This window comes from Nesoenas mayeri, assembly GCF_963082525.1.
Source record: "Nesoenas mayeri genome assembly, chromosome: 1".
In the NCBI taxonomy this organism is placed as follows: Eukaryota; Metazoa; Chordata; class Aves; order Columbiformes; family Columbidae; genus Nesoenas; species Nesoenas mayeri.
The window spans coordinates 98,936,270-99,224,627 of record NC_137541.1 but is presented as its reverse complement, the minus strand read 5'-3'; positions in this window follow the sequence as shown (position 1 = coordinate 99,224,627).

Genomic DNA, 288,358 nt, shown 5'->3' with positions numbered 1-288,358 from the left:
TAAATACATTTTATAACAATGAATGACAGTAACTTAATTTATTCAAAATTAAAACAGTAAAAAAAATCTATTTACAAGCAAGATTACTAAATTAAATACACATTAATAAAGAAATGCTTCTGTAAGTCAGATATCAGAAATTATTTTTATTAATTCCCTGACATAGAGTGTTAGCTAGTCTTTCATGAATTTCATAGAAAGCGTGTTCTGAATATTTTTTTTTATTTTAGACAAAATATTTAACAACTATTATTCCATTTTGGGAAATCAATTAGCATTTTCACTGTTCAATTTAATGACTTGCATACCACGAATACATTTCTCTGTTGGTATTGCATCTGAAGAAAATGCAAAATAATATGCTATTTATTTCTATTTTGACTAATAAATAAAATAAAAAAAACCTTAACTGAAAAACTTAAATCAGAAAAGCACAGTAAAACTGTAAATAACACCTATACTTAATATGATATCATTGTCTTGTAGATCTGTCCAGAACTATGGAAAACAAAACAAAACCAAAACCAAACAAACAAAAACAAACAAACAAACAAAACCAACCAAACAAAAAGTAGTTCACTGTTCAACTCAGAGAAAAGTTAAGGTCAAATCTGAAGAAGTTTTTAATTAAAACATACATTTCATTTGACACCTTCTCCCTGCACTGCTCATTTTTGTTTCCTTTGCACTTCTACGATAGTAAAGAAATCACGGCATTTTAAATGAAGTGTATCAGACTTCTGTTTTAATTCATCCAAATACATTTCAAAGTACGATTCACTTCAATACATTAAGTTTCTTTCTTGTCCCGTGATTTACATGTGGCTGGAACAATGCAACGCTTGCAAATGATTCATGTGACTAAACTATAGATTCTCTGAGTAACAAATTCAACATTACATGTCTTAGTTTTGGTCTTGAACTGATACAGTCAGAAATAACTCTGATCCTCCTGACAAGGTTTTACTTTCAGAGAAAAAGGTTGTATTACTAGTATTATAAGTGGCATTTATATTTTAACATTGTGTTTTATTTAATAGCTTGCTTTTAATAGCTTGCTTTCATTGCCATTATCTTGTTTGTCACCCTTCTGGTTTCTGTCAAAGTTAGGCATTCCAGAGGAAGACAAACTTCCTAAGAAATCAAACCCCTGGCCTGGGTTGTCTGAGAAATCCTTTGTCCATCATGTCCTATGCCAAAGCAAGAACACAAAATCTTTTTTTCTAGTGGAAGAAGGCACATGTTTTGCTATTAAGCAGATTCAGGGCTGTTATGTTAATCATGTTTAAAGAAAGCTGTATCGCCCTAATTGTCAAGATTGTGAAACCAGAGCAGGAGAGGAGACTGGAAAGAGGAATAAAGTTTTTTTTAAAACTATCCAGTGCATCTAATACTTGAATATGTTTTGATTTGTCACATGAGAGGTGTGTATACCTCGTGACTTTGGACTATGGAGACTTTGCATCAAGTATTTGGCAATGTGGAGGTCTCACCGGGTTTCAGTTACTTTTCTCCCTTAGAGGAATTACTCATTAATTACACTGGAGTAGACTCCAAAATAGTTGCAGTTTGTACAACTAGAGAAAAGTTCTTCAAACAGTGTCATGTACCTGTAAGCTTACCTGGGAGTACAATGCCTTCTTCCCTTCTCAAACTGTATAAACAGAGTTGCAGTCTTATATACCTCTAGATACCTAAATCACCCATCTCCTCAGAGCCTCAAAAATGTTGAGGTAGTCATTACACATATGAATAAACCAGATTGAGGTCACATCCACTGCTTTGCTCAATTCAGATCTCTCTGATATTTTTTAGCAGTGAACTGAGGGAGAACTCAGTGTACCCTGAGCATATGGTGAGGTCTGTGAGGAGGTACTGGGAGAACTGTCAGCATCTATCAGTTTAACCTTCATACTAGTGGAAAAACAGGCTGCTTACTAGAACATCTGAAAACAGCAGCCAGGCAGTTACAAGCACCAGAAATGTGTTAGAGGGTGATTCACATGTTTATCAGCAAGTTGGTGAGAGTATCCAAATAAAAGCAGGAATTAAGTAAAAGCTTATCCACTTATCCTGTTCAAAGTAATTTTGGATAGAGGGCAGAACAGCTGGAATGGCAGTTATTAAATCTCTGATACTTGCTTCTGAATATCTTAAAATACAAACCATTACATTTTGATTTAAAAGGATATCTTGTCCTCAGCCTTATTCATCAGATAGCTACTTAGGATCTCAGTTTCCAAAGGGGTCATTAAAGTTTTCAACAAATTAAAATTTATTTGCTAAGGTCACGGGAGCTGGTTTTTGACTTTCTATACAGCTAGGGAAGTGCTTTCAGCATATGTTGTAGGCATGTGTCCATATAGTCCAAGTCCTTCACAGCAGGCAGCTTTGTTGTCTGGAAACTGAAAAGAATGGCACTGCTATTTGGATCATTGCAATGAGAAGTTAATTAGCGAGGCTGAGATAATGTTATCTCATATTGTCAGTACTTGTTCAGTATACAATTCTATAAATTAAATATAAGATTGGAAACACGAACAATTTAAAACTGATGAAGGAATTAAAAGAATCCATCCCACATTAAAGATTTTCACGTTTACAGTCTATCTGTTTTCAGATGATTATAGGATCTCATAAATGTAAGTTATGAATGCAAAGGGTAGGTACAGTGCCCCTGGATTTCCTATCCAAAGTATGCTATCAAGTTTGCATTATCTTCTATCTTGAAAAGAGTCACAAATATCTCAGAAAACAAAAACAAAAACTCTTTGTATAAAATAAATCCTCTGACTTTGCTCCGGTTAAAATGAATTTGTGCCTTCAATCAGATAGTGATGTCACTAAGCAGATAGGCAATCATGGCTAAACCACTCCTGAAAATTGTGTTGCAAAAAGGATGGACTCTCATTTGAAAATTTACTAGGACAGTTTTATCTAGCTATTATAGCTGCCTCAGTTCTCCATGGCAGTTTGTTACATGAAATGTCATAGTCTTTTAAGTATGATAGCCTCTATATTAAAGTTACATAACACTTAATAATACAGAGAAATGTGAAGGGGCTTTATTGTTCTTCCTCCTCTCAATGAGCATTGACATCAAGCATGACACCAGGACTTCAAACTGGAAATTTTTAAGGAAAAAGTGACTTATATTTAATAAAAAAACATTTAAGTTTTGTGAAGATGCAAACTGTCAGAAACTATAATTTTGTGCCTCTGGTTTGTGCAATACAAGTTATTGGTTTTTAGTTTTGGCAGTGAGACAGAACCCCTACAGATGATCCTGGGATCTTCCCATAGCATCTCACACCAATGTTTTAGACAGGTCAAACTCTGGACAAAAACAGGTCTTCTCATCAAAGAACAGGAAAAGAAATGTAACCTATGGATAGGGCTCTGGCTGCAGGGCCTTGAACATTTCCAGGCAACCATGACTTTCTCACCGCATACATGTTAAATTAATCATTTCTACTCTCAGAACCTATGGTCCTTCAGTTTTAATGGAAAGTCACTGATATTATTGTCATGTTCTGTATTTTATGGTCATCTTACCATCAGTTAATGGAAAGATCTGTGTAGATGTCAAATATTATTATGAAAAGATCTTCTGGATATATGGAAAGTGGCCCACATGAAGCATCAAGCGACACTGACTTTTTCTACAGACAACCATTTCAAAGACTCAAATTCCAACTGAAAAATTCTGTAATACAGGGATCAAGAATGAATCTCAATGAGGAAATCTATCAGCTCTGCCAGTGATTTCTCACCAAGATCTACCAGATCTTTGTCTTTGCCAGTTTTGGTTCCATAGAGGTGCTCCTCAGTCTTAATATAAGTGTTGTTTTCACATGTACTGCACACCCTTCTAAGGCCTGATTCACCAAGGGCAAATAATAAAAGAATGCTTAAAAATTCAGGGACTGAGCTGCTGTAGCAAAATTGTTAACATAGTAATTATATTACTTTTAATGAAGTCTCAGAAAAGTTGTATTCAAGCAAATAAGTATATGAGGCTAAAGTTACCCCAATTGTTATCAAGCCATAATAGCAAGAATATTGCTAGTGCTTTGGTCATGTGTGCTACTTGATAGGTAAAACTACCTGATAATTTGTTTTATTCACGTCCCCCACCTCTAGTGCATAGGATAAACTGCATTAAATGAGTAAATTGAGATTTTATTTTTTTTTCTAAATAAATGAAACTTCTCTTTACTGAAAATGTGCACTATAGCACTGGAAGCTGTGAAGTGTGAATCTAAAACAGAGAAATGGACAGAAGAAAAAGAATGGATTGTTTAATCAGGTAAATATTCATATTTTACTTGTATTTATTCTGAGCTTTGCTAAAAAATTCCTTTTTAATGTAAGTCATTTAAATCCAACTAACTAGCTTTTGCTTTGAAAAACACTAATTAGAAATAAGTAAAAGGTGGAAAATATTTCACAAGAGACTTCAAGACTTGAAGATCTTGAATTTTTTTCATTTGGATTGGGATTGAAATTTAAGCATACCAAAATCCCCAAAGTAATATTAAAAAAAGAACTGGAGCTGAAGCAAAATGTATGTTTTTTCTCAATTTCTTTTTTTTTTTTTTTTTTTTTTTTTTTTCCTTAATGCATTGCATCTGAAAAGTATTATACAGAAGTTTCTATAACAGAAATATAGCTTTCAGGAACTTTCACTGTTTGCTCAAAAATAGTAGCCCTAGGGAGTTGTCATACCCAACTGCTTAGGAAAATAGGCAAAATAGTGTAGAAAATGAAGACATTCTTAGGAAAACAGAGTAAAGCTGTATGAATAATAGCTTTATTTTAACTACTAAATTAAATAATTAAAAATAAATTAAGCAAAATGAGGGGGGAATTGGGAGAGGTGGTTTGAAAATAAATTTATTTATCTACTTACTTGGGGTCAGAGAAGAAACTGAAAAGCAAATTACTCTGTTTTCTTTTCCAGTTCTCTGAGCTGAAAAATGAATAATCTCTTCTTATGTATTCATTCTGCAAAGATAAAAATCTGTTATCTATTTTGAACAAATAAGGGTATTTTTTTTTTTTTATGGATACCATATTTTTCCTTACATAGTGCAGTGACTGGATGGCATATTTTGATTTATGATTGCATGTTTTGGAATACTCAATAATAGAATGTATCATGAGGATATGTATTTTTAAATATCATTGTTTTCAAATATTTCCAAATATTGTTTATTTTGCTAATTTCTGTCCATCCTACAGGTTCCATTGAGTTACCCTTATTCATCTGGAAACTTTTATGTATGCACAGGTTTTAGATGTGAAGTTATAATTACCAGCTCTTGAGAATTAAAGATATTGAGTATTATCCATATTTTCAATTCCAAAACTCTTCAAGTATGCATGTCTTTTAACCAAATATTATATGAGTGTAGTATTCTGTTACACTATAACAGACACTTTATTAATATATTTCATTTATTAAAGATAAGTACAAATCATTACTGTTAATGTTTAATAATGTATAATTTAATAATGAGACTGGAAACATGATTAAACAAAAGACCTAAACCTTCAGGCTTTTTTACATGAAAAATTCACTGAGTTCAACTGGACTGCAGAAGTTTCTATAGAAGTTTTGATGTCCAGACTCATTCCTTCTTCTTTCTTAGATTTTTTTGATTCATCTGTACACAACCTGAAGATATGCCTGACTAATATAGTGGTCTTCTACTGCATCAGAAGACAAAGGAACAGTGGTGGATTTTATCTGCCTAGATGTCTGTAAAGGCTTTGATACAGTCTCCCACAATATTCTTGCTGCCGAAGTGGAGACATATGGGTTTGACAAATGGACTGTTAGATGGATAAGGAAATAGCTGGATGGCCAAATCTAAAGAGTTATAGTCAATGGCTCAGTGTCTAGGTGGAAACCAGTAATGAGTGGTATCCCTCAAGGGTCTGTGCTGGGACCAATGTTATCATATATCTTCATCAATGATGTAGACAGAGGGACTGAGTTCACCCTCAGCAGGTTTGCAGATGATACCAAGATGAGTGGTGCAGTTCATTTGCTAGAGGTAGAGGATGACCAACGGGAGAGAGCCTGAAAGGCTTAAGGAGTTGGGCCATGCAAACCTCATAAGGTTCAACAAGGCCAAGTGCAACGTCCTGCATCTGGTTTAGAGCAATCCCCAGCATCAGTATAGACTGAGGAATGAAGAAATTGACAGCAGCCCTGTGGAGAAAGATTTGTGAGTGGCGACTGATGAGAAGATTAATATGAGCCAGCAATGTGCACTTGCAGCTGTCACGGTCCATTCAGTGGTGGACTCTTGATGGTTCGTTTACCTTGATCTCAAAGCACAAAATTAAGGTGATCAAAATGCCAAGGGGTTATAATTCAATCAAACAGTGTAACTTTATTATTTTTGCCCATAAAGCAGCAGGCAATAGAGAAAGTGGAGAAAAAGGAGAGAAGAAAAAGGAAGAAAGAAAGATTATAACTACCACCATGGGTCCAAAGGCGTCCCTATGGTCCCAGGTCCCAAACAGCATCCTGCCTGTCCTCTGTCATCATCTGTGTTCCTTTGGTGGGGAGATCTCTCCAATGTTCAGTTAGGAACCATTTTTTATGCTCAGCAACAGCGCTTCACCCCTCCTCTCTCCCATGGATTGAGGTCAATCTCCGTCTTTGTTTCGCAATCCAGATTTAATTGCGCAGGCCCAAAAAGTCCCTGCTTTGCTTGCCAAAACTTGTCTGAGCCTGCACCGCCTTGTGTTCAGGGGTCTCTTACTTGTCCTCTGGGTGACCTCAAGACCCTCTGAGAGCCTCTGTGCATGCTCTTCTTCATTGGCCTTAGTAACAGGGAGGAGGTGGGGCAAGTTTTGCTAAGGCAGCAGGTGAAATCCATCTTCTGGACAGCAGCTATTGTTACCTGTAGTCCCAGGTTGGAGAGTCCCTGTACAACGCAGTTCTTTCTCTCAGGCCATTCATTTCTTGGTGTCTCTCCAAGTTCCTGATGGTGATGTTGAGGCAAATACTGCTCTTTGGACTGACTCTTACAGCAGCCCAGAAAGCCAACGGTATCCTGGGCTGCATAAAAAGAAGCACGAATAGAAGGTTGAAGAAGGTGATTCTGTCCCTCTACCCTACTCTCATAAGACCCTGCCTGGAGTACTGCATCCAGCTCTGGAGGTCCCCAGCATAAGAAAGACATGGACATACTGGGAGGGTCCAGAGGAGGTCCACAAAAGCAGTCAGAAGGCTGGAACATCTCTATTATGAAGAAAGGCTGAGAGACTTTGGACTGTTCAGCCTGAAGAAGAAAAGGCTCCAGGATGATCATTTTTGCACCTTTCAGTATTTAAAGGGGATTTACATGGAGACAGGCTTTTTAGCAGAATCTGCAATGACAAGACAAAAGGAAATGGTTTTAAACTGAAAGTGTGTAGATTTAGATTGGATAGAAGGAAGAAATATTTACAATGTGGGTGGTGAGACACTGAAACAGGTTGCCCCATTATTGGAAGTGTTCAAGATCAGGTTGGACAGGGCTTTGAATAATCTCATCTAGTGAAAGTTGTCCCAGCACATGGTACAGGATTGGATTAGCTGATCTTTGAAGGTCCCTTTCAACTCAAACCATTCCATGATCTCTATATCCTACTAAGTATTCCACAGCAATTTGTTAACTGTCAGACATTGAAAGACTGAAATTAAACTGGTCATCTATGTCTTTCTCTACAGTTATTATTCTTGTTTCTATGAGACGCCACGGTTTATCTTTCAGGTCACTTCAGTTCACTTGTTCTTTTTTTCAATCTAAAAAGTACCTTTATCATTCACCAGTGTTCGGTTGGTTCAGGTGCTGAAATCCCAAAGCATCCCTTGCTTCTTTAGGAAAAGATTATTCCTTTTTCATTCTTTTCTGCCACCCTTCATAAAATTATAAAGTAACATTTGAAGGGAATCTGTAGCTGAGCCAATTGGATAAGTTTACATTTTCATCTGTTCTGGAGATCAAATATGACTTTATAGGTTCTATTACAATTACTCAAAAAGTCTCCCTGTTTACTTTTAAGTGGCTATTGAATACATTGAATACATGAATTTGCTCATCTCATGATCCTTAGTGCACTAGGATGTGTAACCACCTATGAAAAATAAAGCACTGAGTGCCTCAACCTCTTCCATTTTAGTTTTCTATCCATATATTAATGTACAAAATGGTGAATATTTTGACTATTGAAATATGTAAGAAGAAGGTCTATGACTCCTCAAAACAGCACCTGTGACCTGCAGTGCTGTGTGTTTTCACAAACACTGAACTTCACTGATATGAATAGTCCAGTGGGAGAGAGAGATGTGTTAGTCTGTCAGTTGCTGGGAATATACCTTAAATATGAACTGTAATAATGAACAAATAATGAACAAATGTAATGAACAAATACATTTATTTGAAGCCAGACCTAGGCTTTAGACTAAACTTTCAAGGTCACTGTTCGGATTTAATTTGTAGCTATTTGGGGACTGAACTAGATGATCTTTGGAGGTCCCATCCAACTCAAACTATTGATTCTTGGATTCTATTCAGAAAGAAATTCAGGACACTACATTTAATTACTAATTCAAACTTTAAATTTGTGAGAGCTAGGAGTCAGCCTTACCTGTGTGTTGTAAGCTTTCAAGGTACTCAGTAAAAAAAAAAAATCACATAAAAACCATGTGTGCTTCAGAGCTGCTCATGTACTCAACATGCAGAATTTTCTGCCTCAGTCATCTATAAAAAATTCTCAGAGCATATTGCTAAAGTGAAACAGCTAAAACTCTCACCCATGTAAATGAATGAGGCCATTTCAGGCTCCAGGAGATTTTAAAAAAAAAAAAAAAAATACCAATGACAACAGTTACAGGTATGAAGCCAGTCTTTCACAGATGGATTATAGCCTTATTCAAAGCCTGTGAGTTTCTATTCAGAAAAGTAAGATAAAATCTCTGCTATTAATTTGTGTTATTGAAGGAGAAAAGTAGGAGGAAAAGATAAATCTGCACAAAAGCAACCTGAAAAATTTATGGTGCACAAGTTTTCAAAATTTTATTTTTTAGCTTCATTCAGGATCCAACTATTAGTATTATCATTTTGGTGCAGGAAATAGATCTCATATGCCAGAACTTACCTTTAAGGCAAAGAAAAATACCTTTTTTTTTTTTTAATGGTAATTATGAAGATATTATCTTGAAAAATAATGTGGTATCTTAAATTTATATTTAAATTGTACTTTTAACAAACTATGTCTGAAGTGTGAGTATAGTTAGTATTTATCTGAAAGATAGGCAGGGTGTCTATTTCACTTTATCTGAATGTGTAATTGATGGATTTCTATTAAGATACCTTTCTACTTCCTTTCCATGACTCTGGGGTCCTTTTATCTCCTACATAGTTCAAAACTAATCACATAAATTCTGTACAGAGAATTTTCCTTCTTTATTTTTTTAAGAGTAACGTATATCAACCTTTGTGGTAAGAAAAACATAGAAAAAATTCTGTAAGTTAACTGTTGGATTTCTTTTAACACTTGGTCTCAAAAAATGTGAGGTTTAATAAAGATTTTCTAATGATACATTTCTAGGTACACTTCCAGATAGCAAATATTGCTTTAATATCATAAAAATGTAGAATTATCTTTTAGTAACCAAAGGAAAAATAACCATAGATAGTTAAGTAAAAAGCTGAGATACAAGTAATGCATATCAATTTAAAAAAATAATAATAATTAAAAAATCTGATAAGCATCCTATCATTAAACTTCAATAACTGGTGACTCCAGGCTGGTCTGTGATGATATGTGGAACTGAATTGAGCAGAAACAGAAAGGGTAACTTTGCTGAAGTTATCTAGTGGTATTATTAATATAATGTGAAGCACTTTCTGAGAATACCAAAACCAAGGAAACACTACTCCCCCCTTCTGCCTTGTCTTCTGTGAAAAATAAAAGAACAGCTGAAAATAAAACATACAACTAAAATGAAATGAAAGAGATAATAGATAACATTCCAGTTCCTTCCAGTTCTCTAAGCTGCCTGTTCCAAACTTCAGGAGTAGCTTTCACTGAACAGAGACTTGAGTATCTGCAGAAAAAAGAAAAACGGGGATATAGGCTTATTGATAAATTATTTTAAGTATGTAGATATACATTTACATATATCCTAGTCATCCTTAAGATACAGTTACTGTAGTAAGCTTTTAATCCCACATGAGAACTCACATACTGAATCACAGAATATAGTTTGTATATATGTAGTATATAATAGAGAATACTAGATCTGATCACAAGCATCCCCGTAGGACTAGCAATGATCAGATTTTTCAGCATGTCATGTTACCAAGACTTCAGGGAAAATTAGGAAACCAGACCACAGACTACTAAAGGACACATGTTTCTGGTGAGAAATCTAAGCCCCACAGAATATGAATGAATGAGTACAGTTACAAAAGTTTGCTTTTAAAAATGAAACTTTCAAAAAATTCATTAAAAATTAAAAGTGCATTTCTCTACCATGTTAAATCCCTGAGAGTTTATCTTTGTTTGTGAAAATTGTCTTGAGATGTGATCTTGAATCACTCAGAAATTATTTCTGTGCAAAACCCCACCCTTGGGTAAGATCACCTGACATAGTGAACATTCGTACTCTAGTTTTCTTCAAGTGCCCATATTTTGAACCTGGACTTCTTTCTAACACTGATGTAGCTGAATACACAGAAATATGCAGAAATCCTTAATTGTGTAATGTCATTACTGGCATACATACTTTATTATATTGCAATCCAACATTTTTAATTATGTCACAAAATAAACATTTTTTTATTATGTTATTAAACAAATTACCAAAAATCTGTCCACTCACTAAATAAATCAGGCAGTATAATTGAATATAAATAGCTTCTGGTATCAAACTAATCTGTTTAGATAGCAAAAATTTTGTTTCTCTTGCTCAGTAGAGACCTCTCATAGGTCAGGAAAGGGTTCAGCACTTTCTTCTTTGTCTTTGAAAACTGGTACCATATCCCTCATTTGTCTGAACAGGGAGAAGATGACAGATGTTGGCCTTTAATAAACAACTGGTTAGTTTAAAATAACTTCTTAGAACAGCTTGGCAAAGTGTGAGTTGCTTTCCATAAAATTCAACCCCTAATTAATTTATATATGTATTGAGCTTAAAAGCGTTGTTTAGATTCCCATGAACTTGTCAAAAAAAAAAAAAATAAAATGATGCCTTATGAAAATTTAACATAAAGTTGTCTTGAAAAGACTGTCTTTTAACGGAAACTTTTGTTAAAATATGCAACTAGAGTACTCGAAACATACTGCATTTCTACACAGAAATAACAATTGCAAGAGAAGCAGAGATCACACTTGATTTTTATTATTTTGGGAAGAGATACAAAGGAAGATTGAAGAAAATATTTTGCATGATTCTAAGACTGAAGTATAGATCTGAACTGCATAGCATTACAAGAGTTTCTTGAACCTCCTCAATAAATGTAAAATATACTGTTCCCAATTCTGATCTCACATATTGTATTGGAAGTTTGTTGTGATTTCTTTGAGCTCCAAAAGAAACAATATACATCAGAATCAGGCATAGGGAGCTTAAAAGTAAACTCTGGCACAAATGGGAAGAAAAAAAAAAAAAAAAGAGTAAAGTTTTACAGTATTAATTCAACTTGGAGATGAGTTCTTTCCTTTATCTCTTCCTTCATCTGTGTCCTCTTACAATTATGGTGACATTCAGCTGCTAAACACTGCTGCCACAATTCAATGGACTAAGAAAGATCTTAGATGTATAAGATTTAACTTTTCCTTTTCTTCCATTTCTCTGATTTCAAAATAGTGCTTAAAATACTTGGCTAGTTTGGAACAGTGAACATTTCCTTAACTACATATGTCTGACACTTCTCCAAACATTCAAATAACATTTCTGTGCTGACTGTCCATATTTCCTTACTTTTTCAGGTGTGCCATACTGATCTGACATGTTTATGTCACTTAGATTTTATTTGTTTTTTTTTAATGTTGCTGTACACATAGAGCCTTCCAGACAGGGTCTTAGAAAACCTGAGGAAACCTTTTTATGATAAAACAAATAAATAATCTAAGGTAGGAGGGATTCAATGTCTTTCCTGTAGCATGGCATAAAATTTCTCATTGTTTCCTAACAAGTACACCTAAAGGAATCCAATTGACTTGCCTTTGTATCTATTCCCTTACAGAATAAATATCAAGATCATAGTATTGCTATGTGTTTACTGACCGTGGTTGACAAAGAAGGATTCATGACTGGAACATTATCTATGTTTAAAAATGCCTCAAAACCATCTTTGGTGTCTACTTTAAAGATCTCTCAAACATGGAATTTTACCATGACTTTCAATGACAAGAACATGTCTAGCATTATGTTGGCTGAAGAATACCAAGAATTTTCAGTCAGAAACAGGACTGAAAAGAGGAAAAGAAAGAAGGAAAAAAGTGTCTTTCAAATATATGACAACCCTCATGTAAGTGTATATACAGATAGATATTTTGTGGAAGGTTGAAGTAGATTGTGTCTAAAGTTCCAGTTGCCTTGATTTTTTTGTTTATTTTTTATTATTATTAGACTCCACAAGATACTGGATTCTATAGACAAGAACTTGTTGGTTCAGCCATTTCTTTTGTCTCATCTTGAAGTCCATGGATTTGGAAGAAAGAAAATTAAGGTCAGAGTTTCATGCACATCAGCTCCGTTTAATATTTTGTGCCATTGTTATGATCTCTTATCTGTAGATAAAGTAGTAAGAGACAAAAGGTGGTGCATGTTGAAAAATTTTTATTTCTCTGTGTACAGTTTAAGTAATTTAACTGTAGATTAAATATTTATAGTTTTTGAGTAGAGGAGATAAGCTTTATTTAAGAAATAAAGAGGGAACCAATGTGAGCTAGCTTTCATATTTTAAATCAAATGTCATCTTCCCACTAAGAACTGCTACTTTATCTTTCTGCTTGTCTCGATGTTTGCTTAATAATAGATGGGCTTGTTTATAATAATAAATTTGTACAGAAATGTTCTGGCATTTTAAATTTACAAGGAACACGTATCACCTCTTTACTGTGGATTACTAGTTTTCCCTAGACACTGTCACCTGCTGTCAATACCTTAGTGTAACAGCAGTCCTGTCACAATACTGCTACAAGCCAATAACATTCTTTCCTTTGTTAAACCTGTCACTTTTGGCAGCTGTACTATTTTGTCATATTTCTTCTCCTCAACTACCTGCTTGATGTAAAGAGAAAAGTTGCTCCGTCATTTGGCATGGACATATGGAAGTGAATCCAGTGAAGAGCCACAAAGATGAATAAAGAACTGGAGCATCTGACATATGGGATATTTTAGCCTGGAGAAGTGAATATTCAGGGAGATTTTATCCATGTGCATAGACACCTGATGGGGGAGGTAGAAAAGGCTGAACACAGCCCTGAGCAGCCTGCCTTAGCTGCCCCTGCACTGAGCAGTAGGTTGGACTAGATGTTCAACAGAGGTATCTTCCAGCCTCAAGCATTCTGTGATCCTATTGTTTCCTGTGATTGTCTATTTATACTAATAAGAGAAAGTTTATTGACATCACGTATGATACCAATAAAAGACCTAGGAATTTAAAAACAGAGGAAAATTTACTATAACTTTTGTAATAAAGAGAAATTTTCATTTATCGAAGTATTAACTTCTGTTAAAAATATACAGTGGCAAATTGTAGGAAACTTTAGTATTTATATTAGGAAAACATAGGCTGAAGAAGGATTCTGAGAAAGAGAAAACAGTAAGTCTCTTTGTACCTTTATACAGTAAATTTTGTATCTTTATATATAAAGTATCAAATCTGTACACTTTTCGTGTTTCTTTCAAATATTACCATGGAGAATTTCCTGCTCCCAAACAAGGAGTGCATCTTCCTCTGCCTGTGCCTAGGACACTTCCCTATATGTGATGTTGCATCCACTCTTGCTACAGTCTAAGTTATTTTTCTTTATGAAATTGTTATTCTGTGGTGTTCAAACAAACACACACACACACATACTCCTTATTGCTTTCTATTAAACCCTTCTATTCTGCACTTTCAAGTACATTGATTCTAAAGTTATTACTGTCTTAATTCACTGGAAATACTGCTTCTCCATGCCCAGCTTCCATGTATCTGTGGGCAACACCTATTTCTCAAACTTTTCAACATGTCAAATTACTATGTAACTCAACCACCACCCCCTGCCAAGGTGTCTAGGGAGTTTGAAATTACATGACACCAAACAGCTAAGAAATAAAGTTAAGGTACTTTCTCAAACCTGTGTATAATTGAATAAGGTTAAATACTACTTGTTTGCCACCCAGAACAATGCACACTAGGGTATCTGCTAGTCTTAGTAATGACTGAAACCTTGGATTCAACTAGAAATCTGTTAACATAGTAATCTTAGAGGCACAGGAGCAGGCTGTCCCTGTATGCCAAAAGACGAACTGGTGGGGAAGAAGGCCAGTCTAGTTGAACAGAGAGCTGCAGCTGGAATGTGGGAATATGCAGAGAATTTATAACCTTTGGAAGAAGGGGCAGCTACTCAAGAGGACTACAAGGGTGCCATGAATTTATGCAGGGAGAAAATTAGAAGGGCCAAAGCCCAGCAAGACCTAAGCCTGGCTACTGCTGCTAAAGGCAACAAGACATGCTTCTACAAATATATCAGCAACAAAAGGAGGGTTAAGCAGAATCTCCATTGCCTGATGGATGCAGGGGGAAACATAGTGACAGAAGATGAGGAAAAGGCTGAGGTACTAAATGTCTTCTTTTCCTCAGTCTTTAATAGAACATTTGTGCTTCAGGTACCCAGATCCCTGAGCCAGCAGGCAGGGATGGGCAGCAAAATGAAGGCCAGATCATCCCAGGGGATATGGTTAGTAACTTGCTACACCACTTGGATACCTACCAGTCTATGGGGCCAGATGTGGTGCTGAGGGAGCTGGAGGAGGTGATCATTAAGACATTTTCCATTATCTATCAGCAATCTTGGACAACCGGGGAGGTCCCAGTTGACTGGAAGCTGGTTAACATGACGTGAATCTACAAGAAGGGCCAGAAGGAGGATCTGGGGAACTCCGGACCTGTCAAACTAACTTTGGTAGTGGAGAAGGTCACGGAGCAGATCATCCTGAGTGCCATCACCCGGCATCACCGACATCACATGTGATCAGACTCAGTCAACATGGGTATACAAAAGGCAGATCCTGTTTGAGCAATCTGATCTCCTTCTATGACAAGATGACCCACCTAGTAGATGAGGGAAAGGGTGTGGATGTTGTGTGCTTAGACTTCAGTAAAGCCTTTGACACCGTATCTCACAGTATTCTCCTGAAGAAGCTGGCAGCTCGTGGTCTGGACAGGTGTACTCTTTGATGGATAAAGAACTGGCTGGATGGTCGGGCCCAAAGGGTTGTGATGAATGGAACCAAATTCAATTGGTGACTGGTCACAAGTTGTGTTCCCCAGGGCTCAGTATTTGGGCCAATCTGTTTAATCTCTTTATCAACGATCTGGATGAGGGGGTTGAGTGCACCCTTAGTAAGTTTTTAGATGACACCAAATTGGGTGGGAGTGTTGATCTGCTAGAGGATAGGAAGGCCATACAGAGGGATCTGGACTGGTTGGATCATTGGGCTGAGGCCAATTGTATAAGGTTTAAGAAGGACAAGTGCCGAGTCCTGCACTTGGGTCACAAAAACCCCAGGCAGTGCTACAGGCTTGGGGAAGAGTGACTGGAAAGCTGCCTGGCAGAAAAGTATCCGGGGGTATTGATCGATAGCCATCTGAATATGAGCCATCAGTGTGTCCAGGTAGCCAAAAAGTCCAACAGCACCCTGGCTTGTATCAGGAATAGTGTAGCCAGGACAAGAGAAGTGGTTTTCTCCCTGTACTCAGTGCTGGTGAGGCCCCGCCTTGAATTCTGCATTCAGTTTTGGGCCCCTCATCATAAGAAAGACTTTGAGGTACTAGAGAGAGTGCAGAGGAGGGCAAGGAAGCTTGTGAGGGAGTTTTATGAGGAATGGTTGAGGGAAGTGGGGCTGTTTAGCCTTGAGAAAAGGAGGCTGAGGGGAGAGCTTATCGCTGTCTACAACTACATGAAAGGAGGCTGTAACATGGAGAGTGTTCATCTCTTCTCCCAAGAAGCAAGTGATAAGAGAAAAGCAAATGGCCTCAAGTTGCACCAGGGGAGGTTTAGGTTAAATAGTAGGAAAAAAATCTTCACGGAAAAGGTTGTCAGGCATTGGAACAGGCTGCCAAGGGAAGTGGTGAAGTCTCCATCCCTGGAGGTGTTTAAAAGGCATATAGATGAGGTTCTTAGAGAGCCGGTTTAGTGCTAGAGTTAGGTGGACTCAGTGATCCCGAGAGTCTCTTCCAACTGAAATGATTCTATGACTCGACTTCACAGCAGAGCTGGCAAAAGCACTTTGCTTTCTGAAAATAAGGGATTTTAGTCATTTGTAAATTATCTGTGATTTTTAAAATGCTGTCACTTCAAACAACAAAAGAAACTTCTGATGAAACATGTCTGTGGCCCCTTACTTGGTGGGTCCATGTGCAGTATTTCTGCTCTTCTCCCACAGCTGTTTTCTGTTTGTCTCTCAATCTGAAACCACATTATGAAAAAAGACCTTGTACTATTAGGAGATTAGTATTCAGTGTAAAATCACCTTGATGAGACTTCTATGTTGCCATCAATTTTGATTTAATCTTTTAAATAAATATCTTCAGAAAATTCTTTTCTAAAAATGGGAAGACAAGTATTCAAAATCTATCTCATGTCATGCTGAATAATTACATTTCTGTGCAACTATGTTAGTCTTCTTTTTTACAAACATTTTTCCCAGATTCTCACAAATATTCACATCTCAAAGACTAACCTGACTTTCTAAATCTCTCCAGGAACTTTCTTATGTTACTATCTCTGCCTTAAAATTACCTAGGTGCATCTTTGTTCACATTTATAATTTAACATTCATTAAGGAGAAGCAAAGTGCCTTTTAACATTCCTAATGATTGATGATGTTAATATATGAGGACCCAAGCACAGTAAAAGCTGAGATAATTGCTCAAAAACAGTTTAAATGAGGAAATGAAGAGCAAAAGTTAGCTTTAATACTAAGTATTTCACATATAACAATTAATTAACAGTCATAAAAGTCAGAGACACAGCCAACGAGCACCGCGGTCTCTTGGGGTAAGCTTAACATTATGATCCTACAATGTGACCCACAAAATCTGCAGACTTTACTAACAGCCACAGAAATAATATCAAAAAAAGCTTTTCAGTAAGCCTGAGAAAATATGATCTTGCTCACAGTACATTAGTAGTTGATGTGTTTGAGTTGTAAAAAGATAGGCACCATTGACTTACCATGTTGTTTAATAAAATTTGCTCACATGCAATAAAATTGTTTAAGAGTACTTGGGTTTTCCTTTCAAATTTCTGATTCTTATCTTGCTGTTTAGGAGATGAAAAGGATGAGTTCCAAGATGTCTAAAATAACTCAACAGTGTAGTCTTTAACCCTTCCTTTCAGATGAAATTTACAGTACACTCTAAAATCCCAGAAATATGAATGCATCACAAATGAGCAGAAGGGTAAAGCAGAGGAGAGTGAAGGGCTGTATAGCTCTCACTGTTACTTCACAGCTGGACCCTATACTGGTTCAACATCAGGGACCTGCTCACAGCCCTGTCTTCCACTCCAATGAATGGGACACACTGTATTTCATTTACTTGTCTGGAAGTTCCTGGAGGATTTATCTGAGCATATACGTGTGTTCACATATATACCTGTCCACGTGTACCTATCTGGATTAGATTCATAGTAAGAGGTGAGAAACAGAAAATTGTAGGACATGATTTGTTTCTACATATCATATGAATCATGCTCTTAAGGTGACTATATGTCTGTATTGACTATAAACATCAATACTAGTGTGACTAGTAGTTTCCCATACTGCAGACATACATAGTCGGAATCTCATTTGTTGGTTTGCTTAGTTAGATCTTGTTCTCTTGTGATGAGCATCACAAATGTCAGATGAATGGGTGACTGGAGGTGGGGGAGGGTAGGGGGGAAGAAAGAAAAAAAAAAGACCAAGATAGAACCCTAGAAAGTTTTGACAAACTTCCACAATCTTTTTGTGCTGAGGAATATGTATTTATTTATTTGTAGGGAGCTTTCTTTTTAAAGTGAAAACCTATATTATGTGAAACAGTTCTCATCAGTCTTGCTCAAATGCACTTGGAATTAGAAAGCCATTACTTAGAGACTGAGGGATACTTAAATCAGTTGGTGCCTTCTGACTGATTTAAAGGAGTATTATCCTACAGCACTATTACCAAATTATATGGGATATAACAAGCTTCCCAATGGAATCTACATTTTTCATTAAATATCTGAAGATGGAATGAAGGAACAGGTAATGTTATTTTGATGTTTATTTTGATGAGGAGGTGAGGCACAATCAGTCATGGAAAGTCTCTCTAGATGGCATCCCAGTCTAAGGGGAGGGCTCCAGTTCACAGACCTGCTGTTCTGAGAAGACCACTTAAAGGGAGTTTAGAGTGGGGACTCAGTTTTATAGCGTGGTCAGATCTGGATCTGGTCATTACAATATGGTTTAGAGGCTTCTTAGCTTCTCTGGGTGCCTCCTTTGTTGAGGACCCTGTCAATTGATTGAGGGTCCCATCCCTCTTACTCCCCCAAGGTGGGGGAAGAACATGACTGTCAACACCATCCTAGGTGTGTACGTGGGCACAGGCTCAGTGGGGCACAAAAGGTTCTAAAGAGCCATAAACTGCCCCACTGAAGGCTCTGGACCTCAGGGGGATGTGCAACTAGCACAACCACCAAATGTAACTGACCAATGAAAAATAGATGTTCATTTTAAAGGTAATATATTTGTATTGAACTTGAAATCTAGAAGCTAATCCAAGTAGCTGTTTCAAAACTGAAAATATGTATGTGAAATGGGCAAAGAAAATAATGAAGTTCAGACAGACTGGAAAGAGTGAAAATCAATGTCTCTCCTAATCTTGGAAGAATTACAAAACAAAAACAAAACCACAGAAACAACAACAAAACCCCAAAAAACAACAACAAAATACAAAACACAAAAAAATACCCCATACCTGGATAACTCTTCTTCTTTACCATTTCTTTCTATTTTATGGTAATATCCTACACAAGGGTATAAAGCACAGCCATAATGAATTTGTCAACAACAAAATGTGTCAAATCATTCTAATTTCCTTCCATGACACAGGAAAAGGCCTTGTGGTGGCAGACAAAAAAGATGTCATATCTTGACTCTGGTGGGATTTTGGGAATATTGCTTGGCAACAACCAAAGCATCAGTGCATTATCAACATTGTTCTCATACTAAATCTGGAACATATCACTACACTAGGTACTATAAAGAAAATTAACCCTATTCCAGCTGAAACCAGGACAAAGCTCAAGGAAATGCAAAAGAATAAGTATAGGAAAGAACTGCATATGAATTGAAACAATATATGCTGAGTAGGTAATGTAGGTGGATAGCAGACACACAGGTCAGACTCTAATGAATATATGCTAAATATCAGTCAACGGTTTCTCTATTGCAAAAAACAAAAAAACAAAACAAAACAAAAAAAAAAAACCCACAAAAATGAAGAGCAAATAGTCTACCTATCCTATCCAATCCATTTCATCTGAGTCAATGTATCAGCCTCATTAGGTGTGTGAAATGAGATTCCATAAGGAAAATCTAAAAGCTCATTAAAAATATGACTTAATTTTTTCCATGAATCTGCATGTTCTATGGTGGATAGGGTATGGATAATATGGGTAGGATAATAAAAGGTGATAGAGTTGCATATTACAATTAAATAATGGAGAAAATCTTCACTTATTTATTTCAACATTATCTAACATCCATTTTATAAAGATGTTAACTATTTAAAAAAAATCACAAAAACGTAGATTATATGTGTTAGTTATACTTCTTTTAACAAGATTCAAGGTAATTCTGTACATCAAGGCAAAAACTGGTCCAATAAACAAGCTGAGTCACTAGACCAGTCACTATCTCTATGGTTTTAAGATTATAATAATTACTGATTTTTTTTCAGTTTAGGCCATCCTAAGTCACCATGGACAAGCCTGCAAAGTGCAAGACACCCTCTACCTTACGTGCCTTTTCAGAATTCTGTTGTTGTCAGTGTTATATTCTGAAACTCCCACATGCCTTTCCTGCTCTACCTCTGTGTATGCAATACCTGCAACCAATCTGATGGGCTACAATACAGTCTTAACATTATTTCAGACACTTTTAACTAAAAAAAACCACATTCAGAAAGGTAAAATAAAAAATAATAAGAATATTCAGTATTACAGGGTATGACAAGGAGCATAGATATGATCTCACATCAATTATTATACAAAACGGATGCAGTCTCTGACATCTGCCCATGTGAAAAGAACATGGTCCTAGACTCTGCTCATAAAAAATAGCTTCAAAGTGTGTAGAAAGACCTGTAAAGAGCTTTGGAAGGACACAAATGAACACTGAGTTGAGTGCTATCAAGCTATGATAAAAAAATTTTATTACAACTGAATATGCATGAAGTCATATGCAGCATCCATTCCTCAGGCTTATTTCCATATATAGGCTAACAGGAAAGGAATCTCAGTAAAAAGACTAAGAGAAAGATAAAACGCATGCAGGGAAAAGGAAACTGTCTTATCTTTTTATTCTGCCTATGGGAACAAATTCTACGAAAATGACTATACTGTTATAAGATGTTTAGTCATCACTGTTGAAAGTTAGTTAAATTAAGCAGAACAAAAGAAAAAGACAAAAAAGTCCTGATAAGAACAGTTATAGAATTAACTTAAAACCTTGATTTATATGTACATGCAAGAAAGACTGCTTCATCTATGAAAAATTCAAAACAAAAATAGATTATTTCTCTAGGGAATATGCTTTAAGTAATCAACTCCCTCTGCATGGATAATAGCAGGCAGTTCTGGAGCAGCAATTAAATTGATGCATGAATGAAAAAAGGGATGCTGGTATGTTTTCCTCGTCTTAAAAAAACCCCATAATACTCAGAAGAAGAAAAAAAGGTAAAAATAAAACAGTAGGAAATTAAAATGTTAAAGTGCTTGTCACTGAAACTAACATCCAGTGTCAGACTTGCTAAATCAGCAAACAGTAGATCTGAGGCATACATATTGTAATTCCTGGTAAAGTAAAAATAAAATTATCAATTATGCACTTGTACATTTTTCTAACATGGTGTGGTTTAAATGCTTTCTAAAGCATTCTCACCCAATCCAGTATTTGTTCAATGGGATGCAAAATTACTGACACATAAACTCGAAAAATGAAATCCTTGACATTACTCTAACAGGTGCAGAACTAAGATAAATTTATCAAAACACTTCAAGATAGCTATGTCAAAATGAATACAGTCTTTTAAATTCTTTGTGAATGCACTGATGGACATGTCCATCAAATATCAATCCTCTGGCTAAAAATCCACACCTTTCATTGTGGAGCTTAGTTAATTTAGTATAGACAGCTTAGTATAGAATAGTGCTCTGTCACCAAAAGAAAAAAACAAACACTTTATTCAAGGAAGACAAAGCAACCAGGGGAAATAGCTTTACTCAAATAAACTAAAATCAGTTATTAATAATTTTCTGATTTGCTTACAGTTTACTAAAGAAATATTTTCCACTCTTTAGTCACTGGGTCATCTACCAAAGTTTTAAGTGAGATACAATTTAAAGGACTATATTTATTGTCAATATTGAAAACTCTGTGTTTATGTATTTATTTATTTTTCTAAAGACAAAAGAGCACATTGAGTCCTCCATTGTAACATGGGCTTGCAGCCCAGAAAGCCAAGCACATCCTGGACTGCAGCTAAAGAAATGTGGCCGATAGGTCAAGAAAGGTGATTCTCCCCCTCTACTCTGCTCTTGTGAGATTGCATCCAGCTCTGGGGTCCCTAGCACAAGAAGGACATGGACATGCTAAAGGAGCTCCAGAGGAGAGTCACAAAAGTGGTCAGAAGCCTGGAATACCTCCATTATGAAGAAAGGCTGAGTAGGGGTTGTTCAGCCTATAGAAGAGGAGGCTCCAGGATAGACCTTATTGTGGCCTTTCAATACTTAAAGAGGACTTATAGGAAGGACGGGGACAGAATTTTTAGCAGGGCCTGTTACAATAGGACAAGGGGTCATGTTTTTAAACCATGAGAGGGTAGATTCAGACTAGATATGAGGAAGAAATTTTTAGAATGAGGATGTTGAGACAATTGAACAGCTTTCTCTGAGAATGTGTGGATGTCTCATCCCTGGAAGTGTGAAAGGCCAGGGTAGACAGGGCTCTGAGCAACCTGATCTAGTGAAGATGTTCCTCCCTGTGGCAGGATGTTGGACTAGCTGACCTTTGAAGATTCCTTCCAACTCAGACCATTATAAGAGTCTATGTTTCTATGATTCTATAAATATATACCAAATGTTTAGGACCTTACTCATTAATTTCCCATACATTACCAAGACAGTAATTATTCCCTAGAGGAACTTGCCTTCAAGAGTTTCATGTTGCTGGACTGAGGTCTAAGTTCTTTTTCTGGTAAGGAAAAACTCTAGCCTTCCAGTCAGAAATTCTGGAATTGACAAACAAGGCAATTCTGAAAACTGAGTTTCAGGAAAGTAACTATATCTTAGTCTCTACTATTTGGTCTCTCCAGGAATTAAAAGATTGCCTCATTTGTTCTGCATTCTCCAAAATGACTACACTGCTGAAAAGCTTAGCATTGCATCTCAGCTTCATGATTAGAATTCACCAGGATCATTTAAACCTTAAGATTAAGAACGAAGAAAAAATTGTTCTTTTGCTGCTACATTCAGAAACTCAAACCTATAATTCCCATTGTCGTTCATTGACACCACTATAGTGGAATACAGGTACATCTAGAAACCATCGTAGCAGTAAACTAGGTATGTTGGGGAGTTGTAACTAAAACATAACTTCTTGCATAATTAGACTAATGATACAAAGAATAGAAAAGCATCACTTGCTGTTTCTTCCATGGCTATCAGCAGACACTAAATTAAAATTACCTAGTTTAATAATTCATCATAAAGTGTTAGTTCATTTATAAAAATAAAGTTAGGAGAAATTCAAGAGAAAGAGGAGAAAAGAGAAAATAATAAATATTGGAGTTTTTCCCTTCATTTGAATTAATTTTGTGTCTCTGGCATAGAAGTATTTTGTAAGTTAATACTTTTTGACACAGAACCTTCACACATATTGGGGTGGCAAGGGGGGAAGTATCAGCTTTTCTAATTCACCTTTGAATCACCTCAGAAATCAGCTGCTATTGAAAAAAGCTGATTATGTGAAACAGCTTTTTGTCTCTCTGAGCTCAGAAATCCTTTCCTGTAATCAGACACATACCATAGATTGTTTGCATTTAAAGAAAGCAGTAAAAGAGTAGGTCAGCATAGCAGCCACTTCCAAACATTGAATACTCTTGATCTGAATGAAAGCTTAGTTCCTCTCTCTGTTTCTTGGGCTTTCATATCATTAATTTACATATCTTTACTTGTACTGACATTAACTGTTCTCATATCTCCATTTAGCTGATCAGTTCTTGGCAGCTAAGTTATGATGTTCATGATCCCAGGGGATATCGTCAACACTAAAACCAGAATTCAGTGAAGCAGCAAATTTAGTCTGGATCAGGCTAAGCAGATTAGGTGCCTGCTCCATTATAAGGAAGTGAAGGGTTGCCATAGACAAACACCACCAAAAGCAGATCCTGCCAATGAATGTTCATTCAGATTCAGTGGTTCTCAAACAGTAAAAGCTGACTAAACAGCATGTCTCTATTTATATTCTGTAATGGGGATTCTAGAAAAGCATCAAATGTATAATATATGGGCTAAAATACATCTCTTCATTATCTAGTGTCAAACTATGCAATGTAATGGGACTGCTGGATAAATTTAAAGGGAAATTCAGGAAAGAGGCTTGAAGGAAGCAAAATTTTGCCTGAGAAGCTTTAATACACTCTTATCTGATAACATTACAATGAGAGCATAGAATACATCCTGGGTTGGTGGTGAAGGAGTGACAGTATGATGAGGACAACAGTTGGAAGGAAGTTCTGCTCTTCTGCTGTTCACTCACTGCAAAGTGGGGCCAATGCTTTTGAACCAGTGTCTGTGGTTATGTGATACAAGGACGATATGGTGTTGCACAGGAACACAGGGATAGAGCTTTTGTTATAACACCAACATATTGCATTTTTTTACAATGGGTAATATTCATGTGGTGAATCAAATCTCTGAAACAGGAAAGTAATTTATTGCCTAGCTGGTGATGAAAGTCTCTACTACAAGTATTAACACCAAGGAGTCCCTGACTAAGTTTCTGTCTTTGAATTCATATTAAAAGTTGGTCCGTACCAACTATGACTACTCTGGTTTATGCATGATCTATTTCTGTTTACTAACTTAAACAACATACAAATCATATTCCAATTACCTGTCTTAAATACTGCAACAGACTGTCCTATGTGTCCATTCCTGACTATTTTCAAAGATTTAATCTATGCACAGTTTATTCAATTCTGTAGCGGAAACAACTCTCAGAAAGTGCCTTGGACAGACAGATTCTTCACACAGGACATTTAAGTATACAAAGAATATCTATCAATGAGTCTATCGAAACCAGGGACTGCCTCAGGGGGAATCTGACTGAAATTCCCACCTTGAGAATTCCTGTAACAGTAAGTTCACTTCACTTTTCTGTGAAGCTGGTTGGGACTTCAGTCAATCACTTCTCTCATGTCACTTTATTGTCTCAAAGAAGCTTCTAGATCACATGTGGAAAGGATGACTAAGTGCACCATGTACACATGCAAGGACAAACTTCATCCCCAGCTACACTACAATTTTAACCAAGTAATAACTTGAATTCTGTGCTGCTATTTGAATTATGACTTAAAATCCATAGAGATTTTATGAGAAAGGACATGAGAAACAAGAGGCTATCAGAAGAGTCCCTCATGTCTTTGCCCATAACCTGCCCATGCAATGTTTCTGTTGTACATTGTCCCCTGTCACCACCCTACTCCCTTAACCAGTCATGGTTCTCTGTGCTTCATCACTTTACCTAAACAATGCTGTAACTCAGCTAAGCTCACCTCACTGTCCCATTTAAAACTCAGTCTCATGCACACACAATGAAACTTTGCCTATATGACTAGGAGGACACAACTGAGAACAATGTTGTGCTGCTCCACTGTGGGCCAGGATGACACTGGTGCCTAAGCTATTGGTTTTACAGACAACAGAACATAATAAAAAACTATTTTGTGTGCTGTGTAAGCATTGCTACAGCTGGCTGTAAAAATATTTTTCAATAGGATGGTACAGAGTCACTGTTTTCTGTAACCTCTGCTGTACTCTTCTTATTTGAAAATTCAAAGGCTGAAAAAAAAAGTTACATTCTTCTGCAAGTAGAAATTAGTCAGAACATGCCTAAAAAAATATGATAGTTTTCCTGAAGATAGTTGATTTCTAAATTAGATGGCAATTAATTAACTCAATATGGTCCCCATTACCAGTTTGAAGAAACTCTAAATCTTCATCCCATTTTACTTGTGTGTAGTTTACCCTAGAATATCTCTAATGGTACAGCTCAAACTTTTGCAGGCCTCCAAAGGTGGCTTTTAAACTGCTTCAAGGGATCTCATTTCAAGTTATTTGATTTTTAAATTAACTAATCTTGAGAAGTTAAATGTTCTTGGTGAGTAATAAAAGGTAGAGATATTAGTTGGTATAATGTGACTTATCATGTCATATGAACATCTACTTCTGATCTTCTCATCTAGACTCCCTTTAACTTACTAGAGAGAAATAGATTGCTCTACAGAGTTCAAAGGTTCACAGTTAGGCATCTGCCATAAGATAAAAGAAACTGTAACTTGGAAGTGTCATTATACTTCCTTGGCTATAAAACCAAGCTACAGATTAATGTGATACAGATGTCTAAAGGCGACTCAGATGGACCCACCTTTGGGGGTGAGAATATATGTAGCCTGAAAACAGTTTAGCATCAGAACTCAATCAATCCAAAATCATCTTCAATAAATTGGTTATAATTAGTAGAATTATCTCATGTAGTTTTGTTACATCTGCTAAGTTAGCTGTTCCTGGGGGTTTTGGTGGTTTTTGTTTGTTTGTTTGTTCTGTTGTTGTTTTTTGATTTGTTTTGTTTGTTTATGTGTTGTTTTTTATTTTATAAACTTTATGATATAATATGCTTTAAAAAATCATTATTGCTTCTAAAAAGGTGTATTTTAATAAGGATGGTGTTTTTTCATTTTTTGGTATTCGCAGTAAAAGAAAAAAAACACACACACAACAAAAAACAATAGATACTATGAGGAACTATGAATGCTCTGTCTTAGGTACTCAGAATACTATTTTCAAAATATGATAAACTAATTTTGCATGGAACAAATGAAAGTCTAAATTTCAGTGAGAACTATTCTTTGTCAGAATTTCATTTTTCAAGCTGGGACCATTTTGCCCAGAGGATTATTTAAAAGTAAAGGAAGAAAAGAATTGTATAATGGGAAAAGAATATTGTTTTCTTTTCCTTCATCCTACTAAATGAATCAGCTTACTATAAAAATCTGCCATCTGCTGTTCTGAGGGGAAAAAAAAACAAAAAAGAAACAACAACAACAACAACAACAAACACCAAAAAACACCACAACTAATATAAAAAAATTATCTTTCAAAGTAAAAAAAACACAAAAAGCAGATGAAAAAAGGAGATAGCTGGGACCATTCCATGAGGAAACTTGGTACATACTTCCTAGAAAGGGATAAACTTCTGTTATAGGTAAAAGTTACGTGGGGAACTTCAGGCACTGTACTTAAAAAGTGGTTTAGATTTTTAGCTTCTTGAAAGACTTTTTGCCAGTGATGCTACTGTAAACATAATCAAAACATCCAGCCTTTTCTGGTTATTCTTATGCCTTCTTAGGTGTTTGTATAGTTTAAGAGAAAATATCTGGAAACTGATTTGGGTAAAAATGCTCAGATAGGTTGATGCAGTATTTTCCAGTCATAAGAATTTCTTCATTTTCCCCTCTGACCTTCTTATCTGAGCCAGGTTAGGGCTGCATAAATATTTTTGCAGGAACAGCATGAGCCAGAAGGGAAGAGCTGAGAATGAGAAGTCAGAAAGATAGGCAGTGATGTGGTGAGAAGGGAGTAGTCGTGTAGGCTACTCTGCTGATGTTCAGTGTATATCTGGGGCCTTGGATGCATCCATCTGCTACTTGGAAACATTTAGTTGACAACATGGATACTCACAACAATCACAATGTTGATAATTAGGTCAGAAAATCAGCCAAGAGAGAATTCCAAAGAAGATTCTCCCTGAAAATATTTTGATTCTGTATATTCACTGATCTTTCTGGACTTACCCCTTCAAAGCTATCTTTGCTAAAGCAGCACAGGACCTGGAATGAGTTTATCCAGATCTTTTGGATTTGTGTTTTGGTTTTCCTCCTTTGAAATCTAAGGTCATTGAAGATGGAGGTGCTGGTATTGCCTCTTCAATGGCAGTTTACCGGCAGAAAACTTTTGGAGAAAGAAGAAAGCAAAGTCTTTTTTTCATATATTGAGGAATGCTAACATATTTCTATCTGCTGGAAGAGTCCCCTAGTGACCAGATTTTAAACTACAAAGAGAAGATTCAGCCCTGGGCCATTTAGAAAAAAAGAAATGTAGGGGAAACAACCCAAAATAAAGGAAAACACACAAACAAACAAACTCCTCCCCCCTCCCCCCCCCCCCAACCACAAACACAAACCCAAACAAATATGACCAACCTCCAACTGAAAATCAACAACAACAACCAAAATTCCACAACCCCATGAAGCATCTTCTTCAGAAGAGGTTTCTGTGTCTGGCTTCCAGCTACAAAGAGGGACCTGCCGGTATAGAGCAGCTAAGCTATGAAAGGAAGTGGAGTTTGAGCTTCTGTGGTGAAATAACTGTGCTGCTGTTGCACCACTTGAGTGTTTTTGATTTGTTACTCCCAAGGTACTAACTCACCCTCTAGCTTACAACTTCAAGTTGTGATGCTTGATTCTATTTCAGAAAACATTTAGGCACCAACATTCCTTACTGGAACCAGCCCAAAAGCCAGCAAACTTTGCTATACTGGTTTCTTTTGCTCTCTGTTTTCAATTAGTTTATGATAACATTTGATTTAAAAAAAATAGAAGAATATATGAGTTGGCAGGAAAAATAAAGAACAAAAATCGTTTAAAAACAAATGGGGACGAATTCTTTTATTTTTTTTTTTTTTTCTATGATGGAGATTTACTTTATGGCAACTTTATGAAAATAATTTTCTAATGCATTGAAATCTTTGAGTGTTGCTATTGCACCGTTTACTCATTGTGCTAACTCTTGAAAAGAAACTGTCCTCATTCATACTTAAAGGATGATTCTCCAACAATTATTTATGCCTACTACATTATCTATACAGTAATAAGTATAATAAAAAAAAAACTCTGTCACATTTTGCTCAGCTCGTCACAATTTCAATGAAATCATGCAAAGACAAAAAAAAAAAAAAATCCTTGGGTCAAGTTATTTATCTTATTGGCCTTTCTGTCATGTGTAGGAGTAGAATCCAACTGACATGAATATGACCACAGGTTATGGCCATTAGGTCTCAACGCTTCTGAAAGCATTTATATTTGGAAAGGCAATATTTGAACTCTTCAGCCAGAATCTTACAAACCCTTGTGTTGCTTTAAATTATGCTAAAGAGTATTTTAAAACCCTAGGAAAGAAAAAAAGAAGACCCAAATCTCGATGTTTGCTAGAAGAAAGTTTGATAATTTTTCTTTTAAATGCATCTCCTTTACAATCTTGTATTATCTGTTTCAAAATATTTTATATCATACAAATAAAATAGAAAATACTCTACATAGTTAAAAAAATATATCAGAGATCATAGTTTTGACAGCACAGTAGTGAATTTGAACCAGTTCCTATCCACAATATTTTAAGCTCAGTTTTGTGCTTTGAAAACAGATGCATAAACTTGTTTCCTAAATACGGTTTTCTGAATTTGATAGAACAGATTTCTGTTCCATTTCCAGATAGAAATATTCCTTTAAAGTTTACTATAATGGTATATTAGGTCATGATATTTACCACTTAATTTTATTGAAGTAGCAAGAAAATAATTTACCTTTCACAAAAAAAGGTCAACTTTTGAAACAGTCTACAATACAAATTATGGAAGGATAAAGATCATAATGAAGAATTTATTTTTTCAAGATCAGTGTCAAGAATAATGTAGGAGACAGCAGAAATTTGTCTGACCCCATTCAAAAATGGAAATTCTTCTGAATTGTTTCTAAAAATTTAACACCTATTACATGCAATAGTTTCCTCTGATTCTGCCTCCTCAGTCTGTCTTACTCGTTCAGCTTTTCTTCAGTGTTTTATCCAGAATCTGATGCAACATTTCTGACAGAAAAAGAGAGTATTAAAAAATTAAAAGTGATTGTGCTCCTCACAAATAATGAACTGCTGATAATAATCTTTCTAAACACACATTTTTCAAACTGCTGCATTAAACAACAGAATTAATAGCAGTCTTGGGTAATTCAGTTAAAATATAGAAGGCAGAGCAGAGAAAAACAGTAATGTGATACAAAATACTATCGGTCAGACTCAGAAAAAGTTGAATTTGGCTAATATTTTTCTACTAGTTTTGGTATGATTAGAGTTTCCCCTAAAGCATATAATGGAAAATAATCATCCTGAGCACTTCTAGTCTCCACTATATCCTTGAGACATCAGTGAATATGAAGGCAAATCATAGAATCATAGAATGGTTTGAATTGGAAGGAACCTTCAGAGATCAGTTAATCCAATCCCCCACCGTGGGCAGCAACATATTTCACTAGATCAGGTTGCTCAGAGCCCCATCCAGCCTGCCCTGGAATATCTCCAGGGATGCAGTTATCTACCACCTCTTTGAGAAAGCTGTTCCACGGTCTCATCACCCTCATGGTAAAAAATGTCTTCCTTATAACCAGTCTGAATCTACCCTCCTATAGTTTAAAACAAGTGCCCCTTGTTCTATTGCAATAGGCTCTGCTAAATAGTTTGTCTCCATCTTTCTTGTAAGTCCTTTAAGTATTGAAAGACCACTATAAGGTCTCCCTGAAGAATTCTCCAGGCTAAACAACCCGAATACTCTCATCCTTTCTTAGTATGAGAGGTGTTCTATCCCTCCGATAATTTTCATTGCTCTCCCCTGGAACCACTTTAATAGGTCGATGTCATTCTTGTACTGGGGACTCCAAAGCTGGACTCAGTACTCCAGGCGGGATCTCACCAGAGTGGAGTATAGGGTCAGAGTCACCTCCATTAACCTGCTTCTCTTGATGCAGTCCAGGATATAGCCAGTTTTCTGGGCTGCGAACACAAATCATTTCCAATTTTTCATCCACCTGTACACCTAAGTCCTTCTTGGCAGGGCTGCTCTCAATCCTGTCATCCCTCAGTCTGTATTGATACTGAGGATTTTCCAGTTCATTTTGAGAGCAGACAAATTACACCCTTTTGAGGAGCAGATCAAGATTTGCAGAAGAGAGCTTTAGGTCTTGTTTAGCTTGGGTAGGAATTGGAGCTATGAAAAGCTCTTGAGAAAAGCTTAAAGCAAGCACTCTTACCTTTCCCAGATGTTGTTAATATGGTCTTTGTTAGCTTAACATAACTTAACATTGTTGAACTAAAATAAGAGTGGACTCTATAGCACCTGGGAAGCTTTTATAATCAACAAAAGAGCAAGCAATCACCCCTTTCTCCATTCCTTGCTTACTTCCACCTGAGAAATAAATCCTTGAAGAAAAGTGGGAAAACTGTTGTCTACTAGCTGTTCCAAAAGCCTTGAGAAGCTAATGATTTTATTGTGTCAGTCAGAGGATTACTTTTGATCTACTTCTTAAGAGAAACAACCGACAGAGAATCAAACTAGAACAGGATATGAGCGAACAGTGAAGGAATGTAGACCTGTGACATAACCCCGGCAGATCTCCAGACAGGTCTTGTGTTTTTATAAAAGAAAAATATATTGTTCCCTTGTTACTTAGGGTCATAAGGGTAGGATGGAGTCTATTTAATGTGGGCATATAACCTTAATATAAAATAAAGCACTTAAGAAAACTAATCTCCTGAAGTAAATACCTAAATCATTGATTGAGGTGGGAAGGAATACGTGTCTTTGACAGCCTCCATAAGAAGATTCTCCCTTCTATCCTGGGTACTTGCCTCAACTGTGATGAAAATAAAAGTCCAATTTAGTACCTAAGTTGAGCAGTCCAGTTTCTGCCCTGAGTCTATTACGTTTAATAAATAAAGATTTTTAATAATAAAACTCTTACTGAAAACTGAAAGTATTTTACTTCTCTATTTGTAACAGTAAAGATAATTCCTTTGTATGAAAAAAGAGATCTGCATTGCATTGTGCAGAGCAGATGCTCTTAGAGTTATAGAGCATGGTGGGATGTGAGGATTTATGCTTTACAGAAGATGAGGAAAATGGAAGGTAGCCTCCCACTAAGAAGACTATATGAGGAGTAAGGCAAAATGGGAAGACTTGAAAATCAACAAACATTTTACCCAGCTTCTACCAAACAGGTTTTTTTTCAACCAAACTGAAGTATTAAGTAGCATTTTTCACCTTTAAATTACCTTCTCTGGAAATTAAAATAGGCTGTCACCGCAGCATATGCGTCCAGCATAGGCAGTAGTAAACCATAGGCAGCAGTAGCCTTGAGCCTTTCTTAGTTTTATGTAAAAAATATCAAATCCAAAGCAGGCTGTTATTTTTGTTTTCACCTTATTTTCATGTATGCTCATTGTCAAAGGTTGCTTATGGCGTGGGTTTTTTTTGTTTGTTTGTTTGCTTGTTTGGGTTTTTTTGCAAAGGTAGCAGAGATCAGGAATTTTATTCAAGGAAAAAAAATACATTATACTTACATTTCTTCCCTTATGGTTTAACATATATTTAAACAGAAACATTTAGTGACTAAAACATGAAACACAATGAATTTTTTTTCTCAGAATACATCCACTATCTGCTTTCTTTAAAGTACTGAACAGCTATGCACAATGAAAAAAAAAAAAATCCCAGATAACGGTGTTAACTAAAATTTTAATTGTATCTGTATGAATTACCCAGGGCAGAAGAAAAATCATATACAAAGCGCCGTTTGATATTTTCTGTTATTTTTTTTTTTTTTTTTTCTTTTTCATTTTCTTCCCCTTGTTCTGTTCTTTTTTAACTGTTTCTGGAGGCACATTCATCTAAACTGGAGAGTGCAAGAGCATCCCCTGCAGGAACTGCTCAGCCCACACTGATTTTCTCTTTTCTACAGTGTTTTTTCTTCTGTTAATTTGTATTCATCTTGCATGGTGCACAGTAATTGTGTCTAGGGAATTAGGGGTGGATGGCTATTGAAGTGGTAATAGAATTACTATCAGCGTTCTAAGCTGGTAACAGGATTGTGAGTTTCAGTCAGAGGATTTAAAAATGCATGCTGAAATGTATATTTGGATCTTTTTTCTGCAGCACTACTTATAGATTTATTCTTCTTTGGGTTTATAAATGGGATCATTTAAAGCCAGCAAATGTGCTAAGAAAACTGACAGTAGAATTCTCTATAAAAGCACTTTTAGGTTTGTACATAATAACAACATACAACTGTACATACATACATATACACAATTTGAAGTGATCTAGCAGTCACCTCATGTGTCCTTGAGTTCAACGGAAACTTTGATTCACTGACTACAAGAGTAGTGAATATTTGCTATTTTATACCATTTTTTTTTTCACCCAATGTGTGCTTTCTGACTTAATCTCCCAATTTTATTAAAATAAAAGGGAAAGAAGGAAAGATGTCATCATTAAATGTCACCATATCACAAATATACCCAAAAAGTCTGACCCATGTGTTGTTTCAGCGAGTCACTGTATAAAAATGCAATATAAGTGTAGAGCAATTTTCAAGTTCTGATTCAAGTTCTATGGATTTTATAATATTCTGAGGATAACATTCTAATGAACACAGATATAGTATTAAAAGTTTTAGTAATCCATTTATATTATAAAATTCAACAATAAAACCCAGACAAATTATATCTTTTGCCCTCTCAAGGTGTTGATACCAGCTGTACATATTCTATCTATAAGAACTAAACTGTAAATCTCCAAATCCTGCTTTGGTGTAAGATGCCAAAGAGAAATTTCTACTATTTCACCTTGTTTCTGAAGAAAGATCCATCCTCACAATCTAGCTGCAACTACAGATCCTTTGAAATTTGTGCTGATGCAAAGAACATGAATCAAATTACTTTGTTGAAAATTTCTTCATGTTGGTTTAAGAAGGAAATATTGATTGTGAAATTGAATATTTTTATCTCCTCCTGAACACATTAGAAATTCAAGGTCCCATATACATAAGAATTTTTATGTTCGATATTCCTCAACAAAGCAATGTCTGAGAATGATCTGGGACTTCGAATGGAATCCAGTGAGATCTATGTTTTTTCTTAAATAGGAACTAGAATAAGCACTTCAATATATCCTGCAGTTCTTGTTCTTTGTTCAGTTAATTTGGCCTTTTCTCAGTCCTTATTTGAAAAGCTAGAAGACACCCTTTTGTATCATTTTATTAAAGAAGCAAAGCAGTGTTCTTTCCCTCACAAACAGCTAGTAATAGTCAGGGGCAAGCAGCTCCCTTGTCCCTTTTTGATTCATTGGCATTCCTTGCACAGAATTTTGAAATGCTACAGGAGGAAAAGCTGTTTGAACCTCCAGCTTCCCATAATATAAAGTGAAGTGTGTAATTCTTTACTGAATAAAAAAAAAAATCTGTTATTTGTGTTTAAATGAAAGTATTAGTTTTCAGACCCTTTTGAACCAGTCTGTAATATCTCCTGTCTCTGCTGTAGCAAATGACGAGAAGGTATTTAGGAAACAGAAAAATTGACAACAATTCCTAAGTCCCACATTAGTTTTGCCTTAGAAGCCATGTCTTTCTGTAGGTATTGCCCAACAGCTAAAATTTTCTTCAAAATTTGTCTTTGAGTTTCCTCTTTAACCTAGTGAGATGTTACACAGACTCATGTTATAAACTGTAGTTTGACGTTCACATGATCTTCTTACTTAGTCATTTCTGATCTGCAGGCAGTAGTCTATCCCATTATTAGACCAAATAATATTATCTTTCTGCACTCAGAATTTTGTGGTATTGTCACACTGGGGCCTATTTCCACCATTAATCCCATTACAGACCATTTTGGAACTTCTGGTTTATGGGCTAAACATACCTAATTTCCAGATGAAATTTCTTCTCTGACAACCTGAAGTTTTACTGATGTGTTTATGCTGTTCTTTAGATTATGTTGTTCATTTTCCTCTCATATGTATTCCTCTGCTATATCTAGGAGATAAAAAAAAAAACAACAAAGAAAGATACTTGCAGGATTATTTTGTAAGGCTTGTCATTATAGTATCTCTTTATTATATCTTTCCTGAGTATATCTAAACTTTTTTGGACATGGATAGTCAGAACTGTACAGAAAAGCACACTTGAACTGTCTCCTTAGGATTTTTATTCCTCCTTTAGAGTATATGCTTCCTTCATATGGTCCAATATTGTCAAGCATTTTTTTATGGCCACAAATAATTTGTTTCTATTTGCTAGCCTTTTCCATTGACAAAATTGCTGAGTAACATTATTTGATCTGTGTGCTAAAGAATTTTAAATAATTTAGCAGTAGCACACTTACCTACTGAACCTATTTAAATATTAATCTCTAACTCTTCTAGAGGTTTTTCCTTTCAATAGTTAAAATGGAATTTGCTAGCTTGCAATGTATCTTTTAGGATTTCATATTCTATTCAATATTTGCATCTTCTTTTATGCTTTTTCAGTTTTATGTTGACATGAATTTAAAATATGATTGTGCTTTATGCTGCATTAGTAGCAGAGGACTTCAGATGTCTAAATGTAGGTGACCAGTGCCATGTGAATGCCCTAAGGTATCTGAAAGACAAAGTCTAGGAAGAAACTTTCTAACCTGGCAGCTGGAGGTTGGCTTACTTTAAGATGTCCACAGCAGAAACACTGTTGATATTTAGGTAACATCATCTCACTTGAAATTTACTTTGTTAATGATCAGATTTGTTAATGGTCTGCTGCCATTTTAGGCTGTGTAGGGTAGCCCACTTGGGCTCCAGCTGCTATTACAGAAACATGTAGGTTTCCAGTAAGTTCTTTGTCCTGTACACTTGTCTGGTGTATGTCTCAAATAACTGACTCTAGTTTTCCATGTTTAAGTAACTAATACTGCCCAAACCACTAATGGTTTACATTGTGGATTCAGTAGTCTTCATGTAAACCAGGTGTTTTGAGTTCCCAACATATATAATAGAAAGTCAGCAGATCAACAAAAGTCTATATGTAGCCAATAGACTCGGACATTTATTGAGGTCAACAAAAAGTAATCATCTATATATGGCTACTTGCATCACTCTCCAGGCTCTAAGGCCTGTTTGTTGAGATATTTGCAGTTGTTTTTTGCAGTATCGCTTCAAATGTTCCTAGGTTGAGATACCCACATAGGTCTAGCACAAATGACACAAAGCAGATAGGAGACCCATGCTTCTGTAGCAGTATTTGAAAGCCACATGAGATAACCCAGGACACCTCGTATGAGGGTGAGTAAATCATTCCATAGCTCTGGACTAGCCCTAAAGGAAACTTAGACACATAGCTTAGTTGTTTACTTTGACCCTTAAATTTAGCTCTCTATAGTCTAGGGACGAGTTCCATTGAAATTATTTTAAATATTACTTATTCACAAAGTGATTAATGCATATTCTATGTAAAATGTTTCTTTAATTTTTAGAAGGATCTTAAGGAAAGACTTCTGGTCTTAAATATGTTACCTCTATCTTAATTTATTTTTTCTGGAAGAAACTTCAGTAGCTCTGCTTCTTACTCCTCAAGGCAGTAAACTGGAAAACCTAAAATGTCCCCACAAAAGTGGACAAAAAGACCATGCAATCCATTATGTTGGCTATGGCAGTGACTGATTGTGGATGACTAGTAAAGATAAGAAAGGAAGGGTAATAGTTTCTTCCTCAGTCTAGCCTCAGTACACTTCAGTGATTTGCAAATCATGGACTTTTTAAGCAAAAAGTGATTGTAGGTACTGATGCATTTTTCTTCATGGGTGTGTTTGTTCACCTGGATACAATTAATATCCACAAAAAAAATCTCTTTACAGATCTTAGTAGTGACTGCTGCAACCATCTTCTGTGGCAGACAAGTTCAGTGGGGAAATGATATCTAAATGTGAGTGAAATTGGACAAGTCACTGTGGACAATATGACAGTTTATAGTCTTTTTCTAAGCGGTGTCCAACAAGAGGGCCAGGTGGTGGTAGCATTTTGGACAGCCTCAGAGAAAAAGCTGTACTACTGTCATTTAGACAGGTAGATTCTAGTTTGAGAGACAGCTAGTCCCAGCCATATGACAGATACAAGTTACTGTTTCTGAAGCTGTAAGGGATTACGGAGCCCTGTTGCACATTAGAAATCCAGGGGCATAATGCACCTGTTTCTAGTAGTGGATTGACGAGATCAGATACCTGTCACTGATCCAGACAGTATTGTCAGTTCCGGGCCTCAAATAAGCATCCTTGTTCTGCTGAAGAAAAGAAGAAGCTGTTCCATGCTGGAAAAATATCAAACTTTTTTTTTTTTTTTTTTCTGGCAGGGTTTTGTTATGCTTTGGTTTTTTAGTTTTTCTTGCTTAAAAAAATTCAGAAGCTTAGAATCTTCTTAGTGGTTTCAAGGAGGAAGGATTAGTGTAGGCTGGAGTAGGGCTGCTGAAATATACTGTCATTTTTTTTTTTTTTTCTATAGAGATCACCACCACACAGATGTAAGCACAAACTATCTGTTCTTGCTATCTTCCTCTTTAACTTTCCAAAGTGGATAAAAACAAACAAATGAACCAGCCCAAAACAAATGACCACAACAACAAAAACACACCAGCAACTAACCATGCAAAAATACTCTTTTCCACCCCCCAACCCCCAAAGCAATTACAGAAATGGAGACCCAAGAAGTATTTTAATTTCATTTTTGTCTCTTATGTGGTTTTAAAACCAATTAAGTCCATATTGTCCTGGCTGAGTTTCAAAACTATTGTGTCTGCTTTCACTATTACAAAATGGAGAAGATATATTTGATGTCTTGAGTCTACAGGAATAGTGACATGACTTTTAGAAGCCTTCGTGTCAGTATAATTCAGTGTAGCACTATCTTAAATTCTGGGTTTAGATGATTAGCACAGTGCAGTAACATATGTTTCCTAATAATCTATCAGTTGTTTGTTATTGGTTGAATGTAATGAGTAAGTGGCTCATGGGCTAAACCGCTGACGCCTCTAAAATTCCTAATGGCAGCCACATTAACTGGTAAATCACTTGGCTCCAGTAACTTTCTTTTAAACATTGAACTATTGCAGAGGACAGTATCTCCTGTGATAAGAACAATATATAGTAGCAGGCTGAACTAGCTTTACATTTAATTGCAAGGCAGTATGAATGATTTATTTCTGTCATTTTAGAAATAGAAAAGCCGATAAATTTTAATACAAAAGATCAATTCTTTTTTCTCTCTCAGTAAAATCATACTAGTTACCGACTAGGCTTCTGAGTGCATTAAAAAATTACTAATTTTAAATAGTAGCCATTAGAAGTCACCTTCCAAATTCCGGGGCAATAATACCTTGGAAAAAGCAGAATATTCAGATAGCATGTCTGGTCAAAATAATGATTCAGCTTTTATATATTTAGAATCCAAGTAAAAATACAAATAAATATATATACATACCCATGTATGTGAAATAAGGCACTGCAATACATGTCTTTCAGTTCTTCAGCATCCTAGAATCATTTGTCACTGTGTGCTCTATATATACTCCTTACCAAGTCTTGTGCATAGAGATCTACCCTATTGGACCATGTCAGAGATCTGATATCTTTTGTACTCTCTGTGCTGTAATGCAGCTGCATTCCTATACTTGCACTCCTTTTGTTGATAAATGCTTGAGATTTCAGCAACAAGGTAAATCAGGTGTTTAAACTTCCTTCTGCTATAGTCAGATATACCTTAATGCTGCTACTGTGCTAAAGATACTGAGGCTAGTTCCAAGCAAGCAAACAAGCTGAGATATTTTTGAGCTGATCAGCCTTATATGTTAACTTATTCAGTTTGTACACAAGTAATACAGGTAATAGTCTGCATCTTGTTCCTGGTCTGGTTTATTAAAATTTCCTAACTGCTCTTTATAGTAGACCAGCATTAGCATGATACTTATCTCTGACAGAGATTAATAAACAAGAACTTATTACATCTCACCTAGAGCTTACATTTATAGCCATCAAACAGGTTCTGAACATATTGAAGTGAAAACTGCCACTCTTATTAAAAGACTGTTGATAGAGTATGCTTAATGGTATTGAAAGACACTAAAACTACTAAATCAGTCACACAAATTTTTTGTAACCTTCTTCAGTAAGTTTTAAAATGAGTTTTACAAAGAGTCATATTTAAAATATGATTTTTTTAAATGTAATCATAGAATAACTTGATATATATGAAACTTAAATAAAATTTACCTCTGTATTGGTTTTAATTTTTAAGTTATTACTGGTATTAGAACAGAGAGTTTGGCTTTTTTACACCATGTATTGGTAATAAAGTTTAGTATAAGCACTAAGGCTGATTGCAGAAATACATTAACTGGAGGCAATACCGGTATTATAAAGTAACTGGCAGTCAAGCAGATCAAAATGGCAAAGTATTTAAAAATAAAATAGGTTTTATAAACATAAATTAGAATCAAGGACAGAATCACCTAGGGAATATTGAGAGATGGTAAATAAACTGTAACATTTTCTTATATCTGGTTCAATACAGACTAATATCTGTATTATAAAAGTCATTGATTTGTATCTTGTTTAATTAAGTAATCAGTTTTAAATCATGAGGACTTTTTCATGTGAGTTTAAGTACTGTAAATTAGCTACAGATAATTGTATCCTAAGTGCCTCTAATGCATGTATGTATCATATCAAGTTTTGTGGCAGAGTAACAAGTATCTTACATAAGGAAGAAAAACTGCCACCTCTTTATCAATCCCTGGCTAAACTGGTGATTTTTGTTCCTTGCAATATTTATATTCCATAACAATCATATCATAGGGCATTATGATTTAAACAGTCTTTGCTTGATTAGTCTGTTCTAAACAGCTTAAATCATTTGGGAAAGTAGAATAGAAGTTGTCTAGAAAACCTTGCCCTTATAGGGATACTCTTATCAACCTCCTATGTCTACTTGAATTGTTTCTTTTTAAGTTTTTAACTTTCCTTTGACATGTTGAAACACAATGGTGACAACTGTGATTGTGCTATATAACAAGAATCTTCAAGGACTGAAAATTGTCCCACTGTCATTCAAGTGTGTGTCAGGATGTTTTTTACTTGAGGAGTGGTTATGCGTCCTTCCTGTTTACTTTTTGAACAGTCTTCACTGAATTGAATTCAAAAAGGTCTATAAAAATAGTTTGCTTTCAAAAAAACCCCAATGTATTATAGTATATCCTATTAGCTACAATAACATTCAGAATCTGTAGATTATTAAGTAGCTGTTCAAGCCAGACACAGTAAGAATGCAAGATGTTTTCTCGAGAAACTGGTTTTCTAAAGTAAGAGAATGGCAGGTTGAAGAATGCAATTTTTAAGGCTCAAAAAGTACAATAAAGGTTTACAAATAAACTGTCTTCCTCTGAATTCAACAAATGTCTTTGCAGGCAGATATGTTTTTGTGCAGTGGCTCACGTCTTTTAGTTCAGTACATCAAGCAGATCTTCAGCTTAAATATTAGTTAACACCTTTCCTACTAGAATTTGAAATATTAGGATAAGGTAATAGAAATCTTTCAGGATATTGATTATTTTCAATAAATCACTTTTTGAAAATGAAATGGAGTAAGTCATGTTGATAGAGAGAAGCATGCCTGGAAAGTATATGGGCTTTGAGATGTTAATTCTTTCTTAATAGTCCCTGCCAATTAAACATAATAGTAGACTGCATTATCATGGAACCTGCTTTCAAAAAAAAAAAAAAAAAAGGGATCTGCAATTAAGCAATTAAATGGTAATAACTGTGATACAGTTAAGTGTTCTGTATACATTTTTTTATATCTAGTCAGCAGCCAGAATCACTTAGATGTGTTAAACCAACACCATGAAATTATTAAACCAAAATGGGAGTAATGAAAAACAAACTTTTCTGTACATTTATTTTTGCCAGAGGAAGAGACAGTTTGCTTCATCTTAACTACAATTTAGAGCACAGACATGCCCTTAACTAGCCATCTAGAGCTGGTTTATAACAAAAGAAAAGAAATAGCTACTTTAAGATATGATTTATCTTACCCTAATATTCAGTCACAAAATAGGTCATACAAATTGAACACTAGATACTCTTACTCAGTTGACCACTCTCTGAGCCAGATAACATGCCCAGGTATATGTTTATTTTATATATATGTTAAGTCATCTTTAAGGTAGTCTATTTCCATCAGAAGTATGTCTGCTAATTCTTCCTCCGCCCCAAAAAAGGAATTGGTGAAAAAAATCACCTTTCAAAGACTTCAGTATAGAATTGTATCTACAAAGATATATGTATTTTTCTGTAAAAATATATTTTATATTATGTTACAAATGAAACTGCAGTATCATTTAAATAGTGAAACGTCTGTGTGCTCACCCACATTAGCCATCATAAGCATTTGCACAACTTTGTACAAAGACAACTGCATGCAATCTGGAAAAGGTTATACTTGCAATAGCTGTCCAGTAAAGTTCCACTTTTCTGTGTGTTTTTGTAACAATATTAAACCTTTTTTTTTTGAGGGGTTATGGGTAGAGAATTTTTAGTAATTAGCATGCATCCACTTTTCATATATATTTTTTAATTATATAGTCATGTAATAATGAATAAGGGAGTTAAAGAACATTCTTGTAATTAAAAAATATTTCTCCAGGGTAGTATTAAGTACAACTTTTTAAATTCTTATGGAGAAAAATTAAATGCAGTTTATTGAAAGATTTAATTTCTTTATGTTTTTTTTTTTATATTTTGGAGCTTGCTGAAACACATATTGCTTTGGTTAATGTAGTAGACAAGTACTAATGACTCCTTATCTCCCAATATGTCCAACTGCCCCTGAGTTACAAGGCACATGGAGTCAAGTTATTCCTTATTAGCCTGATATAGAACTAGGATTCAAGTATGTGTAAATGACATGCAACCTACCTAGGCTGCTGAAAGTGAGAGGCTGAAGCTGTTCCACTTTATACGAGTAACAATTGGAGCCACAGCTTTCAAACTGACTTATATTTCCAAGCAAGTGCCTTAATCACTGGTGTACAGAGGCAATCATTCATTTGTTCTGGCCCAGTGAATATTTATTTATTTAAAATGGAACAGCTCCAACAAGAGAGACAGAGACTGATGCAGTGTGTTTTAGTAGCAGGGTAATTACATAACAGAATTTATGTTAGTCAATAAATCCCTGCAACAGGGAATCACAAGATAAAACTATTACAAAAAGTCTTAGACATATATATAGACAGTTGACAGTTCTGAGAAATGGCACACTAACTGGAACATATTTCTCTTTAAAAACAGACTCCATCAGAAATGAAAGAAGATCTCTGTTCATACTGGTATTTTAGACACAGAAGTACTGTACTGCCTCTTTCCCTTCACCAAGGGAAGATGTGGACTGGGACTCTGAACACTTGGACAGTAGTCTTGATTCTGACAGCAATGTGGTGTCTAATTCTGAAAAAAAAAGAAAAAAAAAAAAAAAAAGTGTTGTGCACTAAATCCCTCAGCTGTGGAGGAGATGACTGTCTTTTTTTCTTTGTACTTTAACAAACATGCACCAGATGAATGGATGTTGGCTAAAGCTCTATATACTATGGTATCATAAATATTTTGCCAAGTTCACTATTTTCACAAAATAATTTGTCATTTTCACAGCAAAAGCACAGTTAAACCAGATTTTTATTTCAAATTACTGTTTCTGGAGGAATCCTACTCAAGTTTAATTTGGCTGTGGTATCATATATTTCTCTATGTAGGACTGCTGTAGACACGTATAATACAAACAAAATCCATGAACTACATTTGTGTAACTGAGGAAGGACTAACAACGAAAATTTTCACACAGGTAAAGACTGTTAAATAATTATAAACATTTCACAAAAGAGAGGACCCCAAAACCAAAATGTTTACTATCATATTTAGAGATCCTGGCTGACACTGAAAAACAAATAGACTTTACTACATTAAACATGTCGTAATGTGTGATTAGACGTTTCATCTAAGTATTTTGATACATTTCATTTGTATTATAGAAGTCAGTTTGGAGGATAAGTCTTCTTTTTAAGATTTTAAGATCTCCTAATCACCTCAGGTAGTGATTGCATCTGTGAGCTGGAATCTAGTTAACTGAACAATAATCTGAAATAAAAGCAATGATACTGTGGGCAATATTAATGCTAGAATTTATATACAATTTTGTCTTGCAGTTCCTCTCACACAATTAAGTAGAATGTGTATTTATGTCTATATTAGTAGGTTTAATGACATCGTCAATGGTTTATTTCTTCTTCTCAGTGCCAAAGATCCAATTTTCTTGCTATGTATGCTGACAATGACCCAACATCCACTCTTAACTTTCCATCGAACTTTGGCAATTGAGGGCACTGACCTAGTCTGAGCGCTCAGATGCTTTAAAGGAGCTTGATCATTTTAGACTACAAATCAATCTGAAAGGAGGATGGAAACTGTTTCAGGCTGGAATACTGCAGATATGAGTCTCTTGACTGAGGTGATTTTTACAAAAGTTGCTGCCATTCAGGCAACAACATTTGAGGAGCTACTAACAGTCAGAAGTCATTAATCTGGTGCACAGGTTCATCTACTAGAGTCTCTCTAGACCGGCTGGATGCTGTCATTGCTTTGAAAGATTTGTTCCATTTTCTAACATGCTAATTTCTCAGTGAAGTTTTCTTCCAGTCAGCTGTCTAAAGAGAACTTTACTAGTTGGGGACAGATGCAACATTCATGTGCTTATGATGAGGGTACAGATCTCACTAAAATAAAAACAAATGAAAAGTATTAAACATGTCAAGCTTTAGGTTTCGTCTTAATTGAGTTACACATTCCAACTTCGGGCAACTTTATGAGAGTTAAAATTTTAAAAGTGGCTTGTAGAGACAAAAGAGAGAAAAGAGCAGTGTCAGCAGGTGAATAAGATCTCTAGAGTTCACTGTATTCTGATTAATGTTGAAGGAAGATGGGCAATGACAGTCCTAACTTAAGCACATTAGTTTGGTGTCGAGGTGTGTGGTGAGCCTGTGCCATATCATATCTGTGTGGAAGAAAAAGTAGCCCTTTCTTTCTGCTTCTTCCTCTGCTTCTGTGAAAATTTGAAAGGCAAAAGAGAAAGGGAAGACATATTAGTAACATAGATATTTTAATCTCTGAATTTGAGTATCCAGTACATTTGCCTTTGAAAAGTATTCTGGTATTCCTCTGGTCTGGTTCACATCATCTGACTTTTCATTAATTTTCTCTCCCTGTTTCCAGAGCTTTTATGTGTGAATTAAAGACTGCCTTTAGAAAATAAATAAATAAATAAATAAATATCCCCATTAATGTGGCATTTGATGAACACACATGCTACCTTTACATACAACTTCCTGTTGACACAGCTTGTGACTGTACATGGCAAACATCACATCTTAAATCTGCTTGATTCTTGAAAGTCAATCTTACCATGGGAAGACTGAAGTAAAGAAGGCATTGAATACTTCAACTTTCTCCATGTCATGTGTCACCAAGTTCCCTTCCCCCTTTAGCACCTGGCCCTCATTTTCTGCTGCTGTATCCATAGAAGCCCTTCTTGTTGACCTTTACATCCCTCAGCAGAGATGCATATTCCTCTTGGATCATCTGTGCCTGCTTGCATCTGCCTTTTATGTTTCAGTTTGATCAGGAGTTCCTTGCTTACCCATGTGGGCCTCCTGCCATCTTTGTTTGATTTCCTGTGCCTGAGGCTGGACCATTCTTCAACTTGGAAGAAGTGATCCTTCAAAATCAGCCAGCTCTCCTGGACCCCTTTCTCTCTCAGCTTATCGAATATTGTGACTAACAGATGTCATAGCCCTAGGTACACTGTCTGAGCACAAGCGGTTTTTTGAAACTGTCACCTGTTTCAGCTATTTAGAGTTTCAAGTCTAAAAAACCAAAACTAAAATAAATCAGGGCTTGCACTGAGAAGCCTGTCATCAATCAGCTGCCACCATTATAAATTGCACATCTCTATTCCTTGGAAAAAGAATTATGAAAATGATTTTTTTTTTTCTGTGGGTTCTTTGGTTCCTTGGTTCCTTTTATTAACTACATTGCTTTTTTATGTGTTCTGATTTTCAATTTCCAGAAGTACCATAATGAAAAATATTTCCTTTTTGGACTTGGGTGTCCTCAAGTCAGACGATAGACTATCCTCCACTCAGAAAGAACAAGAAGAAACTTTTAAATTACATTTTGTGCCTCTTGATGTGAACTTGCTGTCATTATATTGATGAGCAGCTACCACTATGTTAATACTAAGGAACATGCTAGATGACTTGGAAAAATGTTATATCCAATCCTGCACTGTACAAGGTTAAAGATTTAACCCATTTCTTCAGTACTACAAATAGTTTTATCTTAATTTAGAGTGTTCATATTTTAGCCTCAAAACAACACTTTTAAAACTCACTTTTCCTTGGTTTTGTCCCTTTAATATTTTTTCCTTTTTATCAAGGCAAAGCAGAGGCTGGAAAATTAATGTGAATGACATCTCGTCTCAGTTTACTGTCATTTACATTACTACATGTACCAGTTTGGAAAGCATTTAAAACTGAGAAATTATTGACTAACTGACAAGTCAAGGAAAGGACATTAGCTCAGAACAAGTTGGCTACCCATTGCAAAATTCAGAATAAAATTTACAGGGAGTCAGTGAATAGTAAAAGCTATCTCTGGTCATACATTACCTCTCATTTTAGCTCTTACTTTCTTTCCTTTCAAATGAAGAGTATGTTTCCAGTACCCATTTCTTTTTTTTCCCATTTCAACTAATTATTTTCTTGGGTTATTTTTAAAGAGTCTATCCCTTTCCTATGTTATCTCTTTTCTTCCTTTTTATTATTGTGCTGCTATATGTAATACAGGCAAAAGAAATATTTTCCCCAGTATTACAAATGTACTTTCCAATTAGTTTGCCTACTACTGGGCATCTCAAATTAATGTTAGAAAAATCAGTTAAACATTTTGAAATATAGGATTAAAATAGCAGCAAAATGTATTTAACATGAATGTTGAAGAAAACCCTGAAGAAATGTTTTAATCAGCTAGTTCTGGTCATGCATGGCCAATTAAAATGCTGCAAATTAAGCATCTTCAGTCTTTCAAAGTGAGATGAAGACTTGGTCTTCTGAATTTTCACACATGAAATAATAAGCTCAAGATCAGTGGTCTGTAGAAAGAAACAGAAACCTGAGGACATCTACCACTGATTTTGGATAATGAATCTGCTGTTATTAGAAGTGAGATTTTGATGATTTGATGCTAGAAAGTTGATCCAGTAAGAACAAAAAAACCTTTAGTTTTTTTTTGTCTTGGGAAAGAATCAGTAATTCAAACCATCTTTGTGGCTAAGCTTAGAGCTGGGTTTTTTCACATTAAAAACAAACAAAAAAAAAGAGCGAGCAAGAGAAAAAGATTCATTTACAGAAAAGATGAGAGTGGAGAGACGTACCTATCACAGATGTAGATTTATCCTGGGCTGTCTTTAGCTGGCTGGATTTAGCCTTTACAGTTTACAGTGTTTAATATCAAAGTTCAGATATTTTATCTATTTCTTGTCCATGCAATTTAGGGAAAAATGACAAAATAAAAAGCCTTTTAATGTTTAACTGTGACTCTAGGCAAACAGTCATTGATGACAGGCATTTCTAAAGACACATTGAGCCACTAGGATCTGAGTATTTCCCTAAAGCCATTAATCTCTTGCCACTGCTACAAACAGTCTTGTGCCTAATTCAGGTGAGATGAATTGAGGTTATTATGTTTGTCATTATTATGTTATTATGTTTGTTTTCAGATTCTTCAAAATTCTTGTAAGATCTTTCCTTCTACACAGACATAAGCAGTGAACTGGAACATGAGTTATATATATGCGACAAAAAGGAAGGTGACCACTTGTGAGCATCCACCTGCAGATGTACCAAGAGAAAGGGAAAAGGAGGGCAAAAAGGAGGACTCTCTTTTTACTCAGCTCATGTCATTAATCTGGTTAAGAGCCTGACTGCTAAATCAGCAGACTTGAGTGACTGCTCAGGGTCATCTGAGTGCATGAGAACCTCAATCCTATTTGCTGCTGATAATGACGCACTGAACAATGAAACTGATCTTAGCATGACTTGGTATTTCATTGCTAATGTTCATGAATATTCACAGAATTGTAAGTCTGAAGGTATTACCGGTATTTCTGGCATTTCTTTGTAAGAAACCACTTAATTAATATGGTCTTAGCATTTTTTTTCTCTTTTTCATCCCCTTGTCATTTTAATAAGGAAATTGTTCTGCAATAGGCTGAAAGAGTTAAATGACTAAGTATGTACCCTAAAATAAGTAACTTTGTAAAGAAACTGATTGCATGAGGTGCATCCAGGGTTATTTTAAACAAGATATAAAATTGTTCTTGTGCAAATGACTTTGTAGTTTAAATAAAGTTTTCTAGCAGAAATTTTCCTGATTGATTTATACTGCGTGTTTAGCACAAGGTTAAGCAGGGCTAGAAAGAATATTGCTTGGAGAAGGTGTTAAGTGTAAAAAGCTCGAAATTTTTAATCATAACTTCATATTCAAAAATATTTTTTCATTTTTTATATAAAACTTAACTACCTACAGGTATCTTCTGCAGCCTTCTGAATATTATCTCACATGAATGCCAGTGATTAATTGCCTGAGTATCTGGCAAAATTATTAAAAACAGCGCTTGTAACAAAAGCTGATTGAAAGCTTATGCCCAGTTCAATTACCATATTGTCATCAGGCCTGTGAAACTACAGAAACTGCATTATTTGTCAGAAAAGTTTCTCTCTGCTGCTGCAATATTTTGGTATACATATATGTGAAGAGTGAGGAAATTATATACCAGAAAAAGTTTGGTGGATTTAAGCAAAAAATTACAGAAGAGTCAAATTTTTATTGAAAATTAATAGGTGGATTGGCTGACATATGTAAGTTTTCAACATATGGTTAAAAGAGTTTTACATTTATGATGATAAGAACACACAATAAATATTTTCTCTACGTTTACAGAAAATATTCAGGGTTACAGTTGTAAAAATAAAGAAATAAATGTTTAAAGGCAGAGGGCTAATTCTGGAATTTTAATAGTGCCAAAGTTATCTCTCGAATAAGCTAGAAAGATTTTAAAATATATATATTTTTTCTTTTTAAACTTTATTTTTAATTAATTAGCTCTTCAGAGAACAGAAATATGTATTACTGAGGCAGAACAGTTGAAATATGTCAAATCATCATTAAAGTCAATATGAGTTAAGGCAGATCCCCTCATAGTAGAAGTGAGAGTTTTTACAAAAATTAAATTAAATATATACAAGATTGAAACACTAGGAAATGGAAAATGGCTGTTAAAAGGCTGCATAGGAAAGGCCAGGAGAGGGAACTACACTTGATGAATCAGATCATTTACACTATACCCTAGTGGAAAGGTTCTGTCTGATGAAACAGAAGGTGAACTTTCAGAGTTCTGTGTGAATTAAAAGACCTATTCAAAAACTGTTTGAAGAAGATAATTATTTATTTTCTTTAAGTTTTCAACTCATTGTATGTTATTCACTTAAAAGAATGATATTCTCTACTTATTCTATTGCAACCAAAAATTCATGCAGGAAAAAAAAATATTATTTTCTATTCCATGTTACAGTGTTTTATAGTAAAAGGCACAAAATTAATAAAAATCTGATCCTGTTGTGCCTCATATGTTACTATCCCACAGAATCACAGAGTAGCTGAGACTGGAAAGCTCTGGAGATCATGCAGTCCAACCAGTCTGCTCAGAGCAGCATCAGCTATAGCAGGTTCCTCAGGGAGTAATTAATACAGCAGGTTGCTCAGGGAGTTTGATTATCTCCAAGGACATAGGCTCCACAGAAACCTTGGCCCAATTTGACAGTTCTCACAGTAATAGAGATATTTTCTTGTGTTTAAGTAGAATTTCCTATATTTTAGTTGTGCCCATTACCTCTTGTCCTGTCACTGAGCATCAAGTACTTATATGATACCCCCTGAGCTTTCTCTTCCTTGAGCTGAATGATCCTGGTTTTCTTAGTCTATTCTCATACGGAAGTTGTCCCCTTAGTCACCTTTGTGGCCCTTAGCAGGACTTTCTCCAGTACATGTCTCTTTGGTATTGGGATGCCTAAATCTGGACCCAGCAGTCCAGACGTGTCTCACCAGGACTGAGTAGAGAGGAAGTATCAGCTCTCTCAACCTGCTGACAATGCTCTGCATAATGCAGTCCATGATACTGTTGGTTACTTTTACCTCAAGGACACATGTTGACCTTAGTGTCCACCAGGACCCCCAGGGCCTTCTCTAAAAAGCTCCTTTCCAGCTGATCCACCCACAACATGAATAAGTGTATGGGGTTGTTCTTCCCTAGGGGAAGACTAGTGACTTGTTGAACTTCATGAGATTCCTGTTTGCTCATTTCTCCAGCCTGTTAATTTGCCTCTGAAAGACAGCACAACGCCTGGCATACCAGATGATATTTCTCCCAGTTTTGTATCATCAGCAAATTTGTGGAGGATGTGCTTGGGCCCATCATCCAGGTGACTATTGAAGATGTTAAATAGTATTTGTCCCAGTACCAGCCTCTTCTGACCTCCAGACAGACCTTGTGCTACTGCAATCCTTTAAGTCTAGCAGTTAAGCCAGTTTCCAGTCCACTGCACTGTACAGTTTAGCCTGTCTTTCATTAGTTTGTCTTTGAGCATGTTATGTCAGACAGCATCAAAAACCTTACTAAAGTAAACATAAAAAACATCCACTGCTCTCCCCTCATCCGTTGAGCTGCTTATCTCCTTGTCGAAGGGTATCAGGTTGGTCAGGTGTGTTTTCCCTTGTTTAAAAATCACAGTAATTTTATTATTCTTCATATGTTTGCTTGATCACCTTCCCAGGTGAAGTGTCCCTGACATGCCTGTAGTTTTCCAGTTCCTAACTCTTGCAGTTCTGGAAGACAGGAGTAAAATTTCATTCTTTTAGTTATGAGGAACCTCTTACAGTCACTATGATCTTTCCATTATAGTTGAGATTAGCCTCACAATAACATGGGTCAGCTTCCTCAGTGCCCTTTGGTGCATCTCATCCGGTGTCATGGAATTGCTTGTTCGATCTGTTTATGTGTTCCCTAAACATGGTCTTTCTGCACTAAAGGTAAGGGGTTTTTTGCTCCAGTCTTTATGACAATCTCAGAGGCATTGACTCACAAAGGCCATTTCTACTGTGAAATACTGAGGCAAACAAGTTGCTGAGTACCTTGGTGTTTTCTGTTTCTTTTTAAATCTTGAATGTGTTTTTTCTCTCATTTAAAACAATCACATGTTGAGGGTATAGTGCCAACCATCTGCAAGCTACCATCCATGGAACATTTGTTTAAATAAGTCTTCTGTTCATGACATAGATATTATGATGAACCAAAGCAGGGAAGCTGGTATTTCTTGAGTTTTGTCTGAATTATTTGTGATTTCTAATTATCACACACACATATGTTCTCAGCTAGCACACACATGTGGAAATTGAGCTGAAATTTTTAGTGATATCAGTCCAGTTGGAAACTTTAATATTTTTTTTTTCTTAAGAGAACTTCAGATTTTATTCCAAAATCAATTAACATTAAGAAATATAGAATATTCCTAGAATCTCTGTTTTGTGTTATCTTAAAATCCATGAACACATTTAGTGATCATGCATTTCTTCTTTTATTTAAAGTGCTACATATAAAACTGATTAATTATACTGAACTTGTTAAATTATAATACTTATTTACAGAGACAGAAGTTACAACCCCTGAATGGTTACTAAGATTATGGTTCATTACTGTGATATAGCAATATATAATATTGAAATATATAGATAAAATGGAGAAAATAATAAAAAATAGTAAATAATAATATACAAAATACTATTCTCACATTTTTCATTATATGTTCAATCTATTTTACCTAACTTAGCTATCTTAATATGATCTTATATGTTTGGTCTAGGCTTAGATTCCTCTGTAATTAAAGGAGCCTGATTTATCACAATTGTCCTAGGACAGGATAAAGTTTCTTCCTGAGCTGCTTTTGTCTTTCCATTGACGTCAGTAGGAAACTATGGGAATGGGACCACAATGGAAGCTGTCTTTGATTAAAAATGTGACATTTTATTTACTAAACTTAGAGTAGATCAATTCTAACTTTACCCTCTAAGTTATCACAACAGAAATAACTATTTAAGCTGGTATAAAATCTTCATTAGTGCCCTTGTGGACTTCTACCACTGAGTAATAGTGAATGTGGACTATAATCAGGACTGTGGCATTTCCGTGGAGTACATATTACACAAACTGAAAAGTTATTCTATGGTTTTGTCACTGTCAGGAGAAATTTTATTTGTCATCTCACAACCTGAGCAGAAGTAAAATCTTAAACAAAACGGTCGATGAACACAAAGAAACTAGTATTGATTAGGTGAGCCTTTTGAGCACTGAGGGACTTCCCTGTTTTTTTAAATGTTTGTCTTTTTTGGTTGAAGTACAATAATTTTTGAACAAAGTATCTGAGAGCTCTACCCTTCAGATATGCAGGTGCATGTTCCTGTCCCACATGGCAAATGCTTAGGCAGTAGCTGTAGGCTCCCCTGCTTGGAAGAAGATAGCCACTGGCTTCATTCTTGCCCAGTTGCCAGGGTGACACGGTGACTATGTTGAGCAAGGCAGTGTAAGCAGTAAATGGGTACCAGGCTTTTGCATGGCAGCAGTCAGGAAGGAGCTGTGAAAAACAAAACAAAACAAAACAAAACCACAAAAAAACCTCAAACAAAACAAAACTCCCTAACATGAGTGACGTCTCCTTTGTGGTAACAGCTAGAAACTACAGCAGTGAAGCATTCATGATATTACATTATTGGTAGGAAGTATCCCTTCTGCTGCTGAAACAACTTTGAGGAAGAAGTAGAGCAACCAAGATAGTGATGTATTCATGGAAGCCTGGTCTGGTCTGACAGCAGCATGGCATGACACCTTGTTTGAGACAAATGCAGTGGTAAGAACCTGACCTCAGTAGAAGATTCCTTTCACTTTTCTGCTCCCTTCTCATTTGCAGCAACCACCATTCACACAGTCATCTCCCTGAGGACTACTCAGATAATCTCCAGTGTATATCAAGGTTACTTACTACTCCAGAAGGCACAGGGCAGATGAAAGGAAGCTTGGTATAGTAGATTGTGATATGTGATGCTTAAAAACCTTATGTTATTGGTAATGTCATTTGTCCTGAGCTTTATTAATTCAGTAGTAAGCTGTGTTCCTTAAAAATATACTCATGCATCCATATACGTGCTGTCTTGAAGCTCATGTATTAAGTATTCTTATAATGCACAGATTTCATATTACTCATTGTGTACCAATGCCTCAACTCATGTAATTCCTAGAAGGGAAATAAACATTGAAACGTTATTCAATTGGAAAGGAAACTGGAAAACACCTTTTCAGGGCTAAAGGAAGTAATGGAGTCAAATAAAAACCCTTTCCATGTGTAGGATGAGGATGTATAAAGATGACTAACGGTAATATCACACAACAACTACTGGAAGAAGTGTACTCAAACTGGCATGTGACAACAAAAATGGTGAACCTGGAGTGGAAACCTGGAGTATAAGCTGGAAATGCATGCAAATTCCTCCATATAGACTACTTAGTGACTCTGATTAGGCTGGAAGCAAAATAAAGGATACACAAAATGCGTGATGAAAGACAAATACAAAAACTGTTTTGGGCCAAGCAAAAGTAAATATGAAATGTTCTTAACCAGATCTCTCAACACAGAGAGCAAAATGAAAGGAGGAAGGAACTAAGTATCCACATCTCATTCTTTTGGAAACGGACTGGAGTTTTCAGGGAATGTTTAAACCAGAAAGGAATGGAGACACTTGTGAAAAAGACTGGGTTAAAGATGTAAAATATAGCAATGCAAGATTCATAGCTGCCTGAAATGGCTCAGCCTTTTAAATAATAATATACCATAGTATACATTAATCTTAGAGTATTTTGCTTCTCTCTTTTTCATGACATAAGCCCACACTGATGTTCAGCATGCTAGACTTGTCAGTCCTAAAAAAAAAAAAAAAAAATAAAAAATATCAATAAGATAATGAACATACTTAGAGATATATAAGTCACATAAACATAAACTGAGATGAAAATTAAAATGTAACCCAATTGCAAAAAAGTCATGAATTCAGAAGGAATATAAAAGACACCAAGTGAATTAAATGAAACAAAGGCTAAGAGAGCTAAGGGCACCAAAGTGGTAACAGAGAAACAAGCTGATAAAATTATACTCTATTCTGTGGAAGGTTTTTATTTTCTTATCAAGAAATGGAAATTCAAAAGGTCTTTGTGAGCAAATGTTTTAACAACAGATAAGTAGTAAATCTCTGCTATTATAGTTTCACTGGTTTTAAAAGCTGAAAAGTATTGTCAGCAAAAATATTAAACTGTCAAGTGGCTTTATTTAGAACTGTTGCCAAGTTATACAGGGCTTAGGACCAGTCCTCTTAAAGGAGTTTTAACTATTTTCCTCTTTCTTTTGACAATCTGATGGAGGAAGATGAACACAATCATATCATGCTCAGCCTCAGGAGGCAATTATAACTCAGATTCAAGGACCTGTTACCCTGCCATCTTCTTGCTCCAGCAGCAGTGAATTAACCCTCACCTACAGAAGAATTCAACATCATTGCTGCTCATGACTAACTCTGTATCTATCTGAGTGTCGGCCTTCATTAATTTACTAAGATAAGACAATCAAAAGTAGATGCAACAGTGGCAGTTATGAAAATGTCTAGGCAGCTGTGGTTCTTATGTAAAAGGGCTAATCTGTTTACATGAAGTCATATCTGGAACCCTATGATATAATATATAATTGAAACAGAGGAGGGGGTTCTTTAGAGCTTTTTCAAAATGCTAAGTAGAAGGTGAGAATTATGTATGTTCCTCTTATTATTCAAATTCATGAAAATACAGAAAATTAATTTTTAAAAACCATTGTCTTCCCTGAATAGTATTTTAAACACTCATGCCATTTATTTAATCGTATTGCACTCCCCCCTTAAGTCTCTTCATGTATTTTCACCACATAGTCATGGCAGAACAATGTATTTTTCTCTTTCTCTTCATAATGTAGCTTTGTTACTTTAAGGCTTTCAGTTATTAATGCCCAAATAATGAATTTCCAGAGATTTCTACCCTTCCATAACTGACATCAGCAGACTTTTTATTGTCTTCTCAGAAAACAAATCAAACCTTCAGCCACTGCACATCAGTTCTGAAATGGGATGCACTCTCTCTGTGTCTGCAGGTTGGAGCTGTAATTCAGGTACAGTTTGACAAATGCGTCAGAAAACATGTTTTATTAGCACACAAAGCATACTGTTAAGAAGTAATGTAAACTGTTATTCAGCAAGTTAGAAATATCTTTGATCACCGGCTTTTAGCTTGTGTTGCAGAAGTGAGTGTTAGACAACTTCAATCTAGCACTGATTTGGGGTTTACTAAGCTAGATCACAAGTTTAATATACGATTTCCAGTAACACATAATCAACAGCTGATTAACAAAATGATTTAAAATAATTCAACATGATTTGTTATAATTAAAACAGTGACTTGATTACAAATTTGATGATGTCAAGGGTCACACAGTACTTATGAAAGGGAAAATTGAATCGCTTACTTATAGACATACACACAGAGGTAAACAATTAAAAACTTATAGACAAATCTGTAAACATACACGTACTCAGGCGCATTAATCTATGGATGTTTGAATACCTTCATAGACTAACCTATAGCTTTGTGCAAATGTATGTGGAATATATGTGAATGTATACCTATAAAATTTCCCTCTCAAGTTAAGTGAATTACTCATTTTAATGCATCAGCATTTGTCAACGGGTGATTTGTTGAAACTCAAAAAAAATCTGTCTTTGCCTACAGCTTCACAGTATCAGTTTGTCATGAGACACCTCTGAGGGGCATCCCACCTCACAGGGAGATACTGACTCACAGCCACTGCAACCCAGTAGAGTTCAAAGGGCCCCACTTTAGGATCGCTGTTTATAGGGTCATGAGATTGTTGACTCTAGTCAGTATTTTCCCCTGTAACCACTCTTAGGATGAGGTAATATTCTGGCAGCATCCAGAACTTTTGAGGTCATATAGTTCTGGTATCATTTCACCTAGGCTGAGTCCCAGGTAGCAGGCGTACCAAAGTGTCAAAAGTGACTGAGGTCACTACCTTTCCCAGGCAGAAAGGACATCTATTCCCATAAGGCAAGAGCTCCAAGAGCAAGGAGGTTGTGCCTTCTTGTCTTGACTCACTGCATTTGTGCCTCAGTTTCTCCAACAGCACTGCACTTCTACAATGGAGAATTTTTCTTGACAGAGCTACAGAACACAGAGGAGAGCCTCAGTGCTCTATCTCACTGCACTTGCACAAGGGGAATTGTGTTCCTCAAATTGTGTCTGACACCCTGGTAGCCAGGTAACAGAGTGACCCGGGAGAGACAGGAGGGGTTGCAACCACCACAGCTTGAGAAAGGAGAAGACACTTAACTTTTAATCCAAGGCAATGACACCCTTTTTCCAGAAAACAAATCAAAACAAAATAAAACAACCCACTAAAAGAGATATGATTTTATTTGGGGGGGAGGGGGGGGGGAAGGTATTGAAAGAAAGCGTGCATCTATCTTATTTATAACAGGGCTTCTAATACAAATTAACAAAGGACCAGTCCTTCAAAGAGATATATAAGGAGAAAAAGCATAAAGCAGGCAAGAATATGAAATCTGAAAAGAGATACACATCGTCTTTAAAGATTTCCTTCATTTTCTGTTTACCTGCTGTAACTCCATTCCTGGATTCAGCACAACGATGCCTGAGATCAGACAACCAGTCCCAAAGCAAGACAGCATAGCAGCTCATGTCAGTTAAAGATAGATCATACATCAGGAAAAATAGCATGCATATACAAATGTCAGTCATCCCAGAGTGCTGTTATGTATGGTATTTTTGTGATTTTTTTTCCCCCACCGGCTCAGACACCAGAATATAACAGATCATTATTATGGATTAAAAGGATAATCTTTTTTTTTTCTTTTTTTTTCTTTTTTTTTTTTTTCCCAAACAAAGAAGCTATTACATGCTCCTGTCAGTCCAGTAGCTGTAAGCTGCAGGTCCTGAAAGACAGTGAAGGCCATTCCGGAGTTTACCCTCTCATGCTTGTGTACATAAAGTCAGAAAATCAAGTGAAGTCATGGCAATGCAGACCTCAGCACACTGATTTAACTGACCAAGAAGGTTCACAAATTATTGGAAATTTTTATAACCCACTCTGTGGTCTCTACAACTGTGGTTTTACAGCAAGCATTGGATTTATCAAGGTCTGCTACAGTGATGACAGAGCAAATGTAACCTATGAATCTTAGCATGGTTAAAGACAATTCAGGTCTAAAAGCATAATCTTTTTTCCTGAAAAGTTATGGCTTGATCAGGTACACAGCCTGTGTTTTAAAATATTAGTCTACCTTTCCCTATTTCGTGTAAAATATGGTAGAAATTGTTCTTCACATTTTTCAAATTATGAAACTCAAATTTAAAAAATGATTATTTAAAAGTAAATTTACGTGACCTGTTTTCCTTTTTGATTACATTTTGGAGTGAAATGGCAGCTTGTTTACAAGCATTATACACTAAATAGTCAATCAATCTATGTATATCCTTCACAATTAAAGGTCATCAAAGTACTTAAATAGATAACAAAGATAAGTAGTTGAACACTAAAAATGTACTTGACTTTAAAGTATTTGGAAAAATAATTACAAGGGCAATAAAATTTGATTTTGTCACATTTAAAGTTATGTGTCTGATACAATGACACTTTTTTTCTGGAGGGTAAATTTATCCAGGGACACCTGCTCTGGTACTCCATGGTGTACTTGACACTTGGCAGTTCAGAGACATGAAACAGCAGCCACAGGACTGAAGAGCCAATGCCCACAGCTTTGAGAAGTACCTCTCTGCAGATACCAATAGCATCCTTTCCCCATGCAGCCAGTAAAAGCTCACCTGAAGGGGTAATGAACAGATGAACAAAAAAATATATAATTTCTGACCTATGAATTAGACCATGAGTCCTAACTGGAAGAGCATTTGCCATGAAATCAGAATTTTGTGTCGATTACTCTTTTTGTCTTCAAGTCAAGGTGGCCTGAAAGAGGGAGGGCTGGAGAAGTAGGGACAGTCAGCATCAACTGACTCTCAGTACCTCAATAACTCTTCCTCTTGGGCATTTTCTGTTTGTTTAATGTCCATCAGAAGGGAGCAACATCCTTATACTGAAAGCACGGAGTTAGATCTTACAACTTCAGATCCAAGTCCTCTATCTCACACAGGCTGTTCAGGTACGGATGATTATGAGGTTTGCAGCAGGCACTTTATTTCCTTGTTAGGTGTTTTCTTCTTGTTAGTTTGCTTGTTTGCCTGGGGGGGCTCAGGGGGCAGTGGATGGGAGGGTGTTGTTGTTTTAGTAGAAATAAAAATGAAAGTCTCATGGAAACATACTGCTTCAAACAGCCTTCTAGTGACAAAATTTCACATTTCTGGCAATGTTCGCTGTGATTACTCAAGGTTACTGAGAAATATCAGTTTCAAACCCAGTGTTTGCAGGGCAGTTGTAGGAGTACACCAATGTTTGAAAGTCCACAGCTGCAAGGAGCTCCTGTGGACTGCATATTCAGGAGGCAAGGTGAGGCGACAGTAGTTCTCCAGATGAGGCTGGGGAAAGCACTGGTCACAGGGCTGGTGCTATTTCATGGACACACAAAGCTCTGTAGAAGCTCACTAGGAGCCATGGATGGAAGGTGTCATTTTGCAGCAGAAAGCTACAGTGTTGAGTTCTGAAAACTTTCGAGCTGTCTGGTTCCTTTCCTGGGAGGGTGTAGCTGCCTCAACCCAAGGCTTGCAGCCCATTAGTGACTCTCAGAGGTGTTTGGTCCTGACTTCTTGCTGTCAATCCACTCCTATTTCAGAGTGAAAATTTGGGGATGAAAGGAAGAAAGGAAAGGACAGAAGACAAATGTAAATATTTTAAAATCAAAACCAGTTCTCATAATTTTAGAATTTCCTGAAAGATCCAAAACCAGCTATCTCATTGTCCCTGGGACTTCATCAAGTCAACAAGTATTTCATTTATGAAAAATGCTTTCTTATGATTAGTGTTTCATTCTTTCATTCTTGGCCTATCTGCCTATTCTGGTTATAAATGGCATGGTACAATTATGAATTCTTTCTGCACTTACAGTTCCTAGCTCCTAGAGAGCTATTTCCTCATGGCAACTTTGACATTGTATCTTTTTATGTAAAGAGAGTTTGTGTATCTAATAAGAAACTTTGAGAAACTTTTTTTTTTTTTCCTTAATATTAAGGTGTAAGTATATATTAATTTCTAGGAAAATATCCTTTTCACAGTTCACCGATGTACTAAACAACTGTAGCACATTTATACATTCTCCTCTTCTAAAAGGTAATATAAGGGCAGTAAGGAGTTAATCTTTTGATTAATGAAAGGAAGTAATTTGATTTAGGTCATGTAGGCTCTGCTGAGAATTTAATACATACTCACAAATTCTCACATTCAGAAAACATCAAAATGTAACAAATAGTGAATCTACTGCTACGTTGAAATAAATTTTCATTAGGAAAGATGAGGGTAACCAGAAGCTGCGTTGCAAAATGTAATGATTTACCTTGAATATCCTTCCAAAGCACTCCTACAGGAACTAAGAATTTAATAAGAAGTTATTAGATTAAGCTTTCTTCTTTGAAAACAACTACTGAATTACACAGGACTCTGATTGTAATCATCTGTTAAAAAGACATGTCAAGGAAATCAGCTGCCTCCAGGAAATGTAAGACCAGAGGCAGAACTGTTTTACGTGAAAGGCAGATTATAGTATTACAGAGAAGAAATAATTTTTGTGAAGAAAGAAATGTCATTTTCTACTTTCGTAAAATTGGTTACAATGTTTTCAGCATGTGAACTATAGTTTTTCTTGGTTTGGACCTAAACTTTTCAGAGGTATTTTCTATTGTATATACGTCTGGTTTCAATTAAGTTTATATGATGCTTTTAAGAATAAGGGAAGCATACACATGACCAGTCCAATGCACCTGATATTATCCTGGAGGTGACTGGAACTTCCGCAAAAAACTTACACACTGCAGTAATTAGTACTTGAGTAGATGGACTTTTAAAATAAAATAATTATCTGTTTGTTATGGTAGCTTTCGGGTCTTAGAAAAAAAAAATAAAAAAAATAGGCAGGTGATAAGTTGCAAACAGACTTTATTTTAAACAGAATTATTTAGCGGAGAACTAACTAGAAACATGGCTTATCCAAAATAATTCAGCACTCCAAGAACATTACAAAACACAGATTAGGATATCAGCCAGGTATTCAATTACTTTACAGCTAATTTTGACTTAAGGGATCCCAAAAATGGTATAATACACATTTATACACTCATAGAAGTGAGAAGTCTCAAGGTACCCAGAAGATATAAATCACTCACTGATATGGCAAGGTGCCTCAGTCCTTGAGGAAATTTCCTTAGATGGTGTCCTGGATCTAAGGAGAAGAGTCCTCAACTGCAGACCCACAGCTCTGAGAAAGACCAAGTCAAAGGGGATCTCTGGTGGGCTCCATTTATACCCTAGTTGAATCTGATCTGGTCATTTAAGGTAGTGGTCTAGAAACTTTTCTGAGCCAAGGCATTTAATTGGTCAAGAACCATATCTATCAACCAAGGAGCATATAGATAATGGTCCATTGGCCTAGAAGTTCCTGATGCTTTCAAGTCTGTGTGTGTTGGGAAATGGGGCGGGGAGGAAGCGCAACGACACAGGGTACATTTGCCACAGTATTCACCACTAATATTTTAGAAAAAAAAAATTAGGTCTCAGTCTCTTAGGGATAATTTTAAATATAGCTCTTCCTGAAATGCATTTAAACATATCTGACTGGCAATTGCCCTATAATCATAGGAAAAAGTGCTGATAGGCTATCCTTAGGAGTAGAGAATTGTACTTAAACATTTGAAACAAGTTTTTTCGTTAATAGGAAGCCCATAAAATCTCTGCTAAACAATTCTGATTAGAATAAAGTCTGTTTGGAACTTTTCACCTACCTAAACAGATTTTTGGGGTGTTTTTATGACAAATACATTCTGTTTTCTATCAGAAATATTACTTTTTCTGGCTACACTTTGCAGTTAATTGTTTAAGTTTTGCTCTTAAGAAAAAGTCTTCATAAAGAGCTGATTTCAGACTGTGAACTTGCTCAAGAATGAATCATGCAGGAAAATTTCTAGAATCAAAGAGTTTCCCTTCTTCAGGGCTTCAACTTCCCTTCTAGAGCCATTTCTAAGTTTCCTCACTATTGAGTTTCTCAATAATCAGTTTTATTTATTTTATCTCATGATCTTCTGTCTTACAGTGTAAAACAATATCATGAGTCATAGTTACTGGCAGAAGAATGTCCATCATCAAATTCACTAACCGCTAAATATGTTCTCTAGAATACTTAAAAGATCTTAGATTTAAATACTGCTAAATTATGGTTTGTGTTGATACTGGCACTACAAACTGGTTTACTAAAAAGATGATATTTACTCACTGAGAAACTATAAATATAGCTTAAGTATACATTGCCTTTGAGCACAATTAATTTTACCACTTGTATTGCCAGAGGCTCTGTTTGTGAAGTGACAACACAGGCCAGTATGGACAACTGGGAGAATCTGTTGGATTAAAGTCTATTTTGCAATATCAGTAAGTAAACCTACTATCATTTAATGAATACAAAACAGACTAAGAATACATTGAATACTGAGTCAATGCAAAATATGCATTCTTTATAGCAAGGACAGGGGTTTTTTTGTTGTTGTTTCGGTTTTTTGTTTGTTTGGGGTTTTTTTTAATTTAATACATTTTTCAATAACAAGTCATACTTTCTCTAATTTTTAAGTGATAATAAATCAAGAAATATCGGAGAGGAAATGGATGTTTCTAATACATATATATGTTAATTAAAAAAAACCTTGGACACTGTGAGAAACACAGAGTTGATATTCTGAGAATGGGTTAAAAACAATTCTATGTCTCCAGTGAGTAAACTAGCTATCAATTGGAATCTGTGAAAATAAGGTTTAACAGTGTATTTTTATTGGTTACATTCACTGACACCTATACAGATATGTGACTCAATCTTTTTTTTAAACGGAGCAACAAACTATACATTTAAAATATTTGTAGAAGATTAGTAGTTATCAGCAGCTTATTAAACATATTTTCCTTTGATTGTTCACCAGCAGGTTTTGCTTTACAAATGGCAGGATTACTAATGGAATAGCAACAAAGCATGGAAGCTCAACTATAGTTATTTATTGTGTTAACCTGGTCTTTCGTGTCACATCGTGTCAGATTCTGGGTTGATATGGTGTGGTTACTTTACCAAGTTAGAAAAATAGTATACAGAGTGCTACAGACCCTTGTACATCCATGGTACTTGCAAAGATACATATTTACTTTGAGCTGTCAGAGATTATGGGAAAGCTCAGATAAGATAACAGAATGGCAGACAAAAAGAATGTTTTACAGAAGTATCCCAAAAACTGTTAGTGAAAAATTGCACCAGTTTTCAGATATTTTTTCTTAGACATAAGAGTATTTCAAATACTACTTCCCATTAAATGTGAGACTTGATCAACACCTCCACAAGGACAGAATTTCAAAGATAAGAAGTTGAACTTGATGTAAGTCATAGTTAGCATAACAGGAGTAGAACCCCGTTCTTAATATGTAATTGATCATGGACTCAGCCATGGAGTGAGAAGTGGAGGGAAGAGGGTTAACAGAAAACATGGAAGCTTTTGGGGAATATCACGGGATGCCATCCAGAGGAACCTTGACAGGCTTGAGAGACAGCTCATGTGAACCTCATGAATTTCAACAAAGCCAAGTGAAAGGCTGGGACAATAGCAAGCAAAAATACAGGCTGGGCAGTCCTGAGGAGAAGGACTTGGAGATGTTGGTTGATGAAAAGCTCAACATGAGCTGGCAGTGTAAGCCTGCAGGCCAGAAAGCCAGCTGTATCCTGGGCTGCATGAAAAGAAACATGGTCAGAATGTTGAAGAAGGTTCACTCTCATGAAATCCCACCTGGTGTACTGCTTTCAGCTCTGGGGCCCTCAGCAAAAGAAGGCCAGGGACCTGTTGGAGGCAGTCCAGAAGAGGGCCATGAAGATGATCAGAGGGCTGGAGCACCTCTCATATGAAGACAAAGGCTGAGAGAGTTGAGGTTGTTCAGACTGAAGAAGGCTCTGGAGAGACTTTATAGCAGCCTTCCAGCACCTTACAAGAAAAATGGCCAAAGACTTTTTGCACAGGCATGTAGTGACAGCACAAGGGGTAATGGTTTTAAACTGAAAGAGTGTATATTTAGATTAGATATAAGAAAGAAATTCTTCACCATGAGGGTGATGAAGCACTGGAACAAGTTGCCCAGAGAACTTTTGAATGCATTATCCCTTGAAGTGTTCAAGGCCAGGATGAATGGGGTGTTAAGCAACCTGGTCCAGTGGAAGCTGTCCCTTCCACAGGGATGGAGATCATATGAACTTTAAGGTTCCTTCCAAAACCAAACCATTCTATGATTCTATTATTTTAGTAAGTCCTCAACACTGTCTCCTGTAAGATACTCATAAACAAGCTCTTGATGCACAGACTGGATGAGCAGACATTGAAGTGGGTTGAAAATGAACTGCACCCCCCCAACTCAGAGGGTAGTGATCAATGTGATGAAGTTTAGTGTGAGGCCACTAACTGTGGTGTACCGCAGGAGCCAATACTGGGTCTAATCCTTTTTAACATCTTCATTAATTATCCGGATAGTGGAGCAGAGTGTACCCTCAGAAAAGCTGCTGATGACACAAAACTGGAAGGAGTGGCTGATACCTTCCAAAACGAATCATTCTGTGACTCTATGATTCTGCAATTAATCTGAAAAACTCTAAAATCTAAGGTATGTGAATGTAGCAAACAATTCTGTAAAGATACTGGGGTGGTGTTAAGGTAATTTAAATGAATAAAAGTGGTTTGCTTGCTTGCTTCCTTGTAGATCAAGAAAATTATTTTATAATTATTAATAAAAATGTGTTTCAACAGTGAACTTACCTTGCACACTACCACTCTTGGAGAAAAATTAGAGCAATGTCAGATGTTGCCTTCATCCTATGACTTCAAGAAAAAACAACAGAAGGAAGCACTTACACTTAGCTCTCTGATCACCACCAACTACATTAGACTGCCTCAAGGATGCCACTTTATTTTTTGTCAATTCTGCAACGGGTTTGGACAGTTTCTTCAGTCTTGGAGCTGAGAGGATTTCAGTGGAAAAGAAAACTTGGCTCATGGATTATTTTTTCTGTTCAGGTATATTAATGAAAACATATGCTATTTTATTTTATTCTATTATGTTAAACATTAGGCTATTTTTTCTTAAATATTTTAAAATAATATTTAAACAATTTGTGTACTTTGATCCCAGTAATGGTGTTCTACAAAGATAGGACAAAAATTGCATCATATAGGGCATTTCAAAAAAGATGGTCCCAATTTAAAATCACTGTATCTCTGCAACCACAAATCACCCATGAATGACTCTTACCACTTGAAATGAAGTAGGATAGAGTTTCCAATGAATACTTGTAGATACCTCTCCTAACCTGCAAACAGCCCCTAACCTCAGTCATTCACAAGATGGACACCCCACAACTGCTTTGACATTGAGTCCATCTTTTAGAAACACCCTGTTCTTCAGGAATCTTCTCATGGCTATTTACCAATGTTAAGCGTGAACTACAGAAAACTGTCGATTTTTTTTTATTTCTTCCAGTTTCCCTTTTCTTGGATGACATGTTTTATAATCAAATTATTCTTCTTGTTACTCTGGCCCGTTTTGTGGATGTATCTTTAACTTAGGTCAAGGCTCTTTATGTCCTCAACTCTTTCTTTGCTGATTCTTCAAGGACCAGTCCTTTCTGTCCAGCTTGCTCTTGTCAACTTGCCAATTACTGAACCTTCCTTTTGTTTCTGTTTGTGACAACTGCAGTCTCCCACAGCTTTTGTCCATTTCAAATGAAGGTGCAGAGATTCTTTGTACCTTGTCACTTTGACTGTGTCACCCTTCTTGACAGTCTACTGGCTTTCACTTCTCCATTGAATTAAGCAAGCCACTCCAATTTCAAACACATCATGGATTACCCCCAACCTACTTAACGTGTCTTTCACGTTCATAATTTGAAATTAACCTCTGATATGGTTCTTTCTATCACACTAGCTCTATTCACTTACCTTTGGCACCTTATGCTGTCCCTCTCACTGGGCATACCAGAACATTCCACAGATTTTTTTTCTCTGTATATTTTTTCCTTTCTTTTTCTGTAAAACTTACATAACGACTAACACTGTTTCAGAACTGATATGCTCAAACAATTGCCTGCCATATCCATCTGTTTTTCTGCTTATATTATAGATCAAATATACTTATATTACAAATCATTACAACAGGAACCTTTTTTCCTTACCTTTGTTTCTGTACAATGATGTGTACACTGAGACCTTGACCCTTAAGTGCTATGATGATACAAAAGCTAAAATTATAATACAAAAAGTTTGTGAAAAACAGTATTGTACTTCTCCTCTTCTTGTAGCAATGTGATTTTCAAAAGTCTCATGTTAAAACTGTGAGTGCAAGGAGAAACAAAATGTTCTCTACTTTTTTAATAAAGACACTTTTTTTCAAAGGATTCTTTACTAAGATACATACTTGAGAACTTGGAATTTCTCCTTGAGTTTCTGAAAAAAATCTTGTGTGTGAAGATCTAAGATCAGGGTCTCAATAATCCATTACAGTACTGGATAAGCCATCTGAGTGCTGGAAACAAATGTGACAGCAAACTGTCGGTCACATATTGTTTCCTTCGCTCTGTTTTCTTACTGTGCAGTTCCCATTGAGCTCTCATTCTTGTCTACAAGATAGTAGGGTCTTTGAATGGCACAAGTACTGTACTCAAAACTCCCAAGTACTTTGAAACTCAGAGCTATCACCAGCTCAATAGTCAAATCACAATACAGTTTTCCATTTTCTTCTCTGATTAAAATACAGAAATGACCATTCATGTGGGCCTTGAAGGCAGACGATATAATTAAGTAGGTCAGCGTTAACTCTGAACTCTATGATACTATGAATAGAGATGTAAATATTGTTATGTTCTCATTCATTGCCACAGACAATGCAGCAAAGGGTAATTATTTCTGTTGTATTTCCTATATTGTACTCAATAAAGTCCATAATTTCTTTTCCAAGCAAAACAATATTCGCCAGAGCTCCAAAATGTTACTACTTATTAGACACCAGCATTAAGTCTTATGCCACGGGGCGCAGCACTGAGATGAGTTCCTACCCCTCATTGCAAACAAGGGAGAGGAGAGGAGAGGAGAGGAGAGGAGAGGAGAGGAGAGGAGAGGAGAGGAGAGGAGAGGAGAGGAGAGGAGAGGAGAGGAGAGGAGAGGAGAGGAGAGGAGAGGAGAGGAGAGGAGAGGAGAGGAGAGGAGAGGAGAGAAAAGAGGAGAGAAGAGAAGAGGAGAGAAGAGAAGAGAAGAGAAGAGAAGAGAAAAGAGAAGAGAAGAGAAGAGAAGAGAAGAGAAGAGAAGAGAAGAGAAGAGAAGAGAAGAGAAGAGAAGAGAAGAGAAGAGAAGACATTTCATTTGACAGTAGTATAACAGTCTAAGTAATGAAAATGCAACAGGGACAAAAAAAGGATTTGTAGTTTAGAGTTTACTGAGGACCCCTGGAGTCTAAGAACAGCCTAGAGGCATCCTAGAAACTCGTGCATAAAACATCAGCGGACTGTTAATGAGTATATACATTAAGGAAGACAAACTCAGAATACTTCTAAGGATTTTCTGTCAATCTTCATACTACAACATCATCTATTCTGTAATTACCCATATAGCTCAAAGAAATAATCAGGAGTGGTTTCATGTATTAGTACCTTCACTCTGCAAGATTTATAGAAATGAAAAGGATAGACAATTTTTCTATAATTGCCTTAATTTCTGAGTTTCGTAACTTTTAGTAATGAAAATGAGAGCAGGGTACATCAGCAGCAGGGTAAGAATCCCCTCAGCATATGATATAAACTTGTGTTTTTCAACCCAGAAGATAAGAACTAAAGTAATTGGGTAAGAAATCTATATATAACATACACTGATGTGGGGAAAAAGAAGTATGAGATCTGAGGGTCATATCTAAAACATTTCTGCAGCACTAGCTCTCTGAATCTGCTAGGATCATTTAGAACCTACTGAGTGTTCATTGAATTAGTTCTGCACTACGTCAGTAATGCATGCCATTTACAACATATAATGCACCTCTCCACAAGATTTCCCAGACAAAGATATGGAAGCTCTAAAACAGTCCTCTGCTTGTCCTGCATCATGCGATGTGGTTGGCTATTCATAAGAACCACTTTTATCATGTGTTAATGCTACTGTTAATAAAAACATCTAACTTCCAGATTTGTTTATATTATGCACATATTTCTTTTTTATTCTTATATTAATTTTGTATCATAAGTAAATACTTTATTTAAAAATGTTCAAAGTATGTCAAATGGTGTCTAAGAACAGCATGAGAAAATAGTTAACTTTTGCTGAAACGCACATTTTTTTTTTCTACAATCATGACAAATTCCATCAACTGCTCTTTGACCTCAGTATCAGCATCCCACATAAAATATAGAATCCCCTATGGTGTTAGACTGCACAGAAGAATAGGTTCAGTAAGGTGGAGAACATCTCTTTTGTCTTCTATGTAATACTAGTTGTTTCTTCCGTATATATATATTATCACTCCCCCCAACAAAAAAAAAAAACAACACCACAATGCTAATTTGTTATAATTAATCATACAATGGGTTTATAATGACTGTATATAAAATTGATGAAATTGATAAAATTGAAATTCAACTTCCAAGGTGAAAGCTTAACACACTTTTGAAACATGTAAGTTATTGTTTTATTGAAAGTTCTTATTTCAAACAGTCATGAAGGGCCCTAATGGTCACACTTTTCACTTCAAACTGTGTTAGATATGTACATATCAAGTTCCAGTCCAGTTTTGCCAGATATTTAGAGTGAATATTTAGCACTGGAAATTCAACTTCCAAGTTTGGAAATTGTTATTGACTTTTTCTTATGTTATTTATATTAAGTTAGTGAAGTTTTGGGGGAGGACAAGAAAATTACATGCATTGATGAATAAAACATTTTGATTCTCTTTGCTTCACTTGCTATAAACACTGATTTAACAGTTATTTTGCACTTGAAATGCTTCATATGTTAATAGACCTTGTTTTATTTTTATTTTATGAAATTAAGAGATTTTCCAGAGAAAGAATTCTGTAAGTAATGAACAAATTTTGAGAAATCCTTCTTCATGTTCCCAGATCAGGCAGAATACAGTTATCCATAAATAAATCTGTCAAGGTTATAAGCAGATTCACTTACTCTTTTTATCTCTCAGTATTTATGAAATTGGTTTCCATCCAGTGGAAACTTTCCAGCACAAGGTAGTTTATTGGGAAAACATTAGTTTGTAAGATTTCAGTTTATTCTAAATCACCATAAGAAGAAATAGTAATAGGCTAAATATTTCATAAAGTAAAAGTAATTTTACAAGTCGAGCTTCTACTAAGGGAAAGCAGGAGTCAGAAAAAAATACATCTAGTGTATTAGTTTTTGCTAACTCTTCTGTTTAAGTTTACTCTTCAGGCTAAAATATATCATTCACAAAGGTTATCAAAGGGACAATTCAGATTCCTATTTTTCTTTCTTCCCCTCAGAATTTTATTCACATGCAGTCTACTCTTACAGAATTCATTCTGAGTTTTGCCATTAGCTTCAACAAAATCTTTCATGTCATTTCTCCTTTAAGATATTATTTGACCCTTTACACTTAGTCTGACATAAAGTAGCATGCTGAAAATAATCATATTCTTTGATTTTGATTATTTATTTTTTTTTTTTCAGTTTAGAACAAACATTCAATTTGGGGATGTGATTTGTATCCACACCTGACCACTGTTACCCCAGAGATGTGTATCATTTCCTCTGATCTGTATTTGTTCATTGATAGTGTATTAGGTACAGAGAACACACAATCCTGAAATGATAAAGAAATTGAGAGATTGATATAATCCTAATTTCCCTAACTTCTATCATATAATTATTTGTACTTTGATGAGGGAAACAAGCAAAGAATTACTACTGTGCTGCTGAAACTTTTGATACAGATTTTTTTAAGACCTAGAGACTTAAATATATGTATGAAAGAAATGAATTTGCTCAATGACAAAAACGTATCTGCCCACAGATGCAATCAGTTGAAACTGTATAGAAATGTTGATGATGTCAGCTTCCAAAATCTATTTTATTTTATGTCTTATGGCCTAAATAGCTATGTGTAGAGGATTGTGAGTATCACCACAGAAATCATACATGGCATTCTTAGCTTCCACAAAGACATTAAGAATACTATAGCTTAACCTATTTTTCAATAAGATCAAAGATTACCCTTAAGAAAAGTCATGAAGACTTGTCATCAGTCTTCAAAGGTAAAACTTTGATTCAGAAGAGTGGAGCGAATACTCAGAACTGAAGTCATTTATAAAATATTCATTATGTTGCAAAGGGCTAATCAAACAGCTTCCCCTACCCTAACAAAATATTACTTTTTATTACCTTGCACATAATGAGCTTCTAAAAACCAACAAGCAACCTAGACAAAAAGTACTTGGCAGGGAAAGCTATTTTTTCTCAAATTTTCTGCAGTTGGTGCACATGAATTGCTCTAGAACTGCTTCATCTAAAATAAAAAAATTACCAAATTCAGATGCATCTAGGAGGAACTCAGCATGTCTATGAACAGCGTTAAATGGTCACTGTGACATATCAAGGCACACACTACGAAAATGGAAAGAATTTCTTCTAATCTGACTTCTGTTAATGTTCACTTCATCATTTGGTATAAACATGATATCAAATTTAAACAATAGCAATTCCCCTGGTAACTATCAGATCAATTGCATCTAGTAGTAAGTGGTGAATAAAATAATTAATATTGTTACTGTATTATAACTGTGTTGTTTACCTGACTGCATTCAAAATGGAACACAAATGGACTTCATTTTTTTAAAAAAAAAGGTATTTTGGAGATAAACTAAATGAACTACTACTTTAAAAGGAGAGCTAATCTGCTTCTATGTAAGAAATATTCCTGTCTTGCAAGCCTAAAGAAATTCTATTTGTATTTTAAACATGTACGTTTTCATCAAAGAATTGGTAACAGCTAGAATACTGTTGACTGCACAGATTTCTTGTCAGGAGCAGTTATTTTCACTGCATAATTCAATATGGAGATATTCAGGAATAGGATGGGGAGGTTTAAAGGAAGGAGGATTTAATATATTTTGACTGTTCATGTATATGTAGCATATGTCAGTAGAGACCAGGAAACTTTAATTATGAAAAATTATTTTTGTCAATTACAAATTCTACTAAATAGGTAATATACTCTGATTTGCTATTTGTGGAAGGTTGTTTATTTTTATTTTGCACAAATGCTCTGCTTTGCTCCTTTCATAAAAAATGGCCAGATATCACATTATTATGTAAAGTTTACATTTAATGTAAAATACTTAGGAAAAAAATAGGAACATTTTCTATTATCTATACAAAGATGTTTCATGTTCACATTCACTGAAGCTCATTTTCAAAATCTACTTTCTGCATTAATAATTAGTGCAAATGTATGTTTGTTTTCAGATTTCTGTAACTTCTTTCACTTTTCACCTAATCCCTGTTGTTTTGGTTTTACTCTGATTCTTTGAACCAAATTAAAATAAGAGTAGCTTCATTTCTGTATTTGTTGCAGCAAATCACAGATTCTGAATATTTGCAGGTGGATAATATCAAAGGTTATTTCTCATCTTTAAGCATTGTTGCAAGGTCAGTTTCTCACTAGTTCCATCAACATAAATGTTTTAATAAAATAAAATAGTCTGTGATACAGCTGTCTTGTCATCAGGGAACTCCTTTTGGAAGAATTAAATTCAGTCTCCACTCTCATTCAAGGAAAACAAGGACTTGAGGGTCACTATGAAGATTACAATAATCTTTTGAGCACTGTACATTTTCTATGCCATTTTAGAAATATTTGCTTTATTGCTCATAGATGTATGCTTATGAAGAGACCTTATTATTGTTTTCTGGTCAATTTTGCTTCAGATAAAAAGACCGGTAGGGTTAATTATCTGACACATCTAATCTAGAAAAGATAATTGATACCAATATAACACAAAAGCATTAATAGCTTCTTTCTTCCATGTTGCCGACAATTTACATGAAATCCAATTCAGATAATACACTATTGCAAAGAAAGCATGTCAATCTATAGACCTCTGTATTTTATATGGGCAATTGTAATACAGACTAAAAGAGTATGGCATTATGAAGTCTGTTTAATATGTAGTAAAACAGAAAAATGGTTTCCACCATGAACTGAGAAGATTATCACGCATAAACCTGCACAAACATTACAACAAATACTGAAGTAAAGACAAGACATCATCAGCTGTGTTAATATTCCTCAGCTTTCCAGCTTTTGTGGATGACTTCATGGACCAATGCTATGACCTAGTGGTTGCCCTTTCAAATATTCAGTGCCAGGGAGTGGTGAGGGGAAAGGAGGGAGAGGAAGGGGAAGAAAAAAAAAAAAAAAAAGAAAAAAAATCACAATCTATATTGTCTAGTCTTGAGAACATTCAGTCCCAAATGAAAAATGGTTTTGATGAGGAATTTCTTGGACATGCCAGAACAAAAAAATTTTAAAAGAGGTTAGACACCTTGATGTGGTCAGATGTTGTTGTGTCTGCAGTGACAGAGATTCAGCAAAAGCTGAAATGAAACACTGCATAATGTTCTGAGCTAAGGAAATTGAGAGTTAAAAATCAATCTCTATCTCACGGTCCCAGCTCTGAACCTGAAAATGACAGCTATTATCCAGATTTACATTTTATCCCAGCTAGAATAAAGCCAATAAATCACTGGGCTTTTGGCTTCTCAGATAATTACAATGTGAGTGGTTGGTATGAGTTGCACCGGGGGGAGATGCTTTCAGAGTGTTAGAGCACAGAGTAAAGAAAATGACAGTGAAAAATGGGCTTGATTTCCTTGTTGAGATGAGAACTTACGGCATGCAAATTGCTGAACACAGTAACCTGTGCTAAGACCCATCAGCCTCTCTCATCAAATATTCAGACAAGGTAAGACTGTACAGTGCAGCTTCTTTACAGAGCTAATAACTCAGGTGAACAACCATTTGGTTTAAAGGGGGCAGGAGAGTTTTTAATGGTATATTATAAAATATTCCCATGTGTCTTTGCCAGAAGTGATTTTGTCATTGTCACAGTCTTCAACATAGCTTAACAGTTTGCTCCTGTGAAAACACAAACACTTTAAAATCTTCTTCATTCTCAGTTATGATTAATTTAATTCTAATACACTTCCATTCATATCTGTGAATCGGGTTACCCAGCAGCAAGAAATTCAGCTATACACACTTGTCAGGAGTATTTGAATGAAGACACAATCCAAATGTTCCTAAATCTGTACTGTATGACTGCTCATTTCATCCTGTAGCCATTTTTTTCTTTCTTCAAATGTAAATCACAGTTCTGTCTTATGACAAATGTAATATGTGTGCTTCATAGCTCCCCACTGTAATTCTCTTGGCTCCCAGTCAGAACTGTATCTTCTGCATTGCTTTCCTGCATGAGGCCCCCTGGGGACCTTGACAAAAAAGGTTAACATGGAAGAATTAGCTTTATTATTCTTTACGATTGTCTAGTTTATATTTTAAAATTACAATATATGTTCCTAAATAAAAAAGGAAAAGTAAAACTGTGTAAATGTCAAAGTACTATTTTTCAACAGCTCTTATCCTATTATTTGATGAACTATCTAAAACTGTATGCAAACAAACCTAAAATTAGGTATATTTTTATTACTACAAACTTGAGTAAACCACCTTAAATACAGTTAATAATGCAGCTCATTGAAGTTTTCTCGAGAAGCCACAACAGTGGGTTGTCATTGTTGCCACAATAGAGATATCTTATTATCCAGATACAGTGATTCATTATTATGCATTGTTGACTACATATTTTAGAAGTTGCTTTTTCTCTAGATGCTTTAATTCTTGTTCTTTCCTGTCTTCTATAAGACCATCTTTTTCTCTTTTTGTAATAACAAAAAACACTGGGAGTGAATCTGCACATAAAACTGTTTATTCTTACCCCATTTCTTTCTGTTTTACAAGGACTATTGGCAACACCAAGAATGCTCCAATTAATATAGCAGACAGACATTCAACTGCAAATAATGTACCAAGCTTTTATTTAGCTTTCAACACAATATGACACCAACATCAGTTTGTTGTATGTTAAAGTGAATTCTTGCTTGCAGAGCACATAACATAAAAATCTTCACTCAGATAAAGAATAAGTGGATAGAACTTTCCAGCCTGCTTGAAATGGTCTTCAATAAATTAAAAAAAAAACAAAAACAAAAACAAACCAAAAACAAAAACAACAACAACAAAAAAAAACTCCTCCTCTGTTGGGATATTAAAATATATCTTTTAAAAGTAGGGTGACTGCATCAAATGAGAAGGTTCTCCAGCTTGGCTGAGATTATACACATCAAACCTCTCTAGTAGTTATAAATGGATGAGATCGTACTAACTGTAAGAGAAGACAATAAGGCATGGTTAAGCTGGAAGAAACTAAGACAAAGCCACTAAGAGAACATGGAATAATTCCGTTACAGAACTACTTTAAAATCAAAGGATGATAAAATTGAGAAGAGACTTTAGCCAGGATAGAAAGAGGAACAGGTTGAAATCCAAAAGAAAATGGGAGGAGGATAAAGCATGTTGGATAGAAAGAGAAGATGAATTGTTCTGAAATTAGAAATAATGATGCACTTTAAATATCACGCTAGAGAGCATCTTGGAGCCAGAGTACAGTAGATAAATGAAATGACTGTCCTTGGTACTTCAGAGATCTTTTTAGCTGAGTACAGTCAATGATGTATTCAGTGCTGAGACACAGAAAGGATTATAAGCACTGGAGAAAAATGCAGGGAAAGCTGCTCCACCCTTTGTTTCATTGACCTTTCTGCAGAAGGAATAGAACAGATGGACAACAGAAAAAACACTGAAGCACATTTGCATACACTACTTCCCCTCCCTTGTTAGCTTATTGTCTGAAGTTTAAAGATAAGAAAAATAATATTAAACACTTCTTTTTCACTTCAAGGAATTATAAAATAGAGTCATAGGATAATCTAAGCTGGAAAGGATTTTAAATGTCTTGTGGTCCAACTCCCCTCTCAAAATTTGGCCATTTTACATCAGTTTGCTCATGGTCATCCCCAGCCAGGTTTTGAATATGGTAAAAGGAGATTCCACAGCCTGTCTAGGCAACTGGTTCCAATATTTCATTATCTTCTTTGTTAAATTTTTCCTTACCAACCGTTTAGAATTTATTTTGTTTCAACACGTGTCCTTTTGTCCTTTCATGTGCACCTCCAAAAAAAGACAGCCTCCATCTCCACTGCATTTTCTATTTAGGTCATTGTAGACAGCAGTAAAATCTTGCCTTCACCATCTTTTTTTTTTTTTATTTAGGGCTGAACAGTTCCCACTCTTTCAGCTCTTCCTTGTATGTCAGGCACTCCAGAAATCATATTGGTCTTGCAGCCTAAGTGCTGAAATGTCAAATACATTTATTGAATTGTGAAATCCTCAGGGAGGAGATGAATGAGTACTTATTTGCATACACAATAGGTAATATGACATAAAATCATAAATAAATACGACATAAAATCATATTCCCCGACAAATATTTCCAAAATCAACATAGTATGTGCAGAATTCCTCTGCAAAGAACCTCATTAACTCATAATTGGTAACTCATTTACAGAAGCAACTGTTCCACTCATGAAGAGAAATAGAAATAGCTACATAAGAAGAAAATCAAAGACATTCTGTATTACTTATTAATTGATTTAATTTCTCATTTAATTTTCTAATTTAATAAGAGATTTCTTTTTCTAACAGCTGGTTTCTTAATTAGCCTATTTCTGAATATAATAATGAACTTTGGTTATACATTAACTCCATTAATATGGATATTCTGGGGTCATGAAGGTAATATATTAATTATTGAGAATCTACATCAAACTAAATATGATGGCACTATTAGGACTATTCATAGTATTGTAGCAGGACATAAAGACCCACTTGAGATGTGATATTGTATTATTACTCCAAATTCAGTATCTGGTAAATCGTAAAAGACAAACATTCCAGAAGAACAAAGGAGGAAGTAGCAACAGTATACATTTCTTTTTCAAATATATTTAAAGATTTTTGGTAGCTTGAAAGTACCTTTTTTCCTAAATGTTGCTAGTCAGTTGAAGAAATAAAAATATATGTACTCTGTAGCTCTAAATTATACTGTACTTTGAACTAAATAGTATATAGTGCTGTTAACCAACTAAGAAACTATTGTGTTCATGAACAGAAAATGTGACAAGTATAAGAATTTCTAAAGTAACTAATAACTACTAGGTTATGCTAATAGTTACACTTTCAGAAAGCTAGTGTTAGAAGAGTGGTGTTTCATGAAACCATACTTAGTTGGTGTAGCAGGCATAATAAGCCACTTCTCATAAGGTAAGCTAACCCTGTAGGGTATTTAGGATGAAATGAGATATTTCTCTCTTCTCACAAGCATTCTGGGTAAGGTTAGTTGTGACTAGGATGAGTTCCTGTTAGCAATCCACCTAGTTAACACGTAGGTCCTCTACATTTTCTAACATCTCACATATTTACTTTACCGAGGCAATTTTTTAACATATTACATTATTATCAAGGTCTTAGTAGCACTAAAAACAACAGCTTGACCTTCCTTCAATACTTACTGCAAATTAATAAAATTTGGCAGACAACTACATACAGCTCATGCAAGAATGCTGTCCTACAGAAAAAATAGAGTTTTGAGAAAAATGACAACTTTATTAATGATGCAATATATAATACATAAGCTAGAGGTACAACAGAATATTTTGTCTTATCTTGTCCATCAGCAATGTCTGATAAAGGTTAAAAGGACCTGTGTTTATTTTATTTTTGTCTAAATTCCTCAGACTGCTTACTACTTGTTTTAAACTTCTTTGTTAGTAAAACTCAATTCCAAATGAAGGTGTTATTAGCATGCTCTTTATGCCATAAGTTACTGTCAAATAATTTTGCTTTGAGAGAGGGAAGTGAATCTAAATAGATCAAGATTAAAGTGTTATTTTTTTATTCTTTTCCCCTATAAGCAGTTCTGCTAGGAAAATAGTTTTGAGACCACAAATTTTCTGTCTCTTGCTGATGAAACAAGAATCACAGAATGTTAGGTATTGGAAGGGACCTCAAAAGATCATCTAGTCCAATCCTCCTGCCAGAGCAGGAACACCTAGATGAGGCTACACAGGAAGGTGTCCAGGTGGGTTTTGAATGCCTCCAGAGAAGGAAACTCCACAACCTCCCTGGGCAGCCTGTTCCAGTGCTCTGGCACCCTCACTGAGAATAAGTTTCTTCTCAAATTTAAGTGGAACCTCTTGTGTTCCACTTTGAATCCATTACCCCTTATTTTACCGTTGGTTGTCACCAAGAAGAGCCTTGCTCCATACTCATGGCACTCACCCTTTACATATCTGTAAACATTAATGAGGTCACCTCTCAGTCTTCTCCAAACTAAAGAGACCCAGCTCCCCCAGCCTTTCCTCATAAGGGAGATGTTCCACTCCCTTAATCATCTTTGTGGCTCTGTGCTGGACTCTCTCCAGCAGTTCCCTGTTCTTCTTGAACTGAGGGGCCCAGAACTGGACACAATATTCCAGATGCGAAGACACACTCAGAGACATTACAAACCACAGAAGTCAAAAAACTAGAACACAAGTCAGATTTTACCTCTCATCTTAAGTCAGAGCACTAACATATCCCAGTGAAGTAGGACAAGAAGATGATGCTATATCACCATATTTTGATACTGAATGTGCAAACAAGTGATTTTATATATCATTTGGAAGAATTCTTCTGAATATTTCATTCACTCTTTGTATATACGTAAAAAGCACGCAATTTAATGATGGCTTATGAAGCTTTCTCTCTTGTGCAGTCACTGTCTCAACACAGTTGTACTCTATTTCCTGGTAAAGAACTCAAAAACCAGAAGTATGATTAAAGCTATTTTATCTATTTTATTATAATAAAAATATTATTTTCCATCTATATATTAAAAATAAAACAACAAAAAAAAAAGTTTCTATACAGAAATTCCAAAGTTATCATTTTCTCTGAATATAATTTCCTTTTTTATATGAAGATGAATTTCCTCACCCCTTTCAGCATGGTGCATGTGCAAGCATCAGAAAAATCCCATTATTGCTACTTGTCAGGTTCCTCTATTATCCCCCTGGGAGCATGCAACACCAGAATTTCCCACTGCATCTAAATAAAGAGATTCTGAACAGCACTACTCTAGGGTATGTATTTATTTCACATTGAATAAGTAAGAAAAAGTTCACAGATTTATAATCAATTATTTTGACTACCAATTTCCTTGAGTGTGGTTGAGCTGAGTGAGTAATTTGCAGTGAATCAATCGTGGGATTATTTTCCCTCCTTCTTTACTTATGGAAAATCCATGAGCCAATCCTAATTTATTTGAATTTGTTTCTGTCTAGAACAGAATCCCTCTGAAGTATGTGAAAGTGTTTTCACTGAAGACAATAACCTTTCTGTCAGTGTCTGTCTCCCAGGTTTTCAAATTTATTTGGGTTGATCATATACAGCCAAAATTCAATCTCCATTATTTTAAGCTTACTAGTAATTTTGTGTATGTGAATAGTCACATGCAACAAACAATTGAACTACTCATATGCACAAGCTGAGTGTGTACACAAAAATATGCAGGACCAGCACTCAGAGGCTGAGCTTTGCAAAACAGTAATACAGCATCATTTTTCCTCTGGCCCTTTTCAGTCCACTTTCCATCAGGAAAAACATCTTCAATTACTGGAAATACCTTGCTATGCATAATTAAATGAATGCCTTTTTAAGAAAGAGAATCCAGGTGTACTTGTAAAATACTATGATTGAATTCCTTTAATGTCTCATCTTCATTAGGCAATGACAGGCTGTCATGCTCATTTCTCGCTTATTCTGGTTGAGTTGCGAGCCCTTTCATATGGCTATTAATGATGACAGATCATTTATTACTCTGTGAGGATACAAATATGTTTCCATCACTCTCTTATATATTTTCCCAACCCCACAGATTGTTAACTTAGAACCCTACATTGTTCTCTAGAAAAAAACGATATATATCTGTGCCTCTTGCTTGTAACTGAAACACAACTAAACACATGCAAGTGCACAATTTATTAAGGATTAATTTCTTAATAGTTTTAGTAATACTTCCTTTTGAAAATATTTCAATATTTGATAAACACTCTACTGATAGAGAATAGTAAACTAAAGTATTTGCCTTTTTATTCCCGTTAAGTTCTGCTTGACTTTTCTACTGAAATTAAAAATGTGAATGTGAGAATAAGCGGTCCTATTTAGAGGAAGATCGGTAAATGATCTCTAGTGGCATACTCCTGCTTAGAGGAAACAAACCTTCATCACACTGTCTGCAATGTTGTACATTGATCTCTATAGATACAACTTCAGTAACGTATGGCAAATTTCACATATGAAGAAGACAATTTCAATTTGGATGGAAATTGCAGAATTTCCTTAAATTGAGGATAATTCTAGCTTAGAATATAAAAATCTAAACCGTTTACCTCATGACAGAGGAATTACTAACCTCTAAACCAAAACTGTTGGTGACATACTGATCGATAATGCTGATTTATGCAGAAAGTTTTTCACCACTAAAGAAAATGGATATCAACTTTTGGTGTTCAAGAGTAAAGAATACTATAACTGACAACAGCATCCTCAAAACAGCTCTACTCACAGAGCTTGGCTGAATTTGTAAGGTTCTTAAAGTTAATGTTTTTAACCTTCTCTGAGTTTTCTCACTCCGAAGAACTGTTAGTGATCATATGAATATGCCATGCAATGAAGAGGGATAGCAAATTTTACATACAGTTGGAGCTAATCAAACAGGTACTTCCACGAATTTCTACAACCCTGTGGAGAAGAAGGTAAAATGTATCTTAATTTGATGGCTAACTTTGATTTAGAAAGAATCAATATACTATGTTCACTTGTGGGATTTGGTTTCCAGGATTCAGAATGTAATGTTTGCTTTTTGTGATTCTAAATATGATGCATATCTGGAAACAATTCAGTGTGTGGCTATATCGATTAGGCTACTGAGCTGTGCTTTGTTTACTCCTAATGCTATGAAATTGCCCTCATCTGCTATGGTGTCAGCAACTCCTGTTTCTTCTTTATCTTCAAAAGAAAAGGGAAAACACTATGCAATGAACTCTGCTTTGAATAACAAGGCACTACTTGGAAGCCACTACTGGTTTCTCCTCTACCCAGTGAAGGGGAATGTAAGAAAAAACATTCCCTTTGCAACCATTTGTGGCTACATGTATTAATACCACAACTCCTAATGTAGGAATGGTAAACCAGCCCAGCCCAAAACTTACTCCACTTGCCTGACACGTGATAAGAGGTTAAATATCCCTTCAACCAATGAATAGTGTGTTTTGAACAAAGGAATGAATTAATTCTTCTGTCAGAGAATATCCTCCAAACCTCCAAACTCTCCAGAGTTTATTTCAAGCATCCTATATTTCACAAAAAGTCAATTTCAATCCACTTGTTCACAGCTATCATGAAGTCATCTCCAGAGAAATTCTGCAATGACCAAAGAGAGAAGTCCTGATGCCCTGAATGTTAGTACTGTATCAGTCCAATATGTAGCTGGAGCTTTATTTTACTACTAATTAATGAAGCACAACAACTTAATCTCTGTGCCACACTTGCCAAGCTAATTACATACTCTTAATTCCAGCACCTAATTAAATCATTGCTCCCTTACCTAGTGAAAATAACAACTAATTTACCATGCAGGAGAGAGTTGGAAACATTAACAGACTGATTAACTGTCATATATGCAGATATATTACTCCCATGAAATGTACTAGGAATATTAAATATCAGTAAAATCTACTTTAAGGAATTTGAAACAAAGTCCCACAAAACAGAGACAGATGAATATGCACCTGCAGCTTTTGTACTTTTGGATAAATTAATAGATAACAATGTACTTTTCATGCTCTGAACTTATGTGTTGTAAGTGCTTGGTGAGAAATAGACTTCAGCAGCACATTTAATTGCCTTTTCAAACTGATTGATTTTCAGAAAACAAGAATAATTTCCACAGTTTCTGCTTATTTGGAAAGCTGCATTTCTGCTGAATCTGCACAATGAAATTTACAAGACCTCATAAGATATTGTCCTATTCCATTTCAGAAAAGCAGAAAAAAATAAATTTTCCTTAAACATATTAATCCTTAAGAATCCTTAACACTATGTCTTAAAAAAGACCTTTACATACAGTGAAATTAATGAAGCCTAGTTTCTTGTGGAATGGCATTCTTTATGCTTTCTAGTACAATAATATTGGCTTTCTTCTGACTCCTTTCTTATTATTGTACTTATCATTCTCTCCCATTATTTTCAGCCTTCAAAGTACGCCCACCTTGAACCCGTGTCTTCCGGGCAGACAATAAACCTATGCAGGGACTGATTTGGAGCTACTACACTCTTTTGTCAACAGATACGTGCTTATTAATTAACCTGCAGCCTAAGTAAGTAGGTGGTTGTTGAGTTTATGTTACATTTTTTCCTCAGCAAAGACATTAATTTTAGTTTTCTTCCTCTACACAGCCATTAATAGAAGTTTTATATCCTTTAAACATCTGTTTCTCTGACATTTAGGGTTCAAATTTTCCAATAAGTTCAGAAGTTATTTATGGACACTAACAGATAACACACTAAGACCTCATTTCCTTATGAAAGCCAGATAAATTTTCTGAGTTTAAATGTTCAGTGCATTTTAGAAAAGCTTCTTGAAGAACTACCTTTATTCTACCCTTTAGACTAGAAAATTCTTCTCCTGTTCTGCTAATCTTAAATTCTCTTCTGCAGAGTCAATAGCTCCAAAGAGTGTCCTTGCTTCCTAGTCTAATTATATGGATGTCCTCCTGTAAGAGCTATATGGCTCAAATTATTTAAAAATGAAGAGAAAACTGTATCCTTAGCCCATATTAATTTTTAAAAAAGCATTTTCAGTGAGATTCATAATGATAAAACCAATTCAGAGAACATTTTCCATGCCACTTAATTTGCTTTTGCTACTCATTCTTTGAAAAATGCCAGAGTAAAATTTTGTCCTTGACATCCAAACCTTTTGCCAAAACACGCCTTGATAAAAATCTTCCTTGGGTTACCATTACAGGCACTTCTGTTTTGTAAGTGAAACCCAGCTCGGCATTCATTTGTTAATTCTACCCAATACTTCCTTTAAATCTGAAATAGCTTCCTCAAGCCCTCATGAACTTCTCGTTATGCACTTCAATTCCTCCAAAACACACATTAGTAATAAAATACGTGAAAATTAAAGGGGACTACTTATATGCTCAAAGTAGGAAACCAAGATATGTGATAAAAGAATGGGTTCTTTTAACTTCTTCTCCTTGGTTAGAAAACCATCATCTTTCAGTTTTCATACTCATTTAAACTTTCAACTCCCATAAAGATACTTTAGACCAAAAGATCTGATTCTGAAATGTATTGGCTGTAAAATAAGATGTTTCATGGGGCTTAGTCCATGGTTCAATTATGTGTGTCTTCCCCCTGTGGTCTACTTTTTAAAAATCATTTACTCTATATTTGTCCTTGCTGAGCCTGCTCTGTGCAGATAAGGCAAAGGAGTCCTGTTGTTCTTGAAGTGTTTCTTGCATCCTTCTCTGCTTTGATTCTTGAAGTCTGAAGGAGTAGCATCCGGTTTTGCTGTCATTTAACTCACTTCTTATCCTGTAGGATTTTTAAAATTCATTAAAGATAACATGTACACTTAGAGAAGAATGTAAGCTCTGGTTTATGAATTAAAATAGCTCTGACTCCAGAATCAAACCTGAAGTGAGGCTTCAAATAAATTCCTTTGCTATATTAGGTCAACTTGATTCCAGTACACCATTGTTTTGAATTCCCGAGACACTGAGGGTAAGACCACATAGATAAGTTATCACTAGGTGAATCAGAATAGCACATTTCTTATCTGCTATTGTGTGCCTCACACATTTTTAATGCATTGCCAAAATAAATAACATTCGCAGTGATGTTGAAGTAAACAGTACTGAGGCAATGGCTTGCAAAGGAGTAGTCATCATGTTTCAATTTACCTCCAAAATATTTTTACATGTCTTCACACATTGGCTAAGGAGCATAGCTGTTTAACACTGATTGATTATGGAATTACAGATCAGAATGTGTCACTCATAAATTCATGAGTCTTTTAAGGTGCCTGCTCTTCAGTGGCATTTTGACGATTTCTGAAGCTACTTTTTACACATTGTGAAATGGGTCTTCATAAGCCTACAGACATTTCTGTTCACAGCAGAGCTGGATCTTGTAGCGTTTTTTTCTCATTTCAACAACAACAATGAAAAGGAATAAAATAAACAAAAATAAACCAGTAAAATCATTGGAGTCATGATTGTATAATACATACATAGATTAATGGTTTAATAGCGCTTTAAGGTTTGCCTAGTGGATACAGAGGGGAGGATGATACACTATGGTCAAGTTGGAGCCTAAAGTCTAAACTTATGCCACGGACTATTTCTTGTGAGTGTCAGGTACCTATGCATTTATAAATGCATACCTATATGTGATGACCAGATGTGATAATATTCCATAGCTTCTGTATGGTCCATTGACAACAGGAAGTATTTTTGTTGTGGAAAATTAATCGAGTTACGTCTAAGTGGATTTTGGACACAGTGGTTCCGTGAAAGCAAATAACTTTATCTGCTTGCTATTCCTTTGAACTGAAAATAATTGATCTTCTCTGATTGAAAGGAGCTTCTAGAAGGAAAGCATAAATGATTAGGGCTAAAGTATGTTTTAAACACTAGTATTTTTGCTGTTTGAACAGTAAGAAATAGCTATTTTTTTCTAAACTAATGCTGGTAAGCAAAGACTTCTGTTTCCTGTAATATGATTTCAAATTTACATCACAAATGAATTCACTGTCATGGTTCAGGACATTTATGCAGAAGGGAAAACAGAGGAAGAAAGACCATGTACTGTGAGTATGACTACACAAGATATCCAGTAATTCTTGTTTTCTAGATTCCATATTGTGCAAGTCAAATAATAATTTTTTCTCTGTTCTTAACAAATACATTCACCTTTCTCAGATTTCCTATTTCCCCATATCAAAACTTAATTCAGACAGTGAAACAGCAAACAAACTGTTTGCTGTTTTATTTCCACATGTTTTATTTCCAAACACATGCTTTCTTTCAAAGGATGGAGGAATTTAAAAAGTGCCAGTTAAAAAGACTTTGATATCCAGTGCTGCTTGATATAAGGCAATCCTCACTGGAAGCAAATGTCTTTGAGATGTTACAATATCTGAAAGATCAGAATATGCCATATTGAATAATTAAATTTACATGTGAAAAAAGTCACCTTTGCTGTCTTGCTGTCTTGCTGTCTTGCTGTCTTGCTGTCTTCATTTTTTTCTGAAATATTTATTGACTACAATTATTTCCCTGTGTATGTTTTTGTTGTTTTTTTGTTTTGTTTTGTTTTGTTTTTTTCTGACAGTAAGTTCTTCTATTGTATAGAAATATTATTTTGTATACTTTTTGCCAGTTTGTCTCAGCAGGTGACTATAGTATCTAAGAAATATAATGAGACTGCCTAGACCAATGTGAGGTGAAATTTAAGGCCCTATATCACCCTATTTACCATTGAATTATCTGAACATCAGAAGTCTAAGCTGAGCAGACTGAAAAGTTTCTTAGATGTCTGAATACTACCTCAGAAGATCCAGATTTTCTCCAGCCTGAGGTGAGAAGCATTTATCAAGCTGTTATTTAGAGGCAGATAAACATCTAATGAGGTCCAGCCTCTGTGTATGCTACAATAAATGCCTCATTTTCCACTAATGGAAGGAGTTAGAGTCTAAAACTCCCACTTTCCAAGAGAATATCCTTCGAGGCATTAAGGCAACATTTTTCTCCATACTTCTTATCATCATCATAATTATACAAAAGAGAAGAAAGGAAAACAAGCAATTACATTTGGTAGCAGGGAATGTTTTGGAGGAGGGACCTCCGTTCAAGGGACCACCTATTCGTTTTGCTCTGAAGAGCCATGCACAAAGAATATTAAAATAGTGAGAGTCACAGTCAAGGTTGTTTCTTCTATGTTTTCCATTTGCCAGATGGTGCTACAAGTCTCATCAAATGTGAGAAAAGTGAAGAGCCAAACTGTGTCACAATCTATAACAGATGCTAGCCGGGAGACACAGAGGAAAACAAAGGTATCAAAGGCTGAAAAACTGTGTTAGGGGATGATGGCAGTTAGTGGATTTCCAGCTCCCTGTGTACCTAGAATGTTTGTTGAGGATTTGTCAGAATGTGAATCTTGAGGAGATATAACAGCAAGTAGATTACAAGTTTAAGCTTCAAGGTTATGTCAGAAATGACCAGTGACTATCAGCTTCATAGAAATTCACCCCCATGGCTACCAATTGGTGCATGTTAATATAATTAAAGTTTTGGCCTACACATGCAAGGAAAGATTTGCAGGGGAGCTTTTGGAAAAATATGTTGGTTTTCCAATTTCTGACATCCAGTTCCCTGGAATAAACCAGAATATAAATTTTGTGCTTAAAGCAAAACTAAGCATTTTATTCAGGAGAAACAAACAAACAAACAAACAAAGCCACCACCACCAAAAAACACACAGCAGTGGGTGCCTTGTAGTTTTGTAGCATATAATTCCCCTCCTTTCTATTACTCATTCTGCTTTCTTGCTATTCTCTTACTACTTCTGACCTCCTTTCTCTGTCATCTGTGATTACTGAAATTTTGTCATTCCTTTAAATCCCGTCTACATTATATAAAATTACCATCTTGGAGTTAGAAAATAGCAGGGCTCTAGCTCCAACATGCTTAGAACTTGGTTTGATGTTATGAGATCTGTGTTAATGAATGTTAGTCAGGTAACACTAAACAGTGCTTTAAAAGTGCTGGAGGACTTCTATTTTGTAAAATTCCCAAATCTCTCCATTTACAAATATATAAAGTGCACATCCCTGACTTTTTTCTTTTTTCTTTTCCCCTTCCCTTCCCTTCCCTTCCCTTCCCTTCCCTTCCCTTCCCTTCCCTTCCCTTCCCTTCCCTTCCCTTCCCTTCCCTTCCCTTCCCTTCCCTTCCCTTCCCTTCCCTTCCCTTCCCTTCCCTTTTTCTCATTTTTTTCCAGGCAGAGTATTTGCTTCTTGCAATAGACAATGGAATGAATGCAAGAATTTTCTTTTCCTGGTGAAAAGCAGGGAGTTCCTCAGAATTCCTGTATCCCTGTGGCAGTTGCACACACCCCCGCCTCTCTTCTGCCTCCTCTTTTGGTGTGGAAGGTGCATGCAGACCTCCACCCTCTTCCCCAACACCTTCCACCTCTCCTGCTATGGGACAAGTTAACAGGTTCTTTTGTTAATCGCCTGTCAGTTAGCTAGGAGAGGGGAAGAGGTGCCAGAGAGTCTGAAAGTTTCTGGGCGTCCACAGCCAGAGTGGGGGGTGCCATGAAGTTTCAGGGCACCCATGGCCAGAGTGACAGAGCAGAGAAGCTTCTAGACTGCCCACAGCCAGATCTGACACGACTATAAATGGGGTCTCGCTGAGGCATCTTTTTCTGTGTGCCCTCTCGGAGCAGTGAACCAAAAATGCTGTCGCCAAGAGCCCTCCCCTTAGACAGAATCGCCGCCTAAGGTAATCTCCCAGGACTGGGATTGCCTCACTGCACTGTGTGGGTGAGTGATAACTTAATTAATAGTTCCTCGCTGCATAAGTGACTGTATTTTCCTTGTTGGGCAGGTGTATTTCCTTGCATGAGTTGCAGGTGTTTTCCTCAATAGACAAAGTGAGTGTATTCCATGCTCAAATATAAACACGTGTATTTGTTTCCTGGAGTCAGGGACAGCTCTGGTGTTGTTTTTCATGAGCCACGTGTATGCACACTGTGGATCTCCATTGTTATTGTTATTATTTGCTGCACCCCAATAATTTCCTCAACTGATATTCAAACCTGTATTTATGTTACTGGAGTGCTAACTGATTGCATAAACCTCATTTCTTACCAGTTAATTTGCTGCACCTTTTTGACCAGAATGAAAATTTGGTTTGGACCTTGTTGTCCACCTAAAACTAACTTCAAGGTGCCTCCGTGACAGTCCCACCAGAACAAAAATCTGTCTGGTGTACAGCATAGTAAATGCTTCCAGGATACAGTTTTAGACTGAAGATACATTAACAGCTATATGGTTAGGTTCACTTGAATGTCTCAGGTAGTTATTCCTAGGTAATCTTATAATTGCAGTGAAGGGATTTAAGCATTGAAAGTAAAGAACACTATCTCCAGTGCTGAAACTCAATCCCTTCTATACTCTGGCTCAACTGTTTTTCCTTTATCTACTCTTTTTGTAAGCAGAACTGCACATTGCATAACCACTTCATAACAAGTTGTTTCCCTGCCAGGAAGGGAACAGCAAGCCTGTGTCCCAGAATGGAGTATTCCGGAAGAATGCAAAGACCTTCCAACCAAGCTCAAATGAGAATTGAAGCAAATGACATTCAGTGTCCTGATTTTGAGCAACTGTGACTGTATTTCCCTGGACTCCTTTTTCTTTTCTTTTCTTTTTTTTTTTTTTTTTCTTTGAAACCACACATTTTGTGCCTAATATGAGCTCCACTTGATGTACTTTAAAGTTGTAAAGTTGCTGTCCAACTGAGAGCACACACTGAGTAGTTTAATGAGGATGGAAGGCTGAAAGAGCACTTAAGTAAGAAATTCTAGTGGTGTGTACTACACATGACATCTTTCTTCAGACAACCAGTTTTTAGAGCATATAACAAACTTTTTTTTTTTTTTTAAAACCTGAAAGTTTCTACCCAATTACTTGCAAATGTAAAAGGTATTAATTATGGTAAATTTTGCCCTTTTGTTTGTTTGTTTTTGTTTATTAAGTGAAACAACTGACAAAATCGGTTGCGAATGTTTGTGTAGTGACTGGAAGTTTTAAATTATACCTTTCTATAAACTCCGAATTTACATAAACTCTTCCTTGTCTAAGACATTAACTTTCAGGTTACTTATAAACCAGTCTGGCTGGATTGGTAATAGCCTTCTCTGAGAGTGGGTTTAGAAGACTTCATCTTCCACTTCTGGCCAGGAAGGTGAAAGGACCCAATATAAAAAAGCTCACTTTAACAGTTAACCAAATATTTATTGCATTACAATCAAAGCTTCTACCTTCTGTGCTAGTGCTCAGCTATTTTCTCCTTTTCACTCAACGTTTCCTCTTTGTTAAGTTAAGTTGCATTTTCTCAGCTCATATATTATTAACATTATCCAAAGGGTTGGCATTAGTCTGATGGACAGAATTAATGAAAAATAGCTCATGCTCTTTGCAATCCATCTTGGTAGTATCCCTGCTGTTCTACTCAGCATCATATTTTTCATGTCTAGATAGTAATATCTAAATTACTGTTCAACCCTCATAGAATCCAAAGAATACTGTTTCCTTTTGTGTATGACTCTTCCTGTCTCAGGAGCTATATCAGGAAGTTTTACAATAAGTGTATAATTTTGCTTCCCCTCTACTGACTGATGAGTGGAAAGGAGGAAAAGAGATGATTTTTACGTATTTCTTAGCCACAGTTAGAAGAAAGTCACAACATACCTTTAGAGGAAGGAATGATTTCCCCTTCCTCTATCTAAATTTTACTGGAAATAGATTGGGCCTGTGGCATCAATTTTTTCTTTCACATTTCAGCTGTTTCTGGCATGGGTGAACAACACAGTAGTAGTTCATCCCTCTTTACCCCAAAAGGGAATAGTGTCCCAAAAGCCACAGGGAAAAAAACAAAAACAAAACCAAAAACAAAACAAATAACAACAAAAACCACAAAAAAACAAAAAAAAACACAAAAAAACACAAAAAAACCCAAACAAACAAAACACAAAAAACCAAACCAAATAAACAAAAAACACACACAAAAAAACCCAACCAACCAACCAAAACAACAACAACAAAAACCACAGAACAGAAAACTGATGAATTCCACTTAGTGTTTAGAAATAAGTTTCCTCTTCATTCTAGATCTGTAGAGAAGCACATTTGCCAGAGAGATGGTTGTGATTTTTGGTTTAGTTTGGTTAGAGTGTTTCTAACTATTATTAATTTACTGAAATGATTGCCTAAAAGAACATTAACAACAACATGGTTGTGCATTTCACAAAACTATTGTTTTGAGTTTCCTTTTTACAGACCAAGGCAACTCACCAATGCAGTCATACCCCCATCTTTGCAAATGTAAAGATTATAATGTAGTAGCTGAAGTGACGGATTGAGCTGAACAAGAAAATTGAAGGTTAAGTCTTGGGAAGATTTTAAAGTCCAAATGAGGTTGCATGACAACAGATAAAAGTAAATGATTTTTTGGTTTTTTTTCAGGCTGTGATACTGAATCTTACTTTGTGGAAAGCAAAACAGTAAAGCTAACCAAAAAGATTTAAATAACAAAAAAATATATATTCCTTGAGTGATATAATCTTCTGAGGAAATTACACTGGCAAGCAGTATTTTTGCAGCACTTCGATTTATTTAACAGATGAAAATGTAATTGCTATTTTTTCTGGTTGTTAGAGGGAAACAGATGGCATAAATCAGATGCATTTTGCTTGACGCTGACCTTTCACTGGAGAACATAGGACATCCATTTGCCAACCTGTTCTTAAATCCCTGTATCACAGCTGAAACATACAGGTATAATCCCATAAATATTTCATAACTCTTTGCAGGAAACAAATGCCAGGTTTGAATTAAAATGCATTCAGATAACACTAGGAAGTATTAAGATATGGAAGAAGCATAACCAGTTACAGTACGAGAAAAAAAAGCATGCAAATAGTTTGGTGTTTCCCAGAAACAGGCTGTCAACAAAGCCTTTTTTTTTTTTCTTTTTTTAAAACGCATGCATGCAATTTATTCCAATTCTTAACCTTTTTTGAACTCTCTTCTCATGACAGCAAGAGACTTATTAGACTCCCGGAATGACAGTACATGCCTAAATTATTTTCACGTTATTTCTCCAAGTGTTTCCGTGAGACACAGAGTGCTTGCTTTTATTCTGCCATGTTGAAGGGATGGATGGAAGGATGGACCAAAAGGTGCTTCTTCAGTAAAGGCCACAGCTAGTATTTATTGCAAATAGCATCAAAACATCTTCTTCCTCCTTTTTCTGCTACTGTGAAATGACCACTACAGTTTTGTTACTTCTTCCTATTGCTATTGCCAGTTTTCCTTCCCTTGGCTCTATTTTGTGATTTTTGAGTTGGGAGAAGGCTACTAAGCAGAAGCATTTCCTCTTTTGATGTCAATAACTTTGAAAGCACATCTACAAAAATAGATCTTTGCAGTAACATGCTAGCTCCACAAGCACTGAAACAGTGGGTATAACCCAGTTCCAGGCTATCTCTGAGGTATGAAACAGAAATAAATACAGCTACATGGTTTCTCACTGAAACAGGTGAATATACTCTCAGGTCTGGCTATACGCAGACCTTGTATGCAGCTACATTAATGTACCATTCCTTAATCATCTTAGTAAAGCTTTATTTTGACTGTTTTACCTAGAGATCTTTTTTCTTGGTTATGGACAGTTGAGACAAAATCAGTGCCTTGAACACTAGCTAATGCTTTTCAGTCTCTTCCAGAAAATCTTTGCTCTGGGATGAAAAGTAAGTTTTTTGTAGCTACACTACACTGATGTATCATGTGTTTTATTTTTGTTTGCTTATGATGGATTTGTCCAGTTTGACCTTTCTCTTCCTCAGCCATTTTCAGCAGATGAGCGCTCAGGTTATATCAAAAAATTGTATTACAGATGTACCATCTTTTACTTTTAATGGGTGTATTTCTTCCCAGTTTTAGAATTCCAGTCCTCAAGGTCATCCAGTTCTTTCTGATCTTCTTCAATTAAGAATCCTTTTTGACATTATATAATACAAAAAAAAAAAAAAAAAGAAAACAGAATGATCCTTGAGTAACCTATCCTTTCATAGATACAATATTTCCCTTTTCATTGTTACTTGCTACTCCTTCCACCTGGACCAATTCCTAAAGGTGTTTTCTGTTTCTGTGCTAATTCCCTTTTTGGCTTTATAAGTAAGTTTCTGTAATAGCACCATATCAAATACTTTAATGGAATATTTTGGTGAACTTGGGGCAGATAATATTTATAATATTTCTTCTATAAAATCCTTCACTTTTTCAAAAGAAGACATCTGTTTATTTCAGTATAACCTGTGTAAGTCCATCTTGTTTTGAAGCTCCTTTTCCACTTACGGAAATGTCTTTTGCTGTTCTTTACTCTCATTCCAGCCTCTTATTTCATATTTGTATAGCCTTGACATCATGCTACTATGTTTTGTTTCATTCTTTCCCTTCCCCCTCCTACCTTTCCCTCTTTAAATAAAGAACTGCAGCACTTCCTACTTCCAGTTGTGAAGTATCACCCTACAGTTGATAGATTTATTGAAAAAAACTGCTATCAGGCCTGAGGTTTTGTTTGTCAGCTGTGGTGCAGAGCTTATCAGAGCTCTCTGCCCTGAGTGTGCTAAGCAATATAATCTTCATTTCCACCTCTGTTGTGATTTCTGCTTCTTTGCCCCTGTTATCATGAGCCTTCCTGCCTTTCTCCCACCTTCACTATCATCACCTTTATCAGAAAATAAGGCAAAGTATTAATTTAATTTGGAAGCCACCTTTATCTTTTATCAGTATTTCATTCTCCATCTTTTTTTCTCTTTGCTATTTATATGGTTGAAGAATCTTTTGTTATTTTTATGATATTCTTTGGATACCACGATGATTATAGTTATAAAAGAGAGTAGGTAGATTAGAGAGATAGACAGATTTCTTGATGTCAGAGCACCGCTTCTGTTCATTTCTTCTCCCTGGTGCTAGTAAAAATGATCAGACTCTTAGAGAGAAAAGAAAGGCCTTTTCTGCAGCCATAATTTATCACTGAATTTGAGCACAGGATGTGATTAAATAAAGCTGTGCAAAATACAAAACCTTGGGTTCATGTGAATTGAACAGTTGGCTCACCACAAACATAGCATGAGCTTGAGGATAATTACTTTTCTGCAGAGAAGCATCTGCTCACTTTTAAGCAGGTGGGGGTGATACTGTGAATGATGTTAAGTATTAAAAGCTGCTATCAATTGAAGTTTCAAAGTGTAGCCTTCTACCTCAGGCAGCTTCTCTTTCCTTCATGCCAACATCTCTTTTCTTCCACAAAAGAGCTTGTGGCATTTCTACTTTAAACTAATCTTTAATTAATGTCCATATTTTTTCCCCTTCTCCTCATCTGTTCCTAGATGTATCTGAAATGTACTGAATGCCTTTGAGTTCTATTTCTTCATCCCAAGTGGTTCTTGACCCAGTCACCTTAGAAGTATTGATGTTGCTCAGTTATTAAAAAAAAAAAAAAATAATAATAATAATAATCAAAAAAGACTTAAGTATATAAGCATATTTGGGCTTACAATATTTGAGAGGGTTTTGAAATACTATTACTAAAATTCATTCATTCCAGTAATTAGAACATGCTAGCAATGGAAAAAAAGTCACTAATCATGGGGAGTCAGCACAGGATAAAAACTATGGACTGTATTCTCAAGTGGTTTATACGCTGTAGTGCTGTTTAAGGTGAAGACAACACAACAGCATTACTAAAGGAAAATGCTGCATAACAAAATTATAACAAGGCAACTCTTGAGGTCTGCGCTATTCTGATATATGTGTAATATATACAAAAAATGATCGGACATCGTAATATTGTTAATCACTTTCAATCATTATGTTTACTACATGCAAGTACATTTCTGTTGTTCATTAATTATAATTTTAAGCTTCATTTTACAAAATGAAGCCGTATCAGGAACTAACTGACTTTTACTACCATAGCAGCTAGGACAAAATTTTACTAAAATACATGGGGTAATATGAAATACCAGACATGATAACTCAGAATTAAGCTAGGTGCAGTTTGTTTTCTTTCAGAAAGCAAATAGCCAATATGCAGTTTCAAGGACAGTAGAAAAAAGGAAGAGAAGTTCTAAGTCATTTTTTTTTAAATAGTCTTGATTTATCTTCCTAAAAAAAAAAAAAAAAAAAAAAAAGTCCTGAAAATAAATTTTGCAGTTTCGTCTCTAGGAGAAAGATGGGAAACAGATTCTTTTGTTAAAAAGCCAGGGTGTATTAGGCAAGCTGGCTGAGTTTTCATATATATTTCCTGTTTGCTGTCTTTGAATCATCTTACTGTTGGTGCTATCTCATAATCTTGGACATTTTGCACTTCACATAACATCCAAACATAAAGACATCATGTGATATTGCAGGAACTGTAAAACAGAACTTGCAGAACACTGCTCTGTAAGTGGTAACCTGAAGTGTTTCCAAACACAAGTCTTCCTTGAAGTCTTTAGCTCATAAGGAAGATAAGACAAATAAAAAGTGAAAAAATTCCTATAAATAGAAAGGATATATCCTAAATTAATGGTTATAAAGCATATCTATACCACTAACTCCAGAGTCGGAAGTCTGCAATATGAATGAAGATGGATGTATAGTACCTATTAGGTGAATGAATCTATAGCTATGATGATCTTTCATTAGTTTCTGTATCTAGATCAATATATATTTTGTGCACAAAGAAGAAGAACAATCATTTTCTATTCCAAGGAATTATTTCAATGTTGTTTAAGGATTCATTTTGACTATAGGAAAGCCCTTATTGTCTGTCTTCATTTATGCTGAATGGTGTAGGAATATACTGTATATCTAATGCTCTCGTCTCCATATATAAAATTTTAGACAATTTCAGAGCCAAGAAACTTTTACTATACAACTGCAGAAGTATCTTCACCAATCAGAAGGCAGCACAATCTCGGTTCATTAAAAAATGTTATAGTACGTAACTGTTCTGCAGTAGTTCAATAAAGTGTTTTAGTATTTATTCTAAGAAGAAAAAAAAATAAAAATACAAATAAAAAATAAAAATAAATAATAAAAAAGTAGTATCTCTGTAGCAGTGACTCTTTAGATAGCCCTGAAGGGCTACTTTAAGCAGTGAAATTTATCTAAGATGTGAGTGCTATAATTAATCTGTAAAGTCATCCTTACAAACTTATTTGAGGAAAGTTGATATAACAGGCATTTCAGCTCATTAATGTGCAGTGCCATTGTCACAATGAACACTACAGATTCCTCTTTAGTATGCAGGTAATTTTCCTGTTTCTCTTACAGTCTAGTGAAGTAATAAAACATTCTAAAATCTGTCTACCTTAACCGATGATCAGATAGTTAATTTATCTGATGACTGACTTTCTAGAGGAACATACCTTGCAAAACACAAAATGTATTGTCTCCAAGATGTCATTATTTTTCAGTATTGAGATCACATTCGCAGATGCCAAGCATCAATCAGTGGATTTAAAGCTTACTTCAGTTTTGAATGCACAAAATAAATATCAGTGGGGATCCCTTAATGAATTTGGTGTTCATTAGCTGGTATAAAGAATGCTTCCTATTCTGTTCACCTTCTGTGGACCTCTTCTATCTGATTCCCATAGATTGAAAACCACTGTCCTAGATCAGCATCCGATTTCCCTAGACAGTGTGCAGAATACAACAGAGAGGAATTCTCACCCTAAGGCATTCACAGGCTTTCAGCTTTTTTCAACTTTTATGAGACTGAGCAGACTTGCTCTCACTCTCAGACACGAAAACACAAATAAGACTTTGTTTCTGCAAGTCTATATGATGTGCAGGAGAATATAAACTTGTGAGCAAGGCCAGTGTTGGGCCCGAATGTCACAGCAAATGCTGTTCACATTTTATACTAAGAGGATGTGCTAAACCAGAAACCTCACAGGGGCCTGGACTCTGACATTGCTTGAATAGACTGGATATGCTGATCCTTTATCTTGCTAATAGCTCTATTCTTTAATATCAAGACTGCTAATGTGCTGAGCAAAAAATTCTCTAAAGAAAATTAGAGCTACTAAGCCAGTGTCATCACAAGGCCTTGACTTGCAACCAGTCCAGGATAACCTGAAGTGCTCAGTTAGGAGTCTGAAAAAGGCTTGTGCTTGTGTAGGTAGATGAGCACATAAACAAATCTTCTGCCTCGAAGTTGACATGAGCTAACATGGGCCTCATTAATATTTCTAAAAGACTGAGCATTGTACCGTATGTGTTTGACTTTCTCCCTAATTCTTTTTTCATCTACGCAAATAATGGATATGCACAACTGCTAAACAGAACTAAAATAGAAGGCTGAAGAAGGACAGTATGATTCTGTCACTCCTCTGTCATTCTGAAAAGGGCCAAACAGTTCTCTTCACATTTTCTGCTTTCACTAAATAACAAAAGATCTGAATCTAAACCAGTAACTAATTATATTTTTCAGTCCTAATTTAGATGGACTCCAAGAGTGTCACAGGAAATCATTCTTACTTTCAGGCCCTGTAGACTTTATACATGATGTCATGTAAGAGAACTTTCTAAGTGAGGCTCCGTTTGAGTCAACAAGTTGATAGCTGAGACAATGACATGTACACGTCTCCTCCAGATGTTCTAGGACTGTGTGTGTTTGGACTCACAAGAAAGGAGCAGTTCTCCTTTACAAGGTCTGCTAGTAGCCTCACAGCCTACAAAGCTCTCAACCAGAGAGCTAAAGAAATTCTCACTGGTATTTTCTGTATTTCTGTTGTTCCCAGAGAAAAAATTACTAAAGAACGAATGAATTTTCCTCAGTTAGTCTTGTAGATGTCAGGAATGTCATATGCAGGCCAGTCACAAGAATGACCAGAAGCCACAGATGCAATGCAAAGAACAAACTTAATTTTGTTATCTCTCTAACGGGGGAATCTCCGAAACAGGACTTAAGCTCCTGGGCAGGGATCACACAAACAGAGACAAAGGCACTGCAGAATTCAGCTCTTGATGAAGATCAATAAGCCTGCTCATTTCAGCGTGTATGTAGGGATTCATGCAGGTACAGTTTACCACACTGCTCTGAACTTTGCCTGCAGAAATTTCAAGGATGAATTATATGGTGACTTTATGACTTTTTTCACAGGTCTGTTATCTAAACACAGAGGTTCTACTTGTGATTTATGTGTTTTTATACACCCCAGCTGCAGTCACTTAAGGGTATTTACAATTCTCCTTCTTGTCATACTTGAGCTATTCCCACATAGAGACTATAAGGATATTTCAGATGACTTGTGTTGCTGCTCTCTCTCCAAATTTTTGAGTTGCCTTGCAAGGAAAAGCTTTGAACATCCTTATATATATGGTCACTGCTTCTCGTGACTTCTTCAGTGACTACAGGAAAAATACAACTTACGTGTCAGAGCTGAGGAGGTCCAGGCAGCTGAAGCCAAGATTCCTAGACTACTAGTATCACAGGGCTAGTATGGCTCTTGGTACAGAGAAAGAAATCATGTTCCTGTTCGAACCTGCTTTCACTATTTTCTTGCACCTTCTGTCATATTTGCAACTTAATGCCAGGCCACTTCATTCATATTTTCACTTCATAACATTGTCCTCAGAATTGGTAAACATACCACTAGAAGGGGCAAATAGATGATGAGTACATGGTACTGAACATTCAACATGCAAAAGGCAAAATTAGACATAATGGAACCTATTCCTGTCTCACCTGCTCTGAAGACTATTTATAACAGCAGAGGAAAAGCTCTACAAGTCTAACAGAGGAAAACAGAAATCAGAAAGAATCTGTGATTAAGTATAAGGCAAAGAAACCATACAAGTAGAGAAAAGTATGGAGAAGTCAGTCTGTTTTTAAGAGTAGCCTCTCACAAAAGAATTAATTTGTCTGGTTTCCAGTGCCCTGACATAAGTGGGCATAGCATAAAGCAACTTTTCTAACCTATTCTGCCTTGAGGAGCACCGCAACTCCCATAACGTATTCTAAGATTTCTGGGTATGAGTGTTTCGTCAGAGCAGTATTAAAGCACTTGGCAGTATGGGGCAGATGACAAGGATGTTTCAAGCATCAAACTCAGTGGGGTTTTCTGGGTAAAAGGTTCACATGCACAGGGTAGAACAAAGACTTCCAGTACAAGCCTGAGAGAGGTGTGGGGAAGAGGAGCTTCTCTTTGCTCAGTCACACATCTTAAAACAAACTGACAGGAATCAAGGGAAGATTGAAGCTTCTGGTAACGATTTTTTAAATCATTCTATTTCCAAAAGATTGAATGGTTTACTGCATATTAGACTGAAATATCTCCTGTCTCCAGGGACACATCTCATGCCTCTTCATGCTAGAGTAAACCACTGCTCTAGCTGAACCCAGACCAGTAAGTTCATGCTGATTTAACTTGGAACAGAATAATTGTCTATAAATGAAAGGAAAGTAAGATGTAACATCCAATAAAAAGTCTACTGACTACAGAGATCTCCTAAGAAGCTGGAATTAGAAAAGTTTATCCACACAGATGTATGAGGGGCCATTCCTGTGTTTCTGTCTGCAATCAATTTGTGAATGGCTAAAAGGATTCTTTATAAATTATTAATACTAGACAACACACTCAGTCTTTTGTATTGTATTAAAAACTTACACAACTAGTACATTGTACGAGCAAAATTTTATCTTCCTTTCCTGCAAAGAGGCTATTGGCTACATGCTTCTTTGAAAGGCAGATGTTATAAAACAAACAGATCACCTTTCGTCCAATGCTTTTCAGTGTTTGAGCTTTGATATGGGCACAAAGGTCTTTCTTACAAATAATGATAGTTGTCAGGGACTGGCTCAAGGAGCACGGACATGAGTCCATAAGTCCACTGTACGAGCAGAGCCCATTCTAGCTGACATAAGCAGGCCTTAGTTAGCTTGACTATTAGGCCGTGGGGAAGGGGGAAATGGAAAACTATTGACTAAGGCAGGGTCTGCATGTCTTTGAAGAGATAAGAACCAGAAGACTGGGGAATGTCTTTGAAGAGATAAGAGTCAGAAGAAGGAATGTGGAATGTGCATACTTAGCTAAACCCAAGTAGGTGGAGTAAGTAAATGTAACCTTTTAGTGCTAATCCTATTAGATAGAGACAAGTATGCATAATTATGGTATTTGGTATAAATACACCCTATTCCAGGCAATAAAGTTGAATCATGCTTTATCACTCACATTGAGTCGGCCTGCAAGTTTTCCTCAGCCGCGAACTCGCAGACAGTGATAAATATGTCTTATTAGAAAAAAAAAAAATTAATGCAGAAATAAAGGCATAAACAAGAAAATCCATTATACTTCCACAAACTCACACCCATCAAACATTCTTGACAAGTCTGTAATTTAGGACAATTTCCTGTCAATGACTTTTAACTCGTTAACCTATTCAATAGCTCATTATTAAATTTAGCAAACTAGGAATGGTTTAAATATTATTTCAACAAACATTATCAAGTACTGTATTCCTCCTTTGCAAGGATTTTTTTAAGATAATATATGTTTTTATTTAGCAGAATAATCTTTCATTTTATTTTCTAGTTTGCCTTCTGTCTTTTTACCCACTTACATTTTTAAAAAATATTGATTAACATTGTGGGGTTTTGTATTTAATTAAGTTCCTTGCTACACTGTTTATAAAGAAAGATTATAATGTGCTTTTTCACTGTTATGAAATCTTAATTTACACATCAGGCATTCAATATTTTGTATTCTTATCCAGATTCTGATCTCACTCACTATAAGTTAAAAATTTAATTATATCTTTGTTCTGCTTTAGTTATTATCTATTTATCTATTTATTAGTCTGAGCCATACTTGTGGTGTTCCAATACATACTGCTGAGTAAGCTGTAGAAGAGACTTATCTCTCATCAGTATGAGATTATTTGTGTAAAAAAAAAAAAAAAAATCTTGACATGGGAATAAAATACTCACAGTCTGACCTATATTAAGTATGCAGAGTTGCTGAAATTGATAAGAAAAATTCACAGCACAGAGTAGTACTTAATAGGACTTATCCTCAGCAGCATGAATTGGCAGAGTTCCACCAACTTCAATGGAGCTTTTGCCAGATTATATCAGCTGAAGATCTGAAACAGGGAGTAAAAGGTGACAGAAGTAAAAGCTTTCTATTAGATCATTGGCTCTGGAACATTTCTAATGAATCTTCCTTGATTCTTGTGACAGATCAAAAAATTTCAGAGAGTCTATAATGTACACACAACCGTATGTGTTCTGAACTGAACATTTCCATAGAGAACAAAACAGATGAAGAACTGATAAAAAATAAACAAACAATTATTCTTTTCCAATACCATGACTGCAATACAACAAACATAAGGAATTTAACCTCTGAATACTTAAAAACATGTAGAACAAACCTTGTAAAAGAAGTACCCTTTATGTAGGAGCAGATTTTCTTTCATTTGCTGCATGGTGATCTTGTGAATTAATATTCTTGCGGTACACTTCACCCCAAAAGATGACAAAAGGCATCAGTATAAATGTGACCTTGGAAATATAATATTTTCATGTTCTCTAGACCATTTCTGTGAAAATGTTTCTGGAACAACTTATTACAGACACTCATATGCTGCATTCAGTCTCTTTGAAAGCTAAACACTGGCAGTCAGTCATAATAATGTATGCATACTCCTGGCCCAAACAAAGCTGCCGTGGCATGCCGGGAGAGAGTAGTTTTGTGGAAAATGAAGGCTTTCTACCAGTGGGAGAAAGAACTGTTTAGCCAAAGGTAGCTGAAATCAGCTCTTCCTGAAAGGTCTTTGAATCTTCAGGGAGACCTCGACTTCCCTTCAGTAAGACCACATTGGGAAGACATATTGCTAGCAAACTGAGTAGGAGGAGGTTTTCCTCTTTCAGACCAACTTACTGAAACAAGCCTTTGAAATTTAAGCGCGCGAGTCTCAGTACTACTAATAATATTCATGGCCTATACCACCTGCCTACATACCCATTCTCTTGCCCCTCTTTTCCACTCTCCCCAACAGTTTAACCATATTTTCCAAGGCTAAACAAAATAAGTAGTGTGTGACTTACAAAAATGTTGTTGATGAAAGCTGGAGGCTTTCTATAGCCATGGTGGAAAACCTCGGAGTCTACATAAAACTGACAGTTTTGCCCACGGTAACTATATGGTCATGTCTTCCAGAACATTTTTGATTTTGGAAAACTGAGAGTTAGAAAGGATAAAATTCAGTTTTATGTAGGATTTCTTTTCCTCTGAAAGGAACTAATTTAATTACTGTGAGCCACTTTCCATATATCTTTAAACTACTTTCAGTCTGCCAAGCCAAAATGCTTGTACTCATAGACAATCTAATACATAATATGAAATTATTTCAGGTCCTGAGATGAGCTGATCGGAGCCAGCTTGGCGGGTCCCAATTAAGCGAAATCTTCAAGGTACAGGAAAGTCATTTTTTTGATTTTTTTTTTTTTCTCTCTGATTCGGGCACTTCGTTCTCATGCTCGAGAACCGGAAGCTCCCGGCAGCCCTTGTGAGAGCAGCTGATGTGGAGTGGGTGTTACCACAGCGAGGGTGATCACACCCCCACCCATTGCCTTGAAAAAGCCTCCGGGAGCCTAAATAAATAATATCTTCTTCTCTGGCAATAATCCCATGAAACAGTTTTTCTTGTTGCTGTTAGCAAAAAATGGCAACCTTCAGTGATAATGGAGCTGTCTTCTCCAATTTTTGGATTTTTACTATTTTTATTTTTTAAGACGTTGATTGGAATTCCATGCTTAACTCATATAATCTGATTAAATATATTTCTTTTTTCCTTATCTATTGAAGTTAGCAATCAAAATAATTGATATTGTCTTTCAAACCTAGCAAGATTTCTGATTGAATACATCTTTATATTTAGAAATAAAGCAAAGTTCTTTTCATTGAGAAAAACTTGCATTTTATAGTTCATTTTTTTAATCTCTTAGCCAAGATAGAACTGATTTCCTATAGAAAATTACTTTACTGGACATAAAAGAGATGACTTTTTAGTCAAGCAGGGTTACATCTCCACTTGAAGATTTCATTTCAAAATGCTTACCTATGTATTTTAGTTATTTTATTTAGTTTATAATATTATTTTACTTTCCTTTAGCATTCATTAAAGATTCAACTTTCTTATTCAGCATGCACTGGATTTAAATTATGCAGTCCTATGAAAATGTAGATATAAGAATACTGTAAACTATCAATGTATTTAATACATTTTATGATTTTATTCCAATAATATGTTAGAGAACATCAGTGTAATCATAGAACTTTTTATAGTCCCCTGACAACATTTTGGGTTCTACCCTCTACTGGAAATGTAATGTTAATGAACAGATGACAATTTAACAGCATTAATAGAACATTGCTTTTTGAAGCCATAAACAGCTCAGCAATTTGTGTGATTGATGTATCAATGCCAAAACTCTGTGCGCTCTGTCAGAAAGACCACAGCATTTACATAGGAGCACCATTATATTTGCCAAACTACAAAAAAAAAAAAAAGTGCAATTTAGGGCTTTTTTCTCTTTTGCAAGTTGCATTTCCACAATAACATGTAGAAGGATATGGAAACAGATGGGGGTCAAGTAATTAAATTTCCTAGAAAAACTCAGACATTCTAAGATTAGCTTTATACATATTGACTGTGAATTATGCTAAAACTATGCTAAAATAAAGCATACCATAAGCTCTTCCACAGGCCTGTGACTCTTTAAAGTGCTACTACACAGTTCTGAGAAGTCAGAGGAGCAGTTTTCAGTTAGCGAGTTCGCTGTTATGGCTTCTGGTAGTTAGAAGGCATTTTTATCATCCTAAAAAAAACATTCCTTACTTTTTAACTTCCAAAATATTTTCTTGGGTCTCATGTTTTTAATATACATCAGTGACCACCTGTAAGGGATCCAAAGATTCTGTTATGGTCACCTATGTTCCTTAAGCCAGAAATTTTGGAATCCTAAAACAAGGAACAGAAAGGAGCCTGTTTACAGGGCACCGTTATAGCACCTGAGACAGGAACTAGACTTCCTACAAAACTTCTGAAAAACCTGTGGCAGCAGATCTGGACTGTCTAAGAAACAAATAGACACTTGCTTACAGATCTAAATTGTTCCTGAAATAAGAATTTTTAAAATTCCTAAAAAATACTGAAAAAATTATCAAAGATAAATGATGTGAATACTGCCTGAAACTTGAAGTGACATTCAGATCTGATCATTAAAGGCTTGGATCAAATCCCCAGAAAGTTCACTAAAGATTGAACCATCTTGCCATATCTTACTCAATGTAACTTCACTATTCTCATTCTCAAAAACGCAGCCTTGTCCCTTTCATTTCCATTCACAGTATTACTTTGCAGGTCTTCCTGTTGGCTTATCAGTTTAATTGTTTTGCGTCTCTCTCAGATCAACCACTATTTATGTGTTTTCAGTTTCATAGACTTCTCCTCCTCTCTTATCTTTCACTCATCAATGAGGGATTAACATTCCCCTCAGACAGCCCAGTGTCCCGTCTTCTTTCACGTCCTCAGCAGATTTCTCATCCAACATCTTTATTCCTTCGCGCACGCAGCCCATCATATTTATATTTGAAAACAATTAAATTGACACCTTACAGAAAATGTTATCCATCAGGCAGCTACATATCAGGCATTGCCTTTCCTTTCTTTCTGTTCTTCTGGTTTTATACCTACATTTAAAGCTCCTTGAAGCAGTTACCATCATTTCTGGCTGCATTAGGAGAGCAGCTAGCACAATCAGTCCCATGAATGGAACTCTTTAGCATTCCTGAAATATAAATACAGGCTGTAATAACAAGAACAATTAAAATATAATAACACTATAACAACATTTTCATCAAATCTCTGTTGCTTAAATAATTTATTTATATTGCTCGATATGCTAGGAAAATATGCTTCTTTACTCCATTTCATTGCCTACACTCATTATCACTTTTCTTAATTACAGAACAAGAGGGAGCACAATTTCAAAGACAAAATTTTAACAAAAAAGTATCCTTATAATAAAGAAGTCTGATTACTTTTGATATTTATGACCTAGACAATCTTTCTGCTCAAATATGAGTAACGTCCTGATTGGCATCTACTAAAAATTCCCTTTTGACTTTTGTCTGCTTATTTGAGGAGCCTGGTGAGTTGGACACTCAAGGCTCATCAAAGCAATTGGCTACAAAACTGACTGATCAGATACTGAAATGTAACCTAATTAAATTCATTCAAGAATCAGGAGTTCACACCCAGAATAAGACTTTTTTTTTTTTTTGTTATAGGGCCCTATTTTTCATTGACTGATAACACTTAGGACATGAGGTTTTGGCTGAGATCTTGAGTTTGCTTCTTTCTACTTAAAAAATTTAATAAAGTTTTCTGTTTCCAAAAATGATAAATTAATCAGGTGAGAGATAATTGTTCAATACATTTTTAAACAAACGAGAAGTGTCATTCAACTGTGATACGAGACTGCTTTTTTAAGTTGGCATTATAAATTATTCCAGTAAAATCTACATTGCCTGACATATGAAAACTGTTTATGGTATTGGATTTGTCCAACACATGGGAGGAGAGCTTTGGAGAGCATTTTTCTTTGAATGTTTTGGGGTTTTTGGGGTAGGTTGGGTGTGTTTGTTTGTTTGTTTTGCTGAGTTACTGTTTTTTTTTCCTCTGGATTGAAATATTCTTAGAGAAATTGAAGTTTTTACTGATTCACAAGGTAGGCTATAAAACCTTAGTAAGAGATATACTTTGGGATCATCTAATTATTATTATGAATGGAATACTTGTATATCAATTTCTCAGGTAGCTGGCAGTAGTCATTATTACCCAACCATCAGATTGATGTCTCATCAGCAAAATCTGTTGCTTTGTTAATGTCACGCACAGTAAGTTTAAAAAAAAAAAAGTGTGTGTCATTGTGTGTGTCATTTGTTCACTCTGCTTAGAGGTTTAACTGTATCCTCAAAGCCTTTATCAGCTACCTATGTTAAGATCCACCTTAGTGCTAACTCAATAATGAAGGCAAAAGATGGCACACAAGCCACTACTACTTCCAGCCTAGGGAGATGCAGTAGTTGTCAAAGACCAAGGAAACTGCCTCTGAATTGCATTTAATTTAGCATCTTTATCAGATAGCATGCTATAAACTTGGCAAATGTAAAAAAGATACTTGACAGAATTCACTTCTTCACTTGAAAAAGATATACAAACAATGGCTGTAATTTCAAAGCTCTTGTTAAGTATATAAATCTTGGCATAAATTCCAAATACCGGAGGAAATAGCCCTTCACTTTTCACCAGTCATTCATCAACATTGCATTCAACTGAAATGCTTCTGTGGTGTTTTTTTAACTTTCAAAGCCATTTCCATACAGTTTCTGATGTTCCTAACTATTCATAAGGATAGAGATCTCATCTTATTTGCATTGTAATACAAAGGAGATAATTTTATTTAAATCTAATAATTCAACTAAACCAAAAATCTTAAGAATCACTTGGCCTCCTGACCTCTCATGTTCAAGGGTGAAGTTATGTTAATAATGCTTAGCTGAGAGGAGTTTCTTCTTCAGGGGGACTTCCCTCTTCAATCCAAATCTTGAGAACAATCTAAACAAAAGTCAATAAATACCATAACACTTCTGCTAGCAGTTTTTAGAAATGTTTTTATGTTCTTTTGAACATGATGAATGGGCATGGTGGTGGGAATGGTGTGTGCTCTGCATGGTATAATGTAAGGCATAATAAAATAAGTATATATTTATGTTTGTCATTGTGTAAAAAGGGTGACTTCCCCACTGGTTCTATTTAAGTACTGCTTTGATACAGAATGTACCTTTTTTCTTAACATGCCATCAATTTTCCCATTACAGAGGGATGCATTTGTCTTTTTGAAAAAATTGCCAAGTTTTCATGCATAATTTAAATGTGTCCTAGAAAGATAAAGATATGAAAACAAAACAAAACAAAACAAAACAAAACAAAACAAAACAAAAAGATAACATTAGCTTCTACAGTGCTAATCAACATATATGGTGTAACTATAGGTGTAGCAAGTTTGTATATAGATCTTTATTTGCCTAGCACACTCTAACAGTTCTTCAGTTGAAAGCCAGTTCTTAGATGGTGAGGTGAGACATTCCTCTTCCATTTTAGCTGACTCTACTACTGCAGAGACTACTGAAGAAGTGACATAATCAAATTGTTTCAAACAAACAAACAAACAAGGTAGAAAAAGCTGATCTCTTTCCTATGATTGCTCTAATTACTAAGTGACAGGACAAAAAATATAATAAGTATCAAAGGGAAAGCTGAAGTTAATAATATACAAATGTAAGACAAAATGTGAAAAGAGTAAATTGCAATAATGTTGTAAAACGTGTGAAGGCAGAAAATCCAAGCCTAGGGAAAAATTTATCTGATAGTCAAGTTGTCTTTCTCTGGTCAGAAGTCAGTGTTAACATTGCTGGTATTTTTGCAGTGACATCTCCACTTGCAGTGGATAAAATGAATGATAGCAGAGCTTCTTGCTTCTTATTATCTACAGTAGAAGTTCTTTACCTTTAGAAGAGAAGGAAACATTTATTTTTAATGTCATGTTGATTTATTATTAGGATAGCATCTACACTATCAGAAATTTAGTTAGGCCACAATAATTTTTTAGTGTAAATGACTGAATTCTGATACATTTATGAGTAATGAATCCTGTAAAACACTAGGAGCATCAGTTTCACAGTCACCCTACTATCAGTTATGACAAATTCATCTTCAATGGCAATGAGTATCAAAGCCAAAGAATCTGACAAAACAACTGTCTATTGTGTGCCAGCTTAAACAATGTAAAAACAAAACTTAATTTTCAACAAAAGAAGAGTTTGGAAACATCCATTCTCATTTTATTGAGATGTTTTATAGTTTATGTGGTATTAAAGTAGAACACAGTACTATGCTGAGGAGATAGAAAATATCTCAAATGTCTTGTCTCAATAAGCCTGGTGTGAGTTTTCCTTGCCATTCCTGCAGTGATAAAAATATATTTTATTGCATTATACTGTGTATACGGAGATATTTTAGACCTGGAAAATACTAAGAATATTTTGACAAATAATCAGGGAAAAAAAATGTGGTTTTTTTTTGTTTGCTTTTTGGTGGTTTTTTCGTTTTTCTTTTTTTTTTTTTCAAATTGTGGGCATATTCTGTTGGTTTAGTGAAATACTTCTTTTTCCAGCTGTTTGAAGATGTTAAAAGATGAGAAAACTGGGGAACTGAGGTCAGTCAGTCTCACCTCTCTGCCTGGCAAGATCATGGAGCAAATCCTCCTGGAAACTATGCTAAGACACATGGAAAATAAGGAGGTGATTAGTGACAGTCAACATTGCTTCACTAAGGGCAAATTGTGCCTGACAAATTTGTTAATCTTCTGAAATGGAGTTACAGCACTGGTGGACAAGGGAAGAGCAACTGAGATCATCTAGCTGGACTTGTGCAAAGCACAAGAACAAATACAGGCTGGGTGGAAAATGGATTGAGATCAGCCCTGAGGAGAAGGACTCGGGAGTGTTGGTTGGTGAGAAGCGCAACATGTGCCAGCAATATGTGCTTGCAGCCCAGAAAGCAACCATATCCTATGTTACATCAAAACCAGCATGATCAGCAGGTTGAGGGAAATGATTGTCCCTTTCTATTCCAGTGTTGTGAGACTCTACTTAGAGTACTGTATCTGGCTCTAGGGTCTCTAACAAATGAGGATGGAGAGGGAATTTATACAAGGTCCTGTAGTGATAGGACAAGGGCCAAAAGTTTTAAACTGAGAGAGGTTATATTTAAATTGGATACAAGAAAGAAATTCTTCACTTTATGGGTGGCAAGACACTGGAACAGGCTGCCCAGAGAAGATGTGGATGCCCCATCCCTGGAAATGTTCAAGGCCAGGTAGGATAAGGCTTTGAGCAACCTGGTTTAGTGGGAGGTGTCCCTTCCCACAGGACGGGGGTTGGAACTAGATGATCTTTAAAGTGTCTTCCAACCCAAACTTTCATGATTGTGTGATTCCATGAAGATCTCAAATGAAAAAAAAAAAAAAAAAAAAAAATTCTTAGTTTAAATAAACTCTAAAGAAAGGAGAATTGCTACCAAGATCTAAGAACCACTTAGTTATTTACAACTGAGTTACATTTAAAATATTCTTTTATCATAACCAAATTTCAGGACATGATTTGAAAAAAAAATACTGAATAGTATTTCAAATTATTCACTCATGAACTAAATCCTACTAATGTATTACTGATGCTATCTGTCAGAGATGTCTGCTCTGGCAGGAGGCAGAGGGACAGCATGTTCTCTCTTCTGTCACACAGTGGGTTCTTCAAAATGGTGTTAGTGCATAAGGAGAGGAGAGACATAGTTCCTCTTTAGCACCTTGTTAAGGACATCTATGAAAACCAGCAGCTTAAATGCCAAGGAAAATGGGAAATCATATTAATCTAATCATTTTTTCTGAAATATTTTATAGACATGGAACATCTCTTCCTATGGATCCACAATACTTGATAGTGAACTGTGACATGCTAATTATGAACATAAGAATAAATCACTGGGAAAATGAGACATTCCAAAAAATTTAATGTATAGACCACTCTGTAGACTGTAATTTTGTTTTACTGGTTTGTGGGGTTTTTTTGTTTGCCTTTGGTTTTTTTTGTTTCAATCTGAAGACTTTGAACAATGCTATATAAAATATATATATTTTTTTTTTTTTTTTTAAATTCACTGACCTTTACTTATATATCATGACACAGAGGATATTCACAATTCTAAAACAACAGCAGTCCACTTCTGCAGCTCAAGAGAGCTTTTCTTCCTTGTCATTTTAAAAGGTAATGAACGATTTCCAATAGTCATGAAACGGAGTTAGAACCAGTGTTAGAACCAAAGTTACAAAACAGTCTTATTGATTTGATAGAGGAAACAGTGTAAGGCAATAAAAGTATACAACAACTTGTCTTTCTTGGTAATGGCTCATTTAATGAAGCCAAACCAAGAATAACACTCATGCTAGACACATCCATCCCACTGATAATCCCCAGCAGTGCTCTGTCTACAATTTTCGGTTTAAGTTTCTGGGAAAAAAATCGCAGTAGTCAGTTTGTAATGCTTTATTGCAAGACATAAATGTTGCCTGCATAAGAAAGGCATCACTATGTGAATGCAAATGATTCTGTTTCTTTTGACCTCAGTAGTCAGATAATTTTAGAAAAACTTTGAATTGCTTTAAAAACTAATCCATGAAACAGAGTATTTGAAATATATTGACAGTGGTTCATGGCTGCCAGAAAGACTCATTCTCTCTCATACTATCTGTATTACAGATTGACATCTCCACAAGAATATATGAGGAAGCTGTTTACGCATTTCATTAACATTCTCTCAGTAATCCACACACCTGTTGGACATCTGGAATCTGAAAATCTACATTGTGCATTTCTGAAAACCATTCTGGTCTTATCCACTGGAAAAAAAAATATTTCTTTTTTACCATGCCTTAAGACTCATGTTGCTGGGCCTCTCCTGTGGCTCAGTTCTGCTTTTGCACAATCTTTAGCAATGAGCTTGTACCAGTTATAGTACACGTCTATCATTCCTTTTTGTCAGGAGAGGGGTATCTTCACCCAAACTAACAGGCATAAAGTACTTATACAATATATGTGTGAACTAGTCCCAAGGAGAAATCAAAATGAAATACACAATGGCATACCAAACCCTCTAGGAAAGCAATTCCACTTGAAAGTAGCTCCCTTAGTGCCTATTGTGCCTATTGTGCCTATTTGAAAAATCTTGGTTTTCTGGCTGTCAAACAGAGGACTCTCTGAGGACACACACACACACACACACATTTAAAAAAAAAAAAAAAAAAAAAGTGTTTTTCACAGTTTCCTTGAAAAGTGATGTATTTTCATGTATTTTGAACATGACAGTAGTCTGTCTTGTGTTTCTCCTTTTTCAGAAGGTTCAGAAATCTTCACAGACAAAGGTCACTATTGAAAGGGAGGTAAACAGCCTGTATATGGGAACAGATGTACTTCATGAGTAATGAATGTTTGAACCCATCGCATTCAGCCTGTGTATTTAGGACACAGGCCTTTTTCTACCAGTTCTGTACTGTGTTTGTATAAGCTGGTAAGCATCTGTTCAGAGAAAGCTTTTGTAACTTCATTTTCCATACCTACAAAACTTAATAATCCTTGTAATTTAAATGCTTTTTAACAAAAGCAAACACTACTTCATGAGTGTTAAGAATTCTTATTTAGAGAACATTTCTACTTTCTGCTAAATACTAGCTGCAGAGACTGAAAAATATACAAAATAAGAGCTGTGGATATTGTCACGTTTTCCAAAAAACTGAGATCTCAGGCCTGTACTAGGGGACTTTTGAGGGCTTTGTGGTATTCCCCAAATCAGTAGAATCACATCTAGTTGAAAAGATAAAGAAAAAAACTTTCAAAATATTTTTCTATTTTCCTAATTTCTAAATGTGACAGTGCTGAATGTATAATACAGTTTGCATTAAAAAACTCAGTTTTTCTTAATATTTTGCTTTGAGGATCCCCAAAATAGGGTAACATGAAGATAAAGAATAAACAAATTTAATAATTGATTAAAGTGTTCAGATTTCATTTACCCAGAGTTAATACCTTGTTTTCCAATCACCTGCATGCAAGTTTTCCATCACTGTCACACAACTAAGCATAACTCCTCAAAATGGCTGTGTGCAAACTCACAGCAAGACCTCAGTGGAGCACACATGTGAAAAAAATTCAGCAGGTCTAGCCCTATTAAAAGACAGTAGAATGTTATTATTTCTTCAGGCTGGAACAAAATATTTATCAGCAGTCTCAAATGTGATCTTAGCTTTTGGTATTTGTAAATTGTTTTCTCCATGACTGTGTAATTACAGAGTCACAGGTTTCCTTTATCAGATCATGGCATCATTCTTGTGAAGATGTTTTACCACTGTTCTTTTACAGTCAGAATGGTAATATTAAATTCAAGGAAGTTTCCTTTTACATCCTCACAAGTTTTTTTTCTGAGATTTAATCATCCCACATATTCTGTATGCCAGAAAATATTTTTTTAGTCTGAGACCTGGGAATGATAAAAATAAGATATGAGAGCTGGATGTTGTATTTGATTTCTGTAGATGCTGAATGTACTCCATATATACTTGAAGGCTCTAGCAGTCTGTGAAAAATATTTTTCATGAGATCTACTGCAGCCACACTAGTCATTAAACAGATGAATAAAGGTATTGAAAGAATGCTAGAAATAGAAAATAATGTATACCTGGAGGTCATTGTTGACTGCTGCAGCAAGTGAAACATTCTGAGATCTAAAAAAAAATCTTATATTACATCAAGAAGAAACAACTTCTGAAGATTTTCAAAGATAAAGAAGACACAGAAAAATAATTTAAAGGTTGCAACAGTGCAGGGACACTTACAGGGCTACATAGAACAGGGTAGAAGTACCTTCTTGGGGTCTTCACATATTTGACCTCTTGCAGATGCAGAGCCTGAACAGATGCGTATGACTTAAACAGTAATGCCCTCTCACAGAAATGTTTGTGTTTAAGGACTTCTCACTTTTACAAAATGAAACAAAGGAAAGGCATGTAGGAGAGAGAGTGAGAGAGAGCGAGAGAGAAAGAAAGAACGAAACTGGTGGGAGCGACGTCAACAAAAGACAAATGTATAAGCATTTCCTGCAAGGTAATATGAGAGATTCAAAGCATATAGACAGTAGATTAGCTAAATATTTTCTATTTTGTTCTCAGAAGAGTATTCATCCTTTAAGAACTATTTTTCTTTGAGTGTCTACCAAAAGGGTTAAACTGTTTGTCCTGTACCTTGCAGAGATTCACGTATGTGCAAAATTATTAAAAAGGATTTTTAGAAAATTATATTTGCAAATCACATTAGCTATGTTTTTACTGGAGTCATTCTAGATCTGCTGGATCTAAAATAGGAAGATAGGAAGAATCACATAAGCATCTCTTAATTTTCTGCTCCGAACCAAATTCTATCACTTGTAAAAACCTTCCCAAAGTAAGCTACAAACTATATATTCATAGTATCAATATAGTAATATAGAAATAATAGTGTTGTCTCTTGGGGAGTCTAGGTCAAATGCAAAAACTGGAAGAAACGAAACCATCTACTCTTCCCAGACTTGTTCTCCCACACTTGAGGCTCACCAGAATCTTGAACTTGTGGTAAACATAGAGGCATCCTAGATTGTACACACAGTGTCTCTTCAGCTGACTCTGAAAACCACAACTGGGCCAAAGATGCCTCTCTGAGTCTTTCTCAAAGAAAAGCAGAGCAGATGAAGTGAAGGTTTCTATGGAAGCACATTCATCCACTCTGAAAGCTCCTCCTGCAGAGAGCCATGGTACTGAGTTGGTGGGCAGACTGCTGTCCTTCCCAGGGTGTGAAGGAGAAATTCCAGAGTGCAGTTTATCTTATTCTTGTGTAAACTGGTAAAATAGTTTTGGTAAAACGTTATTTAAGAATGCTTATTTCTTACTATAGTTAGCAAAGAGAGCCTAAAGAGACTATCAAAGATTTAGAAACCTTAGGACAGACGAATTTCGTAGGTCCTAAAATTTTCCTGTTGCTGTTGCTTTTAATATATGTCAAATTTTACTTGAGCTAGACTATATTTTTTAAGTCTTCTGTGACTTGCTGGCTTTGTGTTTCTAGTTCTACATTTGTCAGTATTATTAAAGCTGGTCAGAGGCTGTTGAAATCTCTTTTTTTTTCTTTCTGTTATAATTCATATTGAAACCCTATTTTTAGTAGGAAAAATATATTTTAGTATATTTTATATAGTAATAGAGTACAATTAAACCCATCAGGAAACATTTAAAAGATAAATAAGATAAATACTTTATAATATAAATCCTGGAGAACTAATTCGCTTGGGCTATATCATTCACACAAAACCTTCTGTTCCAAATTAAACTATCCTTCATCAGTATTAATTAGTTAGTAACTGCACTCAAGAATACACTGGAAAATCTCTGATAGATTAAAGCTGCTGGGGATCTAAATCAGGAAGCTTCATTTAAGCTCTTTGGAATGCTTTCTTTAGCCTGTCAATTTGTGATATCTCCATTCCGCTTCTTCTCTCATTACCAAGGTATCAGACTGCTTCAAATCCTCCATACATTTATTTAGTTAGCATGGTTGTGAGATAGGACACCCAGAGAAGCAATTAAAGGAGGCTTAGAGTGCTGTGATAAAGGTGTGTAGGCAGCTAAAGATGAAGGTAAGTGCCTGGTGGGATTTTGAAAACCACTTACAGGTTAGAATTACAGAAGGTCTTTGTGTCTGAAAGACTAGATGTCTAGCTGTTATTTAGGTACTGCTAGTCAAAAGCAACTTGAAAGCACTCAGATTGTTCAAGTTTTTTAAGTGGATACTGCTTCTTTTCTTTTCTTGTTCTGCTTTTTTTCTCTCTTCTTTCTCTGCTCTGCTTCCCGCTTATTTTGCCTTCCCTTCCCAAAGCAGTCTCATTGCTTTTCTCTGTTTCCTGCTCTAACCATTGCTTCATATAGAATAGCCCAACTACTTGCTCCTCAGTAGCAGCAGTTCAATAAATTGACTTTCCAGTGCTCTTCCATGGGTCAAATAAGTGTGAGGGCCGTAGCTGTGGTGCTGACTCTATGTCTTACACAAGTTGCTTGCCCTGCATACCAGGTGGCTCAGAATAATCTCATTCTTAAAACTCCTTAGGTTTGCATTAAGTATTGGGCATCAGGCATCAGTAGAACTTGAATTGTCTGAAGTTAATTCATTCCACTTTTAGTTAAATTTTCCATTTATGGTTGCATATTTGTTTCAGGGAGATGCTGCTGTAAATAATCTCAAACGTACAAATAAAGAGTAAAAATAATGCAAATATTTAAACAATGCCAAGGTATGAGAATATATCTCACAGAATATTTAACGTGTTTCATTGTAATATTTCTATCACCTGGTTTACCATGTTCTATTCATTTTTGATCGTTCCCTTCTTAGCTGAAATGAAAATATCTTCTTTTTATCCTTGTCTGGCTGCTTGGAAGTGGACGTTGTTTGATAATGACTTAATTTAGGTGATAAACAAATTGGTAATGCCATTGTGAATTCTCTGATCAGTTCATGGTGCTTGTGAATCAAATAAGTGATCACAGTCATGAAATTAGTTTCAATTTAAGAAAATTCAAGATGAGTTCTGAAAGTTCAAATGCAATCTTAAATCCCATGGGTAAGGTGCTGATTAACCAATATGTCTGAAAGAGAGTTCTCCCAGAAAAAAGCCATACAAAAGTAATATTTCAAGTAGTATGCTATAAAAGTTAATAATTATTTCTAGAATCAAAATTAATGGAAATAAAATTAAATGTATTCACTTCTTACTGGGATACATATACATCTCATAAAAGGTTTTCACACTGGGAGAAAATTTGTCATTATTTATGGATTATACACACAAAAATGGTCTTACAGAAACTCTAATAAGGGTGCAAAATCAAGTGCTTAAAGTACAGGAAAAGCTTTAATCAAGTTTGCCACTCAAGACTTTTTTAATTAATGTACCTACATTGGAACTCATTAGATGGTTCCATTCCATAAAAACTCTAAAGTTTTTGCAGTTAGGTAATAATAATAATGATAATAGTATTAAAATGGTAATAAGTTATACAATTCTAGCAAAAAATCTGCTGTAAAGAATCATGGCTTTGTGATGACAGGTTTTTTCTTGTAGTTGTTCAACGTATTTTAAGTTTTGTACCCCACACCAATAGCAACTTTTTCTGGAATTTAATAGCTTTACAAAAACAAATGTTAAAGAACTGTTCAGTTAAAAATTCAATCTTCATTTGAGGTTAAAAAATGACATAAATAAATTCAGTCTATGTAAGAGAATTTATCTTTAAGACTTTTTTAACATGTGTTTAAATTGTGTTTATTTTGCCAAGAATGAATAGTTATATATAATTTACAAGATGGTTGGTTTCACTAATGTTTTTTCTCACACTTGTCCTCTCAAAATAATCTTAAAAAATAAAAAGAAAAACACTGAAGACATTAAATAAGTTTTAAAGGTAGTCAGAAGAGGAAAAACAATTCTGTGTCCCTGGAAATAGTTTCTCTTCTTGGCATTGAGAAACATACAACTATGATCTTGGAAAAGTAAAAGTTCAGTTGTACCAAAAATATCTCCAGTTAACAAATGGGGCTGTAAAGTTTATTATCAACAATTTTACATCGTGTCACACCACCATTGTGTTACATTGGTTTTGTTATTGTAACAGAAAAGTCTCATTCCATTACTGACTTTCAAATCATGTTAAAGAATACCAGCTAACTCAACATGGAACAAGACTGATAAGACATGATAGAAAGTTACTGTTACAGTAAGACTTTCATGTCACATTAACCCAAGAATGCCTCTACTTCATGTTCTGTTCACACTCATCACTACCACTTAGTATTCATTTTCACTACATTTTTCTATTAGATGGGGAAATAAACACGCAAAACCAGGAATAATTTTGCTGGCAAGCAAGTACTCCCTTAGGCTAGCATAGTCTATATACAGAAAAAACACACCAATTTAAGGTAAAGGAACCTGATTATTGAAAAGTCTAGCCTCTGCCAAACTTTCCTTTCATATTTTATGCTAAAAAGGGTACTTTGGAACCAAAGTTCCCTTTTTTCAAGAAAGGCAAAGCTACTATTTCAGAACCAATTTTTCACAAGTCTGATGTGAAGTGGAAACATTCCAGAGAAGGAACTTCATATTCTGGTCCACATTCTGAGGTACATGTATCAAGCTAGAATAAACCAATTCCAATGCATCCTTACATTTCAGTACACAGGTATTATTACGATGTGAAGACTCCCATGCTGATGTCATCATCATCTTTTAAGTAACGAATCCATGATAAGACCCATTCAGAGCTTAAAGGAGACACGGGTTCCATAGTCTGCTATGTTCGATGTGTTCTTACAGGCAAAAGGGAAACACATCGACACACTGTTAGTATAACTGAAATACTAACAGATTAAGAATCATTGTAAGCAATGCCGTCTTTCCAGTGGACATCCAGGGACACTTGGTGTCAGGGTCACGTGGTGGCAACAACCAGTCATGTAAATGACTTTGGAATGCAGGTAAGAGTCATGGCACCCCTTGACTCCGGCAATGACAGTGCGACTTGAGGGCATTAGACCTCGCGCGTATACTGTGGGTAGCATCCTGTTCATGTTGCTGATGTCGGTAAGGGGGCAGGTTGTTGACTGTCTATGCTGCCAGTATTGGTCAAGGTGCAGGACATCAGGAGGCAGGGTGTCAAATTATTAAAAGAGAAAGTAAAAACAAAACAAACAAACAAACAAACCTACTACAGAAAAAAAAAAAGAAGAAGGTAGGACTGAGAAATGGGATGGAGTCAGTTGTGGTTATTAGGTTAATCAGAGAGGAATTTCTAGTGTGAAACGTGAAACTTGCTTAATATTCAAGTAGCAACACCTTCTGCCTGTGCTGACCAGTTCATTTGAAAGCAGAATGCACATGCTCTAAGAAATGTTCTTACAGTGAGAAAAACTTCAGTTAAATGGTATAAAAATTCTTACTGGGAACTGGACCTTCTATGGAAAGAAAAAGGACCGGGGCAAGCAAATCATGAAGCCTGCAGAAGAGAACAGGAGTTAAGACAATATGTCTCACTGAAATTTATGCCTCTCTAGCCCAGTCATACATTGCTATTCCTACTATCAGAACACAAGTGAGTCTGCAAGGCCTCAGGACTTAAGCTTCTCAGGGTTATGTTGTATAAATCTTTCTTGATCTGCCTGGAGCTTTGTTTCAGTCATGTTTTGGTTTTTCTTTTTTTGGTTGGTTTCTTGTTTTTTTTTTTCTAATGACTACGTTGGCCTTTGTTTTTTTTTTTTTTTTTTTACTTTTTACCATTTTCCCCCTGTTTATTTATGACTGCAATATAATGCTTCATCTTATGGAAATACAAGCCTATTTGACAGCAGAGACCTTGAGAAGTCAGGATATAAGGCTGTGATGTATAGAAGTGCAGCAACAAGAAGGTAAGGAACAAAGCACAGGATGAAACTAAAGTTTATCGACAGCTCACCAAGGTGAGTTATAAAAATGCAAACCAGAAGTTGAACGCAAACAGTTTTAGGAGTCAAAACCAAGCAAACACAAACACATATCATGTCTAGTAAATTTAGGTGTAACATGGAATTTCAAATCAATGAAGAAAGAACAAGATTTAAAAGCACTTCAGAAAATACGTACAAATAAACTCTGGTGAATCCTACCTAAAAAGGAGAAAGGAGAGAAGGAAGAAGAAACAATGAAGAACCTAGAAAACTCACCACCTGCTTCAACCATCTCTATGCTGTCTAGGGAAGACTGTCACTGTCATGTCACCGTCAGCCCCTCAGGACTGAAAGGGGCACCAGAAAGGTGAGCATAACACCAGAAAAATTAGCAGATAATATAGATAATATGAATTCGTGTGTAACAATCTTAACTCAGTTATCTTTATTACTAATCTTTTTTTTTTTTTTTTTTTTTTCCCTTTACCAGTATTCTCTTCTTCGGGTTATTTATTTATTTATTTATTTGTTTGTTTGTTTTTATTCCAATAATTACATCTGGACTAATAATCATTCTTTGACTAGCCTCCTGAGATTTCAGTTATGCAAATAATAAATTGTTGGCTTTACATTTAAGGGGTATCTCTTTTGTCCTTATGAAGATTTTGAGCATATCAGGCTAAGTATTCAGCCTAAGCCATACAGCTTGTGAAGTCATGTCATGGGTGAAAGGTGGAGAAGTTGGATCTTCTACCATATTCTCTTCCAAACACAACTATTTTCTGGAATTATAGAACTGATCTGTTCTGAGTAGGAAACTCTCATATATTGGGTCATATAGAGTGCTCAAAGCTGCTTTTTTTTTTTTCCTTTGGCATTTTAACCAGGGCAAATTCATTACTCCATATGTGCTCTGTAGAAGCAAGATATGAAGATATGAAGCATATATTCATGAAGAGTAAATGAAAAATGTCTCCAAGGCTTCATAACAACACATTCTAGATACGGCTGTACTTACTAGTCTGCTGATAATTTAAGATAAATCAAATTCAGTATTGTAATTTTTGCTAAGTGTGTATAATATGCACTTTTCCTTGTTCCCTCTTGGATTCTTTCCTTGTTTCTTCCTTCCTTCTTCAACACAAGCAATTAATCAGCCCTACAAAAACATTAAATTGAACATTGTCTGTTTGTGATTCTAAGGCTGCAGGCATTTACAGCACCATCTCCTCTATCTACTAAATATTTATCTTGTACTTAAAATGTTTTTCGTCTTCAAATGTGCAGTTACATTATTCAAAGCTATTACTGTCACCTTGCACGTATGTAATCCAGAGCCTCACTGGAAAACCAGAGAGTAAAATGAACACAATTCCTACTGATTTGCTTGGGAATCAGTAAATGCCATATATATTTCTAAATCATTACAAGAGATAAGACAGCTGAATATATTTGAAAAATTAATTGAATGCTTTGAAAAAATGTGACAAGTAATGCTTTTATGTGTATTAACTGTGCAATGCTGTAGCTTTTTGAGTCAGAGTTCTTGCCACTTCATACTGTTGCCATTACAACATTAAGAAATGTAAGTTAATTTTACATACTTAAAGGCTCTTAAAACTATGCAACTTATTGTTTGATTTCCTGCCATGTTCCTTCCTGAATGATCACCTCATTAAGATTATTGCTATAGTTTATTACCATTTTCCTTTAAGCTGCCACGGAGAAGCTGTCACTGCATTATCTTTGAAACATTTCTCATCTGTCAAACTGATTATTGCTGCAGAATGATGGAACTGAGAGACATAGTTTTGCTATTTCCTTGTTGGATTTAGGTTTTTTTCTCTCACTTATTTGGATTTTGGCAGCTGTTTATTTCATGGCTTTAAATCTCATTCTTCATGTATTTGCTGCTTACTAGGGTGTGAACCAGTTCTGGGATCGCCTATCGTAATTTGGCTGAGTTAAATGAATAGTCATAAATATATAGATTGAAAAAAATGTTATTTAACTTCAGACTGTACCTGTTGGCATGTTTTTCCTACTGTTTTCTGTAGAAAGGAAGGAAGAAAATGTAACCAACAATAAAAAAGACAGAAATTTAAAATAATTTTATTTCTTGATGATTCTTCCCAAATTCCCATCATTGGCATGAATCCTGCTGAATTGCTTGGGTTTTACTGTAAATGAAACATACTCGTTAATAGTCATTTACATCCTTACAAAAATACTAATTGTCCTTTACACACAAAGAAATTCAGGATCTGCCTCTAAATTACAGGGTTGCTTGCTGAAGCTTTAACCGTAAAAACTTGTACAGTTCTAAATTTGATCTACACCTTTTGTGTTGCTGATAAATTCTCGGAATAGCTTCTTGTCTGCATGTAAGCAATCAGGCATGTTTTTTCCAGTACAGAAAGTGCTTACAGGATTCTGTTTTATTACTAATTCTCAGACAAACATCAGTGTCTTCCCGGTCAATTTACCCTAATTACTTCTGCTACTGAGCTGTATATCTACAAAATTAAATGCAAAAGTTTGTCTCTCTTCTACAGTGATAGACTGAAGCTGTTGGACATTTATAGCGCTCACCCAAACACCCAGATCTCTTATTTGAAGAGATCTAAATGGCAACAAGCTCATTAGGTCTCAGGAGTATTATCTTCCCTATTAAGTGAAGGAAGAGTACTTACAATTAAGACAATTTGACCTTGATCATATGATCAAAGAAAAACACGGGTTGGAGGGGATGTCTGGAGGTCAGCTAGTCCAAGGTCCTGTTCCAAACAGGACTTCAAAGTTCAATCAGGATTCAGTGCTGAGAAGCTCTAAATATTTAATATCTCTTGACAATCCGTTCTAATGTTTAACCACCATCACTGGGAAAAATGGTTCTCTTCTGTATGTCCAATATGAATTTACTTTTTTGGAAGTTGAATCTAATCTCTTGCTCCTCCTGCACGCAAGGGTATTTCTTAGAAAACTCTTCTATATAAAACCCTTGTACTGTGGTGGGAAATTGCAATTCGATTTCCCTGAGGGTTTCTCTTCTTCAGTCTAAACAAATCTTACTTCCTTAGCCTATGTATGTCATATGCTTCAGTTCTCCAACCAGCGTAGCAGCCCTCTGACAGACTATCCTGGTTCTGTCAAAATCTCTTTAGTACTGTGGATTCAAAACCAGAGAAAACCAATGTCCCTGGTGCAGCCTTACCAGTGCTGAGATGGGGGTTAATAATTTTCCTCAGTATTCTGGTGTCAGCCTTGCAGATCAATATACAGAATGGTATGCAGTTAGCCCTCATCACTGCTGACTCATTTCCAACATGCTGTCTCCTCGGAACCCTAGGTCCTTTTCTACAGAGATGCTTTCTTATCCAGGCAGTCCCTAGCTGAAATTGAAGCATGGTTTCTGATGTTTTAAGTGCAGAACTTTGAATTTACCTTTGAGCTTCATGAGGCTTCTGTAGGTCCATTTGTACAGCCTGTCAAGGTATCTCTGAGGGACAGCACCACATGTTTTTTCTCCAGCTTGCAGAGGGTGCATTCTGGTCTATCACTCTGATCACTGATTATGCCTTTAAACAGCATCAGTGAGTTGAAGACCTCTACTAACAAATGGCTCACTGGCCTTTTCACTCTTGACCTCTACCTTTTTTCAGCTTGATGATTCAGTCAGTTTTCCACTCAACTAGTTTACAAATTTCCAAATTCACAAGGATGTTATAGGTAAATCATGTCAAGAGTCTGGCTAAAGTCAAAGTAAACAAAATCCACTGATGCCCTCTCACCCTCAGAACCACTTCAGCTGTTGAGGATCAGCCAGAGGGGGGCTGCTTCACAGAGAAGGACAAGCTGGGAGCCACAGGCACCCACTGTGCTGGCAGGACAGTGCCACCACTGACAGGGCACCCTCCCACAGCAACCCAGTGGGGCTAGGACCAGGACAGGACCTTACCATAGCCCCTCCATAGTGTTATCCTCACTTTTCACAGGATCTTAGTATCCACTCCATCATCTGCTTTGGACACAGGTGCCATCGACTATCACATTCTCAACTAGTTCTCCTTTCTTTCTGGGTATCAGACGAGGAAGATCTTGTCCTTTAATCTGTTCATGCAAAATTTATGTCAAAAAAGAACAGCATTTCAGAAATCTTCTGGATGTTTTGTGCCATGCTATCTTGCCCTACCGGCAGATGTCATGGTTACTGAAATCCTCTGTGAGAGCCAAGCACAGTAATTGTGACACTCCAGTTCCTTGAAAAAGGCTTTGTTTGCTTCCTCTTCTTGATTGGGCATCTGTATCAGATGCCTAGCATGCATGACCCACCCCCCCGCCACCCTTTGTTGCTTTCTTAGCTGATCCTGACAGATAAACCCTCCACAGGACTGTTGCCCATTCCATAGCAAATCTGTATGAATTTCAGCTTCATGTTTGTGTTTAGTGCATTCCCACTCCTCATCTTCTTAGCCATTGTTTCTTTAAGAATCTGTAACCCCCTGTTGCAGATCTCCAGTCATGCAAACTACACCATCACATTTTTAATTCAAAGGATGCATGGATATGAGACTTCTGCATGGCTCTGAGATTTCATACAGACTTACAGTCTCCTGCTCCATTTCATCCCATTTATTTCCTAGGATCTATGTGATTTTGTATCAGTAGTTCACCTAGGCAACCTGCTTTCTCATAGAAAGTATGAGGATCTTATCCACTCCCCTTGTGCATATATACTTCTGTGCCAACCCCCTTATCCAAAAGATTCTACAATCCCTCTATAGGTAAGGAAAAACTGGATTATTTTCCTTTTTATTGTACTCTGTGTGTGCTATCTGTTAATGTGCATTTGGGTGAATGAGTGAATAAAAATTGGATGTTCTCACATAAAAGAAGAAAACAATTTTCACCTATATTTTACTTCAAATACTAGTTTTAAACAGTTAGAAGCCTGCATTTGTCATTGTCTGTGTTGTGAGGAAATCTGAATTTCCCACTTCACTAGAGCACCCACCACAGAAAGAAAAGGCCTGGAAACCATGGGCTTACTTTAATGCTTTATTTAAAAGATTTTTTCTCACTAACTCTTGAAGTGTTGGAGGAAATGTGAGTGATAAATAGTTGTAACTATTTACATATAGTTATGTAAATGACGTGGAAGCGCACTTAAACACCTAATTAAAAAGGGCTGCTGACAACAGTAAAGTATTGTAGGCAGCAATGAAGAGAAAAGTTCAGTGAAAGCAAACTATTCCTATAGCATGTTCTTGAGAACAGAAATTAAATGTTGGCTGCCCTTTGGATACTCTAGACTGAAAGTGGTGTCAGACATCTTTCTTTAAGAGAAAAGTGTGAAACCACAAATAAACAATTTATTTTCTCCCCACATCTAGTGAGTGGGCAGCTCTAGGATATGGTTGGAAACTTCCCTCTAGAATAGATGGTGGAACATTTCAGGTGCAGTGGATCACCTATGTTTTTACAAAACTGTAAGAATTGTCAAGTGATCCAAATGCCAGCTAAGATGTAGCTATTTTTGTGAATGCATTGTGAAGACATGTGTGGCAGGACGCAAACCTCCTTCTCTCCACCTCCCTCCTTTATCATGGAAGGAGTAGACACATCTCCCTCTCTCTCTGCTGCTTGAGGCTAACAGCTTCTTTTGTTTGGCCTCAGGAGCCCTCTGGCCAGGGCCATTAAGAAAAAGGAGAAGGGAGTGCGGAGGGGCCAGGGAGCTGCTGGGCGCCTGTGGCCAGTGTGGGGGATGTTTGGAAGCTTCAGGGGCACCCATAGCCAGTGTGGGGGTGCAGAGAAGCTTCTGGAATGCCCACAGTCAGATCTGATCAGCCTATAAAAAACGGGACTCTCGTTGAGACTCCGCCCCTTGTCATGAATCTGTTGGAGCACAAGTGAGATGCTGCCGTCGAGAGCCCTCCTCGAGATGAAGACTCCGCTTGCTTTGCCGCCATATGTGTGCGTAAAATTAACCCTCACAGGATTGCGAGTGTATTTACTTTCCGTGCACATATGCACGCGTACTTTCTGTGCTCAATATGAGCACGTGTAAAATTAATCCTCGCAGGATTGTGAGTGTATCTACTTTGCGTGCACATGACATGTACTTTCTGTGCTCAATATGAGCATGTGTAAAATTAATCCTCGCATAATTGTGAGTGTATTTTCCTCCCGTGCTTGCACATAAGCACGTGTAATATTCCATGCGCATTTGCACATGTATCTCTCCTCGCAGGGTTGCAAGTATATTATAAATTTACCCTTGCAGGATTGTGAATGTACACTTTCCATACTCAATACGAGTACATGTATCCCTTTAAAATAATCCCACACCGTGTTCAGGCAAGTGTGTACTCTTCCCGGACTCAGGGACAGCTCCAGTATTGTTTTGGGTGAAGCCACGTGCATGCACACTGTGGACCTCCTGAATTATTAGTTGCTGCCCCTTAATTTTCCACAACTGATATCCGAACCTGTATTTAAGTCACTTTTGGAGTGCTAAAATCCTGTTTCTCAATGGTTTAATAAAAGTTGTGTTGGACCCTGTTGTCCCTTAAACTAACCTTGGGGTGCCTCCATGACAACATGTGTATCCAATCTGGATCTGGCAAGGTGTTTTAGGTCTAGAATAATACTCAAGAAATGTAAACATGTTGGCTTGGGAACAGTGGTAGTAAAAAGCCAAAGCTTAGGGAAATTATTTGTTCTTGTTTTATACCATAACAATATTCTTGAGAATTGGAGACTGAAATTCAAGATGAGCTTCATTTCATGCTGAATGTAGCACAGTCCATACCAAACCTGATTTATTTTGACAAAAAAATAACAATTAAAAATATCGGTCTTTCATTTTGCAGGAAGAAAATATCTTTGAGCTTTCAGTCAAAGCCTGTTCCCAAGAATATTGGAAATATATTGAATATTTCAATCACAGTCTTCATCAATCTGTATAGTTAAACTATTACAATGTAATTTCATTATGTAATATAATGAAATTATATAAAAGAAACTGAATCAGTTATAGGCATGTGACTCTCATAGCTTTTTTATCCTCCAAGTGTGATTTTCTAGAGATGGAAGTGTGAAAATAATGAAACAGCTGATAGTTTGCATTAAAATTCACCCAGTTATATCTGGTCAGTTTTGCAAATAATTACATTTGACTAATGAAATATATCACTTGGTACAAAACCAGAAGTGTATATACCATTGTTCACAGCCTGTTAGATAACCAGGTCATAGAGAAGAAGACACCAATATCTTTAATACATTAAAAACAACAACAACAACAACAACAACAACAACAAAACAACTTAAAAAACAACTAAGATGAACTGCTAGTTCTCATCAAAGTTTCAGTACCTGAGGGTAAAAAACTTGTTGCATTTAATTTGCTTTTAGAGTAATACAATTTCACTGACTTCATTGGAGAAAATTTTTTGCAGTTCTGTGAACTGTCACCATTTATTGCAGGGTGACAATAAACAGTGGCAGATGCTCTCTGTTAACCCCCCACCTACCCCAATAAGGAAGTGGGATAGGAGGAAAAGAGAAAGAGACTTACAAATTGGAAAGTTAAAAATACTTTACTAATAGTGCTAAAACTAAGAGAAAATAACACAAAATATACAAAATCAATATTGAATTTCCCAGTGTAGCACAGCGGCAGCCCACAGCAGAGCTGGCTTCACTCCAGCAGCCGCAGGGCAGGCACCAGGAAGTCTTGAGCTGGACTCAGTAGTAGACAGAAACTGGATTCAAGGGTTCATGACCTGGAACCAGTCCTAGGACTGCAGCAGAACAGGCAGGGTCCTCTTCAAATGCTGGCCATGGACAAAAACAGTAAGACCCTTGTGATCTCCCAGTTTTATATGATGTATGATGTGGATGGCATGGAACACTTAGCTGGTCAATTTTGGTCACTTGTTCTGTCTGCCCCTCCCTGTGAGCACACTCCTCTCACTACAAAATTTATCAGTGACCTTGACTGCCATAGCAACAAGGATAGACCTGGACCTCTTATGCATACCATTCCTACCATTATCAGCTCCAGAGTGAACAGTGTCTGAAAAACATGCAGCCAACTTCAGTAAAACACAGTTACTTAGAAGAGCTTAGCTGGAAGTAAAGTTCACTGAAATAGAATTGTTCTTGCTTTAAACAAAAGCAGGACGCTTGCATAAGAGAGAGGATATTTGTGCCTTGTAAACTTATTCTGTGTATGAACTTTTTCCAATTGCAAAAAGGGCTGAAAATTGATCCTTTGTCTTTATGCCAGTGTCTCACAATGGAAAAAAATCTTGTCAGTTTAAAGCCTTTAGGAAGTAGAATAGTGTGGGAAAGCACTTTTAAACTCTGAAAATGTAAAGAGTCAAACTGAAATCCTACTGCATAATTTCCAGAAGGAAGGAAGGCCTCACAAATTTGCAGAGAAAAACTCAAATAGTTTACCTCTGAAGATGACTAATTTTGAAGTGTCTTTGCACAAGCCTGTACGAGCAGACTCATCTGGGAGAAAGATATGTAGAGTAGCAGTAAAGACGTTATTCTAGGAAAGACTGTTGAAGTTGTTCAGCAGTGCCGGTGGTTCCAGTAATCCTGGCGTGCTTATTTCTTCTGGTATAACTGCTTTTGGGTTAGGTGTCAGTTCTCTCTTTCTTTTAATTCAGTCCTAATAACATCTCGTTCAAGTGCCCTTCTGGAAGAAGAAAGACGGCTTAGAACTCAGTTTCAGGCTTTGGAGAAAAGTGTTAAGAGTCTAATCATGCAGCAACTTCCTTTGAAAAGTCAGTAAGACACAGAGACAAGTGAGTTGAGGCACTTGTTCTGTAATGGTCATTGCATTAGTGTCAAACAGGGCTTAAAGGGCAGAGTCTTACTGTTAAATCAGGTTCCAAAAGTACCCTACATGTGTACAATAGCTATGGTGTGTCAAACTTCTGATGAAATAGACCTCACAGTAAATATAGTATGAGAAGTACAGTTATTTTGCTAACAATAAAATCAAAGTCTGAACTTTCTTTTTGGCTTGTGGCTTTTTTTTTTTTTCATTACATAAGCCTGATAGTGAGAAAAGGGGAAAGAAAAAGAAAAAGGAGAAGGAAAAGGAAAGGAAAAGAAAAAAGAAAAAGAAAAAAAAAGAAAAAGAAAAAGAAAAAGAAAAAGAAAAAGAAAAAGAAAAAGAAAAAGAAAAAGAAAAAGAAAAAGAAAAAGAAAAAGAAAAAGAAAAAGAAAAAGAAAAAGGAAAAGAAAAAGAAAAAGAAAAAGAGAAAAAGAAAAAGGAAAAGGAAAAGAAAAAGAAAAAGGAAAAGAAAAAGAAAAGGAAAAAGAAAAAGAAAAAGAAAAAGAAAAAGGAAAAGAAAAAGAAAAAGAAAAAGGAAAAGAAAAAGAAAAAGAAAAAGAAAAAGAAAAAGAAAAAGAAAAAGAAAAAGAAAAAGAAAAAGAAAAAGAAAAAGAAAAAGAAAAAGAAAAAGAAAAAGAAAGAGAAAAAGAAAAAAAGAAAAAAAGAAAAAAAGAAAAGAAAAAGAGAATGGCCTGGTAGGATGGAATTGGGGCTGAGATCTTGTCCATAATGTAACTTTATTCTATGGAGTTTTACTTCACATTCCTGGATTTGTATCTTGCCAAATAAGAGAACTGCTTCTTCACACCCTCTTCACCATGGGATAGCCAAACAACCCAGTTGAATATTTATAAAGAACAAAGGGTCAAGCTTTCTGCTGATTTAGCATGACTGACTGCTGAGAGCTGGCCTCCAAAATGCATATCCCCATGCATTTTCTTGTAATATTGATAGAGGATTGTGATGTAGAATTGAGGAGAGGCAATGTTGTATGACCTAATTTGTCAATTATTTATTGCTGTGAGATATACTTGACAGCAGACTGTGTATATATAGGATTAATATAGGGAGCAGATGCACTGCCTTCCCTGACTTATTCTCCATGATATACTTTATTGGAATTCACACTGAAGACGTCGTAGTAGTAATTTATAACACCCAATGTGCTGCTGGTGAAGCCCATGTCTGAAAGCTGCATCGATAGCTTGTTACATGAGACTTTGGCGCTCACTCACCTTGTTAGTGTGAAAATGAGAACTGTGGGGTGAATCCTAATAGCTTCTGTCAGGCCTCTTAGGACAAGTGTTTGTATGACTGCATTGGCTTCTCATTTATCCTCGTTATCACTACCTATTCATCTCCGTCTTGCTTTTCAAGGTGAAATCCCTTATTCTCCTTCATCAGAGTTGACAGCAGCACCAAAGCTTTCACTCCTGTGTTACAAAAATCTCATCGCCAGAGCAAGGAAGCATTATTTCCTCAGGAAAAACACAACAGAAAACAGAACTGACCTTTTGTCTAGGAATGTCACTAACAGACAGTGTTTTTCAAGCTGAAAAGGTATTTAATTCTTTTTTATTTTCTGCTAATTTGACATGGATATAAATGTTCACAATGATTACTTTATCTGGAAAATTTTCTGTAGAAGAGAAATAACTTCTGATTAATGGATTCTTATTTATTCAAAGATAGAGCAAATTTTGACCATCATGTTGTATCTTTTTACAGAGTTTGTACTCTACAAATTTTTATAACTTCTCTATTTCTAGGAAGAACTAAGGAACAGCCTACAGTACACAGATGATTAGATTGGAAATAGTGGTTCCCTTTTGCCCTTTGATTCTACGACTCAATGTACTCTAGGAGGAACTGCTTACATTTCCGAGGCAGAGTCTTCTGCTTTTCCTTGGTAAAACTGGATGTTTACACTGTAGGACACATGGTGAGCACTTCCCAAACTCCTCAACATGCTTATCGGCTTCTCTGAAGACTGTTTCTTGAGTTTCTATGCTGCTCTTAGCAGTGGTAGGGCTGAGCAACAATTGACTTGACCTACCTGTAATGCCTTATATCCTCTCTTAATGATAGAAAGTAACTGGAAATACGACTTGATTGTCTGGCTAGGCTCGTTTGTAACAACTTTATCTCAGCAGAAATGCCTGCATCTAATGCAGTTGGTAAATTAGATGAATTAGATGTGTTTCAAAGGAAAATAAAAACAAAGAAAACAGCTTTCATTTTAAGGATTCTGGAAAGTAAGTAATATCAATACATTGTCAAGACAATATTGTCAGTTTTTATTTTGATTCAGTTTATTTTTTTTTATAGCACAATCAAGAAAAATGTGGAAAATCTTTAACCAAATGGATTCTTCATTATGGTTCCACCAAAAAAGTGTAGGCTTATATATTCTGAATATAAGCATGGCCAAAGACTTAATTTTTGTGTTAACAAATTACTAGTGCAACTGTACACGTTACTGTGTTTACCATGGTTGTAGTATACCTTCTTACAGCAATCACATATTCTGGGTCCATTGAGCCAGCAAAAAGTTCTCACATAAAAGTTTATTGGGTGAAAAACCTCTAGAAGCTATTCCTATAGAAAATGAAAGAATACTCATACTAATATACACTATGTACTTAGAAGAGTACACAGATAGCTATCTCTTCTATTCCTTAAGGCTCACGATTCTTCAAAAGCAGAAGGGAAGAGTGAAGCAATCAATTATGATTTTGCCTATAGAGTCTGAATTTCTCTACTCATACACTGCAAACTTGACTACTGTGATGCTTAAAACAGCCAGTCCTTTACATATTCCTAACTAGCTGCAGTTCATGGCTGTTCATGATACTGTGGTGTTTAAAAATGCAGCAATGCTTTGAAGCTGGGACAGAACATTTATTCCATGGCATTAATCATGCAAATAGCCAGAATATATGATGTTAACTGTAGCTTTGAATCTCAACAATAGCAGAAACATAGACTGTAAGAGTATCAGTAATAGAACACATTTTTTTTTAATTTTTGGATAAAATATATTGGAATGTGGACACCTTTCTTTTAGTAATATTGTAACTGTATATGTAATATGATATCATCACATTTATTCAGTTAGAAATCTTCATGATATTTTCTGAGTAAGTACCATATGAATACAACTAAAATGTTATTCCTAAAATAGTGTTGAGTCATAGGAGTGTAAGGTTAGAGGTAGGAAAGACCTATTACAGTATTGAAGACATTTTATTGCTACAGCAAGATTTTTTTTTTTTCCTACCGGAATTGTATTGTTAATGTGTAATAGGGTGCAGGATTAAAAACCTTTCTTCTCTCCCAATTATCAACAAACACTATCTGGAAATAGCATTTTTTTTTCAGATTAAACCTTACTTTCCTTAACTTTATCCTTTAATAGTTCTTTATACTTGTGGATGTTAATAATTTTTTTCTTTGTCCTGGCTGTCAGATTATAGGTATGTTCCTCTTTTGCCTTTACTTAAACACCCACGACATATTTAGGCTGAATTTCTTAGAGGAGCTTTTGAATGATAAATGTCCATATCCACTGATCCTCAAAAGATTAATGGGATTTGGGCAGAAAGTACTCAGACTTCATGCTCTACTTTTGAAGCAATTCTTCCAACACATATAATCCATATTAAAATTTCTCACTGGACTAATTATCTTTCAGCAACATGTAATATGAAATTACAGTTATATTCCATGTTCATATGAATCATAATTATCTTCCTATCTGTAGTTTCCTTATGACTATGTAGTTTTGCATATACTTATCATCATTGGAAAATATGCTTTAAATTGTTCTATGTCCATTTTAACATTATGTCAGTATGCCCATTAAGAGTAATTTATAATTACTCCCACACAAAATTGCATTAATGCATTTTTGCATATTTTCTCTGAAGAAAAATTACATATATTTTAACAGATGAAACTTAATATCCATGTACACGTTTGTTTTACCTCTCTAGGCTATCTTTCTCAGTCAACATTGATGTTTTCACTTTGTTGCAGTTTAGTATCAGTTGCATACTGCTAGCCACCTCTTTGTCTACACGTTCACTAAATTATTGAACAATTCAGATCAAATTTCAGCCCTTCTGTCAATGGCAAGGTCCAGATTTGCAGACTCATTTAACTTCTACTCCTCGATACAGTAAGACCAAGTGGACTGATATTTAAGTGTTCTCTGGTCTTCATATAGATTTCCCATGAGGATTTTTCACATATATACTCCCACCCTATGTGTGACTGCTTCCACAATGTGAACATCAATTTTATCTGTCTTCTGCTTTAGATTCTTCAGCCTTTAAAACTCACAGTCCAATGCCACCTATTCAAAAGACCTCTAGAATGCTACTCAGGTCCCAAACAAGACAGTTAAGCATAGTATTTATGTAAGAGCTAAGTGTCCAAATTCATATTATATCTAGTGAAGATTAAAGACTCACCTCAGCTACCTAGACATGTACACAGTGCCATTGAGATCCTACATAGTACAAAATACTGGTAGATTCATCCAAAGACATTGGAGGTTGCACTGAATGCCATTTGTACTTGGCTCAATAACCTAAGTTTGCAGAGCCCAAAGCTGGATGTGATACTTCAAACGTGGTCTAATGAATGCTGAGAAGGCAGTAGTCACTTTGCTCCATCTGCTGCCTGTGCTCCTGTTCTTGAGCCCAGGATATCACAGTATCACAGTATCACAGTATGTTTGGGATTGGAAGGGACCTCAAAAGATCATCTAGTCCAATCCCCCTGACGGAGCAGGAACATCTAAGTGAGGTGGCACAGGAACATGTCCAGGCGAGTCTTGAATGTCTCCAGAGAAGGAGACTCCACAACCTCCCTGGGCAGCCTGTTCCAGTGCTCTGTTACCCTTACTGAGAAGAAGTTTTTTCTCAAATTTAAGTGGAACCTCTTGTGTTCCAGCTTGATCCCATTACCACTTGTCCTATCATTGTTTGCCACCGAGAAGAGCCTGGCTTCATCCTCATGGCACTCACCCTTTACATATTTATAAACATTAATAAGGTCCCCCCTTAGTCTCTTCTTCTCCAAACTAAAGAGACCCAGCTCTCTCAGCCTTTCTTCATAAGGGAGGTGCTCCACTCCCTTAATCATCTTCGTTGCCCTACGCTGGACCCTCTCCAGCAGTTCCCTGTCCTTCCTGAACTGAGGGGCCCAGAACTGGACACAATATTCCAGATGTGGTCTCACCAGGGTGGAGTAGAGGGGAAGGAGGACCTCTCTCGATCTACTGACCACCCCCCTTGTAATAGACCCCAGCATGACATTGGCTTTCCTAGCCACAAAGGCACAGTGCTGGCTCATGGTCATCCTGTTGTCCACCAGGACCCCCAGGTCTCTTTCCCCTACACTGCTCTCTAATATGTAATTTCCCAACCTACACTGGAATCTGGGGTTGTTCCTGCCCAGATGCAGGACTCTACACTTTCCCTTGTTAAATTTCATTAGGTTATTCCCCACCCAACTCTCCAGCCTGTCCAGGTCTCGCTGGATGGCAGCACAGCCTTCTGGCGTGTCAGCCACTCCTCCCAGCTTAGTGTCATCAGCACACCTGCTGATAGTACACTCAATTCCCTCGTCCAAGTCGTTAATGAATATATTGAATAATATTGGCCCCAGTACTGACCCCTGAGGCACTCCACTAGATACTGGCCTCCAACTGGACTCCGCACCATTGACTACCACTCTCTGGCTTCTCTCCTTAAGCCAGTTTGCAACCCACCTCACTACTCTATTGTCTAGACCACACCTCCTCAACTTAGCTGTGAGGACGCTGTGGGAGACTGTGTCAAAGGCTTTACTGAAGTCAACGTAGACCACATCCACGGCTCTGCCTTCATCCATCCACCTTGTTACATTCTCATAAAAGGCTATGAGGTTGGTAAAGCCATGCTGACTGCCCCTAATAACCCTCTTATCCTTGATATGCCTTGAGATGGCACCAAGGACAAGCTGTTCCATTCCTTTCCCAGGGACAGAGGTGAGGCTGACTGGTTTATAATTGCCCAGGTCCTCCTTCTTGCCCTTTTTGAAGAGTGGAGTGACACTTGCTTTCCTCCAATCCTCAGGCACCTCTCCCGTTTCCCAAGACTTGGCAAAGATGATATTTTCACCCTTATCACTGCCGAGGCATACCATGGGCTCGCGTTCAACTTGCTGCCTGCTACGTTCAGGGCCTTTCCCACAAAGCTGCTCCCTTGTTCTTCTGACCCCAGCCTGCACCATTCAGGGCAGTAGTCTTTCCCATGTGCAGGACTTTGTAATTCTCCTTGATTGTCACCAAATTCCTTCTGCCACATCCCTCCACCCTGTCTGAATTAGACTGAATAGTAGCTCTGGCCTCCAGTGTATTGACTAGCCCCACCTCCCAAACTTGATAAGGTTTCACTCCCTGTCCTCTTGCAGGTCTCTACTAAAGATATGAAGCAAGGGAGATTCCAGGTTAGGCTCCTGAAGTACCTGAAATTGGCCTCCAGGTAAAGTATGCACATTTAACCACTACCCAGCCTGCAGTGATTGTATAGATAAACCTGCCAGTTTTTTACCAACCTAGTAGTCTAGCCATCTAGATTATAACATCCCAACACAATCATATAAATCTAGACTATAAAATCCATACAAAGATCTTGTTGTAGGTCATGTTGAAAACATTGTTAAAGCCAAAGTTGACAATATTCACTGTATTCCTCTTTCCTACAGATCAAGTCATTTCATGCTAGAAGACAATCAGGTTATTAAGGAGTATTTACTTATGATAAAACTATGTTGGTTGTTCCCATTCACCTTTTTCTCCTTCACATGATTGACTGCATTATTCTCTTCATCAGTGTTTCCTAAACATTACCAATCGATGCACTAGTATTTTAATAAACTAAATTCGCCAGACACTGTGGACTAGGTTGCCTTTTGCTGGAAGTAAGCTTCACCTTTTTCCTGGCACTTGAAAATACTAGCTTCCAAAGTAGTTAAACTCCTGAGGTTCAAACTTGCTCAGTCACAGAAACCGACCTGTAATTAAACATTAATCTATCTGGACTGGTTATCTTTGTGGATATAAATGGTCCCTAAGTCATATTTTACCTTAGTGTCTCATGGTAAACATTAAGTATATCTGAAATTACTTCTTTCGCTCTACCTCCAAAAAAACCTGTCCCTCTAGCAAACCATTAAGCATTTCATTGTGTGTTTGGAAAGGAGCTGGAAATAGAAGCAATAATTAAAAATTCCAAACCTGGAATTTTCATGTTGTTCTTCCAGAACTTTAGTTCTGCAGTACATGACATTTTCTGTTGCTGTGAAAGGCTTTCTAATTCTCTCTGACCTTCCTACTTCAATTGCTTTTTCCTCGCTCTTCTAAAAAAACTCTGTGGCTGTGATGTCTTCCTTCCTGTTCTCTGGACTTCTTCATTTTCCAGGAGCTTCTTTCCCAACACTTCTTTTGATGTAGATGAAAATGTCAGTACCTGGACTGAGGATCATTAAGATACAAGTAAAATGTTTAAGGCGTAGTTTTATGATCTGATTTGCCACATTACTACAACACTTCATGCATTATATTTCATAAGAAAAAATAATTGTAAAATTCTCATATTCTCAGTGTGGTCATTGAGCTTATATTCCTATGTCACTGTTCACTTCTTAGAGACCATTCATCACCCATAAACAGTATATATGACAGATGTATTGTTTAGAATACATATTCCAGATGTCTCTTTTAGCCCCATAATATTTTCTCAGTTTTGAATGTCTGCTCTACACAAGCTTCTTAAAGAATTCTTTAAACTACTTGGCTGGAATGCCAAATCGTAATTTCTCAAAAGAGCATATTCTACAATTTCAGAATTGTTCATCTCATTATTTTGAAGCATAATATTCTTGGTGATATATCAATACACATCATGAACAATTCCCTGAATTTCTAAAACAAAAACATCTGTACAGCCCCAAAAGCCAGCTAATCATGTACTACAAAATATGCCTACAGTCCCTGTCTTATAGTTGATTCATTTTCTTTTATCACGTGTCTGCAGTTTTCTAGTATCCTCTGTCATCTGTAGACCTTTTTAAAGATTTTAACAATGCTTTTCTTTAGGATACAGATATACAAAGCTACACAGATGCTTAAAGAAAATCCTTCTATAAAAGCATCTATCATTGCAGCCTTTCAGTACTTAAAAGGGGCTTATAAGACGGGGACAGACTTTTTAGCACGGCCTGTTGCAATATTGCAAGGGGCAATGGTTTTAAAATAAAAGAGGAGAAATTCAGGCTAGATGTGAGGAAGAAATTTTTTACAACGAGGGTGGTGAAACACTCGAACAGGTTGTGTGGAGAGGTGGTAGATGCCCCATCCCTGGAAACATTCAAGGCTGGGCTGGATGGGGCTCTGAGCAACCTGATCTAGTTGAAAATGTCCCTGCTCATTGCAGGGGGATTGGACTGGATGACCTTTGAATGACCTTTCCAACCCAAACTATTCTATGATTCTATGATTGTCAAGGATTTCATGTGTAGGCAGAGCAGGAGCAGATGATGTATACACTATTTATCTATTTATTTTCTGCCAAGTCAGAAAGTTTTTCAGGCTTTTGCCTGCCAATAAAAATCCAACTGTGCTTGTATGCTCTCAATTAGTGGGAAAGGTCACAATCTGTCAGAATTAAGAAGACTTCTTTTTGACTTTGTGGATTTTTATGAAGATGACAACAAATATAAGCAGCTTGTTTTGTTTTTCATTTGACGTGGCAATCATCAGCTACCACTGACAACAGATTCTTTCATGAACTGCATGCCTCAGCCATTGTATAACATCATTCAACAATCAGGATAAGCTAACAAGATCTTGCACATCAACATGACAACTTTCCAGAATAAACCCCACATGTTATAAAGGAAATAAGTTGCCATCAAGAACTGCTTCACTGGTCAAGAGCAGACGTCTTTTATTCTGAACTCTAGTGTCAGAATTCCTCTCCATTCCCTGCCATGTGGTGGTGCTTCCATCAGACCATCCAGATGTGGAAATGAAAAATATGGCTGATCATTTGTAACCTCGCTTTTTTCCTTACCATGAAAGTATCTTCCTGGATAACCTGAGACTCTTTTTTTTTTTTTTTTTTTTTGGTGTGGTTCCTGGAGTAAGGCCAATGGTATAACCATGAATAATACCAGGAACGTTTCCAGAGAAGTTAGTACATCCCTGTAATGTACAATTCTTGGCTTTTAACAATATTTCTAAAGAATCTATATGAGACACCATCTCAAATTTACCTTTAAATGAGTAGACAGCACTTAAACGGTTTCCCTGACTGGGAAATTCTTGATTACATTAACATTCAAAATTATTTGTTGAAATATCTACAGGAACAGACACCTTAAAAATACACTAAACATTAAGTAAATAGAGAAGTGAAGAATGGAATTGGTTTCTTTGAGTGGAATTTGGAGAGAACATAGTGGGGGGTACAGTCACCTACCTCGATTTAATGAAGCATTTAACAAAAGACACAGTATACTATTCGGGTAATCATGGACACAGTCCAGCTTTCATCAATAAACTGTGAGACATTTCTTAAATATGAGGTTTGCAAATACTCAGGAATCTAGTTTTGCATGATTGTTTCCAAGCAATGGAAAACCTTGCATATCGACAATCATCAAAATATCACTCACTGGGAGGAGTATTAGTACTTAGAGAAATTTCTCTTAAAATGACTGAGAAATATAAAACTCAGGATTGAGCATATGCTAGCTGATTCAATAAGGTCTTAAACTCATTCAGAGTGCACAGCACAGCTGCTCACTATTATGAAACCAACACTGGCTTGTACATGATAGTGAATAAGAATGGCGAATGATTTATTAAGAAAATACATAATGTTTATAGGGAATCAGGGGGTGTAATGAACATTTAGCTTAACACACTCCTTGAGTGCTAATGTTTTACTAAGTGTATTCTTAAATCAGTAGTTGAATTTAACAGCACTTCTGATAGCAAGAAGGCTTGGAGTATCTGGCAGGTGGAAGCATTTTTGATATGGTAACTGCAAATAGTCTGTGATATTCACTTTTACAGAGGCAGTCAGTGAATCTCCAACACGGATGAAGTCTGTTGTGAAACCACAGAGACAAGCATCTTAGATGAAAAAGGAACTATGCAGATCCAGCTCAAGGATTTTCAGCAGCACAGGCAAAACTGAAATTTGCCTTCCCATAGTGTAAGCTGTGCACATTACACAAAAGAAAAGCAGGGTTTGACAAAGCATCTTGCCTGGAAAGGGGATGACAGAGTCATGAAGGCCCATCTGAACTTCTGAGGCTGTCTTAAAGGAATGTCAGAAGCAGTAATGGAGAATGAAGTTTGTGTAAAGCCATGTCCCTCAAGCAGTTCCTGCAGCAGTAACAAGACAGGCCCTGGCAGAGATGAAGAAATCAGCAGTGTCATGGTGCAGAACACTGGCCCTAGGTAACTTTGTTTGTGCCTACATCCAACATGGGCTTAAGTGGTCTTAATGGAGATGTTCTGTGGGCAGCATCCAGCTGTGACACACACAGAGACTCCCATATAAAGAGTACAATCCTACAAGGTTGAATCTGCAAAGAAGAATAATGTAAGAAAGATAATTCAACAGCTTCAACATTCTGTTTGAAGTGTCAACGTCTGTTTAAGAGGCTGTGTAACAGATACAATTAAAGTACATTTCTTAAATTAAGACCCAGAGGTGCAGTCTGCCTAGGCCACTTTTCACTCATTTAAATAAACTGCTGGTAGTACGAGGTCTTCTAAAACCAGTTACTCCAATGCTAATTGTTGACGAATGCCACAAATTATGGGATTTTTAAGGGTTGATAATTTATCAATGAAAACCTCACCGTAAAATTGTTTTACAAATTTGTCAAATAAATCTACACTTTGACCTAAGTCCATATTTTTTAGTCTGTTTGACCTTTATTAAGTAGCTTGGTCTCACATCACAAGACAAAGGTGATGAGGAAGAAGGTAATGAGCTAGGCTGTCATTTTGCCGAACAGAATAGTAAGAAAGAAATCAAATGTAAAGCTGTTCAAGTGTTAGAGGTTCTAAAGTGTTTTTCGTCATTCATTTAGCTCATAACAAACAATTTAATGTAGTTTGACATGACCTGTACAATTTTCTTTGCTAACTCTGAACACATTCACACAGTCCGTTTGCAAGGTTGAATATCTTCCAATAACATATTTCTTATGCTGAAGTAGAAATTATTTATCTTAATCTTAATTTGGTTTTGTCCATTGTTTACTTATGCCTTGTTTTCTCGTACATAAAGGCCAATAATATACACCAGGAATGTCAGAACATGAAATAGATGAGAACATATTACAATATGTTTTCCCTTTAAACCGAAAAGATCAGAAAGCAAACTACCTCTTTCAAAATCCCAAATCAACTTTTAAATGGAATTTTGGCTTTCAGTTTTATGCATTTTACAATTTTATACATTCTTCCATTCAAAAAACCCCAGCCCTTCCCTTGTCTTGTCCTTTCTGCTTTTCTTTTTGGCATATAATTTGCATGTATCTAAACAGATTTGTGAACATGATAGAATAACCATTTCAATCAATGGCCTCAGCCTGATGGCATAAATATTGGAGTAAAAATTGGAGACCATTCTTTGGACTTTTCCAGGTGAATATAAATCTTTGACAAATGACTTTAAAATTACTTCAGCTGCTTACCAGTTTAAATGGAATGACAATTTGATATCACAGAGATTTAAAGGAATATTTTGGGGGAAATCTAGCAAGAGAATGCTCTCTCATCTAGTTTAATTAAGGGAAAACAGATTAAAGTTTTTAAAAAGCCTTTATTTAATAATGGACCACTAATAAAAGATCTGCTTTGGGAATTTCATAGCTTGATATTCTTTCTCTGTGAAAGACTAGAGAAATATAGCAGAATGAATGCTTGACACTATTATACAAGTCAGCATGTGAAATAAAATAGTGTCAAAAAAAGATTAAAATAAATTATGTTTCTTTCATAAAACAAACAGAGCAGCTATTGAAGAAAATTTCAAATTAAACATTTTGCAGTTTTTATTTATGTTAAATGTAATATAAGTAATCTTGGCGAAACTCTATTCATTTTCAGTCTCTTAGATGATTGATTGCTAATTTTGAGTCTAATTTTTTTACTAAATGCTCTCACTTTAACTAAGCTAGACTTACTTTTCTTTAGAATAAGATGTTAATTTCCACTGTATATTTAATCCTCATTCATGCATAGATTTTATGTTAAAAACAAATATAACTGAAGATGTGATACACTTCCTATGTTTTCTATCACAGCCACTGTTCAGAACTTAAATGAATTGGGTTAAGGAATTTCTATATGTTGTAAAATTTATTTTAAGTATTATATTATGATTTCTAAATATATGTATTTCTTTTAATTGCAGTCAGTGCTAAATTTTCTCAAATGGAAATAATTATTGCCTTTCACTGTATAAAACAAGCTCAGTCTGTTTCAATGTTTTGTAAAGACATTTTTTTTCTTTTCTTTTCTTTTTTTTTTTTACTTTATTTCCTTTTTTGCCAATAAACAAAACAAACTTATAGAAAAGTACTTGGACGTTAATATAAACTGGAGACTTTTAAATTCCTACATTGTGAAAAGTTGTATTCTTGTTACATAAGTCAGAAACTGTGATAATTATACACAGAGTTAACAAGGTAGTCTCTGTGAAAGGAATCACAGCAATACAATAGGGAGCTTGAAATTGGGAAATTCCTTCTATTGCTCCTACAGTGTCATCAAAAATTTCCAGAAGGTCACTGTTCATTAAAATGAAACTTACGACAGCTCTTGAAATGACTTCAGATATGACAAAAACTTTCAACAAAGAGGGCATCTAATTGTCAGAATTAGTTTGTATGTGGGAGGAAAACGAAAGCATGCAAAATGAAGATGGAGTACAATGCTTATCAAACCAATAATATGTTTGATTACACTGCATGACAGCATAACCACAATGGTATGGAAATTTTCCTTTCATGTTTCAGATGCATACTTCTCTTTTTTTTTCCAATTAAAAGTGATGCTCAAAAGAGTGGGCAACTACACTACTTTTAGGTATACAGTACAATGTCCCTATAGAATCTTAAATTTTAGACAGTGAGTTCACTTGAAGAAATCATATGAAACTTAAAAGAAAAAGGCCAAGATGATAAACGGCTCCAAATCTAGCACTTACTTCATGTGTTCATTCTTTTTGTGCAGTCCAAGGTAAATGCTCACAGAAATATAAACAGGAAGAAAAAAAATGCTGATCTTCAAATGTCTTCTTCTGAGATAAAAATTTCACTGCAACACTTCATAACATTTTGGAGCTGTCAAAAACCAAAATAATTTAATTTTTAAAACTTATCGAATGTATATTAATATTTATTTCAATTACAGTTGTCCAGATTTACATTAAGAACTTCAGTTTCTTCATGGCACTTGGATGTTGATTTTTTGTAATATTGAGCATTAAAAATATAACATACTGAAGCTGTGGCTCTACAACATTCAGAATAAGTGATACCAGACATCTATAAAAATAGCTAAATAAGTAAATACCATTTCCATGTCCTACAAACCCACATGTCATTTCCATAATTTATTTGATGTTTGTTCTCTACTCACCTATGACACATCTTCTCCAGGAAAGCAGGACAACAAAAAGTTAATTCTGAAAACATTGAAAAAATAAAAGCAATTGTTTATGTATCTCCAGTTTAGAGCACATACAAAGTTATGTAAACATATATCAGACTTGTACTGACAAATTACCAATGTCATTCTCATCAACACCCCTGACTCACTTCATTACTCAAGAAGGATGGCCTAAATCCAAGACTAATCTCTGGTTTGAAAATCTGCATTCCTTCTTGACAGAGGATCAGATTTCCTTCCCAGCCTGTCACCTTGTGTTGCAATCCCCATGTAACATATCCAGGAAGTACGGAACAGTTTAAAAGTTAACCACAAAAGAAAATAAATTATGTTACCTAAATATCTTCTGAACATCTGAAAAGAGGATCTTACAACACCTGCAGTATCACATAAGCAATTTGCAACCCTTTGTTCAGCCATTAAATGATATATTATGGCTAAGCCATAAAGTCATGGAGGACTGTTTAATTATTTCATAAAATGTGGACTGAGCTGTAAAATGGTAAGAACACATACGGGAAAGTGAATGTTAATAATGAGAATCTCAGTCAATATACAGGAAGTCTGAAAATTGAGCAATACAATTTTTCCCAGCTAATGCAGTGGAAATTTTGAAGAGATATTATTGTTTTTACTGCCCTACCTGCAGTCTCACATTAACCATTAAAGTATGGTGAATGACCCAACTCTCCAGGTATTCCTCTAAGACAGGGTAACTCTTAAAGTTTTCATTGCAACACTCCATCTGGAAATATCCACAGCATGGAAGACTCCCAAGTTTAAATATCATACTATTCCATTCTACAAAGAATTGAACAGTAAGGATTTCTTTAGTGAAAAAGATAATTATTAAATTGTTGTTTCAGTGCCAGCATTTCAAACACAGATACTTATTTGTCTCCTATAAGTGTTAATATTGAAGGCATCTGCGTTATCTCAGAGTTAGAGTCAATAACTTAAAGAATATTGCAATGTAATGTCCCAGGCTTATAAACAGAAATAATTATTAACCCTGATATACATTTCTGCAACAAGTAATGTGCATGACTGATTAATGCCTACCAGATTTTTGATCACACAGCCTCTGACTTTTTTTAGTACCAGTCCTCTGTTGCTCAGATGTTATCCATTTTGATAGATTTATACATTTCAAGAAAATACTCCACTTTTTTTATGAAAGAAAATGGAAGTCAGACAAAAGACATTATGGCTATTGACTCTCAGGAGTCTGGCAGAAATTACACAGCTTCTTCTGAATACTAAGATCCCAGTACAAATAATACTTCCAGATAATTCTGTTTGGAGTTCTGGGAGTGTCAGGTACTGAAAATTGTAATTAATCTAGCTAATGTGAATGATTAAATGAAAGTTTCTCTGGAGTGAATGCCAAAAATCTATTAAGTCTCTGGAACAGTGGAGAAGATAATGATAGGATATTATATATATTTTATATTATATATATTCAGGTTTTCCTTGATAGTTTTCCCAAACGATACTAAGACACCTGTGGGAGTTTTTCTTTATGTTTTGAGAGGTCACTATAATTTATTTAGTATTTATGGTCACTCTTGCAGTGATGGCGACACAGTTCAGAAGTTTGCACATTTGTGGTGTAAAGTAACATTCACTTCCACTTACACAATGCTTGAAAAAAAAAGTTGTTAACCTGAGCAATATTTCACTCAGTACAAGCACAAGACTGTAGAATGTTTTTTTCTTATCATTTTTTGGAAGGACTTCTGCCACAGAGGCACCCCAAAATCAGTTTCAGGTGACAACAAGGTCCAAAACAGACTTTTATTCTGTCTGGGAAAGTCCGGCAAAATAATCAACTAGAAACAGGGTTTATAAAATCAGTTAGCACTCCAGTAACATCAAATACAGGTTCAGATATCAGTTGAGGAAATTATTGGGGTACAGCAAATAAGAATAATGGAGAACCACAGCGTGCATACCCGCACTCACAAGAAACAATGCCAGAGCTGTCTGACTCCAGGATACTGCACTCACTTGTCTAGTGAGGAAATACTCTTGCCTGTTCAGCAAGGAAAATACACTTGCTTATTTAGCAAGGAAAATACATTTGCCTGATTTCAGCAAGGACCTACACTCACTTATGCAGTGAGGAATTATTCAAGGATATATCTAATAACTTATCACTCACCCACACATGGAGGTGAGGCAGTCCCGGGGCATTACCTTAGGTGACGTTTTGGCCTAAGGGGAGGCCTAAGTTCTGGCCTAAGCTCATCGACTGCAGCAGACCCATGGCTCCGAGAGGACCACACAAAGTGGATCCTTGGCAGGCACCCCATTTTGATAGTCTTCTCAGATCTGGCTGTGGGAATTCCAGAAGTTTCTCAGCTTCTCTGCACCCCGCACACTGGCTATGGGTGCCCCAGAAGCTTCCCGACTTCTCCGCACCTCTCCTCCTCCCCTGGCTAACAGACACGAAGGTCAAACAAAAGGAGCTATTAACTCCCCCACTGAAGGAGAGGGGGATGTGTTGAGGGAGAGAGGGATGTGCATGCACCTTCCACATCAAAGGAAAAGGTGGGGGTGGGGGAAATGTGCAACTGTCACAACTTCCCATAAATTCAGAGTTTATTAATACTTTTTTTTTCCATCTCTTTTTCAAATGAATAGAAATCTAGGTGTTCCTGCTCCGGCAGCGGGATTGGACTAGATGATCTTTCAAGGTCCCTTCCAATCCCTAACATTCTGTGATTCTGTGATTCTGTGAAGAAACAGGATCTTTTTTCTTTTTTATTTTTACTTTTTTTTTTTTTTTTAAATGCATTGAAGACTACATTTGAAATTTATGCATCTTCCAAAGCGACACTATTTCTTCACCAGATGACTCTGGAAAATTTCTGCAGTTTGATGATGTAGAACTTGAACTGTAAAATACTCAGTATGGATTTTTTTTTTTTAATTTATTTTTTCCTGATCAGAAAGCTCAGGCTGAGTACTGTTATTACTGTTATGTTTTTGAACTGGAGTCAGATGCTCTATTTTGAGTGCCTAACTGATGTATTACAATTCATAGGCAGCAGAGTCTATTCTACTTGGCCAAGCTGAAGTTCTCTTAGTAGGCAGTAATGTGGCCTATACACTCAGTAAGGAAAATTAGGTACCTCCAGGGAGCAATTCAGAGAGCCTAGGCAAGTTATCAGTCTTTCTCTACTGACAGTATAGAAAAATGCATTACTTTACAGTTACTCAGTGATTCTGCACTCAGAATGAAACCTCCACAAAAGTGAAGATAGACCCTGTAGTCCCTTCCATTGTGTTTGAAAAAAGTATGGCTATCCATAAGTGTTTGCAGTTTCGAGTTTTGTTCTGTAATGTACATAATTGAAATTATAAAATTAAGATTTATCCTCCAGAACGTATTTTTCCTGAGTGTGCTTCCTGGCTGATACTCTCAAATAGTCTTAAAAAAAAATAAAGCTTTAATTAATGATCCATTGCTGATTAGTCTATCAATTAAAACTGTTCTATATGGTATTGATGTAGAATACTTCTCTGATTCTGAAGTGACACGAAGTGATTTGAAAACATGGCAGATAAGACATTCCTTACAAGCATAATAAAGCGGTTTGTACATTTAAGATAAGCCTGTAGCATAAAGCATATATTTCATTAAATCAGATGTAATATACAAGATTTTTTATTCGAATGTTAGAGCTCTATTGAAAGATATTATTGGGTAAAGTGATAAGAAGCTTCTCTACACACACAAAGAAAGCAAAAGAGAAACAGTGGCAGCTGGAGTAACTCAATTAATAACCAATGCTGGCTGCTCTCGAGCTTATCACAGGAGAGCCACCAGACCATCATAGGTCCATGTCCTCAACACAGAAGAGCACAGAGGCATGATGAAAGGCAAAGAAACCAAAATTACAGACTCCTGAGAAGGGTTGTCTTATCCAAGCTTCTCATAGATCTTCCCCATGGCTATCAGATCCATTGTTCAGATGTGAAGCTCATCAAGATAATGGGAGAAAGCATATGTATCACCTTTTGGGACTGAGGGATTGTTATTGCCTGCAGGTGTGGGACAAAATTTAGGATGCAGGGGGAGAGAATTTTGGGGTTGCACAAGACTTATTAAAGGATGTATCAGGGAGGAAGCAAAGGTTCGAAAAGGGAGGGATATGGGTGATTTAGATGAGAATCAATGGTGGGAAAATGAAGGGCTAAGGAAATAAAAAGGTCTAGTTGCATGTAAGCAGAGGCAGGTTGGTACTCTCTGGCCATGCCCTGCACCTGATCAGTGTAGTCTGTCCTGTCTCCTCATTAAACTCTATCTTCAGTTATTTTTTCCAGTAAAGAGCTCTTTACTCTGGGTGCATATGCGTTCATAGGAGTCTGACTGCTGGCATCTGGAGTCAGACCATGGCTCTAGAGGGACTGTGTATCTGTGGAAGGAGCAACTGGAGAGATTTGAGTCAGTGAAACTAAGTACCAGACACCAGGGTGGAACCATGGGTCAGAGAGGCATGTACCCATGGTGCAGTACCTGGAGAGAATGCAGGTGGGCAAGTGAGTGTGATAGCACTTGTGAAGATCAAGCCAGATGAGCCAGTGAGCAGGTGAGATGATCCGGGTGCCGAGCATGGCTCTAAGGGCAAGGCCATGGCTGCAGACAGTGCTGTTGGAGATCTGGGGAGTCAGAGACAGCTACAGTTGCGGGTGCTTGTGTTTGTGTGTGTGTGGGTGTGGGTGTGGTAGACTAAGACCATATCAGCAAAAGGAGTGAGGTCTGTATGTCCTCCAGGTGCCAGCCACTGGGGAGACTGGAATCCAGGTGAAGCTACTGGCCATACCAGATGCCTAAGATTAGTTGTTGGAGGGGTCTATATTGTACATATATATACGAACACACACACACACTTATATATATATACTTTTTTTTCATATATATATATATATATTTCAGCTAAGCAAGGTGGAGGTGCACTATTGAGACTCACTACTGGACCTCGACCCTGCCCAGCCAGAGAGGGCAACAGGCTGAAGCCACTGGTGCTGCCTGTGTTCATATGAATTCACTCTAAGTTCATGTGTGTTATCTGTGTGGCCGTGTATATAGGCATATATATTGCACATAGAGTAAGCTGCTTCTCAGTAGGTGGACTGTGAACTGGCTGAAGGGAAGAAGTCAGAGAGTCATGGTCAATGGGGCAGAGTCTAGTTAGAGGCCTGTATCTAGTGAAGTGCCTCAAGGGTTGGTACTGGGACCAGTATTATTCAATATATTCATCAACGATTTGGATGAGGGAGTAGAATGCACTGCCAGCAAGTTTACTGATGACACCAAGCTGGGAGGAGTGGCTGACACACCAGAAGGCTGTGCTGCCATCCAGCGAGACCTGGACAAGCTGGAGAGTTGGGCGGGGAAAACTTTAATTAAATATAACACTGGAAATTGTAGAGTCTTGCATCTGGGCAGGAACAACCCCAGGTTCTAGTATAAGTTGAGGAATGACCTATTAGAGAGCAGTGTAGGGGAAAGGGACATCGGTGTCCTGGTGGACAGGAGGATGACCATGAGCCAGCACTGTGCCCTTGTGGCCAAGAAGGCCAATGGCATCCTGGGGTGTACCAGAAGGGGGGTGGTTAGTAGGTTGAGAGAGGTTCTCCTTCCCCTCTACTCTGCCCTGGTGAGACCACATCTGGAATATTGTGTCCAGTTCTGGGCCCCTCAGTTCAAGAAGGACAGGAAACTGCTGGAGAGAGTCCAGTGTAGGGCAACAAAGATGATTAAGGGATTGGAGTGTCTCCCTTATGAGGAAAGACTGAGAGACCTGGGTCTCTTTAGCTTGGAGGAGACTGAAAGGTGACCTCATTAATGTTTATAAATATGTAAAGGGTGAGTGTCATGAGGATGGAGCCAGGCTCTTCTTGGTCAGAACCAACGACAGGACAAGGGGCAATGGATAGAAAGTGGAACACAGGAAGTTCTGCTTAAATATGAGAAGAAATTTCTTCTCAGTGAGAGTGCCAGAGCACTGGAACAGGCTGCTCAGGAAGGTTGTGGAGTTTCCTTCTCTGGAGACATTTCCTGTGTAACCTCATCTAGGTGTTCCTGCTCCAGCTGGGGGATTGGACTAGATGATCTTTCAAGGTCCTTTCCAATCCCTAACATTCTGTGATTCTGCGATTCAGTAATACACACTAAGCATTGCTACTGGAGAAACACCTAAATACAAAAGCAGTCGGAGCCTTCATTAAGATAAATAGATGTTGTAAAGAATTGTCTTTAAGTGCAATGGTAAGAGCACTGAAGTCCTTCATGTGCTGCAGAAAGAAGGAATACAAGTCAGAACAGATCAATTTGGGGTAATACCGAGTCACTAGGTGTTTCATGCTCAAGAACTGGGCTGTAGACAGGGTAGGGGAGGGCCCCAAGCAGACAACTGGACATCAATAGGCAGGGCCTGTCGTGCCCTCAGGGCCCTGACACTGGAGTGTCATGACTGCTATCATAAGTAACACATTACGAGCGACATTCGTAAGTCACATAATTTATATGGATACAGAAATGAAAGAAAATATTTTTTTCATCTAGAGAAATCTGCATTTCTTCCTCATTAATTCTTTTATAATGAATAATGCAGCAGGAAATATTCTAATTTTAGAATGCCTTTAATTTGGATAGACTTCATACATTTTTCCATCTTATTAACCCCAGTGCTCCTTTCTTGATATGGGAGGTAATTTACATTTATTCCTTTGTTTAATTGTGCCACTTACACGACAGGTGTTCTCTGTGGTAGTCCATATCATGTGCAGATCAATGCTGTGGCAGTGCTCAACAATTTAGTATTTAAATTCTTGGTCATACAGACTCCCTTCTTACATTAATATGTAGGAAGTAAGAAGTCTGCCTCCAAAGGTTAATAGAATTTGGTCATGCAATGTTCCCCTCTTCCAGCTCATGAATAATCTGTAATTAGATAACATCTCAAGATGCACAAAAATCTAGAACTATGCCTCAAATATTGAACAAGTGAACATTTTCGATGTGTCCAGTCCAGAAAGACAACTCCTCATCACTTTCTAATCCTTCATGTCTTTATTATTTAATTATTTATTTAGCCTAGTATTTATTTACATGCGTATATTAGTTACTCATTAGGGCCAAAGTACAGCAGTTTTCAAATTTAACAGGATAACACTGATTTTATTCTCAGATTTTTTTGGTCACTGAGGCTATGTGCTTTTGCTGTTAGAAAAAGTGGGCCAGGACCTCCTACATTATTATACTGTATCCCTGCAGTACACAAAGGGAATGAAGTGAAGAGGCAGAAATGGCACCTGGCCAAATACTCCTGCTGTGAACAAGAGTTGAGAGCTTTCTCCAGACAATCCTCCATATGATAACATGAAAGTTATCTTAACATTTTCTTTGAGTGACTGTGTTTACAACCAGAACTGACCAACATAATTTTTTTTACCCTTTTTAACCATGGAAAATAATCTCGGGATTTGACCTGACCTAATAATAACCTTAAAAATGATTAAAACAGAAAACAATGACTCAGAACATACAAATAGTGATATATAACTTGTCAACAGACCATTTTTAAGAGAAACTAAAATTTCCCTGGTTTGGATGCTTTTAAGTATTAACAAAGGGAAACATAATTCTGGTGTGTATTATGGCAAAAAAATATTCTATTACTGTAGTCTTCAACACTAAATTTATCATTGTTCAAATAAATAGTAACCAAGAGTTTTATCAAAGTCAGCATGATAATGAAAGATTTAAATAAAAGACATTAAAAGGAAGATTTGGTAGTGTTATTTTCTTTCTTTGAGCAGCCCACTGATTTCAAAGTCAATGTCTCAAGAACAATTTAAGATTTTAGTAGCCCCATGTCACATGCTTTAAGTTAATCTGTTTATTCTGTTTATGAAGTTTCTTCTTTATTTGCAGACTGTTTTTTCAGAGGTATACTGCGAAAGGAACATCACATATTTCCGAGGAGAGAGCTAGAGAGCAAGAATGCAAAGTTAAATAGGTATTAAGAAGCAAGAACCCAGCAAGGACTATTAACACTCTCCACAGAACAGCTTCCTGTACTTGATTCGGGATCTGTGGGATTTTGCCATATATTTTCACCAAATTCAGCCAAACATTCTTGAACACAACACGTGCAAAAAAAATAGAGGCAGGTTCACAAGTACAAATATATTAGCAGGGGCAACAGCTGGTAACATGTAACAGCTCTAATAGCGAAAGCTATTTTCAGGGAAGTAATAGAGGAAATCAGAAGAAAATGAGCAAGAGTAAGGGAAAATGCAGACTCTCACCAGTGGCTGCTCTGGAAGAGCAGCTGCAGGGTGCCAGGTGAACATCCTCCTCTGAGTGAGGTTCTCACCAGTGCAAGAGCACATCGATTGCCTGTTAAGTTTCTGTGCATGCGTATTATAGGATAATGCTGGTCAAGCGTTTAAAGGACTATTGTCTTTTTTATTGTGTGCTGTTTGGTTCTATCTATAGTAGAGAAAACTGGATAAAAATCCTTAAATACCTAAAATCTGCAAAATAAGAGGAAAGAATAGGGGTGTAAAGAGGAGTGATCGTCATGCTGGTGCTAGCCACTGTACCAACACTATCAGGGTTGGCAGATGCAAGTCCATGAGAGTGACAGTGTGGGAACAAAAAAGAAAAATAAAACCACAGAAGCTCCAGTAAAGAACTTCTACAGCAGCATAGGTGAAAAGTTACAGAGCTTCAAGTAGCATTCTCTTAGCATTACTAAGGCTAAGGTACTAAGGCACCTCATGCACTTCAGGCACCATATAACAGTATCTCCTATTCTACGATGATGCTCATGATCATATTTTGTAGTAAACAGATTCACATTGTCTGTGTTTACTTTGTCTTGTTAGACTTAATTTTTTGAGAAAAAAATTCACACTTAGCGTTCTTTGTTAAAGTCATTATTTTGCAAGTTCTACACAATAACAGTATGGAAGTACAGAAAAAGAGCAACTATTCCTTTCAGTCAGAGACTTAATTTTAATTCAACTTCACATTCATGAAAGCTTTGGAAAGGGTATCTGTATGTGCCCAGAATATTAAATATTACTTAACAATAGCATTTGTAGTACTGACTTTAGTTTTCCTTTTAAATTGTCTGTGGATTAAATCAGTATATTAATCTAATGTGCCAAAATAAATAATATAAACATGACAGCTGTTGCATTACACTGATTATTAATTCTAGAATAATCACAGTAACGAAACATCTTCCTCAAAGGCTTTGAAAAATGAATTGCAAAGCACTTAATAAGGGCTAATTTGTTGCTAAGTCCAAAGAAGAATACTTTGAAGTGCAATGTTTGTGCAGGCAACTGCTCATTTTAAGAAATTGATTGGGATTTCTCCTTCAAGTGTATAATGAGAAAACATCGACATTTGCAGTTCAGTTGTTTGAGAAGTTAAAGAGTCAAACAACAAGAGGCTATAGTTCTGAAACTGATTTCTTTGCTTGGTTTACCAGATCCATGATTAAGAACTGCTGTTTAAGTTTTCGTTGCATCTCTGTTGATGTTCAATGTGGTGAGAAAGAAACTTAATTTCAGTCGTCAGTGCCAGATTTTATTCTAAGTACGAATGTCAGTATACATTTTAAACTGATCTGATATTTCTTTGTGAATTAATTTTGATGAGATGATTTATTTTCTAAGCAGAATCATAATACTCTGAATTTTCATTCCTTGTTATTCAGACTCCATGTATGCATCATAAGATTTTAATTTGAAGCACAAAATGTATTTTTTGTTTGAAACAGACAACTGTTGCCTATTGTTCATGTATGTTTGTGTGTTGTCCAAATATGTCCTTTTTATCATAACAGTGGAAATACAGACCTCACAACCTTGACAGTTTTTTCTGCAGCATGTGACAGTAAAATGTTCTGTAAACTCCACAGAAACAGCTCTCATTTATTTACTCACACTTGGCAGGATTTTCTTGGATGGCAGAGTGTGCTGGGTTATGTCAGATGTCTCTTGACCACAGTGAGGTTATGACTAAGGTCTGGGAAAGAACTTAGCAGTGCATTACTCTTCCATTATTACACATGGATGGTAAATTAGGTTTACATATTATTTTACCTTTGTTATTTTAGCACATGTAACACATTGCATATGTTATTTTAAAAATATAGAGGGTAGGTACATTTTATCAAAATGAGTGTTTAAAGCTATTTTTTGTTTTCTTTGATTTTACCTTCACCTTCCTATACTGAGACTAAGTATGGAGAATTAGAAGCTCTGTGAAAAGAATCACTGTTATAAATCTTATTAACATACAATAAAATATATTCCTGTAGAAAAGATGTGTACAAGCATAAGAGATTGCCAGAGCTGGGGTATGAGCACATCATAAGCCTGAAGCTTTGGCCATCAGGTCCAAGAATACATGATAAATTCACTATCTCAGATTCTGATGGAAAGAAAAAAAAGGATTCTGATCTTCAAAATTGTGAATAAAAAAATGAAAACAGTAAACATAAAAACTGATACAGGTCAAAACTGTAGTTCTGAGACAGCTAACTGCTCTGTTCCTTTTATCATATTAATGTTATGACCTCAAGGGTTATCTGAACAGTGGGTGTTTCAAGATTGTTGTTGTGGTTTGGCCAGAGTCTGTAACAAACAAGAATACATAAGCTTTTGTCCTCTAAATTTCTCTGCTTTATTACAGATTACTAGAAATGCCACAGAAATCACCACTAGCAAATATACTATCACAAAAATCACCAGTAGTAAGTTAATGAAATGAATATGTGTATCTATCAAGTTATTATATATTACTATCAGCAATCAATAATACAAACTATCAATTGTATAACAACAACTAATGTAACAGTAACATCCAAAAACATATTTACTCTTTTAGATTACTACAAACTTCTCACTAGTGAAGTAAGCTTATCAACGATATAACAGCAGATATACTCATGATAGATTACTCGTATAGATACAGACTACCAGTATCAAGGAAATTAGACAGATTTCAGAAGGGATCAAACCATCTCAAGCAGCAGGACAAGACAGTCCCAGAGGAAGGGACTCAAACATCACAGAAGTGGGAGAACAAACTGAACCATCCCCAGAAGTTTGAGCCTGAAGGGGGAAGTAGAGTAACAGGTAGCATCTCACTTCAAAGATGATCCACATCACTGACTTTGGAGCCAATGATAGTCCATATCAAGGGTCCAAAATCTAGTAGAAAGTTTGTGCAGAGAGTTCAACTTGTTTGGGAAAAGTGCATGCAGCATGGGAAGTTCTCAGAGAGAGAGGGTCCATTTTAGACATAAACTATTAATAAGTCGTTTTTATATTATAGACACATAAGAGGCCATAGGACACCAGCACTTCAAGCAGGTTGTTAATTCCACCTGGGGCAGCAAATAGATGATGATATTTTCCTCTTCTTTCAGACAATTTTTTGCTTTTCCAGACTGTTTTCCTGTTCTTGCCATTAGAACATCCCATGTCAGTTTCCAGTCCTTACTTTTTCAGGGTATTTCCCCCTTTTTCCAGACTATTTTTCATCTTTTCAGCTGTTGCCATTACAGTTTTGCACCAGTTTCTAAGTATCCAGCTGTACTTCAAAGATGCCAGCTGTGCTTCTCAAGGATGCTTGTGATTCACAGGCCTAGTTCCCAGACTCACAGTTCCCAGGCTGACACATATCTGTCAATATCTGAGCAGACATTTTCTGCTCAGTAATTTTCCTGTTCTAAGCAGGTTGACCTTCTGGCCCCTCACAGCAATTGCTACCTCCAAACACCCTTGTCCTATCACTATTCTCTTTGGAGCCTCTCTGTTCAGGTTGTGATTCTTACTGCAGTCCTTGAGGTTTATTTGGTGGACTTGAACCATCTCGTACAGTATTCTCCAAGCCACTGTGCTTTATAACTGTCTTCGAGAACGAAAGAGATAATTTGCCAACCAACCACAAATAAAAGTGTTCCATTCCTGCAAAACATGCCCTTTTTCTTAGTCCTCCTAACCTCATCTCCTTCCCACTGAGGGAATAATTAAGACAAAATTGGGAAAGGTGGAGAAAAGACACCCTCTTCTTGTTGTAAAAATTCTGGGCTGAAGGAACAGCCCTCAACAGCTTCTTTTCCAAAGATGGATGGTGACGGATGGTGAACCTCAGAACAGGCAAGGAAATGTAGCTGAATTGCCCCTGTGATGAGAAACACAAGAAGGGCACACAGCAGTGTGAGAATGATCATGCCAATGCGTGTGGACCGATTTGAAAAAATAAGCTTCTTTAAACCTGGAATACAGGACTGATTCAGTCTCACACAGATGTAACACTTTCTGATAAGAGGCTCAGGGGAAAACCGTGGATGATTCTATGAACTGGAATGACTTTTTTTTTTCTTTTCTCTTTTCCTAGCATAAAAGTCCATCACATATGTTCTCATGAGACTCAATCATCCCTAATGGTGCTTTCATATGTGAATATGAATTTCCCGTCCATATGCCTCAGCTTCCTCCAGTCTGATGCTGAAAGTAAAGTAAAAGATAAAACTGATGAAAAATGCATATATTTTGCTTTTCTGTAGGCTTATACTTACATGAACTGATTTCACCTTTGAAAATCCATCATACAACCTTCACCTTCTACAAAGACAATTTTAAAGACTCAGTGTTCTAGCATATTGTCTTTCTGGCAACTGAGTGCTGGACTAGAAACCTTCCTAAAATGCTTTAAGATTTTTAAAAAATGAAGCTTTATAATCAGGAAGGAGAAGTCACTGTTCCATGTGTTTCAAAGTACTTCAATAGTACTTTGATTGATGTCTAGAATCATGGTTGGTTTTTAATGGAATGCTACTGCTTGTTATTTCTCTTTTGTTTTGGTTTGGTTTGGTTTGGTTTTTTTGCAGATGCATTCACTAGTCTGTACAGAAGTCTCTAATATTTTTTATGCTTGTAGTCAGTGTTGGTGTGATCTGTGAAATAAAATGCTAACCTTTGTGCTGTAAATTAATAGTATTTATCTTGGTTTAATATTTTGTAGCATAGGCATGGACTTATGTCCTGAAAATCCATATTTTTGTGAGCAAGCATTACTTCCAGGATGATCGTGGTTATCTTAAAAGCAATGAAAAGATACGTGAGAGACTTGAAGAATAAAGCCAGATATGATTCCTTATTGGCACTAAAAAAAAGGAGAAAAAACATAAGTTTTTTATCTTGTACTGCATACTCAAGCAACAGAATACTGAACTTTGTGGCAATGCAGGATTTTTCTCTTTCTTTTATTTTTTCATTCAGTTTTATGTCAGTTTAGGTGTAGAAAATAGTAATTGGAAAAAATGAGAGTTTCACCTTATCAGTTAGTTTCTTGAAGAATCCACATATATTTAGTAACATAGTTCAATTATTCTTCAACTTTTTATTTCCAGAATTTCTGTCCGTTCACACTGTTTCTACAGTTTCATCCAAAATATGGAGGGTTTTTTTTTGTTTTTAAACATTTTAATACATATCTTTTTCTCTTCAGTCAAAGAATGACACAAAAATGCCTCTAGTGGAATTTATCCAGGCAACAGTTATGGCTTGATTAGAGTCTCCATCTATGTAGGCCTTCATGAAGTCAGACTCATTTTATTAGCCTATACAAAGGGACTAGTTCAGCCTGTGGGAGTGTAAATTCCCTTATTCTCTGATAAAGAATGTCGAAGAACAGATGTTTTGAAGTTTGAAGCTGGAAACATAGCTTTAAACTGATCCACTTCCATTTAATTCAATGCTGTATTTATTTTTATTTTCTCTAAACTTGGTCCTACAATTACATCCCATAATTCAGTGCTATTTCATCTCTCTGCTATGCTGACACACATGGAGGATCCCCATCACGACTACTTAAATTCATAAAAACACTGTCTAACTGATTTTTTTCTAAAGACTAACTAGTGCAGCAGTACCTAACAGAAATGAGTCAAGAAAGTATTTTTGACATTTACTTTCATTTGATTGTCTTTTTTTTACTGCATCTTCTGCATCTTGTTTTGTTTACTACATAATTTGATGCTCAGGTTTATGTATAGAAACAAAGTTACACTATTCTTCATTTCTTCCAATGTTTCTGTATTTCTTCTTTATTATTTTTCTCTACAATTTCCTGTAAATTTTACACTTCAATAAAGATGGATTTAGTGTTTGTAAAAAAATAGTATATTAAATGTTAAAAACATATTGCTTTGATAGGATGTGCTTCATTGGGTAAAACTGATAACTGAAACAGTAACTTTTAGAATTAAGCTACAAAAGTTCTTAGTAATAAACCATTAATTGAAATGTACATGTACAAAACTTACTCTCTTTTTTTATAACTGTGGATAAGCACAATATACGTCAAAAGTAATTTGACTATTTTCTTTCCAATATGATGAAGTACTAGACAGCATGAATGCTTGCTTAAGTTTTCAAGGATAAAAGATTATTTACAAGATACAGAATAGCTTTTGCTAAATTTTTTGCTGATTTTTTTTTTTTCCTGTATTTCAGAAAATCAGGTTATCAAGAAACATAGTTATAATCATCAAGCTTAGCAAGGACATATTCAAAATTACTGTGATTTTTTGTGTTGCTTAGGTTGAACTTGTCTATACAGCATTGCATGGCTTTCATGTCAACATATCTAAATGAATAAAATTTTTGGATGAGGATATAGATGAGCCATGGATGGGCACACAGGTAAGCCTGTTTAATAAGCTATGGTAAAGCAAGAAAAACTCCTTTGAAAACAGTTTGTTTAGACTAGACCATTTCTCTTTGGATATTGTCATGTCTGTTGGCCTGAGTTTGATCTTTTTTTTCAGCTTTGGGAGCTACAATATTGGATTTATCTAGCCAACAATCTACCTTTAGAAATCAGAAGTCAGTGGTGAACATATGCCCTAAATAAGCAAGAAACTTAATGAGTTTCTAAGCTTTAGCTTCTGAAATGCAAGTGCAAACACTGTTTTAAAATGATGACATACTAGGTTAGAGAAACAAATAAAAAATAACTCTTGATATTTTGTTTATTTGATAAAAAATATTATAATTAGAAGAATATATCTATCAAATATACATATATTGAAATAGAAATATTGAAAAATTATATTAGAAAGGTAGGTAGATCCACTCTAGTTTTGATTCTTTTAAGAATACCGAAGGTATGCCTGTTGTGGTTAAAACTGTCTATTTGCCAGGTCTCTTAACACCTGAAGGAATGTACCTCTCACATAAGGGGAAACAGATGTTTGCTCAGGGGCTAGCAAGGCTGATTGATAGGGCTTAAACTAGATTGGAAGGGGAAAGGGGGCGGTAACAGGCAGGTCAGTGACGAGCAGTGGAGTGGCACACCAAAGCTTGGGGAGGAGCTTGGCAGCGAGATTCCTCAGACTGTCCCATGAGGTGAAGGGCACAATCAACCACACTTGAAGTACTTCTACACTAATGCACACAGCATGAGGAACAAGCAAGATGAACTAGAAGCCTTGGCCCAGTCCCAGGGATATAATATAATTGGCATTAGTGAAACCTGGTAGGATGAATCCTGCGACTGGTGCTCCATGATGGATGGCTACAGGCTATTCATAAGGGACAGGCATAGTAGGAGAGGCTGGGGGCTGGCACATTATGTAGCAGAGGGACTGGAGTGTATGGAGCAGTCAGCTGGAAATGGCAAAGTTGAAAGCCTCTGGTTAAGGATTAAGGGTCAGACAAATAAAGCAGATGTCATCTTGGGTGTATACTGCAGGCCAGGATGTCGACACTGATGAGTTATTCTTTAAGGGATTAAATGAAACCCCAAAATCATCTGCCCTTGTCCTTACGGGGGACTTCAACTTGCCAAATGTCAACAAGAAATATCACACAGCTGGCACCAACATGTCCAGAAGATTCCTGAAGCATCTGGACAATAACTTCTTGGTGCAAGTACTAAGGGACCTGACCAGGAAAGTTGCCTTCATAGATTTGATTCTCACCAACAGAGAGGGTCTTGTGGGATATGTGGCAACTGGTGGCTCCCTTGTCCACAACGATGATGAAGAAGTCAGGTTTAAAATCTTTGCTAATAGAAGGAAGACTTCAGGCTGCTCAGAGAAATATTTAGTAAGATTCCCTGGGAAGAAGCTTTTGAAGGTGTTGAGGTCCATCAGTGTTGGTCGTTTTTTAAGTACCACCTACTAAGAGCACAGCATCAGGCCATTCCAAAATGCCAAAAATCTAGTAGGCAAGGTAAAAAGCTAGCTTGGTTGAGTGATCTTCTTCTTGAAATACAGTGAAAAAAGAAATTACATGGTCAGTGGAAGCAAGGTCAGGCAACATGGGAGGACTATGGAGGTGCTGCTCACCATTGTACGGAGGAAATTTGTGCTGCCAAAGCTCAATCAGAATTGATGCTACCCAATACTGTGAAGGACAATAAAAAAGGTTTTTTAAAATATATTAATGACAAAAGGCAAGCTGGAAATAACATTGGCCCATTACTTGATGAGCATCGTCACCTTATTAACAGGGACATAGACAAAGCTGAGATGTTTAATGCCTTCTTCACCTCAGTCTTCAACACTGATGATGGACTTGGGGGCCTGCATAACTTTGGGCTAGAAAACCGTGGCTGTGAGAACAAAAAACTCCCAATCAATCCAGTAACTGTACAGGATCTGCTACCCCAGCTAGTCGATGGGCCCTGATGAGATTCATCCAAGGGTGCTTAAAGAGCTGATTGATGTCATAGTGAGACCTCTCTCTGTGATTTTTCAATGGTTTTGGGAATTTGGAGAGGTCCTGGGTGACTGGAAGCTGACAAACATTGTCCCAACCTGCAAGAAGGGCAACAGGGGTGACCCGGGCAACTACAGCCCTGCCAGTGTCACTTCTGTTCCTGGCAATTTCATGGAGAAGATTATTCTGGGAGTTATTGAAAAACATCTGAACAATGACGCAGTCATTGATCCCAGCCAGCACAGGTTCATGACAGGAAAGTCTTGCCTGACTAATTTAATTTCATTCTACAACAAGATTACCCACATAGTTGATCAATAGAAGACTGTCGATATGATCTTTTGGATTTCAATAAAGCCTTTGATACTGTCTCTTACAGTATCCTCCTGGACAAGATGTCCAACATACAGCTGGATAAACACACAATGCAGTGGGGGAGGAACTGGCTGACAGGCCAGGTTCAAAGGGTTCTAGTAAATGGGGCTATGTTGGGCTGGTGACCAGTCACTAGAAGGGTTCCACAGGGATCCATCTTAGAGCCAGTTCTCTTCAATGTCTTTATAAATCATTTAGATTCAGGACTTGAGGGATTGCTTAGTAATTTTGCTGATGACACAAGGCAATGACGGGTTTAGGTTAGATATTAGGAAATGGTTCTTCACCCAGAGGTGGTGGAGCACTGTAACAGGCTCCCCAGGGAGGTATTCACAGCTCCAAGCTTGACAATATTCAAGAAATGGCTGAACAACGCCCTCAGACACATGGTGTGAACTGTGGGGTTGTCATATGGAGGGACAGGAGTTGGACTTGATGATCCTTGTGGTTCCCTTCCAACTCAGAAATTCTATGATTCTATGATTCTATTGTAATGTTAATGGATTTGAAAAAGCATGTCAACATTAGACTAATGGCATAGAAAAATACAGTGCTTATGCAACGGGTTTAGTAGTTCATGTCAGATTGCTGTTCAGAAATTTGACATGAAGCTTTTACTTTTGATCATGTCATGAACTGCTGATCAATTCAAAAACAAGTTCTAAAGGTACAATAGGTCTTGAGAAAAATCAATAACTCTACTTTGTCCTTTTTTAAAGATAAGATGAAAAATTTGAACAGTCACTGCACACTATTGTTACTAACACCCAGCAGTGGGCAATCCAAAGACATGCTAAATGGTTATTTAAGTATGATAAAAGGTCGAATTCAGACCTTCTCATGTCTTTTTTACAGAAAACCACTGCAAAATGAAGACCTTACTGTTAAAAAAAGGCTTAACTTGTATATAATCATAAATGGATATATTCATAGCTACACCAGAGTCTATGTACCTTCTCTGTTGTGGAGGCCAGAATTCAGAAAACAGATTTATATTTTTAAGGTTTTCCACAATAGTGGGGAAATCAATCCATCAGCTATATGGTTTCATTCAAGTGGCACAGATTTTTTGTCAACCTCTGCAGAAGACAATTCACCATAACACTATACTGCTGCTAAGTATCTTCTGAGAACTCTCCTCTGTGACCAAAATGTAACATCTAACTGACCGAGACAAAGTCAGGAAATATATACATGTTACACTTAAAGTTAATTGGCTTCTATATTTAGATATTTCAGTTATTCTATTGTAAAAAACAGTGGCCTAAGAAATTACATTGCATGCAGCCTTTTTTGAACACTTGACAGAGATAAGCACTACAGTGGAGAAGTGCATTTTCATCTTTAGAAGTTCTTTCCACTTTTACTAATGACATCCACTTCTGTTTTCTCCTTTCTTCAGGAAAATATTAAAAAAAACTATGCAAAATTCCTCAATGCACGGCTGTCCACCACCAGAACAACAGTAACAGAAAATCAAGATAAGCTACATTTTGTAGAATCTCAGAAGGTTTAAAGATATATTAAAAAATAAATAGTGTATGGATGAATCAATCCATCCTCTCCTATTTGGACTTATTAGTACCTTAAAGATTAATGTCTAAATTTGTGGAACACTTTGGAAAATAACTTCCATATAAGATGGTATGAAAAGTTATGTGTTTAAGTCAGGTTTAGTTCTCAAAGATTTGTGGACCAGACTTTAAACCCAAAGGCTCTTCATAATTTAAAGACTATGTCTGTAATGCACATAGGTGTACATATATATCTGAGTTAACACTGAAAAAATAGGTAGTGATGATGAAGTCAGATGATGAAGTCTGATGTAACAACTTAATACAATTCTATGGATCCTGAACAGTATCATTCTACTTAAGAAGTCCTTCTGTAAATAATGAACTACCTGCCAGCACCTTCTGGATTTTTTCTTCCAGGTATTCAACAACTGTTCCTAAAAGAAAAATAAATATTTTCAGGCATATTTTACCATTTAAATATTGCCTATCATGCATTTATTTATTAAAATCTTGCTAAAAAGTAGTTTTATAAATTCTGTCATCTGTTCATTAAAGCAACTGCTTCACTATTAAAATTATGATACAGAGGGAACAGAATATCTGAAACTCCAACTGTATTAACACCCATTCCTTGAAAGTAGGTCAATCCTAGGAAGATGTCTTTTGGTCTGATCATCTCTTTTTCTAATTTGTTGCTCCTCTGAAGTTAAGTAGGAACACAAGGATTGAGTCCTTTCTGACTAGCAGTAAAGCTGTTTCATCTCTGTTATCTGTAAATCAGGTCTGAAACAACAACGCTATGTGGAGAATAACAACTTTGACTTTACTTCCACAGAGATATACCTTTTTTATATTTATTAAAGCCTCTGGGGATGGTTTTTTTCTCTAAATGTGTATTATTTTTTATCTGATCGTATGACTAAATACTCTTCAAAGTATTGTTGAAATGTTGCTATGACCTTCATAGTCAATTTTCCTGCACTGTATCCTTTTTAAGAGCATGAACATGCTGGCTTTTAAAAGAGAGTTATAAAAGCCAACATGTGTCAGGACAACTAAACTGAGTGCTATTCTATATATATGCTTAGAGTGGGAGAAACTAAACTAAACTAAAGTAAACTAAACTAAACTAAACTAAAAAATAAATTAAAATAAATTAAAATAAAATAAAATAAAATAAAATAAAATAAAATAAAATAAAATATATTTTTTAAAATGGAAACTGGGAAGAACACAGACAGGATAATTGAAGATAGTATTAGATTTCTGCAAGGAATTAAACTGTTCAAATTTGCTAATACATTCAGTGAATGTATCTAGTTACTTACATTGTGCTGTGATTTCTTACACCTAACACATACACCCTCTCAAGATTATAATAATGTTCTAGCTCATTGCTTATATACCTGATATTATTATTAATTGAATATTAGTTAAGAAGAATGGGGATCGTTCAGAGTGGAAAAATAAAATAAAAACATATCTATTGACATGGGCCGTAAAAACTGCTTCCATTAACTAATCATGAGCTGTTGTTATGGCCAAATTCTTTTATAAAAGCTTTGAGTCATTTATTTCAAATGACTATGATAGACAACTAAAAAGATCCCAGGTGCTTGTCAACGCACTCTTAAGAAATTAAGTGCCTAAATAAAACACTGCAATTGATACATCCAAATCTACAGTGACTTTTGAGATAAAATACAAGATTTATGGCCCTCCTAGGACTCATAAAAACCAAACTGGTAAATAGTTAAATAGTGACAGTAATTGACTAGAAACACACACAAAAAAAGTGTAAGACTGGAGGCTGTTGGAATGGAATGGAATGGAATGGAATAGAATAGAATAGAATAGAATAGAATAGAATAGAATAGAATAGAATAGAATAGAATAGAATAGAATAGAATAGAATAGAATAGAATAGAATAATTTAAGCTGTAAGTAATTTACTATTACCATCTAGTCCAACTGCCTGACCAGTTCGGGGCTGACTGAAATTTAAAATGTGTTGCTAAGGGCATTGTCCAAAAGCCTCTTACTCCCAGTGCACTCCTTGTATTAATCCAGACTGCTTTATCCCCCAAGAATATAATATTTCTGAATACAGAATAAAACATGACAGTAGCATAATGAGAAAGCTCAGCTAGGAAGTGAGAGCCATACATGATGCCTACATTAGCAAATTAAGCATGCTCAGTGTCGTTCTCTGAGCTGGCACCACCTGACCTGCTTCTACACTCTTAAATCCTTGTTAGCTCTAAAGCTAGGTAACTGACTGCAAACACTGTAGGAGTAGTGTCTAACCTGTCCTATTTGTGAATTCTCACCAGGAAATGTTTTATTCAGTCTTACTTAAAATATATTGTGCACCTTTGGGTAGGGCGCTCTCAACAGTGGAAAGAACTGTGGGTTAAAATCTCTCAGATGATGATAGGGATGCTGTAGACATCAGCCTGAAAACTCCGTGGTAGAACAGCTCCCCGAAACTGCAGCCAGAAATGGAACTTGGAAGCTAAGTACAACAAAACTTCGTTTTCCTTCAGTTTAGGAAAAAACCATGCAGTTGGAATAGGTCTAAAGAATGGCAGTGAAGAAGGCAAGGTCTATGGCAGTTATTTGCAAAAACTATTTTAAAGTCTATTTTAAGGGCTAAGGTAGACAGTGCTTCACAGGTGAGAAGAATTAAAGTTCTGGGTAACAACAGAGAATAAAAGTAGACCAAAGCTTTTATAAATCTTGTTTACATTTTCATCCATCACAAAGTAATTTCTTACATTTATCTTGTTTGTAGACTTCTCCAAAACCTGTAATTATGCAGAACAACTCTCAATAAGGTTGTGCATTTTCTATGTGCAATTCACAGAGGAAAACAGTTTTCTTTGATCATTTTTTCTTTTATCCTAAAATAGAATGTGAGAACAAAAGCTATGGAACAGCAACAGTTGAAACCTTGCTTGTCAAAAGAAAACAAAACCAAAAAAAAGAAAAAAACAAAAACAGAAAAACAAAAACAAAATCAAAACCAGGAAAGAAAGATAAAGAAAAGAGACAACATTGATTAATCTCCTATTTGAAAACACAAGAATATAAAACATTCTAATAGCACTACTCTCATCTTTCTATGACTTTAAAATATTGCTGGCATATATTTTGCTTTTCCTACTAAGAAGAAAGGTATGGAGTGGGAATAGAAAATAAATGCGGAATAAAATGTACAGTAGTTAAACTTTCTAATTAACCTGTGTGCCACACTCCATGTAAAGACAGAAAAATCTATCTTGATGTTTGTTTCAATTTAATATGTGATGACTACAAAAGATTCTCGAATTCAACAAACTCAGTGAGAAGAAAAAAATTACACTCAGAAATCAATGCTCTTTGTTTTAGAAGCACAAACTCTGCAGTCTCTGAGCTGACTTTGGTCAAAAGGTAGCTGGAAAACATGAAATCTTGCCTGAAACTACAGCTTTTGAATATTTATCCAACAAATGTTCTTTTTAACTGGAGTCCAAAAGATTTCAGATTACAAAGATCATGTAAATCTTGCTTCTTATAGGAAGAGAAATTTATAATTCACATGAGAAAAGCAAAACTATTTTCAGTGCATTATTGTATAAAACCTCTGAAATTGGTTTGGTTTTCAGAAAATAAAATTTCAGCTCTTTGCTCATTTTCTGGTCACCAAGACTGTTCAGTACAGTTATATAAACAGAATAAAATTTTAAGACCAAATGGTAAATAATATTTATCCTTATTTCAGTCATCTTGTATACAGAGTGAAATAGTATTGGTTGACAACCCTGAAGGACAACTGAGGCATAGCTATGCTAGTAAATACTTTCACTAGTCAGTGATACTAACTTTCAGTCCAGAAGAAATACTTTTTCTTTATGCAGCCAACTCATAATAAAAAAATACTTTCCATGCACTTCTGTAGCCAGAAATATTTTTATTTCTTTTTTAAAATAGCTCACATATTCAAAATTCTTTGTTAAATATGGAAATCTCCTTTTGAGAAAATCAAAATTATCTCAGTTTTGACTAGTCTAGTCAGCTGCATTTCTTCCATGATCCTAATAAAAATTGTTATAGAATAATAGAATAGAATCATAGAATCACTTTGATTGAAGAGACCCTCAGGATCATCGAATCCAACCATAACCTAACCTAACTCTAGCACTAAACCATGTCACTAAGAACTTCATCTATCGTGTAATATCTAAATACTTATTTAAAACAAATGCTTCTTCTTCAAAACTAGAAGATTTTTATTAAACTAATGGGTTTCTCTTAATTCACCACAATTTTATAGCTTCCAGGTTGGGAACAGGCAATTGTCTGGTGAATTCTTCCTGAAAACAATTGTTACAGGAGTTAGTTGCTTATGTTCTGCTTCAAAGATCCTAATAAGCTGAAGAAAAAGGAACATCTTAACATTCAAAATACAGTAAATGTGCCCAGGCTCATAATAAGTAAAGGCCAAAACCAATATGTACACACTGATCTAATAATAGAATAGATTTACCTGATGTATTTACCTTGTGAACATAGAAGGTGTTTACAGCCTTAAAGACATTTTAAGGTAGTAGAAGTATTCCCACACACAGTCAGTCCACTTGAAGGGAACCCACACTCCCCAGAAGTACCTCCTTCTCCAGGTTAGAGCAATGGGTTGTGATGTTTCCTAATATCTCACATTCTGGGATTAAATTTTAAATCTGAGAATTACATTATATAATGATGATAGAAGTTACACTGAAATCTACATCAGGTGCAGTTAGTTTATTCATGTCCTTTTCCAACTTCTTTGCTGGAAAATAATAATACTAGAAACTAATATCTATCCAATTTGTGATCCCATGATTGTGATCTTCAGAAAAATGTATCAATAATTACATAGATTAATATATAGTCTACATTGATATATAAATGATTTTAAAGGTCTTTTCCAACCTAAATGATTCTATGATTCTATGAATATTGTATTGCCTGTATTGCTTTCACTTGAACACTTGGGTTTCACCTCAACAAAATAACAAATTCCAGCAGATATGTTTGAGTAGCTCAAGAATTCGCTTTTTGTAAAAGGACTATGAGACATTTTCCCTGTTTTCTTTTTTTATGATTTGAGCCTTATGGTTAAAAATAATGTTATGCTTCATGTTTAACTTATCAAGCTTTGAACTCTACCTTCACTTTTCCACCTAATGCTCTACTGGATAGTCTTTTTTGACTTTAGTGAGAACAATACCAAATTCATTTCTGTGAAGCACATTTTTGCAAACAAACCTTAGAAATTAAGAAAAAGCTTTGAAAACAGGAAGAAATATCAAAAATTATTAAAGTATCTTTGTGTGCATGAAGACATATTTTCACTTGTTCAACTATGAAAGGGTAGAGTTTCAAAGACCTTTCCATTAAGAAAATCTGGGAAGTCAAGAAAGTAATTTGGGTCCAGCTAAGGAGGACAATATTCAGACTCTTCTAATGTCAGAAGTTATATACTACACCTCTACCTTTTTACCATATATTTGAAGGACATTTCATGTGGAGATCCTCTTCTGTTTCTCAATCTCTTTTTTAAAGTAAATATTTAAAAAATTACTTTCTCAGACCTTTTTTTCAAACCACCTAGAGCCGCCTTAAGATACTTTACCACAGCCTAAGTATTCTAAAACTCTTCCCTCTTCAGAAGGTGTGCAGTCCAGAAAGTACATACTACAAACTTAGCAAATCTCTCAAATTCAGAAAAAAAAATATGCATCAACTAATTTCCAAAAAGTAAAGCAACATTTTAGCTAGTGTCTAGAGCCAGAAAGCTTCTCATATACATAATACTCAGGTGCTAGTAACACATGATTGTATAACTTCATAGCCATAAACTAAATAAATACAGTGACTATGATTTATTGAATTTCAGAATCCAGTTATCAGTTTTCTATTTGCAGCTAATTCCACTGAAATGATCTCTATCTTCACCTCCATCTGACTCAGCCAGATGGAAAGAATGGAGGCAAACACTTGTTCATTTTCTGCTGCTGGATCCTTAACTCACTCTTGATATTGAGGCTGCTGAAATCTTTGCAAATGCAGAAGGAGAAGTAGTAAGTTTGTCTGGGCCCAAGACCTTATCTTACACTAGCAATACAAATTTGTTCCATAGAAGTATTTATACCAATTGTTTATAACACCCCACAGATGACACACCATATGTGACAGAAAAATTTGCCTTAGCAAATTTTCAATATTCCTTAGAATATTGAAAACATGCCCTCTTAGAGTGTGTAGATGATAGCACATCTAGCACATTTTTTAGGCTGACATAAGGCTATTACAGCTGCATCCTACACAAACACAAATGCAGACTCAGTCTGCTTTCAATCTAAGTCCACCACGAACCTCAGGAGTCTGACTTGAATAATGCCACATGTGAGCTAATGGTGATGAATCTACTTTCATATAACCCAAGTTAGTGCTTTCAAATCTGCATTACAGTTGTTTCAAAGAAAGCTTGATTCTGCTCACAGAGCTCTCTATATAAGTATAAGCTCTCTATTTAAATATGTATTCTTTCATGTATCTTCTCTCCTTGTTTCTTGCTATAAGATAAGTGAGCAGAAGGATATTTTTCTAAATCTCACATAAAACAAAACAAAACAAAACAAAAACTTCAAACAAACAAACAAATAAATCAGTGTCCTCCTTAAATTACCTTTTTGATTGGCTGGGTTTTTTAATCTGAAAAAGTAATACAAAAGGAACAAAAAATGAAGCAGGATAAGAAACAAAGGAGTTACCAGTCTAGATTCACAGAAGTTGTTCTGCAGAGGAACAAATTTTGCAGCTTGTTCAAAATAGGGAATATGTTTCAAAATATACTATTATTACTTAATATACCTGATGAACAGTTGGACCCTCGTGTGTGGAGAAAACATGAATCACTTAAATGGAAAATAATGAGCAGCCAAGAGTATTACAACTATCAACAGTCAGGTAACACAGTTATTAATGATTGTAGAATACAGCTAAAGCTGATTTCTTAAAATATTGTATGTTCATTAACACAGAGTGGAACATTGCTTCTAATGGCTAAATTTCATTGACTTTTGATAGTAAAGCAGTAAATTACAAAATCAGTAAGTTGTAGGAAAAAAAATGAAATGCTAAAACTAGAGGAAAACAAAAAAAATGTTTATTCTTAGCATGATTTTGAACACTGTATACCTGTAGCTTTGTTTAGGTTTGTATGTGTATGTGGAGACCACAATACTCTCCAATGAAACATAGATTTATATTTTAGTTATATAAAGAATATCAGTTGAAATGCATATATACATCAGAAAGAGGAATTCAGAATTTTATTACTCTTTAATACATTTGTGCACTTCTTTCTTACTCAGACTTACTCAACTGAGCTGCTATTGAGGAAAGAAGTAGCATAGATTTCTGGTTGTATGCCACATTATGTAGAAAGAAGCATCCTGTGGCTACCTATGGCAGATTTTGATCTTTTTGTACAGAATTTTTGACTACAAGCAGAGTGCTGGACACAGCCAAAGTATCACTATTTAAAGGCTGCTTCTCAAATCTTGTATAATTTTTTGTTTCCATCCCAAGATCTTACATCAGTTGCAGACTGAGGATTTCTCAGATTATTGCATCTGAGTGTCCCAAACTGCAAAAGAAAGATGCCTAGGAAGTAATAGAGAGCTAGTAAGATAAGTTGTGAATAGCAATGCTTTGTCTTGGTGAACCAGTGTTTTTATGAAGACTGTGTGCTACATAGACTTCATCTCGTGTATCAGACATGCTGGGTGGTATACTTCACCCGTGAAGGTTGACTGCTACAGTATTTTTCCTTCTGAAGTGTGAAAGATTCATGAGGTTTGAAAATTTTATTTTTCCATCAAGTGAAAGCTGTGCCATCACCTTTAATGGATGAAACAGTCAATGATGTCTTTTCTTTCAGGTAATATGACAGTGTTTAATTTTTCAGTGTATGCTTTTAGAGAGGGAAAATAATGTTCACAGTGGTGAAGATTTTTAAACTCATACTCAGAATCCTATCCTGTAATGTAACTTATGCGTGTAATTTTTTTGCTTTTAGTACATCTCTATTTTCTTACTATACAAGATGGAGATTTTGGGTGCATATTGGGTTATAGGCTTAAGAAAGAAATTATAAAATGCTGTAATAAAACACTACTCTTTTATTTGATTTATTAAGATATCATCAGGCACACTATTGAAGTCCAGAACATTTTTTGGTAGTCTTGAAGAGTAATTACCATACTGCTGATGATGTTCTCATAACTCAGTCTTTTTTTTAATCAGCCTTCTCACTCTGCTCTCAATGCTTTCTTCCATTTGTATAATCTCTTGAGCAGAGCACCAATACTCTGTTTTACTTGAATTTCATTTTGCTCAAAATCTCACCTAGTTTTGAGTTTCTTTCTATGCTTTCTAGTTTCTTCTTTTCTCTTTATTCTCCAAAGCTATTCTACACACGTCTTTAAAATCAATTAATCTCAGAGGCTAAACAGTTTAATTTAATTGTTCATCTGTTCACTGAAGTGGATATGTCTTGTTGCCAATAAGACTTGAATGCACTATATTTCTTAAAACTGCAAATTCACTTCTTGATTTTTAAAATACTCATTACATTATAAATAGTCTTATGAACCCAAGAAGCCATTGGGCAAAGGGAAGTACATAGTCCACTTGGCACTTCTGAGTGCAGGCTTCTCTGTTCTGTCTCCTTCTTTATTTAAAAGAAAAGGTAAACAGAAAAAAATTCAGAGTCTCACATTATCCTAATTCAAGGGTAAAGCTCCATGCAGTTCAATGCAATGTTTTCCTTAATGGAAAGGTTTTGCAATGTATAACAATTCTAGTAGAAGCAATACAATTACCAGGTAGTCAGGTTTTACAAGTACTGATCATATAAACCTGAGACTCTTGCCAATGGAACTGAAAATGGCTGCAAGTTATTGATCAAATCTGGCACCTATAACAAAGGGCTTCAAAAAACAGGTCAAGGAGCTCTGTTTGGGCCAATAAGCTCTGTTCTAGAGAAATCTGATTTTGCTTTCTGAGCTGATGAAGAGCGGTTACCTAGAGTTCTTCAGAAAGCTTGCTCACAAACAGCATACATTTCTCTTCATCATGCTCTGTCAGGCAGTGTAGGAATGTAAAATCTTAGCAGTGACCAGGTTAGCAAACTATTGAGAAACACACTGGAATGTATGTACTATTAGAATCTGCTTTCTACTTTTTCTGTTGTCTTTATATGCAGTCAAAGAAATCAAAACCCCCTCTTTTACACAGAATTTATTTTCCTCCCATGTTACATTCTGTGGTTGTTCTGGGCTTCCTGCATGGGTAGCATCTCAAAAATATATATTAAAGATATATATCTATATTTGTGTATGAAGGGGGAGAGTAAGAGGAACCGTGAGACAAATAGTGAGAGACAGTCACACAGAGAGAGCTCATAACATGAAGAGAAGGATCTAGTATTTCTTTGCTACTTCTGCCAAGAAAGGCACAACTCCCATTAAAGGAACAGTAAGTTAGTGCTTAACAATGACTGATGAGTTGAAGAGTTGCCCTGTTATCTTTAGATCACTTCTACTCACCGTTTGTTACTGTTATATCTCAGGAAAACACCAGCAGCCCTCTTCAAAACTTACCTGTTCAACAGCGTATAGTGACTATTATAGAACATACTGCCTTTTAGAGTGCAGTGTTGAACAAAATTTAAAAATGTAAAACCTATACAAAATTATGTATTTCTGACTATCCCAGGAGTGATTTGAAAAATGTAGGCATTTGCTAGTCACCAAAAAATATGGAAGTGGAAAAAGGTCAACAGGTCCAAACTTGAAAATCTAATAACAGTTCCATAAAAGAATATTAAATACTTAATAAAGCATAATGATACCTCACACACTGAATAAATGCTGGGTCATCTACCTTTCTTCCTGTTACTTTTTTTTTACAAAAATGTATTGACCTAAGTAATAACTTTGCTTCCTATGACCAGTGTAACCACAAATTGCCAATATGTTTGGACATTTTTATTGTTTATACTAGAGAGCAGAGTAATGTAATGTGAACTGACAGTGTCTCACTAAGCTGCAGCTTTTTGAACATTCTTCTGTCTTCTGAAGAATAAATCTTTCCTTAGTGTCACTGTGGGTCTTCCTATAAAATGACTCAATAGAGTAATATACCAGATTTTGTTGGTCTCCAGTGGATACCTGTGGGAAGAGCTGCAGTAGAAGATATTAATAAGTGAATAAGTGTTCTTGTTTGTTTGGTTGGGATTTTATTTCATTGATTGGTTGTTTTTCAGTTTTATTTTTATTTGGTGGTGTTTTTTTGTTGTTGTTTCTGGAGGGTTTTTTTTTTGCTTGTTTGTGGATTTTTTGGGTTGTTGTTGTTGTAGTTTGGTTGGTTGGTTGTTTTTTTTTTTCCCCCAGGAGTATAACTTCTTCTTAGAAAACAACACAGAAAAGGGGAGCTTCCCCTGAAGCATGGTGTACTCTCTGCACAAAACACCACACCGTTCATTTGGCTAAAGAAGAATTGACCCCAAAATTTACTCTCTCTGTGCCCTCTAAATTTTTCAAAGGGTAGAGATCAAAAAAGGCATCCATGGACCCATAAGTGAGAATAACTCAATGGAAACACAAAAATCTTGTGAAATAATACCTTTAGATTGCAGCAAAAAACGAGGTCCATTCTTTTGATAAGAAAACCGTTGCTGTATATCATGTAAGCTCCAGGAAAATGCAAAATTCAAATGTTATTTTCCTACTGCTGACAACAGCAAGGAATTATGAGACAGGCCAAATGGAATGTATTTCTGTGACTTTGAAAGGAGCCACTTTGAAAATGAAGACAACTGTAACAAAAGACAATGATCAGTAGTGAACAAGCATCTGGATTTGTTCTTACATCAAACAATATTCTGATTGTTCTTAAATACATACGTTTCAGTCTCAGGAAATCTGACTCTAAAGCAAATTCTCAGACACTAAGACCAAGAGATATTCTCTCTATTACCTCCTCCCAGTGAAACTACGTTGGATTAATGGCCAAGTATTCCTTAGTCTGTGCTATCTCCAGTCTACAATGACAGTAATTTCATTTTGCTTTGTTGATGTTAGAAACTTTATTTCAATTAATTGACTAATTTATATTCAATTGTTGAAAAAGTGGTTTTTGATTAAGAAGGCGGAATTTACTTATACGTTCTCAATTGCAGAAAGGAGACAGAAGAAAAAGGTACACAATTGGGAATTCAAAGTACTTGATTTTACAAAGGCACAGGTACACTGAGCTCCTTCATGAAAAGTACTATTCGTCAAAGTCTTTCTTTCACTCTTTTAAAATGATAGAAGTACACTTATAGATGCATAAGTATTCCTTCATAAAAAGTAGAAAATAGTCCACACATTGTTTCTAGGGAACTTCTAAGTCTAAATTATGGTATAAAAGAAAACAAAGAAGAAAACAAAAATAATTGGTTAGACCTGGCTAGGCAAGAGGTACAACAACAAAGTCATTAATCACGGACTAATTAAGTGCAGATGCCCCCACAGTATCATTACAAACAACTGTAAAGTGAATGATAACTATACTAACCTTTCTGGATGGATTTGAAGTCAGAAATATTCTTTAATGTGCTTACCTACTTACATACATCAATGTATTTATATTTCATTTAAATACATACATGCATACAGATATAATTCCAGGACAAAAATTACAGCTATTGAATTTTTCACCTTATTTAATTTGAGATAGTGCACCTTAGAAAAGTAGTTGATTCTTTTCTTTGGCATGTACACTTGAATGATGTCACGGGAAAAATTTTAGCAATATCAATACCCATCTATATTTCAAAAACATACCTTAGTTTGACATAATATGTTCTGTTAGGGTATCTACAAGCACTTTCAAAGAGAAATCTAACCCCTTCTTTAATAGGTTAAAAACATATGACAGTTCTAGAAATAGAATAGAAATTTCTGTCTTAAAATAGCATTAATTCACGAGTCCAAGTGTGTTCCTAAAGGTACACACCACCACAGGAAGGTTGCACCTCAGATCCCAGATCAACGCACTTAATGCATATATTTCAAAGAACTGATATAGGAATAAAGACTGTCAGGTAAAACCAGAGAGCTTAGAGGACAACATCAAAATTAAAAGTGAATAGTGGTTTCCCCAAGTGGTGAGACAAAACATTTTTCCAGGTATAAACTAGAAAGCAGCAGATTTATAGGGTTGGATTCTATTTGAGAGAGACCAACTGTGGAAAAAAAAAATATTTTATTTTCTGTTCTTGGACAAACCTTATTATTCCTGGTGGTGTGTGTAGGTCTCCACTTTTAATTTATCATGATACATTGCAGTTTATTGTAATTTGGCCAAAATTCAACAATGCAGGTTGTAATTTTCTATTTCATGACATTTGATGGCACCCAAAGCAGTGAAGAGAAAAGCATAGGCTGTAGTTTGAATCTATCCATACTGGTAACAAAGAGTGACAATCTAATTCAGCATCCTTCATAAATGCATTCAGATTCAGCTTTTAATTACCTTGTGACATGGTATTTTTACACAGATGGTGCCTCTTTTAGTGCACAGAGTGGTCATTACTAAAATAAAACAGCAACTGTGAAGTAAATTAGGATCTTTGCTTCAACTGCTGTGGAAGATGGATTTTGTGCAGTGAATAAGTTAGAACATCGCAGAAGGGAAAAGGATCTCTACCTAAATAATGCAGAAAAACATCACTCTGGTGAATTCAGTTCATGTCTGTCAGTGATGTCAGGTAAGTCATGTAAATGAACATTTTCTCAGACATTCTCACATCCCAAACACCATGGAGAACTGAGGATCTAATGAGAAGACATGCTGAATGCTTCGTAGCCTTGAGAAGTTTCATTTCCTTAGGTTTCCTGTAGCAGAGACTCAGGCATGGGTTCCAGAAATTCTTCTTAAATAAATAATTTATTTCCAAGGTATAGTATAACACAGCTTGAGCTGGATGCCTCCTAAAGAGGGACCCTCAGTGAAAAAAAACCTTGGGCAATTATACCCCTACAATCCAAGCCCCCTACCCTGTATGTGTCACTTGGGGCCACCTGCAAAATTAGAGTCTGGGGTCCCCTCAATCTTCATTTTATCTCTTAATTTTCATCAGGTGGGCCATCAATCAGAGTCCTGATTATCAGTTAGTATTTTGCACCAGCAGCTGGATAACAATAAGTTCCTGGTGATAGCCAAAACATTTTTCTGATTCTCATCTTCTTTTATATGTTGTTCTATTCCTTTACTTATCTCCAGGGATGCAGCTCCCCTTACCTAGTAGCTTGAAGACTCTGAGACCTTTTTACTTAACGAAGCATAAAGTTCAAAAGTTCACAGCTTATAGAAGTCATGCTAAGCAAACTTATTTATGTGAAGTAAATTCTATATAAGCAGTTTCTAAACAGTTGTATAAGAAGCAGTATATTCAATAAGCCAAGGTGGTCTATACCATAACCATAGCTACAACTGTCATCTGCTAGGGCTGTACTTTGAGTAGGGAAAGTGCCAAAAGAATTAGCTAAAAATCAGAATCTGGACATTTAAACTTAGTGAACAGCGTTGGTGCTAATGTATTTGAGTCTTTATTCTTCACTAAATCTATGTCCATATTAATTGTGAAAATAAATCTATTAAATAGCTATGAAGCTGTGAAATTCCACAGTGACATCACAGTAGAGAAGTCTATTAGATAATTATTAATTCTGTATTTTGTATCTGAACATTATTAAGTAAAATAGAACAAGGGCTATACATGGGGTGAGAAAAAATGCAAAGGGATTTGGAATAGCTCTTTTGAGATATATTCCTACAGGAATAATGCAGAAGCTTTAATAAAGTAAAATCTGAAATTAAACTTCCCTGAATACACTTTGAATACCATTTCATGTTTCAATTTATAAGAACCTACAATGAGAACTGATGCGAGTTCAATTCTTCATTCCAAGAGAAGAATTTTGTTCCTTTTTTTGCATAGTTATCATCGCATCATTGTATTGACAACAGTCAGATTGTACTGTTGGGCATTTTCCACTGTTAGGGTGAATAATTGAGAAGCAGATAAGGGAATGCCAGAAGTTCCTGTCTTCTGCTTCATTGCTGTATATTCCAAACCTGTGGAACAAAGTAAAAACAACAATGCATGTATTCCACTTTCCATAGGGTGAAATGGTATAGACTAAACTTTCTGAACTTAGAAAGTCTGCAACCTCTGTGAGTATTTTCAGTATTTTTGTCGTCAGCATTCCAACCTTGCTAAGTTCAAAATTAGCTTTTAAGGAAACAGTTTTACAATGCAGTACAACATAAGCTTTTGTCCCATTCCAACAGATGAGATGAGGGATGAATTAACTCTGAACATGACACGTGCCTTGACTCAACAGATGAGATCAGGTGTGAGTTAACTCTGGATAATTCTGCACGGCAATGCAAAGTGAATGACAAACAATCACTCTGGGGGTTCAATTATTAATTTATTAAAAGGACGTGGTGGTATACAAATTACAGCGATTAGTGACTTGGCAAAAGTATGTTATAATAACACAAAACTTATCAATACATTGACAGCAAAAGCCCTTCTAAAAACAGTGGATTGGCAACACTTAGTAACTGTAATGCAAAACTTAACAAGACTTTAGCAGCAGAACTTACAATGATATTACTTTATATGTGTAAGAAAAAAGGAAGACAGAGAGAGAATAGGAAAACTAAGATATCAGAAAGAGAAAGGGAGAGAGAAAGAGAGAGAGTAAGATATCACTACTCCACAGGTACATTGGTCCCACTATGACCTCTGGAGGGGTGGCACACGTTGAAGGTTTACTTATCACCAACCTGCATCATATATGAGGTGGTTTTATAAACCAGTTCATTTACATGCAAGATAGGAGAGGGCGGTTTGCCTCCTCCCTCTGCTCGCTCTTCATGCTAATTAGGAAGACTCTTCTGGAAAGGGGTGTGGGGTCTTCAAACTAGGGAAAAGTTCATAGTACTGACCAGAAGTGAGTTGTTTTGCCCATCAGGGGTAGCTGTTGGTTCATGGTTTCTTCTGGTAGTTGGTTGTCCAACAGATGGGTCATCTCTATCATCCCAATTAGGCCATGAGGCCTTTCACAGCAACACTGTTAATTGCCCTTATCTTACAAGCTGTCTACCTCCATGACTGCAAAACTTTGGGAAAGATAACGTGAGGCCTCTTCTATCTTTTCCTCCCAAAGTAACAAAAAACAGATGTTTAAGGCATAGCACAACCCTTTGTTCTGCTAAGGATGAGGGGAGCACTTCAAGGTTGTCACAGCTTTGAGTAACTTTTCTGTGTAAAATACAGCCCAAGGTGTTACTCACTGTTTTGTGCCAGCCATCAATTAGTCAACATTTCTAATAATGTATGCTTTTTACTATTAGCATCCGTAACTTTAAGAAGCAGTTCTATGTGTCTTTTATGTTTGTTTTTGCATGTCCTTCAAGATTACTTAGAAAAGGGATATTCTGTCTAATGCCCCAAATAAAGTGTAGTTATTGAGAGTGTTGTGGTAATGCAGTGGTTAATCATAACCTTGAGTGTATAAACACTGAGCATTTGCAGTAGAAAGACTCCACTAATTTCAGGAGGTAACGCTGCCCCTGGATCCAAGCACTGATGTTGCTGAAATGGCCTGATTAATCTCAAATAAGTTTAACAGTACAGGGAAACTATCATAAATCTAAGTAAACTGACACTATCACCACCCCCAGATTTGTAGTTTTGTTAGAATCTCAGATCTTGATTAAGAATTCTAAATGTGTTTCAAGATGAAAACACAAAAGCATGTATGGGAACTAGCTGCCTAACCTCAAATTCTTATCAATGGAGATACATGTTTCAACTAAGTTGCCTCAGCTATGTTTCATGCCATTTTCAATGCTCCACACTATCTTGCCATTCTCCATCTGTTGCCCAGAAGGGCATGGAACACTTGTAAGTAGTATTCTATATGTGAAAACTTCGTGCCTCCTATACTTATAAAAATGTATGTATAAACCAAAATGAGTGGAAGTAGGAGATAAAAGTTTGCCCTACTAATCTAAAAAGTACATATACGGAGAAATTTATATACAGTTGCCAGATGCATGGAATACATCATAAAGATGGCTGTCTTTTTCATCTCTGCTGAGCAACATCCCTTTGATTTTTTTGTTGTTTGTTTGTTTCTTCTTTGAAACAACAGAACTGAGCCCTTTATTCCAAGCTTTTCCTCATGAAGCAGTTCTGCAGTGGTCAGACCTCTGCAAAAGGCAAATCGTCAGTAACTCTTTTCCTTTGCCTGTTATCTATGTGATTTATATGATCAAGTAAAATTAACAGCATTTATTTTTAAGGCTTCTTTCAACCCCAAACATTTCCTAGGCTATGTACATAGAGAGGTCAGTAAATTCAGCATGAATAGTGAAGCTGAAAGTTATACAGTTCGTACCAAACCCACAGCTCTATACTGCAGAACTGCATATTCTGTATAAAATATTCCAAATATTACAAAGTAAAGCTATTACAGAAATGCTTCAGAGAGTTTTTAGAAGTGTTATTGGTGCTGTTCTCTGAATACAGTCATCTGTAAAACTAGTTTGCCTTACACAAAATTTATCCACAGCTACAGGCCTCCAAGGAAGGAAAAAATAAAATTAGCTTTTCTGTACAGCATGCTCAAATCTCAGCTGATATTTATGAATGTTGTGGGCATAGACCAAACTTGTCTGCATCATATTGATGGGCAGCCTTGATGTGCCTGAGGTGCTGTGCAGCTTCTTCTCCTCCCCACTTTGTTCCCTCCCCAATAGTCTTGTGTCAGGCCATTTCTCTGACGTGAGCTGTCACCATTTAATGCAAAATATATAAAACCAATACTGAATCTCTCATATGATGATGGAGTTGTGTGCCAGGTAGGCAGGCATTGCACCAGCAGCTGCAGGGCAAACACCAGGAAGTTCTGGACTGGACTCCGCAGTAGATGGAAAAGGGATTCAGGAATGCAGGACTGGAATCAGGAAATTGGGTCACAGGCAGGACAATGGGAAAGATCCTCTTCAGAAGCTGGCTGTAGACAAATGTAGAGAAACTCTGGTGATCTTTCAACCTTCAAACTGTGTATGATGTGTCACATGTGTGGTCCACCCCTCACTGCAAGTACAACCCTTTTACGACTCCTCACTTGTGGAACATAAGAGATCTATCAGCAACCTTGGCTGCAATAGAAATAGGTATAAACATGAGCCTTTTCTGCATTCCATTCCTATTGTTAACGCAGTAAAACTGCAAACATCAGGCGTTGTCAGCTCTGGAGCAGACGCTGTCTGAAAAACATGCAGGCAACTTCAGAAAAGTGCAGTTACTTGGAAGAAACATAAGTGAAATGAAAATTCATTAGAAGAGAACTGGTCTTTTTTTAACCGAAACCAGGACATGGGCTTATGTGCTAAGGGTGGGAATAAAATAATCAGAGATGGAAGGGCAGTCAACTGGGACCTTTCCAAATTCCCAGGAGCTTTGAAAAATCTTGGAGAGAAATCTTACTAAGATGTCAGCCAGCTCTTCAAGCACCCTCAGATGAATCCCATCACGCCCCATCAACTTGTAGGGATCTAGCTGCAGTGGCAGATCCCCGACAAGTTCTGGATTGATTGGGAGTTTATTGTTCTCACATCTACAGTTTTCTAACCCAGAGTTATGGGGGGCCTCAAGTTCATCATCAGTGTTGTAGGCGGAGGCGAAGGCGGCATTAAATGTCTCAGCTTTCTGTATGTCCCTGTTAATAAGGTGGCCATGCTCCTCAATTAATGAGCCAATGTTATTTCTAGCTTGCCTTTTGCCATTAATACATTTTTTAAAGCCTTTTTTATTGTCTTTCACAGTATTGGGCAGCACCTATTCTAACTGAGCTTTGGCAGCACGGATTTCTACAATGGCAAGCAGCATCTATGTATTCCACCCACCAGAAATAATGAACCTGATTCCTAAACTTTTGGGTGAAATTCCATAGCCTATATGGTGCAGGTCCTCAAGTTAGGTGATCAAGAGACCTCTTCGATCTTCAGATTTTTTGGATTGTAGCTATATTGAATCATGCATTTGTGGCCAAGATTTATGTGATTATTAAAACAAACTATATTAAGAGATGCAACTTGTGATTACCTTAGAACAAAACACATTAGTCACTCACAGCTCAATGCTTTCTGAGGAGACAGGATCATTCTGCTCACAATTTCTACATTGTTAAATCCCACAGCACTCAAGAAGGTAAGAGTGGAGAGATTTGAGAAACATTAATTCTGGAAGTTAGTAGGAAAGATTTCTTCACAATAAATACATAGCATGGAATTAAATATATTATTTTACCCTTCTTCACACAGAAGTCTGCCTCAGTTTCTGTTAGTCTCTTCCCTTTTCACCCAATTTTGTCTCTTTAATTAACAAGATTTACTCCCAAGTTAGGGGGAGTAAATGTTTTTATCTTTTTCCTTTGAGGTGTGAGCTTAGAAAATTTGATTTAAATTACATTTTATATTTTTCCTTGTACTGTGAACTATTGCAATCTGTCACTATGACTGTTGATCTTGCAAAGACAATTATGCCTTTATTCAATACTCTATCTCTTCCAAACATCGTTTGAGAAAGTTTAAGTAAATTTACGCAGCCTTATCCTTAGGCTAGTGGCAGGAATAGCCAAAACATATGGGTATCCTTATATCTTTGTGTAAGAGGGGCAGTGAAGGAAAGCAGATGAAGAGGGAGGAAGCTTATGAGGTTCTTTGACCTAAGGCTGGGTTATGACTCCTATATATGTTCCTTTCAAAGGGAGAAAATATAAACTATTTATGATTCTCAGGGGTGCCATAGTCTGAGTTATCAGAGCATCCATCTGGCAGTCATATGAAACGTGATGTTATTCTGAAGCCTTTCACTGTGATGCTTAGGGACTTTTGTGCATTTCCTCTCACCTACTGCACTAATGGTTCCTACACCTTAGTGCATAAGCTGAAAGAAGTTTCACCCTGAGATTGAAACTGGTTTCTGTTTTTATTCTGACCATTGAAGGATGCTGACCCGTCTGAAGGAAGTAAGTAAAGGAGTCATGCTTAAGTTTCCTGATATTTCTTTCCAGAGCTACTGTTACTCCTTGGAGTTTTCTTTGGCAAATTATAGGTAGAGTGTAACTTAGCCTTTGATGATCAAAATAACTTTGAATGAGGTCCTTTCTGCCTCAAGACAAAGTTTTGTGAGATTTGTATCTTGCAAAAAAAGTTAGCAATATATTAGAAAGAGAGGGAGATGACCAGTAATATTATTTACCTAGAATAATTGTTTTTCTTACTCCCAAAAAATACTTGGAAAAAATGTAATCTTAATGTGATAACAGTTCAATAGTAATAAATACTGAACAGGGCACACTCCCACTATTCATTACCAATTTCATTATTTCTTTCTTCATGGGAGGGTCCACAGCCTGAATTCAAAACAAAGAGAAGTAGAATTCAGCAAATAAAATGAAGCACAAGCTAGTAAAGTGAAAACTGATTAAGGATCGCCTTTTCAGTAAAAAATTCACTTTGACTGTAATTTATTCATGAAAAGACTCAACAGTCAGTTTTGGTCATTTCTGTTTATATTTTGCTTATGAGATGTTCCTTTCATTTGATTATCTGTTCACTCAACCAACATATCTAAACATGCCTGGGAGATATTTTCCATTCAAACCCTTGCATCTTGACAAAGTGAGATATTTCATCCTTCTTTTCTGAAAATATAATACAGAAAAACATCCAGAAATGAAAAAGTACTAACAATAAGCCAAATCTATCTATGATAGTGCCGTTCTATATAGTGTTGTATTTTTTTCTGGCAGGTCTGACCTGCTGATACTTTATTACTAAAATGTATTCATCCTTTTTAACCAGTCCCTCTCACTGTAACCCAGGAGGGTTATATCCAAGAAAATACAGGGATCTGTGTTATTATTGGATGGATAGCTAACAGATAAAGGACTTAACCTGAAGGATTCACTTTGGTCTCTTGCTCTGCTAGACTGGCATACAGACATGAAAGTAATCCTGAAAGGGAAAATCAGGAAGAGTGGAAAGAAAGCGGTAACTGCAGAGCAGTTGAGGCCACATCTCTTTTTCAGACTGATAGAATGATAAGGCATGAGAGTCCTATAATGTGGACAGTCAGCCAGAATACATGAGTACTCAGGAGAATGTCTCAAAGCTGAAGTTTAGGGAGTATTCAATAAGGACAGCTTCTTCTATGCCTGTTCTGTACCACAGAAGGAAAAAGCACAATTTCCAGTTAAGAAACTGTTTTGCTATGCAAACAAATAGTGCAAAGGGGCAGATCTAGGGGCTAGTTGTCAGGCTTTAGAAGGTGATTCCCAATCTGTTCTGCACTTACAGGTTCAGCGTTGCACTTTTATATGCATCTCTGTCCACTGTTCAAAGACAATAATCTTTTTTCTATTTCTACTTATAAGTTTAGAGTTACATAAAAGTTATGATTTCTGGCTTGGAGACTGGTCTCGTAGGAGCTTCTCTGAGCTGCATTTCTTCTAACTAGTCCCCAGTACAATGGGAAAGAAAACAGGATACACTCCCCTGAAATTTCACTGTTGTTTTCCATTAGAACTTTCAGTGCCTGATGGCCCTGAATCAAGTGTCCGTAAAAAACTGAAATCCTATTCACATTTCTTTCACCATTGTTTTTGAAAGGACTTCATCTGTAAAAACTTGCAGAGGTAAAAAATCCATTATGATGGCCTTACAGAGCAGACAACATGGGTCTGAGAAGCATACTAAAATGTAAGGGACACAGCTTTTGTGTATGCTCCACATTCAATTCCTGATTTATTTTTTTTTGTTTGCTAGATTAAAAAAAAGTAAAAAGATAGGCTAAACACACACACATGAAAACAAAACAAAACAAAAAAACACACACAAATAAAAAATAACAACTTGTTCTGTGGAAATAACATAAACCAAAATACATGTGAATGTACAGAATTGCCATTTTTAGACAGTTGGGAATGACATAATGGTCAGCTGGTATAACAACATCAACAACAAAGTTGTTGTTGCCTGTCAGCTGTATCTCTATCAAATAACAGCTCTTGTAGGTAGGAACTTTATGTCTAACTATGTAAATGTATGAAGTAGCAAGAAACCAAAATATTGTGGATTATTAATAGGACATATTTTTGTATGAAAATGTTTTTGTTGCCACTGAAGCAGTTCCTCTGCGTAACTCAGTGTATATACACTTATTTAATTCTTGATCCAATGTTCTATGACCATAAAAAGTCATAGTCAATAAAAGAGAAGACATGGCAGTTTCAGATGTTGATCAGGACCAGTCATTTGCACAAATACCAGAAAAAAACTCAAACAAACCCCAAAATATTTTTAAAAAGTCAAGTAGAAGTAATATTTTTTTATTATCACTACTAAAATTAATATTTTTATTATTAATAATAATAATAATTTTATACCATGGAAGCAGGGTTTCTGTCAAATGAAACTCTAAGCTGGTGATTTTAATTAAGATCTCTGAGTTGCTGTTTAAGATTTCATGTATATCATGGATTAACATAAGAAACATTGAAAACTAACAGATCAGTTGTGGATAACTTAACATTTTGGAGTAACTTACACAAAAAAATTGATTTATTTTTGTTTTTACAGTCAGAGTTTCCTTAATACCTCTAAGTGCTTGATATACAAGGAGTTTACATACTGCCATAATAGTGATATTCCAGATATATATCACTATAACTATGTTACAGACATACACTCTACCTGAGACAGAAAACAATAATTTCTCAATATGGATTTTCTTCTTTCTCTTTGTATTTTAACCAGTATTTATTCTATGTGCAGCAGCACCACTTGCTGCCCAGAACATTAAATAGCTTTAGAAAAGGTGAGTTTTTTTCCCCTGTTTTAGCTTCCTGTATTCTTATATTCAAGTGTCATCAGAGATCCTAGCCAAAGAAAAACTGAAACAAACCTATTGAATTCCTTTTAAACAACATATTTTTATAACACTTGTAATAGCGAGAGATTACAAAAAAAAATCCACACAAACAATAAGAACATCAAACCATTCAACGAACCAAAATAACCCCCAGGTTCTTGCTTTCAGTTGAGTATTTTTTTTTTTTTTTTTTTTTTAACAGGATATGGTAAACATGTAGAACTTCAAAATAATTTTAGTAGTTAAAAAGTTGTATTATAAGGCAACAATATCCAGCAAAAAGTGTGACCTTTAAGCTCCTTAGCCTTAAATAGTAGCTTATCTCCAGAAAAACAACTCTAACAGTAACATTCTTAATTTTTTACGAGAAAACCACCCATTTATTCAGAAACTTTGGAATCAGATATATGCCAATTTGCCAGTTTTACTGAGTCAAAGAATTTGTAAATGCCTAAAGCACAACTCTCCAAAAAAGTGCCATTTCTCTAGATAGAAAATTTGACATTTCACATTCCACTCTGAATTTCAGTCCAGCAATTAATCACAATCAAAGATACTCCTGCCTTGTAACAATGGATTTTTGTTTGTTTGTTTTACGTTGTTATGAAAATAAAAGCTATGAAGTTTGGGGAAACAGGCCAACACAGGGGGATGTTTTTCAGTCTGTTTTGGCTTTGGAGGAGGAAAACAAGTTGTAATAAAACAGAAAGAAGTCCTTGAGTAATTTCTGACTATGGCTCCATTTGCATTATGACAGACCGTAGGACTAGGTCTGTAGATAAACTGTTGCTTAAGGGCTCAACAACTGCTCTGCAAGTATTTGGAGGAGTTTTACTCTGAGCAAGCTCTAGGATGGATGTGTGCTCATCAGCACCTGGCCCACATGCTGCACTCCCAGCACACTTCTTCCCCTACCACCACACACAGCCATTCATGCACTCTGAGACAGCCCTGTGATGTGAACCAAAACACAATGATGGGGCAAAATTGAGAGATTTCATTTAAAACTGCTGTCCTAATGTAAACAAAATATTAATGCAGATTCAGTGCCTGTGGCTTTTATTCACTTAGTTATCCAACACCATTTTAAGGACAGAAAAAGTGAATACTATATCTCAGAGCCATTATTATTAGTTTGTGGTTTGTTGGTTTTTTTTCATAGATATCACATCTTCAACTAGAAGATTACCTTTCTCTCCCCAAAAAAGTTTGTAGCTTTATCTTATGAAATGACAATACTATTAACACAAATCTAAACTAATATTGCACCGTTGTATTTACTATTCCACTGCTACTATTTGCACATTTATTAGCACAATTAGTATTTTTGGGTACTACTTTGCTCTGAGACTTTTTTTTAAGTTCAGTCAGCTATGTTTTTTCAGTCATTCCACAGGTATGGTTTGTGCACCTTCCTTCCAGTGCATTTTATTGGTAGTGATATGTATTTATTACCAAGTCATCAATGAAAATGTTGAACAGAACTATGTTCAATATGGGTCTCTGTGGAACACCATATAAAAGAAAATTCAGTAGTAACTCACCTGTCCATTAGGCAACTCATGATCTACTTGTGTGATTCAATGCTTTCATTAGAATGTCATATGGTATTAAGTCAAATACCTTATGTAATTTCAGCTCTATTTATCAAATCCATAATCTTATCAAGGCTGACAGTGAAATCAGATTTGCTTGACAAGATTTATATTCCAGTAAATCATGTTGACTAGCAGTAATTATATTCTCATCATTTAATTCATTCTAGTTTATATTTTGTATCAGTTTATCTTCAGTATTTTCTAGGACTTTTTCCAAGACCTTTCCAGACAATTCCTAGTGTTCCTGTATGGAACTAGTCCAGCCTTGATGGTTTGAATTTGTAAATTCTGGATTTATACTCAAACTTTAATAGTTAAAGAGATTTGGTGAAAAAAAAGCACAAAGTCATTTTTTTGCAAAAGGAAGTTAGCAGAGGAATGAGCTGCTGGCTGCTTTTTCCAGAGCTTACTTCTCCCATTAGCCACTGGCTGCTCTGTAGCCAAGAATACAATCAGATTTCAGAACTACTTTAATTCAAAAGCCAATTAGAGAATTCAGTCATTTGGGGCATTTCAAGATCCTGTCATTTTCAACTGTCCACAAATGGCTGCTGTTGTAAATTTTATTTTCTTTGAGAATCAAGCTGTGGAAGACACAGGTCACAACCAACATTTCTTAGAACATCTTCCATTTATTAAGCTGTGTGGCAGCTGCACTTCCCCCTCTTGAGAACTGGTGTGGCAGTTGCACATCCCCCTCTGAGAACTAGAGCCTTCAATGGGGCAGTTAATGGCTCTTTTGTGGGACCCAGAGTCGATTGACAGGGTCATTAGCAGAAGAAGGGCCCAGAGAAGCTGAGAAGCTTCTGGAATGACCACAGCCAGATCTGATCAGACTATAAAACAGGGTTCTCACTGAAGATTCCCTTTTTGTGGTCTTCTCAGAACAGCGGGTCTGCTGAGCTGGAGCCCTCCCCTTAGTCTGGAACACTGTCTAAGGAAACTTCCTGGGATTGGGAGCACCTCATCTCCTCATTTGGGTGAGTGATAATTTATTGGATATATCCTTGAGTAGGTCCTTTCCTAACCAGGCGAATGTGAGTCCTTACCTAACCCAGGCAAGTGAGTACCCTGGAGTCAGAGGGCTCTGTTTTTTCTCTCGTGAGTGTGTGCATGCACACTGTGGATCCTCATTATTCTCATTTTGTTACACCCTAATAATCTCCTCAATTTATGTCCGAACCTATTTTTTATGTTGTCATAGTGCTAACTAACTGTATAAACCCTGTTTTGGTTAGTATATTGGCTGCACTTTCCAGGCCAGAATAAAGTCTGTTTTGGAACTTTTTGTCCACCTAAAACTGACTTTGGGGTTCCTCCATGACAAGGTGTTATTATCAATAGAGTCTAGCTGTTATTATAAAGTATGATCACTAATATGACTCTAATTAATGCACCTGAAAAAAACAAAATAAAACAAAATCCTATGAATGTAATTCCCCTCAGTATCCAATCTACATACACTGCCAGATACAGCTGCAACAATGCCAGAGCCTTGCCATAGATCTACTTCCACAGGCAACAGCCACTCTAATGCAGTGCTGTTCTAAGCAGTGCCATCAGAAACAATAGAACTAAGCAAAACTTTTTTTTTTCTTCATCAAGAACAGAAGGTCTGCTTTTTTAATAGACCACACCACAAATGATTCATCAATAGAAAATCATGGACCCATTTCTATTTCATGGAAATGCATGTAAATTGCCAATTTATTACCAGATGGGCATAAACTCAGGACAGTAATGTTATGGATATAGTGTGTGTGTGTAGATTTAGAAACCTTCAAAAGCTCATCAGTGACAGAAATTTTTCAGAAGTCCTTATATGGTCTAACATAGTCACTCTCAGTGCATGTATTCCTCTATATGTGCATAGGTAGAAGCTGGTGCTAGTTGTGAAAAAATAGTTTAAAAAATGAGCTAGAAAAATATTATCATTTATGCCTTAGAGGCGAAACATTTACAAATACATACAAAATTTTTCAGGCTTTTAGGTGGTATTGCACTTTTGCTTAGGTAGGTGAACACTGTATGGTTAGTATTCTTTAATTTCTCCACAATTTATTTAGTCATGTTTGTAACCCAGCTATTTTTCAAATTTTAGTTTAAATGCTAAAGTTTGGTGTACCTAGAATATATCAAAACTCTGTGGGAAAAGGTAAAAAAGACTGTCATATAGCAACTTCAGAAGTTGTGGTCTTTTATCTATATTAAGAAAGAAAAGCCATGCAAGGTTAACACTGAAAATTTCTTTTAAGCCTCCATATTCAGAAAGTCCATGTTTAAAATTGTCTGTCTTGGAATTGTTAGCTCATATACCCAAATGTTGCTGAAGTTTCCAATTTCTACAGTTTCTAAGGGCACCAAGTGTTACATTGTGCTAGTTCAGAATTATTTACTTTGTGTCTAGCTGATGGAAAATAAACTTGTTTTTTAACATCGTTTTTGCACATTTAAAATAATCTTGTACTATTGTCATATAAAAGAGGTCATTTCTGCAAAGAGTTACTTGTGACAAAATATCTCAAGAACCAGATACAGCATAGGTCATCAGCTGAGCATCATGCCTAAACTGGTGAACCCAGCTTAGTATGCTAAACAGCAGAAAATACTTTCTCTGACAGCACACTATGTCTGTGTGTCAACAGCAATGCTGCTTGGGTGCACAGTGGAGATTCTGAACAGAATGTGTTCACCTCTTGCTGAAAACTCACCCAGCGGGACTTTAGGTTAGCGATGCATTTTGGAGGAATTGTTCTCCAGTGTGCAGGATGTTACACATTTATTCCTCTGTGCCTCACCAGCTCAGCACTCTCTAATTCACCTGTTACCCTCCATTCATGTACCTCTCACACATGTCCCCCAGCATGTTCATTTTGAAAGGCTGTAACAACTTCAGTTTTTCAACATCACGAGGAAGATATCAGTTCAGAAAAAATCCCATATAGTACAACATCCAATAGTCTGTCCATTCATGCCAAAATAAGATCAGATTTATGTAAATGCCAATTTAACCTTTATGTTACACTATGTAAAGAAAGCATTTTAGTCTGGGCGGAAGGATGATTTTCAATCAAGTGTGAGGAATTTAATTAGTTTTATATATAAACGGTTATTGGGAACAACAGTACTTTAAAATATCATTCCAGTATGTATCATACAATAAGAAAATTATAATCATATAATAAGAAGGATGAGACTAGTTATTACTAAATGTCTCAGTATTATCTCTCAGATATCTAATAAGCCTGAAAAACTGTTTATTGTAGTGCATGCTACCTGCCCTGTCATTAAGATCAGATCTTCATTGACTTGCCTACTGGAAGTGCAAAGATAAAGATAAAAATAAAAAGAAGTCAGAGGAAATAAATGTTTTTAATTTAATTTACAAAAATGTTTTATATAGGTATTAACTGTGTATATTTATACATTGTAGCCCTTTTTTTAGTGTTTCAACTGTTTTTTCATAGTGGATTTGGCTATTGGTCTATCACACAGAACCACAAAAAGGATAACTGATACTCAGTCAGTGGTGTAGGAGCTCTTTGATTATATGTATCTATTTTGTTGACATCCAGGATATAGATGAAGAGGAATGGTGGCAGCTAGGGCGTCTTAACTGTATCTTGAGGTCAGAAGGTCAATGGGAGCTGTGGTAACTGATCCTATTGGCTCAAGTCCAACACACAAATCCATTTTTGCAGAATGCTTATGTAGAATTCATATATAACCCTATGCATACAAATTTGTTTCAGCTAGTTGAATCATGTCTGTACAGTCTTGAATATAATTGTTAAATAGAAATGTAATCAGTTTGTCTTGAAATGAGCTCTTATGTGTAATATGACAATCATTAAAAAGCTCCCAGGCTGAAACTGACAGATATTAATATTGACCAAGTTTTTTCAAAATGCCTATGCACAAATTAAAATTTAGGTTTTACATTAAGGAATTAATCTGAATAATGCCTTTACTTTAAAATGTTGATGTTATATTTTAGGTGTTTGAGATTTTCATTTCAGTTGAAATGTTATATATCAAGCAGAACAATGGTCTGTTCAGGGAAAGAACAAACACTTTATTATGAGGGAGCTCAATATCCTGTAGTAATCTCTCAAAAAAGAGGCACTTAAACCCTTTCAAAGGGCACAGAAGCCAATAGACTCTTAACAAAGTCAATGAATTTTGGATCAGGGCATCAAAAAAAAATTTTGATCAACCTAGTCACTACAGCTCTTCCCATTGATTAAGAATTCTCCTTGATATTCTGCCATCTGAGCTGTGAACAAATTTAAATTTTTCATTGTGTCCATAGCATGTGAAATTAGTCATAACTGAAATGTTGTGAAGCGCTAGTGTTTAATGACAGTCTGAAAGATTCTTACATATTCTGAACGGTGTTAAATATCAGGCTTACTGTATTCCACAATGTCTTAGGTGTAGAAAATATTTATATTTTTAACTTTATACAGAATAACTTGAGTTAGTCTGGTAAAATTGCTTTTATACAAATTGAGAGTCCTATTAGTTTTCAAATTATGCTGTACAGAAATTATATTATGTAGGAAAGTCCTGTCCTCAAGTTCCTCACCTTCAGAAAAAAAAAGCTTGACTTTTGGCAGGGGAGTTAGCATATGTTACTGTAAATGTATGAAATCTTCACAAATCTGGCTAATAAAAACCACATTACTGTGATAACAAATGTTTGTTTAATCTTATTCATGCATTTGAAAGAGTTCATTCACACTGTGTAGGTTTCACCTTTTGTCTAAGTATAGTTTTTTGTGACCTGGTCTTAAAGGTCTGGAAGCCAGTGGCAGACAGAACAACTTAATGTAATGTTCCTATCATATTTCCACAGCAGCCATCATTCTGTCACCAGCATATGAGGAAGAAGAGGCTATTGATTTGAATAATAAGATGACAAGACGCGGTCAGAAACAAAAGTCAGGAGAAAAGTGGAGACAGTGTTCAGAGTGAAAATATAGAAGAGGCTGCTGAAGTGCTGAAAGAAGTTGGACAAAGAACATAAAGCTGAATGGGTGCAGGTCAATCACAAGTGTCTTGAGGAAAAAGCATACATACTGGGAAGAGACTAGGAAAGACTGGAAAAAACCTTCAAATTAGGGCAGATAAAGCAAAGGTAATTTGAAAGAGAATAAAGTTATAGATGATGAATAATATAGAAAGAGAAAATATGACAGCAGAATTGGCAATAAATAAGGACAGGATTTAATAAAAGACTTGTGGAAATCTAAAGAAAGACAGAGACATTAAAAAGGAATCTAGAAATTAGTCTAAAACTAGAAGGAGTTGGAAAAAGAAGGTTATTTGAATGTAAGGTCAGGTGGAATACCAGGAGAGAGAAAATGGACTTGAGTGGCAAGGGGACTGAGAAAATGAGAATGCTTTCAGAGACAGACATTGGATTAGGAATGATGTGTCTGTTACAGGAAACTACTACAGGATGGGCAGAGGACTGAAATTTAAAAAATGTGAGAAACAGAAATTAAAACTGATCATATGATGATAACAAATTTGGAAGCTGCAATTGAGAACATACTGAAGTTCCTCCCACAAACACTGGAAGGAAAAGAAAGAATCATCTATGGGTCAAAAAAACATATGGAAATTTCTAACAATTGTATCACATGGTGACACGTCATGTCTACATGAGTCCAACACTGAATTTAATTCATTGCTAGATTTTCTCTAGTGTATTTTAACCCAAAAAAAACCAACAACCAAACAACAACAAAACCAAAACAAAACAAAAACAAAAACAAAAAAAAAAGACAAAAAAAAAAACAAAAAAACCCCTTATTTCTGGAAGAAAATTATCTGTACTAGTGTCAACATTGGGGTACACTGAGTAGTTTTAAGACTGCAGTGAATATACTGACTATGTGATTGATTACATTTGCTTAAAAGTTGGTGTCTATGGCATCTGAGGTACCATAAGCTATTCAAGAAATCCACAGCAAGCTAGTAGACAAGACATAGGACCTATGTGACACTTGCTCCCACTTTGAAACAGCATCTGAAGACCAGTCAGGATATGCTAGAGCATGTTCAATTGAGCTCATCATCAATATTGGACACGTACGCTATTTCAGTTCAGATACCCAGTTTTATTACAGCAAAAAGTTAGTGTGCAAACAAAGGTAATTAGAAATAATTAGTGGTTTGAATACAGAACATGCTGTGTATTTTTCTATCATTTTCTATAATAAAAATTCATTATGTGAAACAATTAAATACACTGGTTCTGGGTAACATAAGAAAAAGGTTCTTAAGCAAAGGGACAAGGGCTAATTTTCTACAGGTTTCAACGGTAATCAGTAAGACTTCAGAAAACGCATCAAACAATCAGGAAGAAATGGGAATGTGAACTGCTGCTAATTAGTGAGCACTATCTTGTCTGGGCCCTGCATGAGATAGATCCTATGTAAATGTTGCTGTGCAAATAAGACAGGGATGCAACAAACAGATCTGAATACAAACTGCACAGTCAACTTGCATTCTGGCATCTGTTATTCCTGAGTTTCCTCTGCTTTTTGAATTTGTGAAAAATGATGAGTTTTAATTCCTTCCAAGATTACTTTATATCATTGCATATACATATTGCTTCCTTTGACTACTGCAATAAGAAAAGTGACAGGAATTTGTCTCAAACCAAGATGGAATGGGGAAAAACATTGCATGAAATTCAGTTTATCTAACTGATTACTTGTGTAACACACAAATACACTGCATTCCTATGCTACCAAGAACGAAGATGTCGCTCCAACATATTAAGCTTGGGTTAGCTCTTTCTTACCACATCAAAGGAAAAAAAAAACATTTATTTAGTTTTATTCTTAATTGATAAAATATGTTTCCAGGCCTTAAGAACCATAGAGAAAAACAAACAAAGAAACAAATAAAATAACCCACAAGAACATAGAAATTTCAAGAAGCAGCTCTGCCAAAAAGAAGAACAGAACAAGGAACAGTGAACACCTGTTTCATCTAAACAGACACTGCAAGACTGTCAGGAAGAAAGAGATGTGCATGGACTGCTAAAATGCAATAACTCAAGACAGAGAACTGTTGTTCCCATCAAATGTACCCACGTAACAATGCTGGCTAAAGTAAATAAACAAATTACATTTAAAGACTTCTCTCTCATCTGAAAAAAAATGCTCAGTTATATCTGTAATTAAACTTTTTAAAACTTCATGGTTTTTTTGTTTTCTTCAATCAGCTTTGATCAGGAGCTGACTGACAACTGGTTTTGTAATGGTGTGAAAGCTAAGGGGCTTATGTGAGGAACATGCCTATAGCTCCTTAGTGCTAATAGTACTACGTGCACACAGGTTTACAGCATTATTCTTGACGGTCAGGAGTTCACACAGACCAAAAAGCCAAGTAAATATGAAGCAGAGTTCATTTAAATGAAGCATTTCTCATCATTTTTATTCAAGGCTTGTTGACTTTGAACTTATATCCAGCTGTACAAGATCCTAGGAAACAAAGTGTGTCATCAGGTTTCCTGCTGCTTGTTCACATCATGATTAAATGCAACTCATTTTGCTGAACTTAGATTTCAAAAGAGTGCAGCAGGTCAAACATTCCTCTCTATGAACGATGCAGCTCACTTGGTAAGTGGGTTACAAGCAAACAGTATTTTCTCTAATACAGGCAAAAAAAAGTGATATATCTTCAGTCAAAGATTAGAGTGTGCTTAGACATTGAAGGAGATTATTTGGGGAGCAGTGACTCTGAACAGGGCTTGGGGATTCTTGATGGATAATTCCACACATGTAAGCACAAGAGAGACTACTGAGGAAAAACTGGGATTACTTACTGCTGACTTTATGCTGGTGTCTCCATGAATGGGAAGTCTAAGCCCCTGTGTCATTTCAACACTTTTAGGAGAGTTGTGATCACCTGGGGAGAAACCAAAAAGAGATAAGAGACTCCTTAGAAGGTTGGAGAGTACATCTCATGGAGACAAATCCCTGTGGTTTTCCCATTTGATAAAGTTCAAAGTATTTCTTTTCTTGGCTTGTTTGTTGTTAGATTCAAAGTTTAAATGTGTTTTGAAGTGTTTTGAAAAAGTCAAACTATGAGCTATCATACTTCATTTGTCTGTTAAAAGAATCAGAATTATGTAATACAGACAAGTGATCACTACAGCAGTGATCAGATCATCTATTGGAAACAAGATGTGAAGCAAGCGGGATTCAAAATCACCTTGGGAAACTGTTACAAAAAGCTATTCTTCAACACTCTTTTAGCATAGAATACTGAATTTCATACTAACTCACTGGATGGTTATGGTGCCCATCACTCACATGATACTATATTATGACTCATTATAGTTTTTTTAACACATTCATAGTTAAGGTACAATTTAATGCCAATGTTTTATGTTTATGATTTATCTTTATCCAGTCAAAATAAACACTGATAAACACTGGTTTTGTACCACATTTCAGGTTGCAACCTGCCAGGATTTCTTGTCTTATTCTAATTAATGGACTACTTTAAGGCTAATTTCTGGGTTTTTTTGTTTTTTTTTTTCTTTCCAGAAGAGCTAAGTTCTTTTCTATTTAAGCTACCATTTTTCTGTTTTAAGTTGGTTCTGTTCTCTTTGTTAGGCTTATAGGAAACAAATTGAAAACTGGAAGGGACATAAGACAGAGGTCGACCTTTAAAAAATTGTGAAAACTTTAATAACCAACAAACACTGTTCCATTACTTATTACTCTTCCTATTGAAGTAATGGATTTATTTTCATTGTGCACATTACATGTGATGATGACAGAGATTCTTTGGTTTTCTTCTGCTCTTGTCTCCCTGTAGACCACAGGAAGGCACTGTCACTTCACATGCAAAATGGGCTGTTCCTGCAGACACTGCTTTAGTCATCCAGAAGATTATATTTACAGGTTCTGGTGCCTTTTTGAAGAGGATGCCATAACAATTCAAACATTTCCTTCAATCATAGAGAGTATTACAGGTACTCTTCTTCCAGAAAAACATCATTAATGCCTCCCCATCCCATGTATACATTCAGTTCTTGGAACTTCTAATTTGTATTCTTCAGGATAGGTTCCCTTTCTGCTTGTGGTCCAAACTAAAGAGATTTCATAGAAGGGGAATCATGGGTTACATTGTAGGCAAGAAATAGCAAATGAAATGATAGTGAGAGCTGACCACAGAACAAGATCAGAGTGGCTTAAGTAGCAAAAGGAACTGTAGATTAGTGTAAGGGTTACCCCTGGGCTGTTCAGACACATGGTGATAAATTAAGTACACCCACTGTAGTATAGCTATTAATTCAGGTTTTTGTTAGCAGTTGCACAGTAGGAGATGAGGTCTCCCCAGGAAGGGTATTCTGGCACTGAACTCAGACTGAGGTTCCCAGCTACAGTCGCAATGAAACCTCACCCTTCCAACTCAGCAGTTGAATCTGAAGGACTCTTAGCCACAATAGGCCAGCCACTTTCTAATATTTCTTAAAATCTTGAAAACTAAGAGCATTTAAGTCTTCATGGTTTTTTTATTTCTGTTATGTTTACAATGTTCTACTACTTCTGTATTTTTTTCAGACAGTTATATCACTAAGAATAATTCCTAGAATTATATGACTAATATTTTCAGTAGAGTTATTCTGAAGTAAATTCTCTAGAATACTTTGTTTTCTCTGGAGTCAACATGAGCTTCTTACTTTAAATCACATTTACAATGGGACTAAAGCTTTTAATGCTATAAAATTAATTAAAGAGTGCACTCCCAAAATAACATTATTATGAATTAAAAACTTCTTTCTTTCTCTTGCTATGGTGATCATTGCAGTAACTCTAAATTTTAGTTTCCACTTTTGCAAGAATTTCTAAAGAGAAAAAGTCATCTCTCTAAAAATCACTTGAAAGTAAAAGGCAAAAATTAACCTTTCTTCATACTTCCATCTATGCGTGAATACACCAGACATGGGTTTGCACAGTTCTGAAAAACTTCCTTGCTTGCACAATTTCAGCTGACTTGAATAGTAAAATTTATCTATTGCCTTCTTCTCTCCAGTAACTTTAATTTGCAAAAGAGTTGATCTTGCCTGTAGTTTGGTTACAGCCCATTGCATTTGTGACACAGGATTTGCATAGGCTAATTGCATTCCCAGATCTCCACCCTCCCAGGTATTCTTTCTCTGAAATTTGTCAAAACAAGCTTTTACTCTAGTTTTAGTTCTCTGTAATTTAGTAGATACTTATAAAAGTATCTGATACAGAAATTCACATTGTGTTTGCATAATGATTTTACCCTCTGTATCTGAGAGGACCAGTATTCCACATCAGATGTTCCAGCATGTGTATACTTTATCATTACCTAAAGGGAGTTAGTAGCTACGGAGGTTTGAAGAACCACTAGAACAAAGGGAATTATCAAATCCCAATTACTCCTCTGTCGTCTGGTAACTTCCTCAGTATTGTTTTAATCATCTCTTTCATTTGTTCTACTATGCCTGATGGCTGAGTTCAGAAGAAATGTGGGGTTTTTTTGCTGTTGAACTCTTAACATCTTTAACTATTCTCAGAACAGCTGTCAGATTCAATCTTAGCTGGTTCTATCTAGAGAGAAAAAAATCCTTTTGCACCACAACTTCAGCTGTGACTTGCTCAGCAGTCTGCTAGAAAAGAAATGTTTCTACCTTACTTCAGAGTACGGAGGGATGGAACCTACAATTACATGTCAAAACCAATTTCCTTTAGGCTTTTCTACCAATGGACCCACAAAATAAATTTGAAAACATTCTGTCATTCTTCATATCTCTGAGAACCTAAGGGGACTTTTTCCTTAAACTAGACGGTTTGCTTGGAGAACCATTCAGGCATATCTCCGCACAGAAAGCTTTTGAAAGTTTTTCCTAGGTGTCTTCCAGTGAAGGTCTCATCAGTATAGAACTGCATTTCCTTTCTAAACTGAGTTGATACTATCTATACTATCTATATAGTATACTTCCTTCAAACAACAGTAGCTCAGACATTGTTTGCATTTTACCTAAGGATCACCTTTACCAGGTCTTTTTACTTTCGTCGTTTATCATACAAGGAAATGTTTCAATTATTTCATCTTTTTTCCAGTCTTTAAATTAGGTGTTTCATTTTCATGTGATTCCTTCATGAGAGTTTCTAACAATACTACCTCTTCTACAGATTTTAAATTTTTGTTCAAAGTTTTCCCAAGCCCTTGATTTACCAACTGATCTGTCATCCATTTTAAGTGGAATACAGTAGCGTGAGCTTTTAAGTCTTTCACCATGGAATGTTTCTGCAGTTTAGTAACATCACAAATATACCACAGCAAAGGAATAAATTTACAGATGTAGCTCATCAGAAGTGTGCTCACAAGCATCCCACATTGACAAGAATTGTGAGTGAACTGCATTTCCAAGCATAGTCTGAAAACAAAGTAAACATTCAACTGCTATGATAATATTCAAGTGCAAGTGACGAAAAGCAATTCTACAGTCAGCTGAGAGTGGGACAGACAAGTAATGTGTGCTTTAAGTGCTTCCAGATGTGCGAGTGACATTGTGTGACTTTCAAATCCAGTATGTCTTTTCTTGAATGCAATAACTGGAGCCATTATAAAACATTAGTTTGCAGGAACATCTGTGTGTGAGAGTAGTAATTCAAAGTACTGGTTCACTCTTCTCCATCTTTTGTTTCACGGCAAAAATTGCAGAGCTGTGTGGGTGTTATGCTACACAGTCTGATTTGGACCAGTCAGAAATCCTGAACATTTGATGATCATCAGTAAGTATTCCTCCCACAATGAAAAAACTTACTTTCCACACCAGTCAATAAGAATAAAGCCTTAATTTCAAGTCTAAACTTCCATACCTGTCCTAGATTGTACCTGCAGCTGGAGTAATTTAGAACATTTTTGTGCCTCTCCATTTAACCTGCTTTTCCTCTAACTAATGCAGATGTTCCACTGAGGCAGTGCCACTAGGAATTAATTCTCAATAGTACCTACTAAACTGCAAAAATAAATATTGGTGGTTGAATGAAAGTTGTTTCAACATGGAAGCATGATGAAACAATTCTCATTCAACCACCAGTACATTATTTTTAAATTGAGCCACAAGTATACCAGTATACCTTTTACAGGATTGATCTTCTGGCTACCTTTACAAGGTGGCATAGCAAAAAAAAAAAAAAAAAAAAAAAAAGAATAAGGAAAAAAACAACAAACAAAACAAAACCAAAAACAACCAATCAAACAAACAAACCAACAAGAACAACTAAACCAAAAAAAGCCTTTACTATAAGCTGCACATTTTTTTGAAATACACTTGAGGCCTGTGTGTTTTGGTGACCGTGGTGGCAGATATTTTAATTTCTCTAACATGTTCTCCTTTACTTCTATGACTAAGCCTTATGAATTTTGCCAGTTTCATTTGTGCTTGTTTCATTTGGCAATGGAAATGGAAGAAATATTCAGAAATGTCCTGGGTAAACAAGTAAAATATGTAGTCAATACCCACAAAAACAGAGATATTATTTTGCTAGCACCTTCATCCAGATGAATGCTGAAAAAAATCATTGCTTGTGTTTAGGGGTAAAAACTATTCACCTATGGGATCTAAAACCATATTTAGGTCAGGCATCTTACATATGGTTGTAACACATGTAGGTGTGACTTTGTTCAGTTTTCAGTAATTGATCAGCTGTAAAATACCATGAACTGTCTGCTTTTACTATTGGTTAAACTGTGAAATTAGTGACTGAAAAACTTTCTCAAACTATTTTTGTTACAAGTTGCAAAATCAGGTAGTGTAATGGAGGCGAGGCTGCCTCAACTCCATGATCCTGGGTTGCACCAGCAGTGGGGCTGAATCTGGTTTGCCAGCAACCAGGATCCCACCACTGAGCGGATACTGCCAGCAGGCACACATGCACATACATCCTATGGAGGATGTACACATGGATGTATGGCCAGCCACAAAAAGCAACACAGGCAGGCACATGTGTACAGACATGAACACACCAAAGGTCTCTTTCTGTTCCCCTTGCTGGCTGGTCAGGGTGATGGTCTGTTAGTGGCAAATAAATGCTTGTCTGCACATCTATGCAATATTGGTCTCTCCAGTAGCTGTACTTAAGACACTCAGCTGAGCCTAGTATCCCAGGTCACTGGTACCTGTATGTACAAGCTTCCCCAGCTGCAGCCCCACTCCAGCTGCTGGCACAGTTCCCCTTACCCACACACACAAAAGTGCACACTCACACATGCACCCAAACCCTGCACTCCTGGGTCTCTTTGGTGCTGGCCCCTGTCCCACAGCCTCAGCACTGCGGCAGGGTGGGCACTCAGCCTTCCCACACACAAGTACACGGGACAGGACCCCTCACCCAGGAAAACTTGTCCAAAACAGAGTTTAACGAGGAGACAGGGGAGGCTGCGCTAGCTAGCACAGGCACAGCCAGGCACATGGACTAACCTGACCCTGATCAAACCCCATCAGCCTCTTTCATCCCCTTTCCCTCTGTTTTCTCACACTTGTTCCTTCCCAAACCACCTTGATCTCTGCCTTTCTTGCCTTTATTTCTTACTCTAAACACCCCATAATGACCCTGGGTGCCTTCCTTCTTTAGAAACACCACTGGTCATACACAGCAGCACCATGACACTGTGTGCTTCCTGCTAACATCCCACTGCCTACCCTGATATCTTTCACACTTCTGTCTCCTCCTTTTGTACTCCTTCTCTCTTTTGTGGTTACCTATAAGCATCCTACATGAACACTGACTACATGCTGGTAACCCAATTCAGCTACATTTTTTCTGTGTTAGAGTTCTGTACTGTATGGTTTGGGGGCTGTCGTAGCATCTCAGGAGCAGAGACATAAAATCATAATGACTGTGAGACAGGAAATCCAAAGCTGCACTTGCAGAGATGTTGATGTAATGGATGGGTATTTTTCTCCAGGAGACCACTGGTGCTTAGAGAATGTAAGCTTCTGTGGAAAATTACAAAGCTTATTTTGTTGATAGCATCATTGTGCACAATTATTCACTAGAGCTCCCTTATTCTCTGCAGTAATGCTTGTGTCTGGTTCAGACTATTTTAGCAACTGTTAGGATTAAAAAGCTGAGAGAGTAGTAAACTGCCGTTCACATGTTGATAGTACTTTTGAAGCAAGGGTTCTCAATTTCTGATTTGTAAGGGGAAGAGAACCATAAATTTTATCATTTTGTTGCCTCTTCAACATGAAAAAGGAAGTCAAGTACTAAATCAAGAAACTCAGGGATAGTTCTTCCTTTTCCCTTTTGTGAGGAGAATTGTTAAGAAATAAATTAATACACCTGGAATTTCCAGAAGCCTCAGGCATATAATTACTTGAAATTCCACATCTATTGGTATGACCAATGGCTGATAGCTTGGTGCTACATTTTCTTCAATGTCTTTACAGTGGCTTTTAAAGCCCCTGGTATAAAACGGCAGGGTAAGAATTCAGCAAATGATGACGAACTGCCAAATGAAGCAAGCTAATTAAATCATCAGTATTGACAATAACATGAAAATTGTGACAAGATTTTAATAAGTACCACTTGTACAACTATCAGGTCATTTTTCTTCATAGACTCTGCACTTTAGTTTGAATATCTAAAATCTGGCTACCAGTCATAAATGTAACTGCAGGCTTAACAATTCTGTTCAAGGAGAGTAAAACTGATGAGTAGGACTCATCCTCTGAGTACTGTAATGAGAGAAATTATTCTGTGATGATGAGATGTCTTTAAGATTAAATAAATTAAGAAGAATGCTGAGACTACAGATATGATGGGTCTTTGTCTATCAGCTAGGAAATGCTACTGTCATCTGAGAAGTGTGCTTAGATTGACAATAGCAGCTTAACAAGCTATATGAGTGGTACAAACATCATGTAAGGATCACGTTATAACAGGGATTGGTAATGAATGTAAAGTAACGTGAAATGTGCTGAGTATCTCAAAGCAGTAGCATTTGCAAGAGAACATACTGCCTCTCACTGTTGAGTTTGTCCTATTATGAGCATTGGTGAGTAACTGTGGAGAAGCATCCTACATGACCGCTATCTCAGTTTCACCATGCTGTATGGGAAACTGAAAATCAGATGCCTCCCCTGGGGTGAACTTTTGGCATCTGTAAATTTTTGGATTGAGAGGAGGGCATGTTTCAGTGAGATAGCCCCAGACAACATGCTATGATCTGCAGAGTGGCACAAGTCTTTGTAACTTTCATGTATGTTAGATAATGTTAAAACAAAAAAACATTTTATCAACTGATTCATTTGGTGAAAATACAGTATTTTTGGGGATTAGCTTAAAATGTATAACCCTTTCTCTTTAGTTCAGCAAACTGTTTCTGGTTACTATGAGCTTGCAAGGATTGCAGTTTGTGATTCAAAGTGATGTAGCCAATTAACACACACTGCTTTGCAAGGTCTGTGCTTTCCAAAGGCTTTGTGCTCTACTTGAAGTACATGGCAAATATATTTCCTTGTATCTGACTGGTTTAAAGCCTTGGCTGTTCTAGTTGTTGGCATTGATATGACAATCAACAAAGTGACAAATGCTTCCATTGTGAGATTTTCACAAATTGCAAAGCAATAACAACTGGACGGTATATTCTGGGAATAGAGGAAGCTAGAGGAGACCATAAGGAAACCTATATTCAATCATACCAAAAACCCCACTAAAAAAACCACTCTGTTCCACAGCAAACATGGAAGTCTATCTCAGTAATGATGTGAAGGTAAAAACTTATTTCATTACCTATCACAAGAAAAGAAAACAAAATCAAATCTCAGTGAGCAATGTAACGAGAAAAACAGTTAATGAATAGCTGAAGTACAGTCAAAGAGGAGACTGTCTAAATTTTGTAATCCAAAAGCAAACACATTTGGTTGTGTATTACATCTGCTTAATAACTAAGTAACTAAAACAAAAATGTCAATAAATATAAACAATATATATTAAAACATCTCTACACAAAATTCTCAATTTTCAAATATACTTAAAGGAACCAATAAGTCAGGAAGAAAACTTATCTAGGAAAGACATTAGGATTTTGGCATAGAGTAAAACACAGTCGTGACTGCCTCACTGGTTTCTCTCTGTTTAGTGAATTTTGTTTTGTCTTTAATTTTGATTTTATTATCAAAGCTCTTATAAAGACTTCTTTTGAATAGAACTGAACAAATGATGAGTTATAACTCCCTAATAAAAGCACTACAGATTCATTTTTCTCAAGGACAATTTCCAAGCTCAAAATAACCACATCAGAAATAAAGATGAAAGCTGGCAAGATGCAATGTCACCTTGGGAAGCAATCCAAAACAGTTTTCTTTAGCATCCTGCCTGAACACCTGCCTACTGATCAGGAGCAGTCAATGAATTTCTTGTTTTACTTCACTTGTGTGTGCAGCTCTTGTTTCACCTATTAAAAGGTCTAATTTTTCCCTTTCTTATTCTCTTCTCCATCCCACCAGGGGGGAATGAGTGAGTGACTGGATGGGGCTGAGCTGCCCAATGAATTCAGGGTATGAGCTGCTGTACAATAAATTCAGGGTATTATGTTCTATTGCTCACCCTAGTCTTCATGAACTCTTCCTCATTAACTAGCTTATCTCCAATATCTTCTGATTAAAATGATCTATTATTATTTCGTATAAATAAGGTATTTATAAAACTGTGTATATGAGAAATACCAGGTTATTTTGCCTATTCAGAACAGTCCCTGGTCTCAGTCACATTAAAGCCCTTCAACTTTCTAAGGTTTCTTATCCAGTCCTGTAGTTAAAGGACTTTTTCTTCTTTCCTCCAGAACAGAGTCTTCTTTTTTTCAGTCTTTATGGTTTCTCTAGTTTTATCTTTTGCTTTCCTGTTGATGCCAGTCAGAAACACAACTATATACAAGCAAAATGAGCCAAGAGAAAGGCAAGGGATTGCTTGATCCTTATCTAGAAATACCTGTACAGAGAACTAAATTTGAACAATGGAGGATATTTATTTTAGTCTTTAAAGATAATGTACTTGGATTTACAGTCAGACCAAGTTTTACTCTATTTAACATTTTTAGACAGGTTTTTATTGTCAAAGTAATTAACCACTGGAGCTAACACAAAATATTTTGACAGTTTTACTGGATTTCTTTTTTTTTCTTCCAAGGAAGGATGATTTTTTTTTTTTTTTTTTAATTGAGAAGATAGGTCCTTGTTTAAGGAGTATTTCATTATGGAAATCTAATTTGTTTTATGCTGAAGGGCTTATAATCTGTGAACCTGTATCTGGAACTCAATTTTCTTATTTTATTGTAGTAACTCCTCATAGTAAGTCTATATGTCCTTAACCAGGCCCTTGGGGAGATACCAGCATCTGTACATCTGTGTGTACATCATCTTTCAAATAGAAAATAAACTGCACTTTTACAGACATTTGCCATGGTCAGTCAAAATGTGCCTTACTATGTACCCTTCTTTAAACTCATTCAGAGGTTTGACAAGACAGCTATTTAATATTTGCAATCAGGGGACAAATTCCTATTATATTAATGAAGTAGTTTAGTTTTTCCCCCTGTGTTATTTATATAGTTTGGATTTCAATTATGTGCTGCTAAGGAGCATCAGGCAGTCCATGTCTACTTACACTGAATGAAGAGCTTCACTAAAGCAGCAGAGTTTCTCTCTCTGTCATTGCCATAAAGAATATACTGCATAAAGAATGGTAACATGGGCAGAGCCGTTTGGACTGGGGTAGTTCTGTCAAACTAGTTGCAGAAATAACATTAATTTCCTGAATTACAAATTACTATGTGCCTTGAGAGAAATCTGGTCTCCACACCTTTTCCAGCTCTCCTCTGAGAAGAGCTGCCTGTCCAAAGCTTGGCAAGCAGCATCATCTTCTCATTTACTGCACATCCTTTGCCTCTTGATCTCTTTTATCTGCTCTCACTCCCAATGCCTTACATTCCTGTCAAAGACATTAGACCTCTTGTTTAAACATTTTATGTAACATATTTTCATACCACATTCTCTGATCCAGTAACTTTTGTTATTTTGAAGTCAGGATCGATAAAAACAGTCTGATGGAGTTTTTTGTTTTGTTGATTGTTTTGTTTTGTTTTTTGTTTATAGGTAGCAAGTACTGGAGAAACAGACCTAGTAGGCTGATAGGTGGGCGATTTGTTGCTAACAACTTAGTTGTCTTCATTGTCTTTTATGCCTTAGCCAGTTATTCCTTTCACTCCCCCCTGTTAATTACCCGGCTTCTTTTTTTCCTTCCTCTACTCCCTTCAAAGAAACAGCAAATCACACTAAAATATAAATGAGCTTTCAGTTTGCTTGGAGTTAGATTGTTCTTTATTTTAATTATATTCAAAAAATCTGTTCAGACAGAAAAACATATACTGTAATTAAAAGAAAAATAAGAAAATTTTATTGTTACTATAAAGTTGATCTTACAATTTTTTCTAATGTAGGGAAAGTTTTCACACACAGTACCAGACAACAGATAGTGTATTTTAAATTGCAAGGTTCTGCAAACAGAGTAGAATGCCATAACCATAGACATAAGGTAAGAGGTTCTAAGGAATGCAGTAAAAGCAATAAAAAAGAAGTAAAGCACACAACATCATAACATTGATCAACAAAAAATGCTGAAGAAAAATAATATTCACAGACATGAAAATGACTGGCTTTAAAATTAAAGTTGCAGAATGAAAAATAAACTTTCACCTGAAGAACCAGGAAAGCAGGCAAGCTCTGAATATAAAATAAATGTAATACTATTGCTATTGTTGAAGATCTGATGTTAGGTAAACACATGTTGTTATGGCAGCAATCGGAAGATGAGGCTGTTTGGATTCCATTCCTGCTCTGAGTAAGTGTCAGTGGCAAAGCAGATAAAATATGCTCACAACTGCTGAAAATTTAAGAAGCAACAGGAAAAGGGTGATAAGTCAAAAAACCTAAATTAACAGATTTCCGGGTGCATCTTGATCATTTTAATGAGTCATTCTATGTTCTATAAACCGACTGTTAGATCCATTTATGATCAATGTTAAAAATTGTTAGTGGCATTTTAATTAAATTTCTATGTTAAACAAAAAGCATTTTCCTGTGCAGAATGGATATTTTATTTTTCAGAAAAAATGTTGTCTTTGTCTTGCAGAAAGTACTGTTACCCTCACCCATTGTTTGCACAATTATTACAGAGTAATTAAATATTGAGTTATGAAAAAGGAATATGCTGCTTATGCTGGAAATTTCACTTAGAAAGATATTATTAATGCTTTGAAAAAAATTTATAAGAACATACAAGGTTTTGTCTCTCTTTTGTTTTGGCTTGGTTTGTTGATTTTGTTTTGCTTCAGTTTAGTTTTTAAGGTAACCATACGAAATGGGCTTTTTTCAGGTAAACCCCAACTGATCTTAGACACAATTGACATACAGTGACAGAGCAATTTTCAGTCTGCATCACTCAAATGGGTAAATAGAATTCAATGTTGTTTGAAAGTGATTTGGGCTTCTAAATAATATGTAATGTACTAAATATTGAAAGTTCATTTAAGACTATCCACTGACTACTGTCAGGTTCTCACAAGTCTGGAAGGTGTCTGGTTGCACCTGGTTTCTCCAAGCACACAGTAAATAAATCTGACTGGCCTATAATTTAACCAAAAATTAGAAATGTGATTTTTCCTACACAACTTGCATAAGAAAGACTCAAAATTATGTTTTTTTTCACTCCTTATAACAATTTGTTGCAGTTTTATTTCTCATTTGTCTTGTTCACACTCCTTACCTGGCCTCACTCTTGATGTTCTCACATTGAAACTCATAATGTGTTTCAGCTGCAGACCACTTTGTCCCTATATTTTCTGAGTTTGTACAGTCCATTGTTTTATCAAGCTTTCAGCTTTTCCAGCTTGCAGTATCTAATACTAATCTGTATTCTTTAAAATGAGGATTTTTAATCATCATCTTTGAAATAATGTCATAATTTAAGTTCAAGATGAACTGGTTTATGTTGAGACTGCAGGTAGTGAAACAGTGTTCAGGCCAGGTCTTTGGACCATATGCATAAGAGAAATTTTTACTGTGATATTCAGGTACCTGACTTGAAAACAATAATTTAAAACATGGATCTGAATATGTATGTTCCTTATTTCCCCAGAAGTGAGCCAAGTAGGCATCTACATTGAATTCATATGAGTCAGTTTGAAGGCTAGAACATCCAAGTAATTCAACAGGAGACACTTAAGGATGTGGTGTGCAGTGTTTTTGCAACCTCTTGCAAAGGAAAGTTAAAGCTTTTATTTGGACCCTTTCCTGGGATTAGGTGTTTAGTTGTATATCTGAAAATGAGATGACTGTGCTTTAAGGAGATGTCAATCTTTTTTTGTCAATCTTTTGCATAATTATAAAACCAATTAAAACTGGTAATAACACCAATTGAAATACTTGCCTGGAAAGTGATGAATTTGTATTTATAAACCTTTGCAACCTAAAGGGATTCAATTTTCTATATCAACATTTATCTTCTCTATCCCAGAAGCATGTTGCAACTTCAATTTGGATTTGGGACTAATTCTTTCTGGTTTTCTCTTCTTTCTCACCTTCTTCAGTGAAACCACAGATAAAAAATAATAAAATAGTAATAATAATAACAACAATACTATTAATAGAATCATAGAATGTCCTGAGTTGCAAGGGACCCACAAGGATCATGGAGTCCAACTCCTGTCCCTGTATATGACGACCCCACAGTTCACACCGTGTGTCTGGGGACATTGTCCAGTCTCTTCTTGAACACTGTCAGGCTTAGAGCTGTGACACCTCCCTGGGGAGCCTGTTCCAGTGCTCCACCAGTTCTCTGAGTGAAGAACCTTTTCCTAATGTCCAACCTAAACCTCCCTTGGCACATCTTCCTGCTATTCCCTTGGGTTCTGTCATTGGTCACTAAAGAGAAGAGTTTGGTGCCTTCACCTCCTCATCCCCTTGTGAGGAAGCTGTAGACTGTGATGAGTGATTTGAATCACTCCTCATACTTTTTGCTGTAGAAAGCTTGCTCATTAAGGCATTTAATCAATGGTATGTTTTATTACTAGCAGAAACATGGATTTTGTCAAGCTGGGACTTTCCAAAAAAATAAGGGGAAACTGTGAAATAATGCTGACTTGGAAAGCTAACCTTGCTGCTAGGCCTTCAAGCACTTTGGTGTCTTAAACGTAAAGATTTCATCTTTCACACAAAATATGTGGTTATTTCTTCAGTACAGAGTTATTCTCCAAAAAATCAATAGTTGTCTCTGGTCTTCACACAGACCAAAAGAAGATAACCTAGGGTAAACTACATTGATAACACATTATTATTGTGAAGCTGAATGTTAAGGACGTTGTTCTATCTGTACAAGTGTTTTTACCTCCAAACAGCATCCTGACAATTGAACTTAATAGGGTAGTTTAGGATCTATAGCTCCAGAGTAAAAGACAGAGCATTTTAATTAAAGACACATATGATCCCCTCTACCTTACTACTGTCTTACAAAGAATTGAGTCCTTTGTTTTAACTGGCAAAGACTTTTTAATGTGCACCTCGATTTTCTGTTTAAAAAGCTGTATATTAATGTCGCAGTCTGCGGAAAAAAAAAAAAAAAGATTCATTACTGTGGAATGATGTTATGACAAATTGCTTTACAGGATTTTTTTTTTTTTTTACTAAGATTATTTTGGACAATTTGATTTGTTCAATAAAGTTACATAGTTACCTGTCTCCAGAGATTCTGCAGTTTTTATTTTCTTTGTAGTAAGCAAAGACAAATTGAGTTTATATAAGCAATGATTCAAATGTAGGATACTTCATTAAGCACAAATTTGGGGAGGAAAGAACACACACCCCCCCCTTTATCTAAATTGATCAGACATAGTTACTAAGCCACTCAGGAATTTAAAAAAGTAGAGGAGAATTTCTAGATTATCAGCTGTAGCCACCAGCTAATTGAATTCAATATTTCTGTTTTCAGAACTCCTGAGATTTTATTCTAAAATTCCATAGCTGGTTTTACCTTTCTCCGTTCCCACCGCTTGCATGTCACCATAAGGAGGATGTTTAGAATTTTTATAATCCTATTGGTCAGACATGCTTTCAATTTCCAAACTAAATGTATTCCTGACAAACTTATTTCATTTATTCCTATATCAATAATATCTATTTGATAGATTACTGTTTTCTTTTATTGTTGCTAAATATATAGTCAAATATGGCAATTGTGTTCTTCAGTTCATGTATGCTAGGTGTAACAGAGATCTTTCAAGATGGATTTTTTCTTTAGAGGGCAGAATTACCTATATCTTTATAGCTATATCAGGTACTAATTAAATCAGGCTAGCATGCTAAAGAAATGCCTAGTTTTGGGAATAAGGAGTGTCATTTTTGCAAGGTGCTGTTCTGTTCTTTTTGTAAAGTATACCCTGTTTTCATCATCATTTTAAGTCTACTTCAATGCCACTTAAAATTTGCATGTATTTTTCTCAAATGAAGGTGGATGGAAAGCTATAAAATAAAGATTTTCTACTACATTTTACAATGACACCAGTAGTATTAATTTTCTAATGAATTACTTCTCCAGGGACAGCATAGGCTGTGATCAGTGCATTGTGATGGCTCAGTCACTCTGAGATCATTTGCACTCATCTGACTTCTTTTTCCACCTGAAGAGCTCCCACATAATACAAGGAATGTCCTCTGTAAACTCATACATTCATGATCTTATGCATAAAAAGACTTGATTTTCTTCAGATCATGAATGATAGAATGAGGGAAAAGATTAATAGCAAAATGTATCACAGGTGGTATCATTAAGACTAAGGGGATTTTTGTTTGTGGGTTTGTTTGGTTTTTTTTGTTTGTGTTTTTGTTTGTTTGTGGGTTTTTTTTTTTGTTTTCCCCAAGGTTGAGGAAGAAAGTAGTAAATAAGATTGTACCTAAAACAAAATATCAGAAACTCTTTTTGAACCTCCTAAAAGCCAAAAATCTTTCCTCTCAGAACAAAGTGTTTTCATCTTTTATTAGGTCTCTGTCTTTCCCAGTTCAGCTACAAAATTGCCAGCTCTTGCAAAATCACCTACTGCACCTGAAGGCCAGATAGATCAGGTTTTCTATATTCCAAGAGAAAATCTTCTGTCTTACTGAAGACACATTTTTCTTTTACTTTTTGTGAAGTCATAGTTTATTTCAGCCTGTATTCTGTTTATATCTTTGAGTAAAGTCTCAATGTGTGGGTTAGGTTTTCTTATTATCCTTAAGAGAGATCAGAGATGGGAAATGTTTTCTTAATTACATGTATTTAGTGCTATTTGAGATGCCTTAATATACCTGAAACAACTATAAGAGACTGACAAATAATTCCCAAGTCCTAAAGACTTCTTAAATAGAGCATAAAAACTGGGCAGTGTGCTCCAAAGCATCTCAAACAGCATCATGTGATTATGATAAAGTAACTGCATTTCACCTTTTTCAGGATAGTCACTGAGATACAGGGGTTAATTTAGCTGTCTAAATATTGGAGTCTACTTTAGGATAACCAAAACGATACTGAATTTGCAGTTGAATATTATCTTCAAAAACTTAGCCTCTGAATTTTTCTTACACTAATATGCAGGATATTTTGGTTACAGGAATTATGAATTAATTCTTTCAAATTATTCAGAGCTAATCCTCAAAAAAAAAAAAAAAAAAAAAAAAAGAAAAAAGGTCAGGCATCATTCTTAGTTTCATTGTCCAGATATTCTGAGATAAGAAAGTTGGTTTGTTTTTTTGTTTGTTTGTTTGTTTTCTTTCCAGTATACTTTAAAATATGCAAAAGAAATTGTGTTTTCATGTTGTTTCTGATAGGTGGTGAAGACATTATGGAAGATCTGGCCATGAAAACTAATCATGGCTGGAGAAATCTCAAGATGGCTCTTTTCAGATTAAACTAGATGACAAAAATAGGCCTGTATTAAATATTTGCAATTCCAAAAAGGTCAGCTTTAAGAAACAATAGAAACCAGATTGAAGCTCTGAAGGACTATATGTATAAGATTTATTACTTCCTTATCTAGAAGTGACAAATATGAATCTTATACTGAAGTTTAAAATCTGCCAAATAAGACTTTAGATCTGGAATGATGAACAATCATTTCACATTGGTCAGTAGGAGAAAGCACAAAGAAAGGGTTAAAATGACATATCAGCACATGAAATTTTGGTAGGCAAATCTTGCATGGCACTTGTGTTTGCTTGTTTGTTTTTCCAGATGACAAAAAAAACAGAATAGGAAAAGTAGATTATTACCCAGGTAGATTGTGCTACAGATGAAAAACTGACAATGACTGTTAATTAAATTAGTATTTACCTGAATTCTTACAGAAAAGGTGGAACGCTGAGGTGAAATCCTACAGAAACAGATATAGGCACACAGTAGATTATCTTCTGACGGTCAAATAACCAGAAAAGAAAGCAGATCATAAACAGAGGGGGCACATTATTATTTTTAATGAAAGATTTAATTCCTAAATATAAGTTTATGTTTACTCTGGTTTTTTATTTGCATTATGAAAAGGCTTTACAAAGTGTCTCAGTTTATGTATGTTTACCATTGTTTTAAACAGTAATAACCTAAGAGCTATGCCAGATCCTGGCTTATAGCAGATGTCTAAGGATGGCTACAAGACCAGAACAATTATTTGATGTTACTCCCTTCAATCAATTTATACTTCAAAGCTCTCCTTGAACTCCTAATTTTTTCCCTTATTTATCTTCATAGGCCTAGAGGGCTGGAAGGACAAGTGTTCCAGCCCCAGCTGCCTTAGGAATCCCCTGCTGAGGTAGCTCCAGTTTGTCCATCTTTCCTCTGTCAGGGGCCCAAAACTGGATGGAATACCTACATGTGGTCTGATGACTTTTAAGTAGAGGGAGATAATCCCTCCCCTTGATCTATGAGCTGGGCTCTTGTCCATACAGCTCAGGAGCTGTTGAGCACCTTTGTTGCCAGGATATACCATGGGCATCCGTTCAGCTCACTGTCCAGCATAACCCTAAGGCTTTCCTGCAGAGCTACTTTTTGGCCCACACATCCCCTGCACCTGCTGTTACAGGAGCTCCTCCCTCCCTGAGACAGGACTCAGAGTTTTTCTATGCTGAATTTTATGAGGTCATGCAGGCCTATTCCTTCACCCTCTGGATGACAGCCCTGCCCTGCAACATATTGATTGTTCCCTCACTTTGGTGTTATCTGCAAATCAAGAAAACATGCACACCATCGCCTCCTCCATTTGTTTGAACCAAAATCAAAATAAATTGTTCTTGATTTCAAGCAAATCTGAATTGCTTGCTGGTTAAGTGAGTCTATTGCATCAACTACATTTAGGAACTGAAGGAAGCTATGCCCTGTGAAGACAGAATCATCAGATTATTCTTACATCACTCATGATGCTGAGAAGCCATGGCTACCCTGTTTCTATTCGGTTTTTATACACCTTTGTCTATATAAGAATCATAGAGTATGACTTCCATGAAGTTACTGAAGTAGAAATATGAAATGGTATTAAAAGAATAGAAGTGGATTTCACAAAGAAGTAGTATAGTTGACTGAAAATAGTGAATTCACTAGCATCCTGAGATAGTTCTATATATCAAAATCATAAATGACATGTCCAAGAAAAAGGTATGAGCACAGGCACTTAGCTAGTAGAAATTGCAATCAACTTTTCCCTCCTTCTTTCTTCTTTTTTCTTTTTCCTTTTTTCCTTTTTTCTTTTTTCTTTTCTCCTTTTCTCCTTTTTTCTTTCTTCTCCTGTCTTTTTTTTCTTTTTTCACCTTTTTTTTTCTTTTTTCTTTTTTTTTCCCCATTTTTTTTCTTATATAAACAAGTAGGACAAGTTTCATAATTAAAAATATATTTGTTTTGTGAAATTTACTCTTCTGACTGTACTAGAGATGTCAAAATTTACCTTAGTTTAAGATATTCTCCATTATGATTAATTTTCTAATCACTGGCACTCTTGATACACTTTCTGACAATAACTAAAAAATTCACAGTATATTATTCCTATAATCTTTTAAGGATACTTTCAGTTTATCAGTTTTATTATTTTAGGAAGAGATTTTCTTAGTTTTTCACTTTTATAAACACATTATCAGGTTTTGCAAAACAGAGTTAGTTTTTCACTTACTATCTGTGAGATAGACAGGTCTTTAGGGTTAAAAATTAAAAGAAATGACAGGGTACCCAGTATACCAAATTACAGGCTACCAGTAGGTGTTACAGACTGAGTCTTCACTGTACTGTTTGAATGCTTACAAGTAGGAAACTGAAGTCAATCACTATGAAAACAATAAAGGAGATTTGCTCTTAAGAGCATGGCAGGGATGAAAAACCCAATATTCATGTAAATAAATGAAACAGTCCAACATTTATGCAGTTCAGAAGAGACACATATATATCTAACAAATATCTCGGTCATAAAGAGACAATTAACTGAGGCAACAGTAGATGTTTCTTGCCCCAACTGGATTTACTTTAATGAGATTATTGAATTTTCTCCATACATAAGGATGATTTTGAAAAATTCAAAATTAAAAAAATTATTAAATTTCTGAAGAGCTTGTATATTTATGATGTGTTCATCAAAGTCAATTTTAAGAGTAATAGTAAAACCAGCTAATTTAACCTTGCTTGTATGGTATCTGTGTACACTGTCTTCAGTTCAATATGAATTATTTTCTCTCTTCAGTAATATTCATAAAATTAACCATGCTTTTTATTTTTTCTAAAATTTATGTGGTTTTGAAAACTTACATGTGGTCACACTGTTCCGCCCTATTAATAAAGCTGAAGATAACAGGACACTTTCAGCCCCAATGGTATTGCTACTAAAGGCCTAGTCAACATGGGGTTATGAAAGGCAGGTCCTGTTTGACCAACCTGATTTGCTTCTATGACAAGGTGACGCAACTAGTAGGTGAGGGGAGGGCTATGGATATTGTGTACTTAGACTTCAGTAAAGCCTTTGACACTGTATCCCACAGCATTCTCCTGGAGAAGCTGGCAGCTCATGGCCTGGATGAGTGTACTCTGCGATGGATAAAGACCTGGCTGAATGTCTGGGCCCAAAGAGTTGTGGGAAATGGAGCGAAATCTAGTTTGTGACTGGTTACAAGTGGTGTTCCCCAAGGCTCACTATTGGGGCCAGTTCTGTTTAATCTTTTCATCAATGATCTATATGAGAGTGTTGAGTGCACCCTTAGTAAATTTGCGGATTGGGTGGGAGTGCTGATCTGCTGGACGGTAGACATGCCATACAGAAGAATGTGGACTGGCTGGATCATTGGGCTGAGGCCAGTTGTATGAGGTTTAACAAGGCCAAGTGCCAGGTCCTACACTTGGGTCACAACAATCCCAGGCAGCACTACAGGCTCGGGGAAGAGTGGCTGGAAAGCTGACCGATAGAAAAGGATCTGGGGGTGTTGATTGACAGATAGCTGAATATGAGGCATCAGTGTGTCCAGGTGACCAAAATTCTTCACGAAAAGGGGTGTCAGGCATTGGAACAGGCTGCCAAGGGAAGTGGTGGAGTCACCATCCCTGGAGGTGTTTAAAAGACATTTAGATAAGGTTCTTAGGGACATGGTTTAGTGTTAGAGTTATGGTTGGACTTGATGACCTTGAGGGTCTCTTCTAACTGAAATGATTCTGGGATTCTATAAGAAACTAGAATTACGTATTTTGCCTTTTTTCCTATTTTCCTATTTTCTATCTAAATTTGATTCTTTAACTATATATGCTTGATGTCAGATTTATGCATCTATTTCCTAAGCTGTCCCTTTTTTCTTTCTGGAACATACATACAAGTCTATTCTCCACTGGTAAGATGCCATCCTTTACAGTCATTTCCTGTTACAAGATCTCTACTTCAGGTATTCATTAGTTTTCAAATTTCTGTGATTAGCCAGAACCATGGATTTTCCCTCAAATGTGGTAATGGCCTCATTCTCATTCCTGTGCTTCTGTTTAGAACAGCAACACAATGCCAAAAAATAGGGAACAAGAGAATCAAAACTATTACTTATTGGGTTAAAAGACATGCTAAACTCAAGTGGTAGGAATGTGAAGAAAGGTATTGTTTTCTTAAAATATAGAGGGGAAAATAGGGACATGTTGACAAGCATGTAAAGGACATATGCACTATTTTTGACACTCAGAATGAGAATTGAGGTAGAGCTCTTACAAATATTTAGATAATGGTGGAAGGATGTAAAACAGGACTGCTGTGTTTGATTTTAAGGATTCTCAGCAAGAAAGCTGTGCATCATTTCAAAGAGCACTTCACTGAGAATTACAAGGAGATGGTAAAATGAACTTTAATAAAAGATAAAAGCATAGGGAAGATATCTCAACAGAATAGAAACTGGAAGGATACATGATAAAAGCCTTCAAGATCTAAAATATATAACTATTATGAATACTTCATATATAAGCAGATCCAAAACGAAAATAAATTATTCTCACAGTCTGCTGTAGGTAGGGAATGAAATAATTAGCTAAAAATACATCAAGAAATGCAATCTTGTTGTAGGAGTTGATCATCACTTAAAGAGTTTTCATGAAAAGGTCATAGAATCTCTGTCATCATAAAAACTTTTCTGGTTGCTTGTTTTGTTTTGTTTATAATAAAACTGTGTACAATTTCATGTCAACAATGACCCAGATGTACTTATTGCTGATCTTATTTGGATTAAGTATGGAACCTTTTTCAATCCCTTCCAACCTGGGTTCTACAACGTCAAGAATCTCCCTAGTAAAAATTGAGATAAACTACTAGTGTTGGTTTTCAGCTATATTTCTGTCTTGATTGTCTCCAACGCAGATATTGTAGCCACCATGTACTATTCAAATAAAGTTTTGTTTGTTTGTTTGTTTGTTTTAGTTTCTATTAACTTTCCTTCCAAGACCTAACTCAACCTGGCACTACGCAATTATTCTTTTAAGCTTAAGTTAGAAGATACTTTTCTATTATTTTATTTTATTTTATTTTATTTCATTTTATTTTATCTTTTTAGTCCCTCTGTTAGTATTCTAACTCCTGTGTTTACTTGTCTTTCTGGTGGTATTTGTTCATCCTTAAGGTTTATGGCCTTTCCCTATATAGAATTTATTTTTCTTTATCTTAGGGGAAAAAAAATAGCAAAGATAGGATAAAATGTCTAAGAATCAAGGAAAAAGGAAGCTAAACAGAATTTCAGTATTGCTTTCCATAGACTTTCTTTATTTGGATTATAACAGGTTTTGATCTTGGTTTTCTTTTTTTAGGCGATAGGTTAGGGCCATTTCCAAAATTCCTAGAATCATAGGATAATTTGGGTTGTAAGGCATCTCTAATGGTCATCTAGTCCACTCCCCTTCAATGAGCAGGGACATCTTCAACTAGGTCAGATTGCTCAGAACCCCGTCCAGCCTGGTCTTGAAGGTCTTCAGGCATAGGGAGTCTACCACCTCTCTGGACAATGTATTCCAGTGTTTCACCACCCTCATTATAAAGAATTTCTTCATGGATCTCACCTCTTTTAGTTTAAAACCATTAACCCTTGTTCTGTTGCAACAGGCCCTGTCCCCATCTTTCTTATAAGTCCTCTTTAAGTATTGAAAGGTCTCCCTGAAGCCTTCTCTTCTCCAGGCTGAACAACCCCAAGTCTCTCATCCCACCCTGTCTTCAGAGGAAAGATGTTCCATTCCTCTGGTCATTTTTGTGGCCCTCGTCTGGGCCCACTCCAACAGGTTCATGTCTTTCTTGTACTGAGGACTCCAGAGCTGGGTGCAGTACTCCAAGTGGGGTCTCACCAGATCCAGTTCCCAGAATGAAGGAATGTTGATTGAGTATGAACAATGACATGTACGTGCTGACATTTCACATGAAGTCATTCACATAATCCTGGCTTCACTCTCCATTTCTTTTTCATAGTAGTTTCAGAACAGCCCTGCTCCTGGAAAACAGGAGCTTTTTCATTTGCAAGGGGAATTTTTGGCCTATACAAAGCATGGAGTTTAATTACGACAGAAATGCTTGGTGTTCACACCTATATGCCTGATACATTAACTTCATTATCACACTAAGTGACCAAATGAGGAAAGTACACTTTGGTATTCTGTGTTTTCAGCTGTTTTAAGTCTTTGTCCTGCAAGTGTTGGTATCCTCCAATGCAGTTAGTGGAAAAGATGTTACTAAACACCAATCATATCAACTTCCAGCAAGTTTGACAGATTGTTAGTGTCACATTCAAAAGACATCAAGACAAAAATATTTTTTAAATATATTTTAATGGTTTTACCTAAGTTTCTTTTATTTGTCAAACTAATGCGTAGCTTTTGCTAATGCTCCACGGGGTTCCTTTAAGAATATTATTTTGTTTCATTTATTAAACATCCTATCCTGTAAAAGAAAAGGCTATATACAGAATTCTAGAGTTTATTTCAAAAGTAAAAAAAAAACTATTGAACAAAGGTAGTGACAACAAGTCAGTTGTCTGAAGTGTATCCATTTACCATTGATTTCCCATACTGAAGCCCTGGGGTACATTAATGAAATAGAGTTTGTGACAACTCTAAGAAAGTAGCCGTGCTTCAGGACACAGGTGGTGTTGAAGAAAATTAGTTCCACTTGCCTTTTTTTTTTTTTTTTTTAATACAGCGCAGAAATAAATAATCAATGACTTAGAGAAAGAAATTGTCCATAGGATTAACAAATTTCCTGTAAGTTTTGAACAGACTGATACGTATTTGTGTAGATATAAAAGTGATTCTTTTATTAAGAGATTATGTAGTAGTTTTCTTTTCTGAGATTAGATTCCGTCATAATGACAGAGTATACCTTAGTACTGATCTGATAGAAAAAGAAAAAAAGGCAAAAAGAAAACAGAAAAGAATATACCATAAGTATTTTAAAAGTCACAGTATCACAGTATCACAGTATGTTTGGGATTGGAAGGGACCTCAAAAGATCATCTAGTCCAATCCCCCTGCTGGAGCAGGAATGCCTAGGTGAGGTTGCACAGGAACATGTCCAGGTGGGTCTTGAATGTCTCCAGAGAAGGAGACTCCACAACCCCCCTGGGCAGCCTGTTCCAGTGCTCTGTTACCCTTACTGAGAAGAAGTTTTTTCTCAAATTTAAGTGGAACCTCTTGTGTTCCAGCTTGATCCCATTGCCCCTTGTCCTATCATTGTTTGCCAACGAGAAGAGCCTGGCTCCATCCTCATGGCACTCACCCTTTATATATTTATAAACATTAATAAGGTCACCCCTCAGTCTCCTCTTCTCCAAACTAAAGAGACCCAGCTCCCTCAGCCTTTCTTCATAAGGGAGGTGCTCCACTCCCTTAATCATCTTGGTTGCCCTACGCTGGACCCTCTCCAGCAGTTCCCTGTCCTTCTTGAACTGAGGGGCCCAGAACTGGACACAATATTCCAGATGGGGTCTCACCAGGGCAGAGTAGAGGGGAAGGAGGACCTCTCTTGATCTACTAACCACCCCCCTTCTAATACATCCCAAGATGCCATTGGCCTTCCTGGCTACAAGGGCACAGTGCTGGCTCATGGTCATCCTGTTGTCCACCAGGACCCCCAGGTCCCTGTCCCCTACACTGCTCTCTAATATGTAATTTCCCAACTGATACTGGAACCTGGGGTTGTTCCTGCCCAGATGCAGGACTCTACACTTTTCCTTGTTAAATTTCATTAGGTTATTCCCCGCCCAACTCTCCAGCCTGTCTAGGTCTCGCTGGATGGCAGCACAGCCTTCTGGCGTGTCAGCCACTCCTCCCAGCTTAGTGTCATCAGCAAACTTGCTGATAGTACACTCTATTCCCTCGTCTAAGTCGTTAATGAATATATTGAATAATATTGGCCCCAGTACTGACCCCTGAGGTACTCCACTAGATACTGGTCTCCAACTAGACTCCGCACCATTGACTACCACTCTCTGGCTTCTCTCCTTAAGCCAGTTTGTAACCCACCTCACTACTCTATTGTCTAGACCACACCTCCGCAACTTAGCAACTAGGATGCTGTGGGAGACTGTGTCAAAGGCTTTACTGAAGTCAAGGTAGACCACATCCACGGCTCTGCCATCATCCATCCACCTTGTTACATTCTCATAAAAGGCTATGAGGTTGGTCAAGCATGACCTACCCTTGGTAAAGCCATGCTGACTGCCCCTAATAACCTTCTTATCCTTGATATGCCTTGAGATAGCACCAAGGATAAGTTGTTCCATTACTTTCCCAGGGACAGAGGTGAGGCTGACCGGTCATATATGAGAATGTTATGTTCAACTAAGAAACCATACCCTAAATTAGTTCATTAAATAATTGTGACTTAGAGTTTGCACATAGTCAATAGAAACAAATTGCATACTTTACTACAAGTTCCTATTATTTGTGGGGTTTTGGTACTTTTTACTAGAACATCATTACAAAGCTAGTGGTATCATTCTGTATATGTCTGATTAATTTTACCTTCAGTTGCATTTTGTAACAACATATAAGGTACTTTTCTCATCATTAAAGCCTAGATTTGGGATATTGTAATTTAGGGTTAAAAAAAAATAAAGGCAAAACTATAATTTTGCTTGTGTTGATCTTTATGAGCAGTGTCATCTAAATGACAAATATAGCCATATCTGGTTTTGCCTACCACTTCCAGATAGAGCAAGAAGGGATTATTCTGTACTAAGGAGAGAAACATTCATTCTATCTAAAATACCAGGCATTAATGACCTATTTATTTGGGAAAATCTATCATCAAAATAATCCCAGGACAGAAGATAAATAAACAGTTTAGTGGTATGGACAAGGAAGTTAAGTTCAAGACATATACGACTTTTTCTTATCTTTGGCTAGCCTGTCATTACTATACAAGCATATGTATCAGATAAACTTTATAATCTTTTCCTGTGGAAATTTACAACAGCCATGGGTTTTACTTTTCAGGGTTTTTTTCCCAGATTATTTTTTCTGCCTTAAATACAATTTTTTTAGTGTGGATAAAAATCTTCTAAGTAGCTGTATGTTTTTCTAATTTATTTTTAAAAGAGCACTGTATGAATTCTGGCTAGTCATATGTGCGGATAGACAAATTAACATCAATCTTCTGCTTTCCCAAGAGAAAGACTCTGTGTTCATCAGAACAGACACCTTCATCTACAACAGGTAACACTACAACTGTGTGGTTCTTCCTTCCTTGAAGTAGCAAGGGTCAAACCCATGAAAGAGCAGAAGCAGGGAAGGAGATGTGTGAAAGTATTTGAGGGGTATGAAAAAATGAAAAGCTGTTTAAGAGTTTTGTACAATTTGAGTGAGAAAAGAATTCAAGTAAGTTTCCTGTGACTGAAGGAGTCAGTTTAGTTCTCTGTGTTACCTTTCATAAGCTGACGTAAAAAAGCACTGTGAGATGACACAGTGCAAGGGATGGCAGTAGGACTGGTTAGCAATATAAGGAGCAGGATGAGACATAACTGATGGTGCCCTGAGGTAAGTTAGGGAAATGAGAAAAACCCAACCAACCAATCAACCAACCAACCAAAAAAACCCACAAAACAAACAACAAAAAACTTTCACTGGTTTCTGTTGTTTATTGCAAGTTCTGTGACACTGAATTCCCTAAAACACAAAAGAGAAACAGAACAAGAAGTATGGCAAAATGGGAGAGCATTGCCATTGAAAAGGCTAGTGCTACCAGGTCAGGAAGAAGTAAATGGCTATTTCACAATATTTGTCTTAATTTTTCAGGTAATACAGAGTTCTAGATTGAAGACTCATTTGACTTAAGACTCAAATCGTTGAGAACTACAGACAGTAGAAAACCAAGGAACAAAAATAATCAAAGAAGACCTCAGAATAGAAATGATCCAAAGTAGAAAGACACATCTCAAATGTGTCACATCTCAAATGGTGAGATTCTGAAATACTTTTGTTTGAGTTGCACTCAATAATGTTTTTATTTCAATATGTTTCACAAAGCTAGCAATATATACCTAGAGCAATATGCACTACTATATCAGACTTTCCTATTAAAAATTAATTCCTAAAGTTTATTTCCTGTATGACTCACTCTGTTGTTAACAAAAACATCTTGGCAAATGTCTTAAGAGAATGATTTTTAAATTGTATTGTATGAATGCATGTCCAAGGTAATGAAAAAAAAGGTATGTTATTGGTTTTCATATAAGCTTTATCTACCTTTAAGAATCTTTAGCAGTATAACAACAGCATGGAGCTACCTCTTTCCCATTGAGTCTGAGATTATGAAGGAAATTAGTTATTTCATTGGTGTAGTTTAAATCAATTTTCTGAACGCTATTTTTAAAAAACCTGTTAAATTATCTTCTGTGGTTTTTTTGGTTTGGTTTGGGTTTTGTTTGTTTGTTCTGCTTGGTTTGGTTTGGTTTGGTTTGGTTTGGTTTGGTTTGGTTTGGTTTTGGGGGGTGGGTGTGTGTTGTGGGTTTTGTTTGTGTTTTTTTTTGTTTTACGTTGTGTTTGTTTGTCTGTTTTATGAGTGTGGCTACATTTACAAGAGAGGATTTTGTTCACAATATCAGTTTTTATCCAGGTTCTGTCTCAGATTCTATCATACTTCATTATCAGTGTAATGCGACAGTAGACTTATCGTTAGCTATGTTGCTTGATATAAGTGGAGAAGGCTGTAAAATCCTGTGCAGCTCGGCTTCATTTAGTCAGATACTCCCACCTGCAGCATTTACTCAAATATAGGCTAATCCATCTGTACCTTTGACTAAATTAAAACTGACTAAGGAGCTCAAAATTGGTACTAAGTAGATGTGACTATTGGCTGACATCTAAAGTGTAGCAGTGAAAATTAGAAAGTCCTTTCCATTTTTCACCTTAACACAGTGCGTAAATAAATTCTGCAAAAAGAATACTGATTTCCTGCAGTCCTTCCTATGCAGAATGTTAGTTAGGGCTCCTTTGATTTTAGTACATAAAAACATACTCAAATTGGCATGCTAGAAAAAAAAATTACCATCTCAAATAAATTAGGATCATTATTTTCCTGTTTAGACAAAACTGGTATGTTCTAATATCCAATCCATCTTCCTTCAAACCACACTTGATTTTCTATCTGACTGTTTTTTCAAAGCTTGCAAGGAAGACTAAGATTTGGTGCAAGATGGATTGGAGATTAAGTGTCCAAAAACCAGTAGACACTGATAACTTTGCAATGCTTACAACGTAGCATTCCACCATTATTTGAGGTGAATAACCAAACAGTGATTAATACTTATTGTTAAGTCATACATATGGTAATAATCTAAAACACAGTGGAGCTTAGTCAGTTTTTTTTTAAAAAAAAACCAGGATCTGAGGATCCGCTTCCCCATATTTAGGGTTAATACAGGTGAAATTATTTATCCTTGTTATTTACTTGGTTTGCTTCTTATATTTTAACTGGAGCTTAGTGCTTGGTGCTCATTATGAAATTCTAAAAATAACCCACGTTTCAAGAGGGGAAGAAAGAAAAGAACAATGTGCTGGAGAAAAAGTCAGGGGAAAACAAAAGCAGAGTATCGCAAGTATTATCACAAATTGTGGCAAAAGCTCAAAAGCTCTTGAACATTAAAAAAAAATCTTTTGTCAAACATGGGTGGTTTGCAAAGTTTAACTTACATGTGCCAAAGTCAGCTGGGATCAAGTTCACTCTTCTCTGGAGATTTACTTAGATTTTCATAATCTTTTAAAAGCTATTCCCAAAGGGATTTCTTAACGTCAGCATAAGTAAACAGTAATTAGGAATAATACAGCACTGTCCAAATGCAGGCTGTTCTGTCCTTCTCTCAGTAGGGACTACGAGTAAGCATAAAGCAGTATAATTAAGAATTCATTTGTTTTAGGATTCAATGGGAGCTGAATTATTAAACTCCTCTATCATGTTTCTATTCCTATGTACATTTTTAAATTACTTCTGTTAAGGAATACCAGTAACAGAACAAAAGGGAAGTAAGCTCTTCTTCAAAGTGCAGCACGTGTTTACTTACCTACTGTATACATGTGTTTGCATTTGATAAATGCTGCTTAAACCAAGAGAAAATGCAGGCTGCAGAAATCTTTCTGTGTGGCACAGAAGAGAGTGACTGCAAAGGCAATTTTCATGTCCTTATCTGCAAAGGGAAAGAGACATTGCCTTCGCCTTTGTTATCAGTATGAGAACTGCTTTAATGCTCATAAGGCTCAAAAGCACTTATGAAGTGGTGAAAGGCTGAGCTAGATGGGCTGTGTCTTACTGGCAAGCAGCTGCTCGTCAGAAATGGAGCCTGTGTTTGGGCAATGCGCAGCCAAGCACAGCAACACGCTGCCTCTCACAGGCGCAGATTCAAAAAAACATTTTATTTCCTATGGAAGTTTACATTCAAAAGGTGTGGCTAGCACTAACATGTAAAACTCATAAACCAATTAAGAAATCAACCATCACTGTCTTCTTTCTCATCCAAATAATGTCATGCTAAAAAGAGAAACATAAATTCCCCTTTCTGGGTTCCTGAAGGCTGAATGTGGTGAGCGTTGGCCCACCTAAAGAAGTTCACCAAGAATAAATCAGGCTCTGCAAAACAAAGTGGACTATTTTGACTTTGTTTAAAGTATTTTTTTTTTCTCGGTAAATGACCACATTAGTACAATATATAGTACAAGAAAAAATAAACAGAATAGACACCAATTTTCTACTTTGATTTGTAAAGAATTCACAATTTCTTTTCTGTCATAAAACAAAAATGTATGAAGTTTCACTCAGAATTAATTTTCATATTCTGAAATTTTTAACTTTTTATATACACCACCAAACTCTTGCTACTGTGCAGATTTCCAGTTTTGTACCTCCTTTGATATACCTATAATTTAGGGAAATTTTTCAGAGCTTCTGCTCCAGCCTTGCATTATAGCATACGTAAAAACATTAACAATGTTGGAGACCTATTTAATGCCCGAATAGTTTTGGATTAAATCTCCATTCTCAAACAATGATTCCAAGGTTATTCATAAGTACCAAATTTCAAAGTCTAGGAATTCAGAAATAAGAATAAAATTGTGTTTTGCAAAAGAGGTCTTTCATAAAATGTGGTTTTAAATATTCTTTACTACTGAAATATTTCACCTTTTTCAAGGCTTTCCAAATGCTGAAAATATTAACTAACTCTTCCAAGTTTTCATGAAAAACAGAGCTAAAAGCCAGCCCTCAAGACTATGAAAAATGAGAGTTAGAAAATTAGGATCAGAAATTAGAAATTGGACTAGGTAAACTCTTGTTTGGTGATTTTTTTTTTTTCTGTCTCTTTGTAAATAAGCCCTTTTCATTTCCTTCCTCTGATGTGATGGAGTGGGCAGATGTGACATACACACTTATTGAAATGTATTGTCTTCATGTACTTAAGAACTCTTCTAAAACGAACTCACCAGTCTCAGAAAAAAAAAAAAACAACAACAAAAAACAACAGAATGGCTGGAGGGGAGTTACACACATGCAAACCTTCAAAAGGTTCAGAAAGTTGGGTGTAGCACTATTTGTCCAGCTCTGTTAAGACAGAGAGTGAATGTAAATGGTATATTTCTATAGTCGATTGGAAAACATCTTGGATGAGGATGCAAAACATCACGACACAGTCTTACACCAGCCGCCATCTATGTCACTATATGTTAATCTGTATGCTCCAGTAAAAGTGCTTCACATGCATTTCAGCCTTTCTTGTTCCTTACTTAGTCTCTCTAGCTTCCTGTTTATATTCTACGTCATTTCAAGACATTTAAAATATATATATATGTATTACATGCAGACGATGAAAGGAAGACACTGAAGACATTTCTTTTTTTATACACAGAACTGCCTTTTCACAACATTGTCCAGCTACAGGCTGGGAACCACCAATCTCATTGGCTCACACCCAAGATTCAAGGTACACAATGGCAGATATTGACAAGTCATTTTACATGAAGTATTGAAAACTAAGAAATGCTTAAGAACACACTTTCTACTTTTTGGTGAATAAGAAGTAAAATTTGGCATACAACGTAGTCTTGGCAATATACTTGGTCCTTCTGTTGATGTTCCAGTCTGGTTCAATATCCCAATGGTATCTGAACTCATTTTTTCTTGTAAAGGAAATATTTGTCCATAGATTGGGGATTTTTAGTTGTTTGTTTGTTTGTTTTCAGTTTAGTTTAGTTTGTTTGTTTGTTTTTTACTGAAAATATCCTAAATCTCCAAACTAGTAGCATTCAGATTTATAACTCCATCTTCAGTCATTTTTCCCTAAGGTATCTATATCCACTTCTCTCAGTACCCCAGAATAGACCTTTATTATGCTTCCTCACAGACATGTGCATCATCAGTTCTCTTGGTTAACTTTTAAACAAGTTTGGGATATTTCAAAAATATACATAATCTATTATATTATTATATACATGGAGAAATAGGAAATTAAAAAGAAACTAAGAAAAATGTAGGAGTATGAATTATTTATCACAGTCAATAAGAATTATTTTTCTTTATTGTTAACTGTGTTTGTCTTAAAATAGATATTTAATATTTCTGACTACTAACTTATAGACCATCATTATGTCTTCTTAAGGCATGGGAGCATTTGCACTTGATTATGCTTTAGCCACATGGCAATCTTATATTTTCTAAGGGACTAAAGCTAATAAAGGTGAGACAGAGTAGGCTTGTTTTGATGCATTCTATATTGCTTTCAGACTGTCACCAATACCTATCAATAATGAATCAAAAATATTTTGAACTACACAAAAAATTCTTTATAACTTCTACATCTTGACTGAACTTCTGTTCATGTACAAAGTATTAAAACCTTAATATGCGTGAGAATATTTAATGACTGGTGAAGAAACCTACACAGACTCTCATTTCTCCTAATATCTCTTTGTTCATGAAAAAATTAGGCACTTGGCTTATTAAAGGAAGAGAGCTAATATCTTCCTCAGCTTTTGAAACCAGTGAAGCAATGTAGAAGTCCCATACTACTGGCAGTATCTCTCCAAATACCTGGACTATCATAGTACTATTACTACTACAGACTTGTATAGAACACCACCAGCTCTCATTTTCATTGAGATACATTGTTCTAAACTATTATCTATGAACATACTACTTTGGCATTTTAATTTCTGTTTGTTTTTTTTTTTTTTTCTTTCTAACAGAAGTTCTTGTCTGTTCAGTGGTTGTTTTTATTTTCTCTACATTGATCTGCCCTATTAGTTTTCATCCACAACAGAAATAGCTAGATCATTATGACCATGAAAATGGCCTACCACCCTATGTTTACATCTAGAACGGAGGAATCTGAATTATCTTTAGCTAATTTGCTAAGTATATCAAAGTTTAGGCACCACCAAGAGTTCTTTCTTTTTGCAGAGTTGAGTAAAATGAAAAACATGATCTGGTAAAATAAACAACAGAAAATTAGTGACTATTCTGCACAGATAACCATTTTTTTTTGTAATACGGGTGCTTACAAGTGGCAAACCATATTTGCATCCCTAATCTCATTTGCGACAAGGATAGAGCCTTGGTCTAGAGGCTGAGAAGTAGAAAGCGGCTTGTGTTTCACAGCTGCTTCGATTAGACCGTCTGCATTCATGCTGCAGATCATTGCCCTGTGTGGTAATCCCTGTGTCTTTATGAGAAAAATAGTTTTGTGTGCACTTTTCTCAAGTTTCTGAAGTAATGTGAAGCTTAGCTGAAGACTACTAGTGTCATTGGCAGGGTGTTGGACTAGATGACATTTGAAGGTCCCTTCCAACCCAAACTATTCTATGACTCTATGACTCTTTATTGTATATGACACAGCAATGAGAATATATTTTGTATGCTCTGGGTTGTGGGAGGAAGATGCTTGTGGCTATTTGAAGGTACAGACATGCTGAAAGATTGATAGGTGATTTGATGAGGAAACAGTACTTGCTGCAGTCTCTTTCTGGTCATTTGTCACTGGTTATAGCCTGCTTGGGGGCATCACCCAGGCAAGTAATACCTGGCTGCATCTGTGCATCTCAAATCTCCCAAATTAATCTGGAATGAGCTGAAGGACAGAAGGAACATTTCCCTTTTTTGGTATCATTTTCAACAGGGTCCAGAAGATTATGAAAATCGTAGTAGTGCTGATTGACTTAAGGATTTGTAACTGATGAATATATGTGACTTGTTCTCACAAATTAAGAAAGAAAACAATTAAAAGTTAAAACAATAACCCTTTCTGTGAGGACACCAAATGTAATGTTGAGCACTTTGTAGAAGCTACAGTACAAGAAGAAGTCACTGCATATAAAGGCCAAGCTGTCAGGTGCAATCCTGACGTCATCTAGTTGCAGCGAGTGCCCTGTTCACCTGGGTTCGCCATGCTCCATTTTGAACTATCTGGGCTGAGCTCTGATTTGGGCATACATTTGTGGTTTTTAGAACAGGAATCACTACTCACCCAATAAACCTGTCACATCAACTAAACAGATTTCAAATCATATGTCACCACACAGCGTGGTTGTAGCAATTGCTTGTGGCATCAAGGGAGTGAACCATCCCCAGGGCTGCACTGAGATGTGTTTCCAGGAGAACCTGGGAAGAGGAGGACATTTGCACAGTGTTGACAACAGCAAGGATCCAAGGGTGCCCACAGATCTAACTGTGTAGATCTACTCTTATTGCAATATCTGCAGGAAAGGATGTGTGTGTTCCAGTTCTATTAGTACTTGTAATATACCAAGCAAATTAGAATTATAGAACCATTTAGTGTGGAAAAGACCCTTAAGATTATTGAGTTCAACTATAAACCTAACACTGCCAAGTCCACCATTAACCCATGTCACTAAGTGCCACATCCACAAATCTTTCAAATACTTCCAGGGGTGGTGACTCAACCACTTCCTTGAGCAGCCTGTTCTAATATGTGACAACCCTTTCAGTGAAGAAATTTTTCCTAATATCCAATTTAACTTTCCCTGCTCCACAGCTCCTCTCAGGCCCTTTGGGTGAAGTCAATGGTAGATTTGTGGCTCTTGTGGTTGTGTGAAACTAGAAAGCAATCCAACTCTGTTGGTCATTTAATGGCTTTTGGGTTTTATTCTCCTTTTCTGGTTCGTGTGTCTGCCAACATACTGATATCTATTGCTATAATGTATTGTCAAGAATAGCTAATTTCAGCAATTTCTCTCTGTTTTACTTTGCACTGATTGCTTTTAGGGTTTTTTTGGTTGTTTGTTTCTGGTTTTTGCTTGGCTTTTTGATTTTTGAAAGTATTCCTGCTCTCTGAAACAGAATCTTATGTAAGGATAGGATCCATCTTTTACTCAACAACTAATAACTCTCTTGTTCATCAATGTCATAGTCAAAGATTATATTTCAAAATATTCAGTTTTGTATGGCTCAGCACTCAAGCAGTCACAAGGCAGAAACCTGTTCTTGTTTATGTGAGAACTTCTGCCTTCATTTGAAGGCTTTTCTGATGCAGACTTGATTAACATGCAAATAGTTCTTGATGTCTCTGCTCAAATTAACATTCTTATCACCTTTATTACTCAGGATAACTGTTTTTCCTGGCCAAACATCAAAACCGGATGTCAAGATTTCCCCAGATTTTAAATGTAAATAGACAGAGCCCATATTTACCAATATTTTCTCTGTTTCTGAAGTGAATCCCCAGCAGAAGCAGCTCCATCTGGCACAGTTATTAACTACATTTTACCTGCTCTTTAATCACATTGAAATTCCACTGCTCCACTGAAAAGCTCATAATTCTCCATTGGTAAACCTCCACCATACAGGAATGGGTGATGCCAGGAATACTCCCGGTTTTCTGTCCTTTTCTTCTGCCCTTCTTTCCCTCTAGCAATACTCAATTGTGAGGAAAACAAACATTGCTACAGCCAAATTTCCTTGAAAAAAGGTGTTAGAAACTTTATTTAACTTTTCTGCCTCTTTCTCTCTCTCTTTCTCAAAGGAATGAGTCTGAAAACAAAATGCCTGTCACTCTCTCCCCAGCTCAGGCTTTTTTCAGCCATTTGCAGCTCAACTCTCCCTCTCACCTACGACCAGTGCAGCTTCCACTGCTCTTTCTGGACAACAGCTACCACAGCCTGCAAGCATATTTTACTTCTATTGGATACCAGTCTCACCTCTGATGTTGCGGCTCCTCCTGCTGACTGTATCCCCATTTCTCTCCCAAAGCTGCAGAATCTCTTGGTCATATGTAAATGCAGCTGGCCCTTAGAATTCAAACATGATAAATTATGCCTTTAATGATTGACCATTGCAGCCACTACAGTTGTTTTTGTCACAAAAGGTAGAATGCATCCATCTGTATTTGTTAGCACTATAGGAGAGAAACACAACTTGCTATCGTCATGCTTTTCATAGGTAATTTCAGGGTATTGGTAAGATTTGAAGTATGGTTTTTATATTCTATGATGTTCACTAGCCCCCTTTTAATAACTAATTCACATGCCTAATTCCTCTGATTCTTTCTACTGTTTCTGTATGTACTTCCTCCAGAAAGAAATATTTAAAAGTTCTTTAAATGTTACACTCTTGATCCATAACTTTATAATGGGGTCATATTTCATTTGGAAACGTTCAGCTCCTTCTTCCCAAGCCTTTCAGCTCATTTTCATCAGATCAATAAGAGTGGACATGATCACCAAGTATGTATAAAGGATGTGCCTACACCACCCTGTCTGAAACACTGTGTCAGTGTATCCAAGGTAATGTTAATCTACCTACTCAAGTTTCAGTGATTTTAAAGTGACTAGAGATTTGTTACTTCAGTCCTTAGCCAGCTTTTAGTACAAAGTTATCACAGATACGTCTAAGTTACCCTACTATCATAATCAACCCACTTCAGTAACTGTAGCAGTGGTCTAAACACTAAAGGAACCTGATGAAGTTACATATGCATTGCTAGATGATAAATGCCTATATTACTGTAGCAAGGTAAAATAACATTCCCTATGAAGAGAATACAGGGGGGTTAGATTTGAAGATTGCTCTCTCTCCCAGCACTTGCTTCCATTTAAACTGTAACTCACTTAAGGAAAGATAACGTCTTTTAATATGTATGTATGTTCTCAGGCTCAGTGTTTATTCCAAAAATATAGTCAGATAAAAGTGAGTCAGGACACACAAACACCTATATTTACTTACCTCTTGCCTGCATTAAATCTAGCTGTAATAGCAGTAAAACTTCAGTGACCACTGAATAATACTTGCTTAAGGTCCTGCAGTTCTGCAGCGTTTTGTTTGGAGGCTCATGATACGTTTGAACGCTCAGTCTTTTATGTGATGGTTGCTTCCCTACTGTGACTGAACTAAAGCTAGCTTTATAAGAGCTACACAGGCTGTATTCAGTGTGGTGTGGTGCAAAGAGTGATAGAATCTGACATATTATAAAATAAAGCTTTATTGAAGCTGTGGAGAAAATAAGCAATAGATTACCTATATGGCGACTCACCCACAAAACAACTCAACCAGAATTAGTAAACAAGAAGGGCTTAGTTCTTTTTGTTTGTTTGTTTGTTTGTTTATTTGTTTGGTTTTTATGACTAATGTACTTTCCATGAAAGGTACTTTAGATTTGTGTTATTAGTTCTTACTGACACAAATTACTGCTTAAGCCTGTTAAAATGATTCTAAATATGTTTTAAGTCTGAGAAATTTGAAACTCCCTACTAAATAATAAAGAGGAACATATGGTGGAATTTCTTTCTTTGACTGCAAAAAATATCTTGAACTTTGGTCTATTAGTTTAGTTGAATTCAACATTTGTCCAAAGCACCCATCAAAACATATGATTTTTAGTATGAGCTGATTCACGAAAGAATCCCACTGCAAAACAGAAACATAAGATTTTACAGACACACACATATGCAGGCATATATGCTCTAAATTTTATGATTCACACAGGATTGAATCCTGCTAAATTTAATATGCAATAAATTTGGATGTAAGTGGGTGTATTTCAGTATTGCACTCCTCTGAGGAGTGTAGGCTAATCCCATGGAAGAAAATTTCAAATTTAAAACGAAGTTTCAAATTCAAAATTCAAATGTCAATATCTTCAAAAAAATTCAAAGATGCATCTCAACTAAATTAGCTACTTCTAGCAATGCAAACTAACATCTTGTTTGCTGTCTTTACTGCACTTATTCTTATGTTTAAAGGCTTCTATTTTTATTCTTCATTAAGAACAGGGTGAATGCCAAAATATTCTTTGTGGGCATGATGACACTCTTAGTTCATCAGTATTTGAATGATGATCAAACCATTCTGAGCATTTCTGAGAAAAGCCCTTCTCTCTAGTGACCTCTTGTACTGAACTGAAGCTTTAAATCACATACCCAAAATGAAAATGTGAAATGAAGATTTATGTGAAAAAAATCAGAACACAAAATGTTGGGTTTTTCCCTTTTTCTGTCTTTGTTTGTTTCTTTCCTTGTTTTCTGTTTGTTTGTTTGTGGTGTTCTTTTGGTTTTGTTTTTGGTTTTTTCCCATTACCTATGGTGGGTTTTGTTTGGTTTGTGGTTTGGTTTGTTGTTTGTTTCTTTAGGTTTTTTTCCTTGAGAAAGTAGTGTTTGTTGCCTGAAAGAAGCTGATAAATGGTAGAAGATTTTCCATCCAGAAAGGTTTTACTGTTCCAAATCTCCAGACTCACATTGGTCTTAACTGTCCAGTATATTAAAGACATAAAGTCATTTTAATAGACACTGTAGGATTTTTTCAGTCAAAGAGGATTCCCCAGTGGTGGAGTGCTGCTACAGTAATGATGTGTTTACCTCCCTGTATCCTTTTGGCATAGAAGATGTCCATCTGGAAAAGGCTGTAATACTGACTTGCCTGTTTTTCACTAGTTTGTGGCTGCTAAAAGGCATTGTTGGAGTAATTGGCTGAAGGCACAAACTGTAAAAGCACAAGACCTATTCTAACTTACTACAAGCGCTAGTATTTTTGGAACCCTAAAAGTAATTCAAAAATATGGTACCACTGGAGTTATTTGGTTGGTTTAGTTTCATTGTTGCTTGTTTGTTGTGGTCTTGTTTGTTTGTTTGTTTTTCCTTTACATTTTTGCAATTCTTCATTGGACGTACTCTGCAATGAAGTACAGTGCAGAAAGCAAGATGAAATTAGGATGAAAGATAGGTTCTTACTACAGCCTTTTTAAACCGAGGACAAAAAGAAACAGAAAAGCGGGTGAAAGGCTTTAAGTTCCTGAACTCTGGCTAGTACTATGACCTAAAGTAATGATTCCCTGACCTATAATTCCACCACTGAAAGTATTTCTGTTATAATTTTAATTAAACTGAAACTTAGTCATTACAGGCATGGCAAACTTTTTTTTTTCCTGTCTTTTGTAAATCTGTATCTATTTTTCAGTCCTGTAAAGGAATAAATGTGAAATCTTCCTTATGAAAATTAATTGGGAGAAAGTAATCTGTAAAATAGTTATTTAGATAGAGAATATTATTCATCATATATTTAACACAATCAGCTTTTTAAAGACACCTTCTAATTTGAATCTGTTAGAGACCTACCTACTGAATATTAAAACTCAAAATAAGCCTTCACTGCACTGTCACAACTTGATAAGTGTTGTTACTTACTTCTTGAAAGATTTCTGGAATTTCCATTCTTGCATTTGTTTAAACATGAAATATTTCATATCAGCAAGTTTGTAGCTAACTATCTCAGACACAACTAATTATATGGACATGGAATCACAGGTTTTACTGTGTCTTAGCAACTTAAGTGTTTTTTCTGAGTTATTCCAACCAATTTTGCAGCTTCCCTCTTGTAGTAATGTCTGTGCTGTACTGCTAAAGCACAGCAGATAAGCTTCCTAGCTTACAATTCTTTCAAGCAGGTTTATGTACGTGTAGACATAAAAGCTGAAAGAAAGAGCAATAAAAGCCCCAATCCTGTAATTACAACTCTGATAGCAGATTCATGGTCCTTGGCTGAACCCATTATCCTAGAAAGCAACAGAAATTCCATCAGAGCACGACACAGGAGTGGAACCTGTCCATGCAGAACCAATTGCAGGATATAGGCTATATATGTTTTCAAGGAAGCATGCCTAACAGTCTGCCCACTGGGGTGCTCACTAAAAAAAAGTAACCACTTGCCAGATTTCTTTTCTATTACATATTTCAAGTAAAGGAAGCTATTGATCTGAAAGACATGGATATCAGTGGACTCACAGAAAAAGAGAAACTTGATTAGTTTTGCTTCTGTTTTGTGGTTTGGTTTTGGTTTTGTTTGTTTGGTTTTTAATTTTTATTTTTTCTGAGGGATAATGACATGGTAAAACATAGGCCTTGTAGTTAATAGACTTGTTGACACCACCTTTCAAACTGTTTCTTAAAAACAGACATCATTTAGAATCTACTAGATTTGATTCAATGGGATTTATTTTATTACAGCTGACAATAGTCAGCACATAATATATAGTTCTGCTGCAAAAAGGTTAGTGTAATATTTTGCTGAAATTTAGATACTATGCTTTACCATTTACTTCACAAATTCCAGAAATATTATAAACTGATTATGTAGGACTAAGAGCAAATAGAAAAATAAATACATATAATATACACATATGTAATATACATAGTATAAGTGTGGGTACTTTTGTTTCAGGAAATTGCTGTTAATAGAACATCTTTGTATGTCATATCACTGTCTCTGCTCCTGTTCAAAGCCAACTCAAGTCTGTGGTACTTATACCTTCTAAATAAATTGTAAAGTCATTTCCATCTCATTTGAAACCTCTGAAAGAAGTCTCATTTCAGGAGACCAAGGCTGAAATAAGCTGTGAAGACTGAACTGAACATTCACCAAAATAAACATTTCTTCTGTATTTGACATGAACACCAATTACATTCCCACACACTCATTATTCTGGACTTTATTATATTTCAGAGCCTAACTTCTTTTTCAGTTTAGTTGGGGGACTATGGTCCACTAAAGTAGTTTGTCATAGCCTTTGCATAAGACTTTTTCCAGAGTCTCATATGCACATGTAGATGAGTCATTATGGCTAGATCAGGGATTTTCAGACTGCTGACAGACATCTGATTTAGTTCTTTATTGCAAATGGAGCTAGCAGAATTTCCCAGTCTCAAAAGAGTATTGACTGATGTCAGGTTGCAAAGTGTGAGCCACTCAGACCAGAACCAGATAGCAATGCATTGATAGCAACTGTGACATGACCAAAGGTAGAAAAGAGGTGAGTGAGCAAGAAGATAATGATGTTCCTTTTCTATCTGATACAGGTTTCTTGGGTGAACAGTTTTTAAATGTCACATTGTTAAAACCATTTTGCTGGAACATATCTGATCAAACAGGTTTTTTCATTAGAAAAGGTTGTGGTGACTTTGATAAACTGGTCAACAGGCCATCGAGGCCAAGGAACAGTCTGGTTAAATATAGATAAAATAAAATTAAATAAATAAATAAACCAAGCTGAACCGCTCCCCCAAAAATAACTAAACCCAAGAAAAACTGAAAATGGTGAGTTTTTTTCACAAATAGAAAAATTTCATTCACTACAAATTTATTTCACTTTAAAGTGTCATTTGAAGACAGCATAAGAAAAATAATGGTTGTTTCAGAACATAATATTGTGTTTTTATTTTACTTAATTTTTCAAACAGCCCAGTCCCATACTAATGAATTAAAAAACACATAGTATTCCTGCTAGTCTACCAAGGCAGGCAGTTTAGCTTCTGCCTGTAACCAGGGACATGCTTCTAGGGTTTTTCCACGAACACATAGCAAGGCAAGTCTTGAGGCTGCTGTTAGAACACTGTTTGGAAAGCAGTCTAGATAGACTGACCAAATCCTGTGAAAGGCCATAGTGATCACAGCAGGATTTGTTGACAAGCTATGAATTAGGAAGAAAAACCTAAGAAAGAATGGAGCATTCTTCCTTAAAATGTCACAACTCTTCAGGGCAGTGCTGTGCTAGTGAAAAATAATGTGAATTCTTTAGAGTTCCCTTGAAAAATAAATATTTTTCTTTTCTTGAAGACAGTGCTTCCTGGAATATCATTCTGAAAGGTTTTACCGAAATATTCTGCTCCAAAGGACACTGTTTGCAAATACCATTTTGGTTTTTTAACTGAAGTGGTTAGTATAACAAAAAAATATGGTTGGACTGCCTTTACCTGAAAGCTGTTCTTGTATATCATTATATCCACCTCTCTTCTTTTCTGGACTATGACAAGGATTGTGAGACACACGGCTGCCTTTCTGTTGATTACATATTCACCATCCACAAATATAATTGCTTTCTTGCTTATTTAATGAGAATACCATTGAGTTGACTCACTGTTATAAGATTATTTTCTTAGAAAAACTTTGTTAGATTTTACCCTCTCAGCAACGCTAGAGTAGTTCATACTACATCAAACTGACAGTGCTCAGAGGGAATTAAATATTTTGTGAGTTAAGAGAACTCTATACAGGCCAACAAAATGATTAACAGCTCTCTCAACCTGATCTATTTTCTACGGTGTTTCTTCTGGAGGTAACACTTTGATGCCAAGGGTAGACCTTGTCTGACAAGGAAGAGTTTAACTTCACTGTAATGAATGTCTGTCCTTCTCATGTTCCTAGCCTCTCACAATGTTATGCATCAACTATGGAGGGCAACATATTTTAGACACACTCCTTCCCAGTAGAAAATACATGAAAAAAATAAGTGGAAATGCAGCAGGTAGTACTAATTTTATCACAATATTGAAGTGTTTTGAAGTAACTGATTTCAGGAAAACTAGGACACACATGTCATCCCAATCTAAATTGGCAATTTTGTGCATAAAAATAAGAGCAATGGAACAAATATAAAGGTAATGCAGATACACCATTGTCCAGAGCAGAATCAGCTATGATTAAACTGTGAAAACTTTATTCATTCGATCGTTTTCATAGATGCAATTACTGCAGTGTCATCAAAACCCACACATTTAAACATACCAAATATTTATACCTATATGCGCAAGATAAAATTTGAAAATAAAAGTTAACATGTTATAAAGTATCCCACATACCCCATATCCTCTATAAAAAAGCAGCTTGTGACAAAAAAAAAAAAAAAGTACATTCTGAGCAGATGTTCTGAAGCATTTTTTATCAGCAGTATTTTCTTTATATCATTTTGATCACACTATGAATACTGAATAAAGCCAAAAGAGACTAGATTTGTGTCCTCTTGTTGTATGTCATGAACCGTTTAGGTTTTTTTCTTTTGCTTTTGGTCACATGTGCCTTTTGAAATGATTTTGATAGACTCTGTTTGACTATCAGAGAATTTTGAACACTGTGGATGAAATATGTTTAAAGTTAGAAAGAGAGAATAAATGTACGAATTTATATAATGCAGTTTTTCACTGTGCCAATCCATTAAAACATTAGAAAGAATTGATTTTGTCTGCCTGCTGTAGCTTTTAGTTATGTTTGCCTGTTTCCAAGGGAGCATATTAAACAAGCTCTTAGGAGAGGAAAAAAACAAAAAACAAAAAACAAAAAAACAAAAAAAAAACCCCACAACCCTGTGTTAATTATAAGATTAATCCAATATTGAAGTCAATAGCTAACAAGACAGCACAAGTATGTTTCTATTTCAAACGAGCATTGTATCCCTTTGCAATAACCAGGAAATGTTGACTATTAAACCATAATATAAAGGAACAGACAGAAGGAAGAGCAAAGGAAGAAACAGGATCATCCTTTATTTACTAAGCTCTGAAAGGTACTCTGATCAAAACCCAACTTCTGTGTAAATCACTACAAAAAGCTGATTTCAACCAAATTCTGCCAACGTCAGAACTGATCACCATTTTTCCTTTTCTTTTGGAATTACACTTATTAATTTATGCTAACCATGATTGTGCAAATTTTGAGATCACCACATTTTTTGCAGTAGTAGTATATATATATATGATTTTCACCTTACCTATTTTTCCAGCAAGATTTGTGCAAGTTCCTTCACATCAGAAACTGGGAGCCAAAATAAACCCTTTAATGTACTCCTCGAACAGATTCTGGTATCATGCATAGCTTTTTGGGGGGGGAATAGGGAAAGATGAGGGCACAATATATGTTCTCAAACACTCCTAAGATATAGAACTTAATATGAAGTAATAAAATATTAATAACATTAGTTTAATTTCTGTTTAGAAATAACATTATGTAGATTCCAAATATTTTGTAGAGCAGAACAGCCTAGTTTGACATAGTTCAGCTAGTGTCTCCCACACAGGAAAATACGTTAAGCTACTAGAGAGAGGAGTTGAATTTCTCAGAAAAGCAGCTGTGATGTGCAGTCATCTTACAGAGCTACTAGAAAATGTTTTAGAAAACCAGCATAGGAAGACTGTTCTGAAAGATGACTGTTTAGCTATAATAAGCTGTAAGAAAGAACCAATACTTAAAAATTTGATATTTTTGAAGGTTCAGCATGGCCTCTGGAACCTAACTGAAGATCACAGAATCACAGAATGTTAGGGATTGGAAGGGACCTCGAAAGATCTTCTAGTCCAATCCTCCTGCTGGAGCAGGAACACCTAGATGAGGTTACACGCGAGTGTGCTTTCAAGGACTAAGCAAAATGTTTGGGGCAACAGTTCTTCCCTTTCTCTTCTAGTCTTATTCATCTCTACATTCCAAGAAGGAAAAACACGAAAAAAAAAAACCAAAAAAACACAAAAACAAAACAAAAAACCAAAAAAAAACCCCAAAAAAACAAAACAAAAAACAAAAACCAAAAACAAAACAAAAACAAAACAAAACAAAACAAAACAAAAAAACCACAATAACAAACACCACCACATATACAAGCATAGACACATAAATGCAAATGTATTTAAGTGCCTTTACTTTAGGAAAATTTACTTCGGTGACATAAATTTCTCGAAGAATCATTGTCAAGTCCTCTGCCGTGTCAAATGCTTTGACAACAAGAATCATCATGACTGCAATTTGTGAGTCATTCTGCCAGCTTCTGTCTGGTGAAAGCAAACTGTCCTTGAACACTGATTGTTTTTTCTCCCACAAAGTGGCCGGTGACTCTCCCCTCAGCGTAGGATCCTAGAGATGAAAAGAAATGAAGCTTTCTTTTTCTATGACAAGATAAACTATTCTCTTGTCATTCAGAACAAATTTCAGATAATTCAATATCCCAATCAAGTCTCATCTGGCTGTTTTACAACACAAATGTGACCGATTTTCCTACAGTTGTACTGATTCAATGCAACAGTGACTGATATGCTGTTGAAGAAAAATAACATTGCCCTGAAGAAAAATACAGGGCAGTTGAAATAGATTTGTTGATTTCAAATGAAGGTAAGATCCTGTGGTATCTAAGGTCTTACTCACTGTACTTAGAGGTTTTAAAAGCTACCTTCTATAGCTTGGTAACACAGAATAAAATATAAAACAAAAATATCTTTAATCCTTACTTCATGTTTGTATTTCCATGTTTATTACTATATATTTTCAGAGTGCTACATTTGGAAAGAAAATATAACTCGAAATTGTTTTTGCTATGCATGCCTACAAAGTTTTATCTTCAGGCAGAACTCACCTTCTGGGCAAAACATGCCAACCAATGTGAAAATCTAGCATCGGTAGATTCTATGAAGTTTCCCAATTCCAGCATGCAATGTCATTAAAGACAAGGCTGATCATAAAGGACATACACCATCTGTCTCTTCTGGTCTGTAAAATATAGCTAAATATATTCTAAATATAGGTTTAGTATAACTCATGGTGACTAATACTTTGACCCCTTCTACAGTGGTTAAACCATGTAAAAAGGAACAGGCACCTGCTATATAGCCTATAAAAATCTTGTGTTTGTTTATGTTTCAGGTTTTTTGTCTGTTTGGTTGTTCCTTTGGTTTCTGTGTTTTATTTTGTTTGGTTGGTTTTTTTTTGTTTTGTTTTTTTTTTTTTTTTTGGTTCTAACTTCAGCCTCTAAAGATAAAATCTGATTCAAACAGAAGTGCCATTATACATGGAACACAATTTTAAAAGGTTAATAGCTGTTTAGAAATGCACCCAGTATCAGTGATCTAACAGCTTTTTTTCAAGGATCACTAAAAATTCTAATCTGTGCTGAATGGGAAGGTTCTATTTCCTGCCATTGTGCAGCAGCAGCAAGGAAAACAAAACAAAACAAAAAAAGGGAAGGGAAGGTGCGGGAAGGGAAGGTGCGGGAAGGGAAGGTGCGGGAAGGGAAGGTGCGGGAAGGGAAGGGAAGGTGCGGGAAGGGAAGGGAAGGTGCGGGAAGGTGCGGGAAGGGAAGGTGCGGGAAGGTGCGGGAAGGTGCGGGAAGGGGAGGGAAGGTGCGGGAAGGTGCGGGAAGGGAAGGGAAGGGAAGGGAAGGGAGAGAAAGAGAGAAAGAGAGAAAGAGAGAAAAAGAAAGAAAGGAAGAAAGGAAGAAAGGAAGGAAGAAAGGAAGAAAGGAAGAAAGGAAGAAAGGAAGAAAGGAAGAAAGGAAGAAAGGAAGAAAGGAAGAAAGAAAGAAAGAAAGAAAGAAAGAAAGAAAGAAAGGAGGAAGGAAAGAAGGAAGGAAGGAAGGAAGGAAGGAAGGAAGGAAGGAAGGGAGGGAGGGAGGGAGGGAGGGAGGGAGGGAGGAAGGAAGGAAGGAAGGAAGGAAGGAAGGAAGGAAGGAAGGAAGGAAGGAGAAAGAAAGAAAGAAAGAAAGAAAGAAAGAAAGAAAGAAAGAAGGAAAGAAGGAAAGAAAGAGAGAGAAAGATCTGTAACTTTTTGCTGAAATGCCTAGCATCTACCTAGAGATTCTTCTAGGAACTTTTGTTTTGAATTTGAGTAAAGTACTGAGAAAATCTAAACCCTGTGATGAAAGCCCAGAAGATAGAGCAGATTGCCCATAGACACGTCCTTACCTCCAAGAAATTCAGCTCTAGTGATACCTGTTGCAGAGAAATGCAATAAACTGCAATGAGTAGGGTTGAAATATTGTTTTTCATATGTTCTCTTCATGAAATTTGGAGGTATTTCTACTAAAAAGTGAAGTGTATCATAAAGAATAAAAAAATGTAATTGTCTTAGTGTGTGAAAATCAGGTATGTATGTCTGAGGCCATCCTAATGTAAAACAATAGATTCTGACAAATAGAGAAGTGAGAGTCTGGAGTAGAAAGAAAACAGATCAGATACTTTTTTCAGAGGTCTTGGTGAGCTCTGAAGCAACAATGGCATTTAGTTTCCTTTGAGTAATAAGACAGTCAAGTCTGCTAAGATTCTGCCACTTCCAAGAAGCTCTGTTAGTCATAAATAATACATTTATTGTAACCTAAGAAAAAGCACAAGGAAGATGGTTAGGGACGTCACAGCAGTTACCTACAGCTGCCAGTGAGAACACAGTGAGTGGTGAGCAGTCCATCCAGGCAGATGCAGAACAGGACGAGGATCAGGTCATGGGAGGGTCTGGTGGAGCAAGCAGATGAGAGGCAGCTTCTCTCTTCACAGCTTCTGCATTTGTTGCCTTGAAAGACTGTAGAGTCCCTGGCAAAGTGGGGGGTGTCACTGCAAAGAGGGGAAACAGGCAGTTTGCCAGCAGTTACCTCACTAGCACAGAGAGTCGTAAGGTAATTGTTTCATACTGCCTGGTATGGCTATTTGGTCAAGTTTTCTTCTTCTCACTTTTAATAAAATATTGTTACATCAACTGATTGGCATTTGTATAGGGCAAACATTAGCTCACTAAGCACTATTTAACATTTAATTTATTTTTTCCTAGATTTCCAGGTTCCTGTGTGGAACAGTGTTTGATTAGCAATCCATTTAAACCCAAATACAGCCCTTGTTTCTGTGATCTCACACAAAAATTGCAATCATATCACATTTGAAGAAAACATTTAAAGAACAAATAATGATCAAGTGCAAGAACTTAGATCATTGATAGATTTTGGATCATCTTTACAGATTTTAAAGATAATAAAGAAAACTTGTGCAACTCTGTGTCAAGTGCCAGTCATAATTTTTAAGCAGGAATTCACCAACTTAGAAAGACCAAAAAACAAATGTTGAAGGAAGGATTTTTCCAATTAATGAACCAGAGGTCCCTCTCTAGTCAACACTGGTGGATCATATATTGTCTCACCTAATTGAAGATGCTTAAAGCAGACCAGAGGAGCCATCTAATACTATGTGAAATAAGGAGCCCTACCTTAAATGCTCAAAGGCAGGCCTGGAAAGGGGAAAATAAAATGCAAAACAAACAAATGGATCTGTCCATTTCAGACCTTCATTGAAGAGGTGATACAAAAGTTCACAAGACAGCTCCAGTTCAGATGTTGGAAGGAAACCACTGAACTGGAAACATATGTCTATAGTTGTTGTTGCTGTATATAAATATTTCTATTCATTTTTATTTTTATAAAAAGCAAGACAGAGGAAAATTAACGTATATAAAGCAACAAAAATACTAAGTAGGCAAATTGAACTAAGAAAACTAACAGAAATTGCATGTTTAGCTCACATTAAAACAACTCTATAAATTTCTATCATTGGGAAATTTTCCAAACTAGTATTCCAGGTAATATGTCATAAGGATCCCCAGTGTTTCATTATAATAAACAATTCTCTGATATACTTCTAGTGATACTCTGCTGATACCTGCCTAACAATATTAAAAATAGCAACTATATGGAGTGTGAAAGAATGTTGAAACAAGAAAGAAGTTACTCTTCTTCAAAAAATCTAAGTAAAACTTTATGCAGCCTAAATACGTAAAATAACTTGTTGTAGTTTAACCCTAGCCAGCAACTAAGCTCTACATCACCACTCGCTTATTCACCCCCACTGGAATGAGGGAGTAAAATGAACTTGTGGGCTGAGATAAAGAGTTTTTATCAGTAAAGCAAAAGCCGTGCATGCAAACTAAGCTAAACAACTGATTCATTCCTTACTTCCCATAGGCAGGTGGGTGTTCAGCCATCTCCAGGAAAGCCAAGCTGCATCACACGTAACCATTACTTGGGAAGACAAATGCCATCACTTTGAACATCCCACTCTCCTTCCTTTTATCCAGTTTATATACTAAGCATGACATTATGTGGTGTGGAATATCATTTGGGGTCAGCTGTCCTGGCTGTGTCTCCTCCCAGCCCTGTGCACCTCCAGCCCACTCGTTTGTGGGGTGGTGTGAGAAGCAGAAAAGCACTGCTCAGCACTGTGCAAGCACTGCTTAGCAATAACTAAAACATCCTTGTGTCATCAGCACTGTTGCCAGCACAAATCCAAAGCATAGCCCCATACCACAACTATGAAGAAAATTAATTCTATCCTAGCCAAAACTATGACACAAATGTATATGAGAGACCATTATGTGGGGAAAAGACAAAGTGGATTAAGCAGATGTATCATTAAACATTTAATGCTAAACTTTGTTAAAATATGTCCATGATAGGGTTTATGTAAATAGGAAGTTTACCCAGACAGGAAAAGCACACAAAAAAAGGTAACCAATGTACATTAAGGAAAAGATCATATTTGAGCTGTCCCCCAAAATCTCAAAATAATGGACAATACTTTTTAGATTAAAAAAACCCAATAAATTCTCTAAAATTGTTTGCATTAAATTCAATATTACATTAGACTAAATCTACTACAGAACATTAATAGAATGCTTTGGGTACTTCAGGATACTTGGGCACTTTAGGCAACAAAAAAACAAGAAGAGATGTATCTAACTTTTCAATCGCAAGCAATTAAACTAAGATACAAAAATCCTCTTCCTTTCAAAGTTGTAAGAAGATCCCATTTTGAAATTCAAAGGTGTTTGGAATTCCTCCACCTATGTAACACCCTGGATTTATGAAAATAATTGGTAAGATTCTTCAAAGATATTTACTGTTTGGTATCTTAGGTGACTTAAGCAGATAGTCAATGCAAAAAGCAGAAACAAGTAATATGTGTCATGTGCTTCAACAGAAAATAAGAAAATATTATCATGTGCACAACTTTGACACCATTTCATAGATGCACACTCTTACATTGTTAGAAGAACACCAACAAAATATATTTGTTTCTGAAGTGAAGCTGAGTAGTATAAAGGAAATCATTGTATTACTCTTCCCAAGGGATTTTGATACACTTGGTAGGTTTGAAAGAGTAGGACTCAATTTGCAACATTGTAAAGAATGAATAAAACAACCACTATTGGCTGTCAGCCAAAGCAATTTAACTAATATTGATCATTAGAAAACTAGGCAATTCGTTAACAGCATTACTAGAAGCTTAGCTGGGTTGTTTCTTCTAGAGACATAAACCCATGCCGAAGTCGCCAGATATTCCTTGGATGCAATTTAGTTCATTCACAGGGAATGTCTATACTGCCTTTTTTTCTAGCCAATAGATTTCATTCATAAATGTTTATTCTTCATGACTAGCTAAGCATTTCTGACATTTATGTTGGTGGCACTGAAGTGAAAAATTGCAGTTTTTATTGTCTTATACAATGACTAATTCATCACTCTGAGCATATTTTAATATAGCTAAAGACAAGCGGCATTATTCAGCCAGTTTTGGGGGCTATATCAATCTGGCAAAAAATGCATCCTCCAAGACTGCAACTCCTCCTTCCCCTGCTACTTTATTTATCCTGCAGTAGCTGCAAAATGCTAGAGACCCACTGAATTATGTACAATTTTAATAGGAAAATATGCTTCTATATTTTTTACAGAAAATTTCCCTGCACTATGTAATGCCTTAATGCCATTCAGTCTCTTACTTGAAGCAAAGCTTTCTTCAATTTATTCTTTTACATAGAACCACCTATTCCAGTTCCTTCTAAATCCTCAAATAGCATTCTGCAGTATGCCTTTGCTGTTACTTCCTATATTTGTTGTGTATAAGGGCAGAGTAAGTGGAAATATTGTATAACATTTTAAAGCTAGTCTGAGATTCTGAAACTCATAATTAAGATATAATTCTCAAAAATCACAAGAGATGATTCTGAAAATAAGAGCTGTCTTCAATATCAATGTGTAGTTTGGTGCCAACAGTTGTGATCCAAACTGTACTTCATAGTAAAATTATGATTAAAAAACAGTAAAGAGATCTAAATAGAGGTTAATCTTTAAACAAAACAAAACAGATTAACTGTTGAAGAGTAGCAGTTTGTCTAACAGCTGGTTACATGTCATCCTTAGATGACATAATTTTCATTTAAATTCTGAATTAGCTGTTCAGAACAACATTAAAAAAAAAAAAAAAAAAAAGAAGCAACTGAAACAAGCAACAGCTAAGAACTGCTGAAGTAAGTCCTTTAATGTTTTGGAAAAGGATGCAATATTAAATAATATCAACCAAAAAGTAGAGAAATGGAAAAGGACAGCCTTGGTCAGGACTGAAATAAGAAAATAAATAAATAAATAAATAGACAAATAAATAAATAAAGATTTTACAGGTGTTGTTCTGTAAATTTCTCTAATGTGGGTCCTTACCATGGACTGGAGGTCTTCACAGACATGGATACTTCTGACGTGGTGCAGTCCTACAGGAACAGACTGCTTCGGTGTGTGTCCCCCATAGGCTCAGAGGTCCTGCTAAAAAAACTTACTCCTGCATGGGGTCCTCTCTATGGGGTGACAGGTCCTATCAGCAGCCTGATCTGGCATGGGCTCTCCCTGAGCTGCAGCTTCCTTTGGGGCACATCTACCTGCTCCAGCATGGGATCCTTCACAGGCTGCAGGCAGATTTCTGTTTCACCGTGGACTTCCATGAGCTGCAAGGGGACAGCCAGCCTCAGCATGGTCTGTGCCATGGGCTGGAGGGGAATCTCTGCTCTGGTATCTGGAGATCCTCCTGCCCCTCCTTCTTCACTGACCTTGATGTCTGCAGAGCTGTTTCTTTCACATGCTCTCATTCCTCTCTCCCAGATGCTATTGTGCAACATTTTTATCCTTCCTTAAATACATTATCACAGAGGTTCTACCAACGTTGCTGGTGGGCTCAATCTTGGCTGGCACTGGCTCTATCGGACATGGGGGAATCTTCTCTAGCTTCTCAGAAAAGCTCCCCTTTTCCCCACACCCTTCTCAAATAGGACATGAATAACACAGAACTGGAAATGACTTCAGGAGACCATTAGTGCACTGGTTGCCTCAAGGAATGAAGAACTATGTCCTTTCTAACAGAGTCTTAAGTTATAGTTTCTGAATACTCTTTTAAGATTTCGCATCTTCCCCAGGCAACCTATTCTATTGCTTTCCTAATCTTACAATTACAAAACAAAAATTCTCTGATATCTAAACTAAAACTTAATGCAATTGAAGAAACTTACTGTTTGTTCTGTCTTCTACAGAGTCAGAAAACAGTCAGACATTCCTTCTTTAAAATACCTTTTATACATTTGAGATTTTGTTGTATATCCCTTCTGAAACTTCCCTATTTTAATTTTTTAAATCTTCATTTCATATTATCTTATATTATAGACCTTTAAATATCAACCTGCATATAAAAGTGGGTAATACATCCATCTATACCTGAGCAGAAGACATTATAGCACAGATTACACTGATAACATTAATCTACAAATGTTTCAGGCCTGGCTTATTTCCTCCAGAAATTAGATACATTTCATGATATTCATAGTAATAATGTGTGTGTTATATTCTGGAATGTATCTAAGATTCAAGATGCATCAAAAAAAATTTGAGAACTATGCAAAGGGAAGGAATGAAATGAAGAAGAAAATGGTAAATAAATAGATATGGGTTAGCTGGCTATGACAATCTTTCAAGGAGCCTAAGACAATTAGCTAGAGAAAGAGCTGAAGAGGCAAAGCTGCTGTCGTAGTCATTTGGCCACTTACAGAAATGTTATGCCTTTTAATTGGCAAGATTCCTTCAGTGAAGCAAGGAGTACACAGAAGATAGGGATTCTGTCATAGAATCATTTAGGTTGGAAAAGACCTTTAAGATCATTAAGTCCAACTGTCAACCTTGCACTGCCATGTCCACCACTAAACCTTGTCCCTAAGCATGACATCTACACTTCCATTCAATACCTCTAGATATGGTGACTCAACCACTTCCCTGGGCAGCTTGTTGCAATTCTTGAGAACCCTTTCAGTGAAGACTTTTTTGCCTAATACAAGTGGTGGTCCACACACACAAGTGCATAAATTCATTTAACCATTTAACCTCACTTTGCTTGTGTTCCTTCTCTTGTCTTTAGTTCTATGAACAACTTTAGTCTCACCTCCTAGATTTACATGGTAACTTCTTACATCTGTCCAAGGTTCCTTAGGATGAGAAGAATGCTCCTTGCTGATTTCTGTCCTGAATAGAAACTGAGGTTTTATTAAAGAAGGACTGAAGTCTCCTATTGTATTTCTTTGACAAGCATCTAGTGAAGACCTGTAATTTAGACAGTACCTAATGCTTCTGAAGTTAGGGAAGAATTTGAAAAGCTATAGGGCACAAAAGAGAAAGACAAATAGAAAAACTCAGAAAGGCATGAAAGTGATGCTACCAGATTTTTTTTATTTTTTGATTTGGTAGTAAAAAAGAAAAAAAAAAAAAGAAAAAATGTAAAAAATTTAAATGAGAGTTTGACTTTAAAAAACCCATACAGTATTTAGAAGACAAAAATAGACCCATTTCTGCAGCAAGAGAAATTGACATGAATTGCAGAGGGATTTTTTATCAATATAAGTAGTGTTTTGTGTGATTCTCCTTCACATGCCCTAACTATTCTGAGCTCTAACTTACTTCTGCCTGTACTCTCTTCCTTGGGAGTAACAAACTCCTGCAATCAGCTCCCTTTGTCTCCAACCTCTTCTTCTGCTTTCCTGAATAGAGTACTATATCTTCTTGACTGAGTAGCTTCCTTTTCTTCTCTGGCAGAGAATGACACATAAAAGGGGTTTTGCTGACTACAAATAGGAGCTGGCAATCTATCAACTTCTTCCCTGCTACTCAAGGCAACAATGAAGGTTACAGGATCTTTAAAACAAACTTTCTGATTTTTAACCCAGGTGACAGAATTAGCATGCAGAATACAAGACCAAGAAGGACACAAAACTTAGTCATCCTCCATCACAGGCTTTACGTGATAGTTCACCCATTTTTATATTAAAACAGTTATATTAACCTATACAGAGTCTCATATCTTTTCAATACTTATCAATTATTTGATAAGTTAACATATTGGCATATGACAGAAGAGCAAATGTTCTTCAGAAGAAATTTTCAATGTAATATGTTGGATTAGAACAAGAGAAAAATCTGTAAAATCATTGTTCTGTTTCAAACATTGTTTAATATTTATTTCCATTATATTCATTTCATGGTGTCAGCTGGAGTGGCAATTTCTGCTTGGGTATCGGTACGAGTAAGCAGGGCCAGTGCTTATGCAAGAGAAGTATCAAGACCTGGTGCCAAAGGTCAGTTAAACAGCAGGAAGGGAAATAAATGTTGCACTACTATTTGTAATCTGAGAACATTATAGGATTTTATAAGCCCTGTCACCTAAGTTTCCAGCTGTTTCTGATCAAACTTCAGGAATGTCAGCACAATACTCTCTACATATTTTCACTCACTTTGGGGGAGAGCATTTTTGACATTGAGGCAACATTGTGTTTTTTACACTGATCTTGCTCCTGTAAGGATAATGCAGTCCCTGTATTAAATTTGCTGGTGTCATTTCTTTCTCCAGACCTGTAGGTTTTAAGTGTATTGAGTTCTCATGTTTATTGTGAGGTTCATTTATTTAACCACTTCTTTAATTAGTAATATATTAACATCATGATATATGTTGTGGTTTGTGAAATCAATTTGCTTGATTTTGCTTTAGGCAGAGATCAATAATGTACTGTAATGGTATATGGATTTTCAAGAAAGCAAAAACTAAAAAAAAATACTAGTCAATAATGTTAACTGTTGTTCCTACATATTAAAATTTATATGCAGAGAAAAAAAATGAGATTTTGAAACAGATTATTTTATTGGGAAAAAAAATATATATTGTTTTCTTCATGGTGCATATCATCCTAATTACAACATGATTCCAGACAGACCATCTCTACTGTGATAAGAAATGCCATTGTTCTGAAACTGTTACTCCATGGGAAACCATAATTTTCTAAATGTCAAGAGAAGGTCTAATGATCATGAATGAGAGAAAATAGGAACATCTTTTCATCTTCCAAAGAGATTAAGAATTTCTTTCTCATTAAGTCACACAATATTTATAAAAATTGCTAAACTGGACTAAACTTTCAAAGTAAAATCAAAAAAACATTTAAAATATTGGTACTGTTCACTTCCTGCAAAATTTCAACCCATCTCTTCTCAAGAGTAAGTAATATGAAATATTGACTGTTTATTTTATAATGTCAAAGTAGGGTAATGAAATACACAAGAGGGGAGGAAAGTAATGGCTCTTCTTTTTTTTCCAAAGGAAATAAAAAATTCCAGAGACAACTACTGAAAGTAACTTAAAATAGCCTTCATCTTGTTGTTTCAGTCTATATCCATAAAATTATTAAGCGCAAAACTTCAGTTTGGGTAATCCACTGAAAAGAAGTTGAGTTAGGAAAGTAAATAAGAATTCATGAGTAAATATCTCTGTTTAATTAAGTAACCTGGTTTCTTCAGTGATATAGATAACAAATCATTGACCAGGAACGTGTTCGAAGTGACAGTATGACTTCTGGCATATTGAATCCTTTTAATCGAACTAGAACTAAGAAAAATATTATGTATTCTTCCTATAGAAATACAGATTTGGTCTATGGAAATTAAGAGTACAAGCATTACATCTTTAAAATAATAATTATCAAGGGTGATGATGAAGATAGCATAGCAGAATCATGTTTAATAATATTTTATGCTTTAATTAATGGATATGTAATGTTTTAATTAATCTAAATAAACAATAACTACAAATACAAGTATATCCTCTTTTCTGATTGCTAAACACTAGTAACTACTATGGAGACTGTCTTGTGGTAGTTTCTGTAGTTTACAGTTATGAAGCAGTATATTATAATTCTTCTGAATGACTTGTCTGAAAGATGTCTGAAGACACTGGGAAAATGCAGTCCGGTGACAGTTGTTGACTTTCCTTAGACTTCAGACTTTGTGAATATTGAACCATTTGAATCAAATATTTTAAACAATAGATTTAAGCATCTCTTATTAAATTGAACTATTATTTCCTAAATTAAAACAAACAAACAAAAAAAAGTATTTTCAGTGCATTGGCTGTATGAAGAGCTGTTGAACACGCATCTGTGTGACTGATTCTGTCACAAGGCATAAAATTAATCCAGTGACTCCTGCACGTGGCCAAAGAACTGGAGCTGAAATAAATGGTGTATTAAGAAAGACTCAATTTCTCAGTTTAACAGCTTCAAGAAGGGCAGAGAACAAGCGGTGAAGAGGGAGAGAGGTGGCTTTACCACACCCTCCAATAAAGTGCTTCACTTATTAAAGTCAGATTTTATTAAAATTGAGTGATATTTTCCCATTTGTGTTTGCTAGCTTCAGCCTTCAGGCCTCCATCTTGCTGACAGTCTAAGGTAACAGTGCTGACTGCATCACTGAGGCCATACAAAATGTCAGACATTTTGCTATGAAATCACACAAGCAGATCACACTAAGGGATTAACTATGAAGATGGTCCAAGTCTTTTCCTGTATTTCCTACAGTGACTTTTTTTGCATGCTCAAACCAAATATTTTTATTTTGCTCTTGCTTTGATATTAAAAGTAGATAATTTAGATCAATTATCTCATTTGAATAATGAAAACAAAGTTACCTGTCTTTCTCCCTCTACAAACTATCAACCAAGTTATTGGTAGAATCCATTGAATAAAACTCCCATCTTAAAATGTTACCAGTTTTCATTCATATTTTTTCTCTCTACAGTTTTCATCCTAACTTATTTCACAATGCTCACAAGTATTTTAAGTTTAGAATCTTTATCTCATTAAGCGCAAGGTAAACAGTGTTGCGAATGAGTTGAAAGCTACACCTCTTTTTATAGACTCCCTAGCTTAATTGGAGTCACTTCCACCAGCTGCCATCTGAAGAGCCATATTTATTTCCTGTCATTTAATTAATCTTGTGTGAATTCCTTATCCTTTCTCTTTTCTTTCTTTTCCTGTCCTAAGCCATGGTAATTTACCCTCTTCCTTTATTCTAGACTGCAATTTTTCTTTTTTTTTTTGTAACATGGATACATTCCTTTTCTCTTCATCACAGTGATAAGTTCCTTACCCCTATAAATAAAAGAATGTATCCCTTAAAGGATTGTAGAATTTATGCCTCAAATACATCAATACATACATATGTTTTCCATGAAAAACAAATACTCAAGTTCAAATCATAACTGGAAAGACTAGTCAAGAGCAGTCAGAGTTAAATAAGTGAACTAACAAACTATAGATGAGACAATAAAGACCCTAAAACCTTATCTCACAATGAATAGGATGCGATAGTATTTGTTCAGTTAGATATCTTAAATCAACCTTCCTCCCTAATCAAAGAAACCCATTAAAGATGTGCTGGGTCAGGCACAGCTCATTATGAGTAAAGTTTTCCTGCTTTTCATTTTTTCCATTATTCTACTTTTCACACCTAGGTACTTCAGTACTATTTTAATGTTTAATAACATTGATGGTTTTTTCTACATTTGAATAATACCATTTGAATAATAGTGTGTTTGCTACAAAATTGAGTATGGTAAAGTTGCTTTGTCACCTGAGGCAGTAGATTTCACTTCTCCAAAGAAAGAAATTATCACTGGACAGCAAACATCATAAATTAAAGTTTATTCCTGAATTCCTGCAGGGCACTTGTATCTGTTACACTCATGACATTTTAACTGAAAGTTTGTAGAGCTAATTAATGAGAAGCAGAAGTGTAATCAATACTGATTTATTAATATTTCCCACCTGCAACACTACTTGTTTGTACAGAATAATTTGTTACTTGTATCATTTCATCTCTGTGATTCCTTAGTGTTCTTTGTTCATAAAAATAATAACACTATTTGATTAGAACTGAAAATTTCCAGCTTTAGTCATCTGAAATACACATTTTCTTTTTCTGTATGTGTATGTACAGATGCATTTGGCTGCTTTGGGCTCAGAGGTCTTATATAAAGACGAATGAAATCAGATCAGCTCCTGACTGAAGACTGCTTATGATGTTGTGAAAATTAATGCTAGCTAGTTGCCAGTCCTTCATCTGTTCTTTTATAGATTAGTTTGTGTGATCTTCAGCCCCAAGTAAGACTGAGAGTATTACAAACATCACAGTCTTGCAGGCTGGCTTCCCTTTGAAATTGAGATGTTTCTAACCATTTTAATTGCTTTCCCTTGACCTTTCTATTTCTGCCATAACTGTCTTGAAACACCACAATCTTTAATCAATATTCCATGAGCTGGTACATCATCATTTTAATCTGTCATCTCTTTATTGAGAGCTTGATTTACTTTTCTGCTTATAGCTTGCAAGGCTTCCATTTATGCAATTTTGGGACTGTGCCAGCACGATCACTGATGTCTAAATGGCTTTGTCTGAGTTATCACCAGAGAAGGTAGATTGTACTGCCAAACAGGGAAAAAGAGCATCTGTAAGTAGGAGGTCACAGAAGATGACTAATTTTGGTCACACTAGAAATCTAGATAAAGTATTATATACATTTCCCAAGTAGCAAGTGATAGGACAAGAGGAAATGGTCTCAAGTTGTGCCAAGGGAGGTTGAGATTGGATATTAGGAAAAATTCTTCACGAAAAGGTTTACCGAGCATTGGAACAGGCTTCCCAGGAAATTTTAAACACCTGGAGGTGTTTAAAAGGTGTGTAGATGTGGCGCTTAGGGACATGGTTTAGTAGTGAACTTGGCAGTGTTGGTCTAAGAATTGGACTCAATCTGTAGCAAGTAACTACAAAATCACTCTAGTTCTTCAAACCCCCTATTTCTGTCTCCTTTAGCTACCTAACACACCTTTTCACATAATGTATAATCTTAAAGAATCCATTACAGGAAGAAATTTTATATATCAGCTTACTCGTTGAAAAAGCTACTAAGTTTCCTAGTCCTATGAAGTAGAAAACTGCATATCACAAAGTTTCTAATGAACTTCCTTGAGGCATTCACCTCACCATATTCATTGATAACCTGTTTATCAAAAATGTAAAAATATTTGTCCTGTGCATTACAAAATGCATAATCCCTGCACAACATTTAAGACACTTCCTTGTATGGACGTAGTTCTTGCTTGTCTTTCCTCATGTTCAGAAACATAATTGAAAGCCCACACACTTGATATTGTCATGACAGAGAACTGGTATTTTACCTGCTTGGGGATGTATTCCTTTGTACTTACTGTCCATAAACACAGCCACCTCTGAGATGTTGCATGGGTTGCTGTTTTGCTCTGAGAGGTACAGATCCATTATGATTCCAGTGAGAAAAGTTTCCAGACTCCATAAAGTATCATTTAAAATGCTATTTATTAGAGCTAATACTATGAAGAGAGATTAGTACAGATAAACTTAAGACTCTTCAGGTACTGGGAACACCAAGCTGCACAGCATTAAGCAGACCTCCAATCCACACAGCATGCCGTGCTGAGTCCATCCATGGAAGAAAGAGGTTCTCCCATTTTGGTCTGTTGAGCTACTATAGGATTTTTTTCACAATAAGTCACCTCTACTCATCATTTCTATGGTCAAACAGAAACTATGTTCACATGACAACTTGTTGCTGCACTGTTAGACAAAGACAGGACCCCACAGGTGGCATAATCACCAGCACCCAGTGGGAGCTGCCTGCAGGCTCCTCTGTCGCCACTAACCAGCCAAGTTCATCCTGTGGCCAACTGGTGTGTGAAGCACAACACGAGTCTGAAGGCCATGCTGTGTGTGCAGCACAGGATGCCTGTGCCAGCTCAAGTTACCATTTGGTGAATCACTAACTCCTCTGAATACGACAGTCTTCCAGTCAGGACTATCACAGATGCATACTTAGATTTTATGTTTGTTGTTTGTATTTTTTTCAACTCTACTTCTATAGCTTTTGTAGGTTTATTTATTGCTTTATTAAATTTATTTTTATTCCATTTATTTTTAAATTTTGGTCTTGTATTTTCTTCAAGGATCTATGTTTGGCTGTCATTCAAGAACAAAACCATAAAGAAGACATACATCTGAAGGTCTTCCTGTAAATAGTTTACTGACTTATATGTGTGGGTTTTTTCCATGTTACCAAGAGATGCCACAGAAGTGTGTGACTTTCTTATAGAGAATGATCTGGAAGAGATTTTTGAGAACACAAGTGGCTTTATTTCAAGATAAGATGTGGAGTGAATGTAATCATGTTCACCACTTCATTTATGTATCTATATTTTAGGAACATAAGACTGGAAAAGTTCTCCTGGTTCATCAAACCAAGTCCCTTGTTACCACAGGAACCATTTCATTGATTTGCTTTATGTGCTTACAAACACATAAATAACTTTGATTTATAAAAGCCGTTGTGTCCAAGGAAACGAAAGTGTCCCTGAAGCTCAGTTGGACTCATGTTCCTAAATTATAAACATACTTCAAAATTCTCACTGATAATTATACTTTCCCCTGTTTATATCTCAAGGGCATGAGAGCTATAAACAAACCATCATATGCTTAATTCTGGAAAAGCATGCTAATGAGATGAGGAGAAAGATGCTTGTGGGTGGGGAGGGTGTAGAAGGTAAATGTTTTCACTGAAGAATGCAGTTTAGAACAGCTATATTTAAACAAGTTTTAAATTACAACAGACAAAAAGACTTAGAGGGACAAATTGGGAAGAAGGAAACAAATATCTTCTGGAAGACAATTAATAACAATATTACAAAACTTAACTGCATTATTATTGGAAGAAAAAAAAGAATATAGCAATGTCTTCATTTTTTTTTTTATTATTATTATTTGTTAGTTGTCTGGAGTTTTTTATTATTCGCACGAAAGCTGGGTGAAATCACATTGCTGAGGTCACGAGACAGCTGCATGGAACCCTCACAGGCAGTTGCATAGAAAGTGGCAACATGGATGGTGAGAAAGCAGATACTGAGGCAGTTAGTGTTGCTGTCAGTTGTTTATGGGTCCAGTTTGATAGGGAGTGAACCTTTTGTTTTACCTTTTCCAGCTTCTCTTGGAATGGCAAACCAGAATATTCTGATTTTGTCTGATAAGACTGTCACTGATTTCTTTTGGGTCAACCTATCACTTGATAGATACAAAATACAAATAGCATATGACATATTGTGCAGTACAGGTATTTCATATGGACTGATACACCATCAGTGCAATATTCTGTCGGCAAAAAACATGTCACAAACGAACAAAGAGTTTGTACCAGTAATTATAACATCAGCATTTTCCTATATTGTCTTCTATCTTCCGAAAGCTTCACTAACAGGTTGAATTAAGAGAAAGACTGGATAGAAACACAAATAGGCTTATGACATATTCTTATTTTACCACAAGAACTACTGTAAACTGTATTCAGGTAACAATATGTTAGGAAAAAGAAAAAAAAAAAAAAAAAAAAAAGAAATTCCTCCTCAGCTAGAAACAAATAGGAAAACTAGATAGAATTAATATAGAAGTGAACTTACAGAGAGATTCAGAAAGGATTCTTGATTCTCACCCCATCTGACACTGGCTTCCTGAACTTTGAGTAGAATTTTTTTCAGGATATGCACCAATTTATTGTGCCTTTTAAACTCAAAATGCCTTGGGAGGCTTTAAACCAAAATCTTTCATTCTAGGTACTTATTTGAGACTGATTAGATTCAAGGGACAGTTTTATAGGAAAAAAAGTCTGGGAAATAAACAGTTATTTTAATAATAATAGTCAAATACTCATCACAAAATTGCATTGTACAATATTTGTCTTGGGAAAGCAAACTTTTAAAGTGGAAGGTAATGATTTTTGGACAACCTGTATATTGAAGAACAAGAAAGTATGGAGTCCTTCTCTCAAGAGTAGTAGACACAAGAGTTTTGATTTAGCCAAATGACTTTGTTGTTCCTTCTTTGGGGAATATTTTCTGTTTCTGTATTTGGAACACAACATCTACTTCCTTTGGACTCCAGGTACAGTGGTAAACTACAGCAAATTTGTTGCTAATCGAACAGAATTGTTCATGAGATAAATCTCCCAAGCTCAATACAAAGAGAAAATCTGGCAAATTTAAGAACTTTTGTGATACAGAAATTTACTTTCTAGTTATAGAAAATTAGGAAATTTATATTTTTTACATTTTTTCTTTTTAAATTTAATCTCATTTGTAATATATATTTAGCATTTATAACATGTAGCAGTTTTTGTGTACCTCAGAATTAAAAAAACACATAGAGAGCTGGATGCACTTAATTGCAGAATTCAAACAGAAACAGCCTATCTGATTAACTATGCTTCTTTCAGTATGAGATAATTACTTCTAAAGACATCTGTGAGAAGTAATCTGAAGCAGAATAATTTAGGAACACATTTTTTAAATATGAGAGTAGCAACTGAACATATTATGTCCTCGTAACTCTGAGAAAATCGAAGTGCAGCCTCTAAAAATGCTAAATTACAAACAAGGGAGTACAAATAAGAGGTTACAATGGAATAATGAAGGATAATTGAAAATGTGACATTAAAAGTAGTCAGTGCAGAAGCAAATGAGGTCTTCAGCAACTCCACAATTAAAAGGGAACAGAATGGTAAAAGTTGAGTTGCATGTTTGAGGTTGTGTTGCCTGTTAATCCATCTGTCTGTTTAGTGAAAGTCTCAAAAGTTAATCAAGCTGACAATGGCTCACTCCTAGAAAAAAAAATCATAACCAGGATCACATGAAACTGATAGTCATTTAGCTCTTTAGAAGCACATAGCATCAATTTAAAGTCAAACTGACATTTTAGGAATGGTAATGAGTTTTCATCATCACTGAAATTGATTGTTGTTTCCTGCTGAATAAAACAATTTGAGTTTCAAGCACTCTGAATGCAACACAATAATTCATTTTATGACCACAGGGCTGTGAACTGTCACATATTAGCTATTAGTTTTTCTGATTTTCATATAGTTAAACATCATCTATTATCTCTAAAGAAACTCTGTTTTCAAGTGGACATATGAAATGTACCTAGATGTAAGCTGTATGACAAAGAATTCTTGGGAAAATAGTTAAAGTAATTTTGTTGTTGTTGCTGTTGTTGTGTGCTTTTTCCGCCATACAACAATGTATACCTTTCCAGAACATTATAGAACTACTAGAGAATCTTGCCTGATGGCATAATTCACTCTCTGGCTGCACTGCTCAGGGAATGCATCAAAACTACCAGGGCCTAGATATTAAGAGGCTCATTCAAACTTTACATATTATTGTAGGTGTAACCACTTGTGGAAACTGCTGAATCCAGCAAATATATTTTGGATATAAGCAGGACAAATATATCACCAAGATTATATTGTTATGACATTTTTGCATTTGAGATGACGTTGCTTTTTGATTCTCACTATGTAAAGCAGTAGGAACCAAGTCATTTTCAACATGAAGAAGCAGAGATTTATATAGCAATATCTCCTGATATCTCAAGTGAAAAAAACCACCTTTATATGAAAATAAATTTACTTAAAGTGAGCTTTCTAGTTTTGTCAAATTATAGCATCAATGGTTTATTATTGGTTCATCTGAGATACTCAAGAATATTCAAGAAGTGGACCCATGCAAACCTCATGAAGTTCAACAAGGCCAAATACAAGGTCCTGAGCCTGGTTCAGGGCAACCCTCAGTATCAACATAGGCTGGGTGAAGAAGTGAGTGAGATCAGCTCTGTGGAGAAGGACTTAGGGGTATCAGTAGGAGAAAAATTGGACATGAGCCAGCAACGTACACTTGCAGCCCAGAAGGCAAATCATATCTTGGGCTACATCAAAAAGAGCACGGCCAGCAGGCCAAGGGAGGTGATTCTCTCTCTGCTCTGCTCTGGTAAGACCTCACCTGAAGTATTGCATCTAGCTCTGGAGCCATCAGCACAGGAAAGCCAAGGAACTGTTGGAGAGGGGCCAGAGGAAACCACAAAAGTGATCAAAGGGCTGGAACACCTCTCCTATGAAGACAGGCTGAGAGAAGTGGGGTTGTTCAACCTGGAGAAGGCTCCAGGGACACCTTATTGCAGCCTTTCAGTACTTAAAAGGGGCCTATAAGAAGGGTGGAGATAGACTTTTTAGAAGGGCCTGTTGCGATAAGGGGTAGTGGTTTTAAACTAAATGAGGTGAGACTCAGGCTAAACATGAGGAAAATCCTTATAATGAGGGTACTGAAAACTGGAACAGATTGCCCAGTGATGTGATAGATGACCCATTCCTGTAGACATTCAAGGCTGGACAGTTGAAGATGTCCCTGCTCATTGCAGAGGGGGTGGACTAGATGATATCTGAAGGTCCTATTCAGCCCAAACTATTCTATGATTCAACATAACATCAAAAAAGCTACTTCCCAATACAGCAGAATGCCATTGAAGAGCTTAAAGCAAAGCATAAAACCTTATTTTTTCCTGGAAACTTAATACAGAAATTAATCTGGCAAGATTGTTTTGTCATAGTTAAGCAAACAAACAAAAAAATCAATACTGATTGTATTTGACTGGAATAATTTCAATAATTCTCTTAAATTCCTTAACAAAAATAAGGTAAATAAATCATTGTACATTTTTAAACTTTCATTATGAGATCGCTGTAATAATAGAGTAAATTTTTTCTTCTGTTTTTAAAATAGTAGCTGGATTTTTCAATACTTACATTTTAAAGAGTGTATATTACTGACAACACTTTTGATTTATGAACTGCATTACTCATTGACTTTTATATTTCCCAGATGCAATAAAGATTTTGAACAGATGCTTTTCCACTTATAGTAACAAGATCACACAGAGATAAAGAATAATGAAACCAACATGATGGATGAAAATCTGGCCTGGCTATTTGAAATTATATTTTTTTGTAGATTATATTTTCATGTAGGATCATGGTCTTTTAAACAAGCATTATAAATTCCTATATGGTAAAATTTAAAATTCTTCAGAAAAATGTAATAATTTAATGCAAGTTATACTGAGGGAGACTGCATCCTAATAAAACCACTGACTTTAATGACACATAGCATTCTTCTTTGTTTTCTTTGCTCAACCATTGGAATGAAAATCCCATCTTGAATTAAAAAAAATAAAATTAAAAATATCTTCACTGCAGAAAACATGGCTTCCTGGTCTTTAATAGGGAATGTATATTATCGTTTGATGGCTGTAAATATCCATATGGCTATGAGATGTCATGCTGATATGAGAAGTGGTGAAGATGTAGTGCACAGTGGTTTTTTTGTTACATCTTTGAGTCCCCTGAGAATACTGGACACTGACAGAGTGTGTTATGGGCAGCAGCAACAATAAATCATGACAGACATAGAGAAGACAATATGACACGATTTGCATGTTGGCCCACTCTAAGCTCTCATGTAACCAGTAACTTCAAACAAAGGTTCAGTGTGTTCCAGATTGTACTCAGAGATATGACATTGTCTATTCAGCCCAGCATCAGGAAAAAGACACATGTATGTCTGAGCTGTCATGTTCCACTTCGCTTCTCACTTATCTTGCACCCAAACCAGTTACACCTGAGAGACTCTTACAAGTTATGCCTTAGTAACATCATTCACTATTTTTCACTTTGATGTGCCTTTTGGGGAACTTCTCTGAGAAAAACAGCACAGGAATGCATATGCCCAGAGTTCATTGTCTGAAAAAGGAAACTTCAGCTCAGCAAGTTATTATAAATCACATCCTGCAGAGAGAACATTTGCTGCAGACAGAACGAATGTTAAAACTCTCACACATAGATGGCATTATTTAAGAAGAAAAGGAAATGTGACTATATTTTGAAATCCTTCTGTTTCAGTTTACATATTTAATTACTTACAGCTTTGTGTTAAGAATATATTTAAAACAGTTCTTGGTACATTCTTCCCAGAAACGATAGACAGATTAACGTACTGGGTGTTTTTTGAACTGCTAAAGCATGGGAAAAAAAAGTAAAAGGAAACAAACCTTTCTGAAGACTGTCAGTGATAGCATGTTTTGTTAGCTTGATATCTGTGTCCAAAAATCAAAGTCCCAGTGGATAAAGGTAAAAGTCACTTAACCGACAAAATTCGTGAGTGACTGAGAACTGACATCTGTTCTTTATGGGTTCATCTTTGAGAATTCTCACTAGAAAGCATCAGTTGAAAATATTATCTTATAGCAGTACTAAATAATAGACTGTTCCATGACATTCAAAAGTCTGGAGCTCCCTGTGGAACTAATGACATTTGTACAGCAAGACAGGCTGCTTCTGCAAAGGAGGATGATGGGAGATAGAAAATGATAGGGTTTTGACAGAATGTTAGCCCCAAGTTGCCAGCTTTTCTGAAAGATAACTGCAAAAAAGAGAGCTCTAATAATACTTCTAATAAAGGGCCAGACTCTTAGATGAATTTTAAACTGATACACTTCCACAGATTTTGATGTTCACAGCTGATGCTCTGTCTCTGACACTTCAGATAGAGGAGACAAATGCCATGTTGCTAGGCTCTGAAAACAGATCAGTTGGATATTTGTTCCAGAAGGTATAATGCAGCAGTTTATTAAGAGCAGCTCCTTTTGCTTGTCATTGCAACATTTGAAATGGATTCTCTGCTTCTTTTTTTTTTTTTTTTTTCCCTAGATGACTTACCTGAAAGTTTTAAAAGTTTCTCTGGACTTATTTGAAATAAACGTGGCTAGCTCAGCCATGAAGCAGGGTCATTTCCTCCAAATGAGATCTCTTCCTATATTTGATCCACTGCTATACAGGAAAAATACTAAGAGAGAATTAGATAGCTGGCTTTTCTCATCCAAGATGTGATTTTACCTTACATGTCCTGCATGTCCTTAGTACAAAGTTCTAAAACATGCTGGGGAAAAAAAAAAAAAAAAAAAGGAGACTCTTAATCTCTTTGGTTGAATCTAAGCAAAATTGCAGCTAAGATTTTAAGTGTCACAGGGAAAGAAAACAAGTGGGCATGGACAACTTGCTTTTCTCCTGGAAGGGAGAAGAACTCAGCTCCAGACCTCATGCCTGGTTGTATTTTACATCTGCATCTCTCTGGCCAGGATCATTCGTCAGCATATGGTAGTGTAACTTCTGCATGAGGATTCTGAATTTACATGTCTGTGATATCCCACACTTTTGATGCTGAAGGCTTTCAAATGGTGTGTGTGAGTCTAATTTTTTCATGATAACAAGAGTGTGCTAAGGAAAAATGACACTAGGATATTTGTAAAAGTCACTTTGTTCTGTTGTTTTCTACTACACACTGTCTGATGCAGCTGTTTGTGTGAAGCAGTCCAATGACCTTCATTGTAGACTTCTTTAAGGATTTAAGTAGAATCAGGCAGCTATCTCTCTGAAGTCATATAGCAAGAGAACTCAGCTGGAAGATGAACATTATCTCCTCAACAGGGTAGCTAAATCCATGTTTCAGCACTCAGGCAATTTCTGCCTAAAGGAGCTAGAGACTTAGGCAACTTTAGAAGTACATGCTCTTGATTACTGTCTGAATGTTGAACTGTGACCCCAAATTCCCAATTGAGATGGGTTTCCCAGGATTGTATTTACACCCATGAGCAGGTAGCACTGCCTACCTGCATTTTCTAGGTCTGTCATGTCTAACCTGCTCAGGCTTTCTCACCCTGAATGTGGGAAGGCAGAGGAATTGAGACTTAAACCACAGGGGATTTCAGAGAGGTTTTTAATAAGTACTAACAATATTTCTCACTAGAATAACCAAAGATATAAAAAGCAGGATTTATTGTGCATTAGTAAGAATTTGGCCCTTCAAACTTAGCATGTACTCAAAAAACCATATTTTATTAAATACTACGCAGTGTTTAGCTAACAGAATAACAAGGTATTTATGGGCAGAGACCTGGCACTTCAAGCAAACCAGTGTTACATCTCTCCAACTATACATTCATGTTAGCTAAAATACAGCCTGAGAATAGAAGCTCCTCTAAGGCATAATATATTTTGTATATATTGGATGCATGTATTTTCTATTCCTATCTGTTTACATGCTCAAAATGTTTGGTGTAGACAAATAACTTTTCAGATATACTGGCCAAAGTGATTTACTACTCTGAAGTCATCCATGCCCCCCTCTTCTCTCAACTGCTGTATGTGAACATCCTTTCTAATAGTATAAACTTTCTGAGCAAACTTTAAATCCTAACCTTTGTATCTTCTAGAACAGAGAGAACTAGAAAGTCAAGAATGCCTTGTACTTCTTAGGTTTTAAAGACTCTTTTTTAAACTTTTCTCTCGTTGTGATTCCAGATTGACAGATGGAGTTCTTATGTCTGTGAGTTATTCAAAATTAAAAATAGTAAAACTTATTAAAATTTTAAAACAAACCAACCCCAAACCTTCTGCCCTACACTCCTGTTCCTTTAGTAATAGCTGAAAAAACCTTTTTCATGTGCAAATGCCTGAAAAAAAAAAAATACAGCTTCTCCTTTCCTATGTTGCTTTTGCTCAATACATAGGTAATAAAATTGAAAAAAAAAGTTAAACATTAAATGTTTTAAATCTTGATTTTTCTCTCTCAACAAAAAAAATGTAGAAGCTAATATTATACAAGACAAAGTAAAAAGTAGCGATGTAGATCCAGCCAATTCCATTTCTACTATAACAATATTTTCTTTAAAAAGTACCTATGTTTTCAGTATTCAGCCTGAAAGATCAATGGTTACAGACACAAAATCTTATTATAATCATTCCGCATCTCCAAGACTGTGACAAATCAGTTTGCTCCTACTGCTGGTTACCACACCCCATTAGTCTGCATTACCTGGATTAGCCCTGAGACTACAGAAACAGCAGAAATGAAGAGGCTCTTTTCACTTCAGATTGCACCATCAGCTCTTGTAAAATCAGTAGTACTCCCATAATTCTAATGGTTCACCACTGATTTCTATTACATACAGATGTGGCCCTGTAGGTTTTTGCCATTTTTTTCCTTTCAGTATTTTAAATACTTGTTAAATGAAAACTTGCTAGAAGCATACTGCATTACTCTGTGCTGACTTCCTAATTTAAATAAAGCCTTCTGAATTTAATCCCAGGGGTTTTCTTGGCAGTTTATAAACAATAATTGTTAGAAATCATCATAAAAAAGAAAAAGGCCAAAAAAGCAGCAAATTATTCCCTGAGGTTCTTCCAAGCCTCCTACCTCTTTTGATAAATACTGCATCAAGCTTCTCCCTGTAAGACAAATGGTTTCCCTGCTCTTGAGTGTTGAGCTTTTTGGGTTTTTTTAACAGTTTCTCAATTGAGCCTGCCAGCATGTCCATGATCTATCCAGCAGGGATAACAGTGTGCAATACTCAATTCTTCTCTATCCAACTTCCTTGCCCCTGTTTTTTCTGTCATAGCTGGCTCTTTATGCTGTTGGGCAGAGATTACAAGTCCAAGGCCTTAATCAGCTCCAAATTTCAGATATCCTTACTGCACTATTAAAAATCCCTCTGAACTTCAATTTTGAAGTAACTTCAGCATAAATGACTGCATATTCTAGCTCAGTCTTTTATGCTAGTCTTTTCCCCTTTATGCCCTCCAATAAACTACTCACAACCACAGATTTCCCTTTTCTAATGTGCAGTATATGTTGCTAATTAATTGGAAAAAAAATACCACTTAATTATCATTATATTCTGCATAGCTTTAAAATGAACACGTATTTGCATTGTAGCAGAACCTGATGGGCCACACTGGGACCAGGGCCTTATTGTACTTAGTACTGTAGCAACAGAGAGCCAGGATCAATCTCAACCCTAAATAGCTATTAGCTGCGACAGGCAAAAGGATTGTTCTACCTTGTTTAACAGATGAGTTACCAAAGTACAGAGATTAAACAATTTGCTCAAGGAAATCCATGGCAGAACTGAACCCAGATCTCTTAAATGTGAGCCAGATGTCCACTTCATAAGGCTATTTTTCTTCCTTAGCTTAATTCACATTCTCTTAACATCTGTGTCTTATTCGCTGCCTCTGCATCCTGGCTCAGCAGAGATTTCCTACAGCTATCAATAAGAAAACCTTTCATTTTTGCTCTCTTATCCCTAAAAAAGTTTGAAACTTCATGGCACTCAAAACTGTTGAGTTTTATTGAAAAAAATACAGATGCTTCTCATTGCCAAAGCCAATGTTTCGTGCCTCATGGAACAACTGGCACAAGCACAATTCATGTTCATCACTGTAAACAAGATGTAATGGAGCAGCATAGCAGCAGCCATGACTGTCACATATTGTCATTGCTCTACTTGCATATAATTAATTCCTTGTGAAAGACACCATTGTAATAAAACAATTCAAAGCAATCTTCCAACCAGTGTTTCTGCCCTGGAAACAACACATCACAGTCAGGAAAATGGGTTTGGGCTAACAACACTCTTCTTGTTCTGTACCAGAGCCAACAAGCTCCTTATCCATCTGCACTGCAACCAGCCAACCCACAATAATGAACCTACTGGAAACATCCATAGTGGAAACCAAACCCATCATTTCAAGATATTTAAGTAATTAAGCAAGCAAAGAATAGCACACACCAGAGTATAGAATATTTGTGATAAAGATACTTGTGGGGTGGTCTGTAGCTCTCTGTGTTAACAACTAAAGCAGTTTCTTAACTCTTCCCAGGGATGGCAGCAGGCTGCAATTTCTGTTATGAAACACTAAATACTTGTAAAAACTAGTAATGCTGTTGACAAGTCAATACCTAATAAATGGAGCATTCGTTACACTTTGCAATTACTTCACTTAGGTAGGTTCAATAAGAGGTTTACATCTGACTTATACTGAGTCAGGATTTGACCTCCCAGAAGCCAACACTTTGCTCAGCTGTGTTTTTGATGAAAACTCAAGATTAAGTACTAAGCACCACAAATAGGAAAACATGCTTTTATGAAAAGTGAGAACAACAGACAAAATACAGAGCAATGCATTTTCCTAACTTAACAATGTGGACAACTCAACAATATTTTTTGACTACAAAGTTATAAATTTGCAAGTATATTGAAAATGGATTAATTAACACAAACCTTATTACTGAATACTGTTTGACCACGTAATGCTAGATGGAGCATCATACATTTGGTGATTAAAAAAAAATATATATTTGCTGATTTCTACTACTCAAATATGCATAATGTTTTGTTAGTGAAAATGACAAGAAAACCTACTTCATCTTTTATAAAAGTTTACTGAATGCTGGAAACTTTCTGGACTTTAATTATTTATTTGCTTTATAATTAATACTTTTCTTTCTTTTTTAATTTTTCCTCAGTGCCCATCAACTGTTGCTAGAAATGGAAACAGAGTTACCTCTCTTGAGAGAAGTTATCGTTAACCAAAAAGAGCTGAATTAGTAAAAATTTCTGAAAGAACTGTCCAGATAAAGTCCAGAAGGATCACATAGGCATTGCATAACTCATCACCCAAAATTGCTTCTCACACTGTATTTGGTAATAATCTTCTCTCATCCTGCTATCTAGAAAATTTAAAAATAAAAATGAAAAAAAAGTAGTAGTAACTTTATTCTTTGTAGTAGTAGCAAACCAGGTTTCTGATTCTCTCCTGTAGATTGATGGATAGGATTTCTCCTTTACATAGGATCTAGCCAGAAACACTGGCTCATTTAGTGTCATAGGAAGTAAGGCTGAGATCCTCACATCTGTTTGCAACTCCATAGAAAACGACAATCGAATATAGAATGCCCAACATTTAGAGCTACAGTGAATAAATACATTTGTAGTAAAAATGCTGCACATACTTTCATGTAATATTAAGTGCAATAACTCTTAAATAAAAAGTAGGTCTTCATGAATAAATGGTGACAAATTTCTCTTGATGGTAATCTTCTCTGTAGCTATAAAACACCTATAGAATGTGGACAGAGTAAGGCAAGCTCCTTACTACATAGTCAAGCAGTTGTAAATGATCTGAGGAGACTGTGGAGAAGATGAACCATGCAAAATTGTGTGCAATTGAGTATGTATAAAATACCTGTAAATATCAAAACTATCTAGTTCCAAAAGAATTTTATGCATTTTAATACTTATATCAGTTTAAATAGTGTTGTTACTGGTTTGTTGGTGTTTTTTTGTTTTGTTTTGTTTTGGTTTTTTTTAAATTAACACCCATCTGACAGTTATATGGGAAGGAAAGGCTGTTAATAGGATTAATCTATCAGTAAAAATAGAAAAAAATAGAACTACATAGACATTCTTCATTCCTCTTGTCAACATGTGACCCTACGTGCCATATTTCCTTTCACTCAGTGTCTTATCTTAAGTGTTAATATTAAGTCTCTTTGAATTTTTGTGTCTGAGACAATGAAAGAAAATAAAATGCATTTGTTACCTGGGTTGCAGCTTCCTGAAGTCTCAGCACTGTCCATGCTTACTCAAAGAAAGGAAAAAAGACAAGTTCAAGAAATGCAGGTGTTTTATTTTTCAGTATATTCCTGGATTGATGTTTGTGATTACAAATATAAGTAATTTCACTTTCCATTCTTACGTATTCTTCGACTTGTTCTGCCCCTCAACACACTAGTTAGTACCAACGTTTTTTGCAGTTTCTTTATTGCAGAGGTAAATACAATGTGTTCATGGTCGCCATAAAATTCTCTTCATAAAATTCACTAAAGTGCCAGCAAGTTGAAAGCTTCTGCTAAGCCTTAAGTGGAAGAGTCCATATTTCATAACCGTATTCCCAAGTCACCCAATTCTCTGCTATGCAGTTTCTCAAACAATCCATTCCTACTATTCACTGCTTTGCATTGCTTTGTGAATGCATCTATATGTTTAATATAAAAGATCAGACTGAAAGAAAAATCATGCCATAGATAATCAGCTATACCTACACTAGTAAATATTGCAGGATAATCAAAGCAGTTCTGCAGAGCAAGACAATTGATAACAATGACTACTTCTATGATATTAGTCTGTTTTTTTGGTTGTTGTTTTTTCCCACTTAAATGATCCCTCACATAGAATACAGATCCCTCAAACACTGTACTTCTCACTGGGCAATCATCTCTGATGTAAATTTCCATCCAAATATGAGGTGGTCTGCTTGTTTATAAAACTACTCCAGTCAAGGCCTACTCCAATCAAGACCTGGAGCTGACAATTTTAATGCTGAAAAGTCTATTGGCAAAATATAAGGGGTTTTGACTTCTTAATTGAGACTTCAATGTGCATGTGTAAATGAACTTTGTTAAAAACCCTTTGCAGTTCTGCGTTGGATGGGCAATAGGGAGTGTAAAAACCTCATTCATCCCAAAATGCATAGTCTTATTTACTGTCACTACAGACTATGAAATATGAGTGCCATGCTAGGAGATTACCAGATTGAGTTAATATTTCTTTACCCACAATCAGAGGTTTTCCACACCTGGTCTTCATAAAAAGTGAAAGTCGTGTCATGTTGCAAAAGCTTCAGTAGATACCCAGCCAGTGGAGAATTCTCACTGACAGCCATTAAGTGAGAAACAAAAGCCAGTAATTGTGTATGACTGTACTTAGGTTCATTATCCTACATCTGGTTACTCTGAAATAGATAGTAGAGGATGAGAGGCAACAAAAACTTGTCTAAAAATATATGTTAAGATAGATAGAACATTAAAGCCAAAGCACCATACAAAAATAGAGAGCTAGCGCAATACATATTCTGTTTGCTAATTTACTCATCAAGCCTTTGACCATGATTTAAAATTCCTAAAATGCAGTGTAGATAACAAAGCTGTTAATGTTTAATTAAAGTATTTCTTCCGCTTTGGTGAAACTTAATTCCCTATTGAATCATATTCAGAAATATCTCCTTTGCTGAGAAACAATCAGCAAAGGCAGCATTCCCAAGTGTGCCTCCTCTTCTCCATACCTAAGAAAGCATCAGAGACTATCTCAGTTTTATTGTCAGCAAATACCACCACAGAAACACAAGACATCAAAGCAGAACAATCAGACAAGTTATTCCTTTCCTCATGAGCCCCCCTCAGAAGGACGGGCTCAAGTTATTGTAGAATCTTCAATCAGTTCCCAAAATACCACTGAGAAGAGAATGAAAGACTAATCAAGGGCTACACATTTTAGAAGAATCAGAAAACTTTGGTAACTTAATTTGGGTAACTAACAGAACTGCAAAAACAGATTCTATGAAGTCACTTAGATCACCAAAATTTTCCAGGCTCACCATTCAATGATTGCTTATATGCACACAAAGGATTTATTGCACAAATAGTTAAAGGTTGGGAGCTGAAAATGCCACCTGCATGAACTGACTGTTCCTTGCATATCAGAAAAGAACCTGCTACAGGACAAACCTTGATCATCCAACAATATTTGCACAACACTAGAAACTAGTGCAATTGGAGTTCAGCCTCTTTCAAAAATGACCTGATTTGTGCAAGCTGTTCTTCTTGCAGTGAAAAATTTAGTCATCTCCTGCCCACTTATTAACAAGCAAAAGACCTGCAGCTCTGCTCTTGCCAAACACCTCTAAGTGTTTTGACATATTACCTTTCACAAGTACAAGCAGCAGAGACCATCTCCTCTTCTTGTTGTGGCTCCTTAACATTACAGAAAATTACTACTGCAAAATGATTTAGCAGCAATTCAGTCCACAGAGAAAGAGACTAGATCGATAGATGATGTAGCAGAAGCCTAGAAACATTAAAAAAGTTAGATTTTGAGTCTTTGGAAGATCAAACTCAATGTTATATAAGCTCAAAATAACATTCATGTGATAGGCTTCTCAAAATCTAATGGAAAATGAGCTACAAGTTTAATTTTCTTGCTACCCCCATCTTAAATTTCCTAATTCTAGGTCTTCTGAAAAGCTTATTTCAAGATAACATCTATCATTTTAAAAAGATCTTGAACATGACCTTTAAAATGACCTTGCAATTAATGCTATTACTGGTCTGGAAGGAGAAAGCAGCCTACAACCCATCTTGACTTGAAAAAGTATAATAGTTTAGAAACTATTTAAGAAGCTACAGAAAATTGTCAAAGCAGAGAAACAGATGCAAGAGAGCAGGTAGGAATTACTTATGTTTTACCTTATACCCCTCAGGCAATACTTCTTGACCTGCTTAAAATGCCAGCAAAGTTATTTTCAAAGAGCAAAACTCCTTGAGAAAGATCCAGTTTTGTTTCTATCACCATTTTCTAGATCTATACTCTACAGAAAGTCCCTCCTCTCTCTTCTTCACTGGTGACATGTTGTCATTTGCTAAATTAAACCAATTTCCCACTAGCAAGTTTCACGGGTGAAACCCTGTGAAACATGGGATGAAGATGTTTGAAGCACAATCAGCATAATCAAAAAACTTTATCATAGATATAATTGTTTCAGAAAAACTACATATGCCCTGACATATGCTAGGCTAGCAAAATTATATGCACTGTGTTTATACTGCGATGCTTTATCATTGGAGTGCATGGCTGCAACCAAAAAAGTATGTAGTCTTTGTTATATAACAGCAATCTTGATACAGCATTCAGTTAGCAATTTCTGTATAGTGAGGATACATGAGAGAGTTCTTGGTATATCACAGCCTGTGTACAAAGCACACGGCAACTAGATTACAGCTTTCCTGATGATGCATTAGCACAAGAACAAAAGACAAATCCCAGAACTAGATCATGAGAGGAGATGGAATCTGATAATTGACGATGGTGGAACATGGGAGAAGGAGGGATAGAGAGCTTTAAATCTGCAACTAGATTTCAGGTTTGCTGTTGAGTAAGGAGGATAATTCAACATGCAGTCTCTGCAGAAATGAAGCAAGGATTGGAAAAAAGTAAAAGGAAGCAGGTTAGTCAAGAGTCTGATACGGTGAAAAAAAAGAATTGCTATGAATTAGGCTGCACTGATGAGACAAGTAGGATTGATTACAGAGGGGAAAACAAGAGGAGTTCAAATGGATTAACCACACTTATTTTACATTTTAAACAACTAAATTCTTACAAGCCCTAATAACTTAAGATGTACTCAAGGATGATTTCTGTACAAAGTCCAGCTCTGTAGCAGAATAGCACATCTGTTTTCTTGTATTTCCTTATGGTGACGTATGCCGCCTGTATATTTTAAATATGGGAATCACATTTAATGTCTGGTCATGCAAAAACTCCATGGTTGATTTGATCATTGCTTGTCTTCAAGTTAGAGTATCAGTCCTACATGTGTGTTCAGAAGTGGTGTCATTTCCCTCTTTTTTTTCTGTAGAAGAGGTATTAGACTGTCATCTTTCTTCCCTGAAACACTCTGAAAACTTTCTCTATAATACGAAGATTATAACAAATTCATTTTTCCGAGTGCTTATCGAAATGTGATTCGTTTCTGCTTTGGCTTCTTCAGATATAACAACGTACATTTTATACATTATAATTTGAGAACTATGCATCTTAAATTTTCAAAGTATATAGAAGTATACCAGTTATCTTGGCTAAATCTATAAATATTTCCAGATTCTCTTGTTATTAGTAGCACAAATTTGCAGACAGGCCTTTCTTTTGTCTATAACCAAAACATAAATTGTCAAAGTGTCTTTTTAACCAGGGTGTATCTCATTCCAATAACCACCTTTAGATGTCTCTGAAAGCTGTTGGAAGGAAGTTAGGTACCTTTGAGACATATGGGAAACAAAAAAATTACCTCAGATTTCACTTTCTTTTCATTGCTTAAGTACAAAATCTCATAACAGGCATTAATCAAATACTATTCATATAGTAAAACATAATCTTTGATTGTTCTACCAGAGAAATGCAAACTGCTCTAATTTCTGGGTTATAGATGCATTTCTGTTGAGCATGAGAATACTGGTCTGATGATAAACTCTTGCAGCTTAACACAGAAACATTCTAACATGGCTAGGGCGTCTTACCCTTGCTCAAGGTAGTATGTCATCCAAAAAATAGCTGAAAGCAAGCTAAATATATCACCTTAGAGAGTGAAAGACTCAGACACTATTTGTTTAGAACCATCAGTGGGGGGGAACAAAACAAAACAAAAAACACCAAATATTTTCTTTAATTTAAGTAAGAAATTAAAAAACCCAAACTGAGAAATGGGAGCAGCTATAGAAGAAAAACATAAGACAGCAAAATATAATTTTAGCTTATGAGATTTTTGTTTTCTGTATGAAGTTCTGCACCTTATCCAGACTGTGAAACTAGCATTAAGCTTTCCCGCCTCCATCCAGAACTGACTGATTCAGAGAATATTGAAAACATTTTTTTATACACTATTAAAAGATGGATACCCCTTCTGGAGCAAAAGACAGTGATAAGAACATTACCTGTTTGATCCTTCCCTGCATAGGAATTTCCATCTTTTCCTTTGTTCATTGTTTGTTAAACTTATCGTCTTTCATAATTGGTGGCTACACTTCAAATACTAACATCGCGATTTTCAATAATGTGCTTCCTTTTCCCAGTCCTCTGAGATTAACATTTTGACAGGTGGACAAACTTGAGTATTCATTTTCTTGAAGCTCACAATAATAAAACTTTATATTCCTTGCTATTCTTATAGTTATATAATCACCTAGCTAGACTGATTATTGTTGCTATTAGGTTGCACAAATTAAAAAAACAATGAACAGATTGGATGGATGTTCCTCTGCAACTGTTTTAGGAGAACTCCTCACAATACTGTTTCTGAAAACCCCAGCCATTCCTATTCTTCCTATTTGGAATGATTTGCTTTTCTAGACCTCAATATCTGACAATAAACACGTTTCATATCAAGAAAACTAAACTTCTCTCTGAAATGAGATAAAATTGTCCCAGTTCTGTAACAGAGAGATGTAAACTCACTCAAAAAATTGTATTAGCAATGCTGGTTTCATAAATATAAACCTTGTCTGAAATGTAAAATGACATTTCCTCATTAAAATAATAGCTTTATTTTAGATAGACTAAGTAGCTTTAGTTGATAAATGTAATATTTGAAGACATTCAAATGGGAATTTTACTGAAATAATTATGGAAATAACGTTCAGTCTTCTGGCTTTAAGAGAAGTGCTACTCGTCCTGAATAGCAACTGAGTAATTAGAAGTGGTGGCTTATGAGGTTTTCTTTACTGAATGAAGAAAAAGCAAGACTGGATCAGTTCTGTGCATGACCTGATTTAACCAGATTTTGAGTAAATGTTTAACTTCATCTAGTGTATGATACCAAGCTTCAGTTTCAAATTCACGTGGAACAGGGAAAGTAGCCAGCGTATTCACAAAAGTTAAACCTTTCTAATGATGGGAAAATGCAGTATCTTCTATTTGAGCCGTCCATTTGGTGACCTGTTAAATGAGAGCATCAGCATGTTAGCTCTCTCAAATTGAGATTAAAGACAGCAATTGCAAATAACATTTTAGAATTTGCTAGAAGTTCTTCCCTACCTTTCTTGCGTTGCTGTTATGTTATTCCAATTTCTTTCACCCAATCTCTGTATTTTCAGAGCACAAAATTCTTTATGGAGGAGGCTAGTTGCTGCAAAATTAAGGCCCAGAAAACTGCACAGAGTTGACAAACAACACCACCTGCTCAGCATCCTCCTGCTGTATCTGAATTAAAACAACTGACACAGCCCTCATGCTTTATTTGTTCATACAGTTTCTCATTACCTGGCTGAACAAAAGGATTCTGGTAACATGAACAATTTAATGTCTAAGGAAAAAGTAGCTACAGCATTGCATTAGTAATGTGAGAATAAAAAACAGCCTCAACAAAAATTCACTGTCAGTTGTCCATTCTCCAGAGAAGTATTACAGTTTCTCTATTCCTGACTTTGCTGTTACTATTGAATACTGAAATAAATTATATTAGTTTTCCCACTATAGAACTGTAAAGCTAAGTAGTCATGTGTGACTCCTTTTTTACTGCCAAACAACTAAAGCAGTAAAATCAATACTAGGATCGCAGAAGTTTATATACATACTCCCCCTGAAAGGGAATAAGATTAGTGTAACCATTTTTCTGCATACCTGAGCAATCACAAAAAGAAGACACAAAAAAAAAGGGAACAGCCTGCTCCATGTCCCATCTAGCTATTTTTCACTGCCTTGATAAAAGCAGTAAGAAAACAGTGGGGAAATTTTGGAAAATAAGAGGAAATTAGTGGAAGGTAGATATGTCAGTCAGAAGTAAAAACAGAAACCATGTCACGCCAGTAGCTAAGGAGGCTTGCAGCAACAGAACCACATGGAGGTATTGTCAGCTTGGGTATTCAGGGTCAGGGGATTCAACAGTCTAAAGAAGTTGAATGAAAAGCTTGCGATTTATCCCCAGGCAGAGGGTAATATTTTGCAAGACTTATCAGGACATTTTTGCAAAGACCCCAATGACCCTGACACAGTCATTTGTCCAAAATCCCTAAATCAAAGTCTGAATCTAGATTTGTAGAAGGTAGGTAATATAGGCTACAACTATGCTCCCACTGTTACAATGAGGAAAAATGTTGCCCATTAGACTGAACCTTTAATCTCTCCAATATTTAAAGTATTTTTCTCCATAATTCAATTAAGGATTTTTAAATAAAGTAATGTTCAGATTCAGCAAGAAGTCAGATATCCTTTCTGCTTCCCTGCATTCATTTAGTGCTTGCTCTGAAATGTTCTTGCTTACATCTTTTGTAGCTTGAATATTGTATCCTCTTTATGATACTACTGTTCAAAACTGCATTCTCAGGTAAACTTTTACATGAACAAATTAATAATTTATGAACAAATATTTAAAATTAGTGTAGAAATATATATAATGGAAAGAATGTCTATGGGCATTGTTTTTCTCATCAAATGTGTTTAAGAGCAGACACACAGGTTTTTTTATTATAATTGCTTTTGATTTTAAATGTAAATTGCTGCAAACCATAGAAAATAATTTTTTCTAAGAATTGTTTTCATTTGCTCTTTAGTACCAGACAAGTGTTACAATCTCTTTCTTCTCTTGCCTCAGATTCATCTGCCTGACTAGGAAGGCCTGGAAGTGTGCACTGAAAGACAGCTAGTCTCAATACCTGTATTATTTTAGGCACTTACTGCAAGTACACCCTTCTAAGAGGAACATCCTGGAGCCTAAGAAGTTAATCAGCTACTAATAATGTGTAAACTGCCACTACTTTGTGAGATTTCTCTACGTGTTTCATTCCATAAAGGTCTTTATCAGTGCAATACAGGACCATCTGGTGGAAGTTTCCCATATCATCAGCCCAGCAACTGCTTTGGTACCAGTATGATGACCAGACACAACAGGATCACAAAGAGCTCCCTTTAGAGAGCATCTGTGTCTGGAAGATGAACAGACTTGCAGGAGCTTAAGCTGACAACCAAGCAGTATTTTCTTTTCTGCCCTTTGTGCCCCTCAGAGACCTGCAGCCCCCAGGAAGTGCACATGGCTGCACCAGAGCCTCCTCTGGCTTCCCAAGGGTCTGTCACTCTTCCACTTCCAGGCAATGCCCATTTCAGCCTTTGCTCTGCAGTGGTGTAGCACTGTAGCATGGTGATGTCATGACTGTGAGCTTTGTGCTGGGTGCATATGGCCTGGGGCAAGGCTGCCAGGCCCTGTCTGCTTCACCTGGTCCTGACCTGCCTGCAACTGCCTTTTACCTCGTTTATCTGCGACAGCCGTTTCTCTGTTTGACTAGGTCCTGTAGCTCATGCATTTTGATTTTTTTTTTTTTTAATTTTTTTCTTTTTAAATCTTTGTGTGGTACCGCTATGGTTTTATGACTAACATAATGATGTAGGACAGAGGAACACAGGCAAGGTGCAATAGTGGAGGCCTGAAAAGTAGACACATACACACAGCGTGCAGGGGAGAGGAATATGGACATGTGATCTGAAGTACTGAGTAGTGCCCATAGCTATAAACCCTTTACTAAAGGAAGAGTTGTTTGAGGTTTGGGTTATTGTTGTGGCTTTGTTTTTGTTTTGTTTTGTTTTGTTTTCTCTTCTTTTTAAATGAAGACCCAGAAGTGGACAAAAACAGTTCTCAAAGCAAAAAAGAACAAATACATAATATCGAACATACATAGAAAGCAGTATTTATAGTAAATTCTGATATAGCCTGCAGCTATAGATTAAAGAAGCAATAGAGCCGTGTAAAAGCATATTAGGAGACATAAATGTGACCCCAAGTAGAAGCTAGAGGGATAAAGAAGAAAACAGCAACCAAACCACCTATCATATTCTTGACAACAAAGTACTCAGATGCTTCTGACCTATAGTGTTGCCCTTTCCAACACTCTGAAGCTACCAATAACCAGCTACTTAAACATGTTATTTTTTCATAATTACTAGTATTTTTTATTTTTATTTGTGTGGTTTTCACCATTTCCATTTCAGTGTAACCAATACAATCATGCTATTAAAATTATCAACTCCCAGTTTAGATAATTCTACCTAACCTATTCAGCACAAGTCAGGAGCTTAGCACTCAGCTGGGGCTATATATGATTATCTTGGCAAGGCAAGGGTAAAGTCACCAAATTAACAAATACCAAGAGTTCAAGCCCCTAGAGAGCATTTTACTTTGTACAACATAATTTTCCTTCCATTTTGTGTGAACTTATGTGCATTCACAAAAAAATAAGAAACATTCTTCGCTTTGGTTTTAAAGAAGGTGAGTCTTTCATTCTAATCTTCAATTATGGCAAAAAGCCCAACTGACATTAACTGAAGAGTTTCCTGACTTCAGACACATATATAAATTAGGCAAGAGAAGAGAAATTTTACAATTTGTAATCTAGAGAGATTTGAGAAATCTAACATTCTTTTTACATTTGCTTGTGCACAAACTTGTGTCACAGAAATTTGTCTGTATTTAAAGGCAAAGTTTCTAATAGCTTACCACACCAAATGTTTTAGAGTTGATATACTACTTAAGTATGAATGGCCATCTTTCTCCCTTAGAGGTTTTTATTTTACATTATTTTATTAATCAAAACCCACAAACAAAACAAGCAACAACATAGCTGGAATCAAATCAGAAGTATTTACAAATATCTAAAATGAAATACCTAAACACTCCATGGCATCTTATGTGATCAAAGCTCAGACAGCACTGATCTCAGAAGCAACTGTAAATGTTTAGCACTTCTACAAAACAGACTTTAACATCTTAAATTAGATATCAGAAAAATTAACAGTATGTAGTTAACCACCACCGGTTTGGTTTAAGCAACAGCTATTTGTTAGGAAGAAACAGTAATCAAGTGGTCTCTAGATCAATAGTGTTACTGACTAGGTGACCTTTGGCAAGCTGCTTTCCTTGCCTCTGTTTTATCATCTCTGCTTGTAAAACAGGTGAAGTGTTTTGGCAGAAATGTTCAGAGAGAAGGAAGAAAATTAAAAAAAAAAAAAAAAAACCAAAAAAACTACAAAAAAAAAAACCCAAACAAACAAGAAAAACCCCAAAACAAAAACACATAAAAGCTTTACAGTTGATAGTGAGATACATCTAGCTTTTCCCATATTCATACAGCATCAGTCAGGTGCATGTGTGAACTTCTATGTATAAATGAGGATAATATGTATTCACTCAAGCAAAGATAGAGGCATATGTTCTAAAGAAGTCCTGAACTTCAAATTTTGGAGGAAATGCTGAGGTAAGTACCTTGTGTACACCATGAAGATCTAAGCTGCTCTACAGTAGGGTTTCATCAGCCTAAGGAATAGACAAGATAAATCATAGAAATAATTTTAATAAAAAGGAAAATTTTGTGACAAGCATCCTTGGCTGAATACTGTAATATCTCTCCAGAGGCACTTTAAAGGAAAATGATTGATTCTACTTGTGCTCCATCTGTATTGTTTTAATCTTGGGCTCTTTGGGTAACCAGGAAAACAATTCTTTTCAGCTTTACATGAAAGTTGACTTCTGAGTGTTTTAGTTAACTTCTGAAGGGTTACCATGTTCTGCAGCTTCTGTTTAGGGGACAGGGCTCTTTTGGATCTGAAAGCTTTTGTATTCAGAGTTTATCTTGTCTTCAGAATTTGCAGTGAGAAGGAGTTTTCTTCCCAGTGTTCCAAGCAGCAGAATAACATCTTCTCTGCAGCAGGGATGTGGTCTAATATCTGGAATTTCTAGGAAGGGCATCTAACAAGTGACCTGCTCTTTCAGTGCCCCCGGATATGGCTCTGCCTTACTGGGGCTGCAGCTGAAGGAGGTAGCCAACACATACAGCACAGAAGAGAGCCAGAAGCTCTGCTGAGAGTAGTGCTCACAGGCTGGACAACAGTGGTAGCATATCACAATGCACAGTCCCCAGCACCAACCCTGAAGAAACTGTCCCTGACCCATCAGTGTCCCACCCCTGGAGTGAGCTTCTGAGGGATAATGCAATTCCGGGGTTGGGGGCTGCTTGGTACCCCTTGCTAAGACTAGGATGGGGCAGGTGAGCTCCTCACCCTCAGCAGATGTGCACTTGGGGACACTGTTGTCAGGGAAAGGAGATCCGGAAGAATGTCAGCAAGCTGCACAGGATCTGAGATGGTGAAAATGAAAGTGGATGGGGGAAGGGCAGAGTATATTTTTTATCTTGAATTCAGCGACACTTTTGACACTGTCTCTCATAATATCCTTGTATAATAGATAAGCTGTTGAAATACGAGTTAGATAATTTGGAGAGTTGTGAGCTCCAAGTGTTGTGATAAGCAGCACAAAGTCCAACAGGAAGCCAGTAACTAGTGCTGTGCTCCAAGAGTGGATACTAGGGCCAATATTTTTTAATGTCTTCATTGATGACCTGGATGATGGGAGTAAGTGCACCCTCAGCAAGTTTGCAGATAACACAAAACTAGGAAGAGTACTGATACACCAGTTGGCTGTGCTGCTATTTAGAGGTACTTGGCAGGCTAGAGAAAAGGTTAAACAGGAACCTTACAAACTTCAGTAAAAGTAAATGGCAAGTCCTCTATCTGAGAAAAAATAACTACATGCACTAGCACAGGTTAGGGGCTTGCTGGCTAGAAAGCAGCTCTGTGAACAAGGACCTAGAAGTTCCTATAGTCTACAAGCTGACCATAAGCCAGCAGTGTGTCCTCATGACAGAGTGGGTCAACAGCCTCCTGGGTTGCATTAGGCAGAGCATTGACAGCAGGTAAAGGGAAGTGACCTTTCCTCTACTCAGCCCTCATAAGACATCTGTCATGCTCAGTTTCATGCCGGGCTCTCCAGTATGTTAAAAGCATGGACATATTGGAGCTGAGTACAGCAAAGGGCCACCAAGTTGAACAAGGAACTAAAGTGCTTGACATAGGAAGGGAGGCTGGGAGAGTTGCGACTGTTCAAACTGGAAAAGAGAAACCTCAGGGGGAAGCTTATGAGTGTATATAAATAACTGATGGAGAGAGTGAGGAAGATGGAGCCAGAATTTGCTTGGTGGTACCACCTGAGAGAATAATAAATGATACAAATTGAAACAGAAGCCACGTAAGGCTTGGGATTGTGTTTGTTTCTTTGTGGTTTTTTTGTTATTTTTTTGTTTTGTTGTTATGTTTGTTTTTGTTTGTTTGGGGAGTTTTTGTTTGTTTGTTTGTTTGTTAATTTTATTTCACTTTTTAGAGTAAGAGTGGTCAAACACTGGAGTGGGTCCTCCAGAGAAATTGCAGAGTCTCCATCCTTGGGGATACTGAAAACCAAGCTTGGCACAGCTATGAGCAACCTGCTCTAGTTGACCTTAGTTTGAGCAGGGAGTTCATCTAGATAATACCCAGAGATGCCTTCCAGTCTCAGCCACTTCATGATTCTGTGATTACAGGCTTTGATGTCACTAGGTCCCAGGTTTGTCATCTATTGCATTTTAAAGGCAAAGAAATGGAGTTCCATGTGCTTTTCTGAACTAACCCTCTAATTGGTTATCATCTTGAACTGAAAGCAAATTAACTTGCTAGAGGGTGGCTGGTCCCATGTTTCTATTTCAATTCTAAGACAGGTAACTTTGCTTTTGCTATACCTATAACAGCAAGAGATGTTGATTGAGTAGACCAAGGTGGTCTACTGGTATTTGGAGATTAAATTTAGAAGGAGTGATGAAAACATACATGACTGAAAGACAGTTTGTTGGGCTCTGCTACTTCCTTGTTCTAGTGGTTTTACAGTCTCAGGGTATCAGAAACTGAAATTTGGTAGAAGCTAACTAAGATCCATACCTTGTGATATGTCCCAAATCAGTTGACTTGTGAACTCCAGAAAATATATAACATGGTGATTACTGGCAGCATACATAGTATAAGATGCAGGAAAAAGACATCTGCCTGTTTCTCTGCATCTGTGAAGTACAGAACAGAAAAAGAATTAGAATGAGATCCTATAAAGTTTGTACTACAGTAACAAAAGGGTCAAAATATGATATAACAGGCCATTACTAACATCTGAATGTTCTGTTATTTCAACACAGGGAATTTTTGTGTGCATGTGGAATAAATATGCACACTGCAGCACAGTTCTTTACATATTATCGATGCACTATGTCTTTTTCAATAAAGGAATGATCAATCAAATTATCCCTATGACTGATTAAGGGAAAATAAAGTTGTTAATATATTGTTAACTCAGTTGCAGCTGAAAACGATGAAAACCAAGGGTGACAACTTTAAAATAATAATTAATAATCCATACTTACTCATTAATCTCACTTGCCTAATAATTTTATTTATAACACAGGTGACCAGTTGTTTCTTTTTCCACACTCTGTCTTTCCAATTTCTTTTTTTTCCTGAAGAATCTCTATATTCTTTGAAACCTAGCATGTTCTCTTTGAAATGCCTTCAAACAATGGCTGTTTGATGCTTCGAGGGTGTAACAGAATACCTGATGCATCTCTTCTGCACCCAAAAAGTGTTCATTCATTTCTCTTTTATTTTAAGTTCTAATCTACAAATTAATGACCAAGAGAGAGCTAGGGGGAAAAAAAAAAAAAAAAAAAAAAGATGAGGGAATAATTTAAACATTAAGTCTACAATAAATCTATTCTTTGAAACAAAGACTTCCACAGGTGAAAAGAGCAGCTAAGTTTACCCAAGAATTATAAGGGAAAAGAAGATAAAAGGAAGAAAAACAATTTTTTTTCTTTTTTTTGGGTGCAAGTCTACAACAGCCTTTTGAAGAAAGGTTATTTAACTCTGCTGTTGAAGTCAGCCTTTCAACCTCTCCTACAGATATCTCCAACTTCTAACTCATCTATGAAGACTAAGATGCACAAGTCTGCTGGTACAGCCTAGATGAAGACTGTTTATATAACTGTTAGACAGTTACAATCATGCTCCTATCTGAAAAATTATTGGATTTTATTATTAGTTCACCATTCTTACTACTGAAGCTATGAACTCTAAATATAACTGCTAAATATATTCTGCAAATAACTGCAACATGTTGCCTTTCCAGAATACTAAATTTGCACTGACAGGCTCAGTGTGATCAAATGCCTGCTTAAAGCTAAAAATAGCTTTATTTTCAAAGCAAGAAAATTCCTTTATCAAAGACTTTAGGTAAAGAATTGAATACAAAACTGAAATAAAAGGATAAGACATTGGAAATGGAGATTGATTGAAAAATTAAAGGACTACTAAAAGGTATTGCTATATCAAAGCATGTCTATAGGAAGCTGCTGTAAACTTCAATAAAAGAAACAACATACCAAGCTTTCATGCACAAATGACTCCAGGTTTTCACTCTTTCCCTTCAAGTCACTGTTGCATTTGTATTTGTTTGTTTTTCTGGTTTTTTTCTTCTTGATTATTCTGGGCAGTAGACTCACGCATCACCAGGCCTTTATTTCAATAATGTTCTGCTCAGCTGACTCTACAGAGATACCCATACAAGGTCTAACACTTCAGGATACTTTATCTAGATGTTCTTAATTTAATGATTTTCCTCCTCAGGAAATACGCAATTTTTTTCATTAAGGTTTTGAAAATAATATATCCTGATTGCTTCAGTACAATTGTGTCTGTCATGAACAAAGAAAACTTAATATGATCATTTTAGTGCATATGGATACTTGAAGTAAAAAGTAGAGCTTCTCAGCATCATCCAATTCAGTGGTTCAGGGTTGCAGCTTGTAATCACTATTAAGAACTCAGGGACCACTTTCAGTCTAAAGAGAACTCATGGACTCATTAATTTGTATAAAATATAAATTTTGTCCTACATATATAAGTGCCCAGTCTCTCCCACAGAATATGGTGTGCTACTCTGAAACATCTCTGTATTATAGTTTGTTTCACTATATAAAAACAAGCAACCAACCAACCAACCACAGATTTTTTTTTTTTTTTTTTATAGCAACAGTACATCATTCTACTTTGATATAGCTTTGAGTAGAATTCAGCTGGGAATAAAATAGAAAAATTAATCACAGAAATTTCTGGTTTCCAATCTCTAGAATTCTACTACTTCCTTTGTAATTTGGCCCACTCATCCAAAGCAGTACTCCCTAGGAGTTTTTCTGGTCTCATAAATGCCACAAGATATGTCTCCTTTAATTCACCACCCAGCCTCATGTTTAACAGATCCCAGAACAGAATTGATTTCTGAAATTATGAATTACTTTCTCTTTTTGTAATTGCTTTACATTTCTCATACTTACTATTCCTTTTCCCTTTATATACTTTATCTTTGCTATTTATACCCTTACATGATTTTAAATTGCTACTACATGTCCTTGTAACTGTCATCATCTAGACAAATTTGAAAAAATCTAGGGCTCATGTCTGGTGTGTCTAGCGTGGACAAAAGTTGTTGTTATATAGACTTCAGACACATTTGAAGATGTAGATTCTGAATAATTGCTCAAGTTGCATTGTATTAATCCTCAATGTTTTTTGGCATTTGATGTCTCAAACTCAATATTTTTGTTTTGTGGGCACTTGACATTTCTAAGTATATTTTCTCCCACAGGTAAGCAAGGGCCATCATCTTCTGTATTGTAACAAAACTTCAGTTTATCTGCTGTTACACACACCACCTGTTATTGAAGATTTAACCTCTTCAAAGGCATAGTCTCCCACTCCTAGACAATTAATTTGGCCTAACATCAGTTCTCTTGTAGATGAAAGATTTTCTTTCACTGATTCCTTTCCCATCAACCAAGCTTTTATTTGTTGTCTTGTGCTGTCTTATCATTTCCTTTATTTTCCTTCTCACATTCTCACATTGTAAATTAAACGTTTCCAGTCAGTTTATTGCAAGCCTTTTTATTTTTGTTCATTTTTTCTTTTTTCCCCCTACGGTACATTGGTTTTACATACAGGTCTGAAATAAAACTGATTACTTTATCAGGAATCTCCTGTTGGAAGGACTCAGGGTCATGTCATACAACCATAGCATGAGAGTCTGATTGAAGCAGTACAGAATGTTGTGCTTATGTTATACTTTTCATGTTACCTATGTTATAGATTGTACTACATATTGGACCAGATAGTTGTGTTACTTTTCTTCTGTCTTTACTGTTTTTCAGTCAGACTGATACCAACTGTAGAATTTCCAGTAACTTCAGTAGGGACAGGTTTTCATTGTTATTAATCTACTTGAACTAAAACGGGTTAGGAAATAGTTATATGACTACTATTAGATGACTGTTAGAATAAGCTGAGACCAGTTCAGACTGTGGTAGTTTAGACAAGTCATAAGACTTTTGACAGTGAGGTCAACAGAAAGCCTGTGGCCTTTACTATTAAAGGGAAAAGCTTATTTACTTGTCCACAAGTTCCCAATACAGGCACTGGCCTAGAGCTAGAAATACGTGTTTGCTATAGATTTTACAGATCTGCTTCTTGATCTCAACTTCTTCTGAAAACTAAGCTATAAACACAATAAACTCATTCTTGAGTAGGCATGGAAAGTTCTGGAAAAAAATTATGTGGACTATGTTTGAATACTTTTGCTTTTTGCAAACATTAGAGTTGGCCCTTCTGTTATTGTTTCAGTATTAAGCAATAATAATTTACCACAGTGACCTGTAGGTCTAAAAGTAGATAAACTGCTGAGATAAATTTATTTAATTTTAGCTCTATTATGGGTTCTACTCAGAAAAGATATGTTTATCAGTTGAATGTCTATGGTCCTGCTGAGCAGGATGGTAGATGGATTTAAGAGGGAACCTGTATAGAGTTCCCTGGAAAAGGCAGAAGAGGTAAATCCCTAAGGGCAACATGGCTGGGAAAACTGATTGTTCCAGAGGAACAATTCAGTATTCAGTTCTGATTTACAATATAGAAGGCTTAAAAAATACCTCTTCTGCTAGTAAACCAATTAGCCAAGAAAAACTGCTGGTATATATTTTATGATTTGTTAAGCAAGACTCAAGTATTTAGATTGGTTATTACCATGAAGATTTGGTTTGGCAGATCGCTTTCTTCTGTTAAAATTACCATAACCCTGCTGTTTATTGGCAAAATCTATTAACAAAAAGCAATTAATAAGCTAACAACAGCTGAGCAATCTTCGCTATTACATTCTAACCAAGATTTTCAGAATTCCAAAATTAAATCACTAAAAATATTTAGCATCCAAGTGATCTGATTTATAAAAACGCTTGAAGAACCATCAGATATCAGTAGAGCCCACAGATCTTCAGGAGTGTTAACTAATAGCAGAATTCAGCCTATTCAAATGTAACTTAGTTCAACTGCATTCCCTGCAGCAAATACACTTTTTCATTTTTCCATGCTGTATATTGGAAATATTTGGATAATCTTACGTCCAGGGGTGGTAGTGGCACAATGTTCTTCATTCCTGTAATACTTTAAAGGGTTGGTTTGTTGTTTGGAGTTTCTAATTTGGCTGCCTTGATGTTTTGCTTGCTTTCACGTTGGTAGCAAATACCACCTTGCCTTTCATTTGCATGGATCTACTAGCTGTAATAAATCAGCTCAGACATTTTAGAATATAACGAAGCACACTAGATAAATTATGAAATAACTTTTTTACCATCTATTGCTAAGTTATGGTCAATAGGATTGCTACTAAGAAAAGCTGTGGAGAGCTGCAGGGAGCTCTCAAGGCTAAAACACCTTATTTCACGTTCATTAAGGCTGCAAGTTCTTTTTCTTTTTTTCCTTCATAATAATTACATCTATATACCACAGATCCCCTTTTTGGAGTGTGTTTGCTCTCCCTGATTGGATTCAAATGAAAAGCTGCCTTTCTCTGGAGGCTGATTTATTTTTCCTGTCTAATCAGCAGCATGGCCTGAATCCTAATTGCAGGTTAGGGACTTAATGAATGAACTTCAAGAATATTAATTTAATGCTTGAACCACCAGCAAATAGAGTGAATGTTTTATTTGGGGTCTTGCTTCATGAAGTCTCCTTTGAGTGGTATTAGAATGTAAGGTTTAAAATGAGAACATGGTGAAAAACAACATTTAATCTTCAAAAGGAGTGAATTAGTAGAGACTTAAAGAAATAAGGAGGTGAATAAAAAGAAAAAAAAATAAAAAGAAGCTGTAATAAAACCATGATTTTAAAAATAATGTTCTCACACATTTTGGATTATTTTTACCTACAACAGTAAAATCTAAGCCACAACAATGCGTGTTACTGATAATTTTTCAAGTAAAAATAATTATTAAAGTGGATTTGAGGTCTTGTTTGTTGAACAATTAACTTAAAGGTACAATCTTGTTGTTTAGTGTCAGATTTGGGGTTTCTTTTAGAAGATTGTATTAACCTTACAGTAGATGAGAACAAGCTGGTGCTTTTGAACATTTCCAGAAGGAAATTCCATGTGTTCATCTCGTTTGAGTATGAAACCTAGGTGAATATCTCCCGCTAGGGGCATTCAAAAACGTTAATTGGGCTAAGAACATTCATTGGTCATATTGGTAGCTGAGATAGTAAATATTTTCTCAGCACGTGGGAGAAAATGTTCAATCCCCAGACAGCTTCTTCCCCAACAGGAATTTTCCTATGATGCCATTCAACAGCAAGTCCGTAAACACAGGACTTTTACTCAAAAGACATTTTTTGTTTCTTTGCTAGGATTCTGAAGGAAAAAATCTCTTAGGAAACAAACTTTTAAATACTTTGATACAGCTCCCTTCTCTTTCTGTGCTTTCTTTTAATCATTGATATAGGAGGTTTACTCACTTTTTTTTTTGTTTCTACGGATCTTTCGGATCTTTTTTAAAGAACAGGGAGAGAAAGCATCTTTGGTTTTGTGGTGGTTAATGAAAAAATAAAAAAAAAAAAAAGAGAGGAAATATGATGCATCAGGACTTGGCTACCACCAGTTTTAGAATCTAAGAAGGCAGCAGAAGGATCAAATGCCAGAGCTTAGACAGACTTTTTACAAACGTTTTTCACTAAACATCCTCAGCACTTGGATTTCTTTTTGTCTTGGAGAACTTCCTGGTCACCACACAAAAACACAAAGTTGCATGTAGTAGAGATCATGAGATTTTTCATTTGCACCTAGTCAAGGCACAAGGATCAAGGAAAGTCTAGATGGAATGATTAAAAAAAAAACAAACCAAACCAAACCAAACCAAAACCAGACAATAAAACAAAAACAAATACAAACGAAAATAAACAAACAAACGAAAACACTAAATGCATGTTTACCCTGGGAAAAGTTAGGATAGGAAATATGTTTATGACTACGGAATTCAAACATACTCATTGGCTAATGGGAGCTAATATAGAGTCAGATTGCAGTTCTGTACAGAGAAACTTCAATCCCACACGTTCCATTTAAATAATACAGAACCACCTTTGCTGTTGAAGAATAGGAAGGATTTTTTTCTTTAATGACTTTACTGTTAAATTTCATTCTATGGGCAGAAGGAAGAAAAGAATAAAACTCTTTAAATTGACAATTATTGTTTAAAAATATGAAAATGTAATCATTCCTACAGCTATGTTCTTTTGGTAACACTGTGGAGTTTTACCCTTGACTGGATTAACTAAGCCCATTGAGCTACATTTCCATTAAAGTTTTTCCTAAATTTATGTCTTCTCTCCAATACAATTTCTCATACCTCTGATTCCATTTAAACCCTTAAAGTCTATTAATATCACACAAAAGAAGTCTGTGAGCTGCCTTTGACCTTCTAACCAAACTGGGTAACTATTTCCAGATAAATTGAATGCTGTCGTTCAACATGAGTCCATAGATTTAGGAGTTCCTGCAGATGGGAAGACACTTTAAACACAACTATGACACAATTTTTTTAACTGTATCCATCTGCATTTAATCTGTCTCACTGTCTTGAGCAGTCACATGTACCTGCTTCTTTCAGGTGATGGTGATTTTTTTTCTGCTTGTTTAAAGTTTCTTTCACATTCTGCTTCTCTCATAAAAATTCTTTGTTTCTGTATCATTACTAGAAAATAATATCTATGCTCTAAAGTAAATGAACCCTCCAAAATTTTTTCTTATTCCACAAAATTGAAAATAAATTTTTATTATTATTGACTGAAATTGGAACACTATTAATGGTTACCTAAGCTAGAGTAGTGAAAATATAGGTTGAGTTAATAAATAGCTTATATGGTCCTTTTCAAAAATGTTATGACTTCAAGCATCCAGAGATTCTTACACAAAACAGCTGTTGAAAAGACTAACCATAAAACTATCAGTGTTTACAAGATTTTTATTATACAAACTTAATGGCTTCCATGGTTTTAATGCACTGAAAAACAGAGTCTTTCTTATTTTGTATGAACACAAAGCACGTTTCCCTAACAGGACTTTTCTTCCTATAAGCTGTCAATGCAATCAAAAGTAGTGATGCATTTTATTACATTACTGCTTCTTGAAGAAGCACATATTCATTGTAATATTTCCTAAAGATATCCTGCTGGAAATGTAAAAAGTAACTATCTAATAAATTTAGTAGTGCGTTCTTGTAAACCTGATTGAAAAAAATGGATCATAGGCCAGTGAATATAGGCTCTGTTTTTAAATGTAGCATTAAAAATTAATATCTTAGGGCTCAACTCAGAAAAAAACTTCTACTATTCTGTTTTTAGCTTGTCCATCTCTTGCTTTCACACCAGAAAAGATTGTGCAGTATGTTCTTGCTGAAAAGCACAAAAGAGTTTGAAAGTCTTGAATGATCTAAAATAAGCTTGGTATGTCTGGTATACTGGATATATACAATACATATATATCTATAAACACCACATTAATGCAACAATTCATTAATGCATAATTGACATAATTAGAAAAATTAGTGATGAAAATTACAATGAAAAGAGATTAAACTTTCTAAAACATATAAGTTTATTTCTCATAATAAAAACAAAAGGGAATAGCCACAAACGTTTATTTTAGCCTACTAGGGTTTATCTCCCTGTGTGGTATCTGCTCTCAGTAGAAATAGAAGATTGCATTAGAGGACAATTAAGAACAGGAAAACAATTGAGAGCCTCTGTTATGCACATATTACCAAATAGCAACACTATTTGCTTTTACATGTACAAGTAGATTTGTGCTGAGGACCTGATGTTCACAGTGCATCCATTTATAAGGTTTTTATTTCATACTATCTCTAGTCTGGTCTTGTAGGCTGAATGCCTGTTAGCAGTTGGAGGGCATTAAGCACAGTTTCATAGTTCATTTTTTGATTTAATCTGAAATGTATCCATTCTGCATGTTCTGAGAGTGCTTCACAAAGTGTTACAAAGGGGAACAATCAGGACATTCATTTCAAAAGGAAACTCTAAATTCTCAGTAAAACATTCATGTAGATGCACTTAGAATTTCTCAAAAGTGCACTTTTGGTTAGACAGCTGAAGGAATAGTTTAACAGCCTCACATGTGGGGTGAATAACTGACCTATACAAAATACAATGCTTTTAGGTTTGTAGGTTTTTTTGGTTTGTGTCTTTTTTTTTTTTTTTTTTTTTTATTTTTATGACAAAGATTTTATTATAACTTGAAAGAACTTTTGTCAAGGGAACAGCATCTATCCAGCATAGTAGTCTGGGATCTGTTCTTCAACACAAACTTATTCCAGTTGACTCTAGATGCTAACTTTTACAAATGTCCTCTTTAGGATACTAGGACAATTAGCTTTTGTCTCTCAGACTAATTACTGGCTCAGCTTACCTGGCTGTTTCTCAAAGAAATGCAAACAAGCACAGGCACAGAAAATAGGAAAATATAGCCTTCCATGAGCATCAAATACACACATGACGTTTACAGGGCTACCTTCTCACAACCCATTTGTACTGAAGGCACAGGCTGGAGCACTTGACCAGAGGGATCTACTGTGTAGCTGACAATGGTTACCTGGTTAGATATAACATTCTGCCATGTGCAAATTCTGGTAGCTCCTCATCTGTCTCAAAGCCTAGGCAGGAATAGCTCCTGTGTAGAGAGATCTGGGGGCAATGCATGTGAGTGTGCGTTTTGAGGCAGTGAAGTGATTCTAGAATATTAGAATATGAGTCTGAAAATAGAGAATAAAATATGGTGGGTGGGGAAAGGGTAAAAGCAGAGGAAGTTATATTCCTTCAGGTATACCTGTGCACTATTCCCTGTGAATCTGGGAGAAGCTGCTAATATTGCTAAGAGGAGGAAAAAAAAAAAGTAAGATACTTCTTTCTCCCTATCTCCTTTCATTCACCAACCAAAGGCACTGTTTGGGAACCCTTATAAGCTGGAGACAACAACAAAATAAATTCTGTCAGAGAAGCAGGTCCAAATTAAGATTTCTGTCTTTTCTTTTCCCCTTTTGATTCTTCAGTTCCAGCAATAACTTGGCAGAAAAAAAAAAAAAAGTTAACTATATTATTTTACTTAATATCACTTTAAAAATAGAGTGCATGTAGCTAACCAGTATAGTCTTTTGAAATATCACAATAAAACTTAGTTAATATTACAGATGTGTGTGGGAACATTGTTCACAGTAGGTATGAAGAAATAATAATAATTAGGTTGGCTAACCTTCGTTGTTCCTTTAAGAAAAATTGCACTTCTTGTGTTAGCATTTTTCCTCCCAAGTTGATTATATGGAGCTTTTGTTGTATATGTGCTTGCATTCCACATGGAAATGTGGAATGGAAATTCCATGGAAAAACAAGTCAATTCAGCCCGAGTTTCTAAATCAAGGGACTTTTTTATTTGCCCCCTTTTTTTTTCTTGTAATGCTACACTTCAGTTCTTCAAAATGCTTCACTACACAACAGCAGCTCAACAACATGACAAACCCCTGCAGAGTAAGGCAGGTTGCATGCTTCAACAACTAGGACAGAAGAGAAGAGCTCTCATGTAGAATACTGTAGAATTCACCAAATGGCCAAAGACAGAGTTCAGTGACCTTGTGTTCCTTAAGGAATGCATTGCAGAAATGGATGATCTTTTCTATAAATGTTATGGACTTTTGAGGTGAGATTCGAGAGAAAGGGTCAGCTTTTCTAATGTTCTTCATGCTGTTTTGCCACTGAGATTGCATTCAATTACTTGGTTTGCTCACTGTAAGCCAGCAGGCTGAAACATGGGTGAGTTCATGGTTTGTAATAGTATATGGATTAATGCTTACTATTTAGAAACTGGACAAATGGGTTAAAAGATGTTACAAAGTGTGGGTCTCAGGAAAACAGATGGCATATTTGCTCTTTTTCCTCTAGTATCAGTATAATGGATGTTTTTGTTGTCTGGGTTTTGGTTTGGGTCTTTTTGTTTTGAAGTAATGCAATAGAAGTAGAGCTGAATAATGATACATAATACCTCTGTTTACCACAGATACAATTAATAACTTGATAATAGAGCTATGTAATTTGGAATTTTGGAAATCTGGAATTTTCTTTACATTTACATATTAGACTGCAGGTAAACTACTTCAGTTTTTGTCATGCTAATCAAGTTTAGTATTTGTTTAATCAAGAGAGATAATCAGATCCTGATTGTCAGTACATAACCTCATCAAATTGTCATGTTAGTCAGTCCAGTGGGATGAGTATGGGCTTAGATTGTAAGTCTCTAGAAAGAGAATGAGGTTTCGTGTGAGTTGGCATATTCTTTAGGTGTGAATCCTCTCTCTCTGAGAGACTGGATGTTGTCATTGAGTTGACAACATTCTACAACTCTTGAAGTCACTGTTGGAGGTGAGTCCCCCAGGCCTATGCTTGCATAGTTTTACTATCATTGTACTGAATTCTAAAGATATAATCTATCTCACCATGGAGGTATAACAATTAGACCAAAAATAAGCAAACACTGCACACATTTCTTTGCCTTAGTTTTAATATTGCTTCTAGACTGCCTTCCTAAGAGCTGGAGGTAATTTTTTCTGGCCTAATTAAGCTTAGTCATCAATCTCATGGCTTACTTTTTCAGTTCTGGAGACTTTCTGGCTCAGCTCACATCTTTGACTTTCTTCGTGATTGATTCTACACTAATGGATATTATCTTCTCTTCCTCTTCCAGAAAACTATATTGCCTTTGCTTTCTTTTTCCATGCCAAATAAGTACCTAATTGGCTTCCCTGACTAATATGACTCTCTTCGGCCTGAATTTCTTCCTTTTGTATATGGTAATTTTCATTATTCCAAACCAAACCCACATAATGGAGACAAATAAGAGAAAACTCATTCTGTGGGGTTTCAGTTGTACCAGACACCCAGATTTCACTAAATACAACAAACACTAATTTTACAATATTACAGTCTAGGTCCCTATCAGAAATGCTGTGGCAGGTGGCACCATTAGGGGGAAAAAAACAACAACAAAAAATCCACAACAAAGAACCACAAGAACAAACAAAACCAAACAAAACACCTACCAAACCTCTTAATTTTATTGTGCTGATCGATATCTTTTATACAGGCATAGCAATGTGAGTTGATGTACTATGTGAAGAATACTGTTTTATATAGCCTGAAGTCCTGTTTCAAATCACTTGAAATGTCTTTTATCTCACCGTCAGCAAGTCATTGAGGATTATATCAACAGACTGATCTCTCTTCTATTAAAATTTCCCACAAGTAGTAGTTTAGATCCTGCCTGAGCTAGAGATTATTCAAACTGTTTGCTCAAGAGCTACATGTCTACTAATTTACCTAATCTCCTTTTGAAGCTGTTTTGCTCCCATAGAATCCTAATGCCAGAATGTTCACAATTAAATTATGAGATATATGAAAAAGTAGTGCTTCGTGTTTGTACTGAATCTGCTAACTGAGGATTGTGCAGTGCACCATCTTACTAACTCTATCTGTTACGCTATTCACGATGCTTTAGTCTTCCTCCCATTTTCCATGCTGAAAAGTGCTCTACAATTCTCAGCTTCTCATAGTAGCTGTGATTCTGAGAAAAAGAATCACTTGTATCCCTGTTCACATTTTTGTGTGTCTTCTTAAAGGCCAGATTCAATGTTAAAGTAAGTGGTATACCACACATTTACACAGGAGCAACATGATAGTTTTCTATTTCTCTTTTCCTTTTTTAACAACATCTCATCATCTTTTGCCATTTTGACTGCCATGCAACATAGAGCTGATATTGTCAGAGACGTGACAATGTGATAACTGAGAACGTATCACTGTATAGATCAACTTGGAATACATTTATTCAACTGTGCTTCTTAACAGTGAATTTTTTCTGCTCATTTAGTTGCTCAGTATCATGAGGTTCTAAAGTCAGCTTTAGACTTGACTATCCTGAATAATATTGTATCTGTTTTAAGATTTTTCCTCATTCATGATTTCATCATTCTCTTCACAGAAAGCCTTCTCATTTACTGTTTGTTGTGGTTTAACTTGTCAGGCAGCTGAACACCATTTATGCTCCCCCAAGTGGGTTGGGGGAGAGAGTCAGGAGAAAAAAAAAAAAAGAAAGGTAAAACTCATGAGTTAGAAAGATAGATTAATAGGTCATAAAGGGACATTAATAAAAATAAAAGAATATACAAAAAAAAGTTATGCATAATACAACTGCTACCACTCACCAACGAGTGCCCAGCCAGTTCCCGAGCAAAGATCTCCAGGTTAACTTTCCCCCTTGAGTATATACTGAGAAGGATGTCATACAGTATTTTTTATCATATTTTACAGTAAAATCCATACATTATATCCTTGCAAACATGAATCTATTTATCTTACAGCAGTGTAGCAACAGCCTCCTCCAGTGAGTGCATTTTGGAGCACACCAAACTACAATATTGTGACTGTTCTGAATGGGAGCAAAAGTGTGCAAATCATAAATTTCCCTTTTTCAAAGCAGTTGAGGGAGATGAATGAAGATTATCTGAAAAACTGAAACAGAGATCTCTAAAAATAAAGCATCGGTTAAAGTTTGTTTTGTGTTCCTTTCTTTTCCTTTCCTGTTATGTTTTTCGTATCATCCTTTTGTTATTGCAGAATAAAATATGGTGTTTCCTTCAGGGTACTTGGATCACAGGAGAAATTAAGACTGAAAAAGAGAGTTATAATCTGATAAAATTCTTGTTAAACTGAGGTGTCATTTATATCTTAAGCCGTTATCTCCTAGCACTTTAACTTTCTTATCCTGAAACCACCTCTTGGCAGCAATGTTTATTATTAAGACAATCAGGATTGATACTAAAAAGCATAATCCTTGATTTCTGATATTGCCATTTTGGACTGTTATAAAGAATATAATAGAGAAATTACCTGAAATCCTGAGGGGCTATAGATAGATATTACAAATTCGGAGGAAAATAAGTAATAAAAAAATGAAATGGGAAGAAAAATTACTTGCTGAACAAAAGAAGGCATTACGGGCTAAGAAACACATATCATATAATAAAAAATGCAAAGATAATACTTTTTCTGATCAGAAAAGCCATGTGAGATTGAAAGGACTAGAACTCCACAGATTTCTCAGTAAACATTTGACAAAAAAGTCAGCATAATGCAGTTTTGGAACATGAATGAAAGAAATGACTAGATCCTGTATTTTCTCAGATATTTGTCACAAAAAAAGGTGACGTATACCCTGCCATTTACTGTGATGATTATTTACTATAGTCTTAATTTCAAGACTGGCTTATAGAATTGTTCTCAGTTCAGGTCATAAAGATGGCTGTAAGTTGTCTCCTGAACAACAAGGATCAAGTTCACAGATCTTACTTCTACTGAAGATATTTGCTATTTCATGGGCCACACCATTGATCCATATTTAAAATTCCAGTTACTTTTAATGGGAATTCTGTATTCTATGCCAGTGACTGCCTGGCCTGGCAATGTTGTTAAAGTAACTAAGGGTGTCTTATATCCATAATATTATATAGAAGTTTTTTTAAATTCAATATTGCTCTTATCAAGTTTACATTATTCAGGCTAGGATTATTTATGCTGGGTTTCCACATTCCAGATAAAATCAGAGGAATATTGCAAATAAAATATTTCAGGTGTTCAGGAAAGCATTTAGAGTGCTGTATGAACTCTTGCCCATATTCAGCAAAACAGCAAACTATTGATGGCCTTTCCCATGTCATTTTCAGTTGCTTGCTTTGGGGCCAGAATATGGCAGACAGGTCATTTATGTCAGATATGTTTTTGCCTAAATTTGGTTGTTTTAATTATCTAAAACTTGTTTGAAAGAGACTTCAATTTGCAATTTGCAGCAATAATATTTATATGATAGTTGATTTTATATAGATAAGGAAATGGATATCTGTCTTTAGCTGATCAAATAAGATTTTTGGAATGAACTGATATCTTGCAGCTTGCATTGCATTTGTTGTTTATATTTGAAGAGGTCCAAGGTTATGAAGATTGCTTAAACAGGTCATTCTCCATCATTCAACTTTGCTTCTGTTTCAGTGCTGTGACAAAGACATCTGGTGCGAGGGGCAGTGACATGAGACCACTGTCTAGATTTGAGTGCAATGTGACACAATACCAGATCATATCATCCTACTTTTTTATTATTCTTGATGAAAACAAACCTGGTTATCATAAAAGTAGCTGTTTTATTTGCATCCTTAACTTATCTTTGACAGATGCTTCTGTCAAGCCAGATTTTAACTCACTGACTCACTGACCACACAGATTTTTAATAAGTTGTGGAAAACTGAAACCCCAATGAGAGCTTTTCTTAGCAAATCTTTCTCCATGCCCTGCTAACAAACCATGTTAAATTCCGGTTTTTTAAAGAAAAAAAGAACATAGAAAGTGAAGGCTGTTTTCTTCTATTGTGTCACATCCAGGAGTCAGAAAGCTTGGTCTTACATATTAAAAGGCAGGGCAAGAGAGTTAAAAGGAAAAATGACAAATTTTTCATGAAGGCTTGAATGTGAAGACTTGAGATAGTAGATGATGGGAGGGAAGTGAGGCAGAGGAGCTCCAGAAAGGGACAAGTAGGGAGAAAGGTGGAGAGAAACAGAAGTGGAATTTGAAATCAGGACTAAAAACTAGTGAGATGTGGCAGGGAGACTATGAGAAGAAAATATTCAAATCAGAAATTATGATGAACAGGTGTGAGGAACAATACTGTAGGAAGGTTTAGATAAGCTGTTATTTGTTTTCTTAAATCAAGATCAGGTGCTATTTTGCAAGACATCTGTTAATGAAGAAAAGTATATTGTTCTCTGAGCAATGGGCAAGAACACTGAGTATTATGTTGTATGCTTTGATTTTCCTCATGATCTCTGTTCAAAGTTTATAAATTCCTCTGAAAATTTCAGAAGACCTCTTGAATGTCATATTCAGAATTTGGATGCTGGAAACTGAAGTTACAAAATTATGGGATTCAACATTTTAAATAAAATATTTTATTAGGGTATTCTAGTATTTCCACTTCAGTTTAAAACAATATACTGTTATGAATATAGATCAGTACCACAGAAATAATCAACATATATAAGATGACTTTTTGAAATACAGTTGTATAGATTAGGAAATTTCAATTAGATAACTTTCAAGGAATTGTAGATGGGTAAAATCAATACAAACAAGAAACAAAATGAAACTTCAATATCCAGTTTGAGATCTATATTCAGAAAAATACTTATACAATTACTTAAGTAAGGATATGGGTATGTTCACTAATTTTGAATTTATTCCAGGGATAACCTTGGAAAACCATAAAGAATTAAATGCATTGGTATTTCTAGTGTTATAAGTGCAGTCTTAGTGTCATAAAAGCAACAAACTGCCTGGATTACCACATTTTATCCATATCAGGGCTATATTCTGACATGGATTTAAAACTGACTGACGGCTAAGCCCACAGGATGATGATCAGTGACACAATGTCTAGTTGGAGGCTCTCTGCCCTAGGAGTCAACAGCTGGGTAGAGTGTACCTGCAGCAGATTTGCTCATGGTAACAAACAGGTAGGAGAGGTTAATACGCTGGAGGGTTTTGCTGCCATCCAGAGGGACCGCATCAACCTGGAAAAAGGGGCAAACAGGAACCTCATGAAAGTCAACAAGGGTAAGTGTAGAGTCCTGCACCTGGGAAGGAATAACTCCATACACCAGTATGTGCTGGGGGCCTCCCAGTTGGTAAGCAGTTCAGTAGAAAAGGCCTGTGGGTCCTGGTGGACACCAAGTTGAACATGAACTGGCACTGTACTCTTGTTTCAAAGGTAGCTAAAGGTATTCTGGGTTATATTAGAAAAAGTATTGCCAGCAGGTCAAGGGAGATGATTCTTCCCCTCACCTGTAGTGCAGGTCCAATTCTGGGCCTTCCCATACATGGACATACTACAGAGGGTCCTTCAAAAGGCCACAAAGATGATTAAGGGACTGGGGCATCTATCCTACGAAGAAAGGCTGGGAGTAGAGATGACTGAGCAGAGATCTTGTCAATGTATATAAATACCTGAAGAAAGGGTCATTGTGACAGGACCAGAGGCAATGGGCACAACCTGAAATACAAGAGGCTTCCTCTGAACATCAGGAAACACTTTTTCACTGTGAGTGTGGCCAAGAACTGGTACAGGTTGCCCAGAGAGATTATGGAGTTGTCTTTCTCAGAGATATTCAAAGGCCTAGTCCTGGGCAACTGGTTCTAGGTGACCCTGCTTTAGCAGGGAGGTTGGGCAAAATGTCCTCCAGAGGTTTCTTCCAACTTCAACTGTCCTGTGAGTCTCTGAATTTGGCTTGTTTTAGAAAGTTAAAGTGATTAATCAATATTGAAGAAATTTAGATGGGAACCAGCATTTCCATGAAGCAGAATTTTTCAGATCATCCAATTTAGAAAACAGTAAGCTGTTTGGGGATAGAAAAGAAGACTGAAGACTACGTTTGATTATTTTTATTATTACATTGTCTTTTAAAAGTCTTAAAATGAAGGGACAGTATTTCAATCAAAATGTAATACCTTGGCTTCCAGTCATGCTTTCCAAATTACTTATATTGATTTTTAGAAAATTAGCTCCACATTTAAAATAAGCCTACTGACATAAACAAATCTAGCTGGGAATCATAATGGTAGAGGGCTTCAGTGTTAGGTTTTTCACCCTAAGGTATGTATCCCAGTTTTCTGGCTGAAGAAGACTCAAACTAGGCAGCAAGGATTAAATTAGCTGTTATTTCCTGTTATTTCCAGTTTCACAAATTCCTGTTCTTACTGAAAAAAAAAAAAAAAAAAAAAATTAAT